This window comes from Xyrauchen texanus, chromosome 34 (genome assembly GCF_025860055.1).
Source record: "Xyrauchen texanus isolate HMW12.3.18 chromosome 34, RBS_HiC_50CHRs, whole genome shotgun sequence".
NCBI classification, from domain to species: Eukaryota; Metazoa; Chordata; class Actinopteri; order Cypriniformes; family Catostomidae; genus Xyrauchen; species Xyrauchen texanus.
Genome location: NC_068309.1, coordinates 29,982,360 through 30,270,717, shown reverse-complemented (window position 1 = coordinate 30,270,717; position 288,358 = coordinate 29,982,360). Strand labels below are relative to the sequence as shown.

General features: G+C 39.1%; 1 protein-coding gene across 2 annotated transcripts; it reads right to left on the bottom strand.

Annotated features, from left to right (window-relative positions):
• Nucleotides 1-70,664: 70,664 nt before the first annotated feature.
• Nucleotides 70,665-285,474, bottom strand: LOC127627457 (dachshund homolog 2-like). Of its 2 annotated transcripts, none has more exons than XM_052103842.1 (12): nt 284,844-285,474; nt 188,636-188,751; nt 151,350-151,481; nt 118,400-118,552; nt 117,279-117,457; nt 115,319-115,454; nt 114,956-115,030; nt 94,309-94,454; nt 94,019-94,166; nt 89,052-89,198; nt 87,179-87,244; nt 70,665-72,040 (listed from the first exon to the last, which is right to left on the bottom strand). In XM_052103842.1, exons 1-12 carry the CDS (start codon nt 285,332-285,334, stop codon nt 72,003-72,005), a joined length of 1,827 nt encoding a protein of 608 aa, XP_051959802.1. In that variant the 5' UTR covers nt 285,335-285,474; the 3' UTR covers nt 70,665-72,002. The 2 variants fall into 2 exon arrangements, with proteins under 2 accessions (XP_051959802.1, XP_051959800.1); XM_052103840.1 differs by having other exon boundaries at nt 94,019-94,176; nt 94,310-94,454.
• Nucleotides 285,475-288,358: the final 2,884 nt, after the last annotated feature.

Here is a 288,358-nt window from a genome sequence, read left to right as displayed (position 1 = left end):
TTTTACTGTAATCAAAATGTTAAAGAATATGAAAGTGAAAGTGACATTTTTGCAGAGGATTTTTACATGGCTCCTTGTATGTACCGTGGTAGTTTCCTGGTGAAATGAACACTAGAGGCATTACAAGAACTAATTGTATGCACTTTCACACAAATCATGAGTAAAACGGCAGATTATCAGTTCATTAACGCTAAGTTTCAACCTATTCTTCACACAATGCTATCTTGTGTCACCTAAACGCTTTTACTAGCACATGACTTGTAAGGCAATACATTTCAATGCATTACAAAAGTATCTCAACTGCTAGAGCAATGAACTTGCAATGCAAAGGATGCTATCAGTTAGGTTTAGGTTTATGGTAAAGGGTAGGGAGATCGGTTTTGTTGTTTTAAAATTCGATAAAGCATTAAACTTTCAAACCTAAACCAAATAATTTCATTTTGTAAAAATGATGCCAGAGTCACGTAACTTTCATGAGATCAGACTGGGCAGTTAACAATAAAAATTTTGGAAGGTTATCAGTGAATAACAACTTAAATTTCAGTCTTTTCTTGAATATGGGCACTTTTATTATGTTTTTGCATCCTGTTTTGAAGCCTGAAAGTTTTAGTCCAGATTAATTGTAAATGCATGGCAAACAACAACCAGTACAATTTTTATAAATGTCTCATTTTATGTAGTACAAAATTGGAACAACATGAGGTTGAGTAAATGATGACCATTTTTTTTATTTAATTTTTTTTACTTTTGGTTGAACTATCCCTTTAAGACAAGGGTATAGAGATATGGTGGAATCTAATTGGGAGTTCACACTGCCAGCGATTTGATGCATAAAGTCAACAGGTGTTTGTGATAAGGCTACGAATCGTTGCCAATGCAGCAAAGTTGAGAGTTCAAGTTTATGCAAATGATCAACAACACAACATCTTGATATGGTGACAAGACAACCAAAAGGGGTGCAGACAGTGAAGCTCATGTGATGTGCAGTCTGATACAGTTGCATAATGCATACTGCATTTGAGAAGGAACCAGTAATCCACAGCGACAGGGCAACCTTCAGCAACTTAAGTCGTTTCATTATGCTGTTTCATGCAGTCCAAGAATTCGTGTATGTTTGAATGGTGAATGGCCAATGACACTTATACATGTATTCAGCAGTTTTACATGCAAACAGCAAATACATTGTGTTTGGTGTTTTTTTAATGTTTACTTTGCAAATGTAGTCTCTACATACTGAAAATGTGTATGTCAGTTTACACAAAAATGAAAACACTCATCATTTACTCACCTTCATGTTGTCATCAGCAGTGAAAGTGAATGATGACTAAGACATATATCATTCACTTTCCACAGAAGTCATACAGGTTTGGTAAAACATAAGGGTAAGTAAACGATGACAGAATTTATGTTTTTGGGTGGAACTATCCCTTTAAATTAGTTCCAAGGATATATAGGTGCATTTGCAATGTTGACACCCCAAATGGCTTTAATTTTTGTTCTTAGTGCAAAGCTAAACATCATCAGACATCTCAAATGTGTCAGCTTGATTCAGGTCCTCAATATGGTAAAAGTGGATAGAGAAATACTTTTTATTCACTTCTAAGCTCTGTAAAACATTTGTTAGGGTGCATGGTGTCTGGTCATCACAAGTAGACAACTCCGTTACACAAACCGGCTGAATGTAAAAACTTTTGTTTCATTTACAAAACCTTTTTTTAATGCTTCTAATGTTATTTTACAAGGCTAAATATTTAAAATCCAAGATAATATAAATGAATGGCAAAACAGCATATCTGTTCAATAGAGCTAGATTACAGGTTGCACTGCATGCCGCGTGCTACTGAAAACAGGGCTGTTTTTATGTTAGATAATTGTAGAATCCTTTGTTGTAACATTCTTCAGCATCAGTGCTAGAGCAGTATTTTTGAAAATCCAAATGGCACACATGAAGACTACCTACATATATAGGAAGTCATATTAGTAGCTCAGAAGTGGTAAAGTGGAGGTGGTACAAGAGAGCATACAATTTTTAATATGTCTGATATGGCTACATAACAAGAGTGTTGCTTACTGAGACATGCTCTCCATTTCTGTTTGGTAACTTTGGTCAGATTTATCACAATGCAAAAACATGCTTTGCTCTTTAGAAATGGGCCGTAATCATTAAAATGACAATTTTTGTGGCAGAAGATACAGGTAACTGGATGGGAGATCCAGTTGCAGATATATGCATCTTTGTTATACACTTGTATTTAAATCTAATAACAACATAATAGGATACACATTTTAATAAATGGGACAATGGTTTCAACTGAAGCTTAAAAAAGTTTATGCATTTACTCAACAGTAAATATATGTTGGCCCTAACTTTAGTTGTTTTCAAAGATGTTCTGCAAAAAGTTTATTAAATAGTATGTCAAAAATGAAAATTCTCTCATGATTTACTTTCCCTCATACCATCCCAGATAATAAAAAAAAACGATTTTAAGAATATTATTTTTTAAAAGAATATTTCAGCTATTTAGATCTATGCAAATGAATGGTGATAAGAACTTTGATGCTCCAAAAAGCACATAAAGGCAGCATAAAAGTAATCCATACGACTCCAGTGGCTTAATACATGTCTTCAGAAGCGATATGATAAATGTGGATAAGAAACATCAATATTAAAGTAATTTTTCACAATAAATCTCCACGTTCACTTTTACATGCTTCTTTGTTTTTTGCGGTTTGCATTCTTCGTGCATATCGCTACCTACTTGGCAGGGAGGAGAATTTATAGTTAAAAAGAACTTAAATGTTGATCTGTTTCCCTCACACACCTATTATATTGCTTAAAAAGACATGGATTAAACCACTGGAGTCGTATGGATTACTTTTATGCTGCCTTTATGTGCTTTATGGAACTTAAAAGTTCTGGCCACCATTCACTTGCATTGTATGGACCAAAACAGCTGAGATTTTATTCTAAAACTTTGTGTTCTGCAGAAGAAAGTCATACACATTTGGGACAGCATGAGGGTGAGTAAATGATGAGAATTTTTGGGTGAAATATCCCTTCAAGTCTGATCTGCTATTTAGAGTTTGTGTGGAGATTCACCATTGGCCCCGTTTTTGGAACCGTTTGAAGAATTCACAAACAATACATCATACATGTATAATACTTTATATTTTTTGGGATTTACAACCATATATCGATTTCATCATGATATAATTTCATGTGGTCAATTAATTTGATTAATAGTGCCAAGATAATTCTAAACTTTATTTATTTTTTTAAATGTAAGAATTTTATTTTATAAATTATTTTTCTATATAATTTTTCTGACATGAAGTTTTTTTTTTACACCTCATGTAGAATTCCAGGCAAATATATATATTTTTTACCTTTGTTTAAGATACAAGCTGTAGTGACTTTTATTTTATTTCTATTCTTGTGCTCACACACAGACTGAAACCCCCCAAAAGACTCATGCGGCTCAATTGATCTATGTCATTGCATTACCACTATTAGTTTGGATAGCCCTTTAAAACAAGGTTGTATACATTATTAAGATAAAATGAACCAACAATGAGCAATACTTTCAATGTTTATTGATCTTGATTAATGATAATGTCTACATGCTAATACAGGTTCACAATACAAGTTGTATTATTTTTTTTTTTTACATTACTGAATTGAACAAACAATGAACAAAAGTATATTAGTAAATTAACCAAGATTAAGAAATTGTTAAAATTAAAAAGTAAAATTTTTATTAAATTAGAAGTTCATTTGTGAATTATACTTAATGCATTATCAAATGTTAATGTATAAACCCTTAGTGTTCTTTGTTGCTAGCAATTACATATTTTTGCAGATCTTACAGAGCACTAACACAATTAGTCATTTTTATATCTAGCTCGATTTGCCTGGGTATTATACATTTCCAAAGGTTCTACAATAAAAATGTTGAACCCTTGTTTACACTATGATCATGTCCAAAATGTTTCCCACATTCTGCTTTACATTCAAATATATCATATATTCTGGAAACAAACTGGATTTGGTTTCTTTTTTTTTTACAGATTTTATAGGTGATTATATTTTTTATTTTACATAGAAAAAAAAAAAGACAGACAGACAATGCTTTTCTAAGGCTTGAACTCCTGGTGTGTTGCTAAACTACAAGATTCTGGAAGCATGCAAACACATTTCAGATACATTCTAATATACATTTAGAACCCAGTGACCTGTTAAAAATCCTAAAATAATGAAGGATCCAATATATGCTGATTAAATGTTAGACAGAAATGAGGTTTGTTTGGTGGATGATGTGCAGGGCATTAAATACACATCCACTCTGTCTTGGCACTAGAACTCCTGTTTATGTAATGAATAACACTCCAGGATCCCTGAATAACCATTTTAATGTGAAAACAAATACAGTTCTAACAACCACATAAACTAGAACTTTTTTGCTGGTAAACAAGACTTAGACGAACTGTGAGTGCTGCAGGTGTGTGGGGTGAGTGGGGGTGCTGATGTAGTTGATGAGAGGTGTGAGAGGAGGAGGGGCAATAGGTGATGTGGTGAATGCAAGGATGCGGCCCGGCACCGGGGGTCCAGGGCGTGAGGTAGTGGTGTGTTGTGGAGAGCACGGGCACATAGGTAGGGTTTAAGGGTGGCTGGCCGCACTGTTCCTGTACCAGTGGGTAGTGCACCGTGCCGGAGATCACTGTGGAATTGGGCTCCATAGCCAGAGGGGTGCCTGAAGAGAAGAGGGTATGGAAGTGAGTGTGAGTGTACAGCACAGAAAAGAGTAGACAGTTTGACAAGCTCAAGGCGGATGTGCCAGTAGAGAGTGTGGAGGTTTTTGGTAGGGACAGCAGAGGAGGGATGCAGACCGTTGCTGGGCATACCTCCTTGTGGATGGGAACATATGTGGATGGGCTCAGGGTAGGCCTGGGGGACTGTGTGGTCAGCGGCGGTAGCGGTGCTCGTGTATGTCCGGAACAGAGCCTCTGCAGCCGGCTGCGGGTAATCCTGGTGCATCTGCACCATAGAGCGCCAATAACTTTGCTGATACCACTGCAAGAAAATACCAGTAAGCAAACAAGCTAATAAGGAATTATGTAAAGTCAGCTGGGTAATGTTGCATTAGGGATAGGCGTTTTTGAGAAATTTTGTAGTCGAGTACTCTAACCCACAAAAATCGAGAAATCGACTGCATGTAAATTTAAATGTCAGTTAAAAATATCAAGTATGACACTTACATTTACATTTATTCATTTGGCAGACGCTTTTATCCAAAGCGACTTACAAAAGAGGAAGAACATCAGCGAATCATCTTAAGGAGACAGTGGTACCAAAGTTTCACTATCATCAGAATAGTATACAAAACAGATTTAAGTGCAACAAGAAATGTTTTTTTGTTTTTTTTTTGTGACCGGTTAAGTGCTTTTGGAAAATATGTGTTTTTAGCCATTTTTTGAAGATAGAGAGTGAGTTAGCATCCCGGATTGAGTTGGGAAGGTCATTCCACCACCGTGGTATGATGAAACTGAAAGTCCGGGAAAGTGTTTTGGTGCCTCTTTGTTTTGGTACGACAAGGCGACGTTCCTTAACCGACCGCAGGCTTCTGGTGGGAACGTAGCTCTGCATAAATGTTTTTAGGTATGCTGGAGCAGACACAGTGACTGTTTTATATGCAAGCATCATGGCCTTGAATTTAGTACACGCATGAACCGGCAGCCAGTGGAGAGAGACAAAGAGTGGTGTAACATGTGCTCTCTTAGGTTCATTAAAGACCAGACGTGCTCCTGCATTCTGGATCATTTGCAGAGGTCTAATAGCACATGCAGGAAGGCCTGCAATGAGAGCGTTACAGTAGTCCAGTCTAGTTATGACAAGTGACTGAACGAGCAGTTGTGTGGCATGTACAGAGAGGAAGGGTCTTATCTTCCTTATATTGTAGAGTGTAAATCTACATGATCTTGCAGTCTTTGAAATGTGGTCTGTGAAATTTAGCTCATCATCAATGGTTACCCCTAGATTTCTGACCGTTTTGGAAGGCGAAACTGTAGTTGGACCCAGCTGCACGGTGATGTTGTGTTCAACAGCAGGGTTGGCTGAACACTTAAGGGAAATTTATATAGTTTTATTCACAAACGTTACCAAGAACAGTTTCAAAGAAATCAACAATCTTTCCCTTTTCTTTTGGGGAAAAATATGAAATGAACGATATGCATTAATAAAAAAGAAAAGATGTAAAAAGTAACAGTAAAAAAAAAAACATATGCACTCAGTCAGAGCTTAAAAACATGGAAACCAATGCTGACTGCATTAGGAGAAATTCACATATATAAACTCTGAGTCTACATAAATGCTATATATTTTTTTTTTATCTTTACACATATTATAATTTGGAACAACAATTATTGAAATATGGCCCTTTAGAAAATGCTCTCAGCCTGTGTACAGATATATAACACACACACACACACACACACACACACACACATGTTGTGTTTCCATGTTTTATGGGGACTTTCCATAGACATAATGGTTTTTATACTGTACAAACTTTATATTCTATCCCCTAAACCTAACCCTACCCCTAAACCTAACCCTCACAGAAAACTTTCTGCATTTTTACATTTTCAATAAACATAATTTAGTATGATTTATAAGCTGTTTTCCTCATGGGGACCGACAAAATGTCCCCACAAGGTCAAAAATTTCGGGTTTTACTATCCTTATGGGGACATTTGGTCCCCACAAAGTGATAAATACACGCTCACACATACACACACACACACACACACACACACACACACACACACACACACACACACACACACACACACACACACACACACACACACACACAGTTTGGTTTCCATGTTTTATGGGGACTTTCCATAGACATAATGGTTTTTATACTGTACAAACTTTATATTCTATCACCTGAACCTAACCCTCACAGAAAACTTTCTGCATTTTTACATTTTCAAAAAACATAATTTAGTATGATTTATAAGCTGTTTTCCTCATGGGGACCGACAAAATGTCCCCACAAGGTCAAAAATTTCGGGTTTTACTATCCTTATGGGGACATTTGGTCCCCACAAAGTGATAAATACACGCTCACACACACACACACACACACACACACACACACACACACACACACACACACACACAGTTTGGTTTCCATGTTTTATGGGGACTTTCCATAGACATAATGGTTTTTATACTGTACAAACTTTATATTCTATCACCTGAACCTAACCCTCACAGAAAACTTTCTGCATTTTTACATTTTCAAAAAACATAATTTAGTATGATTTATAAGCTGTTTTCCTCATGGGGACCGACAAAATGTCCCCACAAGGTCAAACATTTCGGGTTTTACTATCCTTATGGGGACATTTGGTCCCCACAAAGTGATAAATACACGCTCTCACACACACACACACACACACACACACACACACACACACACACACACACACGTCAGATAAGTTAGAGTTTCTTGTACCATTTCACATTTCCTTTCCACCATAAAATCAGATCCTTGGCCGTTGGCATGCATGACTCCAGTCAAAACAATATACCAAGAGTATAATTCAATAAAGATCAAAATGTTACAAGTATTGCCACACTTGGATTTGCTTGAAAGCACACAAAGATACCATCATGTCCCTCAACCTCAACGACCGATATCTACAGCACCCCACCCAGTGGACTCAAGAGCTGTTCAGCCGTGACGTCAATTTGTAGGCGAACCCAGTAGTCTAATTCGCCATGGGTTCCCTATGGATTTTCCAATGGGTTTTTGAACTTGTGTGTTAAATAAGGTCTGTGATACACATCACTTGACAGTACGTGGATGTTTTGTTCTACAACATAAAATTACACACTGTCATACCTCAAATTTGAATTTTTAAGCCAAATTGAATTACATTAAATCCATAAGAAAATCCAGAGGGTACCCATGGCGTATTCCTTTTTGGGTTTTTGGATTACAAGCCGATCAGCTCTATTGCACTTGTGAGATTTGGTGAGAGATTCAGTAGGAACATATAGGATAATTATTTACACAGATCAGCCACAACATTAAAACCACCTGCCTAATATGGTGTAGGTCCCCCTCATGCCACCAAAACAGCACCAACCCACATATCAGAATAGCATTCTGAGATGCTATTCTTCTCATCACAATTTTACAGAGCAGTTACCATAGAATTTTTCAGTTTGAACCAGTCTGGCCATTCTCTGTTGACCTCTTTCATCAACAAGCCATCCGCAGAACTGCCAAGATTATCCCAAATCAAGAGGAGTTTTTTGCTCAGTCATCAGTTTAGGAAATTCTAATGGTTCCACAAAGTTTCTAATATCTTCATCAGTAGACAAAAGACTCTCTCTGCTTTATATATCTAGCAAAAGATTCCTTGCTTTGTCCCCTGACTCAAAGTATGACTGTCTTTCCCTGAATAGCAAAAACACCACCTTCTGCAACAAAATAGTATTATATCTGTATTTCAATTGGGTCAATTCTCTGGAATTCCCTTCCAACCGCCTTAGGGGCATCTCAATCCCACAGAAGATACTGAGGACCAGTTGTTCTCCATATAAACATTTATTTACACCTTTAACATTTGTTGGAATTCAGTATATTTATAATGTCATTTAATATAAGGGATACATTAAAGCACCAACTATATGACTTCCTCTTCTCCGTATGTGGTAAAACTCACCAGGGCGTGATCTGAGACTAAAATTTTTCCAATTAAGCAATCAAAAACAGTTGAAATTTCACACACACAAAAAAGGATAGTCCCTAACAGATGGGTTCAAATGTCTCCAAATATCTACAAGACCAAGATTTCAAAATTTTTTTCTAGGGAGCTTACACACTTTTGCTACACTATGATCAAGGTCCATCAAAAGATTAATGTCTACTCCCAATATTATATCATGAGGAGTGCCAGCGGCTTGCAACATTCCTTCAAGATCTATAAAAAAAAAAAAAAAAAAGCCCTGATCATCAGTGTTAGGTGCGTAAATATTTGCCAAAATAAGATTTTGCCCCTGAATTTCTGCTAAAACAATAATGACTCTAGTTTACTTATCAATGTTCTCCATGATCTCCACAGAGTCATCATCAATGTTCAGCGGAGAGTGGTCACTCTGTGCTCTCCTAAAGTCAACAACCATCTCTTTTGTTTTGTCCACATTCAGGGACAGGTTGTAGGCTCTACACCAGTCTGTTAGCCGCTGCACCTCCTCTCTGTATGCAGACTCGTCGTTCTTGCTGATGAGACCCCACCACGGTCGTGTCATCTGCGAACTTAATGATGTGGTTCGAGCCCTGCATTGCTGCACAGTTGTGAGTCAGCAGAGTGAACAGAGCACACAGCGCTGGGGAGCCCCAGTGATCAGTGTGGTGGTGGTGGAGATGCCGTTACCGAACCAGACTGACTGAGGTCTCCCAGTCAGGAAGTCCAGGATCCAGTTGTAGAGGGAGGAGTCCAGTCCCAGCAGTTTCAGCTTTCCAATCAGGTGCTGAGGAATGATTGTGTTGAATGCTGAGCTGAAGTCTACGAACAGCATTCAAACATATGAGTCCTTTTTATCTAGGTGGGCGAGGGCCAGATGGAGGGTGGTGGCGATGGCATTGTCTGTTGAACGGTTGGGACGATACGCAAACTGCAGTGGGTCTAGTGAGGGGGGAATCTGGGTCTTAATGTGCCTCATGACGAGCCTCTCGAAGCACTTCATGATGATGGGTGTGAGTGTGACAGGACGGTAGTCGTTGAGGCAAGACACTGATTAATTCTTTGGCATGGGGATGATGGTGTTGGCCTTGAAGCATGTTGGAACGACAGCGCTGCTCAGAGAGATGTTGAAGATGTCGGTAAGAACATCTGCCAGCTGGTCCTCTGAGCACCCTGCCAGGAATGTTGTCTGGTTCAGCAGCCTTCCGTGGGTTGACTCTACGTGGAGTTTTCCCTCACATCAGCCGTGGTAAGACAGCACCTGGTCGTTGGGAGGAGGGGTGGTCTTCCTCGCCACCACGTCGTTCTGCGCCTCAAACCGAGCAAGTCATACAGCGCATCTGGAAGGGAGACATCTTTGTCACAGGCAACTGATTTTGTCCTGTAGTTGGTGATGGCCTGGATGCTCTGCCACATGCGCCACGTGTAGCCGCTGTCCTGGAAGCGACTGTGGATTCTCTGGGTGTGTGATGGCCCAGGACAGTTTAGCCCTCGCTGTTCTTAGGGCAGCCTTGGTGCCTGCTCTGAAGGCGGAGTCTCGAGTCCTCAGCAGCGCTCAGGGAAAATACATCATGTGTGTGAATACATTTGTTTTGTTCCCTCCTTCATGATATATATCCAATTACATCGGAAACATTGGGGCTGAGGGATTAGTGAATATTATTTCTTTATTGATTTTGCATTGAAAATGTAATCATTTAAAAAATCAAATACATTACTGTACAATGACATGGTCAAAGGCTTCAGCTATTGACGATCACTCTGACCATCACTGAGCCAGAGATAATCGTCTGTTTGCGCAACCCGAATGTGCATTTCTCTCTATAACTTAACAAAATGTTCAGACAAAATGTTCTCTTGCTGGTTTTTCCCGACACATTAAGAATCATTACCATATTCCCGGTGTCTCTGCGGCTTGCTTCGTGCGCTTGTAAAAATTATATTTAAAAGGCTTATTATTACGGTTTAGTATTTCTCTGTAATGTAGAACAGTGTTAGCAATGTTACTAATAACATTCTTTCTCAGCCCTGGAACTCAAACCATTTTCTGATACTAGGGTTTTCCTTGATACTAAACACAGCCAATCACCAGCACTTTTAGATTTGGGCACATCTAGCATGCTAGATGCTCATCACTGACTTTGATGAGATCAACCCCTTAGGTATCAAACTTTGGTACCAAATGACAAGACATTTTACTCGATTGTTTAGAGGAAATTCGGTCCGTGCCTAAAATGTATCGAACTTGATACCCAGGCCTATGCATGACAAGTAATTGTTTTGACAGATTGTTTAACTTTTAATTCACCATAAATCACAATTCCAATGGATCAGAATTTTACATTCACCCAGTTAACTGTGGCTTTATGCAGCTTGGAAAATTCCAGAAAATGATGTCAAGCCTTTAGGCAATTAGCTTCTGATGGGCTACTTTGAGTCAATTGGAGGTGTACCTGTGGATGTATTTTAAAGGCCTACCTTCAAACTCTGTGCCTCTTTGCTTGACATCATGGGAAAATCAAAAATAAATCAGCCAAGACCTTAGAAAAATAAATTGTGGACCTCCACATGTCTGGTTCATCCTTGGGAGCAATTTCCAAATGCCTGAAGGTACCACATTCATCTGTACAAACAACAGTATAAACACCATGGGACCACTCAGCCATCATACCACTCAGGAAAGAGACATGTTCTGTCTCCTAGAGATGAATGTAGTTTCCTCTGGTCTGATGAAACAAAAATTTTACATTTGCCTATAATGACCATTGTTATATTTGGAGGAAAAAAAGGTGAGGCTTGCAAGCTGAAGAACACCATTCCAACAATGAAGCATGTAGGTGTCAGCATCATGTTGTGGGGGTGCTTTGCTGCAGGAGGGACTGGTGCGCTTCACAAAATAGATGGCATTATGAAGAGGGAAAATTAAATTGATATATTGAAGCAATATCTCAAGACATCAGCCAGGAAGTTACAGCTAGTCACAAATGGGTCTTCCAAATGGACAATAATCCAAAGCATACCTCCAAAGTTGTGGCAAAATGGCTTAAGGACAACAAAGTCAAGGTATTGCAGTGCCCATCACAAAGCCCTGACCTCAATCCAATAGAAAATCTGTAGGAAAAAAAAAGTGTGCAAGCAAGGAAGAGGCCTACAATCCTGACCGTTACACCAGTTCTGCCTGGAGGAATGGGCCAAAATTCCAGCAACTTTAGTGAGAAGCTTGTGGAAGGCTACCAATTTAAACAATTTAACAATTTAACAATTTAAAAAGGCAATTCTACCAAATACTAACAAAGTGTATGTAAACTTCTGACCCACTAGGAATAAGATGAAAGAAATAAGAGCTGAAATTATTCTCTCTCCTATTATTCTGACATTTTAGGGATCCTAACTGACCCAAGACAGGGAATGTTTCTTACGATTAAATGTCAGGAATTGTGAAAAACTGAGTTTAAATATATTTAGCTAAGGTGTATGTAAACTTCTGACTTCAACTGTATGTTTATACATGTGTGTGTATGATATATATATCTATCACACACACAAAATCCGGAAAGTCTTCACAGCGCTTCACTTTTTCCACATTTTGTTATGTTACAGCCTTATTCCAAAATTGATTGAATTCATTATTTTCCTCAATTCTACAAACAATACCCCATAATGATAACGTGAAAGAAGTTTGTTTGAAATATATATATATATATAAAATAAAAAAAATAAATAGAAAAACAATTATAAAAATCACATGTACATAAGTATTCACAGCTTTGCTCAATACTTTGTTGAAGCACATTTGGCACCAATTACAGCCTCAAGTCTTTTTTATGTATGATGATACAAGCTTGGCACACCTATTTTTGGGCAGTTTCCCCCATTTGCAGGACCTCTCAAGCTCCATCAGGTTGGATGGGGAGTGTCAGTGCACAGCCATTTTCAGATCTCTCCAGAGATGTTCAATCGGGTTCAAGTCTGGGCTCTGGCTGGGCCACTCAAGGACATTCACAGAGTTGTCCCGTAGCCACTCCTGCCACACGGGCTGTGTGCTTAGGGTCGTTGTCCTGTTGGAAGATGAACCTGAGGTCCAGAGTGCTCTGGAGCAAGTTTTCATCAAGGATGTCTCTGTACATTGCTTCATTCATCTTTCCCTCGATCCTGACTAGTCTCCCAGTTCCTGCTGTTGAAAAACATCCCCACAGCAAGATGCTGCCACCATCATGCCTCACTGTAGGGATGGTATTGGCCAGGTGATGAGCAGTGCCTGATTTCCTTTAGACATGATGCTTGCCATCCAGTTCAGAAAGAATTCAATCTTTGTTTCATCAGACCAGAGAATTTTGTTTCTCATGGTCTAAGAGTCCTTCAGGTGCCTTTTGGCAAACACCAGGTGGGCTGTCATGTGCCTTTTACTGAGGAGTGGCTTCCGACTGGCCACTCTACCATACAGGCCTGATTGGTGGAGTGCTGCAGAGATTGTTGTTCTTCTTCGCCACAGAGAAACACTGGAGCTCTGTCAGCGACCATCAGGTTCTTGGTCACTTCCCTGACTAAGGCCCTTCTCCCCCAATCACTCAGTTTGGCCAGGCAGCCAGGTCTAAGGAGTCCTGGTGCTTCCAAACTGCTTCCAATTCGAACCACCAACCCTGCGATTAGTGGCCGACCCGCTCTACCAACTGAGCCAGAGCCAACAATACTTAAGTACATGTGATTTTTCTTTTTTTTTTTTTTTTTTTTTATACATTTGCAAAGATTTCAAACAAACTTATTTCACATTGTCATTATGGGGTATTGTTTGTAGAATTTTGAGGAAAATAATTAATTGAATCCATTTTGGAGTAAGGCTGTAACATAAAAATTTGGAAAAAGTGAGGCGCTGTGAATACTTTCCACATAATTATTTAAATATAACAATTTATAATTCTGAAATGTAATTATTGTATGAGAGGAGAGGTCAATAAAGAATGGGTAGAATGGTTAGAGGTGACAGAAAGGCAACGGTAACTCACATAACCACTCTGTACAATTGTAGTGAGCAGAATGCACAGCACATTGAACCTTATATGGTTGAGTGTATATAAAACTTAAGTGCTGGACATTATATAAGATATAAATCTCTTGAGGTTAATATGAGTGGATATTAAAGCAAAACACCATCAAGCTGTCAGAGACATGCTGCAGTATTTGATCAATGCTAGATCTAGATCTCCGTACAACACAAGCCCACTTACCTGAACTCTCAAATTGTAGTAGTACTGGAGCACTTTACAATTTGAGAGAAGACATTCAAGTTCAAATTTAGACAAATATTTAGAATATTATTAGACAAACAGTAGCAGGGTTCATCTGACCTCTTCCTACATAATGCGGGATGAGTTACACATCAGAGTTTAATAACGGAGCATGAGAAATAGAAACAGTGATGCTTGCCTTAGCTTATTGAAAGTCTAGGTGTTAAGAGAGATGCGGTTTGTATATTTCAGCTTAAACTGTAGTATACCAGGTCTGCACATAACATTCTGTGGTGAAGGCTGTCCAGGTGCAAGGATGTGGTTGTGCTAAAACTGTGGTTTAGTGATGTGGAACACTTGCCTGTTGAGAGTAACTGAAGGCAGCAACACCCTCTTGTGGTGACCCAGCACGAGAACTTCCTTCTTGAATGGTCTACACAATACATCAAAAACCTCATAATACATCATACAATTATGCTTAGTTTTAGAGAATGATAAAAGGGGGTAGGTAAAATTCTAAATGCAATTTTTGACATTTACCAACAAATTTTGCATAATAGTCTTGTAAAAATAATATTTCATTATACAGTATATGACATGTTTTAAATAACAATTTCCCCTTCATAAAATCTTGTGAAGTTCTGTCCCATTTTCACGTCAGCCACAGTATCAGCATTTTGGGAGACATATTTAACAAATGAAGTCTAGAAGACTATTAGCCTCAGTTGCTGCAGTATACACAGACAGACTCTGGAATCCTGCCTTTCCACTGGATATCATGAAGAGTGCATAATGCTGAAACACTAACATTGTAGTCTTTAATGAACTGACCTGAGGCAGAGAGGTACTCTTCCGTGTATTCACCTAGGGAGCACAAACAGGTAAATTAACATCGATCCATCATAACATTTGGGCTGTGTCTTGAAATCTAGTGAGCTGCCCAAAGAAAAGTCCTCTAAGATACCTCTTGCATGGCAAAAACCGTTTAAAACTACATTTTTCAAAACAAATTTTTTCAATTAGAGGAGCCATCATTTCAACCATTTTAGCTATTGTTGTCAAGTAGACTTAAATCTATGTTTAAATCTAGAAGCTAAATCAAGGCATGTTTTCTGTGTTTTATATATTAACAATGTATTGTAATTAGGGCTGTTGATTTAACATGTTAATGTGATTAATTATATGAAAAATAATGCATTCACAAATGTACACAATTAATCATGCCCCCAAAATTCTGTAAAAAGCCTTGATGTTGTTGCATTCTGCATTCAGCAAGGGGCAGCCTCAGCTTGGGCTGTACTGGCAACGCACCTGGTCAAACCAACGAGCAGGCAGCACAATTAATTCTCACAATTAATATATATATATAATGCGAATACGCTGGCATCGTAGAGTACACGCACAAACAAATTCAAAAAAAGCCTTAGATCGGTGTACTGTTGACTCGAGAACTGCTGTCTTTGGATCAGTGTACTGTTGACTCGAGAACTGCTGTCCTTGGATCAGTGTACTGTTGACTCGAGAACTGCTGTCCTTGGATCAGTGTACTGTTGACTCGAGAACTGCTGTCCTCGGATCAGTGTACTGTTGACTCGAGAACTGCTGTCCTCGGATCAGTGTACTGTTGACTCGAGAGTTGTATACTGGATCATCTTCATACTTTGACATCACAAATATATTTACAGTATGTTTTACTGTATGTTGTTCTGCAAAATACACCTGAAACATACATTTCGCCCCTTAATCACACACATGATCAATGTCAGCAGCTGAACGGTTCTCAGTATGTCGGACACCTCCGATTCTCAGTTCAGTGTACTGTTGACTCGAGAACGGTTACGGGCAACTCGGAGACGGAGTTAAGATAGGGTAACTTGTGGATCAGTGTTGACTCATGACTCGAACGGCTTCAAACGATTCAGTCTGATTTGGTGAACTAGTACAACTCATTCACTAAAAAGAGCAGGTTCAAAAGAACGATTTGTTCACGAGCTGGACATCACTAGTTCAAAGAGAATTAGGCAGAGCACAACAGAATGCAGATATAAGACACTTTTTTTTCAAAGTTTCAATCTTCTTAATCTCGACACAGCATCTAAAAATGCGCATTTATGGTGCAAAACTAGGGATGGCACGATATGTCGAATTTTGATATATAGCGAACCCAAAAAAAACAAACATTGTGGCATAACTCAATATTTTGAAAATTGCAACATTGGTTTTTGTCCATGTGATCATAAATAAAATTATTATACAAATTTGATTAAATATTTGTTAAATAAATTGCACATATTATTTCAAACAGGGATAGCTCACATTATTATCCACTCACCGGCCACTTTATTAGACACACATGCAATTATCTAAACAGCCAATTGTTCCATTTCTGTCAGCCAAGAAAAGACAACGGAGGCTGCAGTGGGCCTGCCATTTGTGTACCTCAGCAGAAATCCAGATTTGTCAGACCAGGTGATGTTTTCCAGTCGTCTACTGTCCAGTTTTAGTGACCATGTGCCCACTGCAGCCTCAGTTTCCTGTTCTAAGCTGACAGTAGTGGTACCCAGATGGGTCTTCTGCTGTTGTAGCCATCTGTCTTAATGTTTGACGTGTTGTGTGTTCAGAATTTTTTTTATCAACTTTAGAAAAACAATGAATATGTGTCTTAAGCTGCATCTAACCTGGGTGGTCCGTACCCACGAGGAGGTCTGAGCGGAGGGTGGGGTTGGTAGTGTTCAAAGGCCAGACCTGCTGGAGGTGGAGCCGGCGAGTTCCCACTTCCTGTATGAATGCATTGTAAAACTTCCATTTTGGATCTAAACAGACCTGGGAAAAAATATGTTAGGGGAGGAAACGGTCAGGCACAGGAATTATCATCATTAAAAAGCACTTTTGTAACTAATAGGGGTTTGCCATATCAAATGAGATCATATTTTGTAACAGAGTTAACACTTAAACCTAATGACATATTTTGCCCCACCTGACAGTTATCTCCCCAAAAAATACTGCCTGCCAGCAAACACCATATAATCTGTCTTCTGTAGCTTTAAAACACACAATTATCACAAGGCACTTAAATATAAATCTGGACTGAAATGCCAGGATTATATGCGGAGTAAGATAAAAACAAAGGTATAGTTTGAGCAGATATGATAATTAGCCATTTGACTTGCCCACAGGCATTCCCAAGGGCATTTGGTTGAATCACAAATCATCAAGAACATATCCAGGTTTTATTTTACCCAAAATCACAAATGACAAAATTTGCTGTATTTTGCATTAATAAACAGTCTAATTTTAGGACCATAAACCACATTTTTGGGCTGCTGCCGCCATCTGCAAAAAAAATTCACACACAAAATGTAAAAAGCTCACCATACACATACTGTGGACTAAATGCCAAATGTGTCACATTGTTTTAGAACCTCTCTAATTATTCATAAATAATGTTGTATGTTTACAACCTTATGATGCATAAAAAATAATTTATACAATCTTATGATGGATAAAATAATAATAAAATATTTTTTGTTGTCCAAACTTTGTATGCATGTACTTCTGGTTCTGTTCACACCGTCTCCCTCCAAAGTCTTATTTTATGCCACTAGACTGTAGCAAGTTCAAGAAAAATCTTCTGAAATATAGGGGGTGCTCTAATGCATGTTAGCCCTCACAGATGTGCTCGTCCATAGACATTCAGTCCATGCATTTTCAGTTCATGCACTCAGGGCTCCAGACTAAAAAACGGACTTAGGAACCATTGGCTCCTAAACTGAAACGTTAAGGAGCCAGATGGCTGTTTTTAGTAGCCAAATCACAGATTTTATTGATTTAGATTACTCTTCAGAAACAAGATAGAAAGCTGAAGAAAAGGAAGACAGCTGATAACCCATTCATTGAAGGTTTAATAAAGGGTATATAGTTGAGAAGATAACATTCCCTTTTGTCTCTTAAATGTTCACACCCCTTTCATCATTTATACAAATATAAGAGATAAAATATATATATTTTTGTATTTAATACTGCTCTTCAGAATCCACATAATTACAATAAAGTATAGTATGCATATAGTAGTGTGTTGTCTTCTTGAGCATCAGTGCATGTTTGCACCTTGTGTAATAGTTGTGTACAAGTCCCTCAATTGTCCTAAGTGTTAAAAGCTTGATCTTGTGTGTGTGTGTGTATATATATATATCTCAGTACTGTGCAAAAAAGTCTTGGGCACATAAAATGTTTCACAAAAACATTTGTCTTAAGATGGTTATTTATATCGTTTACTTTAGTGTGTCAATAGGAAATGTAAATGTTATACTCCCAAACATTCCTTTTTCTAATAGAACATAATAAAAGGGAGCCCTGCAACAGATGGCATGGCAGAATTGAGACAGTGTCCAGGTGTAAGTATTTGTAATTGGTGCTGTTTTAAAGGCGAAAGTGTTCACACCAAATATTGATTTAGACTTTGTATGACATTAATTCATTAATGAAAACTGTCATTTTTTTAGAAGAAGAAATTTGTTTTTCAAAAGTGCCTAAAACTTTTCACAGTACTGATTTAATTGTTTTAAAATATTGCCTTAGTATTTATTTACTGTTACTGGATGACCCCAGACACCAAGAGTGCAAATTGAATGAAATCCCAGATGCAGTTTCTTGTGCTACTCCGATCCAATCAATATTTACCAGGAGAAAAAAGTGGTACACAATACGGGACATTTAGTGACAAAGCAGCCTGAAATACACATGGGACTCTTATTTTGAAATGTCTGCACTCCCAGTTGTGAGCTCACTGATGGCTGATTCCTTGAGAAAGTGAATCTAATTCAAACTGCTAACCTAAACTCCTGAGTTCAAACCCTCAGTTTTTTTCGGGTCATTCATGAAAAAGATCCGGTTCAAAAGAATAATTTGTTTGCGCTGGGTTTGTTGTTGTGTGCGGTGCAGCGAGCACTTTAAAAACAGAATGGGTGACAAGTGGCATGAGACACACTGGTTGTGTGCAATCTAAAAATATATGCTCTTTAGGTCCTCACAATGCAAGTGAATGGTGGCCAGAAATTTGAAGGTAAAAAAAAAGCATATAATGTCTGCATACAAGTAATCTACAATTCCAGTGGTTAAATCTATATCTTTATAAACTATATGATAGATGTGGGGGAGAAACAGATCAATATCAAATTCTTTTTTTACTATAAATCTCCATGGTCACCTTCACATTCTTTTGTTATAGATTGATTATTAAATATTGATCTGTTTCTCACCCACACCCATCATATCGCTTCTGAACACATTCTTTTAACCACTGGAGTCATAGATTACATTTATGCTGCTTTTATATGATTTTTTTGAGCTTCAAAGTTCTGCCACATTCAACGCCTTCACTTGCATTGTCTGGACCTACAGAGCTGAGATAATCTTCTAAAAATCTTTGTTTGTGTTCTGCTAAAGAAAAGGCAGTCATTCACATCTGGGATGGCATGAGGGCGAGTAAATGAGAGAATTAAAATTTTTGGGTGAACTATCCCTTTAAATTGTCCCACTGAACTGAATGCTATAAATTATGTAATAATGGCTTTGTGCAATTTATTATTAATTAAATATTAACATATTTGTTCTACCTGTGCCTAATGAATAATGCTCAGTGAAAATAAATGTAGGCAATTAAATGGCAGAGCAGAAACTACGGAATACTTCATACTTTAATCAACAAAGCAGCACTTTGAGAAACACAATAAAAGATATGTCACCTTATTATATTACTTTACAAAGGAGGACCATCTGGTGGATGGAAACAGAATGAATGGTGCTGTATGAAGGCTGCAATCCCCCAAAAATGAAATTGAATACTAGCCTTTTAGAACACTGCACACTATACTCTGCCTACTTATGTTTCAAATTATGTTAGTAAAATGTTATGATACTACCACATGACCTCATTACGTTGCATGCTTTATTCAGTGAGTAATGTCACTTATTGTCTTGGAAACAAAAAGTTATTTTGCATTTTTAATCCAATTGAGTAAAATGTGATTCACTAGTGTGATTTTAATTAAGTCAGGAGTGCACAGAAAATCCATTAAATTACCAGGCAGCTATAGTATATTTTTCATGGTTCATGACATTAAATCTAGAAAAATGTCTAGATGATACCCGAGATGTAACGTTGGAAAGCAACGATTTTGCTAAATTTAATCTCACCATTTCAATAATATGAATGTTATACATGACTGATCTAATAGTCAACTTATGTAAAGCTAATCACTCACCCTTTGCGGTTTGTTTTATGCAAATTTATTAATTTGCCAGAACACATGCATTAATAAATCATATAGGTAGTGTAATAAAGTGATCCAGGTATATTCACCGGTACAACAGAAGAAAAAAATGAAAAAGAAAAAGAAAAAAAATGTCATAATAACAAATGCCCAATTTGGATGTAGGAGCTTCTCATGTGCACCTTAAGGCAGCATATGCTCTCACCACTATCAAAAACAAGACCACCTAGTGGTCCATTTGCAGACTTCAAATGCAAACTGAATGTGAAATGAGGGATTTGGTAAATTGTCCTCCTCTGAAATCTCTGTTGGATGCTTACCTGGATACCTGTAAATGACAAAGCACCTCCTGCGCCAAAACCCACTCACATAAGAATGTGTGCCCAAATCACTATGCCATTACATTTCGATTGATTCTCAACTAAACATGGGAAATAATATCAGTCTCATTTCAAAGGATGACACAAACTGGATAGGATTTTTGGTAAAGATTTTGGTTTGGTGATAATTCATGGTTAAAATATAAAATATCATATTGCAAATAAGAGGCTTTCAGACATTTAGATAAATGGACAGTTCCCTCATAAATGCAAATTCATTTTTTACTCACCCTCATGCAATCCCTGATGTGACTTTGTATTCTTCTGCAGAACACAAAATAAGATTTTTTTAGAAGAATATTTCAGCTCTGTAGGTCTATATAATGCAAGTGAATGGTGGCCAGAACTTTGAAGTTCCAAAAAGCACATAAAGGCAGCATAAAATGAATTAACTCCAGTGGGTTAATATGTCTTAGGTCTGGTTCATATTTAGGAGCAAATTCCAAATGCCTGAAGATACCGCGTTCATCTGTACAAACAACAGTACGTAAGTATAAACACCGTGGGACCACACAGCCATCATACCACTCAGAGATGAGACGCATTCTGTCTCCTATTGATGAACGTAGTTTGGTGCAAAAAGTGCAAATCAATCCCAGAACAACAGCAAAGGACCTTGTGAAGATGCTGGAGGAAACAGGTAGACAAGTATCTATATCCACAGTAAAATGAGTCATATTTGGACATAACCTGAAAGTCCAGAACTTTGAAGTTCCAAAAAGCACAAAATGGCAGCATAAAAAGAATTCACAACTCCAGTGGGTTAATATGTCTAATGAAGTGATCCAATCGGTTTCAGGTGAGAACAGACCAAAATATGATTATAAGAATGTAAAAGTGAAGATTTATAGTAAAAAAAAAGAATTAAATATTGATCTGTTTCTCACCCACACTTATCATATCATAGAAGACATTAATTTAACCACTGGAGTTGTATGGATAACTTTCATGCTGCCTTTTTGGGCTTTTTTGGACCTTCAAAGTTATGGCCAACATTCACTTGCATTGTATGGACCTACAGAGATATTCTTCTAAAAAAAAATCTTAATTTGTGTTCTGCAGAAAAAAAAGAAGAAGTCATACACATCTAGGATGGCATGAGTGTGAGTAATTGATGAGATTATTTATATTTTTGGCTGATCTAGCCACTTAATACAGTTCACAACATCTAATAGAATGTGCAAAGTATATGTTGGTCTTAAATATGGCAGTAAGAGGCTCTAAAATTCATTGCATACCTGTACAGTAAAGAGAATGTTTTTATCTCCACTTGACCTGAAGTTTCCTATGAATTTAGAACATTATATCAGTGCATTAATCTTGAAAGATTAAATGAGTTCCTGTTAGCATGCAAGATCATGAAGACAACCCTTAGGATCCTCCAAGCGTTCCTGCATGTATCAATAGAAGTGGACTTGTTTTGCTCAGAAGCATGTAGAATGGTTAAAAATGTGTAGTTGCATTATATGAGCTCTGGATTGGTGTGCTAGCTTAGTATAAACTTGTGACCACACTAGTTTATCACATGAAATATCTTAATGCCATTAAAAATTAGCGTAATGGTTAAACTGTAAAATATTTAACCCTTGTGCGTCAATAAAACAAAGTTACTCGGAGGTCCTTACAGAACCAAAAATGTCTGCGTCAAAAAAACTGCCATAAAAAAATTATATATTCATATTATTTTCCACTTTCAATTAGTTAATTTTTTCAACCAACATCAGTCTTGGTCATAACTACAAATATTCAATCATTTGCAGGATTTTAACCCTTTAAATGCTTACAGTTTTGTTTACACAATGTTTTTTATGAAAAACAAAAAATAACATAATAAATTATTATTTCCCATGTTCTAAATTATTAGGGGATTTTTTTATTATCACAGACTGGTATGTCAATGATTAGCAACAACATTTTGATGGATTATTAATTTTGGTGAAAAATGGCGCCATCTGGTGGAAAATATTAAAAATGTAAATTTTGAAGCCAGTGCTCCGCAATGAAAGCATAATATCATAGAATTAATGATTGTATGCTTTAATGGCACTGGGATTAAATATTGTATTTTTAATGGGTTTCAGTTGAGAGTGTCCTGAGTGTAACTATTTTGTGTACACAGTGAATTATAGATGTATTATAGGAACTGAGGTTGAAATGTCAAAAGTCCCCCCAAAATACACACCTTTGGCAAAATGTATGCCGTTGGCAATAACCCAGCCAAAGTGATCTAAAAAACAGAAATGTCCCGGAGGTCATTTTGTTCACCCACAAGGGGTAAACAAAACTCAGGGTGTGATATATTTGCTAATTGTGAATGGATGATAAGGACAGTCTACTACTTGTCATGTATGTCGATGTCAAACCTTTCGGTACACATAAACAAACAAACAAAGCAAAAAGTTCTCGAGCTCCGTACTGTTGCTATAGTTATCTCTTCTCAGGTGAACACGACTTATGTTAAGAAAGTCTGTCTGTTGTAATATATTATTAAACTGTTGTAGGCTATACGTCAAATTCATATTTTCCTGTTATGTATATATTAGTCTGTAATACCCCGAAAAGACAATGGGAGAAAAATAAATAAAAGTTTCTCAACTGATAAAAGTTGGCAAACTGAACAATAATTCGGACGCTCAATGATAACTGGTCCAAACATATGTTAACATGTAAACACGCAGGAAATTTTGAATGTGTTCATACTGTGTAAATTGCTCAAAGAGTCCTCACGATGGCGCCAAAGCTCACAATGAGAGACGAGATTTCACTAGTGGACGGAAATAAACATTGTCGATGTACGTATGTTTTTTTTAATCTCTCTTATTATTTATCATGTGTTATATCATATCATTTATATATCGAATTAAAACAGTGCAATAAATACAACTAAACCTTACAAACAAATAAAGGGACTGAAATGTTAGCCTAAAATAATTAGATTTAGTTGCATTAAGGTTAATATTGTGCTGTGAAAAAGTACCTGCCACATCCTAATTTCATCTGTTTTTGTGCATATCTCATACTAAATTGTTTAAATTCAAACAAAATCTACCATAAATCAAAGGCATTCTGAAGAAACACAAAATACAGTTTTAAATGATAATATTATTTATTGAAGCACAAAAAGTTATCCAACACCTTTGTCACCCATTTGAAATACTAACTGCCCCCTTAAACCAAATAGCTGGTAGCTTTGGAGGGTTTGATCATGAGCTCCCCGTTTAAGGTCCTGCCACAGAATCTCAATCAAGACAGGATTTTGACTAGGCCACTGCAAAACTTTAATTTAGCTTCTTTGAGCCATTCAGAGGTGGACTTCCTGCTATGATTTGGATCATTGTCTTGCTGCATAATTCAGTTGCGCTTGAGCTTCAACTCACGGACTGATGACTGGACATTCTCCTTTAGGATTTTCTGGTAGAGAGCAGAATTCACGTTTCCCCTAAATGATTGCTAGGTGGTCCTTAAATGATTTTTTGGGTTAGCAGTGGTTTTCGCCTCACCACTCTTCCATGGATGGCGTTTTTGGCCAGTGTCTTTCTGATAGTGGAGTGATGAACAGTGACCTTTATTGACGTGAGAGAGGCCTGCAGTTGCTTGGATGTTGTCATTGGCTTTTCTGTCAAGGTTAGGTCCACTTCTGGGAAGGTTCACTACTGTGCCAGATTTCTCCATTTGGAGATGTTCGCTCTCACTGTGGTTCTTTGGAGTCCCAGAGCCTTTGAAATGGCTTTGTAACCCTTCCCAGACTGATGTATTTCAATCACCTTTTCCCTAATTTCTGGAATTTCTTTCAACCTTGGCATAGTGTGCTGGGTGATACCTTTTAGCCAACTTCATGCTGCTGAAAAGTTCTATTTAGGTGATGATTTTATTGAACTGGGCTGGCAGTAATCAGGCCTGGGTGTGTCTAGTCCAGCTGAACCCCATTATGAAGGCAGTTTGCTGGATTGGATAACTTTTTTGCTTCAATAAATAACAATAATTTCAAAAAACTGTATTTTGTGTCTACTTTTATTGCCTTTGTTTTATCTTAGATTTTGTTGAAACAATGTAGTATGAGAAATACACAAAAACAGAAGACATAAGGATGGGGCAGATACTTTTTTCACAGCACTGTATAGGCATTCAAAGGTATGTAAATAGACATACACATAAAAATGTAAGAATAAATGCAAATAAATAAAGCCGGCCTATAGGTTAAATAAAAGAAAGAGGTATATCCTATTAAGTAATTCATTAGAACTCAAGTATATGGTAATTGAATTCAAAATTAAAAAACTAAATAAAATAATACCACTTACTATAATCTTTTATATATATATATATATATATATATATATATATATATATATATATTTGAAATAGCAGTCAAATCACTTTTCTGGGAACCAGTAGTGTTTTGCATTCTCTCTTTATTGGAGACTTATGGTGCCATAGTCTGCGTGTGATGCTGCATATTTGCCTAAAAGGCCTTTGACACCAGAAACAGTGTACTATCTGGTATCTACCCATCATCCTTGATCTAATGGATGGCCAAACACTATGGGACTCAATCCTTGTTATGAAAATACTGCATTCATTTTATTTTGTGATGTGTCATTGTAATTCAAGAGATGTTTTTAATCTTCAGATTGCTCCAGGACAAGCCTTTTCAAAAATATTTGGCAACGTCCCATCTCCACCCGCACGGGCCTATGCTCCTTTTATTGAATGCTTTTTTTCAGAGGTGGACATTAAAAGCTTCCCTTTATTTGAATAAACTATTCATGTTTTTTTTTTTTTTTTTTAAATGGCACTGTAAATATATGTAAATTGATCCAGAAAGCGCTTAGCTCACACATAGTCTTCATATGTGAATGTTGTCCATTTATGAAGTGCATCTCCTTTCCTATTTTTCTTGTCATCTTGTCTTTATTGTTAGGTTGATGAGGTAGTGGCACTCCATTCTGTATTTACCAGATCAGATCCAGAAGACAGCGTGATGGACCACAAAAGGCAAGATGATTATGCAGGTGTATCTGCATGCAAAAGGCAATTTTCAGTATTACAGACATGCTTTAAGCTTTGATATCTAATAAATACATTTGCAACAGGGCCGTAACCACAATAGACATTGAGGGCGACACCACACCCATATCCAGATTAGTGGTATGTCAAAAAAGCAAAAAGCCACAAGAAGTATATCCCCAAAAGCAATATGCTAAAAGGCTATAATGTAATATAAAAAAATATATAAATGTACATTTTATAAACCGATTCAAAGCACATAAAAATTTTTTTTTACCAACTAATAGTTACTTTGCCTGTAGGCTGTCTATGAATACCAAGCAATGTAGCAACTTGTGGTGCATTTGTATAGACTGTGTGGTCACAGGTGTTCGTTTACTGTCATTTACAACAGCTTCAAGTGTGGCTTGTCCAATCAGAATTTCAGTTAGTACTATACATTTTATAATATGGGGTTTTCAATAACTGATTCTTAAACTTTTACATTTGCTCACCCCAGTCTTGAATATGTGGTTACATTTCTTGATCTGGATCACTTTTATGACTTTCAGATGTATTGGATCAGAGAATCAAGTTAAGTTATTGGTATTTGTATAGCACTTTTCACAACACACATCATTTCAAAGCTGCTTTAACAGAAAATACCGTAATATAGTAATGTATTGGAGTCATAATAGTGCGGTTTAATAAAAAAATAAAATAAAACATGATTATAAATTGCACCTTAAAATAAATAACAGAAAATAATTCAATTTTATATTTAGACCCCCAGTGAGCAAGTTGAAGGTGACTGTCAAAGAACACAAAATACATAAGATGTTGGTTAATGGAGAAAAATAAACTTGGGCTAATCAGGCTCACTGTGGGGGCCGGTTTCCCTCTGGCTAGACGGCATGAATATAATGCAAATATTGGTTATTTACGTATGTGTATTACAAGTCAAGATTTAAAATTAGTAAACCAAATAAATGTTAATAAATGTTTTCTTGATAAGTGGTTCAATAACTACTATCTTACATTTTCTTGGGAATTATTATTTTATTATAATAAATCTAAATTAGACCACCAACATTATAGCTTTGTCCATCATAACCATGTTTAGATGGATGATTCATCTTTTGCCATGATTTTAAATCCCTGGGGCCGGATTTACAAACTATACTATAAATTCTCTCTGCCCAGTAGGTGGTGATGTGCACAAAGATTGTGAATTGCTAAAAACAAAAGAATGTGAAAGTGAAAATGGGGATTGATTGTTAGAAGGACGTAAATATTGATATATATTGAAATATTTCTCACCAACACCTATCATACCACTTCTGAAGACATGGATTAAACCACTGGAGTCTTATGGATTACTTTTACACTGCTTTTATATGCTTTTTTCATTCCTATTCACTTGCATTGTATGGACCTACAGAGCTGAAATATTCTTCTAAAAATCTTTATGTTCTGCAGAAGAAAATTATACACATATGGGAAGACATGAGGGTAAATGATGACTATGAACTATCCTTTAAGTACTATTTTCTATTAGCTATTTGTGTGTTGTCTAATTTATTAAATATTTCAAAGCTTAGTGAAATTTGTTTAGTTTTAAACATTGCATATTTATTAGGCCTTCCTCTTAACGTGTTAATTCAGTGCTATTAATTGTATAAAAATGTACATGCCAAAAAATTATCCAATTAATCACGGCCCCTGACCCGTACATAAATTCCATAATAAAAGTTTGTATTTTGCTACCATCGGAGCAATTCAAGCTTGAAGTACATGTTCGTGAAGCTTGTGTTTTTATGAGCCACGTCGGCAGTGAGCAGTCAGAGAGCTTTAACAAACCTCACAAGCAGCGCAGCCACAGAATGTGAGCCTGTCACACAGGACGTATTATTGACAGTTGGACAAAGCACAACAGAATGCTTTGAGTTTCAAAGTTTCAAATACTTTTAACTTGACACAGCACCCTAAAGCACAGCGTTTATGATGCTGAAAACCATTTCGATGCTTTTAAAGGTGCACTCAGTAACGTTTTTGTTTGTGTCATCTTGGAATTTCAGTGATACTTAGCAGTGTGTATTCAGCATCAATCAAAAACAATAGTTCTCAGTTACAGATGCCATTGTATAAGTTCCCTATACACAATCAGCGAGGCGTAATGTAATCCATGAATGAAAGTGTTCAATAACATGGTGGTGTTATGTTAAGTGAGTAGTATTTGGCTGAGCATGTGATTCTAACATGGCAGCCCCCAGGAGGAGACCCTCCCTATGAAGAATATAACAGCTTTTATAAGGTTACTGAGTCTTCATCTTTAGCAAGTGCTCATGATTTCATACATTCGTTTCAAAATTGTACATAATTTCTTTAGAAGCAAAACTTTTTTAATTAGCAAAATTTTACTGAGTGCACCTTTAAAAGCATCCCGTTGTACAAAGACCAACAATTGAAAAATGTAATAGAGCACAGACAGAAAGCAAGAATACGTGACAACAGGACAGACTGACGAACTTGATTGCAAAATGAATTGTCATCTGTTATGTTATAATCAATGATGAAATTGAACAAAACATATACATTTATTTCAGTATATTTCAGTCTAAATATCTGAATTGTTATATTTATTATAGGCCCTACATATTGAATTATTTGAAATGTTTTGTATATATATTGAATTTTCTTAATTTGGGGCCTTACTCAGTAAATAGTAATATATGCGATTAATTGTGATTTAAGGTGCTGTGTTTTTTTTTTAATTCGTTTTTTTTTTTATTTATTTTATATTTTATGGAAAGGCATTAAAAAAAAAATTCCTACTCTTGAGAGATATTACTGAAATAAGTGTCCTGAGATATCTCACCAGTCTCTGTGACAGCTCTAGACTCTTTAAACAGAAAACAAAAATGCGTCTGTGGTCCACGGACAATGACACTTTGTGCATTCTCATAATATTTTAGTAGCAGAAAATTGAGGCTTACTGCCATTTTTATGCCGTGTTGTTCATAACAGTTGTCAGTTGAGGGCGCTATTTGCTGCTGTTATTTGTAACAACCGTTTCTGCATGATGCTGGTCTCAATAAAGCTCATTTGGTATCTTTGGAATGCAGGTATGGAACGAGGGGGCGTGGCTTATCTTATGGCTCAGTCTCATGGTCGTGAATTTGGCCTCATGTGGTTAACTAATTTTTATAAAATATTTCAAAGCTTTGTGAAATTTCACTAATGGTGTTAAACATAACATATTTATTAGAATGAGAGCTGATCATGCAGGATGTGTTGTTGACGGTTAAAACACAACCGAATGCTTTAAATACTTTTAACTTGATACAGTAAAAGCAAAGCGTTTATGATGCTGAAAACCAGTGAGATGCTCTTAAGGCATCCATCTGATGCATTTGTACTTAGACCAACAATTGAAATAGCGCAGACGGAACACAAGAACACATCCCGTAACTACAGGACAGATTGAAGTCAATTGCTAAATAAATTGCTGTTGACTGTAAGCTTATGTTCAATGATATGGACAAAAAACAAACAAAACAATCTATTTCAATATATTTAAATCTGAATGTCTGATTTGTATTTAATATAGGCCATATATTTGAAATATTGTGCATTATTTATTATTATTTAATTATCTTTATTTGGGGGCCTTACTCAGTAGATATTAAAATCTGCAATTAACTGTGAATACATTAATTAATCGGCATCATGCAAATCTATTAAAAATGCTTATTGATTAATACACCTAATATTTATCAATAGGTATTTTGTAAAACATGCTACATTTCTACATAAGCAGTTGAAGTAGTTTCCCTATGGCACTTTTAAGCACTTGACATTGCCTCCATATTTGTTTAGTGTTCCCCAATACAGCACTTAGTTACCCTGCAATAAAATCTCTACCGACTGCTTACTTGGTCACCTTGGCATGCTGGTAAATTGCTTTTGAATGTTGTGCTCTGGAATCTATGTATCTATCTTTCCCCCCATTAGGTGAATGCTTTTAATGACACTTTGCTGGTTTGCTCTCACTGCAATAACAGACAGTCGATGTGACATCCACCGGCTTCTGCAAACACCATGCTAATCTGACCACAGAACGTGTAGCACAGCACCAGCATAATTCGATTCGCAGCACATTGTGCTTACACGCTCCAAATCTGCCTTATGCCTGTGATATTGAAACACCTCACTGTTTGCTGGAGCCACACCAAATGAATGCAGGAAAGAAAAAACGGCAGGAGATGCACTCCTGAGCCAGTTGATGGACAGTGGGGGCCAAATAAAACCTCTCAGAATCGCTGTACATAGCCATCGGTAAAACAGTCCATCCCATTTCTGTTTTGACATTGCTGCAGTCTAGAGTTCCCTGCATGGCACAGGAGGAAGGTGGAATGAACTAGGAAAACAAATATGTACCGTATAAAAGTAGATTGATTTGCTGTCTTTGAAAGGTATTCTAGTAGGGTGACCAGATGTCCCCGTTTTCCAGGGACAGTCCTGATTTTTGATGGTCTGTCCCTGACTGGAGCTGTCCCCGGAAATGTCCCCATTTTTATTGCACTTTAAAACAGTCTGCAAAGTGAAAATAAATGGCAAGAAAGCCCCTATTGAAGACTACGCATGCTGTTTATTTTGACCAATAGAGGGGGCTGCTCGCTATAGCAGTTTATAGTCATTCATCTTCCTTTAATGATTACTTGTTCATGCCACTTTTGCCATTAAAAACTGGACCAGACAGCAAAAGAATCATCATAATCCTTATCAGCTTCGAGGTGAGGCACATAATAGATATGTTACAAAGAAGTTATATTGTTATGTATTATAAATAAGAATACTTATTTATAATAAGAATACAACATTAATTACATGGAAAAACAAGTATCTGCAAAGAACAACAATAAATGCAAGTCTCTGTGGAGCGGAGGGGGGCGGGGCCGGGTCGGAATATCGCGCGCCCGGTCCCCAATCGGCCTGATGAGGCGCGCGAGGGATAAAGGCAGCCGGTGACGATTGTTCGAGAGAGAGAGAATTACGGGCATGTCCGTCATGTGTGTTTGTTTATGTGTTTTTGAGTTTTCATTAAATTATTATTTACATTGACAAGCCGGTTCTCGCCTCCTCCTTGCCCATCCTTTAACTGTTTTACATTGGTGCCGAAAGCCGGGAAGGAGGAGGGATGCCCGTCGCAGAGTCCTCGACACTGCCGTCCACCCTGGGGAGCGCAGCTGCCATCTGCCGGGTGACGGAGTAGCCCGACCGCCTGGATGCGGAGAACGGCCGTCGTCCGCGGGGCAAGTGGGGACGGGATACCCCGACTGCCTGGAGCGAGGGAGCCGCTGCCGGGGGCGAAGGAGTGCCCTGCCATCCCCAGAGACGCGGAGGGGTCGAGGGAGACCGCTGTCCGCGAGGGGAGGAGGGAAGAAACTCTCCGACCGCCCGGAGCGGTAGGGCCGCTGCCAGGGGCGGAGGAGTGTCCCCATTTGCTGCCAGGAAAGCAGAGGCGCGTTCTGTCCGCTGGGGGTCGAAGGTTTCACTCCGGTTCGCCCGGGGTTGGAGCGGCTGTCGTCCGCCTGGAGGAGTGTTCGAGGACCACGCGACGGTACATCAGAGAACCGGTGAGTGAGCTTTTTCTCTCTCTCCTCTCTCTCTCCCTTTTGAACCGTGTTGGCCTTTTCCCTCGCCTATTTTGTTGTTGTTTTTCCCCTCCTGTCTTCTCCCAGGGCAAGGAAGGCAGGGATGACCACGCGAGATACACCCCGCCCCAGGGATGGGGGGGGTGTACGTCATGCCGGTGGCACCCCGGCCTGAGATAACGCCGGGAGGAATGTGGAGTGGAGGGGCCGGGTCGGGATATTGCGCGCCCGGTCCCTAATCGGCCTGATGAGGCGCGCGAGGGATAAAGGCGGCCGGTGACGATTGTTCGAGAGAGAGAGAATTACGGGCATTTACGTGTGTTTGTTTATGTGTTTTTGAGTTTTCATTAAATTATTATTTACATTGACAAGCCGGTTCTCACCTCCTCCTTGCCCATCCTTTAACTGTTTTACAGTCTCATTACAGCATAGATTGCATTGTGCCTTGCTGGGAAATAAGTGACAAAAAGAAGCATCATAATGAGTTGATCAAAATAAAAGGTATAATTAAGAAGGTCCATATGAGATACCAATGGCAATACCCCCTTCAGAAATTAATTTCAGGCCCTCATATAGTACATAAGTGTTTCATATGATTTCACTTGTAATGTTGAGGGAAATGGTAGTCAAGTGAGGTCATTTCTTTTGAAATTCCTCTGCCAGTTTGTCAGCAAGGAAGTTAGTAGCCAACCATATGACTCTTAGGAAAGTGCCAGGTGAAGGAAAAGAGGCAAAGAGAAGGAATTTTAGAAGAGAGTAAGAAGAGTGATGCAAATAATGTGACCAAGGTCAGTTGTACTTGTGCTGTGGAGTCAGCTGCAATCATTGTTTATAAATGTTTGTTTAGTTCACTTTTATACCACAGTGTTATCGACTGTAGGATATAATTCACAACTCATGTAACAGAAGACAATTACAAACGATCAACTTTACCTCTGTATCACAATTTTATTGAGACATATTCAACAGTATTATATACCATAGTTCATTACATTGCTACATTCACCAGGAAATAATACAAGATGTTTTTCATTTTGATTCTAAGAAATATATTTTCATTCCGGTTCAGAAGTTCTGCAACCTCCTTTTTCAAAAGGTTACCGGTTAGAACAAAAAGAATGGTTAATAACGTTCTTTTTAAAATGACAGTATGGTACCACACCTGGAGTCACAAGTTCGAATCCAGGATGTGCCGAGTGACTCCAGTTAGGCTTCCTAAGCAACCAATCTGCCCGGTTGCTAGGGAGGGTAGAGTCACATGAGGTAACCTCCTCGTGGTTGCTATAATGTGGTTCTCACTCTCGGTGGGGTGCGTGATGTGTTGTGCATCGTTATTTGTATTGCACTTTTCAAAACACATATAGTTTTAAAGCAGCTTTACAGAAAATTAAGTTGTCTTTAGAATTTTTTATTTTTTATAAATGTAGCTGCCTAATTACATTCCATAACTAAAGAGTCCTAGAAATTATGAAATGTAACATAACGTATAAAAGCATTCACTCTGGATGCATTTTTTTGACCTCACATTTGAATGAAAGTGACATTTCGTCACATTTAGTGGCTTTTTTTGCCCTGTGCCCTGAATAATATTTCATCATGGATGCATACTTTCAAAACCTCCTATCTTTGAAAGGTATTGGTTTTAAATAAAGTGTAAATTGTGCAGGGTGAATGACAGCTGATCACAGCTGTACAAAGAATAGCATATATTCTATAGGGTACAAAGGGGCTAAAGGCACCCCTTACAGGGATAGTTTACCCAAAAATGAAAATTCTCATCATTTACTCACCCTCATGCCATCCCAGATGTGTATGACTTACTTTCTTCTGCAGAACACACAAATATTTTTAGAATAATATTTCAGCTCTGTAGGTCCATACAATGCAAGTGAATAGGTGCCAAAATTGTGATGCTCCAAAAAGTACATAAAGACAGCATAAAAGCAATACATGTGACTTCAGTCCTTTTTTACTATTAATTCTTCTCCCTGCCCAGTTGGTGGTGTATGCATGAATAATGTGAAATATCCAAAAACAAAAGAAGGATGTGAAAGTTAAAGTGGAGATTGACTGAGCAGGGAGGAGAATATATGCATTTGTAAAGTAGAGCTTCTAAGCTTTAAAACGATAACTATTTTGTGTTGGTCAAGACTGTAGTTATTAAAAATAAAAAAATAAAAAAATTCTCTTGCCGGCCCCTCTGAGCTTAAAAGGTTGAAGTTATTAAATGTTAGATAAAAGTACCTCAGAATCAGCCTTTAGACATTGCACGTGATTACCTCATCAGTAAAGTTAGCAGTGAATAGTGATACATATGTGTTAAGGAAAGTGCTGTGGTAGTTTTTGTTGCTATTTTGTGTTTTGGGAGAAAATCAACCCGAATGTGTCTTTTGCTGTGTGGGGCATTAAGACACAATGAACCCTAGGGGGAAAAGAAAGACTCGCTCATTTAAATCAGTTCTAAACTCAAGGAATGTGTTTAGGACTAAAGTTGTCGAGTATTCACAGCACTCTTAAACTTGGGGGAAAAAAAACAGACATTGAAGCATGTTCTTCTCTGTCTTGCTGCTTTTCCACTTAGACAGTACACATTCTCCCAAAAATTTGTTTTGTACGCTTTCTCTCACTCAAACCCACATTCACTTCAATCTCTACTGATTTTGTTTTCCCCTTTAAATAACAGTGGTGTTTGTCCATTTATGGATTCAGGTTGCTTTGCCGTTTCTTTTCTGCCACTTCGCAAATAAGTTATTTAAAGCAAATTCATCATTGGCGTTTGGATTGAGTCGACCTCTGCTGTGAGTGCCGCTCTGACACGTGTTCATATGGCTTTTATCCTGTCCCCAACTCTTTGCTGAGCAGACACTTTTGTCATGCTGGCTGGTGAATTTTTTAACAGATCTCATGGCCACTTTCGCCTTTACGATTGTCAGGTTCACCAATTTACTGTAATGGACTGAGGTAGAAAGACTGCAGGTATAACAAATGATTTTGAGAGTGAACGCAGCACAAGAGTAAATGAAAATAAACACGGAGATATAAAACTCTTTATTTGGAAGAGTAAGAGATTAATATTTCATAAGGGCATAAGAGTATGTATTCAGCTCTTTTCTCACGGGCTGTGAAATAAGTTCGATGCTTTAGGTTGTGTCATAATATCATAAGTAGAAAAACGTCACACATTCTGTGTAACTAACATTTGTTTTGTATTTATTGCATGTATTTCATCAAAACAATTTATTCTACGGCTGTTAGAATTAGTGACATCAGCTCAGTGGCTGTGTATCACTATAAATGAGCGCTTCTGAACGCAAAGGTTGCACAGACGGCACACAGGCGAGCTGGATAATTAGCGGCAATGACAAAGGAGCAAGGCGCTCAGCCATGTTCTAATGTGTCGCCGGTGCCGGGACAGGCATGTGCCCCCCTAGCGCCATTGCTGCCCCATTATTAATGGATGACCTTTGCTGATGTTAAAGGGTTTGGGAGCAAAATTAGCGTCTGTGCTCATTTGTTGCTGTCACATTCCTTCCTGAACTTTTTATGGTGTGTATGAAATTGCTTTCTTTGGAATAATGTTATTAATTTATATTCACTTAAAAGGCATAATGAGTTGGGCTAGATTGATGTATTTATTAGAGATGTGCAAAACAGTCTCAAAATTGACTCTTTGGTGGGTTGCTTGAACGACTATTCAACTAATTTGTTATAAATGTGCACAGTAGGTGAACAAAAAGTACATTATTATTATATATTTTTTGTTGCTAAATTATTATTTTTTAAACAAAGAAATTAATATAATTTAAAAAATAAATAAAAATAAAAATAAATAAATTTAATATCACATTTGCTTTTTATGTCACTATCTGTTGGGTTTAGGTTTAAGGTTTAGGGTAGGGAAGAAGGTAGGTTTTGTTGATGTAAAACTTGATCGAGCATTTACCTTAACCTCTGTTTAGGGGACATTTTAGCAACAAACAGCGGACATGTTCACTTTGGAACTGTAACTATATATATATCCAATGCAAGTTTATAGTAACCAGACATTTGAATCTCCAAAAATCACATAAAGGCAGCATAAAGGTAATCCATAAGACTCCAGTGGTTAAATCCATATATTCTGAAGTGATATGAAAAATATGGGTGAGAAAAAGATCATTTTTACAATAAATCTCCACTTTCACTTTCAAAATGTGACAAAGTGAAAGTGGATATTTATATTTAAAAAAAGGACTTAATTCCTTATCAGTTTCTTACCCACACCTATCATATTATCATATGGACCAACAGAGTTGCGATATTCTTCTAAAAATCTTTGTGTTCTGCAGAAGAAAGAAAGTCAAAAAGCTATTTTTGGGTGAACTATCACTTTAATCATTGTAACCCATCCCTTGTATCTATGTGGACTATTTAGGCAAACAATCACATTCAGTATTGACAGGTGCAGGTTTTTCCTGCATACTACGGCATGCATCATGGCACTGGGGTCATTAAGTCCTCAACTACTCTTTCCATGGTGACGGTTTGTGATTGTTTTGGTTATTGTTGTTGGGTATTCAGGAAGTGTAAACAGTGGCATATTTCCTCTGACTACCCAGAAGCCCCTCTACGGTCAGCTAGACATGGCGCACTCCTGGCTTACTTCAAAGAAAAAAGGAAAAAAGTTGAACGCCTTCCTACTGAGTCTTGTTAAAATGTGTGTAAAAAAAATAGAGGTACTTCAAAGGGCCAGTGCTGCTGACTGTCTCGAAAGCACAGAAAGAGTTTTTACTGGCCTGTTCTAGGTTATTAAACTCCACTGAACCTCACTAAATCTTAATTAGTCTGACGATAAAGAAGAAAGTAAACTAAGACAACAAAATAAGATCTTAAAGGGCTAGTTTACCCAAAGAAGGGAATTCTGTCATCATTTACTCACCCTCATGTTGTTCCTAACCCGTATGATCTCAATCACCATCGCATCTTTTTTTTCCATACTGACTAAGGCTGTTAGTCTGCCTAACATCTCCTTTAGTGTTTCATGGAAGAAGTCATATCATATGGGTTTGGAACAACATAAGGGTGAGTAAATGATGACAGATTTCCATTTTTGGGTGTACTATTCATTTAAGACTAAAATAACCATGTAGGCTAGCACATTTGATTAATCACTTGGCTGCATCATCTTGTACTCAATGTGACAAGCTACTGTCATGCTACTGAAAAATGTAGTTATGTTGGTAGCATCAGTATTTTTATTAATTACTCCCAAACACTGAAAATAATGCAATTAGTTTTTGCGCCGTTTTGGGTCTTTTAGTCCATGTATATTAGCTTTTAAGAGCAACTATATGCTAGTGCACTGGAATTTTGTTCTATGCAGTATGCTAGTAATTTACTTGCATCGACAAGCTGTCTCGCAAGAGCCACATGCAACTTTCACACACTGTGTTTTTGGAGACCAGAAATACAGACCAGAAATATTGATGACTCATCTTGGACTCACTCATATCCAGACTTTGTTCCGATAAAATGCACTCTAAAATGAGAACATCACTCTGCACGTTGCAAATCATTGTTAAAGATTTAAAAGTGTGAAAAACATCTTCCAATGGAATACAGCCGAATAATTAATAAAATCGAAAAGATGATATGTATCATCTTTTAGATGTATTTATTGGAAAGCAAGACAAAGTTACTTATTTAATATAGGATTTTGTTACAGTGCCCCCTCTTTCACCTCAACAGGGTGATTGTGGCATATAAACAGAACTGGAGGTGGCATGTATTTTTCACCCTTGCTGTACATGGTGCTCTCATTCACAGATGTTTATGTTTTATATAATATATTTATATATATATATGCCTGGAATGGCTGCTTATGACATCATTTCTTTTGCCTTGGGGAAGGAAGTGTTTTTTTTGTAGCAAATAAAAGCACTTCCTTCTCCCTCACAGGCCCGGATTTTATGTTTATCCATGTCGTGAGAAAGCTACAGTGTTGTAATGTCTCTTCCATAATTAGGCTGATGGCAGGAAATTCAACCTAAATAAATTGGAGTATAAATGGTGAAATCTGGTAGGGGAAAACAAAAGGCATGTGACTAAAAAAAAAAATGGAAACCATGGAAAGCTGTCGTACATTTCCGAAGACTAGCTTTTGGCTTTTAAGGACACATTAGTGTTGTTTGTAATCTTCATCTATGCTGCTCTGTTACAGTCCTCTAAGTGTTCTGAGTTGAACTGAAGTTGTAATTGTTTCCGTACTGAAACACAGTACTCTTTGACTGGCTTGTTTCCTGTGTGTAATCAGGCAGATCCATTGAACACTGATCACTAAGATTTTGTGTGTCAGGATTTAAAGTGCACTCGATTGGTTCTTCTATCTGTGATTGGTCAAAAGGGGTTTCAGAATGGGCTGTGAAATTCCTCCACAAATTTACATTTTGATCAGTATTGCATGCCCATTTCTTATCAGACTTTTCTTATGGTTTTCTATTGATTTCCACACACTTTGGCTGTACAGTGAACAAAATAATACATGCCCACCATGTCCAATTGCAACAAGCAATTTGTCTGTCCACACTGAACACAAAAATGCTGTGTGATGCGACAAAATCAGACACTGAGACAACTAAGAACACTTACCTTCCTTTAAATAAGGGTGCCAACACTAGGGAAAGCTCAGACTTTTTTTGAGGGATTGCATAGAGCCATGTTCGCTTGAAATCAAGAGGGAAAGCAGGTAAATACTTTTCCGAAAGCTGGACTGCTTCTCTGAAATTCTTGTAGATCAACGAATGCCTACATCAGAGTGTTCTCAACTTTCAGTCACAACTTTTTGGAACATTGCGTTCGCAAACCATTGTTTTAGTTAGATGACAAACATTTAGATGGAAAGCCACTGGAAAAACTTTGTGTATAGTCTTAGATACTCTCTATTTGTGTGTTCCAGTGGTACTCAGCCTTCAGTAGGTGTGTGGTTTGGGTGTGGCAACGTTTCTGTATCCTCTTCCTTTGCAGGGACAGACGGCAGAGACGCACAGATTAACACTCTGCTCAAATGCTTTTTGACATCTTTGGCATATGCCACCCGCTAATTACAGTACCAGTCCACCCACACTGCTGTTTACTCACCCTTCACTGCCTTCTCTGGATTAACCTGATGAGCCACTGCGTGCACACACACACTCTCACCCATCAGTGGAGGAATAAATGCCTCTCATCTTCAGATCTCATATCTTTCATTCTGACACACACTAACACACTCTGACTGTCTGATGCATATAGCACACATGACTGGCAAGCCCTTGCTGAAATTACAGTTTTAATTTGATTTGCTTTTATTACACAACTTCCAGGAGTCATTTTCTGTACAATAATTTGCAAAGAGTCTGTCACGGCATTATTTGAATTCATGATTTCATTCTGATTTCATTTCCAACTGAATTTTTTTTGCCATTTTTGCATTTTGAAAAGCCTACTTCGGAAAATTATTTTCATAATTATGTACTCTAGTTACTGTATTCTGTCCACCATTTTTAATTTTCCGAAACACCTACTTTTTCAAACTCCTAGACCGTTGTTTGAGTTTGCACAAAATGTTCGATGTATTATCTAGAGAATCTCATGTCCAAAATCATTTTTATTTGTCAAATCGTTTAGAAGATATAACCAATGCTGTGTATTGATATAGATTTCCAGATTCAATTACAATTCACAAGCTTTCGACATTCGATTCCGATTAATTAGGGCATATTTCAGTTATAATGTCCATTTTGCTTGCGTATGAATTATTAACTATACAGTAGGGCTACACAATATATTGAATGTATCTAAATTACGTAAATGTACATATCGCGATATGCATATCACTAGGCCTTGCAATAATGGAATGATTTTACTACAGTAAAGTTAAAATGTCGCAGATAGCAGATAGAGTGGGTGCACGATTGTCATTTGGTGTGTTTAGTGTACATAGGCGCTCATCCTGTGAGTGCTCCGGGTCTCGAAATATTCCCTATTAATTTTCTCCAGTCATTTCAACTTTAACAGACTGGGCGATTACATGAGAGAAGATGCATATCAGTAAGTTGTACTGTATCTTTCAACAGAACCTCTGATGTTTATTCATGCTTCGCTCTGTTTGAATGGCCAGCTACCGCTATCTGTCTCACCATTAAACAAGCACCATTAAAGAGCATAAATACATTTACTGTCTGAATTTCAAGATAAAATTTACATAATTTGAAAGCTGAGACTAAAATGGAGCATTTTACAATTTGTGCATATGAAGCTGTAACTGGCGCTGTCCTGTGCTTTTACTCTGCGTTTTGTGTGTGGATAATGAGACGAGACACCATCTATTGTCTTTGTATGCACAAAACAAAATGCAAGCACTTCTGGACATATTTTTTTTTCTCAAAATAGAAGTCCTGCATTTGTGATTTAGAATTAAATGTTCAGGGCTCCAGAATAAAATAATAACTTGAAACATTAAGGAGCTAAATGGCTGATTTTAGTGGCCAAATCAGAGAATTGCTTGATTTAGACTGCTGTTCAGAAACAAGATAGAAAGCTGAAGAAAAGGAAGACAGCTGATAACCCATAAATTGAAGGTTTAATAAAAGGTATATATAGTTGAGAAGATAATATTCCCTTCATAATATGCTCTTCAGAATCTACATACAAAGCATAGTATGCATATGGTAGTGTGTTGTCTTCTTGAGCATCAATTCATGTTTTCACCTTGTGTAATAGTTGTGTAAAAGTGATAAAAGCTTGATCACATATATATACATAACCTAAACTACTGAGTTCACACCCTCATGGATTTAAGAATCAATATTGGGATTGTTCAAATGAAGATTTGCGGTGCATCAGAAAATCAAAATTTTTCCCACCCCTAGATATAAGCCAGAGAATTTGTTGGCCTTGGCCAAATTCACGTATCAACATATATCTTCTGAACGATTTGACGATTCTAAATTATGTTCATTGTGTTGTGAAAATATAGAGCATATCGAGCCAAGGGTCCAGTAGGAGTTTAAAAAGTACTCAAAATGGCAGATGGAATCTTACAAAGTAACTATTTTTGGTAATTTTCTCCACTTTTCCAAACTGCTTGAACCCTGATAATTGCTGCTTAAGGCTTTATTTGTTGTAGAATCCATTTTGAATAACATAATGAACTGTGGTTGATCACTTTTTATGTTGGTCAGGCAGTCTCTTCCTATCCAAGAAGGTGGGTCTTGGCGAGAATAAGCTATAATGATGACTAGACTGTATGCTGCAAGTCAAAAGGCTACACAAGACTACGTTTAGTTGATGACAGAGAACACATCCAGGAGATATACTTGTGTCAGCATCACTGTTTAGATGACACAGTTTAGATTAATCTACATGTAAAGAGAAAAGAGTTCACGATGCCACAATGGTCGTTTTTTACGACTCCATACAGCTAAAAACATGGTCGATATCAGTGTCAGTTTGATGGCCTATGGAGCATTCACCCTAAGCATGGGGAAAATGTACCCATAAACACTCTTTAACTGTTGAAACAGAGCTATGCCTGCTGGTGTGTACAGTATGCATGTGTGTGTATATGTTTTTGAGAGGTGCATCAATTATAGATGAGGCAGTGAGGACCTGTCTGCCAGACACACAGCATTAGCAGATGGTCCTTAGAACCGAGCCTCGGTCGCCACGGCGACATGAGCAGATGCCATTCACTCGCACCCACACACAGGCTGCTGTCTGTGTACCACAGTAAAACTGATTTGCCATCTTCATAGTGCTCAAGAGAATGAACTATCTATTTGCCTGAATTTCTTCTTTTTAGCACTACTGTTTTCTTAACACTGGTATTTTCAGGTAGATTTCAGAAGTAGATTACCATTGACATTACCAAATAGTTCACCCAGAAATGTAAATTGTCATCATTTATTAACCCCTTTGTCGTTACAAACCCATATGACACAAAATAGATTTGGAAAGAACAAAGACTTTTTAAAGAATGTCCTGACCATTCTTTTTCATAAAATGAAAGTGAATGGGTACGGGGGCTGTCAAGCTCCAAAAAAGTAAAAAGGCAAGTTTTGCTTAAGCGGAACACCTATACGGCTTTATTTCATGAAGACACTGCTTCTGTATTTACTTATTTTGCGTTTTTGTATTTTAATACTCTGCGATCTACATCACCTTAATCTGTTTGGAAAGTTTGGAGTGCATCTGGACTGTGAGCTGATCTTTCTTCCTCTCCTCAATCAAGTGTGAGCTCAAGTGCTACTCTCCCGCATCATCATTAGCGTATCAAAAGATCTCATGTTGTGTTAAATGAAATCAGGCGACTATTCGACAATAGTATATATTATAATAGACAGTTTTTTATTGTTGACATTGTCGATCATGTTGACTAATCATTTCAGCCCTAGTATCAGGCCTGAGCATGTTTGATTAGTCTGTCTGTTTTATTACTAATCTGTCATGACTCTCAGCTGTGATTGGTAGCAATGCTGAAGCTGTTAGTTTAACTCTATTTCGCAGCTGTAGTGTAGTAGTAATCCGAGTAATCATGGAGTGAAAGACAATTCCAGATGACTTTAAAGAAATTTGTGCACTTACTGACAACACACAGATGGTCAATGTCAGATCAACTCACTCATAACACACACATGACTGTCTTTTTTACCACCTGCTTGTTAAAATCTTTAATGTCACTGGGAGGAATGAAAATTCACACATCTGCACTGCTCTTACACATTAGTTTGGTACGCAACTAACACAAGTGGAGTGATACAAACAGTAAAGCGTCCCAGTGCTGATGCTGTGAGCTATCAGCACTCTTGGTACGCCTCTTATCCAATAAGATTTGAGGTTAAAAACTAACTGTTGTTTAATGGCATTTTATATTATTGCCCTTTCTTTATTTAATTTATCTAATTCTGTGAACGGAATAAAGGTTGGTTGAATGACATATTCAGAATGTACTTTTTTTTATCAAGACTAGATAAGAGTATAACAACTATATACAAGTGCTGGCTAATGCTAAATGTAGATGTTCTAAAATTGTTATCCATGTCGGCACTAATGATGTCTGCTTAGCCAGTCAGAGATCACTAAAGATAATGTTAAAGAGGTGTGCAAATTTGCAAAAACGATGTCAGACACTGTAATAGGTTCTGGTCCCCTCCCTGCTCGTCATGGTTACGAGGTTTATAGTAGATTAGTGTCACTGAATGGCTGGATGTCTGAGTGGTGTCTGAAGAATAAAATAGGATTTATAGACAATTGGAAGAGATTTTGTGGTAGAAATGACCTGGTAAAGAGAGACGGACTCCATCCCTCCAGGGAAGGTGTGGCTCTACTCTCTAGTAATTTGGCTCAATAGTCTTAATAATGATAGTATTTGACTAACTGGGGCCCAGGTCAGTAAGCAGACAAACTGGTTAATCCGAATGTCTGCTAGCTGCCTTGAGACGTCACACAGGTCACATAAACTACAACACATAGATATTGTATCACCTAGATATCTCATAGAGACTGTCTGTTCCCCAAACTACCAAACACAATTTCCTCGCTAAATCATTTAGAATTTTTTTTCTTAAGGTCAAACTTGAACAAAACAAACAAATTAAAAATACACATCATATAACATTAGGGCTACTAAACATTAGATCTCTTTCTACCAAAGCACTAATTGTTAATGAAATGATTACAGATCATAGATTGGATGCGCTCTGTTTGACTGAAACCTGGCTTAAACATATAGATGAATAGTTAAATGAATGTATCTGTAATTAGATGAATCTACTCCCCCAGATTACTGTTATAAACATGAGCCTTGTCTGAAGGGTCGAGGAGGTGTTGCTACAATTTACAGTGATGTTTTTGGTGTTACTCAGAGGACAGTATATAAATGTAAGTCTTTTGAACGAATAATGCTTAATGTGATACCGTAAGATATAAATAAATCTCTGTTGTCTTTTATCCTTGCTACAATGTATAGATCACCCGGGCCTTATTCTAATTTCCTTTGTGAATTTGCTAATTTTTTATCAGATCTTGTAGTTACTATAGATAGAGCTTTAATTTTTGGTGCCGTCAACATTCACATAGATAATGAAAATGATACATTGGGATTAGCATTTACTGATATTCTCAACTCTCTTGGAGTCAGACAAAATATAACAGGACCAACTCATCGCCATAATCATACGCTAGATTTGATTCTGTCATATGGAGTTGATGTTGATAATATAGAAATTCTGCTGCAGAGCGATGACATCTCGGATCATTACCTCGTCTCTTGTATGCTGCAATCAGCTAATGTTACTCAGTCTACACCACGCTATCGTTCAGGTAGAACTATTCTTTCGACCACTAAAGATAGCTTCACTAATAATCTTCCAGATCTATCTCATACACTCAATAAACCCCAAAGCCCAGAAGAACTTGATGAAATAACAAAAAATATAAATGCAGTCTTATCTAGCACTCTTGATATTGTCGCCCCACATCGATTAAAGAAATAAGCCCTGCACCATGGTACAATGATCACACGCTTTTCAAGAGAGCAGCTCGGAAAATGAAGCGCATGTGGAAATATACAAAATTAGAAGTATTTCGTGGTGCTTGGAAGGATAGTGTCTGTAGCTACAGACAGGCACTAAAAGCTGCCAGATCAGCATATTTTAGTAAACTCATAGAAAATAACCACAACAATCCTAGGTATTTATTCATTACTATGGCTAAATTGGTTAGGAATAAAGCCAGATATTACGTAATGAATAATGAATTTCTTTACAGATAAAATTGAACTAATCAGAAATAAAATTGGAATTATACAATCATCTGTCATAGCACCTCAGAAAAGAGTGTCTAATAATTTTCCTCACAAGCAACTTCAATCCTTCTTTGTCATAGGTCATGAAGAGCTAACAAACTTATCAAAACATCAAAACCAACATGTTTGTTAGATACTATATCAACTAAGCTCTTAAAAGAGGCATCTCCTGTAATTTCAGAACCTCTTCTTAATTTTATTAACTTCTTGCTATGCTTGGGACAAGTCCCAAGAAACTTTAAAATGGTCAAACCGCTTATTAAGAAGCCACAACTTGATCCTGGAGAATTGGCTAATTATAGACCGATTTCAAATCTCCTGTTTATGTCAAAAATACTAGAAAAGGTAGTATCCTCCCAAATATGTTCATTTCTACAGAGAAATGGAATATACAAAGAATTTCAGTCAGGATTTAGGCCTCCTCACAGTACAGAGACTGCACTTATCAGAGTTACAAATGACTTGCTCTTATCATCTGATCGTGGCTGCATTTTTCTTCTAGTGCTTTTAGATCTTAGTGCAGCATTCAACATGATAGATCACGACATTCTCTTGAATAGGCTAGAGAATTATGTTGGCATTTGTGGAGTTGCATTAGCATGGTTTAGGTCATATTTAGCACACCGCTACCACATTGTCTATGTAAATGAGGAATTGTCAAACCAAACAAAAGTAAAATATGGAGTACAACAGGGATCAGTTTTAGGGCCTCTACTTTTCTCCTTGTATATGCTTCCCCTGGGAGATATTATCAGGAATCGTGGAATAATTTTCCACTGCTATGCTGACGATACACAACTTCTTCAAAACCTGATGAGATTTCACAATTCTCAAAATTAGCAGTGTATCAATGAAGTAAATATTGGATGGCCAGAAATTTCCTTCTACTCAATTCTGACAAAACAGAGGTTCTAATTATTGGACCAAAAAACTCCAAAAAATAAGCCACTACAATATAATTTGACTCTCGATGGATGTACTGTTACATCATCTTCAACAGCGAAGAACTTTGGTGTTATATTTGATACCAATCTGTCCTTTGAAAATCAAATTACTAATGTTTGTAGAACAGCATTCTTCCACCTAAGAAATATTGCTAAATTAAGGCACATGCCCTCTGTTGCTGATGCCGAAAAACTAATTCATGCGTTCATGACCTCAAGACTAGATTATTGTAATGCTGGGAGGATGTCCAGCAAGATCAATAAATAAACATTTGGTTCAAAATGCAGCAGCCAGAGTGCTAACGAGAACCAAGAAATATGATCATATTAGCCCCATTTTATCATCGTTACATTGGCTACCTGTTCAATTTCGTATTAATTAAAAAATTCTGTTAACTACGTACAAAGCTCAGAAGTACTTAAGGGACCTTCTACCACGCTATATTCCATCACGTTCATTACGATCGCAAAATTCTGGCCTGTTAATAGTTCCTAGAATATTAAATTCCACAAAAGGAGGTAGATCCTTTTCATATTTGGCACCTAAACTATGGAATAGTCTCCCTAACACTGTTCGAGATGCAGACACACTCCCTCAGTTTAAGTCTAGACTAAAGACTCACCTATTTAGCCAGGCATGCACCTAATTTATCCTTCAATTAACAATTAGGCTGCTTTGGTTTAGTCTGCCGGAACCAGAAACCAGAAAAATGTATCATGATTTATATCTCTGCAATAAATTGAAAGGGCATCTATGCTTATATTATTTAATTTGTTTCACTGTCTCAACCTCGGGACTCCAATCCTGAAGTCACCAGAACCGGCTGGATACAGCACCATTCCTGCTTCATGTTGGACTCCACTGCTATGTGTCGCTGAATGATGATGACTAAATGCAGCCGGTGCCAGCCAAACATAACTCCAGTCTATTATGATGAACTGATGCCAACTCCAACCATAAGACATGAGATACTTCATATGCCATTGTCTGAATTTTGGATTTAGGATGGACCAAACCAAACCTCACCGAAATTACCTGCCAGGTTGAACTGCGTTTCACATCCCTGATCTCTGCCTGCATCACCTCGGTCTATTGATGGAATATGATCTTGAAATGGAATGCATAGACTAACAATTGCCAAAAAAAAAGCCTTCATCAGCCAATTAACAAGGACTGTTGCATCTATGTGAACTATCATCAATCATATTTTATCTAATTACACAATGACGATTCATCGACATTATAAACATTAACGTTTTATCTTCTGTTAATGCCTGATCTTCTGTAAAGCTGCTTTGAAACGATGTGTGTTGTGAAAGGCACTATACAAATAAAATTGACTTGACTATATCAAGTACCAATTTTACTTTCAAAACTAATAGCTTTTTAATTTTATTTTTGAATATTTAAAATATTTTGAATCTACCCTTGCTGAGCTTCTTCATCTGCAAATGTAAATTGCATAAATCATGACATCAATTTAATGTGGGCCATAATACAGTTGTGATGGTAAAGCATTAGATTAGAATGAAGATATGATTATATAAAATATTTAATAGGGAAGAGAGAGATATGCACTACTGACCTTTAGATAGTCTTTCCACGTGTGGATGGATATTATAGTGATTTCTGGACACGTCTTTTAAGATTCCACAACAAAACTGACAATCACCTCCCCACTCATGTTCTCCTTCACCTCCATTCATTATTTTTGTATATATATATATATATATATATATATATATATATATATATATATATATATATATGTATTTTTGGTAACAGTTTACAAATAAGGTTCCATTTGATAAAATTAGTTAACAACATTAGGTAACATGAACTTAATTTTACCTTATTTATTAATTTTTGTTAATGTTGGGGGTGTAACACTATCGCCACACAGCCTTTCTGTGTGGAGTTTGCATTTTCTCTCCGTGTGAAACTCGAAATTTCCCATAGATGAGAGTGAGAATGTGAGTGTGAATGTTGGTGTGTTCGCCCTGTGTTGGAATGGCCAACTGTCCAGGGTGTTTCCCTGCCTTCGGCCCAAGTCAGCTGAGATAGGCTCCAGCACTACCTGCGAACCTACATGGGACAAGCGGCTATAGAAGATGGATGGATGAATGTATGGTTAATGTTAATTTCATTATATTCAACTTTTGATTAAAAACATTTATGTACTAAATGTTAACAGTTAATGCACTATGAATTACAGTTTTTCTCGATTGCTTAAACACGTTTCTTGAAACTATGCCTCGTATTCTCAAAACAGTAAACACAAATCCATAACGTCTCACCCAGTTTCCCAAACAACCTATTTTCAGGTCAAAATGAAGCTTTACACTCAAAACCATTCACTTTTGCTGAAAAACCTAACTTTGCCCTCAGACAGGACACACAAGCCCTCAAAATAACACACACTACAACATAGTCTAACACACTGGTGCAATAAATTCAAAACAACATTTCCAAAACTGGTAAGTTATGTTACTTGTGGTTCCCCTCCTCACAAACCTTTTCACATGATGAACAAAAGACACAACCAATGGATACATTGGCACATTTTTATTCATTCATGTACTACACAGTACAACACAAAAAAAAAAAAGAAAAAAAAGAAGATTATTCGCCTCAGCCTACTGTCTTTGGTCTGGGTCAGGCCAGAGAATCTCATCCACATAACAGGCTATATTAGCCCTAGCCAGGCAGCGGGGGTAAAATCCTCTTGCATGCCTGATCCACCCCTGGCACGCATCTACTGATACATCTAGGCAGGCTTCTTCCATGGCCTGGAGGAGGTGAACACGCATATAAGGTTCTCGATCATACACTTTCCACCGCCATGCCGAAAAAAACTCCTCTATTGGGTTTAGAAAGGGAGAGTATGCAAGAAAGATGTCTGAAAATCTCGGGTTATTGGTAAACCAGTCTCGAACCAGAGCAGCGCGATGGAAGCTGACGTTATCCCAAACAACAACGTAGTGAGGGTGGTCTGGTTGTGCTGGTTCCCTGTGGTCCAACTGGAACATATGCTCTCTTAGACCGTCAAGGAAAGCAAGGAGGAGCATAGTGTTATAGGGTCCTAAAATGCCATGGCGGTGGAGTACCCCTCGTTGGCTGATGGCTGCGCACATAGTGACATTCCCTCCACGCTGACCAGGGACATTTACAATAGCCCGATGGCCAATTATGTTCCTCCCCCTTCTCCTTCTTTTGGTCAGGTTGAAACCAGCCTCATCCACAAAGATAATTTCATTTGGAACAGGCCAACCTTCAATCTCAAAGATTCTCTGCAAAACACATGAAACACAGTAGAGTAAATCACTATGCTGAAGCACAGTTCAAGAGGGCACAAATGGCAGCATAAACTGCTATACTCTGATGGTACACAATACTTCATGCGTTATCAAAATTCATACCTGAACATATTCCACTCGTTGGTCTTTCACTCTGTCAGAGTTTCGTTCAAAAGAGATGCGGTATACCTGTTTCATCCGGAACTGGTTCTTTCGGAGGATGCGGTCAATTGTGGAGAGGCTGATGGCATTTATTCCTCGAAAATGATTATTATCCTCAATCACTCTCCTTTGAATCTCTCGCAGGCGGATTACATTATTGGCAATGACCATGTTTACAAGCTCCCTCTCTTGCTCCTCCGACAAAAGCCTAAAAAAATAGAAGCACTCATTACTGTAACTCTCACACATCCATTTTACAGGAAAAAATGGAAACATACTGAAACTATCTGTATGCGAGGCAATTTGATGCATTTCTTTATTACAGTAGTACATATTACATAGTGCAACAGTTGATGTGATGTCAAAGCACAGAGTACAGCACAAGTTACTGTACAGAGCAGTCTTACTGTAAGTACACCTACCTGTTTTCCTCCCTGAAAGTTCTGATGATGGAGGCGACGGTGAAGCGACTCAAATTAGGCTGTACTCGTTGCCCAGCCTCCCTCATAGTCATGCCATGGACAAGGACATGATCAACTAAAGTGGCTCTAATTTCATCCGAGACTGCTTGTCTCCTTGCCCTTCCTCCTCCTCCTCCACCACCTCCACCTCGTCTACCTCGTCCTTCACCACGTCCTCCTCTTCCTCTTCTTCCTCCTCTCCCTCCTCCTTCATCACGTCTTCTTCCTCCTCCATCACGTCCTCTTCCTCTCCCTCCTCCTTCACCACGTCTTCTTCCTCCTCCTTCACCACGTCCTCTTCCTCCTCCTTCACCACGTCCTCTTCCTCTCCCTCCTCCTTCACCACGTCCTCTTCCTCTCCCTCCTCCTTCACCACGTCTTCTTCCTCCTCCTTCACCATGTCTTCTTCCTCCTCCTTCACCACGTCCTCTTCCTCCTCCTTCACCACGTCCTCTTCCTCTCCCTCCTCCTTCACCACGTCTTCTTCCTCCTCCTTCACCACGTCCTCTTCCTCCTCCTTCACCACGTCCTCCTCCTCTCCCTCCTCCTTCACCACGTCTTCTTCCTCCTCCTTCACCATGTCTTCTTCCTCCTCCTTCACCACGTCCTCTTCCTCCTCCTTCTCCACGTCCTCTTCCGCTCCCTCCTCCTTCACCACGTCCTCTTCCTCCTTCACCACGTCCTCTTCCGCTCCCTCCTCGACCTCTTCCTTCATTTCTTTGTGGATCCATTGTTCCAAAACTCAAATGAACTGACACTTTTATGTATCTTGAAAGTTCTGATTTATGTGTGTTAAATTGTGACTCTTAGTGTTTTCACCTGGGTAATTTTGTGCTAATTGAGCTGAAACTATGCTGACTTGAGTGAACAATATTGAATGCTAGTGCTTTCTAAATGACCACATGGTCTAGGCAATGAAATATTAAGGGATTTGTGTGTAGAGTTTTGCAGTGACAGTTCAACAATTCTGACTCATGTGTCAAAACAGGGAATAGTGTTTATAGTTTAGTGAAATGGGTGTGATTTTTGATAAATGGCATTATGGTTTTGAAATTTTAGTTCAAAAGCCTGGTTATAGTGTTTAAGCAATTGAGAAAAACTGTAACATGAACTAACAATGTACAATTGTATTTTTATTAACTAACATTTACAAAGATTAATAAATGAATGAATATCTTTTGTGTTCCATGTAAGAAATTCATGCATGTTTGGACCAACATGAAGGTGAGGAAATCATGACATAATATCTATTTTAAGTGAACTATCCCTTTAAGTAGGTTTGTTTGTAGAAGTGTGAACTCTCTCCTGCTTGGTGTCTATGTTTTTGTAACAAAGAACTACATGATTTTCAAGTTCTGCTCCACTTACAAGGAAAACTAAAACAATCCATCAGTTGTCAGGATCACTGGACCAACTTTGGGAGAACTAAATGGATCCTGGTCTGGGAGTCTTCCCTCATGTTTCAGTGTGTCTTCCTGAGTCTGCACTTGTGTTCTCGTGTACTTTGAAGTGGAACTTGAGGAAGTGATCCAATCATGCTTCACATTTCTTCAGTATGCACTCGTCCATCTCTGTAGTAAAGTGTATTTAGTGTTTGTCCCAGAGGAATCTCTTTAATATCTCAATAGTTTCTTCTAGACAACAATGTTGTCGAGATTAATTAGAGAACAAAAGAGACTTTTACTTAAATATCAGACTTCTAAAAAAAATATAAAATGTTATCTATGAAATTAGCCTTAGTAAGTCAAAGGAGTCGGCTATTTTATTTTAAAAAACTTCCTTCACCGTGGACCTTATTACCACCACAGAATTATACAGTACACAATTTGAGATATACTGGAAATGACACAGTGGGTGGAACATTCACGTACACTACATGCATTGTAGACATTTTTAGATGATAAATAAAACAATTATTTGGGGAAAAATGCTTTAACAAAACTTTACTTTCTAGAAGTCCACAGTGCTAAAAGTGTACTTAAATTTAAGAAACCCAAATATTTGTTGAAATTATAATTATTTTTCAAACACTTTTATATCCAAATATATTGTCTGCCTTTTAAGTAATTAAGCAAAATGATAATTCATATAATACAAATTTTTCCTGACACTACATACTGTAACACCATCATCGAATGCCTTCGGAAACCAACTACAGTCTCTGATGTACACAACAAACACAACTGCTTGTAGCACTAAATAATGAAACACTTATCCAGAGAGAAAAAACTAGCAGTGGACAGAACTCAGAGCTGCTGACCAGCATGTTATCGCCTGCAGACATCTGAGCTCTGCTGCCCCGCTTTAAAACATTCCTATTTACGGCACAGCGGCACAGAAATAAATAAATGTGTTAATATGCTGGGAAGGCTGCTTGGAGAGACTGCTGGTGCTGTTTGGTTTTTCTGTGATGATGCCATTTATCACATGCTGACAGCCCGTTTGTGAAGTGCCGCACTACAAGGTCCACTTCAACTCACCGTCCCGCCGTCTCAGCTCTTTGGGAGAATGCATAAACGAGACGTCACGGTGCAGAACGACTAGTGTACATTGCCCGTGGGACTTCCAGGGTAAAAAACACTAGAGAGGAAGGGAGGAGATTCTCCACACATTTGTGCGTTTGCACAAGTTGATGACAAAGTTTTTGTATTTATATTTTTACCAAAGAACATGACGCCGTCTTGCGCTTTGTGTTGTCTTGGCAAAACAGAAAAAGGGCCGAACACATACCCTTGTGGTACACCAGTGATGTGGACTATCTAAAAGTATCAACACAACTAACTTTGTAGGACTACAGTAACAACATTTTTAAGTAATTATTTTTCAAACCGTGTAGCTTTTCAAGTAATGAGCTACATTATCCAACAAATAGTGGTGTAGAGTGACAAATCATTGTTTCGTTGCTGTTTTTAATATTACATGTACTGCAAACACAGTTTATGTAGCCAAGCCATCTGAGGAAGTAATCAATCGCTCTCTTAAAGGCCTTTGCACACCAAACGTGAATGGTCGGTGTGAATTCTTGTTGCGATCAACATTTTTAACCGAAACAATATGTTCCTAAAGAGCCATTCTGGCCTGGAGCAAACATCCGTGCCAAATTGTGCGGCAAAAAACAGATCTGCATGTGAGATGACTATTAAAGTATCTAATAATGGTTTAGACTGAAGATGGGTTTTGCTGGGTGAGATCGCATGCTTGCTCACTCGGGGTCTAAATACAAATATTATTTACTTATTTATTTGAAGGCACATTTACAATAATGTTTTTTTTTATATATATATCAAACCGCACATCTATGATTCTCAGGCTTTACACATATTACAGCTTTTGCTGTAAAAGCATAATTTTCTGTAAAGCTTCTTTGAAATAATGTGTTGTGAAGAGCGTTGTACACATAAAACATGACTTGACTTATTGCTTGCACTATTTGAGCATTTCAATTTCATCACTTTTAATTCATACCATGATGGGTTTTGAGCAAATTTTTTTGTTATGTTACAGCTTTATTCCAAAATGGATTAAATTCATTATTTTCCTCAATTCTACAAACAATACCCCATAATGAAAACGTGAAAGAAGTTTGTTTGAAATCTTTGCAAATTTATTACAAATAAAAAAAACTAAAAAAAAATCACATGTACACAAGTATTCACAGCATTTGCTCAATACTTTGTTGAAGCACCTTTGGCACCAATTACAGCCTCAAGTCTTTTTGAGTATGATGCTACAAGCTTGGCACACCTATTTTTGGGCAGTTTATATAATTCTTCTTTGCAGGACCTCTCAAGCTCCATCAGGTTGGATGGGGAGTGTCGGTGCACAGCCATTTTCAGATCTCTCCAGAGATGTTCAATCGGGTTCAAGTCTGGGCTCTGGCTGGGCCACTCAAGGACATTCACAGAGTTGTCCCGTAGCCACTCCTTTGTTATCTTAGCTGTGTGCTTAGAGTCGTTGTTCTGTTGGAAGGTGAACCTTCACCCCAGTCTGAGGTCCAGAGGTTTTAAAACAGGTTTTCATCAAGGATTTCTCTGTACATTGCTACATTTATCTTTCCCTCGATCCTGACTAGTTTCCCAGTTCCTGCTGTTGAAAAACATCCCCACAGCAAGAGGCTGCCACCATCATGCTTCACTGTAGGGATGGTATTGGCCAGGTGATGAGCAGTGCCAGGTTTCCTCCAGACATGATACTTGCCATTCAGGCCAATGAGTTCAATCTTTGTTTCATCAGACCAGAGAATTTGGTTCTCATGGTCTGAGAGTCCTACAGGTGCCTTTTGGCAAACTCCAGGCGGGCTGTCATGTGCCTTTTACTGAGGAGTGGCTTCCGTCTGGCCACTCTACCATACAGGTCTGATTGGTGGAGTGCTGCAGAGATGGTTGTTCTTCTGGAAGGTTCACCTCTCTCCACAGAGAAACGCTGGAGCTCTGTCAGAGTGACCATCGGGTTCTTGATCACCTCCCTGACTAAGGCCCTTCTCCCCCGATCACTCAGTTTGGCCATGCGGCCAGCTCTAGGAAGAGTCCTGGTGGTTCCAAACTTCTTCCATTTATTAATGATAGAGGCCACTGTTCTCATTGGGACCTTCAATGCTGCAGAAAGTTTTCTGTTCCCTTCCCCAGATCTGTGCCTCGATACAATCCTGTCTCGGAGGTCTACCGACAATTCCTTGGACTTCATGGCTTGGTTTGTGCTCTGACATGCACTGTTAACTGTGGGACTTTATATAAACCGGTATGGAAAACTGTGTTTTCATGATAATTCTGTAGGTCAACTTGTCCAGCTGGTGAACTGAAATAGTTTGTGAGGACTTTTGAATGTATTCTTTCTCATTTAGCAAATCAACAACACACTCGTCATCACTGCTTCAGCTGGTAGAAATACGCATTTGTTTTTCCTCGATCTGCTCGCTAGAGAATCATTTGCTTTTATTGTTTGTTTTGCAAACAATAGTTTGAAGTTCTTCTTCTCACCCGATGATGGGTGGAGGGCAGACCAGCTCATAGGTGCTTTGAGCCACCTACGGTACTGGGGTAAAAGGAATAAATGTGCTAATGGTGAACATTAAATTAGCTTTATGTGGGAAAGGGCCATTCGTCTGTGATTCACCACTCATAATCGGTTCGCATTTGGTGTGAATAGGCCTTAAGGCTGGAACATATTCTTCACTAGTATGTGAAAGAAGACACTTAGCTACACAAGTTCAATTTCATGTATCCAAATGTGTGAGATGGGAATTCATAACACAACGCAAGTTTGCCTTTCACTTTCAACTTTGCCTCGAGCAGCACTATAGTGTGATTAGAGTGAGAATAAATTCATAAAAAAAAAGAAATATCCCTTTTTCAGGGCACTGTGTTTTAAAGATTATTTTGTAAAAATCCAAATAACTTAACAGAACTTTATTGTAAAGGGTTTAAACAATGTTTTCCAAGCTTGTTCAATGGACCATAAACAATTAATGAACATGCACCTTTGGAACGGTTGTTAAGACACTAACAGCTTACAGATGGTAGGCAATTAATGTTACAGTTATAAAAACTCAAGACACTAAAGAGACCTTTCTTCTCACTCTGAAAAACACCAAAAGAAAGATGCCCTGGGTCCCTGCTCAGCTGCGTGAACATGCCCTCGGCATGCTGCATGGAGGCATGAGGACTGCAGATGTGGCCAGGGCAATAAATTGCAATGTCCGTACTGTGAGACGCCTAAGACAGTGCTACAGGGAGAGAGGAAGGATAGCTGATCATTCTCGCAGTGGCAGACCACATGTAACAACACCTGCACAGGATCGGTATATCCAAATATCACACCTGCGGGACAGGTACAGGATGGCAACAACAATTGCCCGAGATACACTAGGAATAAACAATCCCTCCTTCAGTGCTCAGACTGTCTGCAATAGGCTGTGAGAGGCTGGACTGAGGGCTTGTAGGCCTGTTGTAAGGCAGGTCTTTACCAGACATCACCGGCAACAATGTCGCCTATGGGTACAAACCCACCTTCGCTGGACCAGACAGGGCTGGCAAAAAGTGCTCTTCACTGACGAGTCATGGTTTTTTCTCACCAGGGGTGATGGTCGGACTAGTGTTTATTGTCAAAGGAATGAGCATTACACCAAGGCCTGTACTCTGGAGCGGGATCGATTTGGAAGTGGAGGGTTCGTCATGGTCTGGGGCGGTGTGTCACAGCATCATTGGACTGAGCTTTTTGTCATTGCAGGTAATCTCAATGAACATCCTCTTCCCTCATGTGGTACCTTTCCTGCAAACTCATCCTGAACCTCCAGCATGACAATGCCTCCAGCCATACTGCTCGGTCTGTGTGTGATTTCCTTCAAGACAGGAATGTCAGTGTTCTGTCGTGGCCAGCGAAGAGCCCAGATCTCAATCCCATTGAGCACGTCTGGGACCTGTTGGATTGGAGGGTGAGGGCAGTGGCAGTTCTAGACAAATTTTACTAGGGGGGCCAAGGAGGGGCCAGTGTTTAACCAGAGGGGCACATAAAAATGGCAACAAATGATATTTTAAGATTATAAACTTTATTTTACTTTAAAATCATATAAACATTTATTTTGTACAAGAGTGAGTGGAGGTGCAAAAGAGGTAGGGACATAAAAAATGAAAAATACAGTACAGGGTAAAAATACAGGGTGTCAATTCAATGTGAACAAAACTCCAGGGTACAACAAAGGGTAAAACAATGTGCCATTTCCTATTTATGGAAGCCCCACTACTGTGGACAGTTGAGTCCACACTTTAGTATTTGAATTGGCACAACAATGCTGGATCAATTGAATTTTAATAAATAGATACACTACACTACAGCAACAGGATACGGCGGTTGTGCTGTCTGGAAAAACGGTCCACAAATACATCAAGATCCAGAGCCTTGGCCCTTCTGGACTCTATGCTCAGGACACCAAGATCACTGAGTCTCTCATCAGTAGTGGTGGACCGCAGGAAGGTTTTTATCAATTTCAGTGTGGAGAAACTGCGTTCGGAAGAGGCTGAGCTTACAGGAAGGGTTACAGCAATCTTGCAAAGTCTAAAGAGCTCAAAGAAAACTTCCCTGTATGGTTCAATAAAACAAACCAGCTCAACTGTACTGCATGACTTTTTAACTTCACCACTCTGTATTTTTCTGTCCAAAACTCTCTTAAATTGATGGAGCTCATGCCCTAAATCATCAATATCTGCATTATACAAACGGCCAAATGAAAAAACATTGCTCTCCTTTATAAAGGCATCACTCTGGGGGCTGAGAGACTGTATGCTTCTCATGAACTCACAGTTGGTATTGGAGAAACGTCTGTTCAACTCTTTGAGCATGCTGTCAATTACAGGATAGAAAAATGACGTGCGAAACATATCTTTGTCACGTTCTACCTCCCTCTGACCAACAGTGCTTAGTGTGCAGTAGCCACTGAGTCTAGAGCTCAGCATTTTCTGACGTTTCGCCACTGACGTTGTTGCAGAATCACACTGCTCACAAATATTCAATGCTTCATCCCACAACTTATCAAAGAAAGACTCCTGCCTGTGGTCTTTCAATGTTTGGACTAAAGCATTTACTAAGTCAACAGCTCTTGACAGATCAACAGTTTCTGACTGTAACATGTCAGACAGTAGCTTTGTCTCCCCAAACAACTTACGCAGAGTAACAAGATGCACAACAAATTCTAGGTCAATTTGAGCCAGAAGACCTCGGGCCTCAACAGTTTTTTCACCATGACGTTCTTGAGCAATCTCTTGCAGTAGTCATTTAAGGGCAGATAGAGTGTCCATAATATTACGTAGGGCTAGAAATCGGCACGCCCAACGTGTGTCGCTTAAACGTTGCAGCTCTCTTGTTCTGCCATACATTTCTCTTTGGAGAGACAGCCATTTTGGGTGCACATATGAGGCAGAGGTAAAAATATAAAGACTCTGTAACAAAGAAAAAACTCCTCTGTTTCTGGGACACTTTTGACTACATCAACTAACACTAAATTGAGACAATGTGCACTACAATGGATGTAGAAGGCAAATTTAGCCTGTTCTTTGATCCTTGCCTGAACCCCTGAATGCTTACCGCTCATAACGGCAGCGCCATCGTACGCTTGGCCTACGAGGTTATTTTTGTAGTTCAGGCCATAACGTTCCAGTAAGTGCACTATTTTTCCAGTAAGCCCTGCTGCATCTAACCTCTCTGCAGATTCAAAATGGAGAAAACTCTCCTTAATGGCCCCATTGCAATAGTACCTGAGTGTGAAAGAAATCTGTTCCCTTTTTGAAATATCCTTTGTTTCATCTGCCATGATGCTAAAAACCTCACTGTTCTTCACTTCATCTATGATTTCAGACCGAACCATTTCTGCCAAACAACCCAAAACCTCATTCTGGATGATCTTGCTTGTGTACTTTGCATCGTGAATGGAAGTTAATCTTCTCTTAACAAGTGGGTCGTGGATAGTAACTGTTTTAAGAATTTCCCTAAAGTTTCCTTTGTTATTGGACTCTTCAGATTCATCATGTCCTCTTTGTGCTATATTTTGTGTAGCTGTAAGTAACAGCACTTCCCCAACTGTTTTAATGTATGCCCGATTTTCTTGTACTTGTTTAGTATGTTCTTTGTCAAGAAGATCTGCTAGTGTTGCATCAGTTTTAACAGCTCTTTGATAATCCCTCCATGCCATCATTGCACACTTGTGTCGTTCAGACTTTGCATGTACTGAAAACCCTGCATCTCTCATAGTTGCTTTTTTCCAGTTTCTAAAACCAGGTGTTGAAACAAAAACAGTGTCAGGGGCATTTGGTGTGCTAAAATGTCTACATGCATAGCAATATGTTGAGTCCATCATGACAGAATACTCAAGCCGTGGATGAAGATTATACCAGTTTGGCCTGAAGCTCCGTCTTCTGTCCCCCATCAAAGTGGTTGGGAATGTATTCAAGTTGGGCTGTACTGGTACATCATTCTTGGACTTGCTGTTATCTGTAGAAAAATGTACAGTAAACTACAACATTTATTTACATATGCATGTACAGGTGAAACTCGAAAAATTAGAATATCCTGCAAAAGTTATAATTTTGATGATTGTGGCTTACAGCTAATGAAAACCCCAAATTCAAAATCTCAGAACATTAGAATATTACATGAAATCAATAAAAAAAAGGATTTTTAATACAGAAATGTCAGCCCTCTGAAAAGTCATGCATATGTATATAGTTATATATACCAAATATATTAGTTTCACCTTTTAATTTGAATTACTGACATACATGAACTTTTGCACGATATTCTAATTTTTCGAGTTTCACCTGTATATCTGCATGTATTTCAAAAAGTAGGCCAAGTATTTACTTAATAAAAGAAACATTAGAGACATATTGACACAAAAAATAAGTTACAGCAGAGAGCACCATTTTAAGGACAGATGTAGGATGAAATTATAATTGCACTGCTTTGCAAATAGTAAGAACCTTCTTCATCATAAACCTGATGGTGCAGTACTTGATCCACATGGATCAACTTTCTGTCCCTCTGGCTGTTCCTCTCTCTGTCCCTGTATGTTTTCTTCCTCCTCACCCTCTTCTTCATCCTCCTCACCCCCTTCTTCACCCTCTAGAATTTCCCTCTCTGTGTCAGAGCCCTCACTTTCATCACATGCCCTCTCTCCAACCTCCACTGACTCCTCTGGCACTCCCTCTTCCTGCTCCTCAACTCTCTCAATGCCTTGATTTGTTTCTCTTACTTTTTTGTTTACTGGGGCAAAAAAGGACGCTATGTCCCTTCCTCGTTTCATGATAACTATTAGAAGAAGAAAAAAAACGTAGGGGCATGCATTACACTTACATCACTTATGAGATTAAATCGTTTTGCTTACCTTCAACTCTTGCAACAGGAGAAATGGTATAGCTCCTCTCTCCAAGAGTAGTTGCTAAGCTCTCATTCACCGAGCAGCACCACACACAGTGTTTGGGTGCGCCACTCTAATTTACCCGTGTAGAATGTTGCGTCACATTAGTTCCGCTTTTGGCGCTCGTGTGTAAAATCATAATAAATTCATATTTTTTTATTTGGTCAGCATGGGGGGTGGGCACAGGGGTGGCCAGGGACATGTCTACAGAGGCACAGGCCTCCCTAGGCCCCCGTGTAGAACTGCCACTGGGTGAGGGCTAGGGCAATTCCCCCCAGAAATGTCTCATTAATGGAGGTAAAAGTTACTTGCAAGTGCCTTGGTGGAAGAATGGGGTAACATCTCACAGCCAGAACTGGCAAATCTGGTGCAGTCCATGAGGAGGAGATGCACTGCAATACCTAATACAGCTGGTGGCCATACCAGATACTGACTTTTACTTTTGATTTTGACCCTCCCCCCTACAGCTTTCTCTCTCTCCGGATGGGGGCTTAACCACACCCCTGCAGAACAGTAGCAGAACAGGGTGCTCTGTAAGAGATGGCATGGCCCAAAGAGTCCCCCACTGAACATTGTGTCAGTCTGACATTACATATAGTGAGAGAAGCAGTTGTGACAGCCTAAATAGACAGAAGAACCGGTGAATTCTCCAAGAAGCTTGGAACATCCTATCTGCCAACAACCAAGAAAAATTGTGTCTTGGTGTACCTAGGAGAATTGGTGCTGTTTTGAAGGCAAAGTTGGTCACACCAAATATTGATTTAGTTTTTTTTTTATGTTTACTAGACTTTGGATGATGTTAATTGAAAAATGAAAACTAATTATGGCATTATTTTTGGAAGAAATCCTCACTATGCAACATTTTTCACAAGTGCCTAAAACTTTTGCACAGTACTACATTTCTATATATATATATAAATAAAGCAGTGGCGGCCCTTGCATTTTAAGTCTTGGCCTTCAGTGCGATTCATGTCATTAAGCAAACACAGTTTCACAATTAATTAGACACCCTATGCCTATGGACAACATACATTACATCGTAGCCAAATAATAATATCAATTTACATTTTAAAACACGTCCACGCACAAAAGCCAAAACCAAGATGGTCTATGTGACGAGGAGGAGGACGGGGCTGGGTGCCGGCAGTGAGTGCTCACGGCCGGTATCCGCCCTCCTCTTCATCACAGTCTAATACCAGGATAAAGCTAACTAATAATATTTGCGATATAAATGTTGCTTGCAATAATTTTTGTTTCATAGGTTACTTTTCAAAACTTTAACTGACACTGAAAGCTCCAGCCAGACTAATTTACACTTAGAAAACTCCTGATGTTGCTATAACAATGCAAAAAGCACTTACCAATTTACATGTAAGGAAGTGAAAATCAGCCCTCCTTTCCTGTTATATTAATCAATCGCACGATCATGCAGAACATCTCTGGTTTTTAAATCCATAAGGATCTCTTTCTCAATGGCGATACCAGCAGTGATGACAGCCAACTCGTCAGCATCTCGCGCTCTTGGCTTTCAAATTACATACTTCATTTAAAGCATGGTTGCATCACTCAAGGCTAGCTAGAAGGCCTTGACTGGGATATATCCTAAAGACCACACCCACCAAGAACAAATAAATCAATCTGATTGGCTGATGAATCTGCTGATGAACTATTCACTGCACTGTTGAGGGATTCTGTAGAAATTCTGAAGGCCTGACGGGGTGGGGCTCATACTCATGCACTTGGATTTGGGCATGCGATTTGTAAACCAGTTGTCACGCTTCACTTGTAAGAATCAAGGAATAAATTCTAATTGGATAAACTATTCATTGTTTGCTATTAGCTTTTAAAATAATTATGAGTGGAAAGTGATTAAAAATAAATAGACAAAAAGATTTATTTATTAGGCATGTTATGCCAGCAGAGAAGGCTTTGCTGGCTCTGAGAATTTGCCACTGTATATAAGATATTGCCCCCTTGAGAGGCCCAGTCATGGAAAACCTGGAAATGAAAGGTAATAGAAAACTGTTGTTTCCAGGGCTAGAAATGTGGAAATAAAATGAAATAAAAATATTTATAGTCATGAAATTTCCTATAAGGAATATAAATGTGTCTAGTTATACACTGCTCTAAAATATTTAAATATTATGTATTGCTCTAAAAGCCATGATGTTTGATTTGTCAGTGAATCATTTGAGTCAGTTCTTTTCAATGAATTAAGTGAGCTGGTTCACAAATTAGTCTAAACGATTCAGTAGTAAATTGCCTGAATCAAGATGTTGTTCCAAACCCATATGACATTCTCTCTTCTGTGGAAAACAAAAGGAGATGTTTGGCAGAATATTAGCCTCAGTCACCATTCACATTTGTTGCATCTTTTTTCTTTCAATGAAAGTGAATGGTTACTGAGTCAATGGTTACTAACATCTCCTTTTGTGTTGCAAGGAAGAAAGTCCATACAGGTTTGGAAAAACATAAGGGTGAGTAAATGATGACAGAATTATCATTTTTGGGTGAACTGTCCCTAACTACTTTAGGAGTAGCTTGTAAGTTGGCAAGCTAAAAGACAGATTCAAAGTAGCTTCCACTACACTGTGTGGTACACTGAATTATCAGGAGTAAGAAAGGAAACATAGCAGTTCAAATACTCTTACACGGGGTGTTCCCTCAGAGATTTTCCATGTAGAGGTGAACTATGGAAAGAGGGCATATTCCTGTGACCTTCAATTTTTTTAACGTGAGTGTGTGTGCGTGAGTTCAAGCGAATAGTACAGGTGGTGATTTATGATTTTCAGTGCTGCGAGATGCGACTTGACATTTTCCTGCTGTGGCGTAGCCCAGTTCTGGCTCCATGCTTCATTACGTGAGGCTCCCCACACGATTCCCGACCCAGTAAAAATAAGCCCACTCACCTCAACTGTGAGTGAGTGAGCATGTGTGGATCTGTCTCGGGGGTTGGGGGCTTCATTGTTTTCTATTCTCGCCTTCAGAATTTACATATGGCCATGGTGCCATTGCTCCAGTCAACCCATAAATACACACATACACATGTTTGTGCGGCTATCCTTATGAGGACTCTCCATAGACGTAATGATTTTTATACTGTACGAACTATAGATTCTATCCCCTAACCCTAAACTTTTACATTTTCAAAAAAAGTTTAGTATGTTATTTAAGTAATTTTAATTATGGGGACTCTAGAAATGTCCTCATAAAGCATATTTATAGCATAATACCCTTGTAATTACCAGTTTGTAACCTAAAAAATTATCCTCGTAAACAACATAAACATGCCCACCACACACACACACACACACAGAGCTGACAGCAACTCTCAAAGTCTTACCTGGTAAGATAAAGGAAACTGATAAATAAGTAAACAATCACATCTGTGAGCACAAATGGTTGACATTTGCTGCGATGCAGATCATCTCTTATTAATGGTTGTTTTCATGCCCCTCGCCCTATTTGCATAGGTCATATGTCTAATGGCAAATAGCTGTGGGTAACGCATAGCTGTGTTCTATACACTCATCTGTACCTCCATTAATGAGAAGAAACCATGTTAAACAATTCCAATATAGTATTTTTTTCTTTTATAATTAGGCTAAATTAAACTCTCAAAATCTCTTTTGGTGCCACTCTGTGGACTTTTCCCCTTGAAACTGTTCAGCAACATTTCCAGCGTCAGCCACTGGGGGCAGTGTTCTGAGTTTTGGTAAGCACAGGGTGATTTCAGCAGCAAAACTTTCGACCTACTGTCGCCGATTTCACAGTGAGATCAGTCTGGATGTAAAACTGACTTGAGTCTGCACCAAAATGTAGTGTGAAAGTGTCCTGAAATATCATAACCTTACAATTTCATAAAAGTAGTAAGTAGCAGGGGCTGGATTCACGAAAATGTTCTTAAGAAGAAAAATAAATATTCTCAAATATTTTCTCAACAACGTCTTTTTTCTTTCTTATGAATAAAATGACAGACTTTGACATTTTCTGATTATTCTAGCCTGCTGATGAGGTTGCCTTGTCTAAGTCCTAAACTTGTTTAATCAATACTTAAACACCGTTAAATCTTAACAATAAATGTATTCATCTATTAACCTTTTTTATTTTTTAAAGTGTAAAGTGCATGAAATGTGTTACTTTAACATCATTAACCATCATAGTGTTATGCACTAAAGTAAAAAGGACAGTTTCAGCTTACTTATTATGTAAATGTTATGTTTCTGTTAACACTAAAGATCTTGGAGAGATAGATAGAGAGAGAGAGAGAGAGAGAGAGCTATGCAGCGCATGCATTTGAATTGACTAGCATAATTGTTCACATTTATTAAACATAGTAACTGTGAGGTTATCCTAACTTAACATGTTTTTTTCATTCAAGAAAGATACAAACTTACTTAATTAAAAGTGAAGAATATTATGTATTCCCAAAAATAAAATGTATGTATGAAATTAAGAAGAAAATGGTAATTAAGAAGACTTTTCTTAAGAACGTTTCATGAATCTGGCCCCAGGTCTTTAGCGTACAGTAACAAATTAAAAAAATGACAGTCTCTGCAGAAATGAATTACTCTTAATTAGCATTTTTTTCTAAAGAGCATTAACCCTCATCATTTGACATAGAGGAAAATCTCTGCACTTACAGTCACAAACGCAGTAATTTGTTGCAGTTGTTTCTTGTTATTACTTCAGTCGTTTAGAGAGAGAGAGTGGAGGGAAAATACGAGAGAAAATTCCTAGACATTGCTTTGTCTTCACAAACCCACACCCAGACACCTATTATTTACTATTATCTTTAAACAATGAAATTTACTACCGTTTGAATATCTTTAATGCTGCCTGGAGGTAATATCCCATGATTCCCCAGTAGCCAGCCACTTTACTGAGCTCTTTAACTCTCTTTCAGCTGCCTTTTCTCATTTATTCATTCATTTTACAATAACATCCCCTGAATTTAACAGCCAGTATCAACCTGTGTTTGGCTTTATTTAGTCTTGTAGCGGTGGTTAGGTGTGTGTGTGTGTGTGTGTGTGTGTGTGTGTGTGTGTGTGTGTGTGTGTGTGTGTGTTTAGTTTGTAATGTCTTGTTTGTACAGGAAAAAAGTGAGTACAGATGCCAAGTCTCCTTGTAAAAAGAAATGACAAAAAAAAATAAAAATAGAGTAACAAACAGGACAAAAAGAAAACACATAAACACTGAATTTGCATGGACGTTTCTAGAGGTATTAAATGCTATTAAACGCCTAGTCTCTTCCTGTCAGTCTGTCTATATCTGTATAAGTTCATTTTATATACCATTATACAGATATCCAATACATACATTTTTTTCTATCTATAATATTTAAAAAAATGTATTAGATTTATTATATCTATAAATGTATTATCATTTTATTGTTGTTATTATCTATTATCTATTATTGATATTATCTTTGTTTATACACTGTGTGCCCAATTATTAGGCAAATTGTATACGAGTTCTCAGCAGGATTTAAGTCAGGTGAAAAAGGGGGCCAAGTCATTATTTGGGCATCTTTGAGGCCCTTGATGGCTATCCAAGCAGTGGAGTACTTGATGCATGTGTTGGAGCATTGTCCTGCATAAAGATCATGGCCTTCTTGAATGCTGAGGACTTCTTCCTGTACCACTGCTTGAAGAAAGTACATTCCAGAAACTGGCAGTAGGTTTGAGAGTTGAGTTTCAGTCCATCTTCAACTCAAAAAGGTCCAACTACCTCATCCTTAGCCCATACAGTACCCCACCTCCACCTTGCTGGCACCTGACTCAAAGTGGTTCCCTGTGTCCATTAGTGATCCAGCCACGGGCCCATCCATCTGGTCCATCAAGAGTCACTCTCATTTCATCTGTCCATAAAACCTGTGAAAAATCTTTCTTTGTGTATTACTTTGCCCAATCTTGACGCTTCAATTTGTGAATCTTATTCAGTGGTGGTCGTGTTTCAGCCTCCTTGACCTTGGCCATGTCGCTAAGCACTTGGCACCTTGTACTTCTGGATACTCCAGGTAGGTTGCAGTTCTGGAATATGGTGGCACTGGAGGATAATGTGTTCCTGATAGCTTCACATTTAATTCTTCTCAAGTCTTTTGCAGTTAAATGGTAAAATGGTAAATGGTCTGCACTTATATAGCACCTTTTTAAGCCTTAACAGTATTCAAAGCGCTTTACACTGCGTCTCATTCACCCATACACACACACATTCACCCATTCATACACCAATGATGGCAGAGCTGCTATGTGAGGTGCTAGCCTGCCATTGGGAGCAACTTGGGGTTCAGTGTCTTGCCCAAGGACACTTCGGCATGTGGAGTCTTGTGGGCCGGGATTCGAACCACCAACCCTGCGATTAGTGGCCAACCCGCTCTACCAACTGAGCCACAGCCGCCCCAAATTGAGTTAATTTGCGGCTTTTCTTCTTCATGCGTTTTTTGCGCCCCAGTTGACTATTCACAACAAAACGTTTGATTGTCCGGTGGTCACGCATCAATAGTTTAGCTATTTCTAGAGTGTTGCATCCGTCTGAAAGGTATTTTACAATATCTGACATTTCAGTGTCAGTTAAATCTCTTTTTTGGCCCATTTTACCTGAGGTAATGAAGCTGCCTAATAATTATGCACACCTTTATATAAGGTGTTTGTCACTTTTACCACATCCTCCCTCATTATACAAATACACACCACCTGAAAATGATTGAATCCAATGAGCATTCAAGCTTATATGGTTTGGAGTTGGAAAATGTGCATGAAAATAATGATAAGCTCAGAATATTCACTTCCTTATAATTGGATACGCAGTGTAAATGTATGTAATCTTTTCATATATTTTATCTATAAATGTATGTATATATTAATATATATGTGTAAATGTATATCTATTATTTATCTATAAATGTATCATGCATTTCTATTACATATATATTCATTAATTTTATCTTTAGTATATACACTCACCTAAAGGATTATTAGGAACACCTGTTCAATTTCTCATTAATGCAATTATCTAATCAACCAATCACATGGCAGTTGCTTCAATGCATTTAGGGGTGTGGTCCTGGTCAAGACAATCTCCTGAACTCCAAACTGAATGTCAGAATGGGAAAGAAAGGTGATTTAAGTCAATTTTGAGCGTGGCATGGTTGTTGGTGCCAGACGGGCCGGTCTGAGTATTTCACAATCTGCTCAGTTACTGGGATTTTCACACACAACCATTTCTAGGGTTTACAAAGAATGGTGTGAAAAGGGAAAAACATCCAGTATGCGGCAGTCCTGTGGGCTGAAAATACCTTGTTGATGCTAGAGGTCAGAGGTGAATGGGCCGACTGATTCAAGCTGATAGAAGAGCAACTTTGCCTGAAATAACCACTCGTTACAACCGAGATATGCAGCAAAGCATTTGTGAAGCCACAACACGCACAACCTTGAGGGGATGGGCTACAACAGCAGAAGACCCCACCGGTACCACTCATCTCCACTACAAATAGGAAAAAGAGGCTACAATTTGCAAGAGCTCACCAAAATTGGACAGTTGAAGACTGGAAAAATGTTGCCTGGTCTGATGAGTCTCGATTTCTGTTGAGACATTCAGATGGTAGAGTCAGAATTTGGCGTAAACAGAATGAGAACATGGATCCATCATGCCTTGTTACCACTGTGCAGGCTGGTGGTGGTGGTGTAATGGTGTGAGGGATGTTTTCTTGGCACACTTTAGGCCCCTTAGTGCCAATTGGGCATCGTTTAAATGCCACGGCCTACCTGAGCATTGTTTCTGACCATGTCCATCCCTTTATGGCCACCATGTACCCATCCTCTGATGGCTACTTCCAGCAGGATAATGCACCATGTCACAAAGCTCAAATCATTTAAAATTGGTTTCTTGAACATGACAATGAGTTCACTGTACTAAAATGGCCCCCACAGTCACCAGATCTCAACCCAATAGAGCATCTTTGGGATGTGGTGGAACGGGAGCTTCGTGCCCTGGATGTGCATCCCACAAATCTCCATCAACTGCAAGATGCTATCCTATCAATATGGGCCAACATTTCTAAAGAATGCTTTCAGCACCTTGTTGAATCAATGCCACGTAGAATTAAGGCAGTTCTGAAGGCTGAAAGGGGTCAAACACAGTATTAGTATGGTGTTCCTAATAATCCTTTAGGTGAGTGTGTATATATATATATATATATATATATATTTAAGAAAGTATAGACCCATACAGATAGTCCAGATGTCAGAAAAGATTATTTTTTCTTCCAGTTTTGATCAGGAAATGAACTTGCATTACAAATGTGACAAAAATGGACACATGTTTTTGAGAGACCACTTACACTTTGTTTAAACTCTGTGAATTGAAATGCACAATCCAGAAATAATAATAGAAACATGTTGGAAGGTTGTCACTCCAACCCTTGATTCATTGCCTTTTATATTTAAATGGGGAAAAACCGGCGTTACGGACATGACAGTTGTGAAATCAGCACTTACATCATGAGGGTAAGCCATCCAAAACACTTTGAAACCTGCAGACTTCGACATCTGAGATGTATTATATTATGATATAATACCCATCAAGTTTGCATGATGAATTGAAATAAGATTGAAATCAGTATTTTTCCATTGTATGGTCGACATTTTTGTGGAATTGCCCATTTATTATCTTTCTATTACATATTTATAAATGTTTTTTAGCTTTTATATACTGTATCTATAAATGTAATATTTCTGTATCTGTTATATCTATAAATGTATATCTATTATATATCTATAAATGTATATCTATAATTTATCTATAAATGTGTTATATATTTCTATAAATGTATTTTATTTAGTATATTCAGTATCTATAAATGTATCATATATTTCTATAAATGTATTTTCTTTAGTATATAGTATCTATAAATGTATTTATTATATCTATCATTATTATAAACCTGTAAATGTATTTTTATATCTAAATCTCTATTACTAAATACTATTCTAGCCTTTAAGGATTATAGTCTGTAACTCCAAGAGACTATATTAATAAAAATCATTAATTATATAAAAATATTTAACAAATTAACTTGTGAACAGAAATCGAACTCATTTTACCAGCCAGTTAGTAATTAAGTAAGTAATAACCAATACATAGATGACTACAAACAACATTCTGGAATAAATAGACTTGTTTTACAAGAAAATGTGATTATTATGACCTCATATTAAGAGATTACATGGAATATTTGTATTTTGTAAAATACATTTGTCACAGCGCAGAACTATTTAAGTGAACTGCAATAAACTCAACCAGTGAAAATGCGATCAGCTACAGCATCTAAAAATACACACTTTATACATTAAAACAATTTTTTAGGAAACGTTGTGCTGGGTTGTGTTTTGATGACAGTCAATCGTTCAGGGCCACGGTGGCATAATCTGTCCAAACAACGGCAATCCAAATAGGTTGAGAGTCATCGATCCCCGCCATGGTTCATATTTCATCCCTGGGAACGATGTTTTAATTGACATGGATCTGCTGTTATGGATTATGTGCTTAAGAAAAGATGTTTTAGAGTGTGTGAAAGCACACCTGGCTCTAATGTCAAGCTTGCATCGTCTCTATATTCATCCACTCCTCCTTTAATCCCTGTCGTCTTGTTAGCCTTAATTAGATTCAATGTTTTTAATGGAACATATGCTAATTATTCTTTTTTTCTCATTTCCACTGATCAAATAGTTCACCGCAGTGATTGTGTTTCATCATAACTCACCGCAATCCCACCCCTAAAAAATCACTAATCATAATTGAAGTACTTCGACTACTTTACATAAAGCCAGTTAAAGTGGAGAGAACTAATCAAGAGTAGATCAAACGACTCATCTTTAATTGAAGTGCAAACATGGACCTGATTTTTTTATTTTGCTGCATAGGGCCAATTCAGGCTCTGGCTCTTCAGGGCCTGCTTCTCTTCCTCAAAGTCCCCCAAGTCCATGCAGCGTCGGACAACAAATGAATGGCAGTGTTCGCGGTGGGAAATGCAGCCTTGAAGGCTGCTACTCGATGGCTTGCGGGGGCTAGAGAGTACGTGACTAACTAGGTCAGTTCATCTGGCATCTGCAGGTGAGAGGTGCTTACTCGTGTTTGCTTCGTGTTGAATACCTCAGAGACAGTCATCATCTAGAGCATTGGGGTTTTATGGATTTCTGGAGTGATATGAGTTGCTGGCTTTCAAAGAGACTAGCACATCCTTATTACTATGCGTGCGAGGCACATGTGTACGCTATTTCAATTTAAAACTCTTCACATCACTGAATCAAGGTGCGGTCACACTAGATTTTAATGTGAAATTATTTCAGACTCTATTGGAGAAACAGGATATTTTAATCAGTTCTTTTAACTAATTAGTTGAAACAGTTCACAAATTCTTCTAAATGATTTAACAAATTGGTCTGAATCAAATGTATTTAAAAAATGTATGTATCCAGTAAACAGAAATGGCAGGAAATGTATTGGTAATTAATTAGTCAAAAGGTGTGGGAACCTTGCATGAAGACTATAGCATGCAGATGCCTCATACAAAATAAGTATTTTATGATCAATTATATTACTCGAAATTCATTGCAATTACAATATCAAGGGAAGTAAATGACAATATCATGATTTTTGTCATAACTGTCCAGCACAAAAGAAGACTTGAGATCATATGACCAGTTCAATATAACTTGCTTTATCTCAATTATCCCCTGAAATTGGATGATAAATGAATAATGGCTGACTGTGAATAGTGCGTCACATCGGTAACTGAGAACTTCTGTTTTTGCACCATACTGCATCTACGTCGAGTGGCAGCGCAATATAAACTATTGTTTCTGAGTACACCTTTAAAGATACATTTCTGTCTGATCTGACCCTTTTTTATTAGATTACTTTTACTTCGTTGGTGCAACCTAATAAAGTAGATTTGATTTAGTCGCATTAAAAAATACTTGTGGCAGGGCGGGATCCTACACACCCGGTCCCGTATTAGGCTAATCAAGCCTCCGTGAGGGATAAGGGTCGACTGCAGAGGATCGTGCGGGAGAGAGAGATAGTTTACGGACATGTCCGTCATTTGTGTGTTTGTGTCCTTGTTTTAAGTTGTTAATTAAAATATTATTTACATTGAAAAGCCGGTTCTCGCCTCCTCCTTTCCATTGATCTCTTTACACTGGTGCTGAAACCCGGGAAGGAGGAGGCGAGAACCGGCTTTTCAATGTAAATTTGAAATTTACTTTGTATAGGGAATTTCTACAATGGCACCTGTGACTGAAAACTATTGATTTTGAATGATACTGCATCCATGGCGCTAGATGTCACTGCAAGTCCTAGATGACACAAGCAAGAAGTTACTGTGTGCACTTTTAAACTGAAAAAACATTTTTACAGTGTAGGGCTTATGTTATGTTTGCACAAATAATCATGAATTCAGAATAAATATACCATATTTTCCACTTTCCCACTACACTGCAAACCATACAGCTCTAAAGTTTGTATTGAGCTAAGAGGTGAATCTACTGTATGACTTTTAGAAGAACCGCAGTTTGACATGTCTCTTCGCTATATGAATTCACAAACTTGAACTTTGGTATGTTGTGAAAGACACAACTTCTCAAATCTTGAGCATATGTATGAATGGAAGTGAATGGAACTCCAAGTCAAGCCTTTCTGTTTGATTGTAAGATGAGCGAGGAAAACGCATGTACCAAAACTGTACAGTTTGCACTATGAAAATAACTACACCAAACATTGAAAGTTTCCATCTCAGTTTTATTACTCAAAGAAAAGAAAACAAAATCTAGCAATTTGTCCATAGGGGTGTTTTATTCATTGCGGCATGTGCAAGGCTGTGATTAGTGTCTGTTGCCATTTTAAAACAACGTTCAACATCATTTATAGCTGCCGATTTGTGATTATGTTACCTATGGAGTCGCTAGAAATGTTTAAAAATAGATTTGAAGAGGCAGCATTTTATTTTCAATTGATACGTGTCATTATTCATCATTGTATTTACAAGCATGCTTGCTTCAGATGTGCATAAGGGAACTTTTCATTTTCTTTTTTGTCACTAAAAATGTCTCCACGTATTAACAAGGATAGCAAACGCTAAAGCATTTTTACATGTCTTCATAAACCAAGGTAAAAACAGAATGGGGGAGTACTGTAATACTGTTTATAGGTACATCAAATGAACACTTCTTTTTTTACTTTTTAAGTTGAGCAACAGAGAAAACATTATTAAGGGGCAAATGGAGATGTACAAAGAACTTGTTTCAAGATCACTTCAGCATCTGTTTGAAATGCTGATTAAAATACAATGGAAACAACAAAACCAGATCATAAAATGAACACCAGATAATAAACATGAGGCAGGAAACGACAAGGAGAGGACAATATTTCTACACTTTCTAAAAAAAATACAACAAATTAGAAAAAGGACACAGGTTGACATAGAGTCCCTTTCTTATAAAGACAAAACAACAAATGTAGTTTATTAAAAAAGCACACTCGTCTTATCTGGAGTCCTTATTACATTGTCCACAAAGTATTTGTTTCTTTTGTCCCAGGACCATAAAGAAGATCTATGGACAAAGTTGTCTAGAGACAGGTCAAGACTGTTGTGCTATTGAGAATCACTTGCGCACAGAATCATGTGGGATCAGCAGATAACACTCAATAATAATAATATTAATAATAATAATAAAATAAAAGGCAGATACGTTTAGAGGAGAGTAATGCAGTGTGCTTCACAAAAAAGATAGGTAATTCATCAGGTAATGCAGTTTTATACAGAAAAAAAGAATTATTTTAGTCTCAAAAATGTGTGGGATGTAGAAGTAGTCAAAAAATGAGACTTTTATACAAGTTGGTGTGCAGTGTTGAAAGGTCGCCAACAGCAGTGCTCCAGACACACACACTCACACACGCGTCTTAGGAGGACTGCAAACACACTGCACCGCAACACACATACATGTACATACACACTCAAGTCCTGTACACGGGTTTCAGGTGACTGCTGTGCACCTGCACCACTTTGCCTCTGTACGGTGATCTGTCCGTCTGTCTTGGTTGTGGGACTACAGAAGGCAGAGGTTCGACTCAGTACATGATGGGAGGTTTGGAGTAGGGTCTGTTTTCTGTAACAAGAGGAGAAACACAGTTACTGGTGTTTAAGTCACATTGTATTTACTGCAGTCATAAGCTTTATCTGTTTAACGCAAAATAGTCTCAAGATAACTTGTAATCATTTTGTACAAAAATGGAGAAATCGTAAGATTTCGTATGATATGGCTCATACGAAAAGGTACAACTTTAACACCAACCAGTCAGCAAACATCAAATATTTGCTAGCCTCCTATCCAAACTTTATTTTAAGACAGGAAACATCTGTGAACACATCTGGTTACCTGTTCCAAATGATTTACGCATTACAAATGATTGATGTATGTCAATAACCTGTAAAGTGATTTTCGTTTAGGGTTTAGGTAAGGGGTTAGACTTAAAAGTTAGGCTAAACGTAATGGCATAGTTTTTTGGTTTATTTATTTTTCTCTCTGGGAGTCGTATGTATTGTATAAGCCAACTTCAAGCAATGTAATGAACAAACGTGTTAATGATAGCAACTTTGCAGTCTAAATATTGTATATCAGCTGTTTTACAAAGGCTTGGAACATGGCTTATCCAATCAGATTTCAGATGTGGAACTATAGTTACTACTGAATATCAGAACTGAAATAAAAATATGCCAAAATATCATTTTTGTGGCCCACCTGAAAACTAAAAACAATTCAAATTCATATTTCCACTACCCTTATAGAATCGTTCAAAGCCTTTTAACCATCATACAGTAGAAAGGAATAAAAACAAACACATAAATGTCTTTCATCTTGAAAACTTATTAAGTTTGGAGAATGAATCATGTTGTGTTTGCAGTGGTTGTGAAGCACTAGATCAGACAAACAGCTGGTGACTGAGGAGCGGGAGCGCTGCAGTTAATCGCAGAGCTCACAGCACACTGTCATACAGGAAGCAGTTCATTAGGACTCGAGTGCTCATTTCTGCAAGCACCAACAGATGAGCTCATATGTATGCAGAATGTAAACAAAACAGCACTTGAGGTGCATGGAAGGGAAGTGGGAGAGAGAGGGTTTACACCTGTGAATACTCTATATAGACCAGAGGCTCACAACTGGTTTTGCTTTAGGACTTCTGGATTATACATTCAACATGAAGTGGCGACCCAACACACTATCAAAATGGTTTATCGTACAATAAAAATTTCCTTAAGGGAATAGTTCACCCTAAAATGTTTATTCTCTCATCATTTACCTTATGCCATCTAAATCGTATGACTTCTATCTACTGCAGAACACAAACGAAGGCATTTTGATGGAGATAGTTTGCGAATATATCCACACAATGCAAGTCAATGGGGTCCAACATTTCCAAGCTATAAAAATCGAGCTTCAAATCATGATCGCCAAGGAGACGGCAGATGTCAAGATTTATAGTGATAAAGGGGTTACATTTTGGTCTCACCTAAAACCAATCATAGCACTTTAGAAAGACATGGATTAAACCAATCGAGTTGTATGTCCTTTTTGGAGCTTGGAAGTGGTGGACCTCATTGACTTGCATTGCATGGATATGTAGGACCCTATGAATTCCATGATGTGGAAAACATGTATAAAAATGGAATTAACTATTAAATGCAGAATATCACGGAATTTTGCACATTTAGAATAAATATGCAACGCCTCGATACAATCCTGTCTCGGATTGTCCACAGACAATTCCTTGGACTTCATGGCTTGGTTTGTGCTCTGACATGCACTGTTAATTGTGGGACCTTATATAAAGGTGTGCCTTTCCAAATCATGTCCAATCAACTGAATTTACAACAGTTGGACTCCAATCAAGTTGTAGAAACATCTCAAGGATGATCAGTGGAAACAGGATGCACCTGAGCCCAATTTTGAGTGTCATGGCAAAGGCTGTGAGTACTTAAGTACATGTGATTTTATTTTTCCATTTTTTATTTTTTTATAAATTTGCAAAAATATCAAACAAACTTCTTTCATGTTGTCATTATGGGGTATTGTTTGTAGAATTTTGAGGAAAATAATTTAATACATTTTGGAATAAGGCTGTAACATAACAAAATGTGGAAAAAGTGAAGCATTGTGAATTCTTTCCGGATGCATTATAAAGTCAGCTGCTCATACGCTCATAACATCTCATTGAAGTGCACAGCACATGCAGACTATATATATATAATTCAATCGCAGCCTTTTTCGTTTAATAAGCACATTTAAGTGATATGAATGTTTTCATTAAAACTGTAATGCTCTGCTGAGCAGCTGAATAAAATATCCTGTTTTGTTTTAGATTGTGCTGTGAAGATCTGTATAGTATCACTTCATTTGATTAAAATAATGCAATGGTATGTTGGAATATTTTTTTATTTCATTTTAATACAATTTGATGAAATAAATGTAATTAGACATTTTTTTAATCTTTAAAATGCGGAATTCAGAAAAAATTGAATGGAAAACTTGGAATTTGAAAAATAATCAAATGGATTTCATATGGACCTAGATATATTAACATCATATGACATCATATCTCCATCAAAACAACTTCGGTTTTGTTCCACAGAAGAAAGTCAGTCACATGAGTTTGAGACAGCCGAAGAATGAGTAAATTAGGAGAGAATTATCATTGTGCGGAGACCTATTTGTTCTAAACCAAACACTGAAATCTATAAATACTACCCAAAATGTAAAGGCCAAATAATATGCTACTTTAATAAAAATGACACTGGCTGAACAGAAAAAAATGAATATTTTAAATGCACAAACAACAGAAGAGGTGTGATTTACCAGTCAAAACAGGTTTTCCAGTATGATTCTCTAAATGTCTATAAAAAAAGTTGAATTTAGTTGAAGCAAATTTTCACAAAATATGAAGACTAATTTTAGAGAATATAACTTTGATGTTTTGAGAAACTTTAAACTAATAGTTTTCTCATGTACAGTACAGCACACTTTGTTTATAAACATACATGGAAAGTGCATGCTGTATAAACACATCATATACAACATTCATATTATACATGAAATATAATGTATGATTGGCACATTGAAGCCTGCTGGAGGTGAAGAGATAGAGAGATGCTGTGAAGACATAAATAGAAGGGGAGTATTTCACTTGCTCTGAAATATGAGTTACGGGTAATATCCTCAAGTGCTATTAATTGAGTCCAGTGGATGACAGCAGACTAAATCTGCCATGATGAAGCTGCACCCATGAGATAGAGGTGCAGATAGTTCATTCACTTAAGATAGATACGTGACAGTGCAGTACACTATTGTTTAGTTAGGCAGGGGCTTGGACAACATACTAATTTTGAGAGCTTCCTGAAAATGAATTGCTCTTTGATACATATTATGTTTTTAGTTGATATCATTGCCATTACAATATTGAAGACAACAAGTTATATTTACATATTTAACTGAAAACATTAAACTTACCATATAGAAAATTGTGCTGTAACTTAAAACAATTTTGAAAATCATTTAAGCTTTCAATTATTTCATCGATTAATTAGAAAAAGGCAGATTATATTTCCAACATTTTATCAAAAGCATTATTTCACATCTTGTCCATTGCTCTTCTTCAAACTATGTGCATATTTAAGGCTATAACAAAACATTTAAATGTTCAGTGCACATTTTGTGCGCATATATATAAAATACAATTCAAACTTTATATATAACATATATTTTTACATGATTATTTTATAATGTAAAATCAAGTGTTAAAATATAAGAGTACAGACCCAACTAATGGATAACGACCATTGTTGGATGTAATCTGGTTACAAAGTAATTATTTACTGTATTTTTCTTACTTTTGAAGCCAAAAAGTAGTGCAACACGTTGCATCTTACATTCTTGTAATCAGATTACAGTTACTGACTTTCAATTAAGGTAGGTACTTTAAGTACATTACTTGGGCTACACACATTTCTAAGATAATATTTATGTTGAATACACTTAAAATATGAATTTGTTTGTTCATACTGTATACACGTCTATTTGTGTTTCAGTGACAGATATAGGGTGTGACTAAGACGGAGGAAATACAGACATTATTTTGAACTTGAGCAGAGACAATGTTTTAAAAAAGTAACTTAAAGTAATGTGATTTTTTTTAGATGTGATGTTTTTTAGAGAAGTAATTAGTTGTTTTCAGTGGATTACTTTTGGAGTAACCTACCCAACACCGATAAAGACATTGTCGTCAGCTAATTTCATTATTGATTTTTATCAGTTGTGAATTTTTAAATGTTGTTAATTTGTGTAATATCTCCACCACTAGTGTCACCAAACAGAAGTAGAAAAAAAAAAAACTGTTTTCAAACAGGGTTACTGAACTGCTGCCAGAGATGAGGTCAACCCTATGTATCACTGGTTCTCTTGCCCCACATGTAGGATTCTGTAAATAGATGCATGTGGAAAGATGGTGGTCCTCCTTTGGGACCACCTCCTCACCCACACACTCCATTTTTAAAACTGCTCCCCTCCCCGTAACCCCTGTTTCAATTATTCACTCAACGATCTGCATGCTGCCCTCTTTGGAAAAAAAATAAATCACTGCCAAATCTATCTTATCGTTGATTACTCATCCTCGTTATATTACTGCATAATACCAATTAGTAGGTTGAAAACATTTAGATTTGGATGGTAAACACTGGTGACCAATAGTTTGGAATAAAATACAGAATTTGCTCTTATGGAAAGAAATTGGTACTATTATTCACCAAAGTGGCATTCAAATGATCAGAATGTATAATCAGAACATTGATAACATGAAAAATTACTATTACAATTTGAAAAAATATTCAGGACTTCTTAAACTACTTCAAAGAGTTCTCATCAAAACATTCTCCACATGCAGCAATGACAGCTTTATAGATCCTTGTTATTCTAGCTGTCAGTTTGTCCAGATACTCAGGTGACATTTCACCCCACACTTCCTGTAGCACTTGCCATAGATGTGACTGTCTTGTCGGGCACTTCGCACACATCTTACAGTCTAGCTGATCCCACAAAAGCTCAATGGTGTTAAAATCCATAAAACTCTTTTCCAATTATCTGTTGTCCAATATCTGTGTTTCTTTGTCCACTCCAACCATTTCTTTTTGTTTTCCTGTTTCAAAAGTGGCTTTTTCTTTGCAATTCATCCCATAAGGCCTGCAGCCCTGAGTCATCTCTTTACTGTTGTACATGAAACTATTATTGAGCGGGTAGAATTCAATGAAGCTGTCAGCAGAGGACATGTGAGGTGTCTATTTCTCAAACTAGAGACTCTGATGTATTTATCCTCTTGTTTAGTTGTATCATGGACGTCTATTTCTGTCCTTGTTAGAGCCAGTTGTCCTTTGTCTTTGAAGACTGTAGTGTACACCTTTGTATGAAATCTTCAAATTTTAGGAAATTTCAAGCATTGTATAGCCTTCATTCAGTTTCTAGAGAAATCCGTTTCTTTTTTCCAATATTTCTGATCTAATATTGACCTTAAGACATGCCAGTCTGTTGCAACTCAAAAACAAACACAAAGACAATGTTAAACTTCATTTAATGAACCAAATAGCTTTCAACTGTGTTTGATATAATGGCAAGTGATTTTCTAGTACCACATTAGCAATTTAGCATGATTACTCAAGGATAAAGTGTTGGAGTGATGGCTACTGGAAATGGGGCCTGTCTAGATTTGATCAAAAATGACTTTTTTCAAATAGTGATGTGCTGTATTTTTGCATCAATAATGTCCTGACTATACTTTGTGATCAGTTGAATGTCACTTTGGTGAATTAAAGTACCAATTTCCTTCCCAATCAACAAAATCTGTACATTATTCCAAACTTTTGGCCGCTTATCTGTGGAAAAGGTCACATGGATATATGGAATCTTACAGCATAGAAGGAACTTTACCGAGACTATCAACCGAGACTATCAACCAACCATAACAACCCGCTAAAGGTTTAACGGTTAAGATTTTAGCAAAGCAGAAATTACAATTGTAGTACTTTGTTGCAATGCTTCTCATAGGCGAAAATGACACTTATCACACATGCTAAAGGGTTCAAATTTGCTGTCACATATAATTATTTTTAATTACAAATGTGAGCAAAACTGTCACAGTGGATAGAAACAGTTTTCACAAAAATTTGTTCTGTGTATGTTTTGTGAATAAGGGTGTTTGCACACTCCTCTTTAAAAGAACCAAACTCAGACCCCTTTAAGTTGACCAAGAAGTGAATCAAGTAAAAAAGGATCCAGTTCTCCTTGCATTCACACAATTCATGACCTCTAAAGTGGGCTCAGATCTCTTTTTGGTCCACTAATAAAACATTTTATTGAACTTCTGCATCAAAAAAAAAAAGAAAAAAAAAGAGGGAAAAGCAATGCATTAAACTGAATGCATTGTATATTTTTAGGAGACAAAATCCAAGAAGTTAATTCATGGTTTATAGTAGATTAGTCATATTACCAACACGATTTATGTTTTTATCTACTGACAGCCTTGGGCAACATCCATTTATTAAAAACAATAGTGACATATTCATTTCGTAATCTCTGAACTGTAACACACCCTTCCAATGTGGTCCAGTTAAACCCTCGAGTCTTTAACACTGAACACTGATGAAAGATTTGTGAGTTTGATTTCTGAGGAGTTTAAATAGTTTTCATCAGCAATTTACTCTGACATCTCCATAGAAACAGAATAAGCGTCTCGTCTCTTCCTTTCGTGTCATCATTACTGGTGTACGGTAACCTGTCAGGGTCAAACATGTTCGGCATTACATGAAAGGGAAAATCAATTGAGCCAAGAGTGCTTTGTGTTCACAATGCACATTATTAGCGAGCCAAAAGTCTCGCTGCAAGTGAACCATACTCAGATCACCTCCCGAGATGGTCTTGGTTCGATTCATTTTAAAAGGGTCTGAGATCGTTTGGAGTGTTCACATATGTGCCAAAAATCCCACGAACCACACTCAGACCCCTGAAACAGACCAAGTGTGAAAACGCCCTAAGACCAATTGGAATGAAGCATTTTTAGAGCACTGGGGAAAACATCCATCTTTAAGCAGATTTCAGTTTGTTCTTCCAACATGGTGCGACTTCTTAATTACATTTTCACCTCATCTCTCTCCTTTAGTTCCCTCTCTCCCTTCACCACTCCACACTTCTCTTAATCGGCTTGTAAAATGATGTCACCTTCTTTTGTGTTCAGCAGTTTTCTGTTAGCACCACTTGTCTTGATTAATCAGAAAAGGCACGGGTCATCGTAATGGCCCACCACAGGGGTGGAACCTGAGAAAGCTCAAAAAGCTTTTAGCCGACGAGTGCGATCTAGGCAAGGACAATCAAACCTAATGAAATCAGCTGTCACTGCTAAGCTTGCAAAACTGTGAAGTCCAACTTGGGAGAGAAGCACAGGCTAATTAGATTTTAGCTGGCTGTAATGGATAAATGTGGTGAGGCTTTGTAGCTCGGGGAGGAGCGGACAACAGACTTCATACACAAACTCCCCAGGTGAGTCAGCTGCCAGACTCTGTAAGCTGATTACACACACACACACACACACACACACACACACACACACACACACACACACACACACACACACACACACACACACACCTTTCCTCTTTCAACTTGATGGAACTTCTAGATAAAGAAGTATTGAGATAAAGTGATGATCCGTGAGATTGTGGGATCATTACAACCTTGGGTTTTTTGCTTCCTGGACAAAATCAAGCATTCTGTACACAATTGATTTGATCTGATACTTCAGTATGTTTGTTGTTTAACTCTAGAACACATATACGGTTTAAAAATTGCACAGCCATCTACTTTTTGACTGTTTTATTTTTGTAAACTGGTCTTTTGATCTGCCACTCCAGGAATTCCTTAATTAAGGTGTCTTTGACCATGTAAACTGACCTTTTTAACATTTTATATGAATATTTTTGTAATTATAAGAGAATTTGCATCACTATGAGGTTCCTATTTGACCCATATGTCTTTACAATGGTGTTTAATGCATTTACCACTGGTATTGCTCAAGTAATGCAGTTTCTATTTGTTATGTAATTAAATATATGTTTACATTCATATTTATGTGTTGTTTGCAAGTATATCAAGTTGTCATTCAGCTGATGCTTTTATCCAAAGTATATGACATTATGCCCATTACAGGGACAGTCCCCATAGAGCAAACTGAGGTTAGATGCATTGTTCACAGCAAAGGCGCAACAGTCAAAGACGTCCATTTAGCACATGTGTACATAAAAAAACTATTGAAAAACAATGCAGATGCATGCAAAAGCAAGTTTTGGGTAAATGGGCCCTAACAATGCCTTTTAGCCATGAATATATTCACAAAATAACACTGCCTCTTGCAGTGTTGTCACAATACCAACATTTCAGTAGTCGGTACTGATAGTTTCACGATAATGATAAGGTAGCATTTCACGATTCTCAATATTCGATACCATTATACCGATACCACCTCAAAATTTCGAAAATCATTAATATGCTATTGAACACACTCCTGTAGCCTATTAAAATTTTATATTTCAATGTTAAAAAAAATATCAAAATCAAATAAAATCCCTTTATTGTCACTCAACCATATACACAAGTGCAACAGTATGTGAAATTCTTGGGTGCCGTTCCAAATAACATAGCAGTCATGGCAGTGATGAGACATTTACCAATTTACAATAAACATCAGATTTACTCAACACAATATACAAATAATAATATACAGTGTAGGGCTGGGTATTGACACAGATTTCATGAATCCATTCGATTTCAATTCAATATCGATTAGTTTGGATATATATCAGGTACAGTACATGCTCATTTTTCTTACAGAAAACAATATCTCAACTAATGCTGTAAATTATACAGGGATCACTGTCATTTGGTACATTACTATAATATTAAAAATGTACAACAGAGCCAAATTCATATTCTATTTATTTTAAATATAATAATAAACACTCAAATTAAAACTGAGTTGTATACTAACATTTTACATTTAATTAAGGCAGTTTTTATATCAACTTTTTAATGAAATAATTATGTTTCTACTCCAATTCATTGTTGATATATAAACATTTAAACTGTGGCTATCATAACTTGTTTTAATGACAGATTTATTCTGTTTATTCTGAATGAATATGATATTCATTCATGTTTATTTTGTTCTATAACTAGCAGTAAAGAGGAATAGTTTATCGGCTCACGCGTGCTCCGCACTGCCGCTTGCACTAAGCCAGTTACAGCGATCTGTCACACCACATTAAAGAGTGTCAAACGGTATTTATTGTTTGAATTTCATGATAAAATTGACATAATTTGAAAGTTGAGACTTTGTTTAATATCAAAAGTAACAATGAAATCGCTTATTGTGATTATTATATGGGGAGGTGCACTACAAATAATGTTTAGTGAAGTTTTGTTCATGCATCAACTGAAAACAGCACAGGCTAAAAGATCGATTCTTGGGATTTAAGAATCAATATCGGTTCCTCAAAATGAGAATCGATTAAAATCGTGAAATCAATATTTTCAACCCAGCCCTAATACAATGTACAGTATACGATACACACAATATAGAATACACAGTATACAATACAAATAATGTATATAAATGTGCAGTAAGGTTGTATAGTGTTACAATGACATTCAGGCTGTCGGTTGATAGTCAGCTGCCAGTGTGTTGTTAACAGAAATATAATTATGACAGTCCAGTGTGAGATTAATAAAGTGCAGTGCTGATTGTTGATCATGAGCAATCGAGAGTTCAGAAGTCTGATTGCTTGGTTGAAGAAGCTGTAATGGAGTCGGCTGGTGCGGGTCCAGATGCTGCGATTCCGCCTGCCTGATGATAGCAGTGAGAGCAGCACATGGCTCGGGTGGCCGGAGTCTCTGATGATCCTCCGAGATTTTTTCACACACCACCTGGTATAGATGTCCTTGAGGGAGGGAAGCTCACCTATAATGATGTGTCTGGCAGTTCACACCACCCTTTGCAGGGCTTTGCGGTTGAGTGTGGTGCTGTCGCTGTACCAGGCAGTGATGCAGCCAGTCAGGATGCTCTCTACAGTACTAGTGTAGAACCGTGTGAGGATGTGGTGGTTCATTCCAAACTTCCTCAGCCGTCTCAAGAAGAAGAGGTGCTGGTGAGCTTTCTTCACAACGGCCTCAGTGTGGACGAACCATGTGAGTTCCTCAGTAAAGTGGACACCGAGGAACTTGAAGCTGCTGACTCTCTCCACCGGTGCTCCATTAATGGTGATGGGGGCTGTGGTCTCCGTCTTTCTTCCTGAAGTCCACTACAAGCTCCTTGGTCTTGCTGATGTTGAGGGAGAGGTTGTGCTCCTGACACCAGTGTGTTTCATCATTGTCAGTGATCTACCACCATTGTATCATCAGCATACTTAATGATGGCATTGGAGCTATGTGTTACCACACAGTCATGTGTGTACAGGTAATACAGGAGTGGGCTGAGAACACAGCCCTGCGGGGCTCCAGTATTGAAGGTCAGTGGTGAGGAGATGTTACTGACCACCTGGTGTCTGTTTGACTGGAAGTCCAGGATCCAGCTACACTGCAAGCTGTATAAGCCCAGAGCCCTGAGTTTCACATCACTTTTTTCCAAGTGGGAAAGAGCAGTGTGTATTGTGACTGCAATGGCATCATCAGTGAACCGATTGCTTCTGTAAGCAAACTTTAGTGGGTTCAGTGAGTCAGTCAGCACAGAGCAGATGTGGTCTCTGATAAGCTTTTCACAGCACTTGCTGATGATGGGAGTTAGGGCAACAGGACGCCAGTCATTTAGACAAGTTATCTTTGGCTGTTTTGGTATGGGCACAATGGTGGATGTCTTAAAGCATGTAGGAACCACAGACCGATATCCAATATGTCCGCTAAAACACCCACTAGTTGATCCGCACATGCACTGAGAGTACGGCCTGGAATGCTGTCTGGGTCCGTAGCTTTGCGAATATTCACCCGTTTGGGAGATTTGGAAACATCCACAACAGAGACAGTAAATGAACTATGAAATAGCACATTTTTTTAATGTTTCTTAATTAAGAAAACCTTGCTTCAAGTTGCCTTATTTTTTTAAATAGTACCCTATGAAATAATTTTCCATAATTATTACATTAATTAAAATAATTACTATAATTAATTCAATAATACTTCTGATATATAGGTTCAAATAAAAACTAAAAAACTAAAAACTAGTTGTAACAAGAAGAGACAGTCACAATGTAAGTCAAAACTGCGTTTTATTGCAGGCAGGCAAAAGTACAGCAAGGCAAATCCAGAAGAAGAATGGTCAGGGTGAGCGACAGGTCAAAAGCCGGGGAATCAAGATATAAACAAGGGGGGCAAATCCAAAGAGAGAGGTCGAGGAAGGCGTGGGGTCAAAGCCAGGGTAAACAGAATGAAAGCAACGAGATACTAAACAGGGGAGCTAGGGGAACACTAGAGTTGGCAAGCTAAGGGGTAAACAAGAGGAGAGCAAAACTAGACGAGACTAGCGGGGGGCAAAGACACAGGAAACTAAATACAATAACCAACAGGCGTGAGACGAAAGGGCAGTGATATATATAGGGGAAAGTGCAGGTGTAAACAATGACAGGTGATGAGACAAGTACAGGTGAAACTAATAATCCAATGGTATGGAACGAGTGCATGACACTAATAATCTAGTGAATGAGAGCGGGCATACGAGCCCGAGGGGGGAGATAGTGTACGAGCATGTGAGCTCGTAGGAGCAAAAACGAGCGTGCAAGCTCGAGCGAGCAAAACGGGCGTGGTAGCCCGAGGGAGCAAAACGAGCGAGGAAGCTCGAGGGGGCGGAGCGAGGGAGCGGGGTTCGTGACACTAGTAAAATATCTCTGTCGCACTTTCTTAAATTTCACACTTCAAGTTCTAATTTTCTATCAAACTTTTATTTTGACATGAAGGCTTTTACAGTTCTGTGTTTTGATGGTAGTTTCACACTTCCAGATTAGACGTTGGTTATGTGGCCCAGTGTGATTATTGAATTCAGCTCAAAATGCTGCAGTTTAATTACAAAATATATAGTCTGCAGGTGCTGGGCTTGTCACAGTGAATGAGCTCTCTCCTCTGTCAATAAGCACAGCGTGTGGTGCTCTGAAAATGTGGTGTACAACTTACAAGTAGCTACACACATGCAGACTGTATTTTTATTTAATCAAATCTCATCCATTTGCAGTTTAATAATCACACTAGGATATATAACAATTTAAATTTGATCAAGTGTTAATTTCAGTGGAAATGAGTCACAGAAAACACACTCAAATGAGTGTGTGAACATTTGTAAGCAGCCGTCTCTCAGTCAGACTGAATTGACTCTGTGCTCAGTACTACCTGTGATACTGCAGAAACACTGGTATCATTGCATCTTTTATATTTTAGTATCGACTTGGTACTGAAGTACCGGTACATTAGACATCACAAGTCTCTTGTGACTTATTCTTTAAATATAAACCCTTGAAACAATTGAGATTATTTAAAGTCAATGCTCTAATCAACACTTTTCACAATTAGTTAATTGTGGCAGTTGTAATCACAATCTCGAATAACATACAGTTAGTTGTGTAGCTTTGAACTGTACTGAACCTGTCAGTTTTAATTTAAGGTCTTCAAGTGATTTTTATTTATGTATTTATTTTCCTGTTGTAGGGCACTGTATGAGCATAACTGTTGAAGGGATAGGTCAAAGAACTGTATCAGATCAATTAGAGAGAGACTATGTGGCACCTTGTGTTAACCTCTGCATTATGGGTGCACATAAAATGGTTCTGCTGGTTGCTCTAAAGGTCAGGGCTATTGTGACAGAGATCTAACACTAATCCCTTCTGTTATGCTTACATTAGTGATGGCTCGACTCTGAGGCCACAGTAGCGTTCAAGCAGACAACATGGAATTACATCGAAAGGGTTAGAGAGTGCTTGGATTGAGACAAGCTAGAGTCTAAAATCTAGACAGTACTTTCTTGATCTGGCAATCTCTAATCTAAAAAGATTTACTTTGATTTTAACCGCAATGAGTGTATTTGAGGTTGAAATACGAGGTTGAGGTTGAAATTTGCCAAATGAATGTTTTTCACGCTGGTCTGTTGTTGTGGTGTAATCTATTTCAGATAAACCCTAAACATCACATAAAACAAAATAAACAGTAGTTTACTGCTTTACATGTTGGGAAGTTTGTGTTTCCTGTCTAAGTAGGTGGTTCTTGGCCACAATAAGATGCAGTGTGGACCAGACCTTTTACCTTTGAGTACTAAACATTTCTCCAGTCATCATTTACTTGACGTCTCATGAGATTCGACAAGTGCATGCTCCATTCTGTCTCAAGATGTAGGCAAACAAAATAACAATTTACTTATTTCTCTCTCTAGTCTGAGGTTGCATGTCTTTGATCTGCTTTTAAGTACATCTAACCTGTAGTTGAAATTTACAGACTTTGAAACCTGAGACGTGCCACAGATTTAGTGTAAACGTTGTCTCTGACTCAACCGGAAAGCCTATGAATACACGGCGATGACCCCCTCACACTGTGAGTGAACCCTGGGGCTGCCACAAAGACACAAAGCAATATCTACTGAGCAAATGATTCAGCAGTGCTCTGATACAGCAGAAGAATAATGGATGTCTCTTTATTTGCAGAGTGTGAAATTGGCTAAATAGGAGAAAAAAAACACTGTAGCACTTTGCAGCCCATTTCCACTGCATCTTCTATAAACATATGTATTTATTCACCTTCCCCCAGCTTCACATTTCAATAAGATGTACAGCAGCGGGTCTTTAATTCGCTGTCAGACATGTTTATAATAGATACCATTTATCAAACTCAACTTTTGGCCAGATTTGGGAGGCTGTCTAGTAGGGAAGAGGGGAAGACAGATGTAACAGGGATAAGAATGAAACTGTATGAGTGTGTGCAGAATAGGTGTAAAACACAAATTAATCTCTGAGAAAAGAAGCATGAAAGGCACATGCAAAAACATCAGTATGTAATCTCCCTCCTGAAAAAGTCTTCAAAGGGGTCCAATAAAATGTAAGGCAAGTTCAGGGATTGACTGTGGTTACTGCTCTGGATGTTTTGTGCAGGATGAAGCCCCTATCTGTGGCCTCTAGAGCACAGGGAGTGAGTGGGGCCTCTGGACCATATGTACAGCACATGGCTGGTTGCATCTTCTGAACTGTTTCTACCCTTCATTCAAACCCCACACCGATTTAGCCCAAGAGTCTTAAACACCCTTTAGAGCATTACAACAGCTGATGATATGATGTCAGGTCATTATTTGCAGGTTGACTTTCATAGTTTCTTGTAGTTACACCTCTGGTGCTGAATAAGAGGTGTAACTAGAAGAAACTATGAAAGTTACAAAAACTAGTCAACTGCTTACATAAGCATCTCCCTTATTCACCTTATCCACCAGAGAAACTAGCGTAGAGCCATATACACTTTTGGAAGAAAACTCGCTTCCTTCTGCTCTGACAATGTTCCTCAACTCTGAGGATTGTTTTTTTCCAGTAGACAATGCTCACACAGCCAGGTCAATCAAGGTGTGGACAGAGGACCACCGGATCAAGACCCTGTCATGGCAAGCCCAATCTCCAGACTTGAACCCCATTGAAAACCTCTGGAATGTGATCAAGAGAAAGATGGATGGCCACAAGCCATCAAACAATGCCGAGCTGCTTCAATTTTTGCACCAGGAGTGGCATAAAGTCACCCAACAGCAATGTGAAAGACTGGTAGAGAGCATGCCAAGACACATGAAAGCTGTGATTGAAAATCAATGTTGCCATCTTAGTTCCTATTCTGTGAACGAATAGGAACGTGTTCGACAAAAGCACACTACCACTGCTTTGTGATAGTCTTTTAGTACAGTCAATGGACAGCGCATGCGCAGACGACGTGCACAGCCAAGGACAGCGCGCACAAGTCAATAAATTCTAGGTGGCACGCAAACAAGCCGCACGGTTTTGCTGATGACGCAATTTGTGTTATGCATACTGCACACATGAAGTATACTTTTTAGAAGGCAGCATTAATATGTTTATTAATTATAAGCTGCCAACGCAGGCTCACTTGGTTTTGGAGTTCATTTAGTGTGCATCACATGCAGCATGTATAACATATTACCTTGTACAGCTGAGTTCTCTATCTGGTTGCCGTTATGTTCAGGCTTCACCTCAGGTATCACTGCCTCTAAAACCAAGTAAAATCATACAGTTAGAGCTCTTGCCACACACCAATCACAAATATATATTGGCACAATGTGTACTGATGAATTGTGGAATGAAGAAAGTAAATCAGGTCAATTTTGATTTCATGTTGTCTTTAAGATGGATAGTCATAATATGAAATACTGTGATTTGGTGATTATTTAAAACACTACCAAGTCAAGTCTAGCTAGCTTGGCTCAGCTGAGAAATAATGTAAACTGCAGTTGACAAAAAAATTCACAGCAAAGGCAGTATTACACGGATAAACAAAGAGGAAGTAGCTTTATCTGAGAAAAGATGTGACGTCATGGCAGACGTTCACAATAAGCCTTTTTTCTGGCATTCCCCTCTGTATTCCCAGATGAAAGGCAAAAACAAAAGCATTTCTCCTAATGAATTCACGTCTAATCAGCCCTGGCCTTATTGCCCCATCACTCCTCAAAACGCTCACAGATGTCTTACAATTTTTGTTTTCTTCATTCAAATTGTGCTTCTGTTAAGATATTCACAATTAAAAACCAGTGTAATCAAAACAACGGCGAACGATTAGGAAAATGGTTTGGCCTTGGTAAGTGTGCGCAGTTAGAGCATTTATGATAAACATCAGGCTCCATTTCCTCAGCTGAGATCATAAAGCTAATGCATCGCTAATAGTTATGACCGAGACGGAAATACCAATATCAGCACTGATAAAGAAATATGAGAAAGAACAGAAGGGTGAATGAAAATATTGATGGGGAAAACAGATGGAATTTCTGAACAAGCAGATCTATAAAGATATTGTGAGAACATCACAGGATAGACTGTATGTGTGTTGCAGGTGTCCTAACAAGGCGTGATGGAAATTTCTATATAATACATCTATGTGGAGCAGGATTTTGGACCAATGAGTTTTTACTCTGGGTGGGCCTATCCAGTGAAACAGCACAGAAATGAAAAACCAAGTAACTGACCTTGCAAAAGCATTTGTTACTCTAAATGTATCCATAATGGCCGTTCACACTAGATGTGTTCTTACATTTAAAAACAGGAATGGAATAAAATGGAACAAAATGCAAATGTCTTGAGACATGCTTTTCTTTTTAACCAATGTGGCACTCATGACGTGAGATGATGCAAAACAAACTTGTCGAATGAAGGGACACTTATTTCTTAACTTATGTATTAAAAACAATTTGGCTTAAACCATTTAATGTTTCTAGGTACATAATGAACCATTGCTTTTTTTGAATCTGTGGTTTCATTTGATTAAAAAATGTATCATATATTTAGAAGAAATATAAGTATGAACTAGTTGATGAAACTTTTTATATCTAATCTTACATATATATATATATGCATAATGAAAATATTTGCACAAATAGAAAAGAAACAATTTTGCTAATTATCTCATTCTCATTACTATAACATGAAAAATATTAATATAATATAATTTAAAGTATTTATACATCATGGTAATAGATTTATCCTGACTTATAAATTATTATTAATATAAATTATTATTAAATAATAACTGATTTTAATGTAAACAAATCTAAACCTTATTTTTATCTAAAATAGTACAATGACAGTATCGTAAAAATGTAGAGAAACAATACCAGGTGTATTCGTGAGGGAACATTTTTCTTAACTGTCCTGAAAATTCTCAGGCTGTATTCTCTTTATACAAAATATGATTTCGGAGGTTTTTCTTTTGATTTTGGGGTTGAAATGTGACGTGTTTCGTGACATTCACCCAGTTAGTGAATGAGATCCGTTACTGTGATGGGTGTCAACGAGCAGAAGCTCACCGTTCAGACACATGCGGAGGCTCTCAGGAGATGTGGCCTGTTTGAGGGCCTGCTCCACCTGCTCTCTCCTTTTGGACTCAAACTCAAGAGCCTCCTGCAGTTTCCTCTTTGCCTTCTTTTCTTTCTTCAGACGCTTCTGAATAGTGGCTGAGGAAGAGAAAAAAGAGGTATGAATCAACATTCAGACATAATCCACTTTGCTCTTTTAGCACGCATGCTGTCTGAGAACACAAGGAGACGCGAGCGCAAACTCACATTCACACATTAGACACTTGAAAGTGCTCATTACTAGCAAAACAAAACATAATGGAAATGTGTTCTTGATAGTGTTGCTTTCCAAGGAAAAAAACAATAGTCTTGTCCAGAGCACCCTAGTCTTGCAGCAAAGTTTGTCCTTATTGTCCTTACTTCTTCATAATTAAAATAAGTTAATATGAACCTACTAGCGTGCATTTACGGGCCAACAACTGTGCAAACACACCTAGTACCAACACATCATCTTCACACAGCACACTGTTTTCACACAACACAATCTTTGAATATGTGCAAACATAATCAAGTTTGTGTATCTATGGATTCACAGCAATTAACAGCCCTTTGATACATGCATAGTCTAGCAGAGGACTGTAAAAATAGATCCCTATGCGTTCACTCAAAGCGTTAAACGCATGTCCCTTCCTCCTCACACCTCTAATTACTTGCCTTTGATTGGCCAAATCATCCGTCATAAAAAAAACATGCATTTGAATAGCATGAAATGCTGTAACAGCCATGGCTAATCAATTATTGAGGTGTTTGTACATATTGTCAGAGTTGTTATCCAGCTGAATAATTGGCTTAATTTCTTGGCGCAATTGGCAGTATTCGAACTGGCAGTAAATCCACTGCCGATGCGGTTCGGTTGCAATGTAGGCAGAGAATTGGCTGTGTACACCCACTGATTTATTTACATGTTGTTTGAGGAGTGCTGTTCAAGCATTAATATGTGTACTAAATCAAAATATTGAACTTAAGGGTTCCCACACTTTCTGACCAATGAAATTAGTCTGGAATGACTTTTCCAGTCGTTTGAGACCAAATCCACACTAATCCGTTTAAGTTTGAAAACTCCTAACGTCATTGTTTGCGGTGATAGAGACATTTTCAGTGGAGGAAATCACCTTTCCAGTGTGGATGAGAGGTGTAATTGCGGCACAATCAATGCATTTTAAAAAGAAAACGTATTAGTGTGGACATGGCCTTATATTCATAATTTGTTTTATGGCTGATAACACATGTGATGTTCGATATTATAGGTCTACTGTTTTCAATACTCTGTTACAGATTAGAGGTCTGCTACCCAACACAAGCCTGAAGAAACCTGACAAACCGCCGGGTTTCGGGCCAGGTTCAGGTCAGTTTTTCCAAGTATAACTTCGGATTTGGGTCTGGTTTGGAATTAGTATTATAGTATATTATATAATTATTAGTATATACAGTATATTAGAGCTGAGAAATGTACAGTTTTGGTCAAAAATATTGGCACTCTTGGTAAATATGAGCAAAGCATGGCTGTGAAAAAAATTTATCTTTATTTTTTATCCTTTTGATTTTTCATTCAAAATATATACACAAATATATCCTCTAATGGATATCAAACAATTGCAAACACAACACAAGTATCAAAAAACGTATATTTTTGTCAAATATATGCGTGGCACAATTATTGGCACACCTAGACATTCTTATGAGTAAAATATATCTGAAGTATATTCCCATTGATATTTTACATTTTTAGTACACTTGGGTGACTAGAAACATGAATTTGTACAGCCATAACTTCCTGTTTCACAGGGGTATAAATATGAGGTAACATACAAGCCAAATTCCCTTAGTCGTCCATCACAATGGGTAAGACCAAAAAATAAAAAGCCTCTGCTCTCATCCAACAAAAAACTCAAGCGTCTTCAGTTTGCCAGACACTACTGGAATTTCAAATGGGACTGGGTTCCATGGTCGGATTAAACAAAAATAAAAGGGTGCCAATAATTGTGTCACGCATATATTATAAAAAAATATTTGTTTTTAAAAAAAAGTTGTGTTTGTAATTGTTTAATATCCATTAGAGGATATATTTGTATAAATATTTTGAATGAAAGATAAAAAAGAATAGCAAGAGTCACATTTTTCACAGCCTTCTTTGCAAATTTTTACCAAGAGTGCCAATATTTTTGGTCACTACTGTAACACGTTAATTTCTAAGATTTAATTGTTGACGTTTTAATATCTGTTTATTTTCACTTCTTGAAACTTCACTAACTTTTCCCCCACTTCCTGTGACTAAAATTGGCATACATACATTTCCAGGAGGTACAAACTCGACTCGACTGCACATCTAAGCACAGAAACTGATTGTGTGGAGCAGTGCCTGCTTATTCATTATGCAGAACGCATGTCCCAGCACAATAAACACAGGAGCAGATTTACTCTATGGAGAATGGAAATTTAACCCACAAGCGTTGAGCCAGGTGTGAGAGAGAGCTGCAAGCTGCTCTATCTCTTTGCATCGTCCGAAAACACTCACTCCCTGTCATCTGAACCAGTGTCTAAATCGAAACTGCACGAGAGAGACCCAGCATGTGTGTGACAGTACCTGAACGGCAGCCAGAGAAAATAATAGATTTGAGATTTTGAACGGCAGCATTAAATTTGTTTTATATTTGTATGTATAGTGTCTAATAATGCATTGGCAATGGACACTTAAGTGTCTCTCGCCAATTAAGCAGAACATTTTAATGTTTATTTTTAAATAATTAAAATAAATGAGGAAGTCCTTAAAGACACTGGCAAACAGACAAATTAGGGTCTATTCACTTCTGGAGTTCGTGAGTACGAATTCCAGGGCGTGCTGAGTGACTCCATCCAGGTCTGCTAAGCAACCAAATTGGGGTAACCTCCTTGTGGTCGCTATAATGTGGTTTGCTCTTGGTGGGGCATGTGGTGAGTTGTGCGTGGATGCCGCGGTGGATGGCATGCAGCCTCCACACTAGTTCATTTTGAATGAATCTTTTATGTGACTCAGAAGAACGAGTAGCCTCAGAGAGTGATTCGTTCATTTTGTGTTGGCCACGAATGTGCATTGCGCAACCTCCGTTCGTTTGTTACGTGAAAACCGCATAGGGGCTGTACAGGAAACATAAATGATTAGTTCACCTTTCAACTCTTTTGGTCCGAGTCGTTCATTCTTTTGTCACGTGACAGCCGTATACACAATGCATTGCTCACACAGAAAACAGAAATTATTAGTTCACCTTTTACAACTTTTGGTCCGAGTCGTTCGCTATTTTGTCACTTGACAGCCGTATACACTATAGGGATGAGCGATACCACTTATTTTCTTTTCGATCAGATACCATATTACTTTTAGGCCATTATCGCCGATATCGATACCAATAACCTTACCTCTATTAAATAGAATTTTTACGAATACTTTGGATTTTTGTTTTTACTTTATTATTACTGAATTTTTTTTATATATTTATGGGCCTAAACCAAAAATGATTAGGCTGCTTTGTTTACCATTTAAAAATGTGTCTGTATAAGCCACTTATAAAACACCAAAATTAACCACAGATATTAATATATGGTTACTATTATTAATAAAACTAAATTACCATGGATACTTTAGTAATGCTGTAGTAAAACCATGGTCAATTGTATCAAAACCTTGGTTACTGCCAAAAAACAATACACGGTTACTACAGTCAAGGTTAATACAATATTACTACAGTAAATCCATGGTAAGTTTTCATTAGGGTATAATTTATTAACAAGAATTAAAGATCATTATCACTGTTTTAACACCTGAATTTAAATAAACCTGTAAAAATGCTCACACAAGCCCATTATAATACATGTCATGTCTAGGTTTGTCATTAATTGGTGTGAATAACTCCAGATGCTGTTTTTATGTCATTACCTTAGGAAAACACTGTTCCCTCTTTCAACAAGCGCTGTGACTAAAAGGGTGAGCACTGCCTGTGACTGCTTGTGTATTTGAGCATTTCTGCATGTCAAGAAAAATTTGGCTATTGAAAATGTAACATTTTAATTGAATTCTGCTCAAATGAACAAAATGAATGAAATGACTTGACTAAAGATTTGTTCATTTTGCTGAATGAGACTCAAAGATCCAAGTCAGTAAAATGATCCAATCTTCCCATCACTACTCCACACATGCTATATCTCCACGGTAACGCGCTCAACAAGCCACGTGATAAGATGCAAAGGTTGACGTTCTCAGACGCGGAGGCAACTGAGATTCGTCCTCCGCCACCCCGATTGAGGCTCTCGGCAACTGAGGATTTGACATAATTTATGGTATTTCACGGATCTATTAAAACAGCTAACGCTGTTTTTAATTTTCATAGTGTAATCACTGTGACAGATATGAGGCCAAATATGACCTAACAATGATCTTATACCACCATAGAAGATCTAATGGGATGAACGGGACCCCGTCTCCACCACTGCAGTGCATAAGCTACTGATTGTGAAAGGACATGCAAGGATATATATATATTTTTTTATATATATTTCTAAAATGATGTTTTTGCATTTATTTTTGACTGCAGTACAGTAACTTGTTCAGTCGAAACCAGCTGTTATTACTTTGAATATTTAATATGATGTTATTGAAATATTATTATATACTGTAAATGGAACAATAGTAGAAGTAAAGACACATATTGTATGTCTCACTGTAGTTTAATATATACAGTATAAATACATACATATATTTACACTCTATACCATAGTTCTATTAACTTTAGTTTTATTAACATCCTTTAAGATGGAAAACATTTATTCATATAAATGATGCGATCCAAAGTGAATTTGAACAGTTGGATTAAGGTTGGAGTTGGTCTTTAGTAATTATAAATCGATTCAATTTAAATAATAGATGCCAATGTTATGTCTCCATTTACCTCGGCTGTGCAGTTCAGAGGTGAGTTGTCTTTCCAGACTCTCTCTCATCTCTCTCTCTCTGTACAGCTCCATCTTTAACTCCTTGCGTTCCTGCTGCACATGTTTCTCCTGCACACGGGCATTATCCACTGCCACCTTCAGCAGACCCTGTGCCGCCAACATAACAAAACAAACACAACGATAAACATACACAAAAACACATATAATGCCCTATGCAGAATAACATGAATACTGTACATTATACACATTCCATTGCATATAATCATACATAAACACACAGTGGTTGTACCTGGATGTTAGTGAGCAATGTCTCGACGGAAGAGAGGCCATCAGCAAACAGGAAGGGGGCGGGGAAGCCGGGAGGAAGAGTTTGAGAGCTCAGAGAAAGTTTCTCAAAGCCTTGCTTCTGGATAGGCAAAGCTAAATGAGCCTCATCTGAAAACACACAAGTATACACACAAACATAAATGATGAGTTGTTTTATATCAACATAAACATGGAGTGACAGTGTAATGGGTGTACAGTACTGTAATAGAAATTCAGGCAAATACTGATCAGCAAATAATTATTTTTGATGTGGTTGATAACAAATATGATGGTTGATATTATAGATCTACTGTTTTAAATACTACTATACGTAGATTAAAGTCTGATTAGAGTTTTTCAAGTACATGTATCACTTCGAGCTGGATTTGGGTTTGTAATTATTTCAGAAATATTAAAGATTATTATTAGTATAAATATTTAGATTATAATATACATTTATTCATTTTGATGCGCACACACTCTGACAGACGCGCGCGAACAAACAAGTTAGGGGCTGTTCATACTGCACGCATATTTTGCATGTGTCTGTTTTTCTATGTAAACACACGTTGAACAATGTCTTTGAACACTGTGCCACGTGTCCCTGAATGCTTGTTTTTTAGCATCTTGCGCTATAAAAAAATCTCGAAACAATCGCATTCTGTATAATTTGTTGCACTGAATCTTGTTTTTTTAGCACAGGTGTGAAGAAGATTTAACGTTCAAAAGAGGTTGGCTGAAGAAGGCTGCAAAGAGGACATCATGTGACTGTTACACATGATTCCAAATTGTTCTTCACTTAGCAAAATTTCAATGCTTGATGAATGGTTTACTGTCACTAAACTGAATATTTAAATAAAATACAGCCTATTGCAAAAAACTAAACAACAACAACAAAAAACTTGCTTGGAGAAGAAATGATAAAGTACCATAAGTCTGTGGTTTAGGGTTTGGGCTTACAATTTGACAGAAACAGTCGGGTTTGTGTATTTCTGTAACTGCTGATCTCCTGGGATTTTCACACACAACAGTCTCTAGAATTTAGTCAGAATGGTGCAAAAACAAACAAAAACAAAACAGTGAGTGGCAGTTCTGAGGACAGAAACATCTTATTGATGAGATAGGTCAATGGAGAATGGCCAGACTGGTTCAAATTGACAAAGTCTACAGTAACTCAGATAACCACTCTGTACAATTGTGGTGAGAAGAACATAAACTCAGGTGATGAAAAAAAGGTGAGCTATCCCTTTAATCTATGACTTCCATGCATGCACAATCCATATTTTACCCCTCAAGCCCCATACAACACCTCCCACAAAAAAAAAACAGGCCCGAAAAAATCACCCCACACCAGTAACAGCTAAAACTAAGGCTGAAGAAGAGAGAAAGAGAGGCACAGAGACAGAGCATTCATGATTCACCCCAGCTAATCTGGCTAGGGCCTCTCTCTCTGCGCGTTGACACGGCCCGTCCAGAGCTCTCTACGCAAGACAAATAGGACAGCTGGGGTGGGAATTGTGATGACAGTGTATCACGGGTCACATCGATTTCCCCGCTGCACACTCTCCCGCGCCCCGCCAGATAACCCCGCACTCCTTTCTGCCCATTGTTCATACCCCACCTGTCCCACCAGCCATAAATTTCCCTCCTTCTTCCTGCGCCACTGCAAAAGGCATTAAAGAAGAACCAGGCGGCGAAAACTCGCCCTCCTCCTCCGTTCCAGGTTGACAGTGTGTGATTAAGTTTTTGGTGCCGGCTGAAAGTGGCGAGCGTATGAAGGTCACACAGATAGAGTGTGAAGAGGAAAGCGTGTGAGAGAAAGAGGGATAGGGTGAGAAAAGGGGTGTGTGGAAGGGGATGCTGAAGAGAGGTGTGAGGTGAACTGCGAGATAAAATTGCAGACATTTTTAAAAGCACACATTAGGTTGTGTGTTGCAACAGACAAAACTGTCCATCTGTTTCGTACCCTTAATTGCAAGCAATTTTGGCATTAATGTAAACATGAATTCCAAATTGACGCTAACAACTTTCTTTATACATACAGGGATCTGCCATAGACTACCATTGAAGCAAGGCTTCAATAGCTCTCTATGGGCAACACTTCCACTGTCTTCTGTTTATGTAGAAAAAAGTGGCTTGTGTTACTTGAATGAACAGCGCGATAATAATTAATTTCAATATTTTAGTGAATAAACGTAAGAGTATGACATTTATACACTTCAAATTATTCGCACATATATCGTCATTGCCATTTTTCGAATTAATTTTTAAGGGAAGCCATGCTTCTTAGTCTTTAAGCTGAAGTATGTCATTTTTGTGACACTAGCGTCACCAAACGGAATAACAAAAATAAGCATTGTTTTCAAAAACGCTTTCTGTATACGCCCCCCATCTGTCGTTGATCAAAAGAACAGATCGTCCCACCCCAACCAACATCATTGGTCGAGTCAATTTTATCGTCTCTCCTAAAATGGGTCGTTAAATACAATCAGGAATTTTCATAGCGCCCCAGAGACAGTGTTTACAGTTTGAGAAATTAACCTATGAATATATGCATATTAACCAGGAATAGAAGAAAGTATTTTTATACCGAAAAAGTTACATACTTAAGCTTTAAAGCAATCGCCACTGGTTGACATGATCTAGGCCATTTGGGTGGGGAAAATAATGTAAACCAACAGCAAAAAAGCTATTTAGTAAGCTTGGGATCTGTGCCTTTTTCAAGCATCAATAATCTGTGGATTGGTGTGGTGTAGTGGTCTAAGCACATAACTGGTAATCTGGTAATCAGAAGGATGCTGGTTCAAGCCCCACAGCCACCACCATTGTGTCCTTGAGCAAGGCACTTAACTCCAGGTTGCTCCGGGGGGATTGTCCCTGTAATAAGTGCTCTGTAAGTTGCTTTGGATAAAAGCATCTGCCAAATGCATAAATGTAAATAAAAGATTTTACCAATGATTATCGATATATATATCAGGATTTTCTCATATTTGGCTCCCCGTTGCACAATAGACTTTATCTTTTCAAAAATGTTCTCAACACAACATCAATAAAGGGTAAACAGCAGGGTAAATTAAAGGGACACTGGACGTGTCTGGCGGACGACATGGTACTTTTCTAATATTCAAAACAAACATTTTCTACGAAGGTACGAACACACAGATATTTTGTTTATATACATTTTTCATATAGCCTGCACAATGCATTTTCAGTTACAAGTAATTCGTTTTGTGAACTGATAGCTTGAATAAAATACCTATTCAAGGGTACAAATAGAGAAATTGCATTAAAAAGTCGCCATTTTAATCGTTCAGTTTGCGCAGTTACACCAGTTTCATTCACTAACCTGTCACTTTGTTTATTCTTGAAGAAGAACGAAAACCTTCATAACTTTGGACTGCCATATGCTGCGCCACATCAGTTTGTCCTATGTCTGAGTGTGTGTTCGTGTGATTGTGACCAGAGTCAGTAAATGTTATATGACCCTCTTGTGGTCTCCCAACACTATTATGCCAGACTGTTAAACAGAGGCCAACTGAGTGAATTGGAAAGCACGGAAATTATGCTTCTATTTCAAATGTCGGCTAGTTTTAATATATCGATGCCTCAAAAATATTTTGATAAATTAACATGCCGATCAATATTCAATATATCTATATTTTATGACATCCCTACTATTTAGGGATCACTTTAGGCTACTGTTCTAGACAATGCAACCATACTAAAATTGGACAGTAATTTAATGCCCGTCAATATTAATATAACAAAAGGCAATAATCGCAAATAACAAATTTGAAAGAGATTTGAAAAATTAACTGGGTATGTCAAGATGCTCTCGAGGGTAAACTTGACCATCTTCCATGTCCTAATCAAACAACCTTCACAAAAGTTGGTGCTTGTGGTGTTTCAGGAGTGCAGAAGATCTCCACAATCAACAGCGAAGTCACACCAGACTGATGTCACAGTGAATTCGGAAAAAAGTAGGTTGACTTTTCTTGAGCTAAACTCAGTCTGTGCTTACCTAAAATTCAAAGCACTGCCCCCAATGGCCTAAGCGGGAAATGTTGTGGAACTTAAGGGCAAATGTAAGCTTTAATTTCTGGGTGAAATACCCACAGTGGGGCGCCAAAAACGAGTTGTAAAGAGAGTTGTTTTTAGTTGTAAATATTGTTATACAGTGAAGAGGAATGCAATTTCATTAACTCTACCCCTAAACCTAACCATCAGTGGCTTAAAAATTTAATCTTGGAGGGAAAATAGAACCCAGGACGGGAACCCAGTTCTCCAAAGCTTCTGATGCAACACGCTATCAGTCGTGTCACAGAAGTACGTAAATGGTTAAACCGATTTGCAAAAATGTCTAAGATGGTGTTTTCATTAACTCATTCGGAAGTGATCATGTTGGTCGCATTCAGGTCTGGCTTCAGTCTGGTATGAAACATCCACTTTTCACGATCCATTGTTGCATGTGGGCAAAGTGGGTTGCGCATGTAGTTTCATGTTGACTTTAAGGATTGGGTCGTTATCAACACCACCTCTACATTTTGTAGTTCTTCATTGCTACACCTCCAGGTGACTCAAATTCAAGCTCAGGAATTAAAAACTACACATCCCAGGTCAACACGATGGTAGAAAGGAGGTTAAAGGCAGTAAGCTCTTGAAAGCCCAGCCCTTCTGCAGGCCCATGCACACCTAATTGCAAGCCCCCTTTAAATGACAGATTTATCTTGCTGCAGCTGCTGATAGTGCTCACTTCAATTCATTTTATTTCAGCCAGCAAAGAGGGTGGATGAGCCCTCGGCCCATGACATTTACAAAGTGCCCCTGTTCTGTCTCCCCTCAATGTAATGTGCACAAGTAATGATACTGTGTGTGTGTGTGTGTGTGTGCAGGTGAGCGCTAGGCCAAGCACAATGGGATCTGTTTGTTTGTTTGTAGTGTTGTGTTTGTTGGATTTTTTTCTCTCTCTCTGCAGAATACAATACAACACCGAAGTAATATTTAGCAAATGTAAACACATTTCTCCAAGATGAAAGTTTTGCAATATTTAAAAATAACTGACCCATAGAATGAAACACACACATTCATCCACTCAAGTGAATAAACAAATGAACTAAATAATGAAGGGAAGTGCTTTTTTTTCTTTTAACTGACCATTGCAATCAATAATTAATCTATCAGACCTTTTATTTGCTGTCCACTAAAAATAAAGACAATATAAAGTTAACTAAAAAGCTTTCTTCCTGGTCACAAACAAAGAAACTTGAGTGCCACCTTGGCCATCAGAGAAAAGCAAAGAGAATGGGGGAAAACGTCAGAAAAAGGAGAGGGGCTCAGCTTTTATTCAAGATTATCTTGCAGATTGCTAAGCTTGTTTTAAGAAAAAGTGCATGGCTTTAAATGCTTGTATTTTCTAAAAGCAATCCATTAGCTTTTAATTGTGAATTTTATTATTAAAACTAGATTTGCATTTTCTATGGCAGCGCTTGTTGGATAGTTACTCATTAATTAATGAGTAATGAGTAATTAATCCACTACAAATTACTTATCACTTCTATAAAGTTGTAATCAGATTACTTTACTGATTACTTCATTGAAAGTCATTTACTTTCTAAACCTTTTCACATAAAATTTCTCTCCCTTACAATAACTTATTAGTGTGCATACACCCTTCAGCTGTCACAGAAATGCAAAAAGACGTATGAACATTTCATGTTTTAAATTCATCATAAATAAAACTATTTTAAGATCTTAATGGAGGTAAAAGAACCTCAAAAGATGGAGACACAGTCCATGATTTGAAAAAACTCTACCTCCTCATGTCTCTTCCTCAAACTTCACATCAATGCTTTTATTTAGCAAGTTTCTTGAGATAATGTCAGCCTTCCCAGAGAAGGTGGCTTCTGCTGCATGTTCCATATGGATGAACAGATGCCAGGGATGAGAACGAGAGAAAGGAGGCTATCTCCCTCAGCGCCTTTAACCCCAATGTGATTTTCTTGCCCTCACATATTTGTTAGTTTTTATTTTGTACATGTGTCGTAGGGGACGTCTCCTGAATATTCAAAGGGATCCAATTAGGGGGTAATTTAGTGTTTGTCTACCGCGCAGTGTTTTTGTCAGGTACGTGTACATGAACGCACACCCGCAAACACTCTAATATAGGTTTGTTTACACAAAGATTTACATATGAAGATCAAGGCACAGCACTAATCACCATAATTGCCAGAATAAATGTTAAAAGCTGGGCATCAGCTAATTACATGAGGCTGTTTGAACTTGAAATGTGAGGTCCTTTTTAGTACTAGATTAATAACTTCAATAATGAGAGGAAATATTAGTGACAAGTGTATTTAATGGTACAGCAAGAGCAAAAATGTCTAGGTGCTGACTTTGGTTTAAATTTAGCTTAGCTCCTGTTTGGGTCTGTTTAAATTAGGTGAAGATGAGGGCTATTTGAGTAAATCTCACGAAAGCATGTCCAAATCATTTCACCCCCCAAAATCTAAATAAATTATTAGATACACTTGTAAATCTACTTATTCATGTGATTTTCTAATCAGCCAATTATGTGGCAGCAGTGCAATGTATAAAATCATGCAGTTACGGGTCAGGAGTTTCAGTTAATGTTCACATCAACCATCAGAATGGGTAAAAATGTTATCCCAGTGATTTGGACTGTGGCATGATTGTTGAGTATTGTTGTAACTGCTGATCTCATGGGATTTTCACACACAACAGTCTCCAGAGTGTATAGACAATGGTGCGAAAAACAAAAAACACCTAGTGAGTGGCAGTTCTGTGAACGGAAATATCTTTTTGATGAGAGATGTCAATGGAGAATGGCCATACTGGTTCGAACTGACAGAAAAGCTAACTCTGATAACCACCCTGTACCCATATCTGCATGTTTTTATACATTGCACTGCTGCCACACGATTGGCTGATTAGATAATTACATGAATAGTAGGACTACAAGTGTACCTAATTAAGTGGCTGGTGAGAGTATAAACTGTATATACATGCAGTATATTTAGCATAAAATAATAAAGTCTGTTTGGGATCATTAAGATGTTTGGCATTGTGACAATTAAGCACATTTTCCCCACACATTCTCATAACAGTAACATGGCAGGATTTTCTTTTGATTTATTGATTTATTAACATTATTATCAAAGGTGATTCTAATTGGATTCTCATTGATGTTATAGTCATTATTTTGAAAATAAATGCTTAAAATGTTCTCATAGTACCAGTGGTCATAATTTATGTATTTGTTTATTTAGATTTTTGGTTGAAATATGACCTAAACTTGTTTTTGACAGGTTTCATGAGATTCACCTATTTATCAGCACAGTAGTTTAAGACAATTTCACCATTGAACATTTCATTATTTCAAGTGTTATTTGTCAGGTTTTACTAAATCCCAATTGTTCCCATGTCAGGTTGAGTGAGCATCCAACTCTTGATCTGAACATGATGTGCGTCTGGGAAAATAATCAGAACATAAAAGTTACAAGAGTTAGCATTAACGGTTCAGAATAATCTTAAACTAAAAGAGAAAAACAAGAAGGATCTAAAGAAGTTAAGTAAAGAAGAACGACAGACTGAGAACGAAAGAATTAGAAGACAATATCAGCTCACCTATCTGAAGCTGAAAGCACATGGACACTATAGAAAAGAGCTTGAGAGAGACAGATCGCCCCTCTGCCAGTTACACATTTATCCCCAACAAGATGGCAGTGTTTGACAGGAGGCACCGGGGGAGCCCTAAAGCATGGGGATCCAAATGCCTGGGTGGTATTTATAGCTTAGAGAAACACTCCAATCAGAGCCAACTCACACAAGAGAATATAGACAGAAGAAAACCCTAGAGGAACAACTCACAGATACCCAAACACACCGAGATGTTTAGATACATCTTGTGTTACTGGGCAGTCTACAGTCTATACGATTGTGCTATTGTTTACATGACGCTCTGGAACTGAATGTGCTTATGACCACAATAATGTCAGATCTTTTCAGTCGCTGAACTTAAATCATCTATTTAAGTTCACTATGAGATTTTACATATCGACTCAAAACATTCTTCAGCTGGTTGGCTTGGATGTTGCAGCCATTTTATGAAACCAAAATGTATGGAACCTGGAAAGCAGATAAAATTAAAATGCAATGAAACGCTCACACTTGCTACTGCTAATGGCAATTGATATCATTTTTAAAGTCAATGGAAGCGATATAACACACTAACCACCAAAAACAATTCTGAATTATAAAACTTCCCAGATTTTCCCAGAAAGGTTCAAAAGGTCAGATTTCCTTGCTTCTACTGAAGCACACAAAATGATCTTTGGAACATTCTCAAATCATGCAGCTGGAATAATGTGGATCATCAGGTTAACACTGAGAATTTGAATTCTGATGTGAAAGAATCTTCAGCATGTTGACTTCTCACTTGCTATAACGAAAATTTAAAAAGCACCCAAGCATCCTGGCGCCAAACTGCAAGTGATATTAACACCAAAGTCAACGAAGGCAATATAACGCAGGAGCCGCTCCCTATCACATCTTAATTTTGTTCTTTAACTTCAATAAATTCTCAGGGGTTACACTTCCAAAACCTGAGGTCCACAGGGCCCTGATTCACTGGAGCAGGGAATAACAAGCTACATTAAAACCAGATCCCAAAAAGGAAACGCAAAAAACACTTAATGAGCTCAACCAAAGCATAGGACCAATGTTCGTTAGTTAACCCCCACGATACACACATATACACAAAAAAAGATGAAAGCAGGACAATAAAAAAACCAAAGCAGTAATAGGTTTAAGGAGGAAGTGAATGAGGGGTATTAGTGGATATTACATTTTAACAGCCATATGCAGGCTAGACCGCAGAGTATGTTCTGGCTGTTTTGGAAGATACTGTAGAAGATGACTGGAATGTTAAAATGCTCAAAATTTCCCCATCTGTAAAACTCTATGAAAGCTAAGAACAAACAAATCGTAGCTGGGAGTGTTCTTACTTAACTCTGAAATGTAAGAAACGACAAGATAGGGCAATTTAAACGAACAAATACACCTGGAATGTAAACAAAACTAGAAAAGAGGCCAGGTTGCGTTTTCCTGACACTCCAGCCCTCAGCCTAATGAATATGTGTACATGAAATGAGCCTTAATGAGTGCTTCCTTCTCCCTCAATTAGCGTGTAAAGAGCAGTAGATGGAATATTAAATGAGAGGAATACTAGGTCAACACCGCAGCCCTTAACCTGAGCACAGCAGGAATGGACATGCGGATGAATGTGTCTCCAGAGACACAAAAGAGAACTGGAGATGCCAGCAAGAAAGTTTAGCACATCCATTAAGCACTGTAAAACATTTTAGTGTGAGTTTACAGTAAATTCCGGGCTAATAGTTGCTTTACTTTAACAGTATATTTTACAGTAGTGTTTCTACAATTTACTAAAATTAAAATACAACTGTATACTGTGACTTCACAGTAAACAGGACTAATAAATTACTGTAATGTAGCAGTGCTGTGTTGTACAACCCCAATTCTGAAAAAAGTTGGGCCAGTATGAAAAATCCTAATAAAACCAAAAAGGAGTGATTTGTAAATTATATTCACACTTTGATATATTGAAAGCACTACAACTACACATTATATGATGTTTCACCTTGTGAATTTCATAATTTTTTGTAAATGTACAGTAATTTCACATCAGATGATTGCAACACACTCCAAAAAAGTTGGGACAGTTTACCACTATGAAACATCAACATTTCTTCTAATAACACTTATTAAGCATTTGGGCACCTAAGACATAAGTTTGTTAAGTTTAGAAAGTGGAATTTTCCCCCAATTATCCATTATGCATGTCTTTAGCCACACAATTGTATGGGGTCTTCGTTGCCGTATGGTGTGCTTCATAATGCGCCACACATTCTCAATTGGAGACAGGTCAGGACTGCAGGCAGGCCAATCTAGCACCCTCACTCTCCGCTTACACAGCAATGCACATGAAATCCAGGCAGTATGTGATTTGAAGTTGTCCTGCTGGAAAATGCAGGGACATCCCTGGAAAAGACGGTGCTGGATGGCAGTATAATTTGTACATATCTATCTGCATTCATGGTGTTCTCACAGATAAGCGGGTCATCCATAACATGGGCACTGACACACCCCAGGCCCATACAGACACTGGCTTTTGGACCTGATGCTAATAACAGCTTGGATGGCCCTTTTCCTCTTTGGCCCAGATAACATGATGGCTGTGTTTTTCAAAAACTATTTGAAATGTGGACTCATCGGAGCCAAAAACATGGTTCCACTTTTCTACTTTCGGTCTAAGATGAGACCGTGCTCTATTCACTGTGCCTTTTTTAGCGCGAGGGCATTGTTCTGAATGGTTACTGGACGAAATGCAACTATTGCTTCTCTTGAAGTCACCAGAATTTATATTTGGTTATATTAGGCAGATTTCTGTTCGTACCCAAATCTTTCAGGTGCCCATGGCCAAGGCTATTTTTTTAAATGTCAAATATGCATAATGTTCATCTTTCTCATCTTTTTCTGTTAACTGTCACAACAACATTAGGCTATGTGTCTATTTTTCTTAAATGCTCCAACTCAAGAGTGACTTACGTTCATTTGACTGCTTGTGTGACGTGAGCAAATATAAACTTTTTGTCTACCTGATGTAGTAGATTTATTTTAATGCGGGTGCGGATCGGATCACGGTTTTCATGTTAAACAGTCCGGTCAGGAATTCAATTGTTGTTGCTGTTGGATAACAGGTTGGATTTCTGTTAAGTACTGCAGGTGCGGGTTTACAAAACAGGACCCGTGCTGGTGACTCAAACAAAACACAATTTTCCCACAATGCAGTGCGATATTCAAATTTATTTTTTCACAATAATTTAAAGAAAATGTCCTAGCCTGCATTCATTTTACAGTAAAATTCTGAAACAGTTAATTTAATAGTTTTTTGTAAAAATTACTGTAAAATCCAGGCAATTTTTACAGTGTGAGGTTCTTTCATTTCTTAATTAATTCTTAAGGAAGATCTATGGTGATTTTAAAAACACCATGAATAAAATTTTCTTTTTGTGTAATTGAGTCCATGTCTGTTTGAATCCATCTATACTTTAAAGCTAACAGACTCCTGAAGCTATAGACTGCTTAAAGTTGACATAAACCTTTAGAATATAGAAATAGTTTACCCAAAAATGAACATTTTGTCAGAGTTTACTTAAAGTGAGTCACTATCAGCTGCCAATGTACTGAATAGATGGACAGAGATATTAATAAAAAATTTAAAGGAATATTCTGGATTCAATACAAGTTAAAAACAATCGACAGCATATGTGGCATAATGTTGATTACCACCAAAAAATCATTTTGACTCATCCCTTATTTATAAAAAAAAAAGGCAAAAATCTTGCCAACAGTAAGGTACTTACAATGGAAGTGAATGGGGCCAGTCCATAAACATTAAAGGAATATTCCGGATTCAATTCAAGTTAAGCTCAATCAACAGCATTTGTGGCATAATTTTGTTTACCACAAAACAAAATTCTTAAAAAAAAAAAACGCAAATCTGTGTTACAGTGAAGCACTTACAATGGAAATGAATGGGGGCAATCCGTAAATGGAAAAATAATATTTTTTATAAAAGTTTTTATAGTAAAACCACAAGACGTAAACAACGTATGAATTAACATGATTTTAGTGTGATAAAGTCACTCACTATGAACTAACTTTGCAGCAGTGAAGATGTAATGATGTAAACCCTAAAACAACTGTAAAAAAACAATTTAAACCAAATAACATCTCATAATACACAAATTTTAACAGAAGAATGAATGTAAGTGCTTTTATAAAATTTTAAGCTTTGAATTTCTGCCTTAAACCTTCCAAAACTTGGCCCCATTCACTTTCATTGACCCCATTCACTTCCATTGTAAGTGCCTCACTGTAACCTCCATTTCTGCCTTTTATTTTTAATAAGGAGGCTAAGGTTGAAATGATTTTTTGTGGTAATCAACATTATGCAACAAATGCTGTCAATTGATCTTGACTAGTATTGAACCCACAATATTCCTTTTAAAATACAGTGTTTCAAGTATAGCCACAAAACATGAACATGTTAACATGATTTTAGTGTGATATGTCGTCATGACAACAAAGGTGTAACATTGAATATAACTTTATACAGATAACGTTAGTAAGTGATTGTTTCACACTAAAATAATGTCAACACACATATTGTTTATGTCTTGTGGCTATACTTTTGAAATAGTGAGTATTTTAATGTTGTGCCACTTCCATTGTGCCTCACTGTAACTGTATTTTTTGCTTTTTAAATAAACAAGGGATGAATTTTTTTGTTAATTGTAATCAATATTGTAATATTGTAATCAATATTATTCCAAAAATGCTGTGCATTGACCTTAACTTGTATTAAACTCAGAATATTCCTTAAAATATTTTTTAGTTTGTTTCATATGGGTTTGAAACGACATAAGTTTGAGTAAATGATGGCAGAATTTTCATTTTTGGCTTTGGGTAAATGTGTCTGTAAACTGATAATTTACATTATTTAATTCTTGAGCTGGCTTGCAAAATATTATTTTATCGGTACAAGGATCTCTGTCAGCCTTGGGGCGACTTCGGATGTGATTCTGACACCGTTAGCAAGCACAGGAGACAGCGCAAGCCTGAGAGACAAAAACCTGTTCCAACACTTCTCTCAGAACCAGAGCAGAACACAAGCACCTGTCCTCGCCCTCGCTTCTTCTCTGCCTTAATCTTAAGTGTGTGTGTGTGTGTGTGTGTGTGTGTGTGTGTGTGTGTGTGTGTGTGTGTGTGTGTGTGTGTGTGTGTGTGTGAAAAAGAAAGGAGACTGAGAACACTATCATTTATCTCTTGTTTTCGTCCAAAAATGTCACTTTTGTGGGGTGACTTTCAACCGTACTAACCTTGCCCCAAATTGCTCACTGTAACGGTTTACTTATTCTTTTCCAACACAGATCTGTTCCTCATCTTTAACACAAAGCGAAACCGTGTGCCGTAAGCAGACCCTCAAACCCTCCAGCCAAGGAGCTCTCGAGGGCCGCTGGGGCCCCACAAAGGGTCTTGGTTTAATTAAACCATCACAAACGCGCTTAGAACAGCAATCAACGTAATGATCAAAAAGGGTCTTCAAAGCCCGTGGATAGTCCCCTTTGCATATATCAGAAGGAGGAGCTGGTGAATAAACAAACAGAAATGTGCAAAGCACTTGCAGTTTGAGGGCTGATCCCTGACTTGGACCGCCGTCAAGGTTCCTTTTACGTTTGTTATGACTTATTTACCAGCAGGCTTATCTCAAAGGGCGAAACAATGGCGCACATTTCTATCAGAAATCATTACAGGCCATTTCAAATCATTTCCGCGCAGCTAATTTCATAATAGTGCAGGGAAACATTGATTGTAACCAGATGCCACGTATCCACTCTGTGGAAAACTGGACAGAGCAATAACACAACACAAAGTCTCAGCCATGCTCTCTCTCTCTCTCTCTCTCTCTCTCTCTCTCTCTCTCTCTCTCTCTCACACACACACACACACACACACATAACTGCACTAATTGCTTCTATAGACAAAGTGCTCCACATCAGGTTCAGTCAAATACATTAACACCTTATCATACAACATGTTTGATAGACTCCAAACCAGACTTTGTGTACAATGAAGCGATTTATTTGAAGACAAACCAAAATAAAGAAAAAACTACAAGACATTTTGCTGTGTTTGTACAGCAAGTCAGTAGGTTTGACTAAGTGTTTTGCCATTTCAATCAGATGGTCAAGCCAAAATCAGACATTGACATTTCGGACGTGTTGTGTTCAAAACTTGAAATAAGAGTGATGCTGTGTTGTAGCTACTTGTCACGTTAGTTTAGCATGCAAACATTGAAAAAAACATTACAAATAGTTTCCTTTACAAATAACACAGCACAGATACCATTTAACGTACAATCCAGAACTGGTTAATTTGAGCAAGTCATTCCATGGCTATGTTCAATATGGAATACACACTAGCATACTTATAGTAGATACTGCATGCTGCCTACTATACTTTCAAGGTAGTACATGAAACAATATGCAGTATGCACTGATAATTACTTTGAATAGTAGTGTGCTGCACTGTTGTCATGTGACCACAATACGTTGCATGTTTAAATCAGTGAGTGGTCCAGTTATCTTAAAAAAAATACAAATAAATATATATTTTTTTAATCATTCTGCATTTTTTAAATATTTAATAACTTGAGCATTGAGCAAAATCTTTTTTATTATTCCTAATTTTTATTATAAATTAAAAACCTTAAATACAAATATTCTAACATATTTAATAAAATAGTATATATTTTCTTTTTAAATGGTTTTAATTATTCCACATTTCATATTACAAATAAAAAAATATTTATACTCTATATTAAAATGTTTAAAAATATTACTATAAAATATTTAAAGATACTTTAATAATAATAAAATATATTAAACAAATTATTATAAATGTCCAGTGTTTTGGCAATGTCATGTAATCATGAGTTAAGAAGCAGATATTAAAAACTGTTATTGCTTACAGTTCATTCCTCATACTGGAAATGAAAGGTCAAGTTGAGCACATTACATTGTGGGATACAGTATTCCACCAGTGTGCTCTGGTTGTATACTACAAATTTGGGCAAATGTAGAAGGTCATCCGAGTATTTCATACATACACAAGATCTGCGTACAATTTACTGCCTTTAGTTTACATCACAGCTATAAACTACAATTGGCTACTTGCTATTACTAGTCAGAAGTAGATCTGAGGACGGGACTTTCTCATTCTTGAGAGCTTCTTGCATACATCATGTTATATGTGGCTTTGTTACTCTTTTCCACAAAGGCCTGTGAGAATCAGTGGCCTGATTGTAAGATTAATGTTAGTATGAACTAAAATGGTTCGCATATGAACCAGTGCCATACAGAATAATATCATAATTTCCTTTCGCTCTTTAATGGAAGAAAGGAGAGACCCTGCCTGCAGTGAGAGCAGCTCCTGTTGGCATTCAACCAGCCCTGAGTGAAAGTGAGAGAGGTAAAGAGAAGGAGTGATTTATGGACAGTTAGAGAGGGGGTTCACTCGCCAAAGTCCCATTGAAACACAGTGCTCCTGCCCCGGGCTTCACCATTCATCACCACGTACCACCACGTCACTTTGTTTATCATCACGGCTACACACACACACGCACACACACACACAGGTCAAACAGTGTTTAAAATTCAACGCCCTTTCGTGAGGATTCTAAAAAATGTGTTGTGAGTAATCTGTGTTTGTGACTCTAACCTTTTTCGGAAAGATTAGTAGATGTTACCGAAATGTAAGGAATGCTAAGGCGAGCATCACTATTACTATTGCTCAAATTTAGGGTTAGGGATCTGAACACACCCTTAATCCTAAGAGTTAAATTAATGGTGCATAATTTGTCCCACATGTTTGTGTTAAAGACATGAATGATGAGGTGTTATTATATTTCTCAGTAACTTACAATTTTCACCTGCCAGATGATGAAATGTGCACAAATAAATAAATATAAAATCCCATAGACTTACACTGAAGGAGGGACCCTGAGTCATATCCAGTGGCAACAGAACGCAACAGTCTGGTTCCTCAGAAATATCCAATTAATTTCTCAAAAGTGTGCTCAACTACACTGGATATACAGCATGGCTGGTTATAATGCTCTTCTCCATCATTCGATTATCATTTGATGAACTGCTATATTTGTTCACTGTTTGCTTTCTGTGGCGGGTAATAGTGTCACTTTAATTGCATTCTGAAAGTGAAAGTGAAAGAGGAGATTTATAGTATAAAAAAAACAACTATTAAAATATTGATTTTGAAAGTGATTGCATAGCTTCTGATGATATAGATTAAACCACTCGATAAGGGATTACTTTATGCTGTTTTTATGTGATTTTTGGACCTACAAAGACCTGATAGCCATTCACTTGCATTGTATGGACCTTCAGAGCTGAAATATTCTTTTAAAAATGTGTATTCTGCAGAAGAAGGAAAGTCATTAACATCTGGAATGGCATGAGGGTGAGTAAATAATGAGAAAATGTTCATTTTTGAATGAATTATCCCTTTAAGTGAATTTGACCGTAAGCACCTACACACAGGTAATAAACAAAGGTTTGAACAATGGAAGAAAACGAATCGGTTACCTAACGTAACCTAGGTTCTCTCTAGATGAGGGAACGAGTATTGCGTAAGATAGCTTACGCTACGGGAAAGATTCATCTTTTCTGAGATATTGAAGCCAAAAAATTATCCTTAATTTTGTATCCATTGTCAACGCAGTGCAGCAGCTGCATACCATGAGCGGGCTAGCTAGCGAGCTCATTGGTTGCTTTGCGGCAACTGCTGCAGCCTATAGACGAACTTGAGTGAACTCGCGTCCAATGACAGGCGCCCGCGCCGTCACTGTACCAAAGCCCGCCAGAATGGCCGTGGCTAGAGTGCACATAAGCGTAAGTTCGTAGGCTGGAACCCTGATTTTCATTGAATGAAGCGAAAATCGCTCGTGGCGCGAGCACGGCCGGCTACGCAATACTCGTTCCCTCATCTAGAGAGAACCGAGGTTACGTTAGGTAACCGATTCGTTCTCTTACGAGAGGTTCTCTCGTATTGCGTAAGCTAGCTTACGCTACGGGAACCCATTGTCAACGCCGTGCGCGCCAAGCTCAAGACACGCAGCGCTGACAGACAGCGCGTGAAGGTCTCCCACACGTTTAACTGATGACAGGGCAGTTAGAAAAACGGTTTTGACTGAAAGGTATTTCAAATCCACGGATTGAAGCGGTTCGAAAGGGGGGGCTTTCATAGCTTCGAGAACTACGGAAAGATCCCAGATAGGAACCGATGGGGGCACGGGGGGTTCATCCTTCTAGCTCCCCTGTGGAAGCGGATGACCAGGTCGTTTTTTCCCAGTGACTGGCCGTGCAGGGGTTCAGCGAACGCCGCGACGGCCGCCACGTACACTTTGAGCGTGGATGGGGATCTGCCCTTATCCAGCAGCTCTTGTAAAAACACGAGCAGCGACGACACCCCACATGTCCGTGGGTCCAGGTCTCTGACGGTGCACCGAAGAGACCGGACGGAGAGAGCGGCGCGTTGAGGAACGTGGAGCGTTCAGCTTCTCCCATGTTGGCTAGCGTTAGCCATAGGTGTCTCTCGGTCACAGTCAGCGCGGCCATGCACTTCCCTAGGGCTTGAGCTGCAGCTTTGGTGGCGCGAAGGGCGAGATCCGTCGCGCTCCTTAGATCTGAAACAGCCTCTGGGTGCCTGCCTTTCTCATCCCACTCTCGAAGAAGGTCCGCTTGGAGGATCTGTAAAACGGCCATGGAATGCACAGCAGATGCGGCGCTGAGAGGGGCGCGGCATGAGGCGCAGGTGGTGCGAGGCATCTTTAAAAAGACGCTCGTTGCTCTTTTTGTGAAGTTCGCTGAGGAACTAGCTTGCTCTAAAAAGGATACGTCGCCAGATGGCGTAGCTTGCAGGATGGCTGAAGGTGGCGAAGACGGCCGGCTTCTTCGAGCGCTGTCCAAGCTTGCTAGATGCCCCTCGAACGGCGACGCGGTTTCTGCATTTCAGAGATGCGAAGAGCTTCGCTGAATAGATGAAAATCAGGGTTCCAGCCTACGAACTTACGCTTATATGCACTCTAGCCACGCCCATTCTGGCGGGCTTTGATACAGTGACGGCGCGGGCGCCTGTCATTGGACGCGAGTTCACTCAAGTTCGTCTATAGGCTGCAGCAGTTGCCGCAGAGCAACCAATGAGCTCGCTAGCTAGCCCGCTCAAGGTATGCAGCTGCTGCACTGCGTTGATAATGGATACAAAATTAAGGATAAGTTTTTGGCTTCAATATCTCAGAAAAGATGAATCTTTCCCGTAGCGTAAGCTAGCTTACGCAATACGAGAGAACCTCTCGTAAGAGAACCTTAAGTGTGCATGTGCACATGGTCATTGACCTAAATATATATAATTTCCACAAAGTCCAGTGCTCATTTCTCAACCCTGTAGTGAAAAAAAACAGGAGTGCTTTACGGAATTCACGCATTAGTGTGTGTGTGTTAGGGTAGATTCTTTTCCAGACGCATTAATAAAATATGGTCGGAGGCCAGGTGCACATTGAATCTCTTTAAGAGAGCCTGGGGGCATCTTTGCATCGTCTTTCCCCAGCAGCACTGTGTGTGATGAGTGTGTGTTAGGAGTCGCCACCTGCTATACCAACACACTCACACCTGAACGGAATACACAAGCTATGCTCCAGAAACAATGCCCACACACACCATGACATCCGACATTGAAGCTCGCACACACCTGCATATCTTTGTGTCATAGAAAAAACAAAAAAACAATTTTCTTATAATGATGAATTGCACACTTAGCCACACTAACAGCTCCCGTACACTTATATACACAAGCACATACACCACACGCCGTAAATATGAAGTTCATACATGTTCAGTTAAGCTCCTAATTAAGACATTAATTAAACGAGAAATTGTGATGCTGATATACCGCCAGTCTGAGCCAACAGAGGTGTAAATTTAACTAACGAGCTACAGTCTGCATTAAAACATCATGGCTGCTCATGATTTCAGTACACTTGGCAGCATATCTATGAATCAGCTGCAATTTACTACATTATTCCTGTTTGGAATTTAGTCTAAATGTTACACCATGTCCAAGCCAGGTGCAGCAAAATAAAGTGCAGAGCTCCAAACACATGTTATGATATACTTTTTTAGCTGCTTGGTGTCTGTTTTTGTTGTATAGTGTTAGGTAGCCCCTCCTACTGACAAATCTCATTGGTCCAAAATCCAAATCCATATAGCTATACACCGATCAGCCACAACATTAAAACCACCTGCCTAATATCATGTAGGTCCCACTCATGCTGCCAAAACAGCTCTAACCCATCGAGGCATGGACTCCACAAGATCTCTGAAGGTGTCCTGTGGTTTCTGGCATTAGCAGCAGATCCTTCAATTCCTTTAAGTTGCGAGGTGGGGCCTCCATGGATCAGACTTGTTGGTTCCAGCACATCCCATAGATGCTCAATCGGATTGAGATCTGGGGAATTTGGAGGCCAAGTCAACACCTTGAACTCTTTGTAATGTTCCACAATTTTTGCATTGTGGCAGGGTGCATTATCCTGCTGAAAGAGGTCACTGACATCAGGGAATACCAGGCAATATCAATTGCTCCATGGTCCAGCTCTGATGCTCACATGCCCATTGTAGGCGCTTTTGGCAGTGGACAGGGGTCAGCATGGGCACTCTGACCAGTCTGCACCTATACAGCCCCATACGCAAGCTGCAATGCACTGTACTTTACAATGCATGTAGGCACTATGACAAAAACTGAACAAGTGCTTTGAGATTCACAGAAAAATCATAAGTGCATTCCTTCTATTATTTGATTCAGTTAAAACATCAAACTTATTAAATAGCCATGTGTCATATGTCGTTGAAAAGCGCTCAAAGAGTTGAATACAACCAACCTATTTGTTTTACTCACAGACTGAAATATAGTGAGTATAGTGACATTACTTGTGAACAGGTGTTGCTTATATGCAGCCTTTTTGCTTATAACTTGACGAAAAACAAGCAGAACATACAATATCCTTAGAGGAGGTGATTATCTTTTGAACAAGCCCACATACAAGTTTATCGAATGCATAGATCATTAGATAATTGACACGAAATACAATGTGCGCACAGCATCTGGCATCTTGCAATCTGGGTGAAACCTGTTAGTTTCCTTAAACAGATGACATCATTGGAAATTATGTAGTATCATGGAATGATAAACCAAATGGGTTTGGTTCAGATCGGTACAAAAATCATCCATATTTGGGCAGAGAGACATGTGTTTGGTGACACTTATACTTGGCCAGCAGGAGATGGTGCCAAGTACATAACACAGTCTCAATGATGCAGACTCACCGAGTCAAATGAGACTCATTCTATGAAATCTCATTAGTAAAATCATGTCTGCATAATATGCAAACCTTAAGTCATTATGTTTGCATGTGTAATTAGTTCTTATGTACAATTATTATGTTTTATTTGTTTGGAGAGGCTTTTGGACACTTGGATAATTTTTATACACTAGGATATATTATTTTTGTAAAGCTATAACTTTTGATTGCTTTGTTGTGTCAGGACAACATTTTACAAACAGTTGTATGATTGGGAACAAAACAAAAGCAGTTTTTTGGAGCCATCTTATTTACACCCAGATATATATCTAGTGCAAATCCTAAATTAGAGCAATTTTAATTATTATTTAAAAAATGTGCATTTTTACTAGTATAAATTTCATTGCTAATCTCAAGTGTTAGCATGTTTACTAATGAATAATAATTGAATTTAATAATAATTGTAGATATATAATTCCTTTCCTGCACATGCTTAAATGTCGAAAGGGCATACAATGATAATAATAGATTACGATACAGTATAACACTCAGTTTAAATGTGATGCGGTGAGTGAAAAAAATTCAAAGACACACAAACCTTTCTCTTTAAGGATTTTCTTCATGTTGATGCCAGTGTCTCGTCCTGCAAGTTCTCCATCGGTCGGGTTTAAAACTGCATAAGTTCAATGAGAGTGCATCCATGAAATAAAGTGCATGTAGACTGATATATGTTTGTGTAAAAAAAAAAAAAAAAAATATGTGGCAGGTGCTGTTGCAACAATGCAGATTACAGCTTGTGAACATTTGCGCAAAAGAAAATACAAGATGACATTTTGAATACAAAATCATTTCAATACAAAATACCAAAACAAATAATCAGCTCTGTACAAAAACCATTGTGTCTGCGAGAGGTCCTTGATAATATAGTTTCTAAGGTCTGTGTGTGCATGTATATACTGACCCAGGCGTTCAGGACTCTGTGTGTGTGGGTTCGGGGAGCTGGACACACTACTGCTGGTATGAGTGGAGGGCTGTGATCCGGGGCGAGGGGCATCCTCCAGAGACGGAGCAGGAGACGGACTGTCCTGCACACATTCCTGACACACACACATACACATATTCTGTTTACACAGTGACTGTAACTGTTCCAAAAGTTCTACAACTGTTATCTTTTCTTATGCCATAATGATTTTTGTTTTGATAATGGTTTGCAATAACCATTTTTCCCCATAACATCATAAACATATTAACATGTAGGTTTTTGATATAGTACAGAAACTTGCATTGCTTTTGAAATGGTATTTAGAGTCTGTGTATGTCTATGTGTGTGACAGAGAATATCTATGTAAAAGTGTGTGTGTACTCGTCTTAGTTTAGGCACAAAATTCCCTTTTGGGGACAGTCAAAAATGTCCTCATTTGGAAATAACTATTCATAATTTCTCCCTAAAAATGTCAAAAGCTTTCTTTTAGGGTGTGGGTTGGGCTTAGTCTACAGTAATTATAGTTATCTTTATATAAAACAATAGATGTCTATGGCAATTCCCAATTTAGACAGCTAAGCAAACGTGCGTCTGTGAGTAGTGTACGCCCTGGGCTATTTCTGCATCTCATAGAAACGCACAAGTGTCCTCCTCATATAGTAAATTGACTGAGCTTCACACACTCTCTTCTCAGGGGGAACATGGAAAACGATAACAGATAGTGTTTGTCTTTAAACTGTGCATCTAATATTCCCTAATACACACTCCGCACGAACCCAACACACAACAATTATTCTGTTATTCCTCCTCTGAGTATTTCAAATCAAACTCTTGTAGACATGAAGATGCTTGTGGTATACGGCTCTCTCTCCCAGGTGTTAATATTCTCCTAGAGCGAGGCATTACTTGTGTCTAACGTGTCAGTGGAGCAAGACAGCATGTTCGAAATGAGCTGACTCTGATACTGTCTACATGACAGGTCTAAGGGTATATTAGTTTACCTTTGAAAGAAACGTTCACATCATGGTTATAGATTATAATTTTTTATTTAGTGTTTAATTTGTCTTTTCGATTTAGTTGGATTTTCTTTTGTTTTAAAGTGATAGTTCTTGAGAATTGGCTTATCATTTACTCACCCTGCTAAACACAAACAAAGATTTATAGAAAACAAATTCTCAGCTGTAGGTTGATACAATGCAAGTTAATGGTGGACAGAACTTTGAAGGTCCAAAAAGCACATAAAGGCAGCACAAAAGTAATCCAGTTATAAGACTCCAGGGGTTAAATCTATATCTTCAGAAGCAATATGATAGATGTGATTGAGCAAGAGATCAATATTTAAGTCCTTTTTTTACTATAAATCTTCACTTTTACTTCCACATTCTTCTTTTGATTTTGGTGATTCACATTCTTTGTGCACATTGGTACTTACTGGACAGAGAGAAGAATTTATGTTGAGAAAGGACTTCAGTATTTAACTGTTTTTCACCCACATCTATCATATCATAGCTTTTTGGACCTTCAAAGTCCTGGTCACCATTCACTTGCATTGAATGGACCAACAGAGAAGAAATATTCTTCTACAAATCTTTGTTTGTGTTCAGCAGAAGAAAGAAATTCATACACATTTGGGATGGCATGAGGAGTAAATGAGAACATTTAGATTTTTGGTTGAACTAACCCTTTAATTATGACATAGTTGTCACTCTCTTTCCACACTGACAGCTACTTTCAGTTGTAGTATGAGAAAGTCTTTTGGCATCTGCACCTGATATAGACACAACTGATACTGAATGAACAGTCAGTTGTAAAGATCAGATTTGAAAAACTATTTGGATATGTGCGCAGTGTAATCAAATCCATAATGAATTAGTGAAAATGTCGTTTGTGCGTTTTCTACCACTAAAGCCAAAACAAACTTTGTGACCGTGTGTGTTACCTTGATGACAGACTGGCCTGCTCCTGCTCTGGACAGGGGGCTGTGCATCTGAGCGGCTGCGGCCATGTTGGCGATATTGTTCAGGTGGTTCATCTGGTTCATCGCCATGGCAACGGAGGCAGGCGGCAGACTGACGGGCAGCAGGGGGTGGGGCATCATCATGAATGGCAGGTCAAGCCCTGAGAGAGATAGACAGAGAAAGAGAGACACTTTTATTACTCAGTTTATATGACAATAAAGGGGTAAATCTTACCAAAACTCTCAAGAACGGGACATCATTTTAATCCAATATGTTTATATACATTCTCCTATCCCAGCTTAATATGCAGAGACAACTATAGGTAACCCATTCATAGTTTTTTTTTTAACTGCATACATCCGTTTAATGTCTGTATGTTTGAGCGGCCCGCCCAGCCCATCACAACAATATTTAATCAATCAATTGTGTGAGTTGGTGGTGGGATCTGTTTGTTCTATCATTTGAATAAGTCAACCCTGACTTAGACTTTGGGAAACGTTTAATGTTACTTGAATCTGTGCAATTTTAGTGCATTTTTATCTTTATACTGTAGGCTTTATACTGAAGGCTTTGTTTGGAAAATGTTAATAAAGCATTATATTGTTACTTATTGTTTTGTGTTCTTTCCTAAGAAGGAAATAAATGCATTTGACAAGAAAAATAAGTTTATGTAGAGTCAAATTCCAGTACTTTCAAAATCTGCGATTAATCGCGAATAACTATGAAAAATTAAGCAATTAATCACGCATAATTACGATAAATGATGCGATTAATCACAATTGATTTTTGTTTGTTTTTTACTAATTTAAATCGACTGACAGCACTAAAATAAATAAATAAAAGGTTAGATTACTGAAATTAAATACATTGTGAATGTTATTTCATGTGGTCTTTAATCATACAAACAATAATAAACGAAAATGATTTGATAAGCTTGAAGAAAGCATACAGTGGTTTGGAGAAAAGTCTAAATGGGCAGACAAATCCTTGAACGAGACAATACAACACTAGCATGGCATTTGTAGCTGATAAATCGGACAGTGCAGAATCAATTCACCTTGTTATAAAATGAAAGAGTGAATGTGATTAATGAATGACTCACGGTTAGCTAGGAGATTACTCTGCTGTAGGGAAGAGAGATGAGACCCTGACAGGCCGTGCTGAGCTGAGAAGCCGACATTAACCAGACCGTGCAGGGCTCCAGAGGAAGGGGGGGACTGGAGTTTCTCTTTATCCCAAGACGACTCACTACCGCCTGGGGACAACAGAGACATAGAGAGGGTAGACTGAATGGAAGAGAGCCTGGATGTCTATATTGAGCCAAAAATCCTAGAATATTGACAAAATCCACTAGAGACATGGATAAGAAAAATGGGTTTTCCTTGCTCATTTGAAAACTTTGATGTACTAAGAAGACATATTCTAACGTTCAGAACTCAAATACATTACAGTTCATAGAAACCTTCATAAAGGCTGTAATTCAGGCCAATATCTTTGGGTTTGGAAATATCTCTTTAAAAAGGTTAACCACGCTGCCAATCATTCAGTGCTCGTCCCAGAGCAGGTGACACCTGGGAATTAATCAGTGGAATGAAATGCAGCAGAAAAGCTCGTTGCGAAGCGCCACTATAAAAACTTAAGTTGAATTAGTTGAGAGAAGAGTGAGACAGAGTGAGAGAACACAAAGCGGAGGAGAGGAAATCATTGTCTAATTCTGCCTAATAAGCAACGGAGGTCCTACGAGTGATCCAGCAGATGGTGTTTTTGCAACAGATTGCAGTGAGTGATTCTTTTAATAATAATGCGAATTAAAATCTCTCTCTGTAGAATGCGGGGGCGCCGTTCATCAGGGAGCCATTTGAATGAGCGCGAGAAAACAGCCTGATAAAGTAATGGCTTTGCCCAAACACCTGAGGCCGAACCGGAGCGCATGCATACGTGTTTGTGTGTGATGAGTGATTGTAGTGGGGCGGCTGATGAAACATAAAACGATGAGGGAAGGACCAGGCATCCTTGACATCTGATATCAATAAACAATCCATAAGCAATACACACCCTATGTAATGAAGTCATAATAGCATGTGAACTGCTGGAGAATGAATTGTGAAAGCCATCCCTGCATAATAATGCATAAATATCACTTTAATCAGTTTGAGTATCCCTAGAACAAGATAGAAACATGTAATGTAAACAGAGCAATATTCCATGATTTATTTTCATAAATTCATAAAAAATATTCCTACTGGTACAGTTGTTCCATAAAGGTGCAGTTAGTCGTGTATTGTTTATGATTCATTGGCTGATATGACAGTGGTCGTGGAATTTATACTGACAAGTTTCAGCATGGATGCACCCATGATTTATTGCTCAATGAAAAGTGTGCGATTATATGGGAGTAACTAAGACAAAATAAAAAACTAAAAACTAAATCATAACAAAAGGTTTTCAAATAAACAGTTAATCAATAAACATATTTATTTTGACTATTTTATCATTAATATTATTGTGCTTTTGCATTTTATTTATTATTATTATTATTATTATTACTTTTCTGTTTATTTATTTATATTGTATTGTTATTATTATTATTAATAGTGTTCTTATAGCTCAAATAGTAGTGCATGACTAGTAGGTCATGGGTTTGATTCCTCAGGAACACACATATTGATAACATTTATATTTTGGATGTACATCTGCCAAATGCATTAAATGTTAAATATTATTAGGGTTCTTTCAGAACAAATGCATTCTTGCATTAAAAAGCTAGACATAGTTCAATGAATATAACAGAATGCAGGTGTCTCACAGCACCTTTTTAAAAGCTGAAGTTCACAGGTGAATTTGTCACTAATGATTTATTTTGCAACCAAAAGTGTCAGATAATAGACGAGTTAATAAATAGAGACACTAAAAATTAAAATAACCAAACAACATATACCAAGGCAAATAAAGATTTTATGTATTCATTATTATTCTTATTCTTATTGAATAATAATTGAATAAATGATTGAAATGGCAGAGCATGATGCTAGCCACGCCAAGGGTATGGGTTCAATTCCCCGGTAACACAGGTACCAGAGATGCAGTACAGATTTTAAAATCAAAATGAAGACCTTTTCTAAGACTTTAACAAATAAAATGTGTATGGCATATCCATACCAGATCAAATTAAAATTGTTTTATGTACCAAAATATCAACACATATTAATTATAGGTCGAATGATATTGGATTTTGCTGATACAATAATGTGTTGGAAGGAAGGCGATAACTAGTCAGTTCTTAAAATTGACATATTGAATGTGTTAAAAATGTTCATAGCATTTTTTTTAATGTGATGGGCACAGACACAGAGGCAACAAGAAACCAAATTTCCAATAATAACTAGAAAAAAGAAATGAAGATTTGGTGCATAACGCTAGAACTGTAAACAAACAGAAAATACACTCTTACTCTTATTTTGAAATGTCTGTACTCCCAGTTGCTTGCACAGACTGTTAAGCAAAATGAATAATGCACTCTTACAATCCTCTACAAATTAATACTATAGACACACTGTAAAATAAACAGTGTCAAAAACAAGCAGTGTTCTGAACCCACTGGAATCACTGTATCATGAGCTTCTTGCATGCTTGGAGAATGTGCAACAGTGCCATGTCTTCACTTTGAAGCGTGGAGCACATACAGACTATACATTTATTAAATTAAATCACAGCTTTCTGCAGTTTAATAATTACATTTGGCCATATCATGATTCCTGTATTTCTGTCCCTAAATTTAAGACCTCTTTAAATGATAATTAAGACTTTTGTCATACCATTTAAGACTTTTATGCCCTTAAAATTTGAGAACTGAATTTAAGAAATTTTTTAAGGGCCCACAGGAACTCTTCATACTGATAAAATGATATTTTGGATGCACTGTAAGTCACTTTGAATAAAGGTGTCTGCCAAGTGCATAAATGAAAATTATGATTAGGGCCTGTTCAGACCGAACCTGCTCTTGCACAAAAAAATAAAATAAAATAGACGTAGCGCAGACTTTTTAACTTGGCACAGCATCAAATAATAGTTGCCACTTTTATGCAAAACACTGAAAAAACAGCAGGACACAGTACAAAAACAAATAGTCCATGTAGTATGTGTTTACATGAAAAAAACAGCACAGAGGACGCAAAAACACGTACAGTGTGAATGGCCCCTTAATTGTGCATATATATGTGTATGCATGTATATTTAATACCACTAACTGCTTTTGGCAAATGTAAGGCATTATTTTATTTTTTTACCATGCCAATAAAGCCACTTGAATTATAAACACAGAGGAACAGAGAGCAAAAGTGTTTGCATTGCAAATTCCACCTGACCTATATTTGCTCTTGTCTAATGTAATTAATTTCTGAACATACATGCAGATCTCAGAGGTCCTGCGGTTAAGTCTAGGTGTTAAATGTGCCTGTATGCACAAGTTTGTCTCACACTGTTCAACGCCATCAGCAAACTGCCTCCAGAACAGTCATGTTGCCAAGAGATGAACACATAATCACACTTCTAATTCGGCATTTCTCTTTTTTACAACAATATCACATAACTCATGGGTTTGACCTCCGTGACAGGAGAACTCCAGTGGAAGTCGGATGTCTGTTCGAATGTGAGTATGCAAGCAGTATATTAGAGCGAGTGCTGAGTTGAACTATACACAGCTCTGGTGCTGATAGCCCATTTGGGTTCAGTCCAAGAACTCCTCTTGAGTTGGCTGCTAAAGTAATTAGCCTAAAAGTGATGCTAGCCAGGAGAGGGAGAGAGGGAGTGATAGATATGGAGAGCTTCTGTGTTTCTCTGTTCTGTCCAGCCGTCAGTCATGCTTTGCAAATGTGTCCATCACTGCATTGCTCCTTAACCACATGCTGACAGAGATGCTTAACTGCATCCTTTTTATAAAGCCTGCTGTAATTACGATACGCATGCATGGGCACATACATAGAAACACTGTTCCCCTACAATATACAACAGTTCCCCCAATTTAAAACATCAGATTCACAACTTAAAAAATAGGTTGACTTTTAAAATCTGATTGAATGAGAATGTTTGAAGTCATTGTAAAATAGCAATTTACTGTACCTGTGTCTACACATCAGTTCATTGTATATTAATGTGTAAAGTTTATATCTACAATAATGAACTATATTATGCAGCGGAATAGACCCTCTTCACAGACTGTGATGACACATGTCCACCTAAATTCAGCAGGGTAAATTTAACCATTTTGTTGCTGTTCAATGCTTAAATTATTAAAAGTACCTTTATATCACTATCCTTTACATTGGCATTGATTTAAAAGAAGTAAACAATTCTGTAATGGGCTTTCAAATATACAGAAGAGACTGTAATAATCCACCGCTCTCTAATTTGTTCCTGTTTTGGAAAGTCATGGAAATGTAATGGTGGATTCTTGTTGGAGCAATTGAGAATGTAAACAAAAAAATGTGCTATGGTATTCCATGAACGTCTACAGAAGTTTACTTCTGAATTCCAAACCTGGAGAAATGAAAAAGGTCCATAATTGTTTATTTTTGTTGTTGTTATTATTATTATAAATAATTGTAATTATGTATTTAATATGTAAATACAAATGATTAAACTGCAGTTACAGCCAATATAAAACCAAAAACATACTCAAATCTGGGATTACAGTGATTTTACAATGGTTAAGGGGATTTTAGGGCCTCTGCATTGTTTCATGAATAAGACAACCCATTACCATGGTAAAATCACTGCAAAACACAGCCTCCAGTGATTTGGCTTTCATGACACCTCTTTTAATTTGTGTCAATTTCAAGTTTGTCATCCTTCAAAAACATTAACACCTCAACATCAATATTTACGCCCTGAAAACACTCTTCTGTGTGATTCATGCTCTCATTCACATACTCTCTATTTATGTTTTGGGGAGTGAAGATTTCAATTAAATCCAGGGATAACAGGACACAACAGACAAGTGATAAAGTGAGAAACATACAGTATCACTCCTTAATGAAGCTCTTCTGAGGCCTCCCGGGGAAAAAATGAACATGGTCATAAGGTCTGATCATGTAGTGATGTAACATGGATAGCAATTCTATCTAAATAGAAATGTAAACCAATACAAATAGCTGATTAGTATTCTGGCAGATACATAATTGATAACAAGACAAGTAAAACAGGTTTTTATTCTGTTCTGACAAATATACACCCTTTGTTAAGTAAAAACAGCATAAATTGCATACTTCACATAAATTAAGTTAGATATCAAAATGTTATATTGTACAGACTGATAACTGACTTTTGAAGCCTGCCATAGATACAAATAAATTAATAAATAAAAGTTCATGTTCAAATTGGAAATAAGTCAATATCGGCCAATTCTGTCTGGTCCACATAATAATAATAAAAATAATAATAATGTTTGAATTGGAAAAAATAAGCTCACAGGTCAATATCGGCCAATTCTGACCGGTCCACATAACAAAAATAAATAAATAAATGTTTGAATTGGCAAAATAAGCTCACAAGTTAACATCTACCAATTCTAACTGGTCCACATCATAATAAAATAAATAAATAAAGATCATATTTGAATTTGAAAAAAATTAAGTCAAGTCAATATTGGCCAATTCTAACTGGTCCAAATAATAATAATAAAAAAGTCATATTTGCTAATTATCCATATACAAATATGGATATCTTTACTCCAGATATCCCCTCTATCTAACTTGTTTAATGGATTCCGATGCAAACCACAGGAGGAACGGATGGAGCTAAATTACATTTGTAGTGTATTGTTTAATGTCATGGCAAAAACAAGGTAGAATACAATCAATAAGGAAAGAAAGTAAATAAATATAGTTAAAATGAATAAAAGTATAAACCAAGCATACAAACAAACAATCTTCAACCCAAAAAAATAAATGCCATTTGTCTTAATGTCTTTAAGAAGACATGCAACAGAAAAACTACATTACATGTGACTGCTGGAATGAGTTTCAAAGTTGTCATTTGTGATCCCAATTCAATGAGACCCTTTAAAACCCTCCGTTGTAAAGAATAGGGTGTAATGATGACCAATTTCAGAAGGTACACATTCTACATTTGTGTGAGAAAGCAAGAAAGACAATGTCCTGTTCCTTTAGTCCACTGAAATGGAGTGTTTTTGGCCTATCAGACTCGCCATCTGCCACCTAAGCTTGCCCTTGTCCACAGAGTCCCACCGTGCACTGCTTAGAACTGCAGTACATGTTTGCGTATGAATAATATAACTGGAGAGCACATTAGCATTGAGGTCAAAACTGCAGTGTCTTAAAAGGCCCACCGCATTACTAAGCACAAAGTATGATTTGGAAAATCAATGACAAAGTACAACATTTATAAGAAGAGCATTCGCTTTGATCAGAGAAATATACAAATATTCTGGTGTTTTTTTGGATGGGTTATTATTTTTGTGGCCCACGAATCATCTTCTCGGCATTGTTGTTTGGGCTTTTGATGGGTTTGGGATCTTCAGGCCCCCGTTTGAGTGGTCACATGTGTTGATGTCGGCCCTGTCTGTGTGTGGCGTTGTAAACAGAAAGGGTATGTTTATGTCTTGAAGCCTCTCTATGGTCAGTGGAAAAGCAGGAAGTGTACGTGTGTGTTTACTCCACCCCAAACAAAATGCTGGGGTAAATGACTTACTCTCACACACTTAAGAACTGAGGGAGTTTTTGTACTTGTGTCACAACGTGACCCAGACAGTAAGCTCAGAGTGACAATAAGGTCCAGACTCAATACTAAATTTAACCTATATAAAGTCTAAATGTCTTTGATACATTTTTTGTCTTTAACCAATCAATATCAGACTTTTGGTGAAAATGGCTCTTTAAAAAAATGTGGTAACAATGGCATATTTATGTTTCCATGCTGTTCTTGCCTGGTTTGGTGCTGTTCTAGCTGATAGACCAGCAATGTTTTTAACCAGTAAAAGGGCTGGCTATTGATACAGATTTCCCGATTTGATTCATATGGGTACATTACTGTTACAACATCCATTTTGCTTACATATAAAAGAAATGCTCTCTCATCTAATGCTCTTAATTAAAAAGAAACCTTCTAGTGAACACTTCTAGGGTCAATTCTAAAATATAAATTTTGCAAATGTTATTTTACCTAGATTGGTCAAATGTATCTTTTGAAAAATTTTCAAATTCATTCTATTCCCTCAATTAATGTCTTGAAATTGCATATACTATGTTTCAGACATATATTTTTAACATTTTGTTGTTTACTCACATAATTATACACACAAAGTATTTAGATTGATATGTACACATGCTTAATCGGTACTGTCTCTTTAAGACTATCTGCATCTGCCTGTAAGTATATAATGTATAACTATAGAAGATGTCTTGTGCTTGCTTTCTTTAGTGCATCCATGTGTGAATAGAATTACATATTTATTTTTTTGTTGATGTTTTTAATCAACAGCTGACTGTACAGAACAGAAAGGGTATAAAAAGAGACATTTTTATATCACATGGCTTGACATGGCATGTGTGGTGGCTTCATGCTATTCCTCGTGGCATCCACGCACCCACCGAGAGCGAGAATCACATTATAGCGACCACGAGGAGGTTACCCCATGCGACTCTACCCTCCCTGGCAACCGGGCCAATTTGGTTGCTAAGGAGACCTGGCTGGAGTCACTCAGCACACCCTGGATTCAAACTCACGACTCTAGGGTTGGTAGTCAGCTTCAGTACTTGCTGAGCTACCCAGGCCTCCTACAGTTGACTATTTCTTTTAAAATAAATGACGTATTCTTCAAACTTATTTGCAGCAATGCAACTGTTTGGCATATACGGTTCATTAAAGCTGCTAGTTTAGGACATGTGAGGAGTCTGTTTCTCAAATTAGAGACTCTGATGTACTAGTATTCTTGTTGTTGTACATCTGGGTTGTCCACTTCTCTCTCTCTTTCACGGTTAGATCAAGTTTTTTATTCTTTCAAAACAGAAGTGCATGGAATAGCCTTCATCTCTCAAAAGAACAATAGATTGATGAATTTCAGATAAATGTTTCTTTTTGGTTATTTTTAAAACCGAAATTTGAAAAGTGTAAAGTAACTGCAAGTGTAAATAACACTGCTGGAAAAAGACACTATATTGCTATTTCCACACTTCATTAGCACAAGTAGCACAACCATTTAACTGTTCTAATAAAAAGAAATGTTACTTGGTCGAAATTGAACATTCTATAAAAAAAAAATGTTCTTAAAAAATAAATAAATAGCCAAATCTACTGGATATTTCCCTTCATTTTAATGAATGGTTATTTGCTGTCAGCCACGCTAAACCACTCCGTGAACTCTATAACATTCTTGGATGGACCTGTGTACATTATGTAAATGTCCCCCAGTTGATACATGCCACTTAAACAAAGCTCAGAATAGTTTGGCTGGTTTCAGGTTCACCTAACCACAAATAGATACGTTTATCAGGGGGCGTTCACACAGAATCTCAGAAAGGGGTTTTATTCAGTGAAAATGGGCTGAAAATTTTTACAGAAACTGTTTCTCTATAATCTATCATTTATAATCTTTATAACATTGACATGGAGAAAAAGCAGTTTTCAATTAAAATGATCCTTGTTTAATTACATAACATTTAATGCAAATGTGGGCTAATGATGGATGATACATTGATGGTGAAAAGGTCGTGCTTATAGTTGAGACATGAACAATTTTCATTTTGGGGAGAACTATTCCTTTAAAGCGTAATAACTTCATTGAACGTAAACTTGAATCTGCCCATATTGTGTAGTCCTTATAGCAATTATAACCAATCACCACAATAAGGTACAATTTGTGAATGTCATAGAGCATTTCAAATGACTAACAACTCAAAGAAGTCATGCGTATGCACCAGGTATAGCAACAAAAACCATGCAGTTGCTTTGGTTCCGCCAGGTCTATTTAAAACTAAACATACTGTGTGACACACGCATGCATTCGTTAATATCGTTATGCCGGCAAACCTTACAGTCTCGTACACAAAAAACGCATACACACACACACACACACACACACACACACACACACACACTGTCCGGGAGCGCATTAACAGCTTGTAGCGGGTACGGGCAGAGGACGGCACGCTGGCACTCTGTTTGTCATATTTCTTGTGGGCCTCGCCATCTGCCGGAGTGGCATTTTCATGGCTGTTTACCCTGACTCCCGCCAAGGAATCATCTGCCACCGCATAATGCAGCCCGTGAAAAAAAGGGGGGATTAAGTTGGTAATGCAACTGAGACTATTGCTAATTTGGTGTAATTGGGAAGAAATGAAGATAAATGAGGGCGAGAGAAGGAGAAGTAATCAGTTCGGCAGGCAGTACAGCTGTGTTTTTGGCCAAACTCAACCCCCCCACTCACTCCCCCTTTGAGCATCACCCCCCGCCACATCACCCCTTGCTCAACAAGGTGCATGCAAATTCAAACTAATGACAAATGCGCTTGGCTGACACCCACACTTATGTGCCTTTTTCAGTTTAAGGATGTAAAGTGATGACCTTCACAAAATAATTCTCTAACTTTTCCCGAATGTGAAGTAAAATAAAATATATTCTGACTAAAAAACAAAAAACTAAAGTTCACATCAATAAAGGCCTGTATAGGTTTATGTGCTTGATGGTAGGGATGCACTATATCGGTGACCATGTACTAAAGAGCCAATATTTTCTTCTATTTTCCATTATAATGTTCTGAGTGCACTAAGTGTGAAAGACGTGTTTGCCTAGAAACAGGCAAAGCAGTGTTTATAAAAATAACCATCATATTGGTTACAAGCTGTGAAAAAAAACTATTATCGGCTCTCTGTATTGGCCAAAATTACTATATCTGTGCATCCCTACTAAATGGTCACCATTGGTTGTTTCTTAAAAGTGAGAAAAATCAGATTGTGATGTAAAAATCTGGAAATGAAGTTTACCGATATTTGATTTTGCCGATACCGATAACTAGGGTGGCGGAAATGTTCGAAAACCGATTAATCAATCAATGGTTTTTAAAATCGATTTAATGAATGAATTTTCTTTTTAAGAAATTTTTCTTGTAATATTTCTTACGGTGACAGGAACAGACAGAGACTACAAGAGTCCAAATTTAATGAAATCTCAGATGCAGTTTATTGTGCAACCAAAATCCCAATATCATCTACAATGTAATACATTGTAACCTCTAACATTATCCTCTTTTCCACCATCGGGCCAAACAGTTCAGAGCAGAGATTTTTAGCTATTTTATTGCTCTAATATAAATGTAATGATTTGTTTAAAAATATGTTTTTATTTCATTCATCTTCAACCCCAAGAGATGGAAAAGAGATTGCAGTAGGACAGCTGACATAATTGCCATCTTTGAAGCCTGAAGGGCTAGCTTGACTGTGTGTAACATACTGGTTTAGACATGCTTTACAGTGTTAAGATTGACATCTGTCTATAGCTGGATGTTTTAAGGTTAGGAGGCTGATGGCGGAGTGCGTACATTCGTCTGTGAGTGGCAGCGTGTGTTGAGATGCTCTGTAGGTCACCTGCTGAGCTCACTATATCCCTCTACAGTATGCCAGACACCCCTCTGGCTGCCCTCCTTACAGTATCCACCCTGCTCCGCACAGATGTCCCTACACACACCCTTATACACCTCGCACACTGCAGCCCCCCGAGAATGACACCTTCACGGCAATGCATCAGTTTCAGCCGTCGTGGTGATGCGACATCTGCGTGGAACTCCATTCAGTCGCACTGTATGCAAATCTTCTACACCGTAGAATATGATGCAAGCAGGTGACAACAAGTAAACACAAAACCTGCTCCTAAAAATAGTTGGGATGTGCAAAACTACACTGCAGAACACCAGATTGAGATTGATATTTATATCAATAAATGGGGTTTGCTTAAATTTGCACGCATAAAAGGACGTGTATTAATATTTACGTTTTACATTTAAGAGAGGAGAGATACCGTTCTGCCAGAGGAACGACCCTGAGCCTTATGAAGAAGAAGCTGTCTTTTATGTTATTTAACCAATCAGAGGTTATATAATAACCTCATTTGAATGATTCCAAGAAGCAGGATTAACGTGATTGGTTACCTGCTTACCCCTTGTGATTACAAAACTCTTTTGATGGAACAATGTATCAGACTATTTCTGAAAAATCTTTTTGCCACAAATAAAAGTCATTTACAATTTTGCAATGTTTATTTTTAACTATATAATTCATTTTTAGAGATACAGATTGATTGTAAGTGTTTTTTCTGTTTATGACACCTAAACAGTCTTTGCTTACAAATTTATAAAAAAAATTAAATAAAGATAAACTAAGCAACACAACAAATCGACTAGTCAACCATCGTGGCCCATCCCTTAGAATAGAGGACTCAATACAGTATATGACGGACCACTGCACTGAGCATATTGCACAGGAGTCACTTTCATGCCAACTACCTTGAAATCCATTACTGATGCATTTTCTACTTTTTTCAAGCATGCTATGATGTTGCTGGAAAGCACTTTAAACAAGTAAACCCTAAAAATGTTCCTGTTTCATGTTGCACCTAATGCAATACACTGCATATAATTGCTAACATCCAGGCTGTGCCAGTTGGACAGATTTTGCGCAGAGCAACGGTAAATCTCATTAGGTAGGGCGACTTACTCGCAAACAGCTCTGTAGACGAGATGTTGTGATGACTGAGAAGACAAAAAGCATGGATGTCTAATGAAGTTTATGAAAACACCTCCATTCAAAGTCCCATATGAATGCAGGGAGCTACGAGTTTGGGGTTGCTTTTTCAAAGTATTGTGATATTTTAACTCCCAACTGATCAGAATGATGGTTTTCAAAGTATCCCATAGACTTACATTAGTGGAATGTTCAAACAAGCCAAGACTATTTAAACTACAACAAATCAAATGTAAACAAGGCCTTTAAAATATTTCCTTTCTTTCTTCCTTCCTTCCTCTCTTTATTTTATCCATCCATCCATAACTTTCAGACAATGTATCTATCTCACTTTCAGACAAGGCTTTGTCAAGTCAGCATCAAAGTTTGTCTTGACAAACTTTATCTATCTAGTTTCTAACAAAAGACTGCAGGGGGTTTCATGCTAAGATAGACATGATGGAACCAAAGTATGCTAATTCCATTGCATTGTTTTTTTTACTGATGCTCTACAATACTTCTGTTGGCTTTATGATGAGGCAGGAAGTTCAGCATTTGTTGTGCAAAGTACCAAAGTCCAATGAAGATGAACAGGTGAAAGACTGCAATATATCATCGAATTTAATCACAATACTATCGTATCGTGACCCAAATAACGACATAATATTGTATGGCCAAATCCCTGCTGATTCACACCCCTAAATACTATGTAAGAAAACAGTATTTCTGATTGGGCTGACAGGACTTAATTTTACTTATCAAGGAAAACAGAAGAGGACCAAGGACAGGGCCTTGGTGAACATATAGTCACGAAAAGTTAGGAAAAACCAGGCAACCTAAAAACCAGGGTACGTTTCTAAATCCCACTGCTTCAGTAAATAAGTTGCTATTCTTGCTGAGGCCTCTCAATTATAAATGTCATATTTATACCTCCACCTCAAGCCGAATATTCAGCATCTCATCAACCTCGCTAACTGAGTCCTATATTGTGTCTCTCATGGGCCTTTTGTGCTGCATAAGATGGCACAGTCTTTCACTTACCCTTATCACAGACACACATTAATGGCCATCAGAGAACTCTGTTCTCTTTGAATGGTTTACGGCGACTAGCCTTTGATCATAAGTAGTGCTGGCTTCACAGAAAGCCTGAAAAGATGTCTCTTTGAAATTGCCCTGCGTTTACATATCAATGAGTGCCACCGAAGATGAGGGCCTAGGTAACTCTCATATGCCACACTTTAGAGGAAAAATTAAAAAATGTCCGGCTAGACCAGTAAATGTAGATGAAGCTGACTAGCCAGCTTGATCCGGATGTGAAGACTCGTCAAGTGTTTATCCTCCATAGGCCGTGGCTTGTTTGGCTTTTTGGAGTGGCGAGCTCCACATCTTTATGGGCTTTCATTAGACTTTATTTTGAGGCTCATTTGAAATCAATACCCCTTCAGACCCTTGTGTCAGCTCTGATGTCGGGCGGATGAAAAATGAGGCGGGGCATTGGGGCTCAGGGCGGCCCCCCATCCGTCCTGCGTGGCCCAGTCCGTTAATACAGCATCATCTGGTCGAACGAACAAGCAATTCCCACATCTCATTACTAACAGGAACTGTGGGTCATTACGCGGGATGGATTCCCATTAACTGAATCGAGGGTTTGAGACTAAATACAGAAGCTTTGGACACAAGTACATACTCACAAGCACTTTGTTACACACTCCTCGGCCACTTTCAAACTGTTCATACATTTCTGCATGAGATAACTGTGTGAGAATTACTTAAAAAAATTGCTCTAGCTTGAACATTTCTCAGGTAGCAGCATTTTTGATGCGTTCAAGGGGTTGTCCGTTATTTGACCAAACTGGCTTAAGAAAAAAAAAAAAGAGGGTGTACGATCATGAGCTGAAGATTACGTTTTTATATCAGTGTTGCATTGATGAAATACATCAAACACTTCAGCTTATTAAAATTCCAAACCTTTTATGCAGTTTCACCTACAATGTAAATGAAATTGTGCTTCTGATGTAAATTAAAGCACCTCCGGTCTTCCATTGGTTGTACAAACAGATCTCACATCATTCTCCCAACCCATGAGTCCCAACCCAAACTCACATCATTGGTTTAGCCACTGTTGCTGTGTTGGGCTTGATGAGCCACATGAAAATAACTGAGCAATTTTTGATAGTGACAAAGAGCCACATTAACACTCTTTTAGGTGAAATCAACCTACGAAAGGCTTCCTTATCGTTGACTTTGCATATTAAGCAATAATTATTTTTTCTAAATTTTTGGAGGGTTTAATGGCGGATCATTTTATAAAGGCACTATTGTTGTTTTCCTAACTTTCCACACCCGAGTCCACTTGTAAATGTGGTCGGGGTTCAGTTTACATGTATGGTTGGCTGTTTAAAAAGCAATCTATTTAAACAACAGATGCACCCTTCTCAATTTAAGTATAAGGCATTTCTCTTTGCTCTTTGTATCCAAATAAATTGCCTTCGTAGAGCATCTTGCATTCTTTGCATCTCTTGCAATGCATCACTGACAGAAAAAATGCAAATGCCATTTTGTGAGTGTAAAGTTATCATATAAAGTCAAATACTTCAATAATACAGTGACACATTATCTCACATTATAGTGGCATCTTATCCTGAGTCATTACCTAGTTAGTGTGGTAAACAGCTGTTACTAATATTTCACCAGCGAGTGGAATCGAACTATGGTTCCTTCCAAGCAATCTAACCCAGTGTGAAAAGGCTTAGTTTTTGTACTTTTGAGTAAATCATTATACATTACATTGATTCCTCTCAATGAAAGTAATCCAGGAGCATAATTTGCAGAGATTAAATGTATATGACATATCGCTCTCCTTCCCGAAAAGGAGTCAATTCTCAGTGACGTGTTAATTCGGATGACTGCACAGTCATCTGGAAATCAAGGTTATGGCTAGCCAGTCAGAAGCAGGTTTAAGCTTCAGTAGTGTAGGAAGATGATGCATGGGCCGGTGAGTGAGAATAATGCAGGTCCTTCATACGGTCATCTGCTCCATCAACCATCTGTTTATCTGACAGACAGGGTGGCTAATCAATGTAGCTCTGCTCCACAGGTTTGTGTGTGAACATATACTGCTCAGTTGCTCTATATGCAAGCTTGTGTGGCTTTGCATGTGTGGGTTTGCTATTAAAATGTGTGTGTAAGACGGTACTCATGGGCACATTTTACTGACGTGTTAATGTATGTATCTCCATGATGAGCAGATATACACTCACTGAGCACTTTATTAGGAACACCCGTACGCCTACTTATTCATGCACTTATTGAATCAGCCAATCGTGCGGCAGCAGTGCGATACATAAAACCATGCAGATTCGGGTCAGGAGTTTCAGTTAATGTTCACATCAATAATCAAAATGGGGAAGAAATGTGATTTGGAGAGTGGCATGATTGTTGGTGCCCGACGGGCTGGTTTGAGTATTTCTGTAACTGCTGATCTCCTGGGATTTTCACGCACAACAGTCTCTAGAGTTTACTCAGAGTGATGCCAAAAACAAAAAACATCCAGTGAGTTGCAGTTCTATGGATGAAAACAACTTGTTGGTGAGATAGGTCAATGGAGAGTGGTCAAGACTGGTTCAAACTGACAGAAAGACTACGGTAACTCAGATAACCACTCTGTACAATTGTAGTGAAGAGAATAGCATCAGAATGCACGACACGTCAGCTTGAGGCAGATGGGCTACAACAGCAGAAGACTATGTTGGGTACTTTATTATGATCAAAGTGTTCCTAATAAAGTGCTCAGTGAGTGCATGTGTGGGTCTGAGTGTTTAAGAGTGCTCCACTCTGGCGATGGTCAGCAAGCAGCCCCTGTCCCACTGGGGGTGATTTATAGAATATACATTTCTGATGGCTGGATATGGGTTAATGTTTCACAACTTGGAGTAGAAAAGTCTGAAAAGTCAGACAATCTCTAACCTACAGATCACAGATGCAGCCAAGACTGGCAAAATAATTAAATTTTTCAAACACATGTCAAAATAGTTCTGGACCAGTGTTACACATTTGGAATTGTCTGAGCTATTTATCTAATGACGGGAATGTTAAACAGTACTGACACCTTCCTGCTCTTAATTTTAAAATTCTGGCCATATGGGGCGATGTAGACCTCTGACTTCTGAATGTCATCCTGCGTACAAGATGATAGGTGATAAATGACTTATTTTGACCTGTCTCAAGGTAAAAGATTTCTAAAAATCTGCAAGGACTAAAATGTGATGGATGATTTTTATATGATTTATATGATTTTTATAAGGTCAAAGGTCTAACAATAACCTGAGGAATATGCCAAAATAAAGTTTCTCAAAAGTGCACTGGAATTTTAGAGGGAGGGGGGTGGGGACTAGTGGCAGGGAAAATGTCTTGACAAAAAAAAACTAAATACAGAAATAATTAATTAGTATGAATAAAAAATTAGGTCAGTAAATATTAAATGTAAAAAAAACTTACATATAGGTAAAAGTAATATATTGATACTGTAGTCACTGTACAATTTTTCAGAAAAGCCACTACTTTAATGGTTATAATTAAGTTATTCAATTTATTTGTATAGTTGCGTTTATTTGAAATTGATTGAAATTATGTTAAGAAAAATATTTTGAAACTATTACTCAACTGATCAACTGCACAAATCACACTAAACAGCAACATGTGGCATTAAAGGAAGCACTAATTTATTGAGGAAAATTTTTAAGGAGCTGTGTATTAGCTAACTATCTCCAGACACATTGAGCCGTAGCATGGGTTTGAGTTTCAGGCTTGCAACGCTACAATTTCCTGTCACTCTACCCAATCTATCTCTCTACTTGCATAGATGTGACTAACACAGGTTACAACATGCATACACCAGCATATGTCGGCACATCAAACAAACAAGCAAGCCATTGTAGAACCATGAACAATCATTCTCTATTAGTCTCTATCTGAATATGAATGTAAGACACATTTACAGCCAGGTATGATCCTATTATAACTATTTCCTTGTAAATTATCTCTTTCGCTAACCAAGCACTGACCCTGGACCCAAGTTCAAAAGGTGAGCTAAAGTCTCAGAGAGTGGCTCTGCTAGAGGGAGAGAACTGATACTCCCTCACCTCAGCCACAAGATCAACACGGATCCCTCTTTCTCTCGACACAGTCAATATTTTACATAAAACAAAGGCTAGCCAAGATCAGATGATGCCGTTTATGGGAGCTTAGAGGAGGGAGAAGTGTCTCCAGTTACAGCGGGATTGTAGGTAGGGACACACAGTCTGCATTAGGGTGAATCTTCCTAAAACTGTGAAGAGCATATCCAGGTCATATTTCACCCCACAATAACAAATAAAATAAATACATTTGAAATAAATAAACCTATTTTTAGAACTATTACTTTTATTTATTGTGACATTATTTTAATGACAATTAAGCACATTTTCCTCCTAAATGTTCATTATTGTAATGTAATTTTATTCTGATTACCATAATGTGAAAAATAATATAGTATTTAAAGCAAATTTGATTTTAGTGATAAAAAAAAATATTCTTTTATTTTTCTTTATTACAGTAAAGATATAAAATATATATAATTTTTCAATTACAATTTCATAAGTTGTTAAGCTTTTAGTACCATAATTTTCATTTAGATTTTAGTAATGTTCATTCCTTTTCCAGGCCAATCACAATCAATTAAAAATTCCCTGATATTTCCAGATTTTCCCTGCAAGAAGGCTAGTAAATATATCCAGAGCAACATAAGGGTAAGAGAGAGAGAGAGAGACAGGGAGACAAAAAAACAAGCGAACAAGACAGTTCTCAGTGGCAACACTAGGACAGTCCAATCTGATTTAATAAGAGTGACAGTTACTCTCTGATGAGCGAAAAGCTCTTGAAAGTGTGATGGTAAAATGAAAGGATAGTGAGAGACCCAGAAAAGAAGAAATAAAAGTGCTGACCGCTCTGGTAGTTAGGTATTTGCAACATACACAACTCTGAGCCCTACAGTCTCCTCTCTCCTCTCTCTCTTCTCTCTCTCTCTCTACACACCTGGTTTTTGCTAACGTGACAAATCACATGGCTGACAGATTCCGGAGCCTGTTTAAATAATGCATGGGATTTCTCTTTTAACTTGTCAGTCGCCCCACAAAAAACATATCAGTTCTTCTCTGATGTCATTTGTGACAGTGATTTTGCCTGACAGTTCTCCATTAGACCAATGATTCTCATTTTTGCTCGCCTATTCTTCTATCGCCGTTCCGACAAGAAACACATGTCTCTTTTTTGCTTTATCTAACCCTCTCTTTCCTGCTCCCATTTGTCCTCCTCTTTTTTTTTTTTTCTTGTTAACAGGGGTTTTCTGAGCTTAGGCTTAAGACACAATTTCATAGGAGCCCCATTAACTCACTTCGCCCTCTGGAGCAGCTGCAACTGTATTAGCGTAAACATCGTTCTGTGCCCAACGTGTGCCACAACCAAAACCACACGCCGGCACTGAACTAACTCAAGTGCACTTTGTGCTTCTTGATAAAATCAGGATTTTTTTTTTTTTGATATTTCAAGGTATTGCGATACTTCATCCCACTATATTGAACCACTATTCTAATGCCAAGAATCACATTGTTTTTCATGAAAAAGAGATTTGGATAAAGGTAAAGAGAGCACTACTAAAAAAAAAAAAAAATATTTAGGTCAATTAATGCTTGTTTCTTTATATTAGATTAAAATGCTAACTCAGAATGAGCTAACAATATGAGACAACCAATATATTGGTTTTGCCCATTAATAACTCATAGTCCACTGATATATATATATACAGTGAGGAAAATTAGTATTTGAACACCCTGCTATTTTGCAAGTTCTCCCACTTAGAAATCATGGAGGGGTCTGAAATTGTCATCATAGGTGCATGTCCACTGTGAGAGACATAATCTAAAAAAAAAAATCCAGAAATCACAATATATGATTTTTTAACTATTTATTTGTATGATACAGCTGCAAATAAGTATTTGAACACCTGTCTATCAGCTAGAATTCTGACCCTCAAAGACCTGTTAGTCTGCCTTTAAAATGTCCACCTCCACTCCATTTATTATCCTAAATTAGATGCACATGTTTGAGGTAGTTAGCTGCATAAAGACACCTGTCCAGCCCATAAAATCAGTAAGAATCCAACTACTAACATGGCCAAGACCAAAGAGCTGTCCAAAGACACTAGAGACAAAATTGTACACCTCCACAAGGCTGGAAAGGGCTACAGGGAAATTGCCAAGCAGCTTGGTGAAAAAAGGTCCACTGTTGGAGCAATCATTAGAAAATGGAAGAAGCTAAACATGACTGTCAATCTCCCTCGGACTGGGGCTCCATGCAAGATCTCACCTCGTGGGGTCTCAATGATCCTAAGAAAGGTGAGAAATCAGCCCATCCCAGGGAGGAGCTGGTCAATGACCTGAAAAGAGCTGGGACCACCGTTTCCAAGGTTACTGTTGGTAATACACCAAGACGTCATGGTTTGAAATCATGCATGGCACGGAAGGTTCCCCTGCTTAAACCAGCACATGTCAAGGCCCGTCTTAAGTTTGCCAATGACCATTTGGATGATCCAGAGGAGTCATGGGAGAAAGTCATGTGGTCAGATGAGACCAAAATATAACTTTTTGGTCATAATTCCACTAACCGTGTTTGGAGGAAGAAGAATGATGAGTACCATCCCAAGAACACCATCCCTACTGTGAAGCATGGGGGTGGTAGCATCATGCTTTGGGGTGTTTTTCTGCACATGGGACAGGGCGACTGCACTGTATTAAGGAGAGGATGACCGGGGCCATGTATTGCGAGATTTTGGGGAACAACCTCCTTCCCTCAGTTAGAGCATTGAAGATGGGTCGAGGCTGGGTCTTCCAACATGACCTGAAGCACACAGCCAGGATAACCAAGGAGTGGCTCTGTAAGAAGCATATCAAGGTTCTGGCATGGCCTAGCCAGTCTCCAGACCTAAACCCAATAGAGAATCTTTGGAGGGAGCTCAAACTCCGTGTTTCTCAGTGACAGCCCAGAAACCTGACTGATCTAGAGAAGATCTGTGTGGAGGAGTGGGCCAAAATCCCTCCTGCAGTGTGTGCAAACCTGGTGAAAAACATATCGGTTACCTAACGTAACCTCGGTTCTCTCTAGATGAGGGAACGAGTATTGCGTAAGCTAGCTTACGCTACGGGAAAGATTCATCTTTTCTGAGATATTGAAGCCAAAAAATTATCCTTAATTTTTGTATCCATTGTCAACGCAGTGCGGCAGCTGCAGACCTTGAGCGGGCTAGCTAGCGAGCTCATTGATTGCTCTGCGGCAACTGCTGCAGCCTATAGACGAGCTTGGGCGAACTCGCATCCAATGAGAGGCGTCCGCGCGCTCAATGCATCAAAGCCCGCCAAAATGGGCGTGACTTGAGTGCATATAAGCGTAGTTCGTAGGCTGGAACTCTGGTTTTCATTGACTGAAGCGAAAAGTCGCTCGTGGCGTGAGCACGTCCGGCTATGCAATACTCGTTCCCTCATCTAGAGAGAACCGAGGTTACGTTAGGTAACCGATACATTCTCTTACGAGAGGTTCTCTCGTATTGCGTAAGCTAGCTTACGCTATGGGAACCCATTGTCAACGCCGTGCACGCCAGGCATCCACTTTATGAGCCCCAGGGAATTAAAGGGGGACCCGGGGGAGCCCTTATGAGTGGGGAAATAATATTTGGCCGGCAAGAATGCGGGTCATTGATTGTGTAATACATAAGCACATAGTGGGAAGGGAACGACAGAGCGGCGGTGCCGGTCTGTGTGGAATGTGTCCCATCAGTGCAGCTCACCAGGGGAGCTGTAGCGTATTAAACCGCTAGTAGTTTTGCCTGCAGAGCGGGCACTTCCATATTGTAAAATCTGACAAAGGTGGAGGGGGAAGTCCATCCCGCTGCCACACATATGTCGTGAATGGAAATCCCGTTGGGCCATGCCCACGAGGATGCCATGCCTCTAGTGGAGTGAGCCCTAATGCCCAACGGGCATGGCAGGTCTTTTGACGCGTATGCAGCAGCAATAGCGTCCACTATCCATCTAGATAGTGTCTGTTTCGGCGGCGAGACCTTTGGTGCGCCCTCGAGCGAAACGAAAAGCTGCTCAGAGCGTCTGAAAGCGGCGGGCGCGCAGTATACAATCTCAGTGCTCTGACCGGGCAAAGGAGATTGGCGTCGCGTTCAGCTATCGGATGCTGGCAGCGCCGATAGGGAAATGACCTGTGCTCTGAAAGGAGTACCGATCACCTTGGGAACATAGCCGTGTCTAGGCTTTAAAATGACCTTGGAGTCACTTGGTCCAAACTCAAGACACGCAGCGCTGACAGACAGTGCGTGAAGGTCTCCCACACGTTTGACTGATGACAGGGCAGTCAGAAAAGCGGTTTTGAGTGAAAGGTATTTCAAATCCACGGATTGAAGTGGTTCGAAAGGGGGCTTTCATAGTTTCGAGAACTATAGAAAGATCCCAGATAGGAACCGATGGGAGCGCGGGGTTCATCCTTCTAGCTCCCTGAGGAAGCGGATGACCAGCTCGTTTTTACCCCATGACTGGCCATGCAGGGGTTCAGCGAACGCTGCAACGGCCGCCACATACACTTTGAGCGTGGATGGGGATCTGCCCTTATCCAGCAGCTCTTGTAGAAATACTGAGCAGCGACGACACCCCACATGTCCGCGGGTCCAGGTCTCTGTCGGTGCACCATTTTGAGAACACAGACCATTTTGACGCATAGAGTCTTCTCGTGGAAGGGGCTCTAGCGTGTATGATGGTGTTTATTACTCCTTCTGGCAGAGCGACGGGTAGTCGTTGATCACCCACGCATGCAGCGCCCAGCGCTCTGGGTGGGGATGCCAGATTGTGCCGCGAGCTTGAGAGAGGAGATCTGCTCTCACTGGGATGGGCCACGGCGCTGTCAGTGACAGCTGCGTAAGCTCCGGGAACCATGTCTGATTCTCCCAAGCGGGGCTATGAGGAGCACCGAGTGATGCGTTTCCCTGATCCTCTGCATTACCTGAGGCAATAGCGAGGACGGGAGGGAAGGCGTAAGCGGGCATCTGGGCCAGTCCTGGGCCAGCGCGTCCTCGCTTTTCGAGAAAAATATTGGGCAGTGAGAGTTCTCTTTGGACGCAAAGAGGTCTATCTCTGCTCTGCCGAATAGGTGCCATAACGTCTGGACTGTTTGAGCGTGCAGGGACCATTCCCCTGGGGAAATATTGTCTCTGGACAGTCTGTACGGGCCGTCGTTCAGGTGGCCTGGCACGTGCGTTGCCCTCAGCGAGCGCAGGTGGCACTGGGACCAACTCAGTATGCGTTTCGTCAGATGGAATAGGTTCCTGGATCTGACACCGCCCTGACGGTTTAGGTAGGATACCACAGATCTGTTGTCCGAACGGACCAGGACATTGTGACCCTGAATGACCGGGAGAAAGCACACGAGCGCTATCATTTCCAGACAATTTATGTGAAGGAGCTTTTCCTGAACTGACCATAGGCCGAAAACCGAAGAGCCCTCGCAGACCGCGAGGCCCCAACCCGTGTTGGACGCGTCTATCGAGATGACTTTTCGGCAAGATACAGCTCCCATTGTCACTCCCCGCTGATACCATTCGGCCACTGTCCAGGGCTGCAGAGCTGAAATACAGGTCTGAGTCACCTTGATGGGCTGGCAGCCTGTGGCCCAAGCCCGGCGAGACGCGCGGGTGTTTAGCCAATGCTGAAGCGGGCGCATGTGCAGTAAACCCAGCTGAAGTACTGCTGCGGCTGAGGCCATGTAACCTAGAACTCTCTGGAATTTCTTCAGAGGCGTGAGGCTGTTCATCTGAAAAGATGCGGCTAGTCAGCTGAACACGGCTGCAGCTGTGTAGATAAGCGAGCCGTCATTGCCACGGAGTCTAGTTCTATTCCAAGGAAGGAAATTGTCTGACTGGGCTGTAGAGAGCTCTTGGTCCAATTGACTGCAAGACCCAAACTGTTCAGATGGCTGAGGAGAAATGCTCTGTGAGACAGAAGCTCCATATGTGACTGTGCCATAATCAGCCAGTCGTCCAAATAGTTCAAAATTCGCAAACCCTGACTCCGCGAGGAGTGCGGCGCCGCATCCATGCACTTCGTGAAAGTACGAGGTGCTAAGGACAGGCCGAGCGGAAGGACGGTGTATTGATAAACCTGGCCGTCGAGGCGAATCAAGAATGGCCTGTGACGGGGATTTATCTGAATCTGAAAGTATGCATCTTTCAGATCGAGATAAATAAACCAGTCCCCTGGTGCACATGCGCGAGGAGTTTCCTGATTGTAAGCATTTTGAGCGGTCTTTTTGCAAGCACCTTGTTCAAAACCCTGAGATCTAATATGGGTCTGAGGCTGCCGTCTTTCTTGGGAACAAGAAAATAACGGCTGTAAAACCCCGACTTCGCTCAGACAGGGTGGCACTTTCTCTATGGCCCTTTTGCACAGAAGGCTTGCTATTTCTGAGCGAAGCATGCACGCTGCTTCCGTGTTCACAGTGGTTTCGAGCAGCTCTGAAGCGAGGAGGGCGGCGATCGAACTGTAGCAAATAGCCCTGTTGTATTGTGCTTAACACCCACTTGGAAATCCCTGGAATAGCTTCCCACGCTTTGAAGCGTAACGCTAGAGGGTGAATGGCCAATTCGCTCTGATTGCCGCACACAGAGCGCTGAACAAAATGTGTGAGTGCGTTTAGTGTGTTTATGCATGATTGCTCGCAGACAGCATGAACAGGCTGTTTTGTGAGTGACTTCCCGATTGGAATGAATGGGGAAAGAGTCACATCTGTTACGTGATGCACAAGCATATTCATGATCACGGGACTTACACACAGAGGAATGTTTGCTGGCCGTGTAACAGAGCGGGCAGAGAATGGGCAGCGCCGCGTATTAGTGAGCGCATTTATTGACTCTAGCGCTCGGCGGTTCAGTAACCGCTTTATGTGAGCCTGCTCTGGTGGGGACACGAGACATGCAGTGCTTGTGTGTAGAGGTGAACACTGGATTGTGGGCACATTTTCTACACATAGGGCTGGTCGTGTGACAGAGTGGCCAGAGAATGGGCGCACGCACGCATTTGTGGGCACCTTCATTGACTCTGACGCTCGAGCGGTTCGTAACCTCTTTATGAGAGCGTGCTCTGATAGGGGCACAGCATGTGTTATGCTTGTGATTAGGGGTGAACACTGGGTTGTGGGCACATTTTCTACACATAAGACATGTTTGCTCTTTACAAGATTTATTTGGGTCGCCGTGAAAACGGCGTTTGAGTGCAGGCAGGCGAGCAGTGTCACCGGCTTGTTGGCTGCTAAATTCACCACTGCAGTAGCCTGAGAGAAGGGGACTGACAGGGGCGAAGCTTTGACGGTGGTCGGCCGGCGGGACTGAGCCGTTGTTTGTTCAACACAGTTAGGAAGACTCGGCTGCTTTCGGGTTTCAGCGTTACCTTAGATCGAGGCCGCAGGAGGCGGCGGTCTGTGGCGGCTGTCTGAGCCGTGATCGAGGCGGCCGCCCTGTCGGCAGCTGAGAAGTCTGAGTTTGTTGAACTGGGCGCTGTGAAGAGGCTCGTGCAGGAGGCTGATCACGTGAGCGGCCTGCAGAGGAGCTAGCGCGACGCGGCAGGAAGAGGTTCATGGCTTGGGTGGCTTTCTGGACTTCTGAGAAGCGGTCAACAATGCCACTCACCGCGGAGCCGAAGAGACCGGTCGGAGAGGCGGTGCGTTGAGGAACGTGGAGCGCTCTGCTTCTCCCATGTCGGCTAGTGTTAGCCACAAGTGTCTCTCGGTCACAGTCAGCGAGGCCATGCACTTCCCTAGAGCTTGGGCTGCAGCTTTGGTAGCGCGAAGGGTGAGGTCTGTCGCGCCGTAGATCAGTAACAGCCTCTGGGTGCCTGCCTTTCTCATCCCACTCCCGAAGAAGGTCTGCTTGTAAGATCTGTAAAGCGGCCATTGAGTGCAGAGCAGATGCGGCTTGGCGGCGGCGGAATAGGCGCGGCCAACATAGGCGGAAGTCGCTCTGCAGGCCTTAGACGGGAGCACAAGCTTGGAGCGCCATCTCGCGGAGGCGGACAAAGGTGTGCTGCTACCGAGTCCTCGACCAGGGGATGGAAGAGTAGCCTCTCTCAGTGGTGCCGTCCACCGGCCAGAGAGGTGGAGACGTGGGAGCGGGACCTGGCTGAAAAAGGGCGTTCCACGACTTTGCAAGCTCCGTGTGTAATTCCGGCAGGAAGGGGCGGCCGGGCAGCGGGTGTAAGCGGCGATGGCTTTGAAGAAAGCAGCTGTCGAGTCTGTTGGGTGCCTGCTCAGGGGCGGTGACCACTTCGAGCCCGAGGCGGTCGGCGGCCTGTGTGAGGGCGTGTTAACTCCCCTCGACTCCGGTGCAGGTCCTGCTGGATTCCTGGGCGAGGAGGAGGCTTGGGAGCCTGACCACTCCTCGCTGTCGAAGCCATGATGGAACAGCGGCCCTTATCCTCCGCCTCGTCATCCGAGATGGTAGCAGTCGCGGCCGCTGGCGGCAACTGCTGGCGTCCGAGGCGGGGAGGGTGAGCGATGCTTTCGAGGGAGAGGCTCCGGCGAGGCAGTCGCTTCAACCACAGTTTCTGGCAGCCTTTGTGGCGGCGCTTCTTCCTCTGCGGCTGAAGGTAAAGCGGCGCGGTGGTTTCTGCTTTGAGCGGCCGAGTCGAGCCCGCGGGGTCGACATCGGTAGCTCCTCGCAGAAATCGCATCTGCCCTCAGTGAGGGCGAGCTCTGCGTGCCCCAGTCCCAGGCAGAGGCGCCAGATGATGTGGCGGTCTCCTGTGCTGAGAAGGGCGCGACATGAGGCGCAAGTGGGCGAGGCATCTTGAAAAAGACGCTTCGTACTCTTTTGTGAATAGTTCGCGAGAACTAGCTTGCTGAATAAAAGGATACGTCGTCGGATGGCGTAGCTTCGCAGGATGGCTGAAGGTGGCTGAGGCGGCCGGCTTCTTCTAGCGCTATCCACGCTTGCTTGATGCCCCTCGAGCGGCGAGCGGCTTCCAGGTCAGCGATGCGAAGAGCTTCGCTGAAGAGATGAAAATCAGGGTTCCAGCCTACAAACTACGCTTATATGCACTCAAGTCACGCCCATTTTGGCGGGCTTTGATGCAGTGAGTGCGCGGACGCCTCTCATTGGATGCTGAGTTCAGCCCAAGCTCGATCTATAGGCTGCAGCAGTTGCCGCAGAGCAACCCATGAGCTCGCTAGCTAGCCCGCTCAAGGTCTGCAGCTGCCGCACTGCGTTGACAATGGATACAAAAATTAAGGATAATTTTTTGGCTTCAATATCTCAGAAAAGATGAATCTTTCCCGTAGCGTAAGCTAGCTTACGCAATACGAGAGAACCTCTCGTAAGACAACTACAGGACACGTTTGACCTCTGTAATTGCAAACAAAGGCTACTGTACCAAATATTTACATTGATTTTCTCAGGTGTTCAAATACTTATTTGCAGCTGTATCATACAAATAAATAGTTAAAAAATCATACATTGTGATTTCTGGATTTTTTTTTTTAGATTATGTCTCTCACAGTGGACATGCACCTACGATGACAATTTCAGACCCCTCCATGATTTCTAAGTGGGAGAACTTGCAAAATAGCAGGGTGTTCAAATACTTATTTTCCTCACTGTATATAGAGTAAATCTTTTGTTTTTCACGTGTGGCGTTTGAGGGCTCAAATTAGAACATTTGATGATCATCTATTCAAAATATTATTAATATGAGATGACGTTATAAAAAAGACTTATACAAGCATGGACATTACTGAATATTTAATGGTTGAATGGTTTATACAACCATTATAGATTTTTGAAATGATTTAGATTTTCATAGACGTGTCCCTAGAGAAATAAGGGTGGGATTCTGGTTTCACAATAAACTGCATCTGGAATTTCATTAAATTTTCACTATTGTTGCCTCTATGTCTGTGCCAGTCACAGTATGGAAAAACTAAGAAAAGATTCTTAGGAAGAAAACACAATAAATCAATTTTAAAAACTATCGGCCAACTAATTGGTTATTCTTCACCACCGTCATTGACGTTTTCAGCTAAGTGCAATACTGCTTAACCTCCAGTCTATACCCCGTTTCTAAGAATGTCCATACAGATTCTCCATTCAGCAAGACTGCAAGGGTTTTGTTAGAAGTAGACCGATATATCGGTTTTACCGATTAATCAGTGCCAATAGATGCTTTCTGGAACTATTGGTTACTGGTAAATATATATGCCGATAGTTGCAGATAGTTTTTATTTATCTTTATTTTTTGTCCTCGATGTTCCTCTGTGGCCGGTGCTAAAGGGTTCTACAGACAGAACGGCTTGGTTCTACAGTGTAACAGTGGCCTCTCGAGGTTAAGTAAAAACAATCACTTAGGGATTGCTTTTTTCAAAAGCTTAATTTGTTAATTACTTTTCATCAAATACATTTTAAAATAACAGTCCCTGGTGTGTTTTGGCTTGTTTGTAACTAAAAGTCCCATGTTATGCACCAAATCGTCATTTTTTCAGGTTATTCTTAGGATTTTGATTAAACAATAAACTTCATCTGGGATTTATTACATTTTGGACTCTTATAGCCTCTATATCTGTGCCCATCATAGAACGAAAATGCTTAGAATTGTTTTTTACATTCTATAAATCGATTTTAAAAACTATCAGCCAATTCATCGGTTATCAGCCTTTATACCACCTTAGTTATCGGTATCGGTAAAATCGAATATCAGTCGATTTTCGGTCGAAAAACCTCTAGTTTTTGTGTACTTATAAACTGGTTGGAACCGAAGTACTCTATTCCTTCGCATCATTTTTATTTTTAGAGAGTAAAAATAGTCAAGTAAAGCAGGAAGTTCAGAATTTGTTGTGCAAAGCACCAAAGTCTGACGAAGATTAATGAGAAAAAAGTGAGTTAAAGATCACAATATTTGACATAATTTTTAATCACAATATACTAATCGCAATATTATAGAATAACAATCTAGATATTGATATAATACTGTAACACCAGATCCCTGCTTATTCCCACCCCTACTGAATATTTTGATTGGACTGTGAACGAGGGAGTGTCCCAATAAGGCAATCATAAAAGCCACTTTGAGGGCCAGTAAAATATTTTTGACTCCAGTCAAAAGCACTGCGGCATGTTGTTGCATTTTTTTTTTTTATATTATTCCATACTTTCTTCTCTTGGGCTCTGGCGATGAGGGAGGGTTATCGTTTGAGCGGACAAAGTGAGAGGGAGAGATTGAAATCAAGCCTATCTGTGCTGACTGCCTGGTGCAGATAACTCAGGTTTTTTTGTGGCACGATTCACACAGTTGAGGAAAAGCACAGATTAGCAATTTCCCTTTGAAGTTCTCCTTCAAAAAAGGGAAACGCTTGCCACCAAGAGCGAGAGGGGAGGGGACCAAAAACACATCTTGCGGGAATGTAAAGAACAAAAAACGGGGGTAAGGGGGACAGGAAAAAAGCAAGGAAAATTAAGAAAGTGAGGAAAACAGCCATCAGGATTTTGTAGCTGTCGCTGAGTGAGCCGTGTCTTGGCGGTACACGAGAGAGTTAGGTAAAGAAAGAGAGGTGAAAGTTATGGGACAGCTTTAGAGGGTATTTCTTTAACTTCAGGGATGCAAGGAAGTTAGATCAGATTCCAAGACACCCCCTACACCACCCCTCAACCCCAAACAAGGCGCAACGACAACCAATCAAATGCATCCTGGGTGGTGTGGCCTGCTTTTGAGGACTTGAGTCTTTAAGTCTGCTCCAAAACCCAAAATCTCTCTGGTTCTTCAAAGTTCCTTTGAACTCCAAAACTTTGGCTCAGAGTGGGCAATTAAAAACCTTTATAACAACTTGTAAGTTAAAAAAGTCATCAGAGTGACTTAAAGGTAAGTTCACCCAAAAATTGTAATTATGTCATCATTTATTCCCTCATGTCTTTCTAAACCCGTATGAATTCCTTCCTTTTATAGAACACAAAAATAAATGTTTTGAGGAACTTCTGAGCCTCTTTTTAACATACAAGGAAAACAAACAGTGACGAAGGACTGTCAAGCTACAAAAAGGAAGCTACAACCAATAAGTTCTAGCACCCAACAATAAATGGATGTAGATAGGATGTCCCACCTTGCAGGTAAAAGAGCCAATCACCTTTTAGATATTTACATTTACATTTATGCATTTGGCAGACACTTTTATCCAAAGCGACTTACAGTGCACTTATTACAGGGACAATCCCCCCCGAGGAACCTGAAGTTAAGTGCCTTGCTCAAGGGCACAATGGTGGTGGCCATGGGGTTTGAACCAGTGACCTTCAGCGACCTTCTGATTAACAGCCCTGTGCTTTAGCCACTACGCCACCACCACTCCAACAGATATCTATCTCCTTTTAGAATCTCCTTTTATGTTCCACAGCAGAAAGAAAGCAATGCAGGTTTAGAGTAAATTACAGAATTTCCATTTTCGGGTGAACAGTTCCTTTAAGCCAGCACTAAATAATCAACCTGATCAGATCTGACTCAACATAAACAAATGGCTATAGTTTTCAGCCGTTCTGGACCTGTGCTTACTGTTTCGTGGCCCAATACTGGTGTTCACTCAGCACGCTGACATTCGCGAGCAGGAGTGAAATTTGACTCAGCCTGATTCTCAGTTTCCATTGATGCAGCTCTCTCAATCTCTCTCTCTCATCATCAACATTAGCTCGATCGGCAGACAGAGTACATTAGAGGATGTGTGACTGAGTGGGAGAGAGACACTGACTCTACCTCCTCTCTCCATTAGAACTTCATCATCTCTACATACCTTCTGTTTCTCTCTGCATGTTGCCATGCAAACGGTCTGAATTCAAATATGATTTGGATATAGACATTAATCCACAAAGTTGTTAAACCATTAAAATGCCTTAAATAATCAACATTAAGGCTAATTTTATGGCAGAATATAGTTTATTACGATATATGTATTATGCAACATTAATTATATGCCAATTTGATAAGTTCTTTGTCATTTAGAAGACCAGGTTCGGGTGTCAAGATATTTGTTTGCTTGGTTTATATTTTTTGCATTGTGCTGGGGTGGCTCTGCCCACAAGGAAATCTCAATGGTCAAAAAAATCACACTCAACACTGCTATATTTTAAACATCAAATGCATTCTGATCTAAACTAAATAGTAGAGGTTGAACAATATACCGGTTTTACCAATTTATCAGCACCGATTTTGGAACTATTGACGAAGTACTGCTTATACAGTATTTATTAGCCTTTGACGATGCTTACTTTATAGTGTTTATATTGAAATACATTGTAGATGATTTTAAGAGTGAATGTTTTGTTTCCCTTATGTGTTTGTGTGACCTGAGAACACATTCATTTCAAAATAAGAGTCCCCAATGTACTGCAGGCTTAATAGCTAAAGGTCTCGTATGGACCAAATGTCTTTTTTTTTTTTTTTCTGGTTATTATTCTGATTTTGCTTGTATAATAAACTGCATCAGGGATTTTATTAATTGAAGACTGTTGCCTCTATGTCTGTGCCTGTTACAGTAAGAAAATATGTAAAAACCAAATGTTTTAATATTCAGGTTTTTGGGGGTATTTTTCCCCCTTTTTCTCCCAATTTGGCATGCCCAATTCCCAATGTGCTTTTAAGTCCTCGTGGTCGCGTAATGATTCCCCTCAATCCAGACGAATCCTAGCTGCCTCTGCGTCTGAGATCGTCAACCCGTACATTTTATCACGTGGCTTGTTGAGAGTGTTGCCACGGAGACATAGCGCGGGTGGAGGATTCATGCCATCCACCGCGGCATCCACGCTCAACTAGCCACGCGCCCCACCGAGAACGAACCACATTGTAGTGACCATGAGGAGGTTACTCCATGTGACTCTACCCTCCCTAGCAACAGGGCCAATTTGGTTGCTTAGGAGATCTGGATGGAGTCACTCAGCAAGCCCTGGGATTCAAACTAGTGAACTCCAGCGGTGGTAGCCAGCATCTTACCACTGAGCTACCCAGGCCCAATAAATATCATTTTTAAAACAATTTGCCAATTAATCAATTATCGGCCTTTCACACCAGCTTAGTTTTTGATATCAGGCAAAACCCACTATCTGTCCACCTCTACAAAATAGTGTTATTACTAAACATGTTAACATGCACATCCTTACACCGATTATGCTTCATAAGCCAACAAATTGTGTAGTCATGTAAATGCCTTTAACGGTGTTCCTTTATCAGGAAAGGTCATAAACGGTTTGATCTTTGCCCATTCCCCTGACTTTGCACTGCACATAAACACATTCTTACTTGCTTCCAATGAGCTCAAGTGTTGTTCGTAGGCATGAGATGGTATCAAATTCTCACATCGCTGAAGCTTTATCACGGTATACGGTATTATCACGGTATTGAATGATATTATAAAAACAGGTTGAAAGATAAACAAACTTTATTGTTGTTCTCTTTATAACAAGTTTAATTACTTCTATCAATACAAAACTGGGCTTTTAATTTTACAGGTAACAAAGAACTTTGAAAAGAAACAACTACAACAATAGTATTAATGTTTTTTTTTTTTTCAACAGTTCACTTTCTTTGTCATCTTAGTTGGCACTTAGCAATTGTCTTTTAGAGTGTTGTCACTCAGTTTTCAAAAACAGTTTGGAAAAACGAGCAGAACTGTCACAACTTACCTTTATATTTCTGAATGGGATGATTGTCCCACAGATGAGCGAACATGTTGGAGGTGTTCCCTTGTTTCGCTGTCACTTTTCTACCACATGATTTACACAAAGGGCATCTTCGACTTACAATCCCTCTAAATTATAATGGAACTCAAAATACTTCCAAACTTCCGATTTAACCTTTTTAGATGGCGGAAAAAGGGTTGGCTGCAATTCTCCTTCAACTATGCTTCTCAAATTGCGCATGTGTCATTTATTGCCGCATTCAAGCAGTGTTGTGAATCTTGATTCATTGATGGGAAGAAAAAAAAAAACTACTGTGCGATTAGAAAAATGTAAACAATTTGGCTAAAAGGTTATCTAGAATTACTTACGGTATTTTGAAGTCCCCAGGATAACAATATTGTGCATGTTATTCACCGTGATATACCATTTTACCGCATCCTATCACTTGCCTAGTTGTTCGCATGACTATTTACGTTTGAATGACAAACGCAGAGAGTAATCCGATTATGTAAAAAAAAAGCATATAAACGTGCAATGTAAAAACTTGGTAAAACCATTAATAAAACATGACTGGACAGGAGTGGAAATTGACTATTGTCTTTATATCTGTTAAACAAACTAAAAGTTTCAAATAACAAGTTAAATTACCAACTAAAAAATGACCTGGATAAGAAAAACAAGCAACCGTGTTTGCATGGCAAAAACATTCATTAACTGTATGCTTTTTATTTCAATTGTTTTGTGGTTTTTTATTTATTATGGTGTGGTTTTGGTTTAAAATGAATTTGACCCCAATTTTGTAATTTCTGCAAACTGAAATGATCAATGAATTGCTTGTATTAATGCATCCCTCTTCATATTCAGACACACGTACTGTGTGTTTGTGTGTGTATGGAAGTGTTATTGGTCTAGGCAATAACAATGGACGGCATTTGTGTGTGCTGTGCTCTAAGTTGTTGATTGTGATAATAAAGAATGACATTTCACTGTGCGTGTGTGGTGATGGTAACATCACAATCTAAATGCACAGTCAGGTGGGGAACATTAAAGACGTCATTAGCCTCAATAAAACACAGCAGAAAGGAGAGGAGTGTGTGGGTAAGAACCCATTACCTTAGGTCGTGTGTGTGTGTGTGTGTGTGTGTGTGTGTGTGTGTGTGTGTGTGTGTGTGTGTGTGTGTGTGTGTGTGTGTGTGTGTGTGTGTGTGCTGAGGTGATTAGATTTTGAACATTTCCTAACAGTGCTTCTTTATTTTGATATTGTAAATATCTATTGGCTTTGCTGGTTAGTGATTCAAGTGATTTAAAGCTATTGAGTCATGAAAATGGTCAAAGCGAATTGTATCGTGTCTAACCTCTGTACATCAGAAATGTGTGCCTTGTTGTAATGGATTAGATGTGCTTTAAATGACCAGGATGTGATTCTACTGACAGAATTTAAATTTTTAGGTGAACTATCCCTTAAAAGTTTCCCCTGATTTCTCATAACATATCAGGACACATTAAAGTCAGAATTGTCTTTGTATGTTTGTGACTCTGACCTGCACTGGAGTTCAGTTCCTCATTCTCTGATTCTGTTCCGTTCTGGCTTCCTGCTCCGTGAATGCTGTTCATGGCCATCAGTTTCATCTTCTGCAGTTTCATAGCTTCAGCCATGGCGGCTGCCGTTATACCTGTGATTCAAACACACACATTGGTAAGCGTACTTGGTAACACTGACCTCATTTACACCTGGTATTAACATCCGTGTGGGGTGATCCGATCGCAAGTGGTCAGCCGAGACAGATTGCTGTTCACCTGGTATTAACACACATCTCAAGTGATCACTTCAGATTGGATTGCATCGTGGGAATGTTCTCTGATTTCATGCCTACACACATCTCTTTAGAAATGTACGAATAGCTTACATTAGATGGGGGGGGGTGCACCACCTCCAAAACTAAATCTACGCCTTCTTTATGCACACACAAACTCTTGTACATGAAACAAGCACATTATCACACTGGCTTTCTTTAGAAATCAGCCCTCACAACTGTATTTTGCTGAATGTCATTGTTGTGTCCAGGAATTGCTCTCTAGAGGGCATCAGCGCTGGTCCTGACTGCCGCCCACCGGCAGAATGTGGCCCTGTGGAAGAGGAGGGAGTAATCGGCTCCCAAAGGGCTCTCCGCTCGTGGTCCTTTGCTAGTGTGTGTGTGTGTCCCAAGAGGACTTCCACAGTGTTACTCACTGTCTCACACAAACACACTTCCAGATCTCTACCCTGAGCTCATCAAGGGCTCCTTAGCCCTGGAAGCCATCATCACTCAGCCCAATTAGGCCCCTAATTAATTCAATTAAATGACGGAGGGACACATTAAGTAATTCATGAAGTTAAGATGTGATGCCTTTTCGCACTCCACTCTAGAAATATCCCCACAAATCAGGGTGGGTAGAAGTGAAGGCTCTGTCTTTTTCCCCAGGTTCAGACAATGGATGTCACCTTGATCTAATTCATTAAAAATTTTGCCTCCAACTAAATACGTGAACTAGCGCACAAAAGAAGGCCGAAGAAAACTACATACATGCAGTCGGTACGGAATTGGAAGCACTTTTGTTTCCCAGAGGGCCTTGCGATCCCCTGACGAACACTTGGGGAAAACATTTACAACAATATCTTTTTTTTTTTGCATTCTGCGACAGCCGACAAGCCAAATAAACCAGAAAATTATTCATACTTGGAAAAATAAAAGCCGTTGATATGCTGGACTGCGGGCGGGGGGTAAAATAAATTAACCTACTTTTCAGTATGTGTTTAAAAAGAAAAAAAAAGACAACAAGCAACTCACTATTTTTATGCAGCCAGGCCCGTCTGCGCACAGTTGTCAGAGAAACAACCACATTTAAAACAAAATGTCAGAATGATTAATTCATTTTATTATGAGTTTGATTTGTTTACACCTTAAAATATCTCATTTTAATATAGTACAACAACAGGTAATTACAATGCCAAATGAGTTGATAAAAGCACAAATGACGAAGAAATCAAGAAAAAGCTAACAATGGTGCAAAGGAAAAACGGGACCCAACAAACCAGCGGGCTGGGTTCGGATGTATAATTAATGAAAAATGACGTGTTTGGGGCTGTTAACACTAAATCCTTTTTAAAGGCATTTGCAATGTTTTTCAATAGTTTTTCTATGTAGAGATGGACATCTTTGACCATTGCGCCGCATCTCGCTGATATTTCCAAAAATTAAATTTTTTAGACACCATGTCAAGTTAAAAAGAACTTTTCTTTTTTTTTTAAACGCATATTGAAACACCTGTGTTCTGTTTCATTCGTTGCACTGTGTCTAGCTTTTTTTTAGCGCAGGTGTCAAAAAACATCCAACGTTATGAGGAAGTTCAGGTTGCAAAAAGACTTCATGTTACTGGTACATTGTTACACATTGTTACAGATTGTTCTTCACCCAACAAAATTTCAGCGCTTGATAGACGGTGAGCCAATGTTTTTTCCCTTTTGCTTTGATGAGGGGCCGCTGAGCCTTTTTGAAACTGTGCATGTTTCCTGTTACTATACTGTTACGGATGTTGCAAAAAATGTTATTGCTTAGAAAATAAATGATGAATTTGAGTTCAGGTCATGCTCGGACTTAAAATTTGATGGTAACGGTTGGGTCAGGTCACACGGTTTCTGATATGCAATCAGGCCGGAAATCTCCAAATGGGGGCGGAATCACCAAAAGAGGGGTTCTACTCCAGAAGAGGCTGGCTTACTCTAAAAGGGGTTTAAGCTAACTCCAAAAGGGGGAGTCACCTCCACACATGGTTAGGGTTAGGGGAAGGGTTAGGTTAAGGCCTCCCTATATCTTTGCTGTCATTTTGAAGCTCCCAACCCATTTTGGATCTCTATGTTCTGCTATATCCTTCTCCTGACATGGTCTGGGTTTGGGCCTCAACTTAATGCCAATGAAGACAACTAACGTGAGGTCACACTACACTTCGTTCTCCATTCAGTCCAGTTCAAACCTATCTTAGGAAACATACTTGACCAGAAAGCTACAAATTTATATCGGTACAGGAAAGTGAGTACACCGTATTTTAACATTTTGAATTATATATATATATATATATATATATATATATATATATATATTTATTCCTTAAAACTAGAAGCCGTCAAGAGTGATATAATATGCTGTTCCTTGCGGTGTCCGAAATAATGTTGCATGCTCAAAGCCTGTGACCGCAGTTTTAGTAATACAATAAATTTTTTCAGAAATAGGTAAGTGTGCAAAAGTGGTAAAGAATGATTCAAACATATCTACTTTTCATTTCCTGCAGGGTCAATCTCTTTCCTGACTCCAAATAAAATGTGCAAACTAAACACATATATTTATAGAGAATACAAAGTGTAGGAAAAAACACCCACAATTGATGCATTGTCTTAAACCACCCCCTCCCCCCCCACACACACACACACACACACACACACACACACACTATACGGCCTCCTCTGCCTCCCGATACTATGTCAAGGAGAAGCCCTGAGATCAAACGGCGTACGTAACAGTAATTGATGTTTGAGGAGAGTCACGACCCACGGAAATGGGAGCCGGCGGATGAAAGGCGAGTGCCGTTTTGCAGGGGTGGACAAACAGATTGCTTATTGTTTGCCTTTCATATGGCCCTTCAGATCTACAAGTCTCTCTGCTTCAAACTCCAGCTTTGAACACTTGAGGCCCCGCAGTGAGTCATCAACCCCCCACCCATGCATGAATAGAGGGTGCTCGGGCACGTCCCAAGAAGAGGAGAACACATCTAGCCTCCTTCCCTGCTCGGTACTCCCTCGACAGGTCCATCTTGGTTTCTAGATTGAGCCATGAGAGCTGGCTGGGTGGACGAGGGGATTTTGTAATCTCGAGGGGGGTCAGGTAAGGGTTGGTCTGGATTCCTCGGCAATGACGTGCTTGAATTGGCCCTTTTTAATACCTAGACAACAATGTCCCATTTAACTAAAGAGTGGTATGAGAAAAGGCAGATTCCAAAGCAAAGAAAAAAAATGTATCCAAAGGAATTTCTTTTGATCTCAGATTCAGTGAGCATTACATCAATGGGTTCATTTTAGCGTTGATGGCTCTGTTTCACTGTGTTTAACTTCGCTGTCTTTATCAAAGTAATGAGACCTTAAAGACCTGAGTTAAAGTAATATTCCTGGTTCAATAGGAGTTAAGTTCAATCGAAAGAAGGTAGTAATGTTGGTTACCACAAACAATTATTTCAACTCATCCCTCCTTTTCTTAAAAAAAAAAATGGAGGTTACAGTGAGGCACAGGAAGTGAATGAGGACAGTTTTGGAGAGTTTAAAGGCAAAAATGTGAAGCTTATAATTTTATAAAAGCACTTACATGAATACTTCTGATAAAACTCTATTATTTGAGCAGTAAAGTATCATTTTAGGGTTTGTTGACATTACATCGTCACTAGAATTAAGCTGTAAAATTTACTATAACTTCAAACAGAAAAGGTTAGAGATTTTATTACCCCAAAATCTAATTTAAATGTATATTGTTTACATCTTGTGGCTATACTTTTGAAACGGTGAGTATTTTAATGTTAACAGATTGGCCCCATTTACTTTCATTGTAAGTGCCTCACTGTAACCCAGTTTTGTGCTTTGTTTTTAAAGAAGAGGAGGGTTGAGTCTAAATAATTGTTTGTGGTAATCAACATTATGCCACAAAAGCTGTCATCTGAGCATAACTTATATTAAACCCGGAATATTCCTTTACAGACACGGAAGCACAACCAACTGAGATTGTGTGTTTGCAACGTGATACAGGTCAGTAACTCTTACTCATTTTGACGTCCATTCTTTTTCAATGCTGAAATAGCTTTAGTTGAGAAATATAGAGGTGATCTTCTAACCGAATATCTTATATATATATATATATATATATATACATATATATATATATATATATATATATATATATATATATATATATATATATATATATATATATATATCATAGCTGTCATTATAATATATTTTTTTTAGCATGACATGAATGCTGTATGACCAATTAGCAAATACTGCCGGAACTATACAGTTTATAATACAAAAAAAAGTAATTCTGATCTGAAGAAACAAAACATCTAACCAAGGACTACAGCATCTTTTATGTTATGAGTGAGTCATTCAATCATTGACTTAACTGATTAGTTAAAAAAAACCCCTACTGAATTGATTTGTTCACTACTGAAACAATGGATGTGAATGAACATTTTTCACCCAAAACACTGATTTGTTTATTCCGAAACACTGAAACTTTTTTTTTTTTTTTACAAATAAACTGCTTGGTAAAGTCTGAATTCACTACAGGTTTATGCAATGAAACATTGCTTATGTCCACCTAACATATGTTTGTATCATGTCAAATGAGGCATCTAATTTCATCTTCTTTTTGAAAAGGTTTTGAGCATATACACTTACTGAGCACTTTATTAGGAACACCTGTACACCTACTTATACATGCAACTATCTACTCTGCCAATTGTGAGGCTGCAATGCATAAAATCATGCAGATACAGGTCAGGAGCTTCAGTTAATGTTCACATCAATCATCAGAATGGGGAAAAGGTGATCTCAGTGATTTCGACTGTGGCATGATTGTTGGTGCCAGATGGGCTGGTTTGAGTATTTCTGTAACTGTTGATCTCCTGGGATTTTCACGCACAGTCTCTAGAGTTACTCAGAATGGTGCCAAAAACAAAAAACATCCAGTGAGCGGCAGTTCGAAGGATGAAAACCCCTTGTTGATGAGAGAGGTCAACAGAGAAGGGCCAGACTGATACGAGCTGACAGAAAGACTACGGTAACTCAGATACCCGCTCTGGGCTGAGTTTCCCAAAAGCATCACAAGCATAAGCTGATCGAAGAGACCGTAGGCGCCAATGGTTTCTATGATCTATTTAGGCTTACGATGCTTTTGGGAAACAGCCCTGTACAATTGTAGTGAGCAGAATAGCACAACACGTTGTTATCAGAATGTACAACACGTTGAACCTTGAGGAACCGTAGAAGACCACGTCGGACCATAGTGTTCCTAATAAAGTGCTCAGTGAGTATATACTCTGTGTCTGTAGGGCCTAGACTCAGCAAGTCACCAGACATCCTAACAAATATCTATTCCCAATGCTTCCTAACTAAACACTTTCACAACCCCATTCCAATAACAAGAATCCGCACATACAAAGGGCTTCAGAACATACAAAAAGTAATAGAGAAAGAATATTATGCAAGAAGAGGGAGAAATACAGACCAAAAACACACACAAAACAGATTGCCTGTGAGAACAAGCCCGGAGAGATCATGTTTTCCACAAAGGGGGTCAGTCAAGAACTCCCCCCCGCTCCATGAAACCGGATGCATTATTGCATTTTGCATTTCTCCTTTTCAGACGAAATGGGGGTAAAAAGAAAATAAAGGAACTGTTTCTTTTCTTTGCTTTGACAGAGTGTGTCTGGAAAACAGTATCAGATTTGTGCACAAGACAGGTGGGAAAAAATCAGGCCGCACATCTCCTTTGATTCACTCAAGACTAAATATTACTGTCCGATTTCATGTTGAACAGTAAACCGAGAAAGGACAAAAAGGTAGAAGGACGGGGGTGGTATACTGTATTTAATTTACCTTTGGAATTTCCGAACGGCGGAACAAGGGATGAGATGAACACCTCACAACGGCATATGGCCAGCGGGTGAAACAGGACTCTGGTGCTTTTCAGTGCACAATGGTGAAAAAGAAAGAGAGAAATGGGGCACGATGGAAGTTGTAAATAAAAGCCAGAATGAATGGTGCGATTTCCGCCTCATGACCCCACTGTTTATGTGAAACCCACTGGAGGACTGATAAAACAAAATCTAGGTTGTGTGTTGGGAGTTTTTCCAAGGGAGGGTCGTGCAATGTTAAAACGTTGGGTTGAGAAAATTAAGGCTGTTTTTGTCATATTTGTATGGCTCAAATGAACATAGACTATTGCTGCCTGGCCTTGCTTTGAAATGTAGTTTGTTCAGAGTCATGGGTTAGGAAAGACTGATATAGAGGAATAGGACTAAATGAGTATTGACAAAAAAATAACAATCGTCTGGCTGCTGATACAAGGTGCATCTAAAACTGCCAAGTATAGGGTTGGGAAAACATTTCTAAAATAATACTGGACGTGGATGATTTTCATGACAAATGTGAAAACATTCATCAACAAATTACTCCTTTGAGTGAGTTATTTTTAATGAACCCATCAAAAACAATCAGCAATTAGTCTCAAACTTACGATTAATTGGTTTGAATCCTTATAATGACACAATTCACTGAATCGTCATCACGTTCCTTTAAGTTATTACTTTCTTCACATCCAACTCGTAATGTACTTGCATTAGAGTCCTCCTTATTTACTTACCTGAGATCAGCCCTGCCTGGGGTTGAGGGGTCTCCTGAGTCAGCTCATGAGGGCCAAACACTCTGTCTGTGAGAGAGTCCAATATGAGCAAGACTCTGTAATTACTTTTAATGAAGGCAGATGCTGATGTGGAATTCTGCCATTATTGGAGCAGAGACAAGATGACACACACACACACGCACGCACGCACGCACGCACACACACACACGCACATGTTGTTTCAGCTATCATTATGAGGACTCTCCATAGACGTAATGATTTTTATACTGTACGAACAATAGATTCTATCCCCGACCCCTAAACTTAACCCTCACAGAAAACTTTCTGCATTTTTACATTTTCAATAAAACATTGTTTAGTATGATTTTATAAGCCATTTGAATTATGGGGACACTAGAAATTTCCTCATAAACCACATTTATAGCATAATACCCTTGTAATTACCTGTTTATAACCTAAAAAATGGTCCTCGTAAGCCACTTAAACCTGCCCACACACACACACACACACACACACAGCGTGGGAATGAGAGCATTGACGGTCGTACACAGGGGATGGGCAGGTGAAAGGGGTGGACCAAAAAAAATGGAAGGCCGGAGAGAAATATTCGATATTTTGTGTAAATTGTATATGTATACAGACAGACAAGGGAGAAATTGAGATTCATGGCTATTCTAATCATTATCATTATTTGTTGACTGAAAAAGAGAATGACTTTTGCCATTTTTCACTGTCGTTCACATTTTTGTCAAGCTGTCGTACACATGATGGTTCTTCACTTGAAGGTGCTTATCTCAGACTCTGTCCGTTGTTCAATTTATCTTACATTTAGTCTGCATGGGTTTGGGTGTGTACACGAGCAGCTGAGCAGTTGCATACCAATTCACATAGAGTTATCTTCTACTGTACACTAAAAGCATGTACTTAGATTCAGGGTTATTATAGTTTATTTTCTTATTTTCAATTTCTCCTTTTAATTTATTTGAAATCTTGTTAGTTTTCACTGTATGATTTGCTTTAGTTTAAATTTGAGTTTTTAGAGCTGCAAATGTTAGAGATAGTTCACTCAAAAATGAAAATTCTCTCTTCATTTACTCCCTCATGCCATCACAGATGTGTATGACTTTCTTTCTTCTGCTGAACACAAAGAAAGGTTTTTAGAAGTCCATACAATGCAAGTGAATGGTGGCCAGAACATTGAAGCTAAAAAAAGCACATAAAGGCAGCATAAATCTAACCCATAAGTAACTCCAGCGGTTAAATCTATATCTTCAGAAGTGATATAATAGATGTGAGTGAGAAGAAGATCAATATTTAAGTCTTTTTTTATGGTTACTACATACTTTTGAGTATACAGTGAGACAGTACGCCAGTATTGGGCCAACTACAAGTTGTAAAATGAAGTCCACAGACCCCCTTTGCCCCATAGTATTTGTGTTTGCATTCAAGTGCAAAATTCATAATCAGCTTCAGCCCTTCATTCCTCACCAGTTTTTCACACACTTCTCTTCAGTATTGTCTGGATGCAAGTGTGCGTGTGCGAGTGAGTGTGTGTGTGTGTGTGTGTGTGTGTGTGTGTGTGTGTGTGTGTGTGTGTGTGTTTTCAATGTGATGAAGAGAGACTAATTCAGTGTCTTCTCGGATATATACAAAACTAAACATTAAAAGGTGACTTAGTGCGAGGACATGATTTACATTTTAATTGTACCTTGATTTTAATTGTGCTTTGAGTGTGGACATGTACAGTCCAAGACAGTATTTTATTTAAGTATTTTTTTTCTGTTCCTCATAAAAGTGCCGACCAAACAGATAAATTGGGCCATAACATTACCCCTCAGCACTCCTCATGTCCTCTACATTTAAAAAGATTAATATAATCCCTTCTCGTAATTTCTGGGGCAATTAAAGGTAAATGTGGACCAATTTACCACCCACTATATACCAACCAACACAGTTTAAAGTCTAATAGCAGCGCCTTTAATTGTGGTATTGTATTTTCTGGCATTAATAGGTGCTGAGGTCCATGTGGCCACTGCACACAGGTGTTAATTAGCCAATGCAGCAGTGGCAGCTTGCAGTTTTATATTGCATCAAGGTAAAATTACAGCGTGTTATTCTCCTTTCAAACAAGAATAAACCGTTAATTAACTCCCTGCTGTCGTAATCTCTTCCCCAGCACTCTTTTTATTTATTTATTTGTTTGTTTAGACTATTTGTGCAAGGCCAACTTTCAAGCGTGTGAGTTATGGCTGCATCCCAATACTGTACTTCATACTAAAAGTATGTTCTTTGCTAGCGATGTTTTGTAAAAACATTTTTGTGTGAACTGTCCTTTAACTAGGTGAGTTCTGAAAAATGCTGTTAACAGATACCAAAGCTTTCCATTTGATTGTGTTGTATGTACCCTATAGAGGGAATGCATGTGCCTTTGGAGTGTGTACAGTGGGCAGTGCAGAATGCAGCAGGATTATGAAGCACTGAGGATGAGATCTGTGATTGGCCCGTGGGCGTTCTGATCTGTACGTGTCATCAACAGGCGCCCTGGAGGAACGCGGGGTGGTGGGTGGCAGAGGCAGATTAGATTAATAACCTTGTGTCCTGCAGTCACACTGCCTATGGAGTGTGTGCTTGTGTATATGCATTAAATCTGGGCAGTTTGATACTATACTGTACTGTACACCGAGCAGTAATATACGTAATATCATTGTGCGGTCTCACATCAACATGCATGGACATTGTATTTTGGCTTCACTATATGCAGCACATCATTTAAATTCATTTAAATTAGACTCTGAGCTGTCAGTGAGTCATGTGATAAAACAACATGGCGCCGACCACAGCAGAGTTTGTCTTTGGGAGAAACACCAACAAAACTATATGGTAAAAAAAAACGATTTAAGTTTTTACATTCAAACCTGTTTTAGTCAAAAGATTATAATCTCTAGTTTCATCCAATGTGCAATTTTTTTTTACATTTTATCAATTTAGCACGAAACGCCATGCTGCTAAACACAATGTGCACTAATGTGTACTTTCACGTGTTTTTTCCTTAAAAACCCAATAATTACTGTGCATTTTCACATTGAGAATCAAGGGGTTCATCCAAAAGCTGGAAAATGTTGCTTTCAGAGGCTTTATATGGAGTTAAAATGAAAATAAGGTCCCTTTCAAACTGTTCTGAGACCAGTGCAGACAGACAGTACACTGGTCATTCACTAATTCACTCTTAAAATCCGACCAAAAGTTCAGTTTCAGGCGGCAGATGATGTTTGAACCACTCAACATGTTTGGCGGACATGGACAATGGGAATCAGCACATAGATTCAGAATTTATAATGTATAATTTGATTTTAACATGGTTGGCAGTGATTGGATGGTGCTGGCCATTACAGAATGATTTATGCTAATTTCTGATTAAATATCTGTAAAATCTCAAAAACATGAATAAGCAACACTACTGGAAACACAATAAACTATTTGATTTTAAAAAAAAATATCTGACTTTCTATTGTTTGTTATATTTATTTTTAATTTCACAACTTAGTCCTGCTAATTTTTAGGAAAACGATTTGCTCTAGAAATTATTATTATTATTGTTAATTGTATTTATTTACATGTTTATCAGGCACTTCTTGATACAATTCAAAAGGGGATATGAAAAATGCACACAGCAGTCACGCTCGTGTCTAAGAATGATATGTAACAACAGTTTTGTTGAATTTCCAGCTGAAAAAAAAACTACATTGTGATATATATGTTACCGTGATATGAAATTACTCATATTGTTATATAAGATTTTGGTCATGCCACCCATCCGTAGTAAAACGCACACACCTTCATCCACCACTTTATGTATTTTCACATGTAAAAAGTCAGTATCAATTCTTACACACAAACACACATATACACACAAGCTGCAATCATCAGTGATTTTGAGGCATCCCTTTAACCCCAGGAACTCGTTAATGTTTCATGGAAAGAGCCACTAGAGTCTTCGCTGGTCGACTCAGAATCTAACGACTTAGCAGAAATAAATGGGCCAAGTGTTCAAAGAGTAACAAGGCACTGCTCACTGGGCAGAAAGTGAGTGCAGAGCACTTTTCCAACCCCCTCTATTTCTCTCCCTTTCTCTCTCGTTCTGTCTTGGGCTTGGGGATTCCACTATTTATGTCTCTATCTCCACTTTTTCTTACTATCATCCACCACAACTGCCCAAAAGTGTCTGACAATATGTTCTTTAATTGTCTGAAAAATGCATTTAACAACCAGAAGTGAAAATTCGTTCACTCATCTTTCATTATTCAGTGGAAGACAAAAGGAGAATCGTTTAAATATGGAATATAATGGGACTTGAGCTTAAAAGCCCCAAAAAGCACCATACAGGTAGTTTATATGACTTGTGCACTGTATTCCATTTCTTTTTATTTTCTTTTTTTTAATAGCTTTTGTGAGGAAAGGACTGAAAAGTCGTTAGTTACTATATACTTTTGTTGAAAGTAAAAGAGCAGCATAAACTGAGCTAATTATATTTTCTATCCCTTAACCCTACTCCAAACCTAACCCTCACAGAAATGTCTTTTGCAATTTCATTAAGACATTATATATAGTATGTTTATTAAGCTGTTTTCCTCTTGAGGACCACAACTAATTTCAGGTTTTACTATACTTAGGGGGGACATTTGGTCTTCACAATATAGACAAAACCAGAAAACACACACATACACACAAACAAATATCAGATCAAAGTCCACATTATATAATGAATGTTCAGACAGTTTCTGAGAAACAGCACTTCAACTTATATTAATATTAATAATGGTGATCGAAGTTCACATGAACCATCTGACTCCTGTTCAAGCAAGTTGCTTTAATGGATTCTGGAGGTGTGGTAATGTAAACCATGATCATGGTTATTAGTTCATAAAACCTGATAAAATCATTTATTACTCTTACTCTCCTGTCTACTTCTTCATGAGATGCATTGCACACCATAACACATGGTGCATATGCACGTGGTGTATCTTATCAGCACTAAAGCTCAGTTTGTGTACTATACTGTATATAGACAATTGTATTGTATATTGCACACAGTAATGCATACGTGCACAACTGTACATTCACACACTCTTACGTAGATCTAAAAGCTGTACCTACAAGTTCATGGTTCCCGGCCCAGTTGTGAGGCAATAAATATTCTATTCTATTTTTCTATATGTGGTTTAATAAAAGTTCTGCCTAAAAATGTTGTCTGCAGAGAAAGCTCCAAAAGAGTGTACTATGGTGGGTGCATAAAACATTGTTTAAATGTGTAGCAGGAACAGATTGTGTTGATTAGTGTGAAAAGGAGATGTTGTAGAGCTGCTGTAAACCCTCCGGCATCGTACCTGAAAACATCTTCACATCCACCATAATATTAGCGTGTCTTTTCCTCCCAGTTAGAGGTGTGTGTGTGTGTGTGCACTCTTTGAAATGTTGTTGATCTAGATCATTTAAGTGGTAGCCACAGGCATCAATGAAAGCCAAACACAGAGGCAACAAAATAGGTTTTATAATCCACTGACTTTGCAGAACCAATTCAGTTTTTAACTGGAAGTTTATAGTAATTTCAAACAGTCAAGACAAACTACATTTATTACACTTTATGAAGAAAATGTGAGTGATGCTTCCAACAGAGTCTCATGACATCTAGTAATAATTTTTAGGAGATGGCGAAATCGTAAAATCCTGCGAATTCGCTCGCTCAAAAAGGTACGGCCATAGAGACCAACCAATTGTTCTGAAACCCAATGTTTTCTTTCTTCTGTGACAGGGCTCTGCACCATTCAGAATTGAATGAAGAATGCCAATTCAATTCCATCCTGAATTTGGACTGGTTTTGAATTGAGGTAGCAAAAAGGATGTAGAATTGCAATTTGAATTTAAGGAAGTAGAATTCAAATAAAAATGTTTATTTTTAATAATGCGTTTGATTTGTCAGTATAACATGAAACATGTTATCATATTCATAACAAATGGGGTGTTTCCAGAAACATTAAATGGTAAAAAATAATGTATTATATCAAGTAAATAATGCTGAAATAAACACTGAAAGATTTATTTGAATTTTGTAGTTTTTTCCCCCTTGGCAACTTTCAGGAACGCATAGCATAGAGTTAGATTAATTCATTTATTTGAGTTTAAATTGGCTTACACAATATGTTTATGTGGTTTAGTAAAATGTACCTTCTTCCCAGCATGCACTGGGTCATAAATCAAATTTTGATTCTGATGTCATGGCATGTAACTTGTTTTTTTATTTTTTTGCAATGAGTTTGTTTCTCTAATAAAATTAGCAATTTGTTGATTGTTACCCTAGTCATGTTTAATGAACCGATTTTAAAATACTTTGTTTGTTTGCTTTATATGTGAGGAGTAAAACTGTGAAATAATTGTTTTAAGACAGCAAGCACAATGCTTTCCATGAAATATATATTTATAGAAATGTACATGAGATGCTCAGAATACTGAACAGTTAAACACCATGTAAATAAAGGAAGCAATTTTTAAAATGTAAATATGTATTTATTTAATATGTAAAATGAATATGTAATATGTACAGCTAATATGTAAAAGTCATGGCAGGCTAACATTTTAAGTTAATTTACTTAAAAAGAAGTAGATTAATTCAACTGACTAAAAAAGCAATGCAAACTTATTATTCAAGTTCTACAAACATTCCTTTTTACAGTATTAATAATGAATAATAATTATAATGAATTTAATAATGTTTAAAATGCCACCTATAGAAATGTGTAGTTCCTGGATGCGGTAGAGTGCTCTGTCTCGTGTGTATGGGCTGCGATCACACCGAGGCAGCGTTTGTGGTTGGTTCATGTTCTCATTGCGAGAACATGACCATGGCAACGTTGCGGTCGTGGCTTTCCTTCAACCGAACGAACGCCACTCCAGCCGCCCCCCCGCGTCGGGGGCTCGAGGCAACAGCGGCTCAAATCACAGCCAGCCTGCCTATCCTCTTGAGCCCCCCGAGCTGTATGAGCTCGGCGCTGCATCGGGATCAGTCCGGCATCTTATGGGCTAGCACGCCCAGGCTGAGGCTGATGCCCAGATGTCCGACATGCTTGCCCGGGCTGCCGCCAATGTGGGGTTGGACTGGAACCCTCCGTCCTCCCCACAGCCGTCGCGGCTGGATGATTGGTTCCTGGGGTCTGCGCGCTGCTCACAGCCACGCCCCGGTCCCTTTCTTCCCGGAGGTGCATAATGAACTGACGACTGCATGGAGAGCACCCCTCTCTGCTTGTCACAAAGCCCCTCGCTCATCCGCTCTCACTACCCTCAACGGGTACACGGCAATTCCCCAGGTGGATAGAGCGGTTGCGATCCACCTGTGCCCTGAGAACGCCACCACCTGGTGGGGTCGCCCTGTACTCCCCTCCAACGCCTGTATGATGACGTCATCATTGACCGCTAAAGCCTACAGCACCACCGGACAGGCCACTTCCGCCCTGCATGCCATGGCCCTCCTGCAAGTCCACCAGACCAAGGCACGTAAAGATCTGCACGAGGGAATTCCTCCAGGACCACGAAGGCCACAGCGAAGTCACTCGGGCAGGCGCTGGCCACACTCGTGGTTCAGGAACGTCATCTGTGGCTGAACTTGGTCGAGATACGCGAGACGGACAAGACACGCTTCCTTGACGCCCCTGTCTCCAAGTTCGGCCTCTTCGGTGACACTGTCGCGGACTTCGTTCAGCAGTTCTCCACGGTGAAAAAGCAGACGGAGGCCATCTCACACATTTTCGGCGCTCAAGAGAGACCCCTAGTGTCGCTTCTTCGACACAACGTCTCGTTCCCTCCATCAGGGAACGGAGGTTACATCCGTAACCTAGACGTTTTTGTAAGAACCAACTAGTACGATTTCTTACGGTTTTGCCATTTGGCATGAATTATTACGACTTGTAATGTCACCAGGTTGGTGCTTCCTGTGCAAAACTTGCAAAACCATCATGCCATGTTGTTGTTATGCTTTTGCTAAGGTGTTCTGACTTTTTTTGTGTACTGATCCAATAAATCTATATAATATTAGTCCTTTTAGTCTCTAAATCTGGCTCCTGTCCATCCTTCCATGTATGTCTATGGAAACATTTTTGTACTCGTTTCATCACCCGCCGTAATGAGAATGAAAATGCTATGAATGAAAACTAAAGATCGTACTCACTTTTCAAGCAAATCTAATGCTTAGCTGATAAATAAATAAATAATGTAAATCTTTTAACAATAGTAAAGTGCTTGTTGTCTTAATGCTTCACATTTCGAGCTAGTGGATATGGCCTAGCCTCATTAACATGGTTAATTGCAGAGGCTCAGAGGAATGACCTCCCTCACTTTTCAAAGGAAGACTGAAGCTGGGTCGTTAAAGACAGACCACCCAATTCTGTTTTTAGACCCCCGAGCGTTTATTTTACCACAAGACAGCAAGCCGAGAGATTTCAGACTTCAACAAACAACGGTTTACCTCAAGTAGCATGTGTTAAGTGTTCAACAAAACCCTTAACCTCTTTTTAACTATTGCCCTGTGGTGAAAACTAGTCGTTCACCTCTTCTTCTCTCTCGCTCTCTCTGGTCAAAGCTTTTTGATGCCCCAATCAAGAAAACTACCATTTCTCTTCCCAAAAATATGTATTAGTGAAAGGAATTAATGTGATTATGGCTGAACACTTATGGTAGTATGGTTTTGATGTGTTTGCTGTTTGTTAAGTTTCTATTGTAGTTCATGGAAATGCATGAGAGGCTGTACTGATTAGAATCAATCATTTTTATGTGTGAGGTTTTAATTAAAGAACAAGAGGTAAGGTAAGAGTTTTCTGTTTTTGCTTTGGTTATTTGGTTATTATTTAAAAATGTTTAAATGTAATTTCCACCACCATCATTTTCAGCACAGAATTCTGTACAGACACAATACATAATGAGAGATATGCTGGAAATGACACTGCGGTGGGAATTTCCATGACATTCAGAAAAAAATTAAAAAATGACAAATCGGCCATGGTGCATGTGCATACACTGTTGGAAATTATTAGTAGTTGGAAAAAAAAAACTAAAGAGATTGTGAAAAATGTTTTAGCAAGTCTTTACTTTCAACAAGTCCAAAGTGCAAAAAGTAAAGGAAACACCCATGTACTTTGTTTGTTTTGTATGTATTTTTAATTATTTATTCATTTATTATTATTTTTTTACAAAAAGGGAAAATAAAGACCCAGTAATGGTGATATCTGCAATATGAATATCTGCAACAAAAAAAAAAGAAAACATCTCAAACTGTGCTCAGATACCAAAATCTGTAATCAAATGTCAGAAATGTTTATATGAACTCAAGCTTTTCTCATAAAAATCTTCTAAGCCCAAATTATTTGAGCTATGCAATCCACATTAATTTTTATAGCTTTCAAATCTTACTGTTTGTCCACATCTTTGTCTATTTTTTTTATTATTATTATTATTTATTTTGTATTTTATTTATTTATTTTCAAAATTAGAGGCAACATTAAATGAATGCCCAGGCACTGAGCAATACAATTTTATTCAAGGATTGGGTAGTCTTGTCTCTTGTTTGACTAAATTAGAGAATTGAAATGATGGAAACCACTGTGGCTGCTCTTAAAGTGAACTGAGAGGTAGAGAAAGATTGGGGGGCTTCAGGCCTGTCCAAATGAGTCTAATGTGATTGATGAGCTCTCCTCTCTCTCTCTCTCTGTCTGAAAAAGCTCACTTCCATGATGGGCTGGTACTAGAACAGCCCTCCCACTGAAGGCAAGGTGCATCCGAGATTCAAACAATAGTGACAGGCGGGCCGGCCAGGGGTTTGCTCGTAGGATTAGCTCCAATAGCCATAATAAATGAAACAAGAGGACCCAAATGAAAACAGTTGGGTGCTGACTGTCGGTGGGGCTGATGTGAAGTGGCAGCTCTGCCGGCCCCGAGCGGCAAATTAGTTTTGCCACTCAATAATTTGACTGATCCACTCCAGTGGCCAGAGAAAGCATGAGAAAAAGAGAGAAAGTGAGACAGAAAAAGGGATAAAGAGGAAGGTGAAAAGGCAGAGCTTTACATGGTGCTACTTTGCTGCACCTGTTGAGTTGCCTTCACTCACACACAAGCATTAAAAGCAGGGCTAATATACAGGGAGAGAGTTATCTGTAAGCATGCCCATTCATATCAATGGCAGTTGCTTAGCTGGTGCATACAGCCCCAGAAAATTGCATAGAAGCGACACTAAATGGTGTGGTTGCTTCAGTAAATGAGCTTTTCTTGTCAAATTTGCTTTTAAAACACTACCGGTTAGGTTTGGGTGTTGGTTTAGGGTAAGGATGTCTGTTTTATTCACCTCTCATTTATCTTTTTGAACAGTATCGGTCAGGTTTAGGCATTGGTTAAGGGTAAGGATGTCTGTTTTGTTTACCTCTCATTTATCTTTTTGGACACTATAGGTTAGGTTTAGGTGTTAGTTTAGGGTAAGGATGACTGTTTTGTTCACCTCTCATTTATCTTTTTGAACACTATCGGTCAGGTTTAGGCATTAGTTTAGGGTAAGGATGACTGTTTATTTCACCTCTCATTTATCTTTTTGTACAGTATCGGTCAGGTTTAGGCATTAGTTTAGGGTAAGGATGACTGTTTATTTCACCTCTCATTTATCTTTTTGTACAGTATCGGTCAGGTTTAGGCATTAGTTTAGGGTAAGGATGACTGTTTATTTCACCTCTCATTTATCTTTTTGTACAGTATCGGTCAGGTTTAGGCATTAGTTTAGGGTAAGGATGACTGTTTATTTCACCTCTCATTTATCTTTTTGTACAGTATCGGTCAGGTTTAGGTGTTGGTTTAATGTAAAGATGTCTGTTTTGTTTACCTCTCATTTATCTTTTTGAACACTATCGGTCAGGTTTAGGTGTTAGTTTAGGGTAAGGATGACTGTTTTGTTCACCTCTCATTTATCTTTTTGAACACTATCGGTCAGGTTTAGGCATTAGTTTAGGGTAAGGATGACTGTTTATTTCACCTCTCATTTATCTTTTTGTACAGTATCGGTCAGGTTTAGGCATTAGTTTAGGGTAAGGATGACTGTTTATTTCACCTCTCATTTATCTTTTTGTACAGTATCGGTCAGGTTTAGGTGTTGGTTTAATGTAAAGATGTCTGTTTTGTTTACCTCTCATTTATCTTTTTGAACACTATCGGTCAGGTTTAGGCATTGGTTAAGGGTAAGGATGTCTGTTTTGTTTACCTCTCATTTATCTTTTTGAACACTATCAGTCAGGTTTAGGCATTGGTTAAGGGTAAGGATGTCTGTTTTGTTCACTTCTCATTTATCTTTTTGAACACTATCGGTCAGGTTTAGGCATTGGTTAAGGGTAAGGATGTCTGTTTTGTTTACCTCTCATTTATCTTTTTGGACACTATAGGTTAGGTTTAGGTGTTAGTTTAGGGTAAGGATGACTGTTTTGTTCACCTCTCATTTATCTTTTTGAACACTATCGGTCAGGTTTAGGCATTAGTTTAGGGTAAGGATGACTGTTTATTTCACCTCTCATTTATCTTTTTGTACAGTATCGGTCAGGTTTAGGCATTGGTTAAGGGTAAGGATGTCTGTTTTGTTTACCTCTCATTTATCTTTTTGAACACTATCGGTCAGGTTTAGGCATTGGTTAAGGGTAAGGATGTCTGTTTTGTTTACCTCTCATTTATCTTTTTGGACACTATAGGTTAGGTTTAGGTGTTAGTTTAGGGTAAGGATGACTGTTTTGTTCACCTCTCATTTATCTTTTTGAACACTATCGGTCAGGTTTAGGCATTAGTTTAGGGTAAGGATGACTGTTTATTTCACCTCTCATTTATCTTTTTGTACAGTATCGGTCAGGTTTAGGTGTTGGTTTAATGTAAAGATGTCTGTTTTGTTTACCTCTCATTTATCTTTTTGAACACAATCGGTCAGGTTTAGGCATTGGTTAAGGGTAAGGATGTCTGTTTTGTTTACCTCTCATTTATCTTTTTGGACACTATCGGTCAGGTTTAGGTGTTAGTTTAGGGTAAAGATGTCTGTTTTGTTCACCTCTCATTTATCTTTTTGGACACTATCGGTCAGGTTTAGGTGTTAGTTTAGGGTAAAGATGTCTGTTTTGTTCACCTCTCATTTATCTTTTTGAACAGTATCGGTTAGGTTTAGGTGTTGGTTTAACGTAAGGATGTCTGTTTTGTTCACTTCTCATTTATCTTTTTGAACACAATAAGTCAGGTTTAGGCATTGGTTTAACGTTAAGGTGTCTGTTTATTTCACCTCTCATTTATCTTTTTGAACACTATCGGTCAGTTTTTCGCTACAGTTTTAGGTTAAATAGGTACATTTTACTCATTAAAACATCCATCTAATATTCATCTTAAAAACCTCATCTGATTACATCATTTCACTTGCTTCTGGTGCCTACCGCTGGACATTTCACTGTGAAACTAAAGCAAAACATGTAATGAAGCACTTAATTTTGGTTTGCCGTAATGTTGCCATGGTCACACAATGTCCTTACTGTGGAAAAAGAAGCAACACTAAATAAACCTCATTATTATTACGCCTTATTTTTTGCAGTCTAAATTAAGGGAAAGAGTCATCCATCAATGTTCTGAAAATCCTGATATTTCTTTTTCCTATTTATCGTCTTAGGGAATTTTTCCGAAGTCAAACAAAATCCATAACATAGATGTCAATGCAGATTGAATGGTCTACAACAGTGTCTTGACCGCCATTTAAGACACAAACGGACTTCATCTTTACCGGTCCACCTTAATGAGACATGTGCCTCTTATGCATCGCTTAGATTTGTCTATTGGCTATGTTATAACAGCCATAAAGGATAGTTAGGAGAGTGTGACACCTGTGTTTCATGAACAAAGCAAGTTGAAGAGTCTATGTGAAAGAGAAAACGTTGAGCATCTGTCTTTCTGCATCTTGTCTGGCATGCTGGTGCCACACTTGAAGGCTAACCTTTGTGTAAACTTGCTGAATGTTGAAAGCGCGTTTCGCCACTGACTTATTAATTTGGACAAGGTCACCCTTTTATTCATTTTAATACCAGATTAACCAAGTCAGACCTTGAACTTTGATGTTAAGTTTAGAAAAATGTGCAGATGAAGGCAAAGTCGAGGACAGTATGTAAAAATTACTGTGACTTCATCGATGTGCTATTGACGTTCTCTCTTTTTTCCCTTTTCTTTTTTATAAGGGGAAGAAGTGTCAGCATGGCCAATACCTGGCTAACTAGCAGAGTAAGCACTAAAATAGCCATTTACATATTGCACTGTCAAAATTAATAAAGCTCGCTGTGGGATGCTGAGACTCTTTGTTTTTTTGGCCTCTTTTTTAAAGTGTGTATCCATTAAAATTCTGTATGAGGTGTCCTGTATGTGTGTGTGTGTGTGTGTGTGTGTGTGTGTGTGTGTGTGTGTGTGTGTGTGTGTGTGTGTGTGTTTGTGTGTGTACTGATGCCCTTCACATGGAGAACAAGAACTATTTCTGGTAAGCACAAGCTCATTTAGCTGCAGGTGTCCTGATTAGTAATTAACATGGACAGATTATTCATACAACCTCTTGATGCCCAATTCTCTGCTTATTAACATTTTATTAGTACAAAAATCATTCACATACTGAAAAACAATGATTAATATCTATTTTATATAGTTCTAAATATTTATTGTAATTTTATACAATGTTATTAATTACAAAGTTAACTGCAATACTTGATTCTGATTAATTCTGACTCTGGTTAATTGCGGCATTGATGATGTTGAATATTTTTTGTACAATGACCACTAAATTATTATTCTAATTTCAACTGAAATCAATATTTCATGGCAATGTATTTGATAAGAAATCCTATAAGAATAAGTGAGTTGATAAGTAATAATAAGTGGAATAATTTACAGTAATTAACAGTAATTTACAGCAGGATAATGTAATCACCCTGCCAGTCTACACAATATATATAAAGAGCGAGTATGTATATATATATTAGGGCTGTCAATCGATAAAAAAATTTAAATCGAATTAATTACATGGTATCCCGATTAATTAATCGAGAATAATCGCATATACAAATATTTTATGAGAAAGCCCCTCTTATAAATATTATTATTCAATATATAATGATGAAATAATGATACATAGTTAGCTTTAAATACTTAAAAATGATATAAATATATATATATACAAAATAAAGAATATTCAGATAATTCAAATGCATTACATTTTGTGGCAGAAGAGTTCATCATTAATAAGACAATACAAAAAGCATCTTTAGAATACAATGTATTGTTTACTACCAAATTATTGATCATAAGTCAATCATTGACACAGTTCACAGCAATCCATTACACAAGTGAATTTGTCAATCAGTTGGAGATTTACTATGAGGGCTTGTTTAAGGACACCTGCGTCAGACATGCTTGTGTAGCGTCACGGGTGCGTCGCATCATAAACATAAAATTTTTAGGTCACTGTGTCAAATTAAATATAGTTTAATACTTAGAACACATCTTGAAATCCTTTATTTGGATTTGCGCTCCAAGTGTTTTGAACGCAAGATCGTAACTCATGCTTGTGTTCTTCTGCTGCTCAAGGGTGTTTTTCTTGACTGTATAAACTGCACATTGCCACGCAGCTGAAGTTTCACTTACTGCCCTCTGGAGTAAACAGGTGGTACTACAAGCTTGCATTTCTCAGGAATCTTCCTTATTATGGTCCGGTGGCATTGCGATTAATGGCATCAATTTTTTGTCAAATTAATCGCACTGAATTAACACGTTAAATTCACAGCCCTAATTTATATATATATATATATATATATATATATATATATATATATATATATATATATATATATATATATATATATACATACATAGTATTTATAAACACACACAGTACAAACTAGCCCATCTGGCACCAACAATCACCCATGCAAATTATCTAATCAGCCAATCGTGTGGCAGCAGTGCAGTGCATAAAATCAGCAGATACAGGTCAGGAGCTTCAGTTAATGTTCACATCAACCATCAGAATGGGGAAAAAAAATTGATCTCAGTGATTTTGACCGTGGAATGATTGTTGGTGCCAGACGAGCATGAATTTTATAACAGTCTATACTGTATATATACAAATACATATGCATTTGTATATATTGTTCTAAATATATTCTATAATATTATGATATATTATGAGATATAACCATTTAAATCAAACTGTCTTATCCATTTATGTCAAATACTTTAAGAATTTATTTAAGAATTTATTATCCTAAGAAATCTTATTGCAAGAATGAAATAAACATTCATTCATATTTTAGGCCATAATATATGTAGTACGTATGACTATATCAAGAACTATATCACATGGTACAAATAATAATAACAAATAAAAAGTAATGGCATTAAATTAATTACAAGGGCATTTTGGCCCACAAATTTCACATTTTTGGTGGCATGCCGCGAACCCCCTAAATTTCTTTATTTATTATTTTTTTTGCATTAACAAACATATTTTGTACACTAATGCATGTATTTGACCAGTAGCTGAAATTTTTCATTGATATTGAATTAATAAACTTTAAGCTGTGCCGTCTTCTTTAAACTCAAATGATGTGCATCATTCATCATTTACACATATTTCAGAAATCAGTCATTTCTACCAATACTAATGATTTCTTTTATTGCGAAGTAGTTGTCAAACAACTCCAGTAGCAATAACAATTAGCCTTTTTCCACTGAGGTAACATGATTTCTACAATTTATAATACTGAGGTACCCGAGTGAAATATGTCCCTCCAAGGCTTCCTAAAGACGACATCATTTATTTGGGATCAACAAATGTGTATCATTCTGCAGAACTAATCCCACTTTTGTAATCTCTGACACACACAGATAAACTAGCACTAGCATAAGAGGTTTAGCATGAGAGTGCGGGACTGATCTTAAGGTGGGTCTTAATGTGTCGCCGGAGGCGCTAACACACCCGAACAACACACATACACTCAGACGTTTGTCCTGAACGTGAGTCATTGGCTCCAAACTGTCAATCAAGTCGCTTTTGCTAATTAAGTAGCTAATTATAGAGCTAGCGCTGCCGAGCGGCGCGAGGATAAGGAGGCCAGTGGCTGACAGACAGATGAGTATCATATCGCTGGAGTTCTGTAGGTGGACATCTCAATAGCTGTTAATTTTTCAATAAAGTAGTTTGAGTTCGAGAAACTTTGAAGACGATGAAGTTTGCTGATGCATTAACAACATAATCCCTCCAAAATATTGTAGGTTCTACTTTACAAATATTGTCTAATTGATAACTGTATAATCCTGATAAATTCATATGGGATTTTTTAAGTAGCATCATAATCAAGAGTCTTTTTTATCATGTACAAACTGAGGCAAAACAGTTGTCGCTCCTCTTCTGAGTGCTTTAGGCCAAAGAATTTAACAAACAGTTTAACAAGAACAAAACAAGCAGAATATTAAAAAACACTGAATTACTGTAATAAATATAACTGTAGTAGATATTGTATTATGGCAAAAACTTCAACCTACAGTTTAAAAAAACTGTTTTTGTAGGAAAAATACCTGTTGTAGCTGCATTGTTTTGGCAAAAAGTGCGACCAACAGTTTAAAACTGTTTTCAGTGCTAAAATACTTCTTGCTATTCCAACTTAATATGCAAAGGCAACTATAAATAAGCCATTAGCAGATTCATTTTCTCAAAAACAGTAAACACTGTGTCTCTGTGGCACTATAAAAATACCTGTAATTGTTAAGAGCAACCCACTTAGAACTGCCCCAATAACGTTACTCAACCAATGGCGTGAGTTGGGGGCGGAACTATCTGACTGTTTGAACAACTGCAGGGGAGGGATGTAATAGGAAAGCTGTTTTGAAAACATTGTTTATTTATTTTGCAATTCCATTCGGTGGTGCTAGAGTTGCAAAAATGACATCAGCTTTAAAAAAAAACATTATTGTAATCTTAATAACTTAATAACTATGGTATTTTGGTAAAAATTTCAACCAACTGTTTACAAAAAAAAGAAAACTTGTTTTAAAAGTAACAATAACTATAGAAACTGTGGTACTGGTGAAGGAAAAAAAAAACTGTTTTATGGAAGAACAATAACTGTACATTACTGTGGCGAAAACTTTAACCAACAGTTTTAGAAATAACAAAACCACAGTTTTATAGTAGTAACAATAACTGTAGCTTTTGTATTTTGGCATAACTGTGACAAATATTTCTGCAAAGGTCGACTAGAGCATCAGAGCATGAGCATCATTTGTCACCTAACTTCTCTGGAATCCTTCAAAATCAAAAATGAACAAAGATATTGTGCTCTTACTTTACTGGTGTTATAGAGTGTCTTTTTTTTCATGAGTAGGCTATACCATAGTGGAACTTGGTGGGGCCCCCACTCGTCTGAGAACCCACGAGACAATGACGGGCCCTAGTGTGCCCACATTGCAATATGTTTTACCAAAAACATAAATGTACATTCAGCAAATGTCTCATAACGGGTAATACCTTCTTCACCTTGGGAAAATGTGTTTATTGATAACAAAGGACAGTTTGTTTGAAGAAGATAAACCAAGAGTTAAGTGTGTTATCCATTGCCATTCACTCGCTTCAGCTTTGATCAATGCAGGGAGAGAGACAGAAGTAATGGAAACCCAATGGGGAGTAGCCAGGCTTGTCTTTATCACAAGAGCAATGGAAATAAGCACTTAAAGATCTCTCTCTTTTCTCCATCGCGCTAACTCTCTCCGTTCCCGAGCCAGTGCGTGCTCTTGTAATTATGATGTCTTAGTTGTTTTGGGGTTTTTTTTCCACAGGCTCTGCATGCAGTAATGAAGAGCTATTGAGATGTCTCCCGTTAGTGTGTTTGAAGACAGGCAGATCACTCTGATAAAAAAAAAAGCATAACCTTCATTAAATAGGGATTAAAGGCCACCCAATGGAGGTCTGTTTATGTGTGTGCGTGTGTTTTTTATTTTTGTATTATTATAATAAAGCAAAAAAAATTCTGCTAGCTCTATAATTGTGTGTGTGTGTGTGTGTGTGTGTGTGTGTGTGTGTGTGTGTGTGTGTGTGTGTGTGTGTGTGTGTGTGTGTGTGTGTGTGTGTGTGTGTGTGTGTTTTACAGGAGGACATTGCATTTCATAAATAAGCAGAAGTAGAGGAAGTGGAATCTGGTGTTAAATAATATAACAAAACCCCAATTCATTATACACAGCACAAATTGGTCTAAAATACATAACATCATACATTTCTTAAAAAAAGTTCTGGAATAAATATAACTGAAGCTGTATTGACTACCACAGACTGTAATTTTGTTCCTCAGTTTTACGCAAGTTTATGTAGGCCAACTTCCATTGTAAGTGGATTTGTGACAAGACGTTTTTTGTTGGTTTAAACACAGTTAAAGTTCAAAACTCTTTTCAAAAACTTGCATTGTAGTGTTAAACATCATAAGTTCTAATGTGAAACCTTGCCACAAGCTTCTTGTACAATCCTGAACTAGAACATCAAGATTTTCAGTGAAAAATAACATTTTATAAAATAACAAGTTTTCTTACCAAAAACTTATAGTATGCTTTCAGAAGTCTTGGTTTATTTCACATGAGACACGTTGAAATCTTTTATGGTTCTTTTGGATGCATTTTTAAGCTTTAAAGTGAGTCCCTATCAACCACCATTGTATTGAAAAGACATTCTGAATATGAAAGAAAGTCCTACAGGTTTGGAATGGCAAGAAGGTGACACAATTGGGATCCCATTTTTGGGTGAACTATTCCTTTAAGTTTTTCTAGCAACATAACATCACTTACACTTTATTACAAGTTGACATTAAACAAATTCCTTCAAGATTATACTGCCATCACCTTTAAAAGAGTCACAAACGTGCTAATGATATTGTTCATTCGCTCCCACAAGTTAAGGCGGTGAGAAGTTACTGACACAGAAGAAATGGTTTGTAAATTACCAGCTTAATTTGTGTTCAACTGTGGATTTTTTTTCAGCTGACTTGTCAACTGACTGCCATATGTTAAAACTGCACAACTGTGTCACTTCAAGATGCATTTGTTTACACATGACTCCTTATGACATTTTACATCTCGTGTTGATGATTTGTGTTAAAAAGCAATCCTGAAAAAAAGTAAGAAATGAAGTTTGGTGTTGTTGTATACACTCCTTACAAAGCGTCCATATGAATCGAAGGTTAAAATGCTCACTGGTTCTCACTGATATCTACATTCCTGGCAACACAAAGCTCTATTCTCTCACATTTTGAAAGGCTTAGCATTCATTAGAATGCAGGAGACGAGCTGTGCTGGCCCATATGTCACTAAACAGATCTCCATGTTTTATTAATCCTAGCTCTATTGCACTATTCTACATGCACACACACTTACTGTAACCCCTCTAGTCAGAGTGCAAAGCAAGTGACCACTTCGAAAAAAGAAGAGAGAATTGTGTTCCTTACAAAGCTCAAGGCAGAATACCGAAAGTTGTTTACACAAACCTCTACTGTATGACTTTCTTGTTCTTAATGAAGATCCCCCAGCGTCTTTTCAATACAATGGCAGTGGATAGTGCCTTATTTTAAAGCTTAAAAAGAACACAAAATTGTCATTAAAGTCTGGCTCGTATGTCATATTCCAAGTCTTCTGAAGGCATACAATAGGTTTTGGTCAAAAAAACAACAACTTGGAATTTAAGTAATTTTTTCTGCAAACATTTTGACGTCCATTGCTTGTTTTATTTAGCGTGAAAAACACTCTTAAACAAAATGCTCAAATACTGCGTGAGACACAACACAATCGCCGAAGACTGTCTGCGTGGCTTTAGCGGCAGTGCTTCAAACTTTCCCGTGAGAGCTTTAAAGTCCAGCAAATCTAATCTAAAATTAAACAAAACAAAAAAATCTACATAAACTAATCAATATCACTAATTAACACGTCAATGACCCATCCCTAGAGGTCACACCGTAAAACCGAGGCCACGTCCACACTAATATGTTTACATCACTATTGCAGTTTACGTAGGAAACTGAAAACAGTTTTTTAAATGAAAACGCATTGTGTGAAAGTGGCCTAAGGCTCAATTAATAGTGGAAACCAGACAAAAAAGTACTGGTCGTACTAAATAACTTTGAAACAACGGCTGACAAAGAGACTCTAGGTACTTGAAAAAGATGTCTTGAGCGCTGTGTGCACGAGAATGTTTACAGGTGCATGACGGAGCCAGCGGCAGTCTTAAATACTGTGAGTGCATTGTGTGTTTCTGCACGTGTTTTTGTGAGTGAGTGTGTTATGAGTGTATATGTGGTTTGGGGGGCATACAGATGGAGAAACTGCTCCCCAAAGGGACATGTCATTCATCAAAGTCGCCAGCTAGGCCTGCAATTGTTTTCACCCACAGAGAAAAAGAGAGAGACAGAAAGAGAGTGTGTCTGTGAGTGTGTGTGTGTGTGTGTGTGTGTGTGTGTATGGGCAGGTTTGTGTTGTTTTCTACAAGTGTGTGTATATGAGAACGGTGGCGGGGAAAGTGTGTGTGTGAATGTGTGAGTCTGAGAGAAAGTGTCCTTTCGCTGACATTTTACATCAGTGCCAACCATCAGTTATCTGTTATCAGCGGTTGGCCCAGACTCAGATCCGGAACAGATCGTGAGCTGGGAACACTGCAAAAAAACATTTTCTTACTTGTAAATTTTAATAACACAAAATGTTTGTTAAAACATGTAATGTTTGTGTCTTGTGACTTTTAAAATGTAATGTAATGTTTGTGGACTGGCCTCATTCGCTTCCATTGTAAGTGCCTTACTGTAACCCATATTGATTTTTTTGTTGTTGCGGTAATCAACATTGTGTCATGCATGTTGTCGATTGACCTTAACTTGTAAGAAAAGATTACAGAAGTTATAATAATTACTCACATGAGGGGAAGATGCCCCAGTAGTGAATACTTGTTTTCCGTGGCAAATATTGCCCCTTAATTCAAAAATAACAATAATAATTTGTCACTGTATTCAATTGACCAAAAATGGCATAAAATGCAATTAAAATTTTTCGACCAAAAGATTATATATTTTTTGAAAATATAGGCTGAAAATTTTAACAGAACCAGTTACATTATGTCTAATTTAGGTTACCTTACTTTTCATATTCTGAAAGTGAAAGTGGAGATTTATAGTAAAAAAGGATTTAAATATTGATCTGTTTCTCACCCAAAGCGATTGCATCTCTTAAGGACTGCATCTCTCACTGGAGTCGTATGGATTACTTTTACGCTGCCTTTATGTGATTTTTGGAGCTTTAAAGTTCTGGCCACCATTCACTTTGTTTGTGTTCTGCAGAAGAAAGAAAGTCATGCACATCTGGGATGGTATAAGGGTGAGTAAATTATTTTAATGAATACATTTGTGAAGAATTTTCATTTTTGGGTGAAATATCCTTTTAAGAGTGATTTTTAGTGTGTTATTTGTGTCATGGTCGTTACTGTCAAGCTCCAATACGACATTAAAGAAGCTTAAAAGCACTATTAGTCCTTATGACCCATATGCATTATATTCAGTCTCTTTGAAGCCATACAATAGTTTTGTGATTTGCAAATTAGTTTAATAACTAAATATACAGTCTGCATGTGCAGTGCGCTTCAGTAAATGAGCGCTGCTCTGTTGTTGACACACACTAATAGCATGTGCAGGACTATTGATGCACTGCTGTTTTCAGCGCTGCGGCTCGCAATATAGGAGTGCACCACTTGAATCCATCTCAGCTGTAGATGCTTGATAGTTTGGTGCGCTTAAAACATGCATTAAGAATGGCACCAGAGGAGAATTTCACCTGATGAGAAGCAAATTAAACAACTACTGTGAACTAGCCTACAGACAGAAATTCTGACTGAAATTGTATCATTGCATAATATATAGTTACTAGATTATTATTATAATATATTAACAATAATAACAATATATTACAATTACAATAATATTTTAATTGACTGATAAATTACTTAGAGCGAACACAAATAAGAGATCCAGTAAAGAATCTGTTCCATATTCCATGTTCACATACAATGTGAAAAAAAAAAAGCCAATTGAATATTTTCACTGGAACTACTGTTCATTTTACTGTTGCATTATCCAGTAGTTAACAATAAAGGTTTTCTTAATAGGTACACATTTTTTTTTAATAAAATAATGTTCTATCTACTACTATTTTATAATAAAATGTCTAGTTATAGAAAATATGGTGCATCCCTAATAATAACATTTACAATTGAATAAAAATAATAAAATAAAAAATAATAGTAATAATAATAATTCTTTTCAGTTTTTGGACCAGTGTGACCAGTTCCCCTTCTGTCAAACACTCGACGTTGTGTCGATTGTAGTGACACAAGGGGTCTCTTCTGAGAGCCTCGCGTGCGTACCTCTGAACTTGAGAAAAGGCCAATGTTAAGTTGGCAGACAGAATTTGCATGCCCCGCCCCCGGACATACGGGTATAAAGGCGAACAGGGGAGCGAATGTCAGGCAGATATTTTCTTTGGAGCCAAGCGGTTGTGCAACAGCAAAGCTGAGTTCACCACTGTTCCACTCACCTCTACTGGCGATAAGCACTGCTGTTGGACGGCGCATTCCAGTGGCTTTCTCCTTTGTGCACGCTGTGCAATCCACACCCCTGGGCGCATCGACAGCGCTTTCATTGCCTGAAAAAGTGTTTCTCCTCCTAAAATAATTTATTTCCTCTAAAAGAGTTTGAGTTTCCACTCATAAAAGAGCAATACACAGCAGGCGTTGGCCGTCCTTTTCAGAACGTGTCTTTTTCAAGATTCCCTTCCGCATCTGTGTAGTTCCTGGATGCGGTCGATTTCTCTCCACTTCTGCCGATCATAAAAAGCTGCCTCGTGTGCCTGGGCTGCGAACACACACACAGGCAGCATTTTATGAATGGTTTATGTTCTCAGTGCGAGAACATAACCATGGCAACATTGCCGTCACGGCTTTCTTTTCTCATGAGAGAAAGCCACTTCAGCCGCCCCCCCGCATAGTTCCTTCTTCCTACGGGATTGAGGACGACCTGGCTGGCGTTGAAGGTGATTCGGGGATGGCGACGGGCTCAGTTTCGCCGGGTAAAACCCCACGATCCTCCCGCCCCCCGGGACGCTTGCTTGCTTCCGTCCGAGCTCAGGATGAGTGTGGCTCGCCTCGTGGCCAGCAGGCATTTTCCTTAGAGCCCCCGGAATTGGATGACGATCATTGCTTCGGAGAGCATCACAGCGGCATCTGATGCTGATGACTCGTCTGGGCTGCCACCTTCGGGTCTGCTCGCCCAGTCTGAGCCTGACGCACGGATGTCTGCTATGCTTTCCTGGGCCACCACGAGTGTGAGGTGGACAGAAAAACCTACGCCCCCCCCCACTGCTATTTGATCGGTTCCTCAGGACAGGGTGCTGCTCATAGCCACCCGCCCCCCCCCCACCCCCGGTACCTTTCTTCCTGGAAGTGTATGACGAGCCGACAAATTCGTGGAGAGCACCTTTTACTGCCCGGAACCAACCGCCTCGCTCGTCTGCTCTCACTACCCTGGACAGTGGGGTGGTCCACATATGTACGGAGGGCCCTCAGTTGGGCAAGGCGGTTGCGATCCACTTGTGTCCCGAGAACGCCGCCACCTGGCGGGACCGCCCGGTATTCCCCTCCAAGGCCTGTAGGACAATGTCGTCACTGACTGCGAAGCCTACAACACCACTGGACAGGCCGCCTGCGCCCTGCATGCTGGTGCAGTGCAAGCTCAGGGAGGACGAGGATCAGGTCACCTTAGTGGCTCCTTACAGGCCCACTCGGATCTGGTTCTCGGATCTCACGCTCCTCGTGACAGCACCTCCCTGGCAAATTGGTCAGGCAGATGCTCACCTCATCCAAAGACCGTGACCAGGCTACATGCCCTAGGTTCCTATGACCCCCGGGAGGTGGCAGACCCACCCTCTTTGTTGCTGTATCCAGTACGTTCTTTGCGTATCCATGTGGACTGCACGCTGGGCTCTAGATGCTCTGAGCAGCTCTTTATCTGCTTTGGCAGACAGCGGAATTGGGTTGTTGATGCTATTCCCTAGCCTATCACACCCAGGCCGTGCCCCCTCGTATTTTCAGCGATACGATCTTTGGCAAGACCCGTGTCTCCTTGGGCAGTCCTCGCTGTCCCCGGTAGCCGTGTCTGTAGCAACTCGTCAGGCAGGATCTACCACCATACCATGTCCACGGGTGGCTTGACAACCTTTGTGTGTATTAGCCACAAGTTACCTACCCCCACTGGGTTGGTTGTGGTCTCCGCAGGGCCTTTTCCCCCTGAAAGAATAGGAACAGAAAAGGAAGTGTCTATAGCCCCAGCCGCTTTTAACTCTATGACGAGAAACACAGAGAGAAGGAAAAGGCACGGCTGGCCGGCTGGCTCCCATACAAGTCATGTACCCTGTTCCCGTACAGGTGCTGGGAAATTAAGAGTGGTATATGACACCTTTCATAGGGGGTGTTGGGGAGGGTTACGTGCTGCCAACCCAGCTGCTTCTAGCACACAGCAGCCTGCTTACACCTGGCTCGGCAGTCACGTAACATGGGTAGTGCACGGTATTTTGAAGTGGGACCCCTTGTGTTACTACAATCGACACAATGTCGAGTGAGTGACAGAAGGGGAACATCATGGTTACTGTTGTAACCTCTGTTCCCCGATGGAAGGAACGAGACTTTAAAGCAGTTCAATGGAATGGAGGAGGCGAGAACACGCCTGGCGATATAAACAATATTTTAATGATTAACTTAAACAAAAGACAAACACACACACACACGACGGACATGTCCGTAAACGATCTCTCTCTCTCGTGCACCACCGTCCGCAATCGGCCTTTATCCGTCTCGGAGGCTTAATTAGCCTGATAAGGGACGGGGTGTGTATAATCACGACCCGGCCCCGCCCTCCGCCCTGTCACAGAGACGTTGTGTTCCCCTTGCCATGTCACTATCCCTACCACTGTAATGCGCCGTAACCTTATTCTCGGCTCCTCAGTGAAAACCTGTCTGTCAGTCGCTCCCCCGCTCCTCTTTATACCCGTATGTCCGTGGGCGGGGCATGCAAATTCTGTCTGCCAACTTGACATTGGCCTTTTCTCAAGTTCAGAGGTATGTGAGGCTCTCAGAAGAGAGCCCTTGTGTCACTACAATCGACACAACATCTCGGTCCTTCCATCGTGGAACGGAGATTACAACAGTAACCTTAACGTTTTGGTGCATCACTAATAACCATATAAAATACACATTAGCTCTCTCTCTCTCTCTCTCTCTGTCTCTCCCTCTATCTCCTCCACTAAAGTGCCACAGACTTATAATGTTTCTGTCAACAGCAATCCACGAAACCAAATGCAAAAACAAAGCTTACAACAACACCTGGTTTACTAGCAGGTCTGACACTCTGTCTTGACTGAAAACACACAGGAGAGCTTGGAGAGAAGAGAAAACGCTTCATTTCTCTAGAGACGTCTTTCTCTTGCTGTTTTTCTCTCTCTGAAGGTGTTGGCGAGCACTGATATCCTCTTCTGAGCGCTGCATCAGTTGAGCCACCACTTTGTTCTGTCTAATTATGGCATAAGTAAGTAATAAGAGCACAAATCGCTGCTAATTATTAAATGACAACTCTGATCAGAATCTGCTGATGAGGTGGAAACGCTGCTAGAATGCACTAATAGTTATGATGCATCAAATGCGTAACAAAACAAAATAAAAAACAAGCATGTTTGTTGTGAAATTATGTATGGCTGCACATTCACAACCAAAATAGTTTTTTTTGAGGATTTTTTTTTGGGGAGTCATGAAGAAATTAATGGAAACTATGACAGAACAGAAGATTATAGATAGCAAATTTTTTAATAACAGTTATGATTATTATAACAGTAATGAAAAAAAAAATCATTATGAATCAATTCATTACTGTGTACAATAAGGTCAAATGTTATTAGAATCAATACTAAATTAAAAAAATTACCACTACTAATTACACTCGGTTCTATCTCTATTAAAAAGTAGCACATTTTTTAATTTTCTTGAAAATGTTGTACCATTTACAAGTTAATGTTTTTTAGCATCGCAGCAGTTACATTATAGTGAATACTGTATAATTAAAGATATTTCAATGAAAGTGTTGTACAATTGCATAAAATGTCAAATGATGTATAGGAAAGGATTGCTTAGACACATTTGATCTGCTTGACTAAATTTACATGTGTATTTTGTATTGTAAGCAGAAGATACAATAGTAAATCAAGAAATGCAAGTGTAGCGGCATAATCGTTCACTATAAACAATAAGAGGAAGTTCAGCCACTAGGTTTCACAATATGTTGATATTGCTGTCATACAGAATACATTGATATATTCTGAAATGCAAGTGGAGATCATTTCATTTAGCAACAGTGAAATCTCAGGACGCATGGATTTATGAGCAGAACCACAGAAAAAGATGCAGCGTTTAGGACACACTTGGAGGCAATCCAAAAATGTTGCCTCCTTTTCTATTTATTTGGACAAATAATGCCAGTACTGTAACTACCAGATGGAAAAAAAAGTCATTGGCTTTAAGTTATATGATGTAAGATATGTGACAGTAAATGCATGTTTGCTAAATTCAAACTAAACTCAAGTGCAAATGAATGGTTTGGATTCTGCTGAAAACCATTAAAATAACAGTTTACAAAAACTTCAAACTTCACAAAAATTCTGCCATCATTTACTCACCCTCATGTTGTTCAAAAAAGTATCATCACATGACATTTAAGTATATGCATCGTGTCAAATTTGATGTCAGTGATGCAGAATGGCATTTGTAATATGTTATATGACCGATCACAACACAAAATTCAAATAAGCTGATGTGTGAATGAGATTTGAGAGCTAAGGCAAGGGGGAAGATTTTCATCAAATAACAACTAACATTTTAGAATTGAGATATAGTACACAAGTTGTATGGGCTACATTTATGGTGCTTTTTGTCCTTTTTTGGGCTTGACAACACTTGGTCACTATCTGCATTCATTTTATGGAAAAGATCATCTTGAATATTCTGCTAAATATCTTTTGCATGTCATGGAAGAAAAAAGTCATAAAGAAAGTCAGGGTTTTTTATCAACACAAGGGTGAGTATATGACAGAATTGACCATTTGGGTGAACAATTTATTAAACAAAAAATTAAATTGAATGACAAAGGAATGCTATTACACTGGTAATAACCTGTTTAATATACCTAGAAAGCATCATAAATTAGATCTATACATCTATTAATTAACCATGTTCTCAAATTGCTTCACATCCCACAAAGTCATATGTTTGTTGGCGTAGCGGTAATGGCAAAAGTCCTGCCATCCCCCGATAAGAAAAGGGATTGAGAGAAATGTGGACACACATTTTAAAGAGCTCCTTCCCCCCGGAGCCGCCCGGCAGAAATAACAACAGAGTCATCTAAAATAAATCAGCAGGGCCGGCTAACGGACTGCTCCGGCTACTCCGTACCACGCCAATCGAAACTTGCGCTGGCCATTGTGAGAGCTAAATTGGCACTACCATCAGCAATTTAGAGAACCAAAACTAAAAGGAAAGGAGTGGAACTCTGGCTTACGGAGGACAGTGGAAATTACATGAACGTATCAGGGCAAAGTTAACATTAAACGAGGCGTGAGTATGTGTTCCTGTCTTAATCAAGACTTGTATATGTATGAGCAAACATACGAGTGGAAAGAGCGGATATGTGGCTTCAGGAGGATAGTGCACATGCTATATCAAAGCAAAATATTACAGAGCAAAGTGAACGTTAAACGAGACATACAGTGTGGTTCAAAAGTCTTAGTCCACATAATAAATCTGAGACTCAAAATCTTACATGAATCAGTCTAGAGTAAACTTGGAAATGAATACTGTAGAAAGTTTGAGGATTAAAAAAAAGAAAACTAAATAGTTACAATGCAAAATAGTAAGAATTTCTATTTCTAGAGCACTAATCAAATGAGAATATGTGTGACATTGACCATATTAACTACAAAATGTAAAATACAGGGGGGACAAAATAAAATATAGGGGGGAAAAAATCTAAATATGGGGGGACCAAAAAATACAGGGATAGAAAACAAAATATATGGGAGTCAAAACAAAATATATTAGGAAGGACATACAAAACAATGGGGACAAATAAAATACAAGGGGACAAATAAAATTACAGGAAGAAGGACATACAAAACAATCAGGAGGACAAAACTAAATATAGGACAAAACAAAATTTAGGGGGACAAATCAAAATACGGGAGGAAGTACATACAACATGTAGGGGGACAAATCAAAATACAGGAGAAAGGACATACAAAAAACAGAAGGACAAAACAAAATATAGGGGGACAAATCAAAATACAGGAGGGACATACAAAAAACTGGAGGACAAAACAAAATATAGTGGGACAAACAAAATACACGGGGGAAAAAGCATACAGGAGGAAGGACATACCAAAATATAGGGGGACAAAATACAAATAAAAAAACAAATAACTAGGCAACTGTTTTTCTCAAATTGTTATGCTGATTATATAACTTGCAAAAAAAAAAATTTTTCCTTTAGAAAAAAGAAAATTAGAAGCATATTCACAAGTAGACTTACAACTTGAATTTTAAACCCCGCACATGCATTTCTTAGTGAGTTTATCAAGACTTAGACGTAAATATATACATGTTCTCACAAACATGCAGGTGGTTTGGGATTTGGTGTAAAAGCGTTAAAACAATTCTTCTTAAAAAGGTTGTTTTCAAAAGGCCTAAGAGATGAAAGAGGGATAAAAATAAGAGAGAGAGAGAGAAAAAAACAAATGTGTGCGCAGGAAAACAGCAAAGAAGGCTACAGAAATCCAATAGTTTAACCTCTGTTTGAGACGCAGTGGTGGCCAGTGAAGGACAGAGGGGGAAAATCAATATGAGCTGATTTGCAGAAGGTGGAAGAGTGGGAGGAATAAGGAAAAGAGAGAGAGAGAGAGAGAGAGAGAGAGAGGGAGGGAGAGAGAGAGAGAGAGAGAGAGAGAGAGAGAGAACAGATAAAAACTGATTTTAAAATTGTTTTTAATTAAATGTGAGTGGTACTTGTCTGTGCAAAATTCTCCACACAATGCTAAGGTGTTTTGTGTGGTTGTCAGGGCATTGTTAGGCAGTTGCTAAGGAGTTCTGGTTGGTTGTTAGGTGGGGGCTAATCCAAATCTCTATAATAATCTGGTCCTTGGATTTTGAAAAACCCCTATCCCTAATTGTGAACAATATTAATAGAATACTTTAAGGGGGCTTTCACACTTGGTTCGATTGCCTTTTCCGAACCCGAGTTCGATTGCTCCCCCCTCCCCCCTGCCCCCGATGGACTGTGTTCACATTATATATTTGTATCCGAACCGCGGTACGCTTGCGTCATCAAGCTGCAGCTGGTGCGTAATCCTGTTGCTTGATAACCGCGAAATGAAAAGGCGTCAAAATTCAATGAATAGACTTGCTCGGTTCACATTTGTTCTTCTTTTTTTAACCTTTGGTTTTGTTTTCAACATCAAGATACAGAAACACACTTGCGTCTGTCTGCCGCAAAAATACTGAAATCGTTCAAAAGACAGCGGGCTGTCCGCCGAAGACAATTTTTGCGAAGGCAAGCAGAAATCATCTCTCTGCTTGCAGTGCGTGTGCGTCAATCCCGCTTTTCATCAAGGTAAGTGTATATACACACACACACACACACACACTCACACGCACGCACGCACGAAAGTAAACTCTTTCCGCTCATTTTGAAAGTGACGCGTGTGAGACTGACGACCACATTATACGTCATCAATAGCGGTTCACTTCCGCGGTTTGGTTCGATTGCGTTCATATCAGCAGCGATATGATATGGAGTTCATACTGGAGTTCACATGAACCGTACCCCAGACCACCTTTTTAAGCGGACCCGAGTACGGTTCGCGGGTGCGCACCCGTGTTCGGAAGACAGCGTTCACATCATCCAAACGAACTGAACTCTGACGTCATTCGAACCGGGGTGCGCACCAAAAGTGCTAGTGTGAAAGCCCCCTAACTCTACAGATTACACCAATGATAGATGAAACCATAAACTGAAATTGAGCTCAAGCACAAATATGACAATTTATATTTTGTTTCACTAGCATTGATCTTGGATGCATCATTCATTGGCAGGTGAGGCTGGTATTTTAAGGTCTTCCTGGTGGTTGTGCAAGCAAAGAGGTGGTCTTACCTGTCGGGGAGAGCAGACCTGGGGAGAGCAGGCCGTGAACGCTGTGAGGAAGCAAACGAGAGCTGTCCTGCATCGCCACACCGAGAGAACGCTTGGGGGGACGACCAGGCCGAGAACTGGAGAAAGAATGACAAGTGTTGGAATGACATGAAATACATTTTTTGAATTTTTGCATATGGAAGAAAGAAAGTCATACTGTTTGACATAAGGGTGTGTAAATGACAGAATATTCATTTTTATGGTTAACTCTTAAATACATCTCTGGAATGGTGTCAATTATTGTGATGCTCATTTTGTGTCCTGATCTATTGAGTTATTCAAAAATACATAAAAAATGCAATTCACATTAAACAATTACTTGAATACACCTCTTCTATAATTAACTTGATGTACATTTTTCAAGAGTTAAAAGTTATTTTGATCTTTTTTTCTGGAGCTTAAAGTAAAAACTTGTCATGTGGTGTTACCATCCGAGGACAGTAAAAAAAAAGAAATGCTGGCATGAGTAGTGCAGAATAATCTCTAATTATTATTTCTTTATTTTTTTAAAGCAGAAAAACTTTTATTTAGCCATTTTAAAATGAAATAAACCAGAAAGGACTCCTTCAGATCCTCATGACTGTGTGTGGAGTAAAAAATATGTATATATTTTTTAAATCACGTATGTTGACAATTTATGAAAAGGCACATTTTGAGAGTTCACATAAAGTAACCCTGAAAACAACTCTCTTAGTATTCTTGATTTTTAAAAAAAAAATCAAGATATGTGTAAAAAAAAGAATGATGGTTACACCACATGGCATTTTTAATCAGTCATTATATCCAAACTTTATAAAAACATCATGGAGACAAAGATTAGATTTCTACAAACTTGACGTGTTTTAATAGATTTTTCAAAATAATTATTTTTTGTATCACGCTCTCCATTTTTTTCTTGTTGAAATTCCTGTTTTAAACAGAAATATGTTGGATAACTGGTAAAAAAAAAAATGGTTGTGAAAGCCATTTCACATTGACTTTAAATGTAACACCCACAACCACACACCATTTCACACTTTCTCTGACATACATCAAACAAACTCCTATCATACATATGGTTACACATCATCCTTTGTCATGGTACAAATGCGAACACGCCCAGTGTAAGAACCCTCTCTCAATAATGTACAACATGCTCGACAAATTATTCAAAGCAAAACATGCTAACACACTTATCTCTCACACTCCTCTGTGAGACGGGCTTTCAAAGAGACAGGTACATGACAGTTCGAACCCTGCACAAGGGTGCTGGCGGAGAAAAATAAGCCAGAAAAGCAAAATGCTAATTCTACTGCTGCATATCATTGGATCGTGTCCAAGTACATCAAGTAGCAAGTGTTTTCCAGCGTTCTATTAATACTGCAGTGCTAACAAACACAAACCAAAGCAGAATCGCCAATGAACTTGTGATTGCAAACAAAAGAGGAAGAGCACATTAGTGAGTGGGGTGGGGTGGACAGCAAGGTCAGTGCCAGAGGAATTAATAAATAATTAGCTGATGAGAATATGTGTAAACATAAAAATAACAAACTGACAAAAAAAAAAAAACAACATCCCTGGAGTCAAGAGTTCGAATCCAGGGTGTGCTGAGTGACTCCAGCCAGGTCTCCTAAGCAACCAAATTGACCCAGTTGCTAGGGAGGGTAGAGTAACATGGGGTAACCTCCTCGTTGTCGCAATTAGGGGGTCTCGCTCTCAATGGGGCGCGTGGATCACGGAGAGTGTCCACATGCTGTGAGTCTCCGCGGTATCATGCACAACGAGTCACATGATAAGATGCACGGATTGACTGTCTCAGGAGCAGAAGCAGAGGCAACTGAGACTTGTCCTCTGCCACCCGGATTGAGGTGAGTAACCGCACCACCATGAGGACATACTAAATAGTGGGAATTGGGCATTCCAAATTGGGAAAAAAGGGGATTAATAAAAAAAAAGGATACTTTAGGCTTAAAGTCTATGGACATGACCAGCCTCATCTCATGAAAATTATGTGACTCTGGCAACAATTTTTTTAAAGGTATTATGGTATATGAAAATATAAAAATGTATATTACATTACATGGTCATTACATGACCATGTAATGACCATGTAATGACCATGTAATGTAATATACATGGTCATTACATGAGTTTTAAAATGACCAAAACCTACTGTAAAGCAGTTCAATGGAAAGGAGGAGGTGAGAACCTGCCTGGCGATATAAATAATAGTTTAATGAGAAACTTCAACAAAAGACAAAAACACACATATGACGGACATGTCCGTAAACTATCTCTCTCTCCTTGCACCACTGTCCGCAATCGGCCTTTATCCCTCTCGGAGGCTTAATTAGCATGATAAGGGACCGGGTGTGTATAATCACGGCCCCGCCCTCCACCCTGTCACACCTACCTACCTCCCAACCCTAAACCTAAACAATAGTGTCATAAAAGCAAATGTGACATGAAAAACTCAATTGCTGAATCAATTCAAATTTCGTGGTGCTTCTATGATACTTTCATCTAACATGCAGATTTACACACCGGTCCGTTGAATTGCAAATGCTACACTCTATCAGTTGAGCTACTGCTCAATTTGATCAGCCTCGAACAAGCTCGAAAACATAGTTGGTTATGTATATTTAAGTCATGTGCTATGTAAAAGTGTTTTGATGATAAAATAACGTTGTGTGAGGAACAGGGCGATAGTCGCGGTTTCTCATTGTCAGTTCTTTTTGCGTTCTTATGTTTTTGTGGACTTGTTTGACGTCATCACCCACCTCCAAAACAACAGATGCATTTTAGGTCTTCGTGTCTTCCAAGGTCACTCTTTCAAGGTAGTTAGGCAAGACTGATTTTCACAAGAACGCAAGAACTAGAGCACGTTCTAGGCATTGAGAAACGGTCAGTGTTCATGAACTGATCACTTTTTAATTGTGATTATGTGAAAGAGAATAAAAGTCTCTTTGTAACTGTTGTAGCACCTCTAGTGTTTATTTCACCAAGAAACTACAGTGATATGTACAACGAGACTAGGTCTAATAACAATTCTGTGGGACCAACTTGAACATCACAAATGCTCTGCACAGGACTCTTTCTTTAAAAAGAGAGCCTCATTCTAAGACCTTAGAAATGTGCATAATTGTTCGTTTGTAAGCACATTAATTTCATAAACGGAAGCCATACCTCAGTCAAACGACTCCAATAAATGGTATATTCACTACTAGCCAAGTGGATCAATGGTAAACTTCAAACGACCCCTTCAGCATCCAGCTTTGTCCATTCGCCACTAAACAGACCTGCCCCTTTCACTGCCCCAGAGTTCCCCGTTTGACTCACTGCATGTTGACAAGATTGTCATGATCTGTTGCAAATTGAAATCACTGCGGACCATCACATTACTAATCCAATTAAAAACTATGAACAGTGAAGCGTGGTGAAAAAGAATGGCAATCATCATGAATCACTTGAGCTGTTGTAGTGCCTGTAAGTGGAGAAGAGTCGATTGAGTTAAGACAGTTTGCCAGGCGACTATTTCAGTTTAGTGCTGATAAAATTAATGGAGTCTTTGATTCTGGGACAGTTGTGCAAACTGGTTTTTAAAACAATCTTGTTCATAAGTGAGACTGGTGTGTTTGAAAGTCACTAATTAGCTGGTGCAAAACTTTCACAGAAAAACTTCAAAAAGGGCGAAGTGTGAATTTTCTGTGCCACTAGCAGTACCACAGGAATTTCTAAAACAATGATGGTTTTCAAAAAGTTTTCCCAAACTCCCCTGTATTCTATTGGCCATCCAAACAGTCAATATATGGGAAAATGCAGTAGAGACATTCTTCTAAATATCTCCTTTAGTGTTCCACAGAAGAAAGATACACACATGGCTTTGGAAAGACATTAGGTTGTAGAAATGACAACGGAAATTACATTTTTGGTTGAACTATTTCTTGCTTTTGGTCAGTGTGCATGTTTCAATGTTAATTTCTACAAAAGCAACGTTGAAAAACAATCAATTACCTCAGTGTTCCGATAACACGTCTCCATTTCCTTTGAGGAAAGCACATTAGAAAACAACATGGTGGGGCAGCAAACGATTCTGTGGGGTCAACTTAGTGCAGGAAGACAAATCAGCTAAGTGTCAAAAGATCCTACCTTTGAAGATGACAACTATGAACCTCAAATTGCACTGTTAAAGAATCTTAAGCAGACATTTCCGCCAGCACTTGAACAAGGTGAAAAATAGCAGTTTCCTCTGTTGGTCTATGTAATTGTGTTTGTTAAAGAGCAAAGAGATTTTTTTTTTCCTCAGTTGGAGCATCTGACTCACTTGCTTCTTTCATGCAATCCCGAGCAAGGCGTGACCAAAGAACAAGAAAAAAAACTCCACGTTGGAGTCGTTAGAACTCTGCAGTCAGGCAATTGTGCGGTAACAGGCACTTGACTCCCGTGGGACTCTTAAAGCTATTTTCTTATTTAGCTCCGCTTTGACTGTGTATTGTTAAAGAACAAGTCATTCTTTCCTCGCTCGTGACAGGTGCTTCCCTTATATAAATCCCATCCTTTCATTTTCAAGAGTGCTGTTGGAAACGAACAGCCGTCATGTGCTCAAACAATGTTTCAGAAAAGGTCCTGGGGTTCTGATTGTAAGGAAATATGTGACTCGCTATGAACACAACTAAGAACAAGGATGTGGTTTTACAGTAATGCATCAAGTTTGACCACTGATTAATTTCATAACTATTTGCTTAATTAGTTGGATAATGAAGCCAGATTTTTTTCCTGCATTAAATGTGCAAAAGTCTATAAAAAAATGCATGCTATACCTTCAGTGTAAAAAAGGTTTCAAATATAAACTTTACAGTATAAAAGTACTAACACAACTAATCAATGATGAATTTTTTTATAGTTTTTATGTCTATTTTTAATCTATTTTATTTTTTAACCTATTTAATAGTTTTTTTATACATTTCTATTGATTTTAGTGACCCTAATTTTGAAGTATTACATAATATATTGCATAATTCATAATTTAATTAAAAAGTGACTGACAATATATATTTTTATTGTATGCGGGAAGCTGACATGTAATACTTTTCCAAAGTTTTTGGAAAGTTGTCCTGTGGTGTGATATGCTAAAGTATACTTCACCTAAAACTATTTTAAACAGCATTTTTTCCATATCTTTTATCATTAATCTACTTGCAGTTTTATGTGCTCATATTGAGAGATTACATGAAATATCTACACTTGAAAACATTTTGTGACACGCAAATGAACACCATTAAACATGGTGGGGAAAAAAGATATGGTGACCAGTTACAGGACCTAATATATGCACTTTGCCCACAATACATTCATTTAATATTTTGTATATTCATTTCAAATCTCATGAGTGGGGGCCTGGGTAGCTCAGCAAGTACTGACGCAAGTGTTGACGAAGTTCGAATCCAGGGTGTGCTGAGTGACTCCAGCCAGGTCTCCTAAGCAACCAAATTGGCCCGGTTGCAAGGGAGGGTAGAGGCACATGGTGTAACCTCCTCGTGGTCACGCTTAGTGGTTCTCGCGTTGTTATTTGTGTGTGGATTGTGAAGAGTAGCATGAGCCTCCACATGCTGTGAGTCTCCGCAGTGTAATGTACGACAAGCCACGTGATAAGATGTGCGGATTGACGGTCTCAGAAGCAGAGGCAACTGAGACTTGTCCTCTACCAGCCAGATTGAGGTGAGTAACCGCACCACCACAAGGACCTACTAAGTAGTGGGAATTGGGCATTCCAAATTGGGAGAAAATAAATAAAATAAAAAATTCAATAAAAAAATCTTATTGACATATTATGAAATTTCTATTTTTTTATTTCTACTTTTACTGTATTTTTTTAACCTATTTTACAGTATACTGTATATGTCTCCATTTGTAATGCAGGTTGACTGAAAGTGGATTGTCAGTAGAGTCGCCACCCTGTGAACTGCTCAGTGAGTTAGTCAATCTGACTGCAACTGAGCCTTTTACACTCTTGAGAATTCTCGGGTATGGGAATATTTTTCATGTCCCTTTGCCACTCGCAGGCATGATGCCCATGTACGTTCCCTACAGCCATGACAGAAAGTGAAGAGCTGTGAGTATATAGTCACACACACACACACACACACACACACACACACACACACACACACACACACACACACATACGTTCTCCTCTCATTCCTGTATCCCATCGGGCTGAAGGAACAGATGGCAGTGAAAAGTCATTCACACGTTACTGCACGTTCCACATGCCGGAGAAGAAAACCCTGTCAGTGCGCTCGTCTCAACCAATCACTCCGCTCAAATCCCCCGCGACAGCCCCACGCTCTGCTGGGGACCGCCAAAAACTGGGTTACTAAGCACTTTTATTCTTCCCCAGCTTCGTAAATGTGCCCTTGTCATCTTTTAAATGGCCTTATTCAATATTCATGAGTGGGCGACACCTGCTTGTCTAGCTCAGACAATGTAGAAAAGAGAGGGGAAGGGCCACATGAAAGTTCTGTGTTAAGTGATTGAAACCACACCCATTTGGCTGAGTTTGTTTGGCTTGAAAGGAAAAGAGCTTCAAAGTTTTATTCTTCTCTGTTGGTGAGATTTTTTCATAATAATAAATAGCGTTAAACTGTCGAATGTATAATGTGTTCTTGTCATCTTTTAAATGGCCTTATTCAAAATTCATGAGCAGGTGATACCTGCTTGCCTAGCTGAAACAATGTTGTAGAAAAAAGGGGTGGGGCCAGTCAGGAGTTTTGGGCTTAGTGTTTCAAACCACACCCCTTTTGATCAGTGGGCGTGGCTTGGGTGTCTAAGAGCTCCAAAGTTTGTTTTAATATTCTCTTTTGGTGAGACTTGTTCATATAATATAATTATATTTAGTCCAAAAAAAGGAGTCAAATGCAAGAGTTGGACATTGGACTGTGCAAACATGCCCTTGTCATCTTTTGAAAAGCCTTATACAATATTCATGAGCAGGCGACACCTGCTTGTCTAGCAGAAACAAAGTTGTAGAAAAGAAGGGGGTGAAGTCATATGGTCTTTCTGGGCTAGGGGTTTCAAACCACACCCCTTGTGTTCAGTGGGTGTGGCTTGGGTATCTAAGAGCTTCACAGTTTGTTATAATATTAAGTGTTTCAATCCATACCTCCTTTGGTCAGTGGGCGTGGCTTGGGTGTCTAAGAGCTTCACAGTTTGTTTTTTATTCTATTTTGGTGAGACTTGTTCATATAACATAATAATATTTAGTCCAAAAAAGGAGTAAAATGCAAGAGCTGGACAGTGGACTGTGGAAACATGTCCTTGTCATATTTTAAATGGCCTCATACAATATTCATGAGCAGGCGACACCTGCTTGTCTAGCTGAAACAATGTTGTAGAAAAAAGAGGGCGGACCATTCGAAGTTCTGGTCAAGGGGTTTCAAACCACACCCCTTTTGGTCAGTGGGTGTGGCTTGGATGTAAAAGGGCTGCAAAGGTTGTTTTTTTTATATATATATTCTCTTTTGGGGAGACTTGTTAATATAATCTAATAATATTTTGTCCAAAAAATTAATAAAAATGAGTAACATTCAGGAGATTGGACAGTGGACTCTGCAAACTTGCCCTTGTCATCTTTTTAAATGGCCTTATACAATATTCATTAGCAGGAGATACCTGCTGAATTACCTACCTCTAAAAGAGGAGGCGGGGCCATATGTACGTTCTGGGCTAGGTGTTTCAAACCACACCTCTTCTGATCAGAGGGTGTGGCTTGGGTGTCTAAGAGCTGCAAAGATTGTTTTAATATTCTCTTTTGGTGAGACTTGTTCAAATAATATAATAATATTTAGTCAAAAAATTGAAGTTCTGAGCTAGTCATCTCAAGCCACACCCTTAATAAGGAGTGGGAGTGTCTAAGAACTAGTTTGCAGAATCAAAGTTGTTTTTTCTTTTTTTTTGGCATGAGTTTTTCATAATAATATTTAGTCCAAAATGGAGTAAAGGGTGAAAGTTGGACCATGGCTGGAGGGGTGGCGGGAGGCAAGAAAACTAAATCAGATTTCCAAAATTATAATGGAAAATGGTTTAAACAACAACAAAGACGGCAGCTGAGGCAAGAGAAAAATGTACAAGTCAGGGTGCCTTTGAAGATATTTAATTAAAATCTAATCCTGCATTCTTAAAGGCTCACATAAATTAAGCTGTCAGTCAGGAGATTTATGCATTCACATTTGCATATTGCATACAATTCATCAATTACTCATGTTTGAAAGGCTTGAGTATCCCAGGGAGAGGAGCTACCAGTGTGCCAGCGCTGAGAGAAAGAGAGAGAGACAGCTAGAGAGAGACAGAGAGAGAGAATGATGGGGCTCCTGGTACCCACTGATGCCCAAGAGGAGTCAGTCTCCATATGTCCATGCATTCAACCAATACTACTGAAATCCATTCTCGCACACTCACTCACACACACACACACATACACACTGCGCTTGAAGCTGTCTTGTCTCAGACTGCTATAAACGAATGCTCTATTCTCACTGTCAGAACAATAGATGTGATTTTAGACCACACTTTGCTCTCAGTATAAAGCTCGCCTTTCATTTCATTCAAATCCAAATATTAAAACAGATGAGTTACGAGGGGCTAGTTCTGTAATGTTTTTTAACATATAGATGCCACGATCTAAGATTTCTATGTAAGATTTGTATATGACATCTCTGTTATTAGTTTTTTATTCTTTCAAACAATCAAAATACATTTTTCGTCTGACAAAACATAGCTGCATTTCAATGTTTGACATTTTCATGTAGGTATATTAGTCATCACTATTTCTTATGAAGCCATCCAATCTTTCTCAGATTAAAGGCCAATGCTTTTAATTCAGGAAAGGCGCTTTGGCTGTGTTGGGCTGTTGTATTTACGCCAGGTTTGTCTCGCACTGTGTTCCATTATCTTGATTGCAATTGTCACATGAAGACTATTGTTAACCATAACTAGTGGTTTCGCTGTAGAGTTGATTCAAGCCAAGATCAGGGCAGCCGGGGTGATGCCAAGAACTTGGGACAACTGTCTCCAACCACCTACGACTTGTTGGCTAATTACGTTTCAAAGTGGCTGGCATGTTTAAATGTTTGCCAATCATCTCTTTTTGTGTTAATCGGAAGAAAGTCTACGGGTTTGAAAAAAACATGAGGGTGAGTAAATTATGATACTGATAATTATGACCTTTTTGGGTGAAATATCCAAGTAAACTTGGAAAAGATGTGAAAATACTGGCTTAAAGGGAACTTTGTAAAGCAAGACTTAAAAGACACCTGTTGTTCTTATTAGACCTATAAGTATATAAGTGAGAATTGTGGAAAATTGGAGGCCTCTCTCTTTACTTACATTTGATTATAAAATTCCAAACATATCAATTACTTTTGTCGATAGATTCGTAATTGAGGTTGTAACAGATGACCTCAGATCATTTAATGACAGCAAAAAGCTGTGTTTTTCCAAAATGCCACTATAAAAACAGACTCATCAAACATCACCATCAAAGTTCAATCACTCAGAGCGACAGAGTCCCATCTATGTTGCATCGTCTCTTGTGTGTGTGTACTCATACTGACCAGAGCGCAGCATCAGACCTCCAAGCCTGTCTCACAATGTTCCTTTTGTTCTGGGTTATTAAATGAGAGAATTCCTCTGCTTCAAGCTTTTATTAAAAAACCTGGTTTGGCTGTGCGCAAGTATCCATTACTTCGGAAAGGGTGAACTTGTTCTTCTATCCCTGGAGTTCAATTCCAGTATTGGGACATACAATTGCATCTTAATACCACAGACCCCTTGTTGTAACTGTTTGTGCTTGCATGTAAGTGTTAGCATCTAACTAAAAACATTGCCTAAATCTTTATTTTTATAAAGCAGACAGTTCCGTTGCACATTTGATAAGTTGCATTGATAGTAAAATACTGACGTGCAGTATGCATACCTAAAACCTTCACACTCTATATAAATGCGGCAAGTAGGGTTACCTCATTTTCGGCACACGATTATGGTACACTTGGGCATTTTGAGCACCTTAATATAGAATGGGAGTCCACCTCAAGCATTCAACTGGGGCGTGAGTGTCCCCACTTTAGCATTCTTATGCTTCAATATGGGACAAAAAGCCTTAAATTCAAGCTGTATCGAGCATCTCGCCGCCAAAATACAGGACATCCCAGCAAATATGGGACAGTTGGCAACCCTAGTGCCAAGATGTTACATTGCTTGGTAACGATCAGCAGCCAACAGTTTGGCTAATTAACTATATAACTTGGGGAAATAATCATTTATTTCATCTTTTAATATTAATCTATTTAACTATTGATTAAACATGTCTTCTATCATAGTGCTGTTGCCGTGGTTTTACTTTACTTCACATTGTGCCTTAGAACCTCTTTTACCACTGTACAATTATTATTGTAATGCATGGCATCTTACGGCATATTTCTTTATTATAAAATGGATAGTTCCAACCACACTTATAGTTTCAATCTGCTCTAAAATCTGTAAAAACACACACCTTTAACCACACATTCTACATTACATTAAAGGCCACGTCCAGACTAATCCATTTTCATTCCAAAATGCATTTATTGTGCTACGCTTATGCCTCTCATCCACACTAGAACAGCGTTTTCCTCCACCAAAAACTCCTTCAAAAACACAATCCATTAACACATACTTTAGATAATGATGATAGGAGACTGAAAACAGAGTTGTAAATAAAAAAGGATGTTAGGATGTGGCCTAACTCTGCGTTCTATTCAATGTATACATTATATTGTATAGTAAAATGACAATGTTTATTCATTAGTATTTTAATCATCTTTTTATTTTTTATTTTGCATTTTAACTTATCTGTTTCTGCCATTTTATAAAAGCAATAAGCCACTTAATTCCATGCGTTACAGCGATTATACCATGTGTAAGGTGATTTTAAGCACTCCTCCTCACGTTGTGCCAAAGAACACCCCTTAACCTTGGTAAAATGATTATTTTAATTAAACTTAACCTCTAGGTTTATACATGTAAAGAACTGCTGTGATAGCTTCAGTCTCACATTCCTCATCATTGTTCTACTGTTGAATTGCAGAAAGAAGAAAGAGTGAGAAGAAAAAAGGGGGGAAAAACAAAGGGAGTATCTCCCTAAGAGAAATCTGCACTCCTGGATTTCTTTAAGTGCTGCCTCCGTCTGACACCATGTAGCTTTTAGCTTAAGTAACCGCCGATCACAATTTTTCCCTCCTTCTCTCAGCAGTGCTACTACAGAGCTACTGATGGTATTGAATAAATGTCAGATGTCTTCCCCCCTGCTGTCCTCTGCTCTGAGAGAAAGAGAGAGAGAGAGAGAGAGAGAGAGAGGTGTTGCTTTATTCATGGTGGGCTGGTCGGGCAGGGGGAGGGAGGGAGAGTTTGTTTGTGAGCCATTATCTTCAGCCATCAATCAAATCCAAGGAGCACACGACACCAGCGCATCATTTGATTGCACACGGGAGCCTGTGTGTGTATGAATATCCATAACAATATGGACGTCCAGTGAGATGATCTTTATTTCTAAATGACACAGAAGGCCTTGACACATGCATCGAAACATCTAATCAGCAGGCCTGCATGGAATCTGTGCCACAGATTTCTGCAGAAAACCGCACAGATTTATGAAAGTACGTTATAAGGATAATTAGGAATGTAGTATTCTCATACATTAAAATTAATGCATTACCATAGGGCTGGATATCGATAAAGATTTCCCAGTTTGATTTGATTCCGATTCACAAGCTCTCGATTAGTTTCTGAATTGATTAAATTCTGATTCATATGGATATATTTCAGGTATAATGTTCTGGCATATGAAAGAAATATTAAGATGAGATCTTCTAACTTGGCACATTATAAGAATAAAAATGAACAGGGGGCAAACAATACATACAATAGCAATACATTTAACAGATATAATAATCGAAACAAACAAAACTGAAGAAAACTTTAAAGCTCAAAGCTTAAGTGTTCACGAAAGTCTGTTATATATACTAAACAGTAGAAACTGAATAAAGGATAATTGATAGTTTTTCATACAAGAACTTTTACTTACAAATACCTGAATTATTATCTGATTTATTTGTACTTTAAAATATGTTAAAATATAAATACAAGACTAACCCTAACTTTAATTTTCTGAATAATAAATAAATAAATAATGCGGCAATTTCCTGGTAAAATGAATACTAGAGATGCTAAAGCAACAACAACCTTTATTTTATTTATTTAATTTTTTATTTTTGTCAGAGTAATCTAAATTTTGGGGGCATTTTTGTTCCCAAACTATAGCTAAGTACACACACACACACACACACACACACACACACACACATTTACATAAATGAGGGCATACCATAGACTTCTATTATTTTCAAAGCAAATCATAATGGACTCCAAATTAACTCAAAAACCTATTCCTTAAAGAAAACGTATTTGTTGTTGTTGATGCATTTTTAAAGTTAAAAATGTATCAATTGTACGTTGGAGTTTTTGGTTCAGTTTTGCTCTCAAACTATAGCTACATATACAAACGTGCACAAACACACACACTTTCATGTCATATTAAAAGCCTGCATCAGTACTTGTGTTCCCTCAGAATTCCCGTTTAATCCTTCCTCTTTAAATGTGCCTTTTTCTAGCTCTCCATCTCTGTCTCTTTAAGTCTGTATTGACTGCACTGAACATGTGATGAGCCTGTGATTTAGCACACGGGGGAATGGACAGAGAGAGCGAGATAGAGGGATGGGAAAGAGGAGGGAGAGGCTGTAGTCACTTGACAGCTCATTGAGATACGACTCAATGTGTGGCTCTTAAAAATAGCAGCTCTCTGATAAACAGCACACTCTCCCTTTAACCCACAGAGCAGAAGAGCATATGAGATCGCGGACAAAATGTGGCTGACTGTGCTTAAGTTAAGACGTGATAGATTCAAAGCTTCTCAACAATGAGACCCGCTCTGACAGTCTGTTAACGGTGAGCGGACGCACATGTCAAGGCCTCCGGTGTGTGAGAGAAAATAGACAGAGAGATTGCTTATCTCAAAACACTCACTTCCCGTGTCTGACTGTTTTTCCCATGCTGTCTACACACCTACAACCACTCAAGGTAAATACATACATATCAGTATGTAAGTAAGTTTTATCTCTTTTTCTATTCCACCTGTTTCTCAGTCTCACTCCAACCAACGTGTTATCTTTCTCATATACTCATTCATATACACAGACCATAGAGTTGAGCTGTATATGGCAGTCTGTTTTGTGATGGAACATGCCATGAACCAATCGCGCATTCCTTTTGGCTGATATTCATCTATTTTTACTGGGCTTTGTCAAATGATGGTTTAGCAGAGGACATATGTTGCCTGTAATTCTGTCAAGACCAGTCTTGCTCATTTAAAAGATGGGCTGCATCCCAATAGGAGCCAATAGGTAGGTAAGGAGTTAGTGTGGAAGATACGTGGTGTTAGTCAAAATACACTAACTTGATAGATTAGATTGATTACATTATCAACATTCCACAAAGAATTTACAAAGAAGCACCAAACAGTCTAGCTAAATGGGTTTATTTTAGTTTTTGCCAAGCAGATGTCAATGCAGTTATCTAACACAGCATATATACTCTCACTAAGTACTTTATTAGGAACACTTGTACACCTACTTATTTCTGCGATTATCTAATCAGCCAATCATGTGGCAGCAGAGCAATGCATAAACTCCTACGGATCAGCAGATACAGGTCAGGAGCTTCAGTTAATGTTCACATCAATCATCATAATGGGAAAGAATGTGATCTACATGTTTTGGACCGTGGCATGATTGTTGGTGCCTGACGGGCTGGTTTGAGTATTGCTGTAACTGTTGATCTCCTGGGATTTTCACGTTCAACAGTCTCTAGAGTTACTCAAAATGGTGCCAAAAACATCTAGTGAGAGAGGTCAACGGAGAATGGCCAAACTGGTTCAAGCTGACAGAAAGGCTTGAAGGTAACTCAGATAACCTTGTAGTGAGCAGAATAGCATCTCAGAATGCACAACACGTTGAACCTTGAGGCGGATGGGCTACAACAGCAGAAGACCTCATTGGGCACTTTATTTGGACCATAATGTTCCTAATGAAGTGCTCAGTGAGCGTAGAGATGGGTGGGAATATCTAGGGTGGCTTTAGACTGGTTTGTTTCCTATTTTTCAAATAGGAAATTTGTAGTGTCTGTTGGAGTTGAGATGTCCTTCTCTTCAACAACTAATTGTGGTGTTCCGCAAGGATCACTGTTAGGGCCAATTTTGTTTTCTGTATATATGTTACCTCTTTGTTCTGTGATTTGAAAATAAAACATACATTTTCATTGCTATGCAGATGACCTACAGTTATTTTTGTAATTGAATCCCAATGATCTGTCTAGATTAAATGTTCTTCAAGAGTGTATAGCAGATATAAAAAATTGGATGGTATGTCATTTTCTGCAGTTCTGATAAAACTGAGGTTGTCATAATCGGTCATGATTTAAAAAAAAAAAAAGTCAGATTGAGTCACTGTAGCACATACTGTAGACAGGTGGTCCCAAATATTCAGCAGGTGGTGAGAAATTTGGGTATCCACTTTGACACAAATTTACATTTTGAATATCACATCAGGAAGTTAGGAAAATTTCCAAGATGTGACAGGTTTTCAGTTTTAGGGATACAGAGAAGCTTATTCATGCTTTTATTTTGTCTTGCATTGATTATTGTAATGCACTGTTTTCAACTTTAAACCAACACACTTTAGTATGGCTACAATCAGTGCAAAGTGCTGCAGCTAGACTTTTGACACAAACTAGGCCTTTTAATCTTATTACTCCAGGTTTAGCTTCTTTGCATTGGTATTCAATTAATTTTAGGGTTGATTATAAGATTTGATTCATTACATATAAGGCATTACATGGGTTGGCACCAGATTATTTAGAAGAACTTTTAATACCTTATGAAACAGTTAGACCTCTAAGATCTTATTGTCATGAACTGTTGGCTGTTCCATGATCCAGATATAAAACAAAAGGTGATAGAGCATCTGAAGTAAAGGCACCACGATTATGGAACAGCCTGCCCTGGATTATTAGATCTGCTGAATCTGTGTCTGTCTCATTTGAAAACTATTTTGTATAAACTTGCTTTTAGTACTTGATAATGTTTTGTTTTAACTTTATTTTACTGATTGTGTTTTGATTTTAGGTTTTTGAAGTACTTTATGCTATATTGCTAAAAGGTGCTAAATAAAGTTATTATTATTATCATCATCATTATAGTAATACTTTTTCTACATTACAGCAATTTTAAAACTAAATATTTTAAAGTATGTTTTAAGATTTTACAGTAAAGCTGTATTCCTTAACATTAGTTAATTCAATAGTTAACTAGATAGCATATATTAACCATAGTCTTGCAAAAATTGTACGTTTTTGTATGTACCAACATGTAATATTTCTTACAATTTCACCAACTTGTGCTATTATTGCAACTTGTCATAAGACAAGTTATAAGTCATTATACTTATGTTGCTAATTTCTCTCAGCTGTTCTCTTTCCATTCTCGACTGAAATAACAGGACCACTCTATCATAACCCAGGCCATTATGGTAAATAAATTAGTAACAGATACTTCACCTTACAAGTTCGAGTGAAACAAGTGCATTTGGTCATGTTGTTTGGTGATTTGGTGTGAAATCGGAGCTCATTATTACTTGATTACTGGCTCTTTGCCGACAGCAGAACTGTACAGTAATGATCAACGGAAAACAGCAAAGAGTGTAGATAGCAAAATGCTTTGAACCTTGCCACAAACAAACAGTCACTACAATACATACACATGTTCCCTATATACCCTCTCAGGGTTCAAATCCCACTCAATTAAATTAGATCTGCTTCCCGTAATTCTGCCACTCTCAGAGCCAAAGCTGGCAGCAATCAGCTTTCTTTCTCTCTGCCACAGAAGCTCGTCCCCTCCACAGTGTCTTTGTGGACCCCGGCGGGATGGATGATGTATGTGTGTGTTGGGGGGGTGTTGACTTCAGACAATAGTGAGGGCTGGCACTTAGCTGTATGCGGATTAAATGCTCTGACATTATCAGCACGCCCGCTGAATCCGTGCAGGGGGCGGTGGAACAAGGGTCGGCAAGATGCAGAACAAACCTCTGCGTCTCAACGCGGATTACTGTCACTCAGCACAGAGAGAGAGAGAGAGAGAGAGAGAGAGAGAGAGAGATAAGATGGGAGAGAGGAGACGAGGGAGGGTTACTCTTATTTATTTAATAACCGGCACCCTAATCTGTTTCAAAACAGCAGAGGGAGGGAAAATGTCATGGGAAGATATAAACATGGAGCCCTTGTTCCTACAAACAGAGTGCAGTCCAAATTGTACAAGTCCTTTTTTACATCTACACGAGGACTAAAGATAAAAGTTGAGGGGCTTCCTTCTCCATTTGTTTTGATTTAGGCTTTTAAATTTTGACCTCAGTACTTTGTTCCAAACATATGATTATAACAGATTAAAATACCACTTAAGTTCCCATGAGAAAATATAGCTGTCAGAAAAAGCTATTATTTCAAAGAAAAGCCTTACAAAATGACAAATAAGACTCTTATAAACCCACCATGGGCCTACCAAGTCATGTATTAAAAAAGTAAATAGGGTCAATTTTGATTTAATGACAAAGTATGACATGTGGTTTGTTGCTTTGAAAACATGACATCACTGGATTTTAACCTATCAGGATGAAGGAGACAAGTGAATCTCAGGTGAAACCATTTACACTTTATGGCCTTACCCGAACAAAACTCGTAATGTATTAAAGGGATACAGTATTAAATATAGATCTGCTTCTCACTCACATCTCTCATGTCGCTTCTGAAGACAAGGATTAAGTTACTCGATTACTTTTATGCTGCCTTTATTTACTTTTCGGAGCTTCAAAGTTCTGGCCACCATTCACTTACATTGTATGGACCAACAGTGTATTCTTCTTAAAGATGTTGTACACTTCTGGGATGGCATGAGGGTGAGTAAATGATGAGATAATTTTAAATTTTGGGTGAATTATCCCTTTAAATTTGATTTAAACCAGCACATTCCTTACCTGTGAAAACAAACCTTTTCAAATCAGCTTTCAATAAAAAGCCACAACAATTGAGCCGATTCGCTTGAAATGCTCTGTAACCTGGACGATGAATCAAGAGTAATAATTTTAGCAGATTATCATCACATTACATGACGCCGTATTCAATGCAGAGAAAGTTTTAGGATGCAGGGCTGGGGCAAAAGGTCGGGATTAGGGACTGTTTACAAGGCTGAGGTGAAAGGTCACAGGTCAGGGGCTTAAGACACACAAGCCCAATTGACACAGTAACCTTATTGAGTTGTTTCAGGGGCAGCTGCCAGGCATTTGATACTGCGCTGTGTTGCTTATATTCCTGCAGAGAATTGATAAATTGCTAAATTAATCCCTTTGCACACATTTGGAATTGCAATGCTTTTCCCTCATTCAGAGGGGTCACCCTGAGCATGCTTGTGTTTTAGGCAGATTGTAGCAGCTTGACTTAATTCAATGGATTTGATCCTTTTAGCTGAGTACAGTTCCATTCATTTTGTACTGAGGAGATGGAGGCGAAACATTAAATGATCCGTTCTATGTAAAGTCACACACAGAACTGCGCACACAGTGGATAAATGACAAGTGCATTTAAAGAGGAGATAAAAATAACATGTTTATCAGGGACAAACTGTGGAATATGTTTAATAACAATTATATTTCAACAAAAAAAAATATCTTATAAAGTGTGCATTAATTTTTTTAAATATGTAGGTGAGAAAAAAATATATTAATTGTCTTTAACTACTATGTACTTAAGCATTTGATACAATGTACTTATTATGTAAATATGTGCTGTTGTATTGTACTCACATGTAAAGTACCTGCATTTAATCACGTCTGTAGTTACACTGTTAACCTTACCCTTAACCCTGGCCCTACCTCTAAACCTACCCGCACTTTAACCTCAGTAGCACCAGATGTGAATGTTGTGAGTATTTTGCAGAACCAAACGTAGTTACACAATAAGTGTAAGTTTTTGGGGTCCTTTTTTAAGCTTTAAGGTGAGTCTCTATCAACTGCCGGAAATATTCATTAAGATATCTCCTTTTGTTTTCGGCATAAAACAAAAGGAATACGGGTTTGGAATGACATACGGGTGAGTAAATTAGGACAGCGTTTTCATTTTTGTGTGGACTATACCTTTAATTACTTTGCACCCTTAATACAATAACTGCCAGTTTGCACTGTGCTGTCTAGATGCATGTTTACTTCAAGTTTATATATGATAAGAGACTAATCATGCTCTAACAGGTCACCATGGCAGTGGCCATCGGATCAATTTCCTGTGCTCGCCTGAGCATCCTAAGTGGCCATAAACGTTCATTAGCTTTGCACTGCAATGGCTAACATGTTGGGAGAACACAGTTTAAGTTGGTCGAAACGTGCTACATTCTTCATATTACGGTGTAATAGATCTCATGTTTCTCTTAAAGTAACGATCTTTGTGTCAGGAAGGATTACGTTATTTTTTGGGCGCAAAGACACATAGACACTCGCACTCACAGGCAGTCATTCACTTTAATACCTGACAAGAGACAGAAAAAACCCCTCTGTGTACTGAATTACGAGCGTTTCACTTTGCTCTCACGAGCAACACCTAGCAGATGTGCTCTAATTTGATGTAGGCCGAAGCCGACGTGGAAAATCAATAGTGGGATATGAGAGTGCATTTTTGTCCTATCAAAAGATCCCACGGATGCCCGTCACTTTGCTGGAAACATTTCTCTTTTGAAGGCCTCTCCAATTAAATTAATGGTTTATGCTCAGACTGGAGTGAAACTGGCCGCTTTGAGCCAAAATGGAGTGGTGAAGAATATATCACTTTTTAATTAGAACATAAATGGGGTTTGTCAACATTACGGAACAGTCTGTTCCTCAATATAGTCGACTTGCAATTAAAGAACAGCAGGTTAAATTAAAACATATAGGTGTAACATGCAATCGCTCAAAGTGAATTTGTGCATCACATCACAATTACACTTCTTGTGTCTCACACACACACACACACACACACACACACACACTTTAGTGTCTAATACCCTAAGCGCTGACCCCACGTTTGACCCGCCTGTCAACTTCCTGCTAAAGTTAAACACCAGACCAGCACACTCCCTCCTTCAATGTATTAAAACTTCACTTCTCTTTGACTTACAATGAAAGTGAATGGTGACCACGGTGGTCTCTGGTCCCCATCCACTCTCACTTGGAAAAGAGAAACTTGAACATTCTGCTAAATATCTCCTTTTAATGATGTCAAAAGTAAAGGTACTTTGGTTCCAAGTCTTTTCTAAAATAAAATAAGATGATACCAATGAAACCAGTGTACAGGTAGAACAGAGCACAGACTAAATTCGGTCCCTGCGCTGTTTGACTGACAGACGACTGTTTTTAAAAATGCTCAAACACTCATTTGATATGGACAATTAATCACATTAAAATCATGATATGTCCTAGTGTAATTATTAAACCACAAAAGGATGCCATTTCTTTGAATACATTTACAGTCTGCATGTGCTGCGCCCTTCAAAGTGAATGTATGTGTCATGGTTTGGGCTAGGACTCCTATTATTTCCAGTTTCCTTGTGTTTCCTTGTTTTCCCTTTGCTTGTGTTTCTGTGTATGTCTTCTGTTATTCCCCCTATATTTGTTTGTGATTGTGGTTTGTTCCAGGTGTGGCGCACCATTCGACGACTCCTCCTCCTCCTCCTGATTGTTTCAGCCAACTCTCCTGTTCCTCATCTTCTCATCAGCCTACAAGTAGTTAAACACCGGTTCTCCTGTCACTCGTCGCCAGATAGCTCAGTCAGTCAGCCAGTGTGGTACTAACGTTTAGGCCTCCTAGTATTTTTGGTCAGCTCTACCTATCTAGAGTTTTGTCTTTTGTGTGTAACCCCCAGGACTCCACCGGAGTCAAAGGTTCACCCAGCCTGCCTGCAGCTCCGCTCAGCCACTCACCGCCAGCCCGGCTAGTCTTCTGCCTCCCCCTTCGCCAGCCTGTTTTCCTCTACTTGTGTCTATAAACATCTTGTAATAAACCTGTTGAACCAACTTCCTTCTCTGTGTCTGTGTTCTGCTTTTGGATCCATAACGGTCATTGGTCAAAACTGTATGAAGCTGTTCATATGCTGAAAACACCCCATTTTATGAGCATCACATACTGTGTGTGTTGTAGTAGATGACAGAAGAGAGCTCACATTCACTGTGAAGCATGCAGCGCCTGCAGACCATATATATTTATAGAATTATAGCACATCATTTTGCATTTTAGTAATCACACTGGGCCATATAACCAACTGCTTATACGGAGGTGTGAAACTACCATCAAAAACACTTCACTTCACTTTATTTCAAATCAAAATAAAACCTTGACGTGTGAAAATGGAAGAAATCATGGCAGAAATATATTAATACTGTATAGTGAAATTTTAAATGTATTCTAATAATAATAATAATACAATAATATTATTATATTTAAGCAATATTTCACAAGCAAGACTGCTGTTATACTGAATAGAAGTTTTCATCAATGTTTTTATATATATATATATATATATATATATATATATATATATATATATATATATATATATATATATATATATATATATATATATATATATATATATATATATATATATATATAATGTGATGCTCGGTTGTGCAGTATTTTATTTGACAATAAAAAAGACCAATGTTGTGTTTTAGATTATGTTGTGAGGATCATTTGATAAATAAATGCAATGGTATGTTGAAAAGTAATTGTTCTATTTTCAGTTGATTAAAGATTTATTTATTCATTTGATTAGACACAATTTTGATGATTACATTGAATTAAACTTTAAAACATGGAAATGAAAACAGAACTTGTGGGAAAATAAAATGGAATTAAGAAAAAATAAAACTGATTTTATAGGGTCATACTTAAAAACAATACATTACTTAAATAAGAAACACTTCAAGCAAACATGCAATTGGGTTCATTTATTATTTAAACTGATATTTAACTTGTTAATAGGCATACGCGTGTGGTCAACAGCCTTTTTCAGTATTGAGAGTCGACTGTTATAATTTTGGTATCATGAGAACACTATCTCCTTTTGTGTTCCCCATAAGAAAGCTATGCAAGTTTGGAAAAATGTGAGGGTGAGTAAATTATGTCAGATTTTCTTCATAAGTACACTCACCTAAAGGATTATTAGGAACACCTGTTCAATTTCTCATTAATGCAATTATCTAATCAACCAATCACATGGCAGTTGCTTCAATGCATTTAGGGGTGTGGTCCTGGTCAAGACAATCTCCTGAACTCCAAACTGAATGTCAGAATGGGAAAGAAAGGTGATTTAAGCAATTTTGAGTGTGGCATGGTTGTTGGTGCCAGACGGGCCGGTCTCAGTATTTCACAATCTGCTCAGTTACTGGGATTTTCACGAACAACCATTTCTAGGGTTTACAAAGAATGGTGTGAAAAGGGAAAAACATCCAGTATGCGGCAGTCCTGTGGGTGAAAATGCCTTGTTGATGCTAGAGGTCAGAGGAGAATGGGCCGACTGATTCAAGCTGATAGAAGAGCAACTTTGCCTGAAATAACCACTCGTTACAACCGAGGTATGCAGCAAAGCATTTGTGAAGCCACAACACGCACAATTTGAGGCGGATGGGCTACAACAGCAGAAGACCCCACCGGGTACCACTCATCTCCACTACAAATAGGAAAAAGAGGCTACAATTTGCAAGAGCTCACCAAAATTGGACAGTTGAAGACTGGAAAAATGTTGCCTGGTCTGATGAGTCTCGATATCTGTTGAGACATTCAGATGGTAGAGTCAGAATTTGGCGTAAACAGAATGAGAACATGGATCCATCATGCCTTGTTACTACCGTGCAGGCTGGTGGTGGTGGTGTAATGGTGTGGGGGATGTTTTCTTGGCACACGTTAGGCCCCTTAGTGCCAATTGGGCATCGTTTAAATGCCACGGCCTACCTGAGCATTGTTTCTGACCATGTCCATCCCTTTATGGCCACCATGTACCCATCCTCTGATGGCTACTTCCAGCAGGATAATGCACCATGTCACAAAGCTCGAATCATTTCAAATTGGTTTCTTGAACATGAAAATGAGTTCACTGTACTTAAATGGCCCCCACAGTCACCAGATCTCAACCCAATAGAGCATCTTTGGGATGTGGTGGAATGGGAGCTTCGTGCCCTGGATGTGCATCCCACAAATCTCCATCAACTGCAAGATGCTATCCTATCAATATGGGCCAACATTTCTAAAGAATGCTTTGAGCACCTTGTTGACTCAATGCCACGTAGAATTAAGGCAGTTCTGAAGGCGAAAGGGGTCAAACACAGTATTAGTATGGTGTTCCTAATAATCCTTTAGGTGAGTGTAAGTCAATTGTGGTGTCAGATAAAGTGCAATTAAAGCATGTGGGTCTTACCTAAACTTGCGTTTCACAAATGTACTTTGTAAATTCAGTCCCCTCTGAATTGCAAATGTCTGTGTTTTTCTCACATATTTTCAGTAAACATTATGCAACAAATTAACTTGTTTGAATCAAACAATCTAAACAATATCAAACGATATACAGTAGGTCCTATGATAATAGTTGTAACTAACTTCTCAGTGTTAAAGTGGGTTTATTTATATTTACTGTATATATACTGTGTGTGTGTGTGTGTGTGTGTGTGTGTGTGTGTGTGTGTGTGTGTGTGTGTGTGTGTGCGTGTATTTATCACTTTGTGGGGACCAAATATCCCCATAAGGATAGTAAAACCCGAAATGTTTGACCTTGTGGGGACATTTTGTCGGTCCCCATGAGGAAAACAGCTTATAAATCATACTAAATTATGTTTTTTGAAAATGTAAAAATGCAGAAAGTTTTCTGTGAGGTTTAGGTTTAGGGGTAGGTTTAGGTGATAGAATATAAAGTTTGTACAGTATAAAAACCATTATGTCTATGGAAAGTCCCCATAAAACATGGAAACCAAACATATGTGTGTGTGTGTGTGTGTGTGTGTGTGTGTGTGTGTGTGTGTGTGTGTGTGTGTGTGTGTGTGTGTGTGTGTGTACAACTGTATTAAAACAAAATTATAGACTAAAACTTCAATGGTTTTGTGAGACAAACCAGTTTCACACTTTATATTTACTTTTATTTAAATGATATCAAAGTAAATCATAGCATAATGATTATATTAATGCATTGATAATACAATTTCTTGGAATTTTTCAACAATGAAATTACTGCATTAAACTAAAATGTTTATTTAGAACTGTTAGTCTGGAGAGAAAACAGATTATTTTTTTAAGTTCACCAACATTTTGAGTGCCAGACTATTCTGATGCACTTGACATGCTTGGTTTTACTGTTATTTTCAGTTATCACAATGTCAAATCCTGGCATAGTCATTACATCAACACATTAAAATTACCATGGATTTTTAATATGCCGAAGTCTTCTTACATTGTGAAATGAACAAACACATTCTATCACCGTCATACCGCACAGTGAAGCATTTATGCTCAGATTATCAAAAGCAGCTTGCCTCCTTATTTGCACGCCCTGCAGGTATGTGCTCTGACTGCACTGTAAATACATGTATGTTCTGATTAGTGCAGCCACATGCAAACGGTTAAGCAGGCCGCCGTAATGCCGACCAGACGGTATGGATTCCTGTACAGTCTTAAATGGACACATGTTTAAAATGGATCCTTTTGAAGTTGCCAAACAATGTGCAATATCAGGAAACAAGCTGTGTGCATGAGACTGGAATGTGGAGCGGGAGGGAAGCGTTTGGGGGGCTGGGGGCACTTAGCAAGCCTGTGGGTAAAAGTAACACACAATGAAACATGAAAAAGTCTCTAGTCCCCATTAAGTCAGAGATCGCAAGACAACATGTGTGTATGCATGCGTGCGTGTCGGTAAGTAACTGTCGCAAGACATTGTGTGCGTTTTGCCAAATGTGTGCACTTAATGTACAGTATATCCTTGTCGTTAACAGTCCTCAAGGAAAATATAACACTCTGGATGCATTCATACTGGGTTTGTCTATCTCACTGGCTTTATCTCTTGTAGACAAACAGTCACACACAAGGGGTGGCCCTCATGGTGAGAGCAGGGCTATTTTTGTGTGGGTAGCTGAGCACTTGGTTTGCTTTAATCAGTAATGCATTGTTAGCTATGCGCTGACGGGAGGTAGGAGGGCCTGGCTGGAGAAAGACAGAAAAGAGAAAGCCACACTACTCTTAACTGTACACTACTCTTACTCATAATTATTATACACTGATTGTTTGTATTGGGGAGACCGGGGTTTGTTGTCAAACACAGGGAAGTTGTCACAAGGGCAATATCTTAGCAACTATAAGGTTATGGTTAAGTTAAACGTTCGATAACAAAAATGTGTGTTTCTCTAGCAGAGGTTTTGTATATCGGATTCAAACACATACAGTAGTTAAAAACTCTTAAATTAGAAAGAAAAAGTGAATTCTATCCTTCAAAGAAAAATTCCAATATAATAATATTTTTGCTATAGGTCTTGGATAAAGTCAAAATGCATTTATCTCCATCTTAGGAAAGAAAGCAAAACAATATGTAACAGTATTATGCTTTATTAACATTTTCCCAAAAAATCCTCCCACGATATAAAGATAGAAATGCCCTAAAATAGCACAGATTCAAGTAACATTAAACATTTTTACTTGTTTATTTTTTTACGTGTTGATTCATTAAAAGAACTAGCCTCCCCATAGCATTTTCATTGCAATGGGGATTAAATCTCTTAAACTCTCATCCTATACAATATTAATAAGCTGGCAGACTACGGCTATCCACTTTTCTACAGCAATTGTGAAGCTGCATTCATGATTCGTGTCAGGGCGTCAGCAACAGCAGCAACATGAAAAGCACTTGTAGACAACAACGTTTCATTCTGCATTTTGGTGATAGTTAAGGCTTGACGTGCTTCAGTGGTAATTAATATGCACCTTATTTAGGCTGAAAAATACTTGATTTCTGTCACAAGTCCAATCTGGGCTTGCTTTGTACATCAAATAGCATTAAAAGCTCCTTTCCCCATCACTTTATTACTGACACTGTATCACTGTCATTTGTGTATTTGTTGTGTGTGCGTCAGTGTAATGACTCAGGGTGGACACATCGTAAAGGTCCCGCACTTTCAACAAGTGTTTTGCTGGTTTATGCTATACAACAAAGATTAACGTGTTAAACTTTTTAAATTACTCGCTACATTATCACGTTGATTCTGACAGCTCAAAAAAAAAAAAAAACATTCCTTGGGCAAAACGATAGTTTGATATATTTTCATTTTTGTTGTTTCATGAATTGTTTTGTGTTTTATAATTGTTTAATTGTTTAAATATATTTGGAAAGCCTACAATAGGCGGTTTAATGGCAGATTCTATAGTGACAACATACATAGTGTGACAACATGCCCAAACTGTATCTTTTCCTGTAGAATAACGGTGGAAATGTTCAGCAGCTTTTGTGTAGCCAAACCTTTTAGATATGTGACTATACAGAAAAAGACTTTAAAAACTTAAACCCACCCTATGAAATCTTCTTTGGAGTAAATAGTGTGACAACTAGCCCCGGTCTAACCAAATGAGCCCAAATACTACAATAAACTACAAAATATGATATGCAAAATGCAAAGTTCACTAGGCAATTGATTTTTTCACAGCTTTTATGGTTCAAATGGTATTTATGAATGTAAATTTCAATCTTGCGGCAGTATTATTGACACTTGGTAAACTGAGGTGTGATGAATTAGTTTATGTTAATATGTGTCTTTACTCTTTTGTGGCATCAGAACAGTTAACACACACACACACATAAACAAACAAATGAATAAGTCGATAGCACATCCCTCGATGGACACGCCCTTATTAAAAAAAACCACATACATCATAAATAACGTAATCCTCAGAAAGCCACTGCAAATTCTAGTCAATTAAAATTCTGCGCAATCCAAATGCTTACTTTTAGAAACAATTATTAACGTGTGTAACGGACCTTGTGAGGACTGTCCCCCCTCGACCTGCAGGCGTGAACATTTGTCTACAAATGGAGCTCATCTCTCCATTACTTATTGCGCACATCACACATTGAAAGGGCAGTTCCCTTGGTTTATATTGATCAGCTTTGTTATACATGATTGAAATATTCTGTGTGCACAGAGTTTACTGATTTTCAGTTCCAGTGGACCACATGCTGATGACAACATTTAGAACTATGTCTGCAATTTACATAAATTGACACAATACAATTCAAAGTTGAATTCAGGTAAATTTAGTCACTATTCATTCCAATGTGGCTAACTGAATTCTTAATTAATTTACTTACTTACTAAATGAATTACTATATTACTAATTTACTAACTTGATAGCTTAGCCAAAGTGTTGTTTTTGTATTTTAAAGGTGAAGTACGAACCAAACAGAATTGCAATAATATAAAACTCTTTCCAAACAGAACATAGAATCAACCTTTCCGCCATTGGTTGGACAAACAGATATTCCCGACCCTAAAACTACAAAGAGCTTTGTTTTGAAATCGCCACACACTTTTAAAGAAACCAACCTATGAATAGCTTAACCTCATCAACTCTGGTGCATTTTTGGGCTCACCATTTACACATACTGTGCACTAATTGTAGCTCAACCACATTTTTGTGTTTGTATATATCGTAGGATTGGTGGTTCAAATCCACATGCGGAAGTGTCCTTGGGCTGAACACCAAGTTGCTCCCAATGGCAGTGCCCTGCATGGCAGCTCTGTCGCCATTGGTGTATGAATGGGTGAATGTGTGCGTGAATGGGTGAATGAGATGCAGTGTAAAGCGCTTTGAATACTGTTAAGGTTAAAAAGGCACTATATAAGTGCAGACCATTTACCATTTTACCATTTATAACTGCATTAAAGCTATGGCATATACAAATATTTGTATCTGGCTTTAAGCCTTACAGGAATAGTTCACCCAAAAGAAAAAAATAACCACTTAAATTTGGCTACATCATATGGCTTCAGAAGACTTGAAATATAGCGTTCAATACATACGTATGAAACACAGTAGTGATATTTTTATAGTACTTTTTTTTTTTGTCATTTTGGAGCTTGACAGCCCAAGTTCCCATTGACTTTATTATATGGAAAAGAGTGGCTAGGAGCTTCTTGAATGTAAATTTTCCTTTTGTGTTCCACGGCTGAAAGTAAGTCATACCATTTTGATCATTTTTATTTTTGGTTGAACTATGTCTTGAAAATGGTACCCAAAGTCACCTAGCACCTTTCCTTCTAGATCCCTCTCCTGCGTTCCTGCTCTCGTTCATCCCCACACTTGACTCAGTAGAGTGCATTTTAGCACACAGGATCGATGCTCAGATCTGTAGTTAACCGTGCAATGTAATGCAAATGCAGAGGCACATTGATCGACAGGATCTCGCCCGCACCGCTGCCTCTGTCCCCGCAAGGGCACTCCCTCACCTCCGCAGCAATCCGATAAACGTCCCCACTACAACGACTGCTGTGTGCGCTGGGTTTTCAAAGTGCCGCTTCAGCACTACGGCCAGCTGCACGAAAGAGGCAGCAGGAGAGAGACGTCAAGACTTTCAGTGGCATACTATGGGGTGAGGAGAGACAGATGAAGGCGGTGGAGTGGGCGAGAGGTGTAAACTTTAGATGAATATAAAGTAAGTTTTAAGTAATTACAGTTTAGATGGAAAAGTCTAATTTTATAGCAATTAGTGGAATTACTTATCAGCACAATCTTCACAGTGGATCGCTAAAATGAAGCAGCACCCATCACTTAAAACACGCCGTTTAGAGTGGCATCAATCGCTGAAGGAGAGATTATATCACTTAGCTCTCGAAAAGGGTAGATTGACTTTTTAAAAATCTCCAGTGCCTCAAAAGCTTCAGATCTCAAGACGTCCACTTATCACCATGAGCAGAACTAGATTAAATTGAGAGCATCCAAGTAAGCCTCCTTAGAAATATGGGTGTCACTTCGTTCTAAAAAGTCGTAGGCACATTAGTGCAGGAACAAGTTCTGTAAATAGAATATGCTTGAATATTTTAAAATGACCTTTTACCATTTCATTCTTTGTATCTTTGCCTTGTTTTCCAGTGAAAATATCTAAACATTTTTAAAACATCAGATAAATTCTCATTAGCAACAGTGCTTAAGATATTAAAGGCGTAAAAAAATGGTTTAGTCGATACAATGGATTGTACATTGGACCAATCGGTGTGGATGCAGGATCACAAAAAAGCTAAAGTTTTCCATTATGGGTGCATGGTTCATTTATTCCTCAATCGTTTCCGATATCAGGGGATTGGAGATAAAGTAAAGTGAGTAGTATTTAGCTTGTCATGTGATCTCAACATGGCGTCATCCCACCTTAACCTCCTTAGACCAGAGTGTGACTGCTGTGTGCATTTTCCATTTCCCTTTATGATTTATAACTAGTAGAACCTAATAAACAAGTAAACAAAAATGTTTTTCATATGTAGACAGCGGAACTAAGATGTGAAATTGTAAATAATACCAAACTATAGAAAGATATTTCTCATCAAATTGTTTATTTTGTTTCGTGGAGGGTTGGTTATTCCTGTTTTTGTGATGTTACAGACATTACAGCTGATTTCTGTAAAGCTAAATAATTAATTCTGATTCAAAATAATGGCCAGTTACGTCCATTCACTGCTAACCATGCTAAAATCAAATTTAGCATAATAAATTCTGAATCTATGTACTTATTCCCATTGTCCCATGTCTGCCAAACATGTCGAGTAGTCCAAACATCATCTGCAGCCTGAAACTGCATTGCAGACAGTGAAACAACCAAGGGGGACTGCCCTGGTAAGATGGTAAGAAAACCAATTGCCAACCCTTAAGGTCAAAATGCCACATTAAGATTGCATCCTTGAACTGTCCCTGTTTCCAACTGTCCCATTTAAGCCTGGACGTCCTGTATTTTTGTCGAAATTAAGACGTCCTGTACCATATTTTAAAGGCAAAATGCTTAAGGGTGTCTGACGGTGAAATGTCCTGTATTGAAGAAATTGTGTCCCGTATTGAAAAAGGAAAATGCTCAAGGATCCTGTATTCACGTGGCGAAAACTTTGCCACCCTACATATTAGCCGCTCAATGTCCTATTTAAATGTTGTTTAAATGTTAATTCATAATGTTATTAATCACTAGTTTACATTATATTTTTGACCTGAACATGAGCAAATTACTTTTCAGTTTTGACTTGTGAATGAGCAACTATTCAACTACGAACCTTATCTTTGAATAAAGCATCACACAAAACAAAAATCATTGTCTTATTTCGCTGATATTTTTATTGTTTTCCAGTGTGGACAAAATCAGCCATGCCAGAACACTTTCTTGATTTTTTAGCTTTGAAAACCCACCGTAAAACCCAAGCGATGACACCGAAGGCCCCACTTTGTCACTTCCCCTAACCCCAGAATTCTTTAATGCATTAGAACATATTTGGTCCAATTCAAAACAATCAATCTCTGAGGAAGGGCTTAAATTGAAAGCAGAGCAAGTGTCTAACATGTTCCAGAGTGGTTCCACATGTGGCCAACAACTACAAGGCTCCTAAAAACATCAGGCCGCTCCTAATTCACCCATGCTGGTTCCTCTCCAGCCAGCGGTGGGATATCCCAGACTGATCAAGCAATTTTATATAAGTGTTGATTTTAACCTAGACCGTAAACCTTTATCAATAGGTTTGACACAAGGGTTTTCACTATTGCTGCTACCCTAGAGGATGAAGCTAAGAAATATAGAACCTGCTCTTTAACTTTACAGTAGAGTTATACAACCCCTTCCATGCAAATAGCACAGTTAAATGTGTAGACCAGAGCTCTAGGGCTAGTAAAAAAGACTTAACATACAGTAAAAGACTTATTGGAAGCCAGTTGAGTCCACATAGAGGTATAAGGACTCAAAGGTACTGTATAGACCGTATGCAGAACATTTATGCAATACAGAATTGCAATACAGAGACTAAAAGAAAGTGGTTGCCAAAAGGTATGTGTTAATTGGCCAGAGTGTGTAGAAACTCAAATTATAAAACAGATAGTTCTGGTTCTGGATGCTGCTTGATCAAAACACTGTTCTAGTTATGCTAAAATGCAAAATACAGGCAGAGATATGATGTGAAACAGCTTACTGCTTAAATATAAAATTAACAGGAAATGGTCTCAAACCTTCCATATTGCATGCAATAAGTTTATAGTGCAATATAGCAATGCAAAACAGAGGCTAAAACAAAATTACATCACATTCAGAAACTCAAGAGTATAATGATCAATAATTACTAAAAAGCTAGTATTTCCTAAATGAACACATTTCTGTACTTTTAGCCAAGTGGATTTTGCAGCCAACACTTGTAACTGTTTTGGCTCACATTTCAATGAGAATGCTTTCATGCAATCTAAGATTAAGCCAAGTATTTTATAGACATGTTTAAGAGTACTTGATTGGCAACGGTTTCTGAATATCTATTTTATAAACTTCTGATACTGTAACCCTGGAAGATCCTCAAGTGTATCGCAACATTCAGGCATCTGCAGAGGTGAGCGGACAGCGTTTCAGTATATTTGCCCTCGCGCCCCTGTCCTCTATACCTCCGCTCAATTCAATTACCATTCTCTACACAAACGAGCACTCGTTTTCTTCTTTTGCTCTTTCATCTCTCTGTTCTGTTTTAGCATTGACAGGGCTTATGGAAATGAGCTCTTTTCTGCCACTGAGGGTTGCCAAGCCATGTGCCCCAGTGTAATGTCACCCCATTTAAAGACTATGTAAACAGCATTATCGGCACGTTTTCACGACGCGCCACAACCCCTGAGCGCTCGCCGCAAGGTCAGGGGTGCGGGAGTGGGGTGGATATGCAGAAAGGGATGAGTGTTGATGCTGTTGTGCATATGGAGTCCGGCGACTTTCACCTGAAAAACACAGAACTCAAGCCAAGAGTTGTGGTAATGATGAGCAGTGAGCAAAAACAAACAAGAAATAAAGGCACTCAAGAACTTCTCAATTTGCCACACTGTCTTTTTCTCCAACAGAATAAAGAACAAACGGTGACAGTCAGTCATATTTCCACCCTGCCAAAACTTGCACACACACACACACGCATAACATCTATTTAATCTATTGCAAAGGCCGCATAAAAGTAATACATGCGACTCCAGTGGTTTCATCCATGTCTTCTGAAGCGAAATGATAGGTGTGGGTGGGAAACAGATCAATATTTATGTCCCTTTTTTACTATAAATCTCCACTTTCACATTCTGAATGTGAAAGTGGAGATTTATAGTAAACGATGATTGAAATATTGATCTTTTTCTCACCCAAAGTGATTGCATTACCTCGTAAAACATATATTAAACCAATGGAGATGTATAGATTACTTTTAAGCTGCCTATCTGTTATTTTTGGAGCTTGAAAGGTCTGGTCACTATTCACGTGCATTGTATGGACCTACAGAGCTAAACTATTCTTCTAAAAATCTTTCTTTGTGTTCTGCAGAAGAAAAAAGTCATACACATCTGGGATGGCACGAAAGTGAGAAAATTATGAGAGAATTTTCATTTTTGGGTGAACTAACCCTTTAATTTTATAGCTCTGTACTCTCGTGTTCAACAACTTGTCTTATTTGTGACTATTTTTACTTCTAAAGAATTAGTTAAGGTAGAAACATCCAAGACAAAGTTGAAACAACCGATAACTCCATCCAAGTTTCACATGCTATGAAAGAGCAACCTCTGAGCACATTTTTCCTCTGGGTATCGCATAGTTGTCCAATTTAATCGCATTTCTCTTTTACCCTCTTCAATCCACAACATATCACATATACCAGTTCCATTCTTTTCTCTTCTCTTCCAGAAAAAAAGGGAAAATCTGCCCGTTTCATCTGTGTCCAGGAGCACTTGTGTGACACAATGAAAGTATTTGAGACCCTGGAGGCCCCTATTTCGGCCCCTTACTGCATGAATGGCTGTTGTGCTCATTAGCTGCCATGGCTACGCCCGGGCCGGCGAATAGCATTTGAGCTGCGGCCAGGCACAAAAGCACCTCCAATTAAATGTCAATAATTTAACAAATCCTTTGAACTTCTCGGAGCTCCATGTTTACAGGGGCTTACAAGAACACTGGAGCACCATTGTCTCATTATCTGAGCTAACCACAGGAGAGAAAGAGGAAGGGAAATAGAGAGAGAGAGAGAGAGTGAAAGAAAAATGTTAAGGGGTGGTTGAAAGGACACACGGTGAGAGGGGTGGAGGAGAGCGTTCTCTGAAGTTTAGGCAAGGGATATCTGGGAAATGAAGTTCATTTGTGGTGTTTGCTAAGGCAAGCATCACAATTACTATTGCTCATACTTGGGGTTAGGGATTTGAACAAACCCAGAACCCTTAGGGTTAGGGTTAGTAAGTGTACGCACATGCCAGCGTTCAGCTAATGCTTTGCCAATGAGCCATCCATTTAAATGTGCTTAATCAGTATTCTTGTGTTACTGTTGCGGTTACAAACCTCAGTACTCAAGAGAGCGATAGAATTACCTTCATAAGTCTGTGCCATTAAACTGGATGTACCAATATTCATGTATGTTGAGATAAATATATTGACTTTTAATTTAGTTAATAAGCAATATTCAAACTGTTGCTTCACCGTGGCAGAAGTTGGCTTGAAAGACAAAACTAACCATAGAGGCCGACCATTCAGATTAATGTCCTATATAGCACCCCTTGTGGCAACGCTGCGAATACAACATGAGCTTGCATTGTGCAATGAATTAAATTGAATTGTGGTCTGACTCACTTTGACTCGCAACAATGCACGAAATTGAGCTTGCGTAGCTAGAAGTGTCTACGTTCACGTAGTTGCATAGAGTATGTTTCAGCCTTAAGAATTAAACTTTGATGTGTAATTTGTCTGATACCTCAAATAGTTATTTTCTAAATGATCAGATTTATTATTTTTATATGAAAAACGATTAAAAAAAATGGGGGAATGTACCCTTGCATTCGGAATGAAGGGGTTTCAAGACTTGTTTCTTTTAAAAGTTTAACTACTTTTAGCTTTACACAGCATCTTAAAAATGCTGCGATCATGGCACAAGATGCAAGAGTCAAATGGTCATGTCTAACACATGTTTACAGCAATTCAAAAAATGTGCAGACAAACAGAAAAACACGTTCTGAGTGAACAACCCCTTATACTTACACTGTCGAAGGGACATGAGCCATGTCAAAATATCATACCATGCCAGAATAACTTCAGCCTAGCAAGCAACCACCCAGAACACCTTAGCAACTGTGCAGCAACATCCTGGTAATCACAAACAACACTCTAGCATGATGCCAGTGAGTTTTGCACGGGCAAGTATGACTCATGTTTTCTTCAGAAAATGTAAAAATTCTAGTTTGCCATGTACTCTCCCTACAACTCAATTTCCTGTTCACTTCGTTAACTTCCTTTAGCCTGTGAAGAATCAAATGGCGCAAGGCTGTTAATGAAATCCACAGCTTCATTGACTCCGTCATGCAGGAGAGAAAGAGGCTCTTGACATGGCTTCTTTCATAAGTTTTAGCTTGTAAAATTGCATTATAAATAGTGCTTGACATCTGCCATAAATAGAAAATCAATTAACATGCACACACCTTTGTTCTAAATTACAGTGACAGTCACCGAGCATATAAGAGACGTTTCTATGGTGTCTTTTCAAGTCAACGACCTGGTAATTTGAAATATTCTGCACTGGCACTCTTTCACATATAAAAAAGGACTATCGCCAAAACAGTGTCATGTTTGTATGGATTGTGTTTAATATCATTCTGTGGCGGTAATGACATTTTCTCCTTTAAAAATAAATAAATACAATTACAGCTTGATCACTTTTACATAATAAATATTGAAATGGTTTATGTTATTTCACTCTTTGCTTAGAGAGTTTTAAACATGTAGTAATTTTTAAACATGTAGTAATTCATACTTTTATACTTTTCTATTTTTTACTATTTACTACTAGACTGAATGTCTGGGTCTGGGACAAAAGGTCTGTACCTTGTAAAAGACATTTGAAGAGTAGCTAAATTAAATGATGAAGGCATGATAAGAAGTTCCCAAGTTTTTAATGTGGCCTTCATATAACAAAAGAAATTACTTCAAATCTGTGAGTTTTAATAAAAAGACACCCCCGATTAAAAAGCTTTCAGGCAGGATTCAAGTCCACTGGGACACACAAGCATGTGGATTGTGAGTAAGAACTGATGTTGCAGCCCTGACCCCGTGCTCTGCCAGTGACCCTACTAAGCACGCAGTTCAGTTCACTTTGAAATCCCGAGACAAGTTCAATCCTTCTTAACAACAAAGACGGTTTTCTCTGCAAACATTGCCGAAAGAGTAGGACAAATGGATTAGGAAAATAACACCCCTCCTTTTCTTCGTGCCTCCATCCCTCTGCTAACCCAAGAAAAGTCCAAGAAATCAAAAGCCTGAAGATTTCCTGACTCCCGTCCCTGGCCAAACTTTTACATCTCTGTTTACTGGGATTTGTTCCTTATTACAAAATGATTTCTGTCTCCAAACATGCACGGATTACTCAGCAAGTACGAGCCGGGGTCATCCCTGAACACAAGGCCAAGGAGGAAAAGAAAAACAATGATGCGATATGAAAAGAAAATAACGCAAAGATTGCTGTTCGACTGTGTTGTCCTTTTGTCTAAAGCAATTAAAGGGATAGTTTACTAAAAATGAAAATTCATTTTCTCAGTTTCCATGGAACACAAAAGGAGATGTTAGGCAGACGGATACTGTATGAAAATGATGGTAATGGTGACTAAGATGAACATATTGACAAAGGGGCCATTCAGACCAAATGCGTTCTTGCACTAAAAAAGCTACGTATCGTCTCGATACACATTCTTAAAAGCTTGATTTAAAGTTTAATAAAGTTATTTTTAACTTTGCACGGCATAAAAAATGTGTGCCGTTCCTGCATGAGATGCTAAAAACAATCTGAGAAGTGGCGCAAAGATCAAAGGTGTCTGTCTAGGGCATGTTTACATAGAAAATAAAAATGGAAAAACACTGACAGATGCAAAAATGTTCAGTGTGAACGACCCTTAAGGCAGAATGAAAAATAGCGAAGCTGTTAGCTTAACTACATTTTTCAGTAGTGTGGTAGTAGCTCCGCTAGCTTTTAAATCAAGTAGCTTTTCAGTAACAAAACTATTTTATTGATAAGTTAACGGCTTAAGGCCAAAGTATACTTCGCTCGTCCGCGTGGCCTAACCACGCACCACACAGATTTTCTTGACCAACAGACGCGGTCCTCGTCTGTGCGCGTTGTCTGATCATGCGCTGCTCTTTGGCTGAACAAAAAGAGTGTCTCAAAGCAGTTGTAGTGCACGTTCTTATTCGTTGGTGGTCAGAAACGTATACTCAGAAAGACAATGCGATCGGTCCCGGAACAATCCGATCCTGTTGTGCGATCCAGTTTGGCGATCCCCCCTCTCGAAAACCCATAAGCAATGAAAACGAACACATCAGATGCTCCCGAAAAACGAGTTTATACACAATGCGACATGATCACTGATCAGTGGATATAAAACATAGATCTTAAAATAGTCTTGGAGAAAATGTGACGCTATCTCATATATCTTTTTATCATCCTGGGGGGTGGGGTCTCTGGTTAAAAACTGACTAATCACACCTATTGTGTTTTGCATCGTTGCAATACGTGGTTCCATTTTTGACGAGGTGAACGTCAGGCTATGGCGTAATTCACCGCTGAAGTATAAATTGGCCTTATCATTCTAATTTATCTTTATGTATGAAAGAAAGTCACACAGTTTGAAACAGCATGAGAGTGAGAACATTTTCATTTTTAGGAGAACTATCCCTTTAAGGCAGCTGTTTTATCTAATTGTGTTTAAAGAGAAAAAAGAGAAAAAGTGTTTAAAAAAGAAATTACCTGAACATGTAGAGTAAGAGAGAGAAAGAGAAAGAGAGAGACAAATCAAAAAGGAGAAAAGATGCATTATCTCCTGTTTTTCTTACAAAGCCTGCTTTCGGAGAGATTTACATTTAATTGATTCCTTTTTACACAAATACATTGTTGGAATGCCAGTGATGAAAAAGGCCATGCAGGGGTCAGCGAGACACAACGGTACAGTGAAGAGACGGACCAGATAGAACAGGACAGAGAGACAGGCAGGTGGGGGATGTTGATAAAGATCAGCTGTCCACCTGCTACATCAATACCTATTCTGTTTTAATTCATTTCTCTGTTATATGCACTTTCATTGTGTGGGAAACCGATGCACAACAACATGAGGGTGAGCATATGATGACAGATTTTTTGGGGGTTAACTACCCCTTTAAGTGCCTTATAGCTTTTATAAAACGGTTGCAAAATGTTTTTTTTTAATATACATTTTTGTTTTAAATAAGCAAATTTAAGTCATAGCTGTTTCTATATTGTGTATTTTAGCATGGCTGAAACACTGTATTGACCAATCAGGACCGGAACTAACCATTTTATCTTTATAAACAATTTGAAGGCATGTCAATTTCTCGCTGGTAAATAAAAATAATTTTGTGGCAAAAATCAGATACTTCAAAATGAATCAAGAAGTTTTGTAATTATATGGGTGAAGGCGAATGGAAAATACAACAATTCTCTATTAGTATGCATCACAATGATTTTTATTCTTATAAATAAGATATCAAATGCTCTATGTTTTCGCTTCAAGTAGCTTGACAACATATTCACCTGTGTGCCTCATATCAATGACAATTGCCATGTTCCCTGGAGAACGTCAGTGTGTTTTGTATGTGTCCCACCCTATTATAGCCCAAGGACATCAGCACTGCCCCTCTGTAACTTAACACCTATGTAAAATAATACCACATGTATTATTCATGCTAACATGATGGAGCAGTTGAAAACAGCCCAGAATACAGGCACCTATGAAAATGATGACCAAACACAGAAAGAGTCATGAATTATTGAAGCGGCCATCAACTGCGTTTTAGCAGGGTACAGGGATGCTGAATAAGGTGCTGACTTGAAATCCACAATGTCTTCCAATTGTGCTAAAAGGCTTATTCTCTATGTATTATAAGTGTTAAGGAAGATCCTTTGAAAAAGTAGTTAGCTACACTACAAGTAACTAACAAAAAGTAGCAAATTGAAGCTTTTACAGGAGTCAAAATATGTAATTATTCAACATCATGGGCCTGGGTATCTCAGCGAGTAATGACGCTGACTACCACCCCTGGAGTCACCAGTTAGAATCCAGGGCGTGCTGAGTGACTCCAGCCAGGTCTCCTAAGCAACCAAATTGGCCTGGTTGCTAGGGAGGATAGAGTCATATGAGGTAACCTCCTCGTGGTTGCTATAATGTTGTTCTTGCTCTCGGTGGGGCGCGTGGTGAGTTGTGCGTGGATGCCGTGGAGAATGTTGTGAAGCCTCCACAAGGGCTATGTCTCCATGGTAACGCGCTCAACAAGCCATGTGATAAGATGCACGGATTGGCGGTCTCAGACGCGGAGGCAACTGAGATTCGTCCTATGCCACCATGAGGACTTGGAGCGCATTGGGCATTGAACATTCCAAATTGGGGAGAAAAAGTTAATGTCCCCTGAAATCAACCCCAATCAGTCGAATTACTGACAAGCGGCATTCCCCATCAGACATTTTTGCATAAATTCAAGCGTGAACACATTTCCCTCTAGCGCTACTGATAACATGTTGCGTGAGCAACCTCAGAGATACAGGTTCTGGTCCCATTGGAACCATAATTTAATTTGCATAAACAATGGTGAGTGTGATTAGGAGGATACATTTGTGCTCAAAAACAGTTAGGTTTAGGGTTGGGGTTTGGGTTATGGGGTTAAGTTAATTAAATATGTATTCCTGTTCACTGTATTACATCATTTACAATTAAAAACTCGCATTTGGTGACACACTGTGGACATTTCATCCAGAAACTGCCCTAACACACATGCCCTAAGTTTCAACAATACTTTTGGCCACTGGAGGGCAGTAATTCGAATTTTGGTAACCACAGACTGATTTAGGCAGCTACACTTTTGACAATGTGATCAAAATACTGCACAGTAGCTGTGCTAGTTTCATGTCTTTGTGTATATCCACAGTCTATTCACACATTAAAAAATAAACAAATTTCAACTAGAAATTATATTTGACGTCCATTTAAGTAACTTCAACTTCCCAATCACCCAGTCAGGGTTTATTTTGTGATAAAAAAAAGTATGTGAATAGGCATTATCCCATGCATATGTAACTATTAGATTATATACGAGCATACTAACACTAATTTCAGTTGAAAGCATTTCAGTTTCGTAATGTTGAACATTTTCAAAAGACTCATTCGCGGTGGAGGAAACGCCATTCCAGTGTGGACAAGAGGTGCAAACGTAGCAAAATCAATGCCTTTTTAATAAAAATATATTAGTGTGGACACTGAGGCCTAAAATGAATCAGAATTCCCAGCACTACTTGAGAGAGTTTACATTCTAGGAGCGCATACTTGATCATTGCTTCAGTTTGCTTGGTTGTATAGTTGTGTGCACAATGTAACCAAAAACACTACACTGCTAAATGTTGAGAAAAAAAAAACAATTTGGAAAGCAGCTAGGCTGCTGGCAAGCTACTGAAAATGTTAGCTGAATTAGTAGCATCATTTCTTTAAAGTGGAAGTGTGTAAAGTTTTTTGTGTTAAAATACTTTCTCCTATCCCACATAATATGACATCTATAATTTACAGTTTCATGAAAACTGTAAACACTGTGTCTCTGTGGCACTATAAAAATTCCTTTGTTTGTTTGAGCTGCCCATCCAGCCAGACACAACAACATTGACTGAGCCAATGGCATGAGTTGGGTGCAGGACTATCAGAAGGTGGTGTGTTTGGATAGCTGTTTCAAAACAATCTTTTTTTTTGTTTTTTCAATTCCATTCGGTTGCTCTAGTTGCACAGAAATTGCACACTTCAACTTTAAGTAATTTACAAACACTGATAAATATTTGTAGCTTTGGTATGATAATGTTTCTTTACAAATATGTTGTTACATTTCAGTTACTGTGAAACTGTGCCTTTAACACCTTTACAGAAAACTATTCTGTTCGGTAATCAAGTCTGCTCCCAAAGCAGTTCAGAAATGGCTGCATAAAATGGCCAAATTCCATTATTTTAATCTAATATCAACAGGGCCAGCAATATAAACATCCTGTTCTAACTATACTGCCACTGCTTGGATAACATGCTTTTTTCCCCCAACCCATTTCCATCAGCTCTGGATGATCTGAACACAAGGGTGGACCTCTGGGTGGAATTGAATGCTCTGTGATGGCGAACACCACAAAAGCTTTTGATGTCGCCAATGTAACCCCTCAAACCTGCTAAAAAACAGCCTAAACAAGTCTAAGCTGGTTTGCTGGCTTTAGCTGGTTTAAACTGTTCTCCCAGCCTGACAAGCTGGTGCACAGTTTGTTTAAAATCAGGTGCATGACCAAGCTAGGAGATCAGCAAAGACCAGCCAACCAGCTTAAGCTAGTTTAAACAGTTTTTTCCGCTGTGTAAAAACAAAGCTAAAGGCCTTGTTCTCAAACTGATAGTATAAAAATGCTAATGGGGATGAAACTTAGAAAGAATAGGCCAATGTTTTTTTTTTTGTTTTTTTTTTTGTACGTTATTACGCTAAGCAGATGGTCGTAAAGCTCTTTGGAGGATGACTAGCCGAATAAATAAACAAATACAAGACTGTATTGTTTTTGCAGAAAGTTTATCCAGCATAGCCAGAATTAATGCCGTCAACAAAAGAGTCCCGACAGGCAGAGCATGAAATGGGAATGGTGGGGTGTGGGAAAAGAGACAAGTGAAAGAGAGGCTCCCATCCATTGTTGTCATTGTCCGAGTTCAGAAACTGGAATGAGAGCTGAGAATAGGGGGGTAGAGTGCGAGAGAAAGCAGAGAAGCACTCTAAATCCACATAAACGCTCTTGACACGCAGTGAAAAGATGAATTACAGGTATCCATTTAGGCTTAACAGTTGGGGTGAGCATAGGGGAGGGGAAAAAGAGGAAGTAAAAGAGGAAAGCGAGGAGGCAAGGGTGGAAGAAGGGTTAAACATCAGATCTTATTTTAACATACACTACTGTTATCCCTCTGCCTGACCACTCCTTGCCAACGACAACTCTACTGAGTTAGTTTATTGGTCTAGAAACAGGATCTGAATCACACTAGTAATTTTAGTAAACAAACAAGAAGCAATAAGCTCAGGAGGAACTAAGTGAACTGACATCAGCTATATATAACTGGCTAGATATCTCAGTTGTTTATCATGCAAAAGTAACAATAATGTCATACATTGAAATGTATTATTGTTTTTAATTGATCCAATTCAACTAATATTTCACTGTACAAAATATTGTACATTGTCAGTGAAGTGGCTGGTGAATTAGTCCCAAAATATCATGGAGTTTGATTGGACTAATTTAACGTCAACAACAAAAGAGCTGGGAAAATAGGGTTTCCTCTCCCTATAAAATTTGATAGGCCTACTTATTTTTGTTTGTTTTCCCCCCTGTTGTCCAAATCCCTATCAGAACAGACTTGCAACCCATTTTTACCCACCAGTTTAGAACCACTGTATTGGACTGTAATGGCTGTGCCAAGTCTTTCAAATTTTCAAAAACTAATATTTCCTGTCAATCGCCATTGGTGCTAGTCAAAGTCTTCTCTGATCAACCCTACTCAGAAATTGACTCCACATGAGGAACAAAAAGTGAATTATTAAATTTTACAGTTCATTACTCGAACAAAAGAAGAATCGACTCTGGAGGGGAAGAGGATTAGTGGTGAAATGAAACCAGTGATATGTAGTGGGGGCCATTATCTTGCCCAGTTATCTGGATGGTGCGATAAGTAAATAACCATTGCGAGAGTAACCCCGAGGGATGTAGAATCAAAAAGCACTCAGATTAGCATAATCTCTCTTGTCTTTCACAGAAGTCTCCCTCTCCCCCTTTGCACATTTTTGGTGAAACTATGTTCTTTCGCTAGAAACTCTAAGAAGTTGGCGAGCTGTTTATGCCAACTTATGTAAGCAGAACTAACTGATATCTGTGAATATCAAAGGGGGTATCTCTCATATCACTTCAATTTGCACCACTTTCTTTTTTAATTAGCGTTATAAGCAGTATCTTTGGTGGAGAGTTTGACAATAAAATGCGACTCACAGTTCTTCAAAAGATGACACTCTAAAGCTTACTGGAAAGAGATTGAAATTCGAAATTTAAAGGGGTAGTGAAATAAGGTGTCCAAATTATCTTGATCGTTTGACATATAAGGTCATTTTACTATAAAAACATACTGTAATTTTCAGAACTCAAAAAGAGCATTTGTTGAAACCAAGCTGCCAAAACGACTTGTTCTCTACTTCCTCCGTATTGTGATGTCACACTGTGGCAGCAATTTGCATCTGACCCCCTCCTCAACAACTCATCAATGGCTACTTTACCTTTAATCACATCGCTAGCCTAGTAGTGGTGAGCAGTGAGATGGCAAGTAGAAGGAGCAGGTCAATCAAGAGCAGAGAACCAATCAGAACAGTGGGAAAATGGCTAAAAACACATCTTTTCCAAAAGCACTTAACCGGTCACTAAAACATAAAAATAAAAATAAAAACAATTATTGACATTTCTTGTTGCACTTAAATCTGTTTTGTATACTATTCTGATGATAGTGAAACTTTGGTACCACTGTCTCCCTAAGATGATTCGCTGATGTTCTTCCTCTTTTGTAAGTCGCTTTGGATAAAAGCGTCTGCCAAATGAATAAATGTAAATGTAAAATATCAAGTCTTAAAGGAGAAGCATCACCAAAACAGAGCATTCCGAACAAAAATAGCCATTTCCCAATCAGTGGGCATTTTCAAAACAGGATGGGACGGATTGAGAAACACCCATTATTTTCTGCAGAGACCTATACTTCAGCATTTCTGATAGAGGGTCAGAATGAGGGTGGAAAATACATTACTAATATTATAAGTAGGCATGCACCGATACGATACCTGGATCGGTATCGGCTCCGATACTGTAGGTTTTAGACAGATCGGGTATCTGTACGGCAAGCCCGATCCAAATCCGATATTGTGTGTTAGTCATGTTCGTTACTGTCAAGCTCAAAAAATTACATAAAAGAACTATAAAAACACAATTAAAGTAGTTCATGACTCATGCATTTCATTCAAAGCCACTTGAAGATATGCGATAGATCTGTGAATCACAAAAGGCTGAGTTTCTAAGTAAATATATAAAATGCACAAGCAGCTCCAGCACGTGAGTGAATGGCGCTGCTCTGTTTACACACACACTCGTGGCTTTTAGCCTTCACGTGCTGCGCAATATTTGAGTGCTACTCACAAAGAACATCTCAGATGTAGATGTAGATGCTCAATAGTTCAGTTCACTTATAATATACATTTAGAACGGCACCGGAGGTGCTTTTTACGAGAATTTGATTAAGAAGCTAATTAAACTACTGTGAACTTGCCTAAAAACAGAAACACTTACAGGACGTCATATTCTGTGAATGAAGAACTTTTAAACAACTATTATTACTACATTTACATGCACGGCTAATCCTGATACAAGGGAAACATCATAAGAGGTAAAAAGTACATTTCTCAATTGTGTCCAAATATTGTTAGATATGATGCATTAATACATTTTGACTCAGAAGCAGATCTGTAAACAAAATTATACTTAACTGTTCATTACCTGTATGCTTGTTATGCTGATAAATCCACCACACACAAAAAATGTATTGCTTATTTTTGCTTATTTTGGTGAGGCAAGTGTCTTATTTTGAGCTTGTTTTTCCAGACCTGGTCGCTTGTTTCTCTTGCAAGATCTGGCAACACGGCAACTGATATTTCACCCACCCCTTAGCACACAGTACTGTCACTTTAAAAAGAACGTTATTAACTGTTCTTTTATTTTGTTCTAACCGGTAACCTCTTGGAAACGAGGCTGCAGAACTTCTGAAACGGAACAAAAATGGAAAACATTATTTTGGAACAACATGAGTGAGTAAATGATGACTGAATTTTCAATTTTGGCCACACTATTCCTTTAAGATGGCAAAGCAATTATTGCATCTAATAGTTGGCCCACAGCAAAATGTACCATTGTGTCTCAAATTAAAGTCACACAGCCTGAGGTTCCTAGCAGGTACTCATTCTTTGCTAAAGGCTCAGAAGAGGAAAACATAAATGACCTCAGACTTTCATGGCCGCCTTTGCTCTAAATATACATTTAAAAACGGAGCAGTGGAAAGGAGAAAAGGTTAGACGGGAAAAGGGTGAACACGTTGAGTTTCCTGTACCGGGCCTCAATCAGAGAGAATGGACAGATTAGTGAATTGAGCAGGCGTGTTTACCCAAGAGCCCAGAAATTTCCCTTCCCTCGCACCATGCTCTTATCTATATTTTTTCAGTTTGTTTTTAACAAACAGCAGACTCGTAATAACTGCAAGGGCCACTGCTTGCTTTACGTTTGCGAATAAATGGCCATAAAGCATTTCATTTCAGACTTTTTAACTGTCCGTAATAAATATTTTCAGATAATAACTGAAGGTGAAGTTGGCTTTATGGCACTGTAAATTAGCTCCCAGTTTTATCAGCATATTCGCAAGCTGTTTAACTAGCACACAGATGTCATAATAACGTCCTGTAGAATAACCTCGTTGTTCCAGCGATTGCGCTGTACTACTATTACCCAGGGAGCTGTTACGCACACGCTTGCCCGTCGTCTCGTGAATCTTTAACCATTTAGTCAGCGGCGTGCATAGAGGACAGCCGAATTGCCCCAGGCGTGACTGACACACCAGCCATTACTCTCCCATTGGCTGCCATTCTCTCTCAGGCCTTGTTTTGCGAAGGTTTTCCCCTCGTAATTCACCCACATTAGCCCATCTAACTACACGCCCCCACCCCCTCCAATCCTACATCCAAATAAAAGAAGAATGAGTGCTCGCCAATGGGGCGGCTATTGGGACAGACAATATTCTCATGCATGCCGCCCAGCGTTTTTTTGTGTTGCATACTTGGGTCCAGTCAGTGAGAATGCCAATAGTCTGCCAGCATCGGGGGGGCTTAGTTAAGACTTCACATGTCTATGATTAATGAAAATAAAATGCAATGGGGAGTGGGTCGCCACCCCCGTTCGCCCCCAGAAGGCTTAGGTTTGTGTGGAAGCAGCGGCGTGATAATTACTGATAAATCCATGGTCTCAGTGAAGCGCACTTTCCTTAATCTCACTGGAAACATCACAAAAGGTCCGGCTCTCTCGCTCTGACACTTGACAGCGTTGGTCTTTGCTCTAATTTCTGTTGGCCTACAGCGGGTAGACAGCGTCCATTGTCAGAAGCCACTCAGCGGCGAAAAGAAAAAGGGTCGCATTTTTGTCCTAGCTAATACCTATTGTGTGACCAGCGTAGGACGACCTACTGTATGTCCATCTCCGTTTCAGAATATGTAGTCCAACATTGTATCTCTCGTCTTCAGCACCAACCAAGCAGTTGTTTACAAATCCTGCTACAAAGACCAGCATATGTTGCATTTTATTGTTTGTGCTTCTCAGCTAGCTTAACCAGCAAGACTAGGGATTAAACGATTTAGGTTCTCATTCCTCTCAACAATTCTGTTTCTTAATGGTTCCATTAATGTTTCATGAAATGAATGACATGCATTTCAGTCATATTTGATTCACTAAAAAGAACCAACTAACAAGAGTAATTCGTTTTTGCATTTAATGATTCATGCTGTAGATTCAAAAGAGCTGGCTCATTAGAGTCATTTATTTGGGACTCAGACTACACTGGTCGCTCTGTATGTTTTGTGTTGTAGATTTAAAAGAACCTGCTCATAAGAATCATTCGTTCGGAAATCGGACTACAATGGTTTAAACACACAATGTAGATTTAAAAGAATCGGCTTATAAGAGTAATTTATTTGAGAAACGGAAAACACTGGTCACGCTGTTTGTTTCACGCTGTAGATTTAAAAGAACCCCGCTCATAAAATTAATTTGTTCAGGAATCGAGCTACACTGGACACACAGTTTTCGTGTTGTTCATTCAAAAGAAATGGCTCGTAAGAGTCATTAGTTCGGGAATCAGGCTACATTGGGTCAAGCTGTATGTTTTGTGCTGTTGATTTAAAAGAATCGGATTGTAAGAGTCATTAGTTCGGGAATCACACTACACTGGGTCACGCTGTATGTTTTGTGCTGTAGACTCAAAAGAATTGTCTCAAAAGAGTCATTAGTTCAGGAATCAGACTACACTGGGTCACACCGTATGTTTTGTGCTGTTGATTTAAAAGAATCGGATTGTAAGAGTCATTAGTTCGGGAATCACACTACACTGGTCACGCTGTATGTTTTGTGCTGTTGATTTAAAAGAATCGGATTGTAAGAGTCATTAGTTCGGGAATCACACTACACTGGTTCACGCTGTATGTTTTGTGCTGTAGACTCAAAAGAACCGGCTCATAAGAGTCATTCAATCAGGAATTGAATGAAACAACCATGCTTTATGTTTCATACTCTAAATTCAATAGAACCAGCTCATGAGAGTCATTTACTCAGGAACCAGGCTACACTGATCATGCTGTATGTTTTGTGCTGTAGATTATTTTTTAAATGGCTCATAAGAGTAATTTATTCGGGGAATAGGGCTACATTGGTCACGCTGTATGTTTTGTGTGGTAGATTCAATAGAAACATCTCATAAGAGTAATTTGTTTGAGAATCTGACTACACTAAACATGCTGTATGTTTCATGCTTTAAATTCAAAAGAACCGGTTCATCACAAGCTACACTGATCCCGCTGTATTTTTTTGCAATGTAGATTCAAAAGAACTTACATAACATTAAGTAGTTCGGAAATCTGACTACACTGGGACACGATGGATGTTTCATTCTCTAAATTCAAAAGAACAGACATTTACACAGGAATCGGTCTACACTGGTCGCACTGAATGTTTCATGCTGTAGCTTCAAAAGAACCGGCTCATAAGAGTAATTTGTTTGGGAATCAGACTACACTGATCATGCAATAAAAAAACATATTTTGTGCTGCAGATTAAAAAAAAGGCTCATATGAGTCAATTTGGGAATTGGGTTACACTGATCATGGCATATGTTTCGTGCTGTAGACTCAAAGAGCCAGCGCATATTATTCATTTATTCAGGTATGTTCCATGCTGTAGATTCAAAGGAACCGGCTCATCTGAGCCATTCGTTCGGAAACTGGAATCAGACTACACTGTTCGCGCTGTATGTTTTGTGCTGTAGATTTAAAAGAAACTGCTCATTAGATTCATTTGTCCAGGAATCAAGTTACACTGGACATGCTGTATTTTTTTGCAACGTAGATTCAAAAGAACCGGCTCATAAGAGTCATTCATTCAGCAATCAGACTATACTGGTCACACTGTAAGTTTTGTTCTGTAGATTCAAAAGAACTGGCTCATAAGAGTCATTTATTTGGGAATCGGGCTACACTGATCATGCTGTATGTTTCATGTTGTAGATTTAAAAGAAACCGCTCATTAGAGACATTCGTTCAGGAATCAAGCTACACTGGACGCGCTGTATTTTTTGCAATGTAGATTCAAAAGAATCGGCACACAAAAGTAAGTTGTTCGGGAAACTGACTAAACTGGTGTGTTGTATGTTTTGTGCTGCTGATTCAGTAGTGGTGTTGCAGTGCCACTGAACAGTAGCACAGTAAACACTGTCAGAGTAATTTTTTCCGCATCGCCAAAATAATGCACTTTTAAGAACTGTTAACGGAACCGGAAATCATGAAAATAATTTGCTTCTTGTATTTTATTTTATTATTTTTTTTAATGGAACAACTTCTGAATAAGAACTGGTTCTCGGTTCCCAAACTAAGCAAGACCACATTGGTTGACCAGTTTTGCTGGTGAACTGCATGGCTATACTTCTGGAAATGCATGAACATACTTTCCTCATTCTTTCTTCTACCTCATGAGATGTGTGTGAACATTTGTGTTCCGACAGAGATGATAGCTACAATACCAATAGTTTAGCAGTGCTATAAGAATCCCCTCTCTTACTGAACACACAAACCTACTCCTTTAAGAAGTGTGTAACTGTGTGAAAAATAGATGTCAGTGGTATTTTTGGACGAAGGCTTCTGTTTACATTTACACACATTCATACACTCTTAAAATCCCCAGGTTGTGTTTATGCATGGGGAAGGTGGGGAGTGTCATGCCGGTCAACATTTCTGGAGGATTATTTGATTATTGCTGAGGGCTGCAGTGTGTTTAGATAGGGTCATGACCCCTGGGCATCCATTTAATCAAATCTCCCTTTTTCTCAGCTCACCCAGAGGAGGTCAAAACTAATACTGCTCGCCCTGCCTTTCTCTCTTCCTTTGACTTCAAATGTATGAAAGAGAGGTGTGTATACATGTACGAGTGTCCGAGAGACCAGGGGCCATATTACAGAAACATCTAAACAGTAGAATCTTATTCTATTGTGAAAAAGGCCCAGCTGATACAGTTCTACTCAGCAGTCATTGAGTCTGTCCTCTGCACTTCAATAACTGTCTGGTTTGGTTCAGCTATGAAATCGGACATCAGAAGACTACAAAGGACAGTTCGGTCTGCTGAGAGGATTATTGGTTGCCCCCTGCCTCCCTTCAAGAACTGTACAAATCCAGAATGAGGAAAAGGGCTGTAAAAATCACTCTGGACCCAAACACACCCTGCCCACTACCTTTTTGAACTGTTGTCTACTGGCCGGCACTACAGAGCACTGAGCACAAGACCCATCAGGCACAGGAACAGTTTTTTCCCTCAGGCTATCCATCTCATGTACAGTTCAAACAGCCCCATTGAGCAATAATTACATACAATACACAGCTTAGACTAGATAAAAATACTGAATTCAAGATACAGTATATTATCTTAAAACAAGTCTAAGTATCTCTTGAGTAAAAAAAAAATCTTGTTTTTCTAGTAGATTTTTTGACTAGAAAGCAAAACAAGAATATTGAAGAAAATGATATTTTTGCAGTGTAGTTTGGTAAACTATGTGTGAGACACTGTCTATGAAGTTGAATGGTTACAGTGCAGACAGTTTTGTTGATTAGAACAGGAGCGAGTTTGTTGTGTTGTGTCTTGATGGTTGTAAGTCTGTCCTATGAAAGTTAATACAAAGTTTGTGTGTGTTTATATATGATCCGCTTTGTTTATCCATTATTAAGTAATTATTTTGTGGCGCTGGCTCACTATCAGCCCCCCACCCCCACCTATCCCCCAGGGAGATCCTGACCTCCAGAGAGAGCAGAAGCCCTTATTCAGCACGATATTATTTAGTCCTTTATTCCTCCACTCCAATAGTGACACTTCAGCGCAAAACTGCCTTTCTTCCTCCACTCTCCTCGCCTCTTTGAAAACATTAGGCCTTCGATAAAATACACGCTAACAATCCTTTGTTAATGATATGCTTATTTACCTGCTGCTGTCTGCGTCAACACTCCGGCCATGCTCACCTTGCCTGTGCTAGCTGCTGATGTCATCAATATTTTTAAGCAATTGTGCAATATTAACATTTCCCTTGACTTTCTACTCTCCGGGTTCCTCCGTTTTTTTTTTACCCACTTTGAACAAGCCAATTACCCTGCTGGCCCGAGCCAATTACACAGTATTTGTTCAGGAGTTTTCAATAATGCTCTCTCTCTCTCTCTCTCTCTCTCTCTCTCTCTCTCTCTCTCTCTCTCTCTCTCTCTCTCTCCGCACACACTCGTAAAGGTTTTCAAAAGGTTTGAGCTGTAATTGCCAACCATTGATCAGCATAAACTATGAGCTAAATGAAGTGTAGTTGTGTATAGAGGGATTTCACATGACACAGGTCTCTATGGTAATGGCGTCAGCATAAAATTGAAATAACTGCCTTGTATGAATTACATGCATTTTGCAGTCTTTTCTTTAATTTACATTTATCCATAGAAGTTACAAACATTACGCTGCATACGTCATCGAGGCTGCCTTGTTTCAGAAAAGCGATTAGGACACTTCGAATGCAGCCTTCGAATGTGACCTTTTTTACGGGAATTCAGAGGATGCATGAGGTGTATCCTTTGTGGGCACTCATAACCCACAATTCTTTACTTCAACGGAAATGTCTAAAAATATTTGCCTGTAAATATGATGTTCAAACGCAAGGAATGTTAATTTGAAGTAGCTCAGTAGATGGGTGCAGAGTATATAATATGTATAATTATATTAATATATAATTAAATAAAGTATTAGACTAAAAGTACACCTGTAAAATCTATTTTCTTTTCTCTTTGCATCATTATAACTCTCCTCATACATTCCTCATGACCTCCTAAAGCGACTTTGTTCCCTTCTCACTCAAAGCGCTTGATAAAGTGTGGCGTGCTGTCAAAGCAACCATGTCACGTTCCGTTTGTCCTATGAAGGGCTCGTTGAAATGAGGCTTGTTTAAAGGCGTCCTACCTAACATGCAGCCTTCGAAACGAGACACAGCTAGTATGCACTGTACTTTGACGAAAGCACTTCTCTGCCAGTAAAACTGTATGTTCTTTTAGGTATGCATGAGAGTAGTATGAATAGATTTTGGACATACTTCATCCGGGGACTTAGTGATTGTATGATATATGATGTAAGAACAACAACCGCGGAAACTATCCACTCAGGTTTTGTTAAACAATCACCATTTAAGCACAGGGTACAATTATCATGGTATATATAGCACTTACATTTGAGAAGAGCCGTTTGACTCCCGATTCACCGCCATTCTTTTTAATCCAGCATTTTGAACTTGACATAGCCTCAGCTCCTGAGGAATTATGGGATCGTAAAGTGTCCAGTCAATCCACACTTCAGAATCTCACTGGAAATAGTCGTTCATCTGGGTACTTCTCGCTAACTGCTTCATGAATACTGTGGATTCTGACATACAACTCCATTGGCATACTATTTTTGGCATACTATACTGTTGGGAAGTATGGATATTTGGACGCAGCGAAGTGTTTCTCAATTCTAAGAATGCAGAGAACTTGTGTTCTTATAAAGACCAGTCTTGCCAAGCTACCTTGGGAGAACAAACTCGGAAGGACAGGAGGACGCAGAACGCATCTCTTGCAAAATTTGAGATGTGCTGCGATCTACCTGTTGTGCAATTAAACATCACAGCACATTTGAATCCAATGGGAGGACTACTGGCATTATCACATCAGTGAGGTTTTGCAGGACTAGTGACACGGTAAAAGAATAATGTCTGTAAACACTCGTTTTCTTACTCGTTTATTACTATATGAAAATGATGCCCAAAAAAACAACAAATGTTGACGGAGTGTAATGACTCTCACGAGCAGTCAGACTTTCTTGAGCTTATATCAGGAAACTCTTGAGGAAAAGAGGCTATTGGCACTAAGTGCAAATAGCGTTAGATGTTATTTACACTCTAGTGCAGATAGTGGCAGACAGTCTTACGCCCTGTTTAAATACTAGCATACAGTATAGGGGCAGGCCATCGGCAAGTCCATGGGCAACCTGGTAGTTCTGGATCGACATGTATGACTGACCCTCACAGAAATGAGTGATAAGGAAAAACACAGAGGGGCTCTGATGCTGCAGTGTCTCCAGCCGGCCTCATTGTCGGCTCTGTGAATACGTTTGCTGCGTGTTATGTCACGACTCAGCAGCAATCACAGGCTATGAAACACTTTATGCTAAAAAACGGAGTACATCACAGCTAGTTCACCCTCGTTCATTTTCAAGCCAGCACCCGACTAAAAGCCCTATACCTGCTGCCTCAGAGCCGGCACCTGTCGCCGCCGAGCTACCAGTGAGGCCACGCAAGCCATGGCCCAAACGGAAGCTGCCGTATCAGCGCATGACCCGTGCCGACGGGAGAAACCCCCACACAGCAAAAATGCTCCTGACGGCACAAACCGCTCACACCAAGACAGACAACAAAACAAAAGACAGACATGGGACGGTGATGTCACGGCCCTGTCAGATAGAAACCAAGACTGACAGAGTGACAGGACCGTGACAAATGTAAATATTTGTATTATTATGTTTAAATGTATGTTTTAATGTACCATGATTAATCGCCATTAATTGCGCTAATAATTAGTTAAAAATTCTAAATCGATACACAGCCCTAATATACATTATATATATATACAAATTTGTACATGTGTACCATTGCAAAATCATGAATACTTGGACATTTGAAGTACCTTATATAAATACCATGGTACATGAATTTGGTGATCATTCAGTACTGTGGTACCATTGCGTGCCAACAACAGTACTTTTTTGTCGGAGCAGGGAAACTTCAAATAAATAATTTACTACAAAGGGTTTCAGTGGACAAAAAAGTTTGGAAACCTCTGATCTAGATGTACCCTTTCTGATATAATAGCTGTTATTGTGGGACAGTGATATGAGTCAAAGATCTATGGTGTGTGTTTGTGTATGGGACACACACACACACACACACACACACACACACACACACACACACACACACACACAGGGGAATAAGAGAGATGTCCAGGCTGCTTGACTACATTTATTAAGGGTGCAGGTGCAAGCCTGTCTCACTTTCAATATCACACAGAAACACACACGCACACACAAACACACACACTCTACACACGGCTCCATTCACACCGACACCCACAGCCCTGGGGTATGTCGGGTCACGGCTATGAGTGACATGGCTGAGACTAAGGGACATGCACACACACGCACACACACACGCACACACACTTGTGTCCCGACTCCAGATTAAATTCCTTTAAACGTGGGAGGTGTCCCATACACATGACCCTTATTTAATTAAAAATCACAGGAGTGGCCCAAAAGAGAACCTTTCATTTTGTGCACACAGAACAGCAACAAGAAACAAGAAAGAAATTCACTATGAGGAGAGAGATGGGGAAAACACACACTCTCTGTTCTCTATTTGATGATCTGAACATTAAGCGTACGTCCTGTTTTGAAAGGGAACAGTTTGACGTGTTATCTGTTGCTTATTATGATTTAGTTTTCCACAATGTATGTATTCAACATACTATAATACACTAAAAACATTTAGAAGGACTTGAAAGAATAGGTCACCTTAAAATAAAAATGCTGTCATCATTTACTTACCTAATGTCAATCCAAACCCATTTGTCTTGCTTTCTTTCTGCCGTGGAACACAAAATCTTTCTTCCATACAATGAAAGTGAATGGTGACTGAGGCTAACATCTTTTGTATTTTAGTAAGTCATATGGTTTTGTAACAACATAAGGGTAAACTAACCCTTAAACTCTTTAAAACCAACTTGTATGATTAATTAATTTATTTTATTGGGGAATTAATTTTAAATTGCACAAAGCAATGCACAAAGAGCTAAGCGTCAAATTACAGATAACTGTTTGTTTTTTCATGGCGTCCTGCAGTACTTTAATCACTTTTTCCGAGTCCTGTATTTGCACCACCCAAGCGGACAGGATGGGACAATTAATTAACTTTTATAACATTGTGAGGAATAACAGGATGTTTTCAAACGCAGTGCCATTGGAGCAAAGAAAGCCTATTGTTTAAGAGTGCAATTGTTCGGCTACTGAACACAGATGACACGAAATAGGTTTATTTAAGCCCGAAGCAACTAATGCATCCAGCATGTTCTTCTTTTTCCTGAGATCGATCTGAGACTAAGCTATGGGATGACAATGAAACATTTGGTGTGCTTTCAGCCTGACATCTATTACAGCATTGTAATAAATTATGTTACTGTTGGTTTATAAAAAGTAGAAAAGTGTGTCTTTAAATTCAAATAAAAATATGTCTGACGATACCGATAGCTGATTATTTAGAACAACATCGGCTGATACCAATAGTTAGTGGTTACCTTGTATCAAATCATTGACAATTAATTACACAACTTTGAAAGAAACAGGAAATAATCAACCCTGATCTTCGGCTGTTTTTAAACAATAGACTGGTGTCCCATGGTACAGATAATTGCTTTCATCAGCCGATTCTGACATTTTTGCACCGCTTAACAAAGGGGATTGTATTATTGAAATAAAAATTAGTAAATGCAAAGAAATTAATTGTTAATGCCACAGAAAACAAAAAATCACAAAAGAAATCTCCTTAATATCTCCTAGACAGCAACGGAGATGAAATGGAAAGAAAATTGAGACATTTGTTCACGTTTTCACACCCTAGTAATCTTATGTTAGCCTTCCCTACAGTTGCAGAAGAGATAAGACGTCTCAACAAAACTCAACAAAAATTTAATACGAGATGGTGAAATCATAATATATCATAGGACTTGGCTGGAACGAACCAATCAAACAACAAAAAGAATTTCATATCGATACAATACAGGATTAACATTTTAGCTAGCCTCCAATCTAACACTTTATTTTTCAATAGGAAATGTCAGTGAACAAATTAGTTTACTGCTCCATATTTAATTATGCAATACAAATGACTGATGTATGGATGTATGTCAATAACCTGTAAAACGCTTCCCTCGTCTCAACCCGATTCATTTCCTATTAAAATCATGGGTAGGTTTTCGTGTGTGGGATGGGGTTAGACTTTATGTTAGGTTTGGGTTAGGGGATAAAATTGGAAGAAATTGTTTTTTTTATAACTGTGGCAGCGGGGGCGTGGTCAAGCGCCCGTCCGGGAGAGAAAAGCGGTAAGGGCGCTCACACCTGGGCTAATTTATGTCTAACACCTGTCTCTAATTGCAGTAGAGTGAGGAGAGCGGTTAAAATGCCAGCAGCCACAGAGGAGAGGGAGAGAGAACCCGTCGCCAACACAGAAAGAGATACCCACATTTAACTGTCAGAAAAGAATTAAAAGAATCTTACCTTTGAAGCCAACGCTGTTTCCCGTCTCTTCCTTGACAAGAACCCTCACACTGGTGCCGAAACCCAGGAAAATTAGACCGTCTACCCGTTATGGACCAGAGTCGCCCCATAGAGTCCTCCCAGCTGGCGGAAGTCCTCCAGTCCCTCGCGACACTCCACCAGAGCCACCAACAATCCCTGCTTGAGCTCCGGCAAGACCAGGATCGTCGCTTCTTTGAAATCATGCGGGCTCAAGCAGAGGACCGGCACGCCATCCGGAGCCTCCTCAGCCAGGAGGCCGATCCAGCCGCAGCCGCGACCCCGGACACCCGCGCCACATTGCCCCCACCCGCGTTACAGAAGATGGGGCCGGCGGACGACCCAGAGGCGTTCATCGACCTTTTCGAGAGAACGGCGGAAATTTGGGGGTGGCCCCAAGACCAGTGGGCAGCCCGGCTAGTCCCTCTCCTGTCCGGGGAAGCCCAACTCGCGGCACAACAACTGCCGGCAACAAGCCTCCTGGCTTACCCCGATCTGCGGAAAGCCATCTTGCAACGGGTTGGTCGGACCCCGGAAGAAAGTCGCCAGCTCTTCCGGGCCTTGAAGCTTGAGAAATCTGACCGCCCGTTTGCGTTCGCCCAACGGCTCCGTGATGCCTGTCGGAGGTGGCTGCTTGCGCGGGACCGCGGCGTCGAGGAGCTAGTCGACCAGGTGGTACTGGAGCAGTTTATCCAGCGTTTGCCCCGGAAGACGGCCGAGTGGGTCCAGTGCCACCGCCCGGCGTCGCTGGAGGAAGCCGTCCGACTCGCGGAGGACCACATGGCGGCGATTCCCAGGGCGGATGAGCCCTCTCTCTCTGTCTCCCCTTCCCTGTGTCTTCCCCTGTTTTTTTCCTCCCCTCTTCCGTCTCGCTCTGCTCTTTCCCCAGGGTCCGTTCCTGCCCCCGCAGGCGCTGAGCGTTTGTTCGACCAGCTTCCCGGCCTTGGGAACACCGCCTAGCCCTTCCCGTCCTTCAGCCGCTCTCCTCCTCAGGTGGGGGCACCCGCCAGCACGCGGTGCGGCCGCAGCGCCTGGGCGGTCTGCTGGAGGTGCGGAGACCCGAGCCACTTCCGGGATCAGTGTCCGCTGATGGAAATAGGGGCAGTGGTGCGGGTCTCCGATGTTCCGCAGGCTGCCCCGATCGGGCTGGAGCGTGCTGGATTCGGTAAGAATCCAGGGGTACATACCAAGCTTTGTTGGATACTGGCTGTAACCAGACCACCATCCACCAGCGCTTGGTTCAACCCGAGGCTTTGGGCTCAGCTAAACTGGTGAGGGTGAGGTGTGTGCATGGGGATATTCACAAATATCCCGTGGTGACTCTGGCGATCAAATTCGGGGGAAAAACATAGTGTGGAGGCAGCGGTTAGTTCCGCCTCACCCATCCGCTAATTTTGGAGTGCGGATTGGCGAATTTTAGAAAGTTATTGGAGGGAGTTTGTGCGGATGGGTCCTGCATGAAAGTGAAGGGGTGTGTGATGTGCGATGCTTTGGCGGGAGGCGGAGCCAGGGCCGTCCTCTGCTGCTCAGAGTGGCGTGGGAAGGGGCGAGGTGGGCGCCCCTCCTCTCCGGGAATTCCCGGAGGGGACTTCCCCTTGGAGCAGTCGCGGGATGAAACCCTTAAGCACGCCTTTGACCAAGTGAGAGTAATCGATGGTCAACAACTCCGGCCAGGTGTCGCCGTCTCATATCCGTATTTTTAAGCTGATCAAAGATACGCTTATACAGGGTGGCGCAGGACGCCCAAACAAAGGAGGAAGTAACACAATTATTGATTCCGCGGGCGCCGGGAAATGGTTTTCCAGGCGGCTCACTATAATCCTATGGCGGTCACCTAGGGGAGCGGAAAACACTTCTCCGTCTAATAGCCCGTTTCTATTGGCGGGCATTGGCGGTGGCGTCCGCAGGTGGTGTCGCGGCGTGCCGTGAATGTCAGCTGGTAAACCCACCGGCCACCCCAAAAGCGCCATTACGCCCTCTACCGTGTCGAGGTCCCCTTCGAAAGAATTGGGATGGACCTCGTCGGGCCGATTAGAGCGGTCAGCACGCGGACATACGCCGTGTTAGTCCTAGTGGATTACGGCGGCGATATCCGGAAGCAGTGCCTCTGAGCAACATCTCCGCGCGCAGTGTTGCAGGGGCACTCTTCAAGATAATCTCCGGGTGGGGATTCGAAAGAAATCCTCACCGATCAAGGCACAACTTTTATGTCACGAACGCTCGCGAACTTCACGAGCTCTTGGGCATCAAATCGATTCGCACTAGCGTTTACCATCCTCAGACAGATGGCCTAGTGGAGCGGTTTAATAAAGCAGCTCAAGAACATGATTAAGTAAATTGCGTACGCGATGGCGCTAGAAATTGGGATAAGTGGCTAGACCCCCTGTTGTTTGCGATGCGAGAGGTCCGCAAGCCTCCACCGGGTTCTCCCGTTTGAGCTGCTGTGCAGGCGGCGCCCCGCGGTGTCCTTGGCGTCATCCGTGAAGCATGGGAGGAGGACCTTCTAACAGTAAAAATGAAATTCAATTAGTTCTTGATCTTAGAGCAAAACTCCACACACTGGGGCTGACTAACACAGGAGAATTTGCTCCAAGCTCAAGAGCATGCCTGCCGGCTGTATGACAGGGGTGCTCGGCTCACGAGGAATTTGCACCGGGAGACAAGGTACTCGTATTACTCCCAACATCGAGCTCTAAATTACTACGCCAAGTGGCAAGGACCCTTTGAGGTCACCACGGCCAGTGGGGATCTCGATTATGAGGTTATGCGTACCGATAGAGGCGGCGTCAAATTTATCACCTCAACCTCCTGAAATTATGGAGGGAGGCGGCCTCTGTGGCGTTGGCCCGCGGTAGTTCGGAGAGGCGGAGCTCGGACCGGAGATAAACAAAGACTACAATCTCAACACTCCGGTCACTTGTGGAGACCAACTCTCACGCGGCAGCTCACAGAGGTTTCTGAGTTACAAAAGGAGTTCTTGGGACGTGTTTTCCCTCTCCGGGCAGTACAAACCTCATACAGCACCACATCGAGACCGAGGCGGGCGCGGTGGTGCGTTGCCGCCTATCAGCTTACCCGAACATAGAAAGAAAATGGTTCGGGAAGAATTAGATGCAATGCTTGATATGGCGTAATAGAGGAATCCCACAGTGATTGGTCCAGCCCGGTTGTTCTTGTTCCCAAGAGTGATGGGTCTGTTAGGTTCTGTGTGGATTACAGAAAAGTCAACGCGGTGTCTAAATTTGGCGCGTACCCAATGCCCCGTGTTGATGAACTGCTTTCGATCGGTTAGGTACTGCTTCGATTTTACTTCGACCCTGGATTTAACAAAGGGTTATTGGCAGATCCCTTGACACCAATGTCCCGAGAAAACAGCCTTCACCACGCCGTTTGGATTACACCAATTTGTAACACTTCCTTTCGGTTTGTTTGGGGCACCAGCCACGTTTCAGCGACTCATGGATCGGATCCTCAGACCGCACACAGCGTCGCCGCTGCCTATTTAGATGACATCATCATTTATAGCAATGATTGGCAGCGGCACATGCAACATCTGAGGGCCGTCCTGAGATCGCTGCGGCGGCGGGGCTCACAGCAAACCCTAAGAAGTCTTGTGATTTGGCAGCGTGGAGGTACTGTATCTGGGGTTCCACTTGGGTCATGGCCAGGTCGTCCCCAAATTGATAAGACACGGCGATTGCGACTTGCCCTAGACCCAAGACCAAAAAGGGGTGAGGCAGTTCCTGGGGCTGGCTGGCTATTACAGAAGATTTGTACCTAATTATTCGGACGTCACCAGCCCGCTGACTGACCTCACTAAAAGGGGCTCCAGATCCGGTCCAATGGTCGGAGCAGTGCCAACAGGCGTTCACGCAGATTAAAGCTGCACTTTGTGGGGGCAGCTTTGCATGCACCTGACTTCTCTCTCCCTTTTTATTGCAGGCGGACGCTTCAGACAGAGGGCTGGGGGCCGTACTCTGCGCAGCTGGTGGAGGGAGGCGCCGGTGCTGTACATTAGCGGAAGCTCTCCTTAAGGGAGACTAAGTACAGCACCGTGGAGAAGGAGTGTCTGGCCATCAAGTGGGCGGTCCTCACCCTCCGATACTACCTGCTGGGGCGGGCCTTCACCCTCTGTTCGGATCATGCCCCACTCCAGTGGCTCCACCGCATGAAGGATACTAGCGCCCGGATCACCCGTTGGTATCTGGCCCTCCAGCCTTTTAAGTTCAAGGTGGTCCACAGACCGGGGTGCAGATGGCTGCGCCGACTTCCTCTCCAGAAATGGGGGAGTGGTAGGCAGGCGGATGACGCCCGGCCTGAGTCGGGCGGTGGGGGTATGTGGCAGCGGGGCGTGGTCAAGCGCCCGTCCGGAGAGAAAAGCGGTAAGAGGCTCACACCTGGGCTAAATTATGTCTAACACCTGTCTCTAATTGCAGTAGAGTGAGGAGAGCGGTTAAAATGCCAGCAGCCACAGAGGAGAGGGAGAGAGAACCCGTCGCCAACACAGAAAGAGATACCCACATTTAACTGTCAGAAAAGAATTAAAAGAATCTTACCTTTGAAGCCAACGCTGTTTCCCGTCTCTTCCTTGACAAGAACCCTCACAATAACATAATTACATTGGGAGTAAAATCTGTACGTTTTTGTACAAGCCAATTCGTGCGATTTTTGATAATGTTGCCATCTTGTACTATTATAACGACATGTCATGAGACCGGTTGGAACTTAAACATTTCTCATCAGAATCTTCCAAGATCAAATCGTCTAGAATATGCCATCCACTTTCATTTTAGAGCGCTATACCCTTACTGTATATAAACAATTGTCACATTGGTGTCTAAATTATTTCTAAGGATCTGTAGAAAAAAATTCTTATACAACGTTGATGCCAACCCGATCTCATGAAAATTCATACATATTTTACGAGTTGGCTATTTCATTTGATTTTGTAAGATTTCGTTCGATTTCATGAAGCGCAAAGCGGAAGTAAGCGCAAGTTCCACACGTGAGGTGTCAAGGACATGCTTAATATTACTGTGCTCTTACCCAAACCCCTTATCTAAACCTAACCGATCAGTAGAGTGTGTAAACATGATAGGATGCTGTTATGTGTGACAGAAACAAGTAATTGTCCCACATTAGATGGAAACGTCATTGGCAGCAGTGCAAAGCTGTTTTCACATTGCCAGCTACTTTGTCGCTGCATGTCGCCAGTAGCTGGCGGTTTGGTTGCTAGTGGTGTGTATGGAGAGTCTAAACAGCACTGTTTCATTACAATTCATATTATTATTAAAATATTAGGATCGTGTGAGCTCTACCATCTTCTCTCGTGTTGGCTGTCGCTCCCGAATTTGCTCTTCATTTGCATAAAGTTAAACATTTCTTAACTTTGTCGCTTTGCTGGACACGGCCACATCCGGTCGCCAACGGTCGCCGTCGCTCGTGTTGCCGGAATTCGCCAGCTCTCATTGAAAATGAATGAGATGAGGTTGTTTTGTCGCTGCGTGTCACTGGCAGTGTGAACGCAGCTTAAGTCGCATGATATCATACGAGTGCAGTCGTACGATACATTTACATTTACATTTATGCATTTGGCAAACGCTTTTATCCAAAGCGACTTACAGGGACAATCCCCCCGGAGCAACCTGGAGTTAAGTGCCTTGCTCAAGGGCACAATGGTGGTGGCTGTGGGGATCGAACCAGCAACCATACCAATTATACCATACCAATTAGCCAAATTTAGAAATGTCGTACGAATCCTCACGATTTCACTGTGAGAGTGTGTTGTTGATACTTAAATGAAATATACTGTAAGTTATACCTCCATTAAATCTCTAAAATGAGATATGAAAGAGCAACACCTGAGCAATAATATTTTCCTCGTAGTGCCTTTGTAAGGGAGTATTAGCAATCTGCAGACAACACGAAATGCAAACACTAAATACAGTGGTAGAGTTTCCAAGTTAGTTAATAAACCACGTATCTGAGATCTGAGCAAGTCAAATGCGTTTTCAACCTTTGAGCCAGATCTTCACAAAAGAAAGAAAAGCACATTAACTTTCATAAAAACAACAGTCTGTAATATTTTCACTGGTATACTTCAATCACAATGCATTAATTCCCTAATTGAGTCGCCCTCTCCAACCAAGCGACGACACTTGTTCTCCACGCTTCATTCTCTCTCCCTCGTTTTTTGCTCCGTTTTAATAAACTACTTGTTGGGGCTGCCACGAAGCACACAGCTCGACAGTGTGATTTGGTGCTGTTGTTTAATTTGATTTGCTATAATTAATTTGCCCCATGTGCGGAGACAAGTCGGAGGTGTGCATATTTGCGGCTGTGTGTGCGTGCACGCGACACAGTGGCGGAGTGCATGAAATAAATCATTTCTGTCAGAGTCTACCACTCACTTTAATTAAAAGCACGCTCTCTATAGAAGACAATTACGCCAGCGATTGTGACAAAGAGGTGTATTAAGCCGGCGCAAATTTCATAGCATGCATTATCTGCTGCAAAAGGCCTAAAGGATGAATGCGACACAGCACCTGTTTCTAAAAAAGGAGCGCTGTTCACACACCTCTCAGGTGTTTGTGTGTGTGTGTGTGTGTGTAGTAGACATTTCTCTTAACCCCTATCAATAGCACATTTTTCAGTTTGTGACATCATGACCTTGTCTGTTTCTCTTTCATCATTCCTCATTGTGGATGCAGTCTCACACTGGACAGACAGGGGCCAATTCCCAGAACAGTTGTGCCAGTTTTGCCAAAAAATCTGCATCTATTCACTAACCAACCGCAATCCAATTTATCCAAGTGCAATCAGTATTGAAATAGTGCTGCATTTTAGGTAATAAAATTACATAATTGTCATTCTTTATAGCGCAAACTCACCTCCTTTCTATGTATATTAGGATTCCAATAGATCGTTTTTTTTTGTTGTTTTTTTTAACAAACTCTTCACTATTTGCCCAAGGAAATTAACATTGTGCTTTTACAACACGAGGACAGCAGCCGGTGAACTGAGGTGTGAATTCCCTGAACAGTTGCGGCACTTTTGCGCAAAACTCTGCATCTTATTCATTAGCTACATGCAATTAGCCCTGAAATAGCTGTGTATCTTTTCACCCAAAGCGCTTAACGCCCTATTATAGCACTTTTATAGCCAGAGAAAAGAAGTCGGTGACCTGAGGAGCTAATTCACCAAACAGTTGTGCTACTTTTTGGTGCAAAAACCTGCATCTTATTTACTAAACACCTGTGATCTCTTTTAAGCAGGCTCAATCAGTGCTGAAATAGCATTGAATTTGCGTATTTAACCAACACTATTGTCATTCTTTTCAGCGTAAACATGCATCCTTTCTTTGTATCTTAGAATTTTTATACATGTAGATTGCATTTTTTCATAAAACTGCACTATTTGCTTGGTGCAATTCACGTCGCACTATTACAGCCTTTGAAAAGCAGGCAGCAAACTGAAGGGCAAATTCACTGAACAATAGCAATCCAGTTTAATCAGGTGTATTTAGTGCTGAAAAAGCAATGCGGCATGAGTATTTCAACTAAATGAATGTCATTCTTTTTTGCGAATCTGCCTTGTTTCTATGTAAAATAGGATGGCATTTATAGGTTGCTCTTAATTCACAAAAATTCACAAAAATAAGTTAAAGTTGAATATATCAAGTAAATTCTACACTGAAACTTGTATAAATATATACTTATAAATATTATATCTGATTACTTGCTATTTTTACAGTGTCATCATGTATTAATTCTCAAGTAGAAAACCTTTCCATATTTATTTGCAAAGTTAAGTCAATTTTACTTAACTTTTCGAATCTGGTGTTCCCAGCATGCACTGGGCTTGAATAATTAATGAGCTTCCCGGTTTTCACGGTTTGTGTAACGAATGAGGCAGCGAGGAGACGCGGATCCAAATGCAGACTTTTATTAAAAAGGTAAACAGGCAAAACACAAAGGAAAAACCCTCGATGGGGAAACAAACATAAACGAGTAAACTCGGGCAGGAGAAACATTCCAGGCTTGACAACATACAACGACAGACAAGGAGAAAACAAGAAGCAGGGCTTAAATACACAGGGAGTGATGACTAAATTGGACACAGGTGAGAACAATGAACAAAATGGTAGTGATGATGACAGGTGGATACTGGGAAGTGTAGTTCTTTAACAATAGACTAGTGAGACACAGGGCAGACAACAGAGGAACGTGACATAGCCCCCCCTCAAAGGAGCGGCTTCCAGACACTCCTCAGAAAAAAGAAAAAAGGAAATACTCCAAACAAAAAATCATCCAAGGAGAGAGGGGGGGGCACACAGACAGACCAAGGGAGCACAAGGGGCAAACCGACAGATCAAGGAGGCACAGGGGGCAGACAGGCAGTCCAAGGGGGCACAGAGGGCAGGCAGGAAGTCCAAGGGGGCACAGAGGGCAGGCAGGAAGTCCAAGGGGGCACAAAGGGCAGGCAGGAAGTCCAAGGGGGCATAGAGGGCAGGCAGGAAGTCCAAGGGGGGCACAAGGGGCAGGCAGGAAGTCCAGGGGGGCACAGAGGGCAGGCAGGAAGTCCAAGGGGGCACAAAGGGCAGGCAGGAAGTCCAAAGGGGCACAGAGGGCAAGGACAGGTTCAGGTGGTCTGGGAGCTGGCCACAGGGCAAGGATAGGTTCAGGAGGTCTGGGAGCTGGCCACAGGGCAAGGATAGGTTCAGGAGGCTTGGAAGTTGGCCACAGGGCAAGGACAGGTTTGGGGAACCTGGGGGGAGGCCACTGGACAGGGACTGGGTCAGGGGGCCTGGGAGGAGGCCACAGGACTGGAACAGGGTCAGGAGGCCTGGGAGGAGGCCACAGGACGGGAACAGGGTCAGGAGGCCGGGGAGGAGGCCACTGGATGGGAACAGGGTCAGGAGGCCTGGGAGGAGGCCACAGGACAGGGACTGGGTCAGGAGGCCTGGGAGGAGGCCACAGGACGGGAACAGGGTCAGGAGGCCTGGGAGGAGTCCACAGGACAGGGGTCGGGTCAGGAGGCCTGGGAGGAGGCCACAGGACAGGGACAGGGTCAGGGGGCCCGGGAGGAGGCCACAGGACAGGGGCCGGGTCAGGAGGCCTGGGAGGAGGCCACAGGTCAGGAACAGGGTCAGGGGCCCTGGGAGGAGGCCACAGGACAGGGTCCGGGTCAGGAGGCCTGGGAGGAGGCCACAGGACAGGGGCCGGGTCAGGAGGCTCGGGAGGCTCTGGGAGCCGAGCCATAGGAGGCTCTAGAGGCGGAGCCCCAGAAAGCTCAGAAGTCTCTGGGAGCAGAGCCGTAGGAGGCTCGGGAGGCGGAGCCGTAGGAGGCTCAGGAGGCGGAGCCCTAGAAAGCTCTGGAGTCTCTGGGAGCAGAGCCATAGGAGGCTCGGGAGGTGGAGCCGTAGGAGGCGCGGGAGGCGGAGCCGTAGGAGGCTTGGGAGGCTCTGGAGGCGGAGCCATAGGAGGCTCGGGAGGTGGAGCCGTAGGAGGCTCGGGAAGCTGAGCCGTAGGAGGCTCAGGAGGCTCTGGGGGCAGAGCCGTAGGAGGCTCAGGAGGCGGAGCCGCAGGAGGCCCGGGAGGCGGAGCTAAGGGAGGCTCTGGAGGCTCAGAGGCCTCAGGGGGTGGAGCCGTGGGAGGCTCAGGAGGCAGAGCCAAGGGAGGAGGAACCATGGAAAGCTCAGGGAGGCTCAGGGGGTGGAGCCGTGGGAGGCTCAGGAGGCAGAGCAGAGGGAGGCTCAAGAGGCGGAGCTGAGGGAGGCTCTGGAGGCTCAGAGGCCTCAGGGGGCGGAGCCGTGGGAGGCTCAGGAGGCAGAGCCAAGGGAGGAGGAACCATGGAAAGCTCGGGAGGCTCAGAGGGCAGAGCCGCGGGAGGCTCAGGAGGCAGATCAGAGGGAGGCTCGAGAGGCGGAGCCCTGGGAATCTCGGGAGGAGGAGCCCTGGCAGACTCGAGAGACTTGAGAGATGGAGCCCTGGGAGGCGGAGTCCTAGGAGGCTTGGGAGGAGGAGCCCTGGGTGGCTCGGGAGACTTGAGAGGCGGAGCCCTGGAAGGCTTGAGAGGCGGAGCCCTGGGAGGCTCAAGAGACTGGAGGGGTGGAGCCCTGAGAGGCTTGAGAGACTTGAGGGGCGGAGCCCTAGAAGGCTCGAGAGATTTGAGAGGCGGAGCACTGGGAGGCTCAAGAGGAGCCCTGGGATGCTCGGGAGACTTGAGAGGCGGAGCCCTGGAGGCTCGAGAGGCTTGAGAGGCGAAGCTCTGGAAAGCTTGGAAGGCGGAGCTCTGGAAAGCTCGGAAGGCGGAGCTCTGGAAAGCTCGGAAGGCGGAGCTCTGGAAAGCTCAGAAGGCGGAGCTCTGGAAAGCTCAGGAAGCTCGGAAGGCAGAGCTCTGGAAAGCTCAGGAAGCTCGTAAGGCAGAGCTCTGGAAAGCTCAGGAAGCTCGGAAGGCAGAGCTCTGGAAAGCTCGGAAGGAGGAGCCCTGGGAGGCTCGAGGGGTGCTGTCTCTTGGACGGTCATGGCTACTGGTGCTGGCTCTTGGACGGTCATGGCTACTGGCGCTGGCTCTTGGACGGTCATGGCTACTGGCACTGGGACGGACAAGACCACAGGTGCTGGCTCAGGGACGGTCGAGGCTACAGGCGCTGGCTCAGGGGCGGTCGAGGCTACAGGCGCTGGCTCACTGACGTCGGAGGCTACAGGCGCTGCCTGACTGACGTCGGAGTCTACAGGCACTGGCTGACTGACATCTGAGGCTACAGGCGCTGGCTCACTGACATCTGAGGTGACAGGTACTGGCTCACTGACCTCTGAGGCGATAGGCTCTGGCTGGATGACCGTGGTATGCATTGGCTTGGGTTCGCTGACCGTGGCTGACGAGGGCTCTGGCTCGCTGACCGTAGCTGACGAGGGCTCTGGCTCGCAGACCGTAGCTGACGAGGGCTCTGGCTCGCAGACCGGGGCAGGCGAGGGCTCTGGCTCGCTGATCGTAGCTGACGAGGGCTCTGGCTCGCAGACCGGGGCAGGCGAGGGCTCTGGCTCGCTGACCGTAGCTGACGAGGGCTCTGGCTCGCAGACCGGGGCAGGCGAGGGCTCTGGCTCGCAGACCGGGGCAGGCGAGGGCTCTGGCTCGCTGACCGTAGCTGACGAGGTTGAGCGCGCTGGCGCAGGAGCAGATGAAGCTGGGCACACCGGCTCTGGAGCGGACCAAGCTGGCAGCGTGGAGGTGTTGATTCCCATGGAGAGCACACCCGGGATCGAGAGGGGAGGTTCGTCAGCTGCGAACGTCGACAAGATTAGATCGACGTACTCCCGCCAGGTGTAATCCTCGATTCCGGGCGACTCTTGCCACCGGCGCGTAGGCAGGCCAACTCGGTACGTCGCTTTCAGCGCTTCCTCACTCCAACCGCCAATGCTGGTCACGGCGACAAAAACGTAAGTGTATTTGCGGATCGACAGATCCGCTTGGGCCAGCTCATTGAAAAAAGCCGCTAGATCCATTGTTTGGGTCTGTCGTTCTGTAACGAATGAGGCAGCGAGGAGACGTGGATCCAAATGCAGACTTTTATTAAAAAGGTAAACAGGCAAAACACAAAGGAAAAACCCTCGATGGGGAAACAAACATAAACGAGTAAACTCGGGCAGGAGAAACATTCCAGGCTTGACAACATACAACGACAGACAAGGAGAAAACAAGAAGCAGGGCTTAAATACACAGGGAGTGATGACTAAATTGGACACAGGTGAGAACAATGAACAAAATGGTAGTGATGATGACAGGTGGATACTGGGAAGTGTAGTTCTTTAACAATAGACTAGTGAGACACAGGGCAGACAACAGAGGAACGTGACAGTTTGCAAGTTTATTTACATCGTTTTTATTTTTGATTTCATGGTTACGTTTGGTAACATCTTGTTTTATGCAGTTGTCATGGTCCGGTTACTTTGTCAGGTTGAGGTTGAGCCTGACGGGACCATGGCAGTATCGGCCTGCCTCTGTGTTTTGCATTCCCCTTTGTGTGAGCTATATGTAGAGCTCTCCGGTGATGTCACGTCCTGTCAACCGGTCAGGTTGGGTTTTGTCTGGTGAGGACCATGACGTCATCTTCCCCAGTCTGTGTTGTGTTCGTGTTTTGTGTGGGCACACGGGACTGGTGGTGGGTTATCGCTGTGCGTGATTTGCTGCCATGCGCACTCCAGTGTTATCATGGTCATGGTACATTGCCAGGTTGTGTGTTCGCCTCTGGAGTACCATGGCATCGTCATCCCTTGTCTGTTTTGTCAAAGCGTGTTTACGTTTTGCCCTTATGTGTTTCAGGTGTCACTGGCATGCTGAATCAATGTTTCCATGGGAACGCTGATCATTACAACCTTCAGCTGTGAGTGACACCTGCCCCTTGTTTGTTCCTCTTATTTAAACCCTGCATGTTTCATATCTGATGTCGGATCATTGTGGTGTTTGTCAACGTGAAGGATGTGTGTGTAACTGTTACTGTTATGATTAACTGTGCTCTTTGTGAAGTTGGAGCTGGCTGCAGTTAGTTTCAGAAGTGGAGTACCTTCTGTGCTTGTTGGCTGCCGCCCTCGCCAGTTCGGTGCCCAGTATTCCCGTGGAGGAGGATTGCTCGTCTCCACCCGCGTGCGGGGGAGACAGTTGCCTGGGAGTGACTTTGTGTTTGAACAAGAAATGTTTCTGTTGATCAATAAAACCTTTTGAATTGTTTCACCTCTGCTTTTGGGTCCTGTCTTCTCTCCCTCATCCCTGCACTGTGACAGCAGTCTTAAGTTCATTTTCTACACAAAATTACCCGTTCATGATCAAAACAATTATCTGTTGATTGTCAACGTCATGGTGTTTTGTGCACCAAGTGCATCCGCAGCACTTTATCTTGGTTCTTTCACCAGTAATGCAGGGTGATGTTGTCTCATAGACTACATAGCATGCATATGGCTTTCATATGTCATGTGGTACACAATTAAAGGAAAATTCAAATTCAAATTGTAAGGAAAATTCAAAACATGACATGTTCTAATAATATGTTTATTTAAATTTCACTAAGTTTATTCAGGCACAATGTATATCATATTTGGGTCACACTATATATTGGGTGGCCTTATCTACTATATAATAACATTAAATACATACAAGACTATGTATTTACTGTGTAACTACAACTATGTTGTTCTGCAAAATGCCCACATTTGCTGTTACTGAGGTTGAGGTACGGGTAGGTTTAGGAGTTGGGGTTAGGGGTAAGAGTTAGGTTCTGGGGTAATGGTTGGTTTAGAGTTAGGGGTAAAGTTAACAGTATAACTGCAAATGTAATAAAATGCAAGTCCTTTAAATGTAATTACAATGCAACCTATAGGTGGCTGTGGCTCAGGTGGTAGAGCGGGTCGGCCAGTAATCGCAGGGTTGGCGGTTCAATTCCTTTATGCCAAAGTGTCCTTGTCCAAGACACTGAACCCCAAGTTGCTACCAATGGCAGGCTAGCGCCTTGCATGGCAGCTCTGTCGTCATTGGTGTGGGTGAGTGTATGTGTGAATGGGTGAATGGGACTGCTAAGGTTAAAAAAGGCACTTTATAAGTGCAGACCATTTACATAATATTAAGTGGGTCCCATATTTGTAAGTAAAAGTTACTGAATTTATTAAAACAAATTAAGTGCAATTAAAGTTGTGATTAAACCAGTCACAAAAACACAGGCGGTAAATAAAAGTTAATTAAAAGAGATGTTTGTATCAGTAATTAATAAAGTGATGATCAAATGGTGGAGAAGAGCGTTAAAACCTTGCATATATCCAGATGCACGTGTAATCAAGGGCGCTTTCAGAAAATTCAGCAATGCTGTACAGTTCTAGTAAAAAAGCCATATCTTTACTTGGTTGTTATGGAATTCCCCCCAGAATGTTATGTCATGTGGGTCTAGAAGTGTCATAGCTGAATCCACAGCCGTTATGGGTTGAGCGCTGTAACAGGCCCTTTGACAAGTGGGAGAGCCCACTAAGTTCCTCTATGGCAGTTTAAAAACGTATTTTGTTGTGCCCCAACACCCCCAACCTAAAGTATACATTCATTAACACCAAACCAACCATGTGTTCCTTTCAAGTCATATTGAACACCACTGAATATCATTTATCTTTATCATTAGTATTATTAATATCAAATTAAACATATCAATACTGTGGGTAAAAACAGACTTGCCAATCAGCACATATATTCTGTCAGCCACAAAATAAATGTTATTTTTCCACAAAAAGACCTAAAAAAAAAACATTACTGACTATAATTTTTATTTATTTTTTGCAATGCAAAATGAAAGTCTTTCCGAGGGGACTTACTTAGGTACACATACCCCTGTTTTGTGTCACTGCTCTTTGTCTGTAACACATGATCATGGTTCTACAGTGATTGTGTTTAAAGGGGCGTGTTTGCTCTTACCTGATGTGAGGAATCCAGGAACACACACAGGATGGATCACCACATGAAAAATAGAGAGAAAACAGCAAGATGAGAAAAGACATGAATTTTTAATGCATATGTAGATTGTGCATTACTAAATGTAAAAAAATACAAGACAATACGTCATAGCACTGGTATTAATAGTTGGTTAAGTTAGCTGTGTGCGTGTGTGTGCATGCATGTGTGTGTGTGTGTTTGTGTGTGTGTGCGTGCGTGCGTGCGTGCGTGCATGCGTGTGTGTGTCACTTTAATTTTGTCCCAGAGGAGTAATGTAACCGAGTATTATCGGTTTAATAACATTCTGTTTCACATCAGAGGCAAATTATTTCATTTACAGCACAAGAATCAGTCAATTAATCATTAAATCATGGATTAATGTGTGACATACAACAAGACAACATAAACAGCATTGTTTTGTGGGGGTTGAGGAAAACAGGATATTTAAGGTTAAAAACATGTAGGTAAGACTTGATTTTACCCATCATTAATTGTTGGGTAAAAAGTTTCAAGAGTTGGAACACAATGTCACATTTTGATGAAAGATTGACTTGAAACTGTTTTTCTTTTGAATATCGTGCACTGAATTGTTTACAATGAAAACATGAACATTTATTAAGACAGAAAATAGAGTTAATTTGGATTTCATGCTGACTATAAAATGATTCTGAAAACCCAGAGTAAAGACAATTGTGTAGCAAATCATTAGACAGTGAAAGAAACAGAGATGTAGGAAGAGATAAAGACATTAAGAAAGAAAAGAGACATTAAAAGGACGATAATTTATGAGGAAATATGACAGACTATAGTTGATTAAAGTGAGCTCTAGTGCAGGAAATACACAGTTAGGGTGTGATATACTGTAAAGATACAAGAGACAGTTGGTGAGTAAGTCATACGTCTGCACGTGCAGCATGGCTATTTATTTCCCCGCTACATAAATAATGTGCGTGATACACATCTGTGTGCCACCCGACAGTCTGCCTGAGATTACAATGTCAAACTCACAGAAGTGGACGAATGTTTAACTGCCACCTTTCACACACACCCTCTTATACACGCACGCGTACACCAAAATATTCTATTTACACATCCCTATTTCACTCGTTTGATCTGTCTTGATTTTTAAAGGCATCTTTAAATAGTCAAGTTAAAGGGATAGTTCACCCAAAGATGAAAATTCTCTCATCATTTACTCACCCTCATACCATCCCAGATGTGTATGACTTTCTTTCTTCTGCAGTACACAAACACAAAAGTGAATGGCAGCCAGAACTTTGAAGCTTCAAAAAGCCTATAAAGGCAGCATGAAATGAATCCTTATGACTCCTTTGGTTAAATCCATGTCTTCAGATGTGATATGATAGGTGTGGGTGAGAAACAGATCAAGATTTAAATACATTTTTATTTAAAATCTCCACTTTCACGTTCACATTCTTCTTCTTTCGTTTTTGGCGATTTGCTGTCTTGCATATCGCCATCTAATGGAAAGGGAGGATAATTTATATTAAAAGGACTTAAATGTTAATCTGTTTTTCACCCACAGCTATCATATTGCTTCTGAAGATATAGATTTAACCACTGGAGTCGTGTGGATTACTTTTATTCTGCCTTTATATGCTTTGTTGACCTTCCCAAAAGTTCTGGTCACCATTCACTTGCATTATATGGACCTACAGAGCTGAGATATTCTTCTTAAAAGCTTTGTTTGTGTTCTGCAGGCGAAAGAAAGTCATACACATGGTATGATCATTTGAATTTTTGGGTGAACTATCACTTTACGGTGGCTCTGAGAAATTAAAACATTTATTTAATGACTACTGGCATGATCCTTTACTTTTAATATTACATTGTTACTTGCTACAAACCATTGGCAAGCTATGAAAAAAAGAAGTTGACAATTTCAGATACAAAACTAGCTGTATATTAACTGGGGAATTATTGACGATTTGTTTTTCTGATGCTGATTATTATTATTATCATTATTATTAATAACAAAGTTTTGAACATTGATATCTTTCGTCTTATTGCTTTTCGCGTTGTGCCAAATGACACCTTTTAAACATGGTAAAATCACTGCGATATGCATCATCAAGAGACTTATTGCTTATTTTACTCTACAGTTATCAACTTCATAATATGGCACTGGACTGGTAATTACATTTTATCTACTGACTTTATAATGACTGACATAACTTCACTTGAATATATAAACTGTTAAACATGGCTTTGTTGTAAATCTGAACATGATTATTCTTTTTAACCTTATTATAATCTATTTTCAAAGCACAAACTGTAATCTGCTTGGCAACTGCCCTCACTCAGCAACTTTATTTGAAAGCCAAATCTTTCTGAACTCGTCTCGAGGTGATGTGAAAACTTTCCGTGCGCCCCTGAAATAATTCAGAACCACTTTGTGAGTGACAAGCGCACAATGCTCTATAGGAAATTAATCTCATAACTTGTTCAGTGTTTTGACAACGCTGTTGCCTAACAGCTCAGATTAAGGGAGACACCATCCAATTATGTGTCAGTGTTAGCAGGCAAATAATAGCACTCATCATTTTGAGAACTATTGTTGAGGAAGAAATGGCGAACAATGCTAAGGACTACATTTTGGACGGAAACGGCACTGAAGCGAGAGGCTCTTGACAGGAGAGGCGTGAAACTGCAACATCTGTCACAGGAATTTTGCCGAAGCTTTTTTTAATGGTAGCGCTCGCAATTTGCTTTGCCGAGTACAATTGTAGCCCACGGACCGTAGAGGTACAGTAATCAAACAGAACAAACTTCTCTTTCTCTTCCCAGTCTGGGAACGGCAGGCGGAGCGAATACCTGCCAGTCAGTCGACGGTGAATGTGTATCGCGGCCTGACGTTATAATTAAACTATCGTGTAAGACATTCATGGACATGCTGACAAGTGCCTTCGCATTATGACAAGGTGGTCAGATGCTTGAGACTTATTCATAAAGCTGCTATTAGGGAGGACCTGACGAATCAAGCGAGGGACAGACACCAAAGCGCTTTGTAGGCGTACTGGGCGGTATGAGTTCGCTGTGCATGAGATATTTCAATGCTGCGTTAAAAATTTGAAAACAGGCTTTTCATTTCAGACTTCTAAAGAGTGCCACGTTCAGTTTTTTGTGAAATACATTACAATTACATGAAGTTTAAGGCTTTTTCACACGTGCATTTTTTTGCTTGGTTGGTCAGAACACTCCCCTCCCCCTATAGATCTCATTATCCAGGTAGGCCCAAATTGCGATACATTTGGGATGTACAGTGTTTGATAAGTTACACAGAAAAAGTAATTCACTGCAAATGATTAATTGCTTCTCTAAAATTGTAATAAGATTACACTTAACTTTACTGATTACTTTCACATTACTAATTACTTTTCAGTTACTTTATAAAATACTTTTGACAGAAAAACACTTGTTTTTCAACTCAATAAATTCAAAAAACGTCATTTTGACTTTCATTGACTCATTAGAGGGTGCACGCCCTTTATTATTATTATGATTTATTATTATTATAATTAGTAGTAGTATAACAGTGAATATTACATAACTATACAGTAGTGATCTATTTCATTTAAACTGAGCTTTTATTTTGGTGGAGCTTTAATTTTGAAGCGTTTCTGCATTGTTATAACCCAGGAGCTCTGACATTATGACTGCAGCTATGTGACACAAAAGTGATTATTAAACCACAAAAGGCTGCTATTTAATTAAATAAACATGTAGTCTGTATTTGACTCGCGCTAAAAAGTGAATTAGTGCTCTGTCTGCTGCCATCTGCTACAAACAGAGCATGCAATGCTCATATTAGTGTTTCTCATGTATGAGCCAAGGATCTCTTAAATGTTTCCAAAGTCTCCACACATTCACAAGCACTCACATCCAAAACGCTGCACATGCAAACTCTATATTTATCACATTAAATTGCAGCTTTTGATGTTAAATAGTCTCACATGACTGTGTTATCAGAGTATCAGTATCGCGACATCCCTATTTTAAATGTTCTCTACTTATATAATCATATTTTAGAAATATGTGTAACCCAAGTAAGGTATTTTTAAGTAATTTATTTACAAGAATTTGCAATGTAATGCATTACACTACTTTTTGCATTAAGAATAATTCGATTGCAGTAACTAATTACTTTGTAATTAGAGTAAACAACACTTTCAAACTACAAGCAGCAGCTGTTTAGCAACTTAAGATGCCAGTTAACTTTATTATTTAATATTTGTCATGTAGTACCTACGGCATTTGCATTTGTTTGCCGCAAATACAGTACATTGTAAGAGAGGAGTATATTGTGAACTGCTTTCTTAAGGCAATTATTTTCAAATTATACATCATCAACAGAGGTTCACTTCCGTGACCGTTTTCATACCAATTGTGAACCGTACCCCAGAACAACTTACAGCAGATTTGGGTGTAGCTCGCTGGTACACACCAAAGTTCAGAGATAATCTTTAATACTATGACATCAAACACACTCGGGCCACTTCTACACAAATACGTTTTTGTTCAAAAACTAATTATTTTAGCTACGTTTAGGCCTCTTATACACACTAAGGCTACATCCACATTAATCCGGATACATTTGAAAACTTTGTTTTCTTTTTCTAAATGCTCTCCATCCTCACTGCCGTTTTCAAGCATTTTCCAAAAGTTTCTTTTCCACACTAAGATGTATGAAAACTCTTAAATCCCCTTAGTGTGCATGTTAAAAATCTGCATTCCATGAACGGTCTGAAACACAATTGTCCTTGTGCTCCATCGCCACACAGCAGTTCTAAGCAAACTTCCATTCACCATTGAAGAAATGCAACGTGAAGGTTGTACAAAGTAACAATTATCTTTAACAATGCTATCAAAGTGAATAGCAAGCACAATAACGCCGCTACAACATTGGCCGCCATCTTGATTGTTTTGAATTGAATGGATCCCGTGACTGTGTCACATGACAACAAATACAACATTGTTTTCATATATCTCCTTTTCCCTGTCCACACTACAATGAGAAGATGGTGTTTTCAAATGTATCCACTTGGGACAGTGTTTTCTAAAAAAGCTCAGTTTTCACTGTCAAAAATGCAGTTTACGCATGGACGGAAGGCCAAACACAGAAAACAGAGCGTTTCGAAAACACTTAATTATCGCATACTTTGGAAAAAAAACAACGTTAGGAAATGGAAAGCCGTTTTTTTTATGAAAACGGATTAAGTGTGGATGCGAGATCGGGTTCACAATAAAGTTCTAACGTGAAAGCTACCTAAAAGTGTATTAGTCCCGATGAGGGTGTACAAACGTGGATTTGTAGTCAAGCAAGTTTTATTAGACATATCAATAATAACTTAAGTTATTCCATAACTACACTGAGTTTTTCATTTATGAGTAGATGCAATCTGTTGAATTCTCATTATTATTAACTCATCATACGGACAGCTTTATCATCCATCAAAAATTACATTAGCATTTTACATCTCTGGGCCCCTGGCTACAGAACGCATCTCTTACACACTGTACCCCTGAGGTCCCCTCTGGCCCCTCCGGCCTGGCGACAGCAAAAGAAATGAGGATCAAGAAAATTCTATTACAGATGACAAAAGAGCAAAGGCCCAACCTCCGGTGAGCTCTATTATTTAACATACATTATAAGCCAAATCCTGATTTGTCAAAAAAGACAGAAGATGTTTGCGACTGCTGCAAGCGATGACCTGAAAAATGTGCATTTGGACATCATGAAAACTTTTAATGTTTGTTAACTTTCAGAGTTAGCTTGGAAATGTACAGCTTATATTGTGAATAATCCTAGGACAAAAACAAGTAAAACATGTAGGTTAAAATCTCTAAATGTGTTTTTCTTCAATTTTGGGGACTTATAGTCTTGTGGATGTCTAGAAAGTAAACTCCTGTTAAAAATGTTTCACTCTCTCACTAGTTTATTTAATTTGTCTACTAACAATATACAACAGTGTATGTAAATGCATAGAATTTTGTAGCAGAAATGAGGTTTAATTAACATTATAATATAATGGCTCCTTTGTCATTGTTTTAAACATTAAATCATTTGTATTTTTATAAGTTTAATATTTAAATGTGGTTCTCAGACAAACAGTAAAATCGACACATATAAGGCATTTGAAAAGTACCGCATATCGTGTGTCATACAGCAGGATGCGTAGTAGCAACTGATAACATTTCAAGCCCACACATGCATCCCATGCACAGACACAGTCGCATTCTGCTTTCTATTTTACAAAAAGAAAGCATTTGATGATCAATTTCCTGTACATGCCCTCGCGGACGGCTTACTCTTCTGCCTTCACATATCTGGCCACTCCCTGAACTGTGACCATAGGGCAGAGTGGAAAAGAGAAAGGAGATAGATAGCACGCCAGTGAGAGAGAGAGAGAGAGAGAGAGAGAGAGAGAGAGAGGGATAGTTACCGCGGCTCTTTCAAAGGTGAACTCTATCTGTGCTGCTGCTATAGTGAGCGCAGGCGGGTAATAAAGTACGCCGGGCCTGACAAGGAAGGTCTGGGCGCAGGTGTTAAATCAGGCAGTGTGGAGGGCAGCCGTATGCGCCGGCTGATTTATAGGCCCTTCCAACCCGTGTGTTTTAAATGTGACCTTGCGTATACACTAACCCTGACCCGCTTCTTTCCTGGCCCATTTTACCATGCGCTTCTGCTCAAATAGACACGCTTTCATTCCCATGCAATGCTCTGCATATTGGGACGTGTCAGCGCATGATGCAGCATATGTATGTGTTTATGACTCTGGTGTCCTTCAGCTGCAAAAGGATGTGTGCACTGGAGTTGGACAAGAAGGAGTGAGATGCATGGATGCATGCAGGCATTTGTATGCATGCGCTTGTGTCTTTATGCATTAGCCATGAAGATTTGTATTGCAGGTTACTTGATGCATTTCTAAAGTGTTTGTGATATGCAAGAAACACGTCTATGTGTTAGACTTTTCAGACCAATACACATTATTTGATGCATCCCTGGGAGTTTGCTGGCTACCACCCCTGGAGCTCGTGAGTTCGAATCCCAGGGCATGCTGAGTGACTCCAGCCAGGTCTCCTAAGCAACCAAATTGGCCCGGTTGCTAGGGAGGGTAGAGTCACATGGGGTAACATCCTTGTGATCGCTATAATGTGGTTCACTCTCAGTGGGGCACATGGTGAGTTGTGAGTAGATGCTGCGCCGGATTACATGGGCCTCCACACGCACTGTCTACGTGGTAACGTGCTAAACGAGCCACGTGATAAGATGCATGGGTTGACCTCTCAGACACGGAAGCATCTGAGATTCATCCTCCGGCACCCGGATGAGACGAGTCACTAGACTAGCATGAGGACCTTTGGGAACTGAACATTCCAAAGTGGGAGAAAAATGGGAGATAAAAAACCTCTAATAATTTTTGTGCCACTACCAGCACCATATACGACCGATCGGAAATCCATCCTATCCTGTCTCCACATATTAAAACATTGCTCACCACGCATCACGCCAGGTTTCACATCAGTAATGGCAAATGACGTTGGTTCTTTCGTGTAGGGATACACTGATAATAAAATTTTGGCCGATGCGATAAGCCGATAATTATTTTCATGTGTAACGGGGTAAAAGGGAAAGGAAGAGGTGAGAAACGGCTTGACAATATAAATAATAATTTAATGGTTAACTTAAAGCAAAAGACATATAACACAAACTCATACAGGGCAGCTGCCTGTAGCTCTCTCTCTGCCGAACTGCCACTGTTTGTTTTTTTTGCGCATAGCGATTCACTGATATTACAGTATTGCCTGATAATAAACCGTGAATTATTTTCATGTTATGGCTGATAACCGGTAAATGGCCGCTATTACAAATCTGTACTATTTTGACAAAAAAATTCAAATAAAACACAATAAAAACTAAAATATCAATAGTTTTAAATGCTGTAAAATAAACACTGTGTCTCTGTGGCACTATGAAAATTCCTCTGTTTTGAGTTATCCGTCCCATGAGACACAACAACATCGACTAGGCTAATGTGTGAGTTGGGGGCATGTGTATTCATAAAGGAGCTTTGAAAACAATGTTTGCTTTTGAAATTCCGTTTGGTGGAGCTAGTGTTGCAGAATTTACTTAAGCTTTGTTGTAAAAATAAATGGGAAAAAGTGTAAACAATTACATATCCAATAACACTAATATCATTTCTGCCCCATTAGCAGCACTAATTGGAAGTCCACTCCAAAGGCATTTGTTCTTATTATTTTGACAGATACCGATAAGCTGATAATTACTTTCATGTTATTACCAAAAAACGATAAATGCACGATATGAAAAATCTGTAATATTCTGTTTAAAAAATTTAAAACAAAACACACTAAAAACTAAAAGCAATAGTTTATATGTGAAGTTAGGCATAATTATGTTTGGTATATAAATGAGTTATTAAAAGAGTTATGTTGTTAGTATTATGAAAGATAGCTGCTCAATGACAGTAAAATAATATGTTAAAATAGATGGAAAAGACTGTCCAATAACAACCAAAAAATATCCCGTATCGACTGATACCGATAAACATAAAAATATCAGCTGATAGACAATATTATCCTAATATATCATAAACATATGACATTATTAGACTGTTCCACATTACTTAATGCATCATCTATGATGTATTGAAAAAATGTGTTTATGCATAAGACATTTCAGTCTGCTTCATGTTTCATAATACATGTGATTTCCTGGGAAGAATTTGGTCTTGCGTGTGTATAAAAAGAAAGTGTTTATGCCGAAAACATGCATGCGCTGGTGTATCCCACATTTGGCGACTGGGCTACAGAGATAACATTTGTTTATCAGGTTAGATAAGGTTAACACCATCAGTGCAGATAATTCCTATTCATTTGTTTCGCTGTACAGCTGTACCAAACGCATCAGTAAGTCATAGAGTTTTTAAGTCTGTGGTGTGTCTATTCAGAGATCTCTTTATGTCCAAACGGCCAGACACATTCGGAATATCAAAGAGGCAGCATCCTCACACTGCACAGGGGCGACTGAAGGAAACTTTGAAGGGAAAACTAATGAGCTGAAATGGTTATGAGGGATATTAGCACAGAAGAGAGCATCCCGAGATAAGCATTCACCAAAAACACGCTTGTGTTCCCATGTGTAGCCGGTGTACGCTATGAGCAGTAAGGGGCTCGTAAAAGGTGGATCGTGCCTGCGGTTTGATTTTTGGGTCAGGTTTATGGCAAGTGAGAGTGTGCGAACAGTTCTCCTATGACATGCCCAGTGCCAGCCTGGTTGATCACTGGCACTGATGGTACGTCTTACTGCAGAGTGGTAAATTGGCATAGCATAAACTCACAGCATGCAGATTAATGTGCTGTTTAAATGTGAGAAAACACAGTTTTGTTCATTTAAGCACACACATATATATATATATATTAATCCTTAAACAAAAGTCAGATATACTTATTTCAGATCAACACTTTATTTGATTTTTTTAAAGGTGAAGTGTGCAATTTCTGTGCCACCAGCTGGAATGTCAAGAATAATGATTGTTTCCAATCAGATTTCCCAAACACTCCTACAACCCCTTCCGTCTTGTCCCCAGTCTTTGCTTGTGCATATACAAGACACCTCACACCACGTTTATGTCAATGACACCAAAGACCATTGGTTCCCATGTGTCTCATAACTGACCATGACGTGCCAAAGAAGGTTTCATTTTTAAGAAAAACAATTTTTGGTTCTATGGCTTCAGAACATGTCAAATCTAGCGTATGGACTAATTTTATTATGCTTTTTTAAATTTTTGGAGCCTTACAGCCCCTGGTCGCTGTCTGTTTTTTGTTTTTCTTTTGTATGGAAAAGATTCCTCAAAATTGCTTCTTTTACGTCCCACTGAAGAAAGAAAATCAAGCAGGTTTGGAATGACAAAATGTATTTTTGAGTGAACGTTTACTTTAAACGAGAGATGACGTGTCATAAACACTAATGATGACAAGATCAAGCATCAGCTGTTCAATGAGTCATTTATTGATTGAGTTGATGGATTTATATGTGGCTGATGGGCGTTCACTCAATGGACCTCTTCTTTAATGGCTGGGGGTTAACAGTGCCCTATTTGGTTGCAGCTTGTTTATCACATGCAAACGACGTCATTCACACACATACGTGTCAAGAGATACATTCCCATGATGCTCTTACACACACACCATTATTACCTTTAACATTCCTAACCACATGTCATACCAGGTGCGTCGTTCCAATGACAGTATCAGCCCGAGCTTTTAACAGCTCCGCCAGCAAATAATTAAAGACCATTATTTACCTTCCGTGAGATGAGCAGCCATCTCGCACCTCTACTTATTCAACCCTTTTCAACTTTCTCTTGTTCTCTTATTCAACATGAGCTTTAATCTTCATTTACGACTTTAAAAAGTGTCTGTTTGTCTGAATTCTCTGATAAAACTCTCAAGTAACATGTTTTTCTTTTTGTAGCGATTGACATCTTTATATTTTTGAGAATAAATGTGGCATATGTTAAGTGAATAAAGTGTGAACAATTTGAAATTGTTACAACATAGTGAAGTGGGTGTGTCTTATTATAATAATGATAATAATAATAATAATATATCCTGAATAGAAAATTAGGCTCAATTCTTAGACTTGGTTTTGAAATCCTGCCTTTCTGTTAAAGAAAGCCTATATACAGGGCATCAAAACTGATATACAACTGTCATTGCATCTAAATTGAAGAAAGTGCAAAGTATGATCACTAGTGGTCAATATAGATTCCAATAGAGACCAGGATGGCCTATGGGAGACCCAATGCTGATATATACATAATATAATGAAATGAAGAACAATTTGAAAATGAAATGTGCACAAAAATATATTTTACAGAATATTTAATGAAAAATGTGCTTAAATAACGTCAAAGGCAGTAGGTTGAGTTTTTAAATTGATTTAAAAATTCTGTTAATTGGTGAAGTAGACATAGATATAGTGGGTAGACAAACTATATCGGTAGACCGATAAATAGGCCAAAATTGGATTTCGATAAATCAGCCGATATTTGGTCATTTTAAGATTAACAGCTTCTGACTGATTAGTCAGCCAAAATTTTATTTCAATAAATTAGCCGAAATTTGGTCATTTTTAACTTGATTTCGATAAATCGGCTGACATTCTGTCATTTTAAGATTATAGGCTTATCGGCTCTGATACTGAAGCTTTTAGACGGATCGGGTATCGGTCCGGCGAGCCCGATCCAAATCCGATACTGTGTGTTAGTCATGTTTGTTACTGTCAAGCTCCAAAAATTACATAAAAGAACCATAAAAACACAACTAAAGTAGTTCATATGACTCATGCAAGATATGCAATAGATCTGTGAATCACAAAAGGCTGTTTAATAAGTAAATATAGAGTATGCGCAGCGCGTTAGTGAGTGGTGCTGCTCTATTGACACAAACTCACGCACAGGCTGGAGATGCACTCGCGGCTATTTTTAGCCTTCACAGTACACAATATCGATATTGGCCGATACTGAAATTTCAGATATCAGAATCGGATCGGAAGAGAAAAAGTGGTATCGATGCATCCCTAAGGCTTCTGACTGATTTACCAGCCAACATTTAATTTAAAAAAAATAAATAGTAATTTTAAGATTATATGCTTCTAAGTGATATATTGGCCAAAACAGATGTTTTATGTCAGTTCCAAATTGTAACAACAGCCTTGTCAAATAATTATACTCTTAAAAAAAAATCTAATATCTATTTGAATTTTGAGTAAATGTTGTTCATTTCATTTAATACAATTTTTCATCATTAAACTTAATTATTTATAATACATCACTACTATACAGTATGGGACACCAGCCATCTAGAGTAGAGATCGGCATCAGCCACTGAAAAACCCATATCGTTCAACAACTATTTATCAGCCGATGTCGATAATCTCAAAATTACCGAATATCAGCTCATTTATTAGCCACTCCAATCACTAATACACAGAATATCCCATTGTCAGATTCATATTGTAACAGTTAGTGCATGTTTTCTGACACATTGAGCCATGGTGCTCATTCAGACAACACAAGTTTGAATCTGGCTCGCAACAATACCTGATCTTGTTCCTTCTTCATAATTTTCCTCTATAATATAAATAAAAATGGCAAAAAATGGCAAAGGTAAAAAAAAATCTAATTCAAATCTAGAAACGGTTTGACAGAAACTCTACGACTCTACGACTATCCCTCATAGCCTTGTTTCATGTGCGAAAAGTTCAATATAGTGTCTTCCCTGACAAACGTCTTTAATGAGTCGTTTAGAACTTTGGCCTTGTTTAGTGCCTTTTGCCGCCACTGAGGCATTTTCACTCAGTTCCCTGGTGTTCCTGTCGGCCCCACGACAGAGCTGGGGAGCATATGTGTCTCAATCATGGCTCAATTACAGCCTCCTCACCTCAGTATGAGAGATCTGTTATGAATACACAACCGCCACCACCAATCACCATAACCACTGCTCTCATTACCATCCCTTTAACCGGAGTGATTATTACCCTTTTATTAATGTAGAGAGAGAGACCCGAGAGGCAGATTGGGGAGAGAGAGAGAGAGAGAGAGAGACGGTGAAGAAAGGAGATACAGCAGCGCGCAGTAAACGAGTGTCAGGTTCTGTGCACGCACTGAAAAATTAAACCAATTAGGAGTGCCGTTTGGAGCCTCTCCGTTCGCATTCCTCTCCGAGCCACTGAATAGCTCAGAGGAGGGAGAGAGAGATAGAGGGACGGAGAGGGAGGAAAAGAAAGAGCGCAGCACTCTATTCTGTCATGCTCAGTGAAGAGCGGAGAAGAGTGAGCGAGAAAGAGCAAACGTTGCCGCGGAGAGGCGGATTAAAAGCAATCTATATCCACATAAATCATTGATTAAATGAATCATGAAATTAATATGTAAATTGTGTGTTTAACCTCTATTTATATACCACTGTCTGTCATCGTAGCGTAAATCTAAAACTAATTGCGATTTCTCGGCGAGCCTGGGAAACTGCAAGACACAGACAAGGAGTGTTAGGAGACAGAGAGGGGTAAAAGTCTGACATATTTATTAACTAAATGTTCAACTACATCAACTTACTCATTAACGGCGGTATTAAGGGAGAGCGGTGAGAAAACGACAGTTTGTGCTGCTTCAGCAGCCTGATTAGTACAAACATTGGAGAGATTCCTTTCTGCCCGACAAGACAACAGTTTAACAGAAAAAAGTTGTTTATAATTGTCAGACAAGAGGCGATTACATTGATGCTTTTTTGATTATTTGTTTGATTAATCAAATAATTGAAATAAATTGATTGAAAAATAGTTTTTATTCCACGTTTTAATAAGAGCGCAGAACCAAATAATTAATAATGGCATTTGTTGTTAAACATTTATTTTCTTGATTTTTAGTATTCTTATTGATTAGTTGTTGCATACGTACTTTGATCTTACATCAAAAAAATATCCTCAAACGTAAAAAGTATGACAGCTCACAAACACTGCAAAGACAATATTAACCTAAAAAATAGTAAACATGTTTAAATCTACCTGATTACGTTTGGTTATACCAACAAAACTAATTTTAAGGGTTAGATCAGGTAGAAATAGCACCTTAAGGTAACAAATGCATGTTACACTTTTTACAGTGTGATGAATTCTATGAAAATGCAAACAATAAGCTGACTCACTCTCACATATGTGTATGTGTCGCTCAGACAGACACATTGTTTAGAGGCCCCATTGGCCGCTTTCAAGGCAGTGATGTTGTGTGTGTGTGTGTGTGTGTGTGTTTGTGTGTGCGTGCGTGCGTGCATGTGTGTGTGTGTGTGTGATATTGTGTGGGTGGGTGATATAGGTGAGGTGGAGTGATGGGATCGGAGGCCCTTCTGCCCCATCTGACATAAACCACACTTCGGACATTCCAGCGGGCCACAGAGGAACCTGATTTATAGTCGGGCGAAATGCAGGACAGCCGTAGTGATCTTTCAATAAAACATTAAAAAAAAAGCTCTGACCCATCTATTACCCACAAGCCCCAGTAGAATAGGCAGGTCAGGTGAGCCTGCCATCCCTCACACTGCAATCTCACACTGAGGCACCAAGGGAAAAGCCAGGATGAGTGTGTGTACTGTTGAATTACAGAGCGTGTGAAAGACAGAGAAAGAGAAAAAAATAGGTCTGCACTACTATAACATTTTGTACAATAATGCTGATGTTGTTACATTGATAGTAAGTTCAAAATCAAAACATTTTAATTAGGCCTGCAACAACTAATAAATAAAATTAATAATAATAATAATAGTTGATCATGTATGTCATTATCGATTAAGTTGGGTCTTCTCATATTTGAAACTTTTTTATCTTTTTTTATTTACATCAGATAACGTGTTTTAAACCAAATTGCAGGAAATCAAATTTGGCTTCTTTATCTAATTTATAGATTAATCAAACAAAAAAAAAGGATAGATTAAGAGATGTTTAAAGGAATATTCCAGGTTCAATACAAATTAAGTTCAATTGATAGCATTTGTTGCATAATGCTGATTACCACAAAAATTAATTTAGACTCGTCCATCATTTTCTTTAAAAAATAAAATAGCACAAATTTGGGTTCCTGTGAGGCACTTCCAATGAAAGTAAATGGGGCCAATCCGTAAACAGCAAAATACTCACTGTTTCAAAGTATATCCACAAGATGTAAACAAAACATGGTTTTGACATGATTTTAGTGTGATAATATCGCTTACTAACCATTTCTGTGTAAAGTTATAGCCAATTTTTCTTCTTCATTGCATGAACCCTAAAACCCTGAACAAATTTACTAACTTTACAGCTCAAATAAAGTTTTAAGAATTAATGTAAAAAAAAAAAAATATGTTAAAATTATAAGCATTATTATATTAATGACATTTGAAGTCTTTAAACCCACAAAAAATTGGCCCCATTCAATTCCATTTTAAGTGCTTCACTGTAAACTCAACTTTTCCTTTTTTTCTTTTTAGAAAAGGAGGGGCAAGTAAAAAAAAAAAACTAAACCTACCCCTAAACTTAACCCTCACATAAAACTTTCTGCATTTTTACATTTTCATTAAAACATAGTTTCATATGTTTTTTAAGCCATTTGAATTATGGGGACAGTACAAATGTCCTCATAAACCACATTTATAGCATAATACCCTTGTAATTACCAGTTTATAACCTAAAATATGTCCTCGTAAACCACCCAAACACACACACACACACACACACACACACACACACACACACACTCAGAGCTACTTTTTGATATGTTATCTGATACATGCACTAAACTGAAGGCAGATCACTGTCAGTGTGTGTCTTCAAAAGAAAGCAATAAAGCATTGTGCATGCTCTTCCCCTTGTTTCGCTAATTTACTTCATTTCATTTTAACTATCCGTAACAATTTGGCGAGACATTTCCCTGTAATGAATCCACACAGGGCTTGTTTGTTTTCATCAGAGATACCAAACCCCCATCTAGACACACTAACACACACAACACCCATTCCTCTCAACAGAAACAACATTTACACACTATTTGAGACATACACACCTACTGACCTCCCAGCAAAAAGAGGTAGTTTTGTGTGTTATGATCATTACAACATTAAATGGACAACTAGTAAATCAAGCAACTCAACTTTGAAAAACTTAGCACTTTTGTTTACCTATGTGTGTCAACATGTATGTGTGAATCAGAGTTTACACAAATATCTATGGCCTGTAAAATGGTATTATTGGGGTGTGGCGTGGGAGTGGCTATTAACTATCTCACTGATTGGATGCAGGCCTATCCAATGAGGCATTTCCACGAGGCATTTTTAAGACACGGACCACATAACCACATAACCTGCTAGTGTGGTTCCAATTTACGGTCCTGTACACATGCTTAGCTTGTTTCCAATCAGGCCTGGGGCAGTTATTAACGGGCACTGTCTTCAGACTTATGAGTGCACAGGACAAATATGTGAATGGAAAACACATAAATAAAATTGTTTTTGTGCATATTAATGATTCATGCTTAGTCCTATTTAAATCGTTTTAAAGCTGAGACGCAAATGAACTGCAATGCAACTCACAGGTTGAATAGTTTCCGAAACTTTAACAAAGGTTTCCCATCTGTACAACTCTGTTTTGGAATTAAAATGTCATTTTAAATTAGACTCTCCAACTCTTAATTCAGATCAACTTTCAACATTCATGAATTCTGTTGTTGCGTTGTTTGTCAACCTAAATAGTCTACATTTAGGCTAACAGACTATATTGCCTTGTAGAAGAATTGAGCATTTTGATTACTATTACTAATAAACTGAATCATTTATTAGGGATGGGGGAAGAAAAATGATTTTCTGATTAAATGCTATCTTCATTTGAACGATCCTCGGTTTGTAAAATCACAAAGTTGATCTTTTAGTCTATTCCAATAGAAATTCCACAAAAAAGAATCTTACGTATCACTTATTTCCTCATTTTGGTACCCGTTTGCTGTTTGATTGACTGACAGGTGGCTTCTTTTCTGAGTATTTCTGTAACTTCTGATCTCCCAGGAATTTCATTCTCAACAGTCACTGGTATTTACTCAGAATGGTGCCAAAAACCAAAAACATCCAGAGAGCGGCAGAACTGTGGATGGAAACACCTTGTTGATGTGAGAGGTCAACAGAGAATGGCCAGACAGAAAGGCTATGGTAACTCAGATAACCACTCTGTACAATTGTAATGAGCAGAATATCGTCTCAGAATGCACAACATGTCGAACCTTGAGGCGAATGGGCTGCAACAGCAGAGGACCACGTCGGGCAGTTTTATTTGGTTTAATTTATAAAGTGCTCAATGAGTGTATGTCTAAAGTGAATGTAAACAAAGGGACAAAAAAAGTTTTTATTTTAATTACTTGAGCACTTGAAATAATTCAAGTTATTATTTCGACTCTATGGTAATTAATATCATAATTTCATTGTGATATTGAAATTGGTGTTAAGAATCATCAAATTGCTTTTATATGTAACCTACTGTAAATGGACATTAAAACTTTAATATTCTGTAAATGTATCTGAATTGAATCAAATTTGATCTAAAGCAGAATCTAATCTAATCAAAAGCTTGTGAATCGGAATCTAATTGAATCGTAAAATTTGTATAGATACTCAACCCTATTATTCATTTAACATTGATGTCATTTTGTATTTATTGCTGTTGCTGCCGTTTAATAAAAGCTTTGTGTTGTGTCTAAAAACAACCCTTAACCATGTTGAAATCACTGTAGCACATGCCCTCCCTCTTTTGGCTCATTTCTTTACTTGCAATGTGTATGTAAAAACTTAAAAATAGTATATTGAAGAAGTTATATTGTAAATTTGCAAATACCGATAAACAAATGTATTTCGATAAAATATATTAAGTATTGATCAACAAGACGTGCCGCATGTGCAGATGTACCAATGCTGTGAGCTATATAGATGACCTGTTGATCACAACCCAAAGATTCAAGTAAACGGTCAAAAGAAAAAAAATAGTACGAGAAAGTCAAGCCAACAGTTCACAAGGGTTAGGGGGTCCAACATTACCACATTACCACATTACCTATAAAAATAAGTCACAGATACATTCCTACATTCCTATAATTAAAAACAGACGACCTGCAGTAGCCTTATCATAACGTTTAACACTCATCTTAAACAATACAGACACATGCATACTCATAACGCCAGTGCGAATGACTCAATCTGCAGTTTTGACGTCAAAATCTAAGTTTACTTAGTAATTACACCTACTGATGGCACATTTACTGTAGATCAATGACAATTAACCGGATAAGAGGAGGGGTAAAGCATGTTACAGGTGGATGTCAACTACATTCCACCATTAGCTGCCCATATCATCCCATTAAACATGCCTTTAAACACAACAAATCTGACAATAGAACATTGCCGTTGGCTTTTGCCCAGAATAATTGTACTTTTTTCTACTTAGATCCAAGTATAATGAAGAGAGTAGCGCTAAAAATTCCTGGGTGGATCGTATCTGTGACACATTTCAAAAATTGTACTGGCTTATTCTGCTTTGACTGAGGTTTCCGGATTATGGTATATAGGATGTTGTGTGGGGGTAATTGGAGCTGGGCTGCCCGGGGCAGACAGAGAGAGAATGAATCCCTAATAGATCCAACAAGAGCACCAAAACTGGACATGATGTCATCACATAACCAGGGCTTTTCTTGATTTAACCCAGACGCAGAGAGTCTCACTTACACAAACACCAACCCCTTCGCTATCGTCCCCTCACATTCCAGATGATTCTTTCATCTTTACTTCTTTTAATATTCCAGAGTGAACAGATGCTTCTACATTTACTGCAACATGACATCAACGTTCAGTCTGTCAGTGCATATCAGATGAACTTGCTCTTAAAATTCAGTTGCAACTCACTTTGCTATAGAATGTCATTGTCAGTCTCTATCATAAGTGAACTGTGTTTGAAAAGAACTTTATTAAAGCTGGAGTATGTCATTCCTGCGACACTAGAGGCACTAAACAGAATTGCAAAAATAAACTTGCCTGCAGTTGTTCAAACAGATAATCCCGCCCCAACTCACACCATTGAGTGCATGGGCAGAGAGCATGGAGGTAGGCAGGTACGTAGTTAGACAGGCAGGTAGGCCATCCAATCATTGCATTTGGGCCAAAATAAATTATTGGACAGGCCTTTTACAGGCCTGTGAATGCCATAGATAATGTTTTTTTGTTTGATTTTTTGTAACAGAGCATTTGGTTTATTGATTGCTGTCAGGATGCAAAAATACTTTCAACCAGTATAACAAAAATGCTTCTGGTATGAATTGCATACTCCAGCATTAAGTACTCCAAACATGACTGACAAATGTTTTCGGCTTCTGTGTGAACACACCCATTGGAGTGGTGTGCTATCGGAAATAAGGATGTTGGCAGCCATTGTCGAAATTGAGCGTGTTTACGTGCATGATCTTACATCGATCTTACATCGATTATTCTAAATAAGCCAACATGTATCTGTGAATGTATCATTACAGGTTTCAGCAAAAAACATTTAACACACATAGATTTCCATCCATTTCCTCGATTTTGCATTACATGTAATCACCTTTACTGCTGTTCTACCGGCTTATCCCATGTGTTGTGTGCATGCCTCTTTAGGTTTCGACGTTAAAGTCAGAGTTATCCGAAGATTTCAAGTCCCATGTAGACACGTTTTTCTTGCATTGTCAGATTTTTTTAATTAGCTTTTTTATATTCATCAGCGTTCTGGTGTGCATGTAAACGCGCTCATTGTGAACACCCTATTTGGGTTTATTTTCAAGGTTTTAATTATCAATTTGGTCTTCACCAGCTGGCCCACACAGAATCTGTGCCCGCAGAACTGTGCAGAAAGCTCCACAGATTTTTCCAGAAATCGAAAGACTGTCATTTGCAAAGATATACACATTCCCCACCACTTTGTGTTAATTTCCTACATATTTTGGCAAATTTTATGCTTTCATCTACAAATAAAAATGTTAGGTGCTAAGAAACGTTTCAGCTATATTTGATACATTTTCAATACATTCTGCAGATTTCCCTGAAAATTGACACATATGAAAATTGACAAATGTCTGCAGAATCTGTCTGGACCTGTTCATCAGTGAATCTGTGATCCTAAAGGAAAGCAACTTGAGACAGAAAAAAGTATATTAAAGCTGAAGTATGTAATTTCTGCACCACTAGCGTCACCAAACGGAATTCCAAAAATAAAAACCTGCCCCAACTCACGCCATTGGTTGAGTAACTTTGTTGAAGCGGGTCTAAGCAGGTCGCTCAAAACAAACAGAGCAATTTTCATAATTTTCACACGGTGTTTACAGTTTTCCAGAAAATTATCCTATGAATGCTTACTAATAGTTGTCAGTGCATATTAGTTAGGATAGGAGAAATTACTTTAACAGAAAAAGTTACATACTTTATTTTTTATTTTTTATGAGACCAACATATTTTAAATATATATTTTTTTAAATAAAAAATTATTTGGGCTATTAGTCCACAGTATGTGTAAATGGTGAGCTTTTAAATTTGAGTGTGAAAAATTGCATGCGGCAGCCCAAAAATGCTACAGAGTTGAAGAGGTTAAAGCACACTTTTTCAATCAAGTTTATCTGTTTTTAATTTGCCTTATTTACTGATGTGATTTCATCAAGACTTCTGTATTTGCTACTACTCATTTCATGCCCTGATTAGTAAAGAACTAATGAAACTAGGGTAATTCTGTGATTAAGCTGCATTTGTTTTCAATGCAAAAAAAACACGAGGCAGCTAATATGGCCAAATAAAATATGGGGTGGCACCTTGTTCTTCAGGTGAACCCTATATACAAAAACTAGATTGAGGGGGGTGAAGAGGCTATAATTGCCTCCAAATGTGGAAGACAACTGTAAACGCTCTTCTGACAAGGGAAAAGTACAACTTTGCCATTTCCTCAGATCTCCACATCTTTCAAGTGCTCCAAAATGGAATCCAAAAGTGTCAAACGCTCACTTGAGCTCGATTATCATTACCGCAACCTCTTCGTTCTGCCGCGAACGGATCAACAGCTGCTAGCTCGCAGGAATGGGGCATAGAGTGGAACATGTCATAAAATATTAATCGGCATAATTGGGATGCTAGTTCTCGCTTCCTTCGACTAGCGTCAGTTCCCCCTGGTGCAGCCCAGCTCCCGCCCAACGCGTGAGCTGATACTTAGTGTCAAACCAAACTATTAAAGTGCCAGAAAACATTATTAACTTTTGAAAATGGATTAGATAGGGCTTAAGTTCAAGGACTTTAAAATGCTTAACAAAACTGCTTTAATCGTCTCCTCGCCGCCAACTCTGCGACAACACACAAAAGAGGGGCGGAGGGGAGCGCAAACACCAGCTCTTCTGGTAAAAACTACTTTGCAGATTTTAGTGTCAATTTCAATTTTCTGCTTCCTGCTTCTCCCCGAATCCCCATCCCAAAACAAGCATTTTAAACATCAGTCCTAATTAGATGATTAGTGCTTGGAAGGGCAGGAGATAAGTCATTTGCATAATTCAATCAAAAGAGTTAGAGATCCATATTTCGATGTTCGTTTGTACAATTATCTCAGCTGTCCTGGGGGCTGTGATACTAATGTGATTAAACAATACTCTTGCACGGGGCCTAGTGTCCTCCATTAAAGCACTGCTAGAGGCAAAGCAAAAATTAATTTTAGGAGACAATCAATTTTATTCTACATGACTGTAATAAATATAGCCTGGCTGCAGATGTGTCATTAAGCTCAGGAGGAGACTTTCCCAAAGTCAAAATGACACTAGCTCTCTCTTTTTTTCCGCTGTAGGTCTGTAGATGGTGAGCCGAGAGTGTCATTTTTCCTCTTGTGAGATTCTTGACAGGCCATATCCATCTGTCTGTTTTAACCTCTTATATGTATCTCTCATCTCTCTCTGATTCTCTCTACCACATCGCTACACACCACTGAACACCTGCTATTTCTCATCCCCGTCGAGACAGAGCTAACTTCATAATTGCAGCTTCTAAATGGTTCTCAAATATCCTTTAATGACTCTGAGTGTTAAAGGCATAGTTCACCCAAAAATGAAAATTCTGTCATACTCATGTTGTTCCAAACCTGTGTATTCTGCCTGACATATATCATAATTTCAGCATATAAATGGTCCTCAAATATCGTTTAACAAGTTTGTTAATATTTAATTATATTTCAGTTCATATTCACATATCAGCTTTCTAAATGTGTGTTTGTGATTTCCCAACGTAAAGATTCAAGTAGCACGTTTCCATCACTAATTGACCACATGTGTCTTTGCTTTGCCTCTAATTCATTGGTTACGCATGGGAGTAGTTATTAAAGCGCTGTGGCTTGGAACAGGCACCCGCCAACATTAATGAGAACTCACATGGCCACAAGTTGTTTTATAAGAGCCCGTCAGCAGTTAAGTGTTCTCACATCTCCAACATGCTTGCAATAATAGAGAGAAAAAGAGAGAACGTTGGCTCTATAAGGCCAGCCGCCAACATGCATTTGTAAAATGTGAGTAACCTGTTCATTTACTATGAAGAACAAAAATTCGGACACAGAAAAAGGTCCCGCAGTTGTACAGTATATGTACAGTATACACACTCACTGAGCACTTTATTAGGAACACTATGGTCCTAATATATTGCCCGACGTGGATTTCTGCTGTTGTAGCCCATCCGCCTCAAGATTTGATGTGTTGTGCATTCTGAGATTATTTTCTGCTCACTGCAATTGTACAGAGTGGTTATCTGAGTTACTATAGCCTTTCTGTCAGCTCGAACCAGTCTAGCCATTCTCTGTTGACCGCTCTCTCATCAACAAAGGCATTTACAGGGGCCTGGGTAGCTCAGCGAGTAAAAACGCTGACTACCACACCTGGAGTTGTGAGTTTGAATCCAGGGCATGCTGAGAGACTCCAGCCAGGTCTTCTATGCAACTAAATTGGCCCGGTTACTAAGGAGGGTATAGTCAAATGGGGTAACCTCCTCGTGGTAGCTATAATGTGGTGCGCTCTCAGTGGGACGCGTGGTGAGTTGTGAATGGATGCCGCCGAGAATAGCGTGAAGCCTTCACACTCGCTACTCTGTGGTAATGCACTCAACATGCCAGGTGATAAGATGCGTGGATTGACGTCTCAGATGTGGAGGCAACTCAGATTAGTCCTCCGCCACCCGGATTGAGGCGAGTGACTACACCACCACAAGGACTTAGAGTGCATTAGGAATCGGGCATTCCAAATTGGGGAGAAAAGGGGAGAAAATAAAAAAACAAAAAACAAAGGCGCTTCCATCCACTGCACTGCTGCTATCTGGATGTTTTTTGTTTTTGTAGTGTCGGTTGTTGCCCCAAAAACGTATTTGGACACTTAAGCCACACTTTAAAATGTACGAATGTCACAAGAACATGACATTTCACAGAAAGAAATTTGCTAGGTTTTCAATTAGACAACATTAGATGTTCTGGTTGCCAACCGAAAGTGGCGCATGTTCATAGGTAATGTGAATAACTACACATGTGGTTACTTTATAGGACACCTGTGTGAACATGAGGGGGACTGTTTAATACATCCTCTAAAAATCATCTTGGGCAATAGGGGAAAAAAAAAACATTTTAAAAGGGCTCCACCTATTCATGCCTTTCTAAATATGGCATAAGTGTCCAAATAATTTTAGGGCCACTTTTTATATATGATATCCAAACAAACAGACCTAATGCCATCTCATCATAAACACAATCTCAATTAAAACCGCTCTAGATATATTAAGTTGTCTTAATTCATAATTGACTGTACAGAAAGAGTAAAGGTAAGAGTGAATCTGCAAAATGATAACTCAGAAAAAAAGGCAGATGTATAATTAATGGCTGACATTAAGGTGCGCTGAAGGAACAGTGACAATCTGAGGAGATGTGATGAGACAGCGGGGTGTCTCGGGTTGGGCTGGGCTGGGCTGAGTCTCAGAGCCCTCGGGCGAAGCCACCGGCGCTTATCTGCTGTCCATATGGACCGGGCGTGCACGCGACGTCTGAGCGCGTAGGTGCACGCGCAATGGAGCGTAGAAACTCTTGGAGGCGCGCGGCCACGCATTGGCGCGAGCACTCCAGACTGGAGATGTAAAGGCGTAATTAATGATAAATATGTGTTTATTTGGCTGTCTGCGTATTTTATGTCTATCAATATGTTTTTGTTTTAAAGTTTACATATTTATTTAACGTTCAAACTCGCATTTCCTTTTTAAAATCAGATACAAATCAATCATAATTGGGTAGACTCTTATTCAAATTAATCTACTGAACATCATTCTTTATAAAGGTGTCAAATTGTGCATTTAGGGAATCTTTTAAACGCACTGTGTGATGGTAGCTCGCGCCTGGGGCAACTTAGACACATTTTAAATTAATGACTAAAAAAAGCAAATCGCTTAAGAGACGAAAAAAAATATGACAGGCTTTCGAACAAGTAATGCGTTTTATGATTTAAGTTGACAATTCCTGCAACTCCTGCTAAAGTGCGACTGGCATGAATGCAAGCAGGGATGTTTCTCTTTTATGGTGTTTTTCGCATGAAATAACTCTGCAATAAATATTAGTGGACACGAGCTTTCTGCACCTTTTTTATTTTTGGATGTACTTGCACTTGGTGAAGAAAAAGCAGTTAAACTAATCCAATCCACCTTTGCGAAGAGGCAGGAGAACAAGCACAGATGTTCATCTCTAATGTAATTCCCATTCAATTTCCTAAGTGCAGTCCCCAAGTGCAAACCAGTTTAGCGTTATGTTTAGCTTGCGAATTCTTTTTAATAAATAATGAATGCATTAAAAACCCGGAGATCAATTGCAAGCTGAGAAATCATAAAAGCGGCTCGTAAGTGCCGCGTATGTTTGCTGATAAGGACATTTTCTGTGCGTTTCAGTGTGTCCGTGCACAAAAACCCCCCTTGAATATTTTAGACTGTGATTCAAAATCTAGTGAGCCAAAGTCTCGAGACGCGTTTTAACAATAAAAGTTATTTTTAACTTGGAAAGGCGTCTGGACAAAGACGTCTGCTTTGCGCATGTTTACGTAAAAAACAGTTGAACAACAGTGCGATCGGACGCAAAAACGTGTCCCCTACACATGCGTCAGATTAACGTTTTTGATTGTTAAGCCGCGTCTCGCTGTTTATGAGCGTTGCGTTCTGTTCCATTCAGTTTTGTGAACGCAAGAACGCATCCTAATTAGGCAGCTCACTATAGATTTTGAGACACGCCCTTTAATGTCTTAAGACACTTGCACCGCCGTGACCGTCCCGTACAAACTGATGCAACGAGAGCTTTTTGTCCCAGCTTTTAGTCCTGTGGTGAAAGAGGAGAGAGTGAGGGAGGGAGGGAGAGAGGGAGGGAGGGGAAGAGGAGGAGGCGAGGGGCCAGCGCGCACATTAGTTTCAGCCATCTGGTAGTAGGACGGTGGATGATGTTTAAATCTGACTATAAAGCGATGCAGGGGAAGGTGAACTGTAAAGCAACGATACCGAGGAGCAAATTCAATTTCAGGGGGGCCCATTGCTCGCGCAATTTCATTATCCGACCGTATGCTGCAATCTGACTGAGGAGTGAAAAGCGCAGCGTTCCGCACCTCACTCTCTTATTGTCCATTTGCCTGGACTCAAAATTAAACATAATAATGTTGTAAAACTGTCTCCCCCCTAAAGTGACGGGGGATTCTTCTGGAGGTTGTGCAGTGGATGTTAAAAGGTTAATTACCGAACTTTTCCCAGAATGGCCATCTGGAGATGCTCTCTCTCTCTCTCTCTCTCTCTCTCTCTCTCTCTCTCTCTCTCTCTCTCTCTCTCTCTCTCTCTCTCCCTCTCCCTCTCCGTCTCTCTGTCTCTCTCTCCAACACACATGCACGCATCCTCCTTTGCGCCCTGCTGGCGCGCAAAAATGTACTTTAAGACCATTTTCCTGAATCAACTTCTTAACTTATTTTTAATAACTGACCTCTATCCAGTAGCAAGGTAAGAAATGTAAATAGAAATCTGAAAATACTTGACCTACTTTAGGTTATTCAAAGCAGTTCATGGGTAATCCAATATTGCACATAATCCTTACCTTAACTTTTAGGCAGAAACTTTACCATAAAATAGACCTATATTTCACATAGCTCTCATATGATTTCATATCTACATTATTATTATTAAGCAAGTGGGATTTTCATCATAAACAGCTGAATCAGCGAAGTGTCATTCGTGATTGTTAATCTCAAGCATGTGTAGGCTACTGCGCATTTCTGAATAAAGAAAAAAAATAAGATGCTGCACTTTTTAGACAAATAAATAATAAGAAACGTTTTCTTTGGATGTTAAAGGTCTTTAAAAAAGGTGCACAGCTCCCTTCCCACCGCACCAACCACACACACACACACACGCATAAACTGACATTGTTGGAGGAGCCTGAGAACACTAATGCATCTGTCATGATAACAAGCTAAGAATAACATCTCCACACCAAACAGAGTCACAGATCCAAGAGAAGTGATTCATTGATTTATACAACCTGACCCAACACCCTAAGCCAAATGAGACATGGGACATCATCCAGACAAATCAAAGAAGAATTCCAAAACACAGAAGAGAATTGATCCAGGATATAGTTAAAAGTGCATTAAATGATACTGTTTATCCACGTGAGCCTCAATCATTGGTGCAGATAGAAAAAAAATGCAACTGAAATCTAACTAAAATATGACCCCAAGGTCAAAGTGCTGTCAGCATATTGGTGAATGCATTTTCGCACCCATGCTAAAATTAAAAATGCAAGTACATTTAAAAGTCTAAAAGCTTAAAGCAATACATATTCAGTGTAGAGTAATCAATAAAATGACATTTTAGCCCTTTACTGATCAAAATGTTCCAATAAAGACTGACTAAACGAAAACTTATACTTAGCAAAAATACAAAGTAGTGCATGCTGAAGTTTGTGTTAATTAAGGTAGTGATCAGTGCAGATCTTTAGGTTATTATAGCAGTTATAAATGTCAATGTTACACCGAGAAGTTGAAAGTTCCTATGCATTAGCCTAAATACTGAGTTTTGCGTAGTTTAATGTGCATTCAATCTAACCGATTTTACAGTCAATTTCTGAAGTAAATAATGAGCAAAATATCTGTTGAGTTACTATTAACCATTAAATGTATATTTGTATTGCACTTGAATCATTTAGATGATAAACTGACCACGAATGCACAGAAATAAACATGTTTGTATAAACAAAAACGGACAATTCAGTGATCAAGTAAATTACTTCATTGGGGAAACATTATTGGTTCATTCTTAAGAGACCTGTCACTTATTGAGGTTTTTTAAATATATATTCCTGTAGCCTACACTATTTTTATTTTATTTTTTTTTTTTTTTATCATGACATTTAAGGCCGTATTTGTTGTTCAACGGGAGGTCAAAAAAGCAGGCGGTTTAGCAGAAAACTTTAATGAAATTGATCTTAGGCCTATGTCTAAAGCATTTTAGTATAACTTTTAATAACTCTCCTTAATAAGTGCTTAACATATTTTATTACTTGTTATAATGCTCAACTAGTTAACTAATGCAGTAGTCAATAATGCTTGATAGATGTAATAAACAATTCATTCTTATATTTCATTTACATTCGTTTTGAATGTGCACAAATGTTTGTTGACGACTTATTCGTTAAAATTATTATTAAGTGTACCCAAACTTTTCAAAGCGCAACACCAAAGTTTGTTTGTTCAAACTTTAGAAGAACATCAGATTCCACAGTTGAGTGTAAATTCACGATATTGAATATGTGAGTAGCCTATATGTAATATAACACTTGCCTTGCATTGGTGCAGTCGTTATAAAGCGCCTCGAAGTCTTTTCTGGTGATGAGTTTGCACCGGTTCACGCCCGGCTGAATGGCACCGAGTCCCCGCAGGATCCGCACCTGCTCCACCGTGCACACCACCGGACATATATCCAGCCGCTTCAGCTTGGTGTAGACGGTGTGCAGCCCGCCGACCAGGTGTTTCAAGAACAGGTCAAACACCTGCGGGAGGCAGATGAGCTCCTGACTGTCCACGGTGAACGAGGCCACTTTCACCCCGTGCACCTCTACCATCTTACACTCGTTATTGTTAACACAGCCGGGGCCGTTCCCGTTAGCGCTGACGACGCCGCCGGTGCCGGTGATGAAAGAGTTGATCATGCTGCTGGTCAGTCGCGGGGACTCGGCCGGGCTGGAGTACAGGGAGTCAGGACGGAACAGGCTGCTCGAGCCTCCGGGAGCGGAGGTCGGGGAAAGCACCGGAGGAGTTGCTGATACGGCCATACTTTAAGTAAAGTGTTTCCTCCTTTCCGCACTTTTGAGTCGCTTTCGCTCGCTCAAGCACACCTTTGCTGGCTCCTCGCTCTGCAGTTTCTCATGCGTCTCCGGTAGCAACGGCTGAAGGTCGGTAATGTGCAACTACCTTCCTCGCGAGTGAGTGAGATGAATAGAGGAGTATCGCACTCAGCGATTCAATTAGCCTGCCCACAACAGCTTTGAGTGACAGCTCTCTCAGCCAATAAGGAGAGGGAAAGCATACGTCTTTAAATCCAATTGGCTGTGTGGATGTGATGGGCTACGACTTGTGTTATCAGTCACATCAATTGAACTTCTCAAATTGTTTGCATTATACACATGATGTCGGCTTATTTTATTCGTTTATTTAACTTTTAAAGGGCGCTTTAATAATTTTGGTAGCACTATTAATAACTTTCTTTAATAAGTCATTAGGTTGCTCCATTTTTTATTGCTAAACATCATTATTATGTTGTGATGAATCTGGGATTCAACAGTAGCTCATTAATAAGTCACTATTAATCAACTTAATTATCTTATTGCTTAACATCATTAATGCAATCTTTGATTAAAATTTTTGTATGTACTTTATTCTTCTTTAAAAGACCTCAACTACTACTGATAGTTTAAGTGAAGTTATGAAGTGTTAAAATAATTTTCCATTATTTTAATAACTGTGTCACAACACCAATATTATCATAATACTGTTTGCTTTCTTAGCGTGTAATGACAGATCATTATCTATTTAGAGGGCTGTCCTGAGCTCTCTGCATAATCAATGCTGTGTGGCCTTTAAATTGTGGCCCACAGTCTTCATTTCAACTTTAAAATGACATTAACAATGCTTACTTTATGAACAGGTTGACTGTATGAACTATGAACAAAAGTTATGATAATGACTTAAAGCATTATATAATTATGGCTGATTGCAATCATATGGCATTGCAACCAAGGCCCAAAATGTAATTGATGTTTGCTGTATAACTTGCACAAACTAAGCTGAACAAACTTCACTGTGAGGAAGCACTCTTATTGTAATATAAAATTGTCTGTTGCTAACTTAGACTTTTGAAAAGGTGTTATGCAGTGTAATGCATTTTATAAACGTTTGGCTTAGTTTGAAGAGTCAATATTGCCTAACATTTCCAGTAGGTTTCTATGGTAAGTGTCATTGTTTAGGCTCTTGTAACTTAGTCAGAAACCTGACAGCTCCTGATAACTTGAATTGAATCTGCTTGTTCCTCGATGTCATTTTGCTTAAAGATGCTATGGTGTTTGTATACTTGAATTTTTTCCTCCTAAATATATATTTGCAGTCAAATTCACTGAAATGGCCCCTCTGCAATTGTAGGTATCTGATTTTATATATATATATATATATATATATATATATATATATATATATATATATATATATATATATATATATATATATATATATATATATATATATATAATATTGTAGATTAAAAAAAAAGAATCCGTACAGTATGTTTAAACTGTCTCTTTATTATCTCATTATATCTCACAACTGTGCTCTGCAGTAAGAGACACAGAAAACAGAAAAAAAAAATGGAATCTTATTTATATTGCAAATTTTTAATAGTAACACGTTTGATTAGTTTTTTCCATTTATAATATATTATCTTTGTGAACCACTTAGTGAGGCAAATGAAGACCTTTTTAAATGAGATTCTTTGTACAGGTCAAAAAAAGTCATTGTAAAATTAATATAGGAATCATGCTTAACCTTTGAGCAACTTTTCTAGGAAGATTAATATTTTAATGAGTGCCTAAATGCCATGCAAATTTCTGCCAAGTACCAGGTGAAATTAAGAAGCTATGTGACAATCTGAAAAATTAGATACATGTTTTACTACCTTTCAATCGTACCTCAACCCTTGTGTTATATATAATCTTAATGAATATCTGATTAACATACCTGGCCCTGCAGGCACACACAAGTACCGCCCCCTACACCCACCCCTTCAGTACCGCCTTAGTGCTCCCAGTGCATATTTACAGTGTCTACACACATATGTAATGGGCTTATTAACATATACTATCATATGTTACAATTTTTCATAATTGCTAAGACACATTTCTTGAATAAAGAACACTCTAAATGAAAAGCACATTACAGTACACTTAAAATGTTGTGCAAGTGCAAATCAAAGTCGATGAAAGATTTATTCTGCCTCAGCATCACATCTTCTTGCTTTGTGTATTTTGTACCATTGGTTTGATCACATCACTAGAAACAAATGTGAACAATTTTGAATCTTTGTGCGTAAATGATGACAACTGTGTTGTAGTTGTGTTTAACTTTGCTCCCCGTGTTTACCGTTTTGCAATACAACTGCATCACAGTACGAAATGTGTTTCAGCAAACGGTGTCTAACTATTTGAACTTGTTTAAGGTTTTGCCGAAAGGATGATTGATTTAACGAATGGGTTTACGCCACTGAACATATGGTTCAGAGAATAGGGTTCAGTGTTTTAATAACATAATACATGAAGAGAAGAAAAAAGAGAATAGAACAGAAGAAAAGAAGAGAAGAGACAAGACTAAATGAAATGAGAAGAGTAGAGAAGAGTCAATATGAGAATAGAAGAGAAGAGAAGAGAAGAGAAGAGAAGAGAAGAGAAGAGAAGAGAAGAGAAGAGAAGTGAAGAGATGAGACAGGATGAAATGAAATGAGATGGGATGATATGATATGATATGATATGATATGATATGATATGATATGAGAAGAGAAAAGAAAAGAAGAGAAGAGAAGAGAAGAGAAGAGAAGAGAAGAGATGAGACAGGATGAAATGAAATGAGATGGGATGATATATGATATGATATGATATGATATGATATGATATGATATGATATGATATGATATGATATGATATGATATGAGAAGAAAAGAGAAGAGAAGAGAAGAGATGAGATGAGACAGGATGAAATGAAATGAGATGGGATGATATATGATATGATATGATATGATACGATATGATATGATA

Excerpts from the sequence above, each read along its gene's own strand:
- LOC127627457 (XM_052103840.1), bottom strand. The coding sequence starts at position 285,334 with ATGGCCGTATCAGCAACTCCTCCGGTGCTTTCCCCGACCTCCGCTCCC. Across the intron at positions 115,031-115,318 it reads ACAGAGTCCTGAACGCCTGG|TTTTAAACCCGACCGATGGA; the intron begins GTCAGTATATAC and ends GAACTTATGCAG. Across the intron at positions 89,199-94,018 it reads CTCTGAACTGCACAGCCGAG|CCACTATTCAGAAGCGTCTG; the intron begins GTAAATGGAGAC and ends TCTCTTCCTCAG.